Raw genomic sequence first — 248,952 nt, 5'->3', positions numbered from 1 at the left:
TTGACCCGTTTTTATTTTTATTTAGGTTTCTGGCTTTCCCGGGCTCTCCCATTCTTAGTTCGGACGCACAGACAGACCAACAAGAAAGGGCGGCCAAAATCCAGCAGTTCATTAGATACGAACTTCACCAAGCAACGGGGCCTGCGTGAATCTACTCTACGATAAGTTTTTGTATCTACCTAAGTTATGTATGGATTCCTTTACTACCTACCTACCAAGGACAATAAGTCATAGTTTACCGTTTTACTTAGGTACTTAATTAATTATCACCACTTGGTAGGTATAGGTATCACCTCACATTATCCAACAACTGAATATCAAAAAGTGAAAAAATACCTATTTTGAATAGGTAAATGAATTTTGATTTTTTTTTTGAATAGAATGAACGCCTAGATTCATCGTGATTTTTATCTTAAAATCGGATTTAAGTCACAATAAGCTAAGCTGATTCCTGGTGCCATGAGTTTAAAGTAAACTGTTATGTAAAGTACGTGGTAGATACCATGCATATAGCACACATAGACAAGCAGATATTTAGAAAGTATTTTAGCTCGAGTAAGTTGTCTAACAAGGCACGGAACCAGTCCCGAAGTTTGTTTACCTCGGCATGCAATGTTTATTTACTTTCATTCGGTTTTGTTCACAACCTGATTCCATGATCCTATTTTAAATTACTTGGTAAGGTCGAACCCGAAATTATCTGGGCTAAAAGTTGGTGCATAATGCATAATATAATAGGTACCTATCTATCACAGAATATCAGCTTCTCTTCTCCACGTGAATAAGTAAATTCTAAGTAAATTCATAAGATACACTTACTACTTATGATGATACGGAACCCGTCGTGTGCGAATCCCACTCGCACTTGACCGCTTTTTTATTTCATTAATGCAGGTTTTCGTGTTAAACATTAGATACCCCCTAGGTAGTTACTTATAAAAAACGGGTCGTGTGCGAGTCACTCGCTCTTTTAGGGTTCTGTACACAAATTAATTATGAACATCATATACTTTGGGGTGTATGAAATAATTACTTCTTTTTCGAGCTAGAACATCGCAATAAACCGTAAAAGAAAAACCAAAAAATGCTCGTTTGTTTTAGTCACAACTTACAAACTATTTTATAAATCGTTGTTTTCAGTATTTGTTGTGTAATACAGTATATGGTACATAATAATAATATATTGACATTTCATATTTCTAACTAGTTTAGTTTTTTTGAGATAGCACCCCTCATTAAAATGGTCTAAAACTGAGAACTTTGATGGACCCCCATTTCCTTATACCCCACATGCTAGGATAAGGATTTTTTTTTTCTTTTTTCCCTCACTCAATTTGTAACCACAGTTTGTAACTCATTTCATCTACGAGCTACAGCCCTGTGACATGTTCCGGACAGACAGACGGACGCGGGACGGACAGACAGACAGACAGACAGATGGCAGAGTGACATTTTTTACCCTTTAGGTACGGAACCCTAAAAACGTAGCAACGGCCTGTAGTCGTGTCGACTGTCGTCTCGTCCAGGCTGCCTGGAGCCATGTTGCTGATTCACCAGTCCGATGTTACTTGGGTAAGGTATAACTAGATAGATATTTGTACTAGGATGACAATGTTAGATTGTGTTTTAATTTTTAATGTGATTGTAATATTAAATTACCTACTAGCTGATACCAGCAACTTTGTCCGCATAGGTTTAGGTTTTAAAAAATCCCTTGGTAGTTATCGAAAAGTTTTTTGACAAAATATCTATTAGTTGATTAATTATGCAGGCCAAGACTATAATAGTGATCTGTGAAGCAAGCTCTTACTAGCTAAATAATAATAATCGTGGTAACTACCTAAACCTTATAAGGCTATGAAGCACGAATAGCCAGTAGCTAGTTTTCATCGTCAATGCCGTCAAGGCAGCCGGGACCAACATTCGCTGACTCACGGCTTTCTAGCCAGCCAGCGGTCGATGACACCTGCTGCGAATACTCCAGATGTTAGGCCTTGGGCACACATAACGCACGACCGCGACGCGTGACGTTAGTGCCCACACCAAAGTAGCTTTTTTCATAGCAACAATATACCTAATGAACTGCATAATATGAAGACGTTTAGGTACCCTGTTGAGCCCTGTATGGGTATGCATGGTATTGAAAGAATGGTTGGTACCATGCGCAGACACATCCTCTCCACTATATTCGAGCTCCTATTTACCTGAAAGTGTGCTGAAATTGCCTGAAAACAACCGTAGGCGCGTAGATGCCGTTACGTGCCGCTGCCTCGTGCCCCGTAGTGTGACGCTCTTCACACATCCGTTGTACATATCAAATTATGTAGTTGTTAGTTTATAAGTTTAGTAGTAAGTACTAGTAGAAATTGTCATACCTAGATTTAAATATTTTAACTAGATTAAATAATTGTGTTACGTGTACTGTCGACGATACCTATAACAGGTATGCGGAAAAACTTATCAAGTTTATGAATACACCTGCTTTGTAAACCTTGTAAATTTTTTTTTATTTTTGCGCGTTATAACTTGTATTCCATCAAGACTTGGATAAATATAAACTAAGTCGCTATAGTGACCCATCAAGGTAACCTAGTCACCTAATTTAACTTACCTAGGCATTATTGCTGCGTCATAAATTATATCTAGATAGGTATATGGTGCAATGAGGTAGGTAAATTATTAACCTAACCTTTTGAACAGGATTGCCCATAAGACACATTGAGCTTGGAACCAATTTTTAACCGACTTCAAAAAAGGTGGAGGTTCTCAATTCATCGGAATCTTTTTCTTTGTAAGATTAGTTAGAAAGTTCCGTACCTTTGATGGATACGTATAATAATTAATTATATTATTTTGTTGAATAAATTATCTCGAATTGCAAATGTAGATAACTTTATATAATTATAAAAACATGTTTGTTTTAATGTGATAAGAGCGAGGATTTTCTGTTTTTTTTTCTTTACTTGTGCTAAGACAACTTGTTTCTTGCCAAAATGATTCTAGGTTAACAGGAAGTACTATTAATTATTACAAGTATGTATGTAATTAAGTGGAAGTAATCTTAGGTACATTATCCGTCGATATATCCGAAATAACTGGCCGTATTTTAACACGTTTTTAACCGACTTCAAAACAGGAGGAGGCTCTTAATTCGTCGGAATCTTTTTTTTATTTCGATTGACTTGACTCTTATGCTTAATTTTTTACAGCTCCAAGGGACCTGTACCTATTTGATATTTTCAAATTAGGTAATGATGCTTCACGCGTTCCTGAAAACACACGTGCGTGCGTGTCTTGATAGATAGACATACAGACGGAAATCGAAACGACCTTTGATTCCTTTTTTCCTTTTGAGGTATGGATTCCTAAAAAAATACCTATTTCACCTTATAAGTCATGATACCTACATAAATAGGAGTATGATTATGTAGAGAATTTCGTGTAGATTTTGATTACTCCATACCTACCGATGAAGACCTTTTCCGGATATTATTATATTTTAGACTATTACTCGACCATGAAGAGGAAACTGTACGACCTCAATATCAAGAACGAATCGAATACCAACTTACACCAAAAACAAAACAAGGCGATCGAGATGCAATTCTGTTTTGCGCAAAAACACTGATATCGATGACGTAATCAGTCGTTTCTGTGAATGAAATACCAATGTAGATATTTGCCGGGTACCATAATATAGCTTTTTTATACTTAGAATATTTTTATCCAGAAAAACAATTATTTGGAAATAAAGATTTTTTTCAATGTTACTCCACCTCCACAAACAAAGTTAGTTTTGCGGCGCGAAAACAAAAGTGATCCTTACCATTTTACTTTTTCTGTAGCAGATGGATAAGTTCCATCAGAATATCCATCCATATTTCCACACTAATATTATAAATGCGAAAGTCTGCTACGCTTTCACGGCTCAACAGCTGAACCGATTTTAATGAAATTTTGTACAGACTTAGGATACATTCCGGGGAAGGGCATAGGCAACTTTTCATCCCGAAAAATCAAACAGTTCCCACGGGATTTTTAAAAACCTAAATCCACGCGGACGAAGTCGCGGGCATCATCTAGTAATATGTGTTAACAACTACCTCAAGATGCTGCCTTATATCATGAGTCATAGACATCTAGACCTATATCAGATTAATTATTATTTATAAATAATTGGCGGGAATGTATTATAAATCACATTTAGTTATTAACTATTTAGATCAATACATATTGTGTCGTATTTTACATTTAGCTGATATAATTGTTACGTTAATTGTCTATTACATCACCTTGGTTTACCTCTGTGGTAATTTGTCAAATAGCTTCCCGAAAACAAGTACCTACCTACCTTAAAAAATATATCTGTCAAACTGATAGAAATAGCGAAGGAATCGAATAAAGACGGGTATTGAGAAATAATAATTGTAAGCGAAAACTATTCTCAAAAATACAGTGAAGTGAAATTGGAAAGTGTCTATTATTCAAACCTGTCCCAATACTTCTGCAACAGTCAGAAGTGGGATCACAAGAAGCGAAGAGAGCAGAACATTGAAGAACGTGAAAAGAAAATTTTTTTTTTTCTTCTCTTCTGAAGACACCACGCCTCTCTTAGAAAATAACATCATGGACCTATATCGACGCAAACTCATCTTCAAGATGCGACCCGAGGACGGCCCTGTGTATTATAATATCAGGGGACTTGAAGTTGAAATACCTAGAAGCAAAATTACGGTCTAACAATACCAGAAGCCCTACTTACTTTATTAAGGGTACCTACTTATCATCATCGAAAAATTATAGAAGCAAAATTACGGTCTACCAATACCAGAAGCCCTACTTACTTTATTAAGGGTACCTACTTATCATCATCGGAAAATTATAGAAGAATCTACTACTTCGGCGCAGGCTTCAAGATGAAGAGAAGGGGAATAAAACTTTACTACGTCTTCGCCACGCGGGGACAAGAAGAGCAGCTGTAATCTACTGACGGGCTAGCCATCACTCGCCGCACCGTGCTAGCCGCCACACGCCTCGCCGTGCCAGCTGCCACTCGCCGCGCCGTGCCAGCTGCCACTCGTCGCACCGTGCCAGCCACCACTTGCCGCACCGTGCCAGCCGCCACTCGTCCTCCTGTGTCGCCATAGCAACAAAGTCGAGCATACCCGCACCCGGTGAGTCGTTTTAGGTATATTCACTCTAACCATCAATTTTCTGAGCATATGCAAATGCCTCTCAAAATATTAACATTAGTGCAGATAGAATATTTGCCTGCCCACATTGATACTGGAAGTTAATTTTTCAAAAGATTTGATAATACCATAAGTATCTAAAGTTTTCATCATAGAGGAGGTTTTGGGTGCGCATACATACAATCACTTAGCAGATTATGTAAAAAATGTGCATGCATGTGTTATAACAGAAAAAAATAAGTATCTACTTAATTGTGATCTCTGCGCAGTAGGCCAATTCACTTAGCAACAGATCGTATGGCATTGAATGAGTGAAATATCGATTTTGTCAAACTACCATCGTTAGATAAATTAATAATTTTAGGTATATCATCAAATCATTTTTTTTTGTGAGGTTATTATTTACAAATTAAATAACCTGTATACGCGTTATTAAGTAGGTACTCCAAACACCGCTAATCCTGTGGAATGAATTGAATCACAAAAATTCTGGCAACCGCCTCTACCGCCATAGCTCAGTGTGCTGATTAATAAAGTATATACAAATACAAAATACAAAAATATTTATTTCGTTAAAATAATTTTACAGAGAACACATAAAAATTAGGACCATCCCAGTAAGTGCCTAGATTTGCTACTAGTACTTGTGGCAGACGGCCCTGCTCTTCCATAACATCTTTTACAATTGAAATAAATGAGTAGTTTCTAATAGTAAGTAATATTCTAACTTGTGACAAAATAATTTAAGCTATTTCATTTCTGGAGGTCTTAACCGCATTGAAATATGTAGGTATACAACTTATGAACGTAGGTGATGAAGCAGACTCTGTACTAGTCCAAAAATTAAAGGCTCATGTCTAAATGTAATTACTCTGATTTGTTAGGATAAACCGCAACTAGCGATGGTTATCAGTTCACCATGATACTTTAAAATGTGAGAATAAAATGTTAATAATTTAATCCTTAGCTAACTTTAGTGACTGTGTGACCTATTCATGCTAACGGGTGAATGACTCCCCAAATATCTATATAAATAAGTCTGTGTGAATTATGCAAATTAAAGACTGTATTACAAACCCAATGAGAGTAAGAAAAACAGCAATACTTCGAGCCAAATAATCTTAATGTACATAATTAAATTTATAAAATTAATTATAATAGAGATTACTAGATGATACGAGTACCTAACCAGAAAGACCAGAAAATAGAGCCAGATTAACCTATATCGGAAACTTAATTTTTGATAGTGCCAGTATGTACTGAACTTATTTTTAGATAAATGTATACTTACCTACTATTTTCATAGTTAAAAATAAATCATTTACACAATTGGGAACACTTTGATCGTCAATTGAATTTATAAGATAATGATGTAATGGTGACAATTAATTGCATAAATTCAAAATTAAGCGAGGATTCCAAACGCACCTAGGCTAGGTCTGAGTAGAGCCTACAACAAACTGAGCTACTAGTTTTATTTTATTTGTTTTTGACAAATCATATATACTAAAAATGGGTACTTATACAAAAGAGACTATTGTACCAAACTATGTACGTTAACTATTGGCAAGTATAGTACATAGAATTCAATAATAGGATTATGTAAAGGTCAGAAGTTTATAAGTAACAGTATGATAGGTTTAATTTATTTTATTTTACGAATTATAGGAAGACAATTAGTTCGAATGCTGAAAGACTGTATCAATCATTATTACAATCTCAATCGCTGTGATTGGTATTCTTATCTCAACAATGCATTGACATAGCCGGAAATGAGTGAGCGTCGACCAATTAGAGGTGATTGCGATTGTGACATTATGACCTTATTTTGCCGTAAACGAGCTAGGACGTCGTAACGTCCAAGCATAAAATTTAACTTATTGATTTACTTAATAAGAAACACTTAAAATATACATATTCTACATTTATTAAATACATAACACTATAACTACACATAATATAGAATATATAACCTAGATAATATCGTATATCGATAACCTACTAAAAACAACAGTTTGTGGCGGTGTGGGTTTGTAATAAAGGAAAGAGTCGGGTGAGATAACGAGTATGTATAATCACTTAAAACCAGAGCACAGGAAAAACGGCGGAACGACTAGGCGTGGCACGCGTATGCATCCGTAAGCTCCCGGCTTCCGACTGACTGACGCGCTCCAGCGGACACGCTCGAGCGCATCTCAGTCCCCTCTCGCCCCGCGACCTACTACGCCCGCTGACACCCTCGTAGGCTATCAAGGTCAGCACCTGTACCTACGGGGCCCTATATCCCCCCTCGAGGCCATGAAGAACGCCCTCGCTCATGGGCTCGCTCACAAGCAACCGAACAAACAGGGCAAACATGCTTGCGAGGACGCCCTCTTTGACGCTTAGGAAGTAGAGGACGAGGAGGCGAACAATCCCGGCTATGAAATCTCGTGAGCTCCGAGACATGGAATTTACCTATAACCTCATTAGCAGCGTCTAAGTTAGCAACAATATAAGCTGTAGGGCTAACTCGTTCTTTGACCACGTATGGGCCATCTCTTTTGGGAATAAACTTAGCTGTAACATTTTTCGCGGCGTTGCTGAGCACGTGTGACTTTAAAAGAACTTTATCACCAACCTCGTAAACTTCGCCAGTACTTCGGGAACAATCGGCCAACTCCTTTCGCCGATCCTGTTGGGTCTCTACCCGTTCCCTAACAGCAATAAAAGTATTTATGAAATTCTTCAAATAAGGTGTGATCTGAGGAACAAAATTGTCCTTGTTAAGAACAGACCTGATATCATTATGTACATCGACTGGAGAACGCAGCTCTCTAGCATAAGTGAGATACGCTGGAGTAACCCCAGTAGTCTGGCAAACCGCAGTATTCATCGCGAACCTTATCGCTGGAAGATGACTTGGCCAAGACGAGTGATTCGTGTCAACGAGTCGGGAAATCTGAAATTTGAGATCTCTGTTCTTGCGTTCGGCTGGATTAGCGGATGGATGATACAAAGGAACCAGATCTTGGCGAATCCCTAAGATGTACATGCATTGCTGCATAACAGCCGAGATAAATTGCACACCGTTGTCCGAGACGATCCTCCGCGGTAAACCTTGGCGCAGAAAGTACTCCTCTATCAGCGTCCGAGCGCAGACCTCCGCTGTAGCATCCTTAAGTGCATAAATTTCTACCCAACGAGTTGCGGTGTCCTCCACTAAGAGGATCCACCTTTCACCGGACTCGCCTTTAGGCAAGGGGCCAAACAAATCTATCGCCAAGACTTCACCTCGCTGGTTAAGCACGGGTGTTTGAAGAAGTCCCTGCGGCTTTTCATTAGAAGGTTTGTATCTTTGGCAGGTGACACATGACTTGACATAATCAGCGATGATCCTGCGCATTCCTGGAAAATAAAACCGTTGAGCGATTCTATGGTAAGTCCTATCCACTCCATGATGACCGGCCAAGGCCGTGTCATGACACTCTTTTATAATTTCTAACCGTAAAGAAGCAGGAACTACGAGTTGAGGCTCTTCACTTTCCACGTCAGGGTTGTATCTGTAAAGAACGCCTTGCTGAATAAAATATCCTCTTTCAGACCAACGTTTAACGCCTATTGCCTGCGGATCAGAAGTATCCTCCAACTCATTAATAATTTTTTTAAGTTCCAGGTCCTCCAACTGCGCGCGCCTGAGTTCATCCGGACTGCGAGCAGGTAAGTCAATGATGACGGAACAAACAACACACTTATCTTTGTCTCCCTCTTCACAGGTTGGACGACTGAGTGTATCAGCAACTACGTTGGCTTTTCCAGGTGTGTACTGGAACTGAATATTAAAGGCTTGCAGTTTTAGTGCCCATCGAACCAACCTACCCGACGGCGACTTCAGTGTGAGCAACCATTTGAGTGGTTGATGGTCACTGCCTACTATGATCTCGTGACCCTCGATGTACCCTCTAAAACGTTCTACTGCCCAAACGACGGCAAGAGCCTCACGCTCCGTCGTACTGTAGTTGCGTTCCGCCGGTATAAGTAGCCGGCTGGCATACTCTATCGGTCGCTCATCCTTACCTTCGCCTTGAAGCAACACTGCACCTATGGCGTAGGCGCTAGCATCGGTTCTTAGTACGAAAGGTTTACTATAATCTGCCTGAATGAGAATGGGGGCAGACGAAAGACGATTCTTTAGCTCTTCAAACGCGCGAGCTTGGTCTGGGCCCCATACCCACGGCTGGTTCTTTTTCGTTAAACGCGTCAGAGGTTCTGCAAGACCTGAAAAGTTTGGTATGAACTTTCGAAACCAAGAACACGTTTGTATAAAAGTGCGAAGATGTCGCAAAGACGACGGTGCCTTCATCTCTAAAACTGCACGAACCTTGTCCTTGTCGGGAGATATACCATCCTGAGTAATGACATGACCAAGGTATTTGACCTCGTCACGTGCAAAGACACACTTATCTCTATTAGCGCGCAACTTAAACAAACGTAGCCTTTCAAAAACCACGCGTAAATCCGAGATATGATTTTCAAAGCTTCCTTCCGATATGACAAGTAAATCATCTTGGTAGGCTAACAACGTAACATTCTTCAACGACGCACCAGAACGGAGCCTATCGATCAACCGCTGAAAGGTCGACGGCGCGTTCTTCAGTCCGAAAGGCATCCTGTTAAAACGAAATGTTCCGAACGGCGTCGCGAAGGCAGTTTTGTCTCTGTCTTGCTCGCGTACGCTAACCTGCCAAAATCCACTGCGCATATCTAAACTAGTCATGAAGCAATTTTTTTTTGTTGATTGGACTAGCTCGTCTATCAAGGGCATAGGATAAACATCGGTCTTCGTGACCGCATTGAGTTTCCTATAGTCCACACAAAACCTTACCTTGCCATTCGCTTTAGGCACCAACAGCGCTGGAGACATCCAAGCTGATTCACATTCTTCGATGATACCGTCCGCCAGCATCTTGTCAAGCTCAGTCCGCATTACGTCCTTTTTGGCCGGTGTTAACCTGTAAGGCGGAACAGCGATGGGAAGATGATCGCCGGTATCAATAACGTGCTCAGCAAAAGGAGTTGGCGTCCCCCCTGGCTCGAAGATGTCCTCATTCTCCACGAGGAGACGCGCAAGAATCTCTCTTTGCTCCGCGGAAAGCGAAGTCGCCTCGTCGTCCCGCAGTACGTCAAGCGAAGCACACGAAGATAGAGGTGACACCGTTTCGAACTGCATGTCGAACTTTTGCGAACTATTGTCTGCAAAGTGCCACTTCCGGTTACCAAAATCGAAAACAAGGTTAAATAAGGTTAAAAAATTAATACCTAATAAACTTTCGTTATTATTAGAATCCGGAAAAATCAAAAACGGAACTATTTTAGTTCTATTGTGTAGTGTCACCCCTAACTCCGTCGTAAGTACATTCATCTCCCTACTAACACCGTCCGCCAACCTAACAATCTGTGTTGAGGCCTTTAACGGGTGTCCAACTTCGCGTAAGAGGGAGTGTAGAGTGTGCCCTGCTATACAGCTTTTCGCGGCAGAATCGACCAACGCAGTGCCACACCTTTGCAATATACTTATATTTAACACAGGACGACGGCTAGGTCCATAAGACACATTATTTACACAATTATTATTTACAACATTACAATTATTAAGACAAGTATCATTAAAATAACCATTCGTAACGTTAAAACAATCTTTTGAAGTCATGTTTGACTGCGAAACATAATCCTTAAAATAGTTATCATTAAGGTTTACAAAACTAGAATTACTATTTACACAAGAACAATTTGAATTGTCATTAGAACACAAACCAGAATCGCAACAAAAGTCAATTACGTTTGGGCACAATTTTCCGTCACCGCGCGACGGGTTAACTCGCTCCATAGAACCGGTTGGCAGGTGCGCTGACGTCACGCAATGCCCCGACGCGCGCTTAGCGCCGAAATTCCGGCCGGGGCCCGCCATTTCAACTTGCGCGAACGCCCCGCCTCGACCGGCCACGCCTCCTTCGTTGCCGCCGGCCGGACGCGACATCACGGAGCTCGAACGCTTTCCGATAGACTCCACCGAATAAAATGTTTGGGTGTTACAGTTTTTACAGTTCGCTTTCATAACGTTATGTGCACCACAACCGTAGCATTTTAATTCACTTTTATTATTTAACGAATCACTGGATTTGTTTTTGTTATTTAACCGAAAGCACTCACTTTTATCATGCTTATTGCTTTTACAATAAACGCAAAACATACGCGTTCGCGGCCTTGAGGTCGTCGACTCCTTCGCCGGCGAACCCGCCGTTGTATCAGCTGTTTTGCTGTAATCGCCTCGCTGAACGTTAGCCGCTGGCACAGGCGTGCTGGACGAAGGAACTGTAGTGGGAGTTTTCTTACTTTTTAATTCCTGAGACCCTTTGCTTGGGACAAGCTCGCTTTCTTTTAGCGAGTCTTCGATGGACCGCGCTTTACGCAATAGGTCATCAAAAGACTTGATTTCGTCGCGATCTAATCTTTTCCTGATTCTGCGGTCTAGTAAGGAATAAGTCATGTCCAACTCCACACGTTCACATAAATCCTCCTCCGGAAGCTTTGCAAACAGTGATCGAACTTTTGATATGAAAATATCTGTGTTTTCATCTTTTTGTGCAAGAGCAAATAACTCCCTGTAGATAACAAACGGTGGCCGACGGGCGCCGAATGCAGATTGCAAGCGAAGAATCGCATCATCCCAGTCCGCAACTGACTTCCTTACGCCTTGCCACCACAACGCAGCCTTGTCCGATAGGAGCATAGACAGACCTTTCACAGCGTTGTCATCCGTTATTTGTAGGCAACTCTTATACACTTGTATGGCGTCTATGAAGCCTTCTACGCATTCATTTGACGCGCCGCTGTACCGCGATGAACACTTAGAAAAGTTTCCATTGTTCCCAGCTTGTACAGGCGATGAAGCTCCCCCCGCCAGGGGGGTTGATGAACGTACTTCGCGTATCAACCGCTCACACATGTCGGCATTCTGTTTTTGGAGCGACGTCATTAACGTAGAAAAATGCTCGGCTGACATCGTAACGTTGCTTGGCTCTCCGTCTTGGGTATCACGCAAACTAACCCTTTTTCGCGGCATTGTTCACAAAAACCGTTAACGGAAAGACGCGAATGACCGTTTATGAAACCCTTAAAACCCTGAATCACGTTGGGCAGCCAGTGTGGCGGTGTGGGTTTGTAATAAAGGAAAGAGTCGGGTGAGATAACGAGTATGTATAATCACTTAAAACCAGAGCACAGGAAAAACGGCGGAACGACTAGGCGTGGCACGCGTATGCATCCGTAAGCTCCCGGCTTCCGACTGACTGACGCGCTCCAGCGGACACGCTCGAGCGCATCTCAGTCCCCTCTCGCCCCGCGACCTACTACGCCCGCTGACACCCTCGTAGGCTATCAAGGTCAGCACCTGTACCTACGGGGCCCTATAAGTTATTAATTTTGAAACGAAAGAAAATCTTATGATATTACTAAAACAGTAAATGCTGATTAACATCAAGATAATGTCTGAATGTCTACGCTAAAGATATTTTTGAGTATCTTCACTTAAAGAAATAAGTGACTTCCCTAACAGAACGTCTGTGTGACTTCAGTAACGAAACATCTGAGTGACTTCCCTATCTGAATGTCTGAATGACTTCGCTAATGAAACGTCTGCGTGACTTCCGTAACGAAACATCTGAGTGACTTCCCTATCTGAATGTTTGAGTAAAATCCATAAAGGAACGCATGTATGACTTCCGTAACGAAACGTCTGAGTGAATTCCCTGACAGGACGTCTAAATAACCTCTGTAGCGAAACATCTGAGCTACTTTCGTAACGAAAAGTCTGAGTGACTTCCGTAACGAAATGTCTTGGTAACTTTTGAAACAAAGTGACTTCTTCTTAAAAAAAATATGTCAACATCGAGAGTGAAGATTGATAAAATACAACAATAGATAATGTAGTAAAAGAGGCTAGTAGACTCAAGAGTCAAGACTACTTTACTTTATTTTCACTACCGTTGATAAGCATTACAGTAAATAACTTCCTCTTTTGTTAGTCCTTATTTATCCATTGTTAGACATAAGTAGGTCTCCTCACGTACACGCCATTCTTCTGAATGCTGGGTGAGCTTCCTTCAAGTTTTCCCCGCAAGCTTGGTGATGTCGTCGGACCAACAGTATGGTTGTCTTCAGTAAATATAGTATGTTTCAAAAATACAAAAGTCATGAATAAAATAAAATAATTTTTTAAACTTATGTCTAAAGCTCTATATGCCCTAATTAATTACTAATTAACTTTTGACATGGATGGCCCATTATTGGAGTAATATTGTTTTATAAAATAAGAAATTCCTTTTGTTTGCATTCTGGTATCTAATATAATAAACTGAGACATGATAATATTTGCCAACTATCTCGAACCTTGGTAACTTTATAAATTCTCAAATAGTGCGGATAAGTGCTAAAAGACATTCTTTCATTTTCGAAATTGCTCTCCTAGATGCCTTGTTTTGTAACAATCCTATTTCTTGTTTCTTGTGGAAATAAGATTTGTTCTCTCGTACTTATGCTTTATTCTGTCCCTTATTCCTCATAGAAATTCACCTTCTGAGTAAAAAAATGCATTTTAAGTACAATGTCTGTACCTACTTTAAGACATATACTTAGAATAATGTCTGTGAGATCTTCCTATGAATAATCCGTATGAAATCACAAAGAAGTCCGCATGACCTATGCAACGAATCTGAATGAGCTACTTATTCGACGCACTCTGTCACCTACGCAAATAATCTGGGATACCTGCACAAATGGTCTATAAGACCTACATAATGAGCCTGTGTGACCCAAGCAACGAGTCTGTGTGACCTGTGCAACGAGTCTGAGTGACCCAAGCAACGAGTCTGTGTGACCTGTGCAACGAGTCTGAGTGACCTACGCAACGAGTCAGTGTGACCTACACAACGAGTCTGTGTGACCTACGCAAACGGTCTGTGTGACCTACGCCACGAGTCTATTTTGCTTATCTAGTCTATTTACTATTTATATATACCTATTATAATATCTGTGTGACCTTTCAATGATAAAAATTTATGCTGCATGATTTATTCAAAATGGGAAAAATAAAGGTATATACTACGTATGTACAACATGATTAGAAAGTACCAAAAATAAACTCTGCTAAAGCAAAACCCTCTGCCGACCTGTTAATATCTAGGTATAAAATTACAATTATAAATATATCAAGTAATTGAAAATTACATATACTTACATTAGAGAAAAATGAGTATGAAATTCAATAAACGTTTAGTACGGATTAAAAGAAAAAGGGCTAGAAATGAAATTTCGTATAAATATGGAAACTGTTTTGCTTTCCAGGTTTATAGGTATCATCCCCGTGGCAAATTCATCTTTATAATAGAAAAAAAAGCTAAAGCATCGAAAGTCAGTTACTTACTTAGTTACTAACATGATAATAATATTATGTGAGCGACCTCGAAAGATACCACCGAAACCTGCGAATTGTTACAATTTGATACCTAACTTTTCCCGTGCACCACAATAAGCAACTAATAAGTGCTGAGCCAAACATAATTCTAAATCAATTTTAGCTTCTTAATAAAATTGTCTCATGAGTCATGACGTCAGCTGTATAGAACTTATCTTGATAGTCATTTAAGTACCTACAATTTTGGATAGTAGGAAGCTACAACGACATCTGTTACTTATATTTCGTCAATGTTAATCACATACCTACCCACTGGTAGGTAATCAAAAGTTATTTTTATTTAATACCTAAATCTTATAGCAAGTCATTAAAAAAAAGAAGAAAATCAATAACAATTTTAATATGAAGTAGGTAATAACTAAAATGAATCTATTGAATATTATATCATATGTACATATTTCTAATTTAAATTATGAATGTCTACATGACCATGGTTGACTAAGTGAGACACTATTATTATTTAGCCTTTTAATGTTGATCACTTGGTGGCGAAACAGATTGACCAAGCGTTTTTTAGGTAACCTCTTAAGTGCATATTACTGTTCGGTGTTTTTCTTTTGCCAGGTGGCCGATGATGCTAAAGCCGGGATGTTATCTGCGGGCGGGCCGTGGGGCACGGCCTTTCCAGGATGGCCGAGTGTTAACAACTACCTCAAGATGCTGCCTTATATCATGAGTCATAGACATCTAGACCTATATCAGATTAATTATTATTTATAAATAATTGGCGGGAATGTATTATAAATCACATTTAGTTATTAACTATTTAGATCAATACATATTGTGTCGTATTTTACATTTAGCTGATATAATTGTTACGTTAATTGTCTATTACATCACCTTGGTTTACCTCTGTGGTAATTTGTCAAATAGCTTCCCGAAAACAAGTACCTACCTACCTTAAAAAATATATCTGTCAAACTGATAGAAATAGCGAAGGAATCGAATAAAGACGGGTATTGAGAAATAATAATTGTAAGCGAAAACTATTCTCAAAAATACAGTGAAGTGAAATTGGAAAGTGTCTATTATTCAAACCTGTCCCAATACTTCTGCAACATATAATAATAATAATAATAAACATTTATTTCGGACTATTCCATTCATCCATATAGTGTTAGTAACAGGGTCTTATGAACTATGTTAGTGATTAAATTAAATTAAATTAAATCAAATCAAGTCAAATGAAATCAGATTAAATTAAATCAAACCAGATTAAATTAAATTAAATCAAATCAGACCAAATTAAATCAAATTAAAATAAATTAAATCAAATTAAATTCAACTAAACTAAATTACATTATTATTAATTGTCAAATTAGGCTCAGTTCATGTAGCTTCGAGACCACTGGGTGTTCATATGTATGTACACCCAGTGCTTCATAAAGGGGTTTTCCCACTTTGCAGCCAATGTGTTCAAAATACTGTTGGAGCTCCCGCGCACTCTGCTCATCACAGATGCAGCTCTTTTTCTCATGATTGCGTAAAAGTCGTCTGTATGAGCCTCTGCGAACATCTGTGATGCACTGCACCAGCGCGGCAGCCCCATCAGTACCCTGAACCCATTGTTGTACTGCACACGTAGGTCGCTGTAGGCCCTATGGGTATACGTCACCCACAGGCTGCACGTGCAAAATGTTTGGCAGTACGCTTTAAATAAAGTAAGCTTTACCTCCCTATTACACCGTGCAAACCTGCGGGCTAGAGTATTGCATCGGACCGCCAACGCCCTACGCTCCCTCTCAATGTCTCTAACATCAGACATATCGTCTGTCACAATGTGCCCCAAATATTTAAACTCAGTCACTCTCTTAAGTGCAACTCCGTTAAGGGTTACGGGTGGGACATCGACTACAGTGTTTCCCTTGCTCTTAAATATCAGGAGCTCACTCTTCTTCACATTGTATACGAGTCCATGTGACGCAGCATAGGTCTCGCATATCTTGAGGAGCTTTCTGAGTGCGCTAATTGATGGACTCAGCAATACCATATCGTCTGCATAGCTTAGATTATTGATCATAGTTCCATCAATAGAGCAGCCGATTCCAGTTCCGCTGAGCTCATCAATCAGCTGGTTTATGTATATGTTAAACAAAGTAGGAGATGTTAAACCGCCTTGCCTAACGCCACACTCTAGACGATACGACTCTGAGTAAGAATTAGCCCACCTCACCTTGTTTTTTTGAGAGCTGTACCAATATTTTAAAATGCTTACTATCTCTGACGGCACATTTAAGCTCCGAAGCTTCTCCCAGAGCTTATCATAGCAGACTAGATCAAACGCCTTGGAAAGGTCAAGAAAGGCAGCGTACACAGGTGTTTTCCTGTCCGTGTAGTATTTGACGGTCTGCTTGAGTGCCAGTATAGCACTTTCCGTGGACAGATTTTGTCTAAAGCCAAATTGTGCATCATTTAGCTCGACATATTCACTAAGTTGACGATCTAGCAGACCATCAAACACTTTTCCTAATATCGCAGCTAGCGATATAGGTCTATAGTTACTTTTATCTGAAATATCGCCTGTTTTATTCTTAACTACAGGAACCACTACGCTTTCCATTAAGTCTTCTGGAAGATAGGAGTGACGAATGCAGAACGTATAAAGCATGGCAAGTACACGATAGATGTGATGTCCCGCGTATATAAGGTGCTCCACACTCAGCCCATCGTGCCCCGGCGACTTTCCCCTCGATAAGTTCTTTATGACACTCTTCACCTCTTTTGCACTGAACGAGAGAGAAGAGTTCAAAACTTGTGTACATCCCCGAGACAGCGACGCCCGAGTTTGGGTAGAGCATACTCTAAAATGTTCTTTAAATAAATTAGCTATGCGCCCTGCATTCGTCTCACCTTCAACGCTCACGGGGAGGCCACCACTAGGATTCAATTTTCTTGTTTCCTTCCAAAATTTATTAAAATTCTTCTGCTTATGTTTCTCTGCTAACGCGTCCATCTGTAGCTGCTCTTTATGATTTTGACAAAATTTTAACTTATTTTTGAATTTACTCCTACTTTCCCTCATATCGTTATACATTTTACCCCTCAAAGGCATACCATGTTGTTTCCAAATCAGAAATTTCTCACGAGCTTCCCTATGAGTTTCTTTGACATACCTGTTCCATCCCGCTACCCGTCTACCTTTGCTGACCCTTCCAGGCTGATTGCTCGCGATTGCTGCCTTCTGTAGCACCTGAACAATTCTTTGGTACAGCTCGTCAATAACTAACCTATGAGTTTCATCTGTACACATTTTGTCACAACATATACTTAGCTCGCTGGGAAAATCTACTTTCTTCAGTAAACTAGAACACATTTCGGTGTACATGTCAACCTGGGTTTTTTCCCCCCACTTGATTCCAATGTTACTGTTCTGATCGGATACCATTGTGTGCCTCACAACCGTATTGTAAACGGACTTAATTCTTGTTACACCAAAATTACAACTTATCTCCAGGGGAAAATGATCCGACCAGAACACATCATAGCGCACCTTGACATCCCTAATCGATATCCAAGCTGCCTCCGTCACCAAACAATGATCGAGCCATCGCCGACACCCATGCGCATCACTAACAAAGGTGTAGGTATCGCTGTCCCGTCCAAGCTTGGCAACATCAGCGCATATCCAATGTTGGTCTGAGCAAAAATTTAATAGCTCCCTACCGAATAGCTCGCCAAGATGCGCATTAAAATCACCTAACATGTATACAGACTCAATGCCGCACATATCTATCATAGCTACAAGCTCACCTAAGCATTCATTAAACTCCACAATATTCACATGCGAGTCAGTAGGCATATACACACACATAAATAGAAACACACGATTCTCGATTACCCCTTTTATAGCAGTAATGCGACTATTATTACACGGCACAACGGATACTGACGTGAAGACACTTTTTCGCCATAGCAACGCCACACCCCCATACGGCCTACCTCTCACTGGGCCAATAGAGATATTCATCGATGATTTGCCGGTATACATGAAATCACTATCTATTTCTCCAAGAATAGGTATTTCATCTGGCAGCAGCCAAGTTTCTTGGAGGGCTATTACGTCTGCTGACTTACAGAGTGAATTCACACATTCACGAGACCTCTTGATCCCCTTACAGTTGAAGCTAACTATTTTTGTATACAAGGACTTATCTTCCATATGAGATCTGATAAATAGTTTCGGAGATGGAAGACGAAACTGTTCTTGTCTGTGGAATAGGTAGGCACCGCACCGCGCAAAGCCGTGACGGGCAACTAGTCGTAATTAAAAAATTCGTAGTTCCTCGGTAGGTATTCCTTAGTCACTGTTCACGCTGTGTGATTTTCATTAGAAACGGTGACTCACGCTTTGTATTTTTGTAAGATGTACCTACTTAATGTCTTCTTAAAATAATACAGAATGACCACTTCTTAATTTTAAGAAATCGCACTTTTTAACCAGAACCAGAAAACCAGATCATAGGAGTCGTAGGTGTTATCTACCCGGTGACCCGGTGTCTTAAAGATATACTTAAAGTAGGTACATACTAACTTGCATTCAAATCCGTTACTTACCTACTTGTAACTTACTTCGTCCGTCCGTTACAGTACTTACTTTCAGCGCAAAGCTTTTATAATAATAATAATAATAGTTTATTTCAGGCAATTTTTTTTTACACCAATTTCTTAAATATAAAATAAAATAGAATAGAATAAAATAAATAAATAAAATAATAAAATTTATAGACATTTATAGACAGACAGAGAGAATAAAAAGTGTATCGGTAATAGCGTAGCTATTTTATTATAAACTAGCTACCAGTCCCAGTTTCGCACGGGTAGCTGATTATAATTTTCATAGGGATTTCTAATTTTTTGAAAATAAAAAATATCCTATGTCACTACAGTGGGCAGCAATAATGTAGCTTTCTGCAGGCAAGAGAATTTTCAAAATCGATTCAGTAGTTCCAGAAATCACATCCTACAAACAAACTAATAAACTTTACCTTTTTATAGTATTAGTAGGTATAAAAAAAGGTATAGGTAGAGATATCTAGATCGGTACCTACTTACTTGCTTAATTATTTTTAGATTCATCGACCTCGTGATTCGCGAATTGAGATCGAAATGACTAATCCGCGTAGGAGTTGCAAGTGGTTTATTTTGCAATATCCACTTTAGATCAGGAAACCCTCTATCAATTGCGTGCACAGATTTTGAGCCAAGGTAGACATTCAGGTCATAATTCATCATCATCATTATTATCAACCGATAGACGTCGTAAGCTTCACATAGGTTTCTTGTAACGATTACCACACGCCGCGGTCTTGAGCCGCCCGAATCCAGCAGCTCCCTGCGACTCGTTAGACCCGATGGAGCCTCATAAGAAAGCATAGAGTCACTCAATCAATGGGATGGATAGAAATCTAGTTTCTCTATATGTGATCAAATCAGAAATGAGTAGGATATCCGTAAGAGAACCAGAGTAACCAACATAGCTCAACGGGTTGGGGAATGGTTTGAATAGTTTGAAGGGCACATAGTTTGAAAAAACCGGCCAAGCGCGAGTCAGACACGCGCTCTGAGGGTTTCGTACTCGGGTATTTTTTCCAACATTTTGCACAATAAATCAAAAACTATTATGCATAAAAATAAATAAAAATTTGTTTTAGAATGTACAGATAAAGCCCTTTCATATGACACCCCACTTGGTATAGTTATCTTAATTTGAAAATTGAAACATATTTCAATATTTTTTTTTAATGATGTGACCACAGCGGTTTTCAGATTTATTCCTGTACTTGTGCTATAAGACCTACCTACCTGGGAACCTACCTAACTGGAAGTACCCTATAGGTTTCTTGACAGACACGATGGACAGACAGACAGATAACAAAGTGATCCTATAAGGGTTCCGTTTTTCCTTTTGAGGTACGGAACCCTAAAAACTGATAGAATTTGGGATCCCAAGGTGCTCGGTTTGGTCTGGTAATTGGTATGGTCAGTAGGGAGGCTTCGGCCGTTGCTAGTTACCACCCTACCGGCTAAGCCGTGTCGCCAAACGATCAAGCGTTCCGGTACGATGCTGCGTAGAAATCGATCAGGACAGGGTTTTAAAACTACCATTATGCCATACCCCTTCTAAGTTAACTCGCTTTCATCTTACACTGCATCATTACTTATCATCAGGTCAGACGGGAGTCAAGGGCTAACTTGTAATCGATAAAAAAAATGTGGAAGAAACCTACCTACCTACCTCCAGTTAAAGCAATGTGAGTAAGTACCTATGACTGCTACACATTTTTGTTTAAGGAAAAATAATCAGGATACCTTCTGAACATGAAAAGCGTGAGTTGAAAAATAAAAGTTAGCCCCCTCGAGTGATGCCTTGTTAGATAAATAGATATTTTTAAATGCTTTTAAGACATCGACAGATTTTGGAAAACTTCTGTTTAAGAAATTAAGTACCTAAGTATTTCTTATACGGTAGTTACATAGGTAGGTACTGATATTAGCAACTAGCATGGCTATGGTATACCTACGTACTCGTATCTTTACTTACCTTACGTGCTCTAACACGCAATTGACAGTTTTTCTAGCATTTCTAGCAAACAGTGGAAGCAACGGGTTGGGACTAGGTATTTCACGCAAGAAAATAAATTATAAAACATGGCATACTATTTATTATCAAAATTATAAAAGTTTCCATACTAGGTAGCTATATCTATAGCTAGCAATAAAACTATACTACGCTACCTACTAATATATAAACATACGTTTTATACAGACAAAAACTGGTGATCTCTTAAAACGTTACCTAGGTATAATATCTAAGTACTTTTAATCAAAATACTTGTAGCTGCCTACTTAACTATGTAAAAATAATATTATGACGTTACTTTGGACTTTCCAAATCTAAAAACCTTCATTAATTACAACTTGTTACTGTAAGAAAATACAGTTCTGTGAAGGGTTGAGAGCACAAGGCTGATAAATCTGATGAAAATAAAACTTATTTACATTAAACAAATTACAATGCATAAAATTGAGAATACCCAGATAAAGACAGATTGGTTAAGTTATAGTGTCTAACTTACTTAACAATAAAAATAATATAACAAAGAACCAATCGAATCCACTTAGAGATCTCACAATAAATAAATATTTCTAATATTATTTACAAAGATAGGCTAATCAAAGAACTATAAAATAACTAAATAACTAATTTTGTTGCATTTAATAATACTTAACTTAAACTTATTTGATAGGACTAATGCCATTATTTCCACCAATTTGACAATTAACTTTTGCGAAAACTATCTAGAAGGTTTAGAAGTTGATAGATTTTTTGCTACAATTCCATAAAACTTGTAAGTACGTAGGTACAATAGAATGTAGGTACCTATAGGTACGAATAATAAGTAGGTAGGTAAGTAGTACTAAGTAGGTATATTACCTGATGTGTTTTTACATAAGTTGTAGGTATTATTACATTATTAATATCCACCAAAATCCACCAAATTGTTTTGTACATTGTTTACCTACGAGTAGTGTACATGAAGCTATATTTTTTAAACTGTTGTAAATGTTGCGCAAAAACTTAATTTTATATTGGATAATAAGCAGGTAATCATTTTACTTTTCTGAGTGCTTAAAAAGAACAAAATTGTTCTAAAACATTTGCAAAAGTATCCTTTTACGTTTTAATTTTAACAAAGAATGCTCGCAAAATATATTCCTATGATATCCATAAGTTTTAATTTTAAGTGTAAGATAAGTACACACTTATTATTATTATTATAATGTCCAAAATTAAAAGCACGAAAACATATTCGTATTTTGAAGATAAACATTGAATTATTTTACCAATAACATGCATTGCTTTATCACAGCTAACAAAAAATATCTAGGTACTAACATTAAGTAGGTACTTAATCATAACATTCCTATCGAATTACTTCTAAAGTAAATATTAATTAAAATCAAGCGAACATATCTATTTCATTTACTTACATTTTTGTAGCGCAAAAGAAATACAATATAGCAGTAAAATAATATTAGCACCGTAAGAAAACTTAAAATTATATTTAGAAGCAAGCTCGCAGTGAAATAATTCAATTTCGTATAGTAAGTGGATAAAACACTAAATAACTCTATTCTTATTCATTGTTTGTTTGTTATTCTATTCTCATATGAAGCAGCGTTGCATAGCTATTTCCTCATTGCGGAAAAACTTAAATTGTGCTTTTCAGGTAAACGCAAGCATATCCCATCAAAACTACATCAATATTCACTATTAGGTGTGATTAGACATAGTCCGGTGATAATATATGTAATGAGTTCAACCATGAGGCCTGAGGGTAATGAAAAGCTTGAGTTTAATTTAAAGAGAATGATAATGCCTTCTGAGTTCTGCTTTTGACGAAGCTTATATCTACTATGCTTAGGTGAGTGTGTTATGTATAGCAATTATCTTCATCAGCATGGTCAGAGCAGTCAACAGTTCCATCGCAGAGTTGAGCCAATGTGATACATCGGCCATCAACGCAACGGAGTTCGCCGCTGGGGCAAGGCGATGCGTGAGCGCTGTTATATCCACTGGAAGCTAATTCCTCTGTGTTATCAAATACAGTGCTGTTAGATTCAGGCGAATCTTGGATCTCCTCTCGCTGAGATTGGGCTGCTTTCTGGAATTGATAAAATTTAACTGTCATTAATTTATTAGAATCTAGCAAATGTCTGGCAATCGTCGCATCGTCGGGACGCGTCTGCTGTCGTTCGGTAACGAACGGCAAATATATTCATTTTTCTAAGATACTCGTAGCACTGAGTACTTGGTGTGAACTTTATGAAAGAGAAAGTCTAATGATATGATGCTTGATTAAATTATTTAGGTAAAATACACGACTATTACGGTATTTAGAATAAAAGGCACGTCTTTTCGAAAAGTGATATGGCTTGATTTTGCAATTTAGTCGTATCTAGGTATAACAAAAAAAAATATACCCTTAACAGAGAAGCTCGTTCAAGTTTATTGAGCCTTTTATCCAAACGAGTGGGCGCTGGACTAGCAGGAGGTGAGTCTGTTGACTTCACTCGATTTACTTGCTTGCGTACATTTTGTCTGGGAACGTGTTTCTTTTCACTTTTTCCATTTTCGTCACTTTTTTCTTTTTCTTCACTGTCTTTATCATTACTTTTTTCCTTGTCATCAGTTTTAATTTTTTCAATATCTTCGAATAACCCTAAGTCACCAATGTTGATATCCTCTGATGAATCTTGCTTATCTTCATTTTGTTTTGCGTTTTCATTATTCATGCTAGGCTTAGGAGTTCTTGCCGTTTTAGCTAGTGATGATTTTAGCGTAGTCTGTACTGTTAGTTCATCGGGATCCGGTGTGAAATTAGCTGGAGGTTTTGGACGCTTATATGGTGAAAGTCGGGACGGAGAAGGACGGCGAGTGAAGTTACGCCTGAAGGCATTATTGCTATCACTGGTCATTAACAGCTCCTTGCTATTGTCGTTTTCACCTGGAGACACAATCGAAACAAATTAGTCTGTTTTGGTCATTAATTTAGTACAAAGCTAATAAAGAATTTTAAGAAGTAATTAGGTAATTTAAATTAAAGGTACTTAGCGAAATATAAAATTCGAGGCAAATGCCCAAAATTTAAATTTAAATATGATCATGCTCAAAGGCAAGAAGGAGACTTTATCCAACATTGTAATGGCTGTTTGGAAGGAATTAACTGGCAATTTTTCAGTTTTCCCTTTTCAAGAAATTATAGATTCTAGTTAAAAGTAATCATAATACTCGGCACAAGATTGTCACTTGATTTTTCACACTTAATGTGAAAAAACTAAAAAATAGATGAATATAATATCTAGCTACACATTTTCGGTACACACCATTGCGATATATCGGCAGTCTGTTAGGCTTGCGGACGGAAGGTGCGGGTGCTGAACCGGCTGACTCCTCGCCTGGCTCATCGATGTCTTCGTCTCTAGGCAAGTTCACAATTCTACGTCCTTGACACAATTCTTCATGCTCATCTTCGCCACTAGGACAATCCGCGTAGCCATCACACAACCAGCGTTTAGTAATGCACATCCCGGAAGCACAACTGTTAAAGGTAAAAAATAAAGGTAAAACGTATTTAGATATAACTTCTTCAAATAAATTAGGAAAATAAGAAACCTTTAAGTAAAGTTTTTGTAATAGGTATCAGAAATCAAAAACATAAATAAAATTAAGTTTACGTATAAATCTTGAGGTGTGACACAAGGTGGTTTAAGTCGCCAACAAAAAAATAAACCATAAGGTGTGACACAAAACAAAAAAAACTTTCTATATTAACCACAATCATTCGAAACTTTCACAGTAGCTACCTAATTGATTTTATCAAGGATATTAAATTAGATTCAGAAGCAAACAAGAAACAAGCCGTGATACTTTCAATATAATTCTTAGATGATACGTACACTTTCGTACTACGTATCATCTCGTTAGTTTCGTTTACTTAGTAACTTCCAAAAGCTCTTACCGATACTCGCTGACGTCGCACTTGGAACAAGGTGCCTCATCTTCTCCCCCAGCACAATCTCTGGTGCCATCGCAGATCCAATCCCGAGGTACGCAGGTACCATCCCCGCACGCCAGCTCGCGTGCAAAGCACGGTGCTCGCGCACTGGCGCAGTTGTTACTGGAGTACTGACTGCACGAAAACATCGCCTGCAACTCCCTCGGTATCAGGCTCTCGCAGTGATCCACGATGGCTTAAAAAAAACATATATGTTAACGATAACAATATTGTACGGATTGTAGTTTGCAATAAATTTTTTTTTTACTGCTTATCATCCGATGCACGACGTCTACGGATATTAACAAAAAGCTTCATTTAAACTTTGCATCGTTGTTATGTTGCCGCATTATCTTTTTCATACTGAGAGGAGACCCTTTCACAGTAGTACGTTTAGTAAAATATTGAACTAAATAATCTAAATTATACCTACCTATTCTAATATTTTACTTATTATTACTCAATAATTGATTGTTATTGGAAACGTTATTTTTATAATATTTTAAATTTAAACAAACCTTTGCAAAAGTTGTAACAGGGTAATTTCTGTGAATACGGTGGTGGGCTACATTCAGGTTCCAGGAGTGCACAAGCGAAGTGTCGGACCCGTTGACTGCAATTAGTGCTAACCAGGTACTCGATTTGAGGAAGTAGCGTGGTAACATCGACATCGCCGACGAAGGCAGGACCCGTCGCCAAGTCATATGGCAGGACTCCACGACACAGAGGAAGACGTGTGGAACGGCACTGTGGAACTGTAATAGAGCATAGCGAGAGCTTAGCTTACGGTTGTTCACAGAGACAATGTAAATGGTTTTATAGGAGAATTAAAATTTAAATGAAATGATTGTAAGCATTTTTCAAGGTATTATCTATCTGTTTGAGAAAAGCTTTCATAACATGTTGATAACATTATGTATGTGTTGAGCTTGTTTTGTCATTTTCTCGTCTAGATACATGTCTAACATTATTTCGGTAAGTAATAGAAATAATATGCAATTTAACAACTAAGCCACATATTGACGAGTGCTACATAATATACAAATAGTGCTAGTGCTGCAACGCAATATTCTTTGTGAAAAGTGACTATTTCTCAGTACTAAATTAAATAAATAAAGATAATATATAATTAGTCATACCTGCAGTCGTATACTAGACTTTGAAACCGCAAGCGCCCGTGTGATAAATGATAACAATTCAAAAAAACTTACCGTCATAGTTACCATTTATGGGATACTTTTTTGTGGTGGCATCCTCTCTGTTTCGCCAAGTCGGTAAAGTTGGAGATACTCTTGTGTTATACAATGAGTTTTGGGTAGTTGCTTTCATATTTTCTGCATCCTCTATAGATATACCGAAAAGTTTTGAGTGACCTGATGTAAATTTGACGTCGTTGTCGATGACGGGACGATCGTAAAACTCTTGGATTTCAGGTGGAAGAATGCGTTCAGCATTGTGATTCTGCTTGATATGTTTTGGCCTCTCATAAACTGGTAGAGGTGTAGAAGGCACTTCATTAATTTGAACTTCAGATTTGGTTGATGACCCCTTTCTTGTTTGTTGTTTTAGGTAAGCATTAATATCATTCGAAGTTTCTGCATTTGCAAAATTTTCTGTTACCGGCACAGCTTCTGTGCTAGTTGCGGTCACCCCATTACCGTCTTTAAAGTAAATAGCTAGTGGTTTTTCCGGTTTTTGAGTGATATGTGGTTTCAAAGTTGAATCACTAGTTACAGTGGTTGTATCTTTCAGTAACTTTGGGGAACGAGTTTTGTCTGAGTCAACCCTCTCGTTTCCATATTGTACTTCTGGAGATATATGTGTAGGGAAGACGGGTGGTACTGGAAGTTTCCTTTTCTGACTTCTTTCTGTTATTATATCTATTAAAGTAGTCAGGTCAGAGTTTTGGCCGTTGTCAGCATCATAAAAATCGATTTCTGGTGTCTTCGTACCTGTATTTACAAATATTATCGTAGTTTATGCTAAGCACTATTTCTTAAATAGTGGTTTTAATGTGCTTAAAATTGTAAGAAAACCCAAAGGATAAAAGTACTATGAAAATTTAATTTAAAAGTGAATCAGAAACGTAGGCACATAAAAATTACGACCCAAAGAATGGCACATAGCTGAATAAACACATGGGTACAACAAATAAAAAATGTGAACTACCCCATCTACAGATGACAAATACCAATGTTTACAAAAGCTAATATTTCCCAATGATATTTCCAAAGTACACTTCCAATAACGTGTAAGTGCTCATTATGGATGATTTTCAAAATACAAATACTGAACCCCATAATATTATGTTTGCTAGCTCAAACGTACCCTTTTACCCAAAGCTTCGCAACATAGAAGAAGAAAAATATATTACCCCGAGGCCGTGACTTTTCTGTTCCTTTGTTCTGTACGAGTTTTTGGTTCTCGTCTGTAATTCTGTGTGACTGCGCTTGTGAGACATTCTCCTCCCAGTACGTAGCGTTGACTGTATCCGTATCTGCACTCGTGTTTACTGCAAAGAAACAGATTTTACGTTTAAATTTCCTTGCGTGATGTCAATTATTACTGAACTTTATTTTATTTCCGATCACACGTGAATATCCAGAGTGCGTAGAATGGCGCTGAACCAGCGCTCTTCAAACTTTACAAATAAGAATTTTGTTTGTAAATTCTTATTTCTTGCTCCTAAATCCTAATAGTCCATTTTATATTTTTAGGGTCCCCGTACCTCAAAAGGAAAAAGGAACCCTTATAGGATCACTTCGTTGTCTGCCTGTCTGTCTGTTAGTCTTTCTGTCTGACTGTCTGTCTGTCATGAAATCTAAAGGGTACTTCAGGTTGACCTATAATTATGAAATTTGATAGTTAGGTAGGTTTATACACACGTAAAGGGGAAAATCTGAAAACCGTTAATTTGTGGTCACATCACAAAAAAAAAATGTATTCATGAACAAATAATTAGTATTTTCTATTTTCAAAGTAATATTACTATACCAATTGGGCTATCATACGAAAGGGCTTTACTTGTACAATCTAAAACATTTTTATTTTTATGTATAATAATTTTTGATTTATCGTGCAAAATGCCGAAAAAATATGAGTGTAGTACGGAATCCTCGGTGCGTGATTCTGACTCGCACTTGGCTGGTTCTTTTGTTGTTGTATTTATCTGCTGCAAACAAAATACTACTTTTTCCTTACAGCTAATTTAGGCGCAGCGAATGTTATCCGTTCGTTCGTACACTCATTTGCCAATACATTTTTTGCAGGTAAAATTATTAAAACGCGTTTTTATTAGAAAAAGATGCTAGGACTAGTCTAGATGAGATATTTTTCTCAATAAATTTATTTATTGAACATCCACTTACAGAATATGAGAGCCATATATAACATTAACGTTGACGTAACAACAAAGGAAGCAATTTTGGACTGGAGATGGCTCGACAGTGAAAGCAGGGTTCAAAAAGTCACTAGCACGCCCTCGTAAGATGAGCTCGACCTGATCGTCATTAATCCTTATCAGTTTCACAATTGTTGTCCGATTTTATTCTAGTTTTTAGTGAAACTTGCGACAGTCTTCTTCACTATACCTACTTATACCTAAATTTTGCTGTCAATTTTTGAAGTATTCGCCTATTTGCTCAAACAACTATTTTAAAAGTAGACGACGATGGTGCGATGGATGAGTTTTTAAGTAATGAACTTTTATCTAAAAATTTAGCTCAAAAATCAATGTTGCTTCATATGACTATATGAATATAAATTAATATTGATATTATGACCTCGTTTAGTACAAGACCCATATAATTTACTATGACCTAGTACACAAGCCCGATTAAATTACTTTATTACATTAAACCAACATTTATAACAAGGCAACTTACATGTGAGCCAATTAACTGCTCCTATTACCTAAACCTCAGGCTAGTCATTTTAATTGGAAACAAATTGTAGATACTTATTTTTAAGCACGAATAAAATAAATGCCATGCAAAGGGTAAAATCTTACGTAATTTACTCTAAGTAGGTATATAAATGAACGTTAAAAATATTAATAATATGAGCAATGAAAGCTACGCAAACTTTACTAGGATTTATTATCCAGTCGCATCAGGTTCGCTCAGTTGCAAGAAAGCTTTTGAAATTGATTGACGACCGAATGTATGAAAAATGTTGGTATAAAGAGTATTCAGTTAAAGAATAAAAGAAAGCTGGTTCAGAGGGCTCATTGTGTAAAATTCATGAATTATGTACACTTTGTAAAGATACACAATAGCTGTTGAGAGGTCAACTTTCATTTTGCTCAATCCTTCGCAAAAAAGAGCCAATTCAAAGCATTTTAAGGAGATACGAGGATGGCGGTATAATCTCGTCAGCGCCATATTAAGTGAAAAAATATGATTATAATTTTTACGGATACCACTTAACACCTCGCGTGCAGAGCGAGAAAGTGTCTGAATATTTATTATGAGATCGATGATTCCCAAAAAGGTCCATAGGTAACAAAGTACACTCATGAAAAAGCATTTAATCGGTTAGAAAGTTATTTACGACGCTCTGGCGCTTCTCTCCTTTAATTATCATATTTTTAAGTATTATGTTAGCCATAAAACGGATGTCACTTGCAAAGCTTGTTAATAGGTGCTGAATTCCTATAAAAACTTTATGTATTATTAAGAGGATAACCTGTTAACGCTCAATAATCTTGTCGGCAGCTTTAGGCTATCTTTAAACTTTCAACGCTTAAAACTTTTTAGTACTTTCGAAGGTTTCGGCATAATCGGAAAGATTGGTGCAATATTGTTAGGAATTTTCATTAAAACCAATTGATTGAAATTTTTCAACGCCTTTTGTGTTCTTGCTATTTACCTGGCAGCATAAAAATAGTTGTACCTACTTACTATTTTAACTTTATGCTTGGCTGACGTGATACCACAAACAACATGCACTACTATAAATAAAATTTATTCCATGGTATGGTTTTAACTTAAGTTATCTAAAAATTCTTTTACTGATACGAGTGCGGATGATGATAATTCTTACTCTACGATTAAGGCTCAAAATTGAAACGAATTGCAGGTTCAGAAATCATCATCATCATCAGAGCTGGTTATGAATCATAACAAAAAATAATTGTACCTAGGTACAAAGAAGTCGATCCAACACGGACGTCAACGGTGTGGCGTGAGTGGAAGTGCCAAAAATGCACCTACCTTAAGTAATACAGAATATAGGTACTTACTCATACCTTTTACACCAAAAAATAAAAATATGCAACACTAACGAAAGGTAAACGATGGTGGTTATGATATTAAAACTGGTGAAAGTAATTGAAAGGGATATTTACTATATTTATAGAAAGAATTAAGTAATAATTGGTGATCAGAAAGACGATAATGTTAATTTTAATGTCTCGTTATTATTGTTAACTAATTAGAAGGTAAAGACATTGCAGGTATTTATAAAGTGTTTAAGTATGATGTAACTGTTGTTTGTGAAGTTTGCCAAATTTCGTAACATGAAAACTTATTCACATATAGTTAATTTAAATAATATGGAAAGATACATAGGTACTATTGAGTACTCAATAATTCAGATAAGAGATACAATAATAAATTAGAAGAGTAACGCTGAGTTTTAGTTTGATCTCCATTTGAAATGAATTTGTTTCGAACAACTCAAAACCTATAATATTACTTTGTAAGTAACCTCAAGTATAAATGATGACTCCACTGAGCAAAATGAGGAAAAGTAAGCATATTGATAGACTTTGGTATAATATTCTTACATAAATACATACAATAGCCTTGACCTATATAATATTAGTAGGTACATTAATTAATCTTACCCGGCATGAGAAAATAGACGAATACAGCAAGCGCAACGCAGACAGTAAAAAGCGCTAGGGGCCATCGCAGAAGACGTAAAGCTCTCATGAATTTGTCTGCACCAGTACCACTGTCCGATGATACTCGGTACAGGCTGTCTGGGTGAGAACCCTGCAACAAGGAAAATATATAAATTATAAGTAAGTATAAGTATAAGTAAGTAACTTATAAGTATAAGTACACTTATAAGTTTTAATTAACCAACTTTGTTGTCACTTCATAAGTCTAAAAAGGATGAGAGAGCATAGTGCTGTCGGAAACCATACTCAGAGCTTCAAATAGAAAAATATCCAGTTAAGACGTTTAAGGTATCACAACCACAGTAAAACCGTTAGATTTTTCTATTGTTGAATTCGCATTTTTCCCTTTACTTGTGCTATAAGACATTGCCACCTGCTAAATTTGTTCTAGGTCAACGAGAAGTACTGTATAGGTTAAAGTTCCCTTGACGGGACGGATAGACTCGACAAACAGACAGACAACGAAGTGATCCTATAAGGGTTCCTTTTTCTCTCTAAAAAGACTTCTCAAACGTCCTGAAAAATGAATGAAGTGAAATCTTCGTTAATTGACTCATGTTCCGAAAGCAAAAGCTTTTTCCAATATAATAAAAATCGAATAATTTATGCAGATCGTAATAATGTAATGGTCCGGCAATTTTTAGCTGTGACCAGGGAGTTGACCCTTGATCTTGGAAGAAAGCCAGTTTTTAAACATAATTTTTGACACTACTTTCAAAATTGCTTCGAGAAAACTTTTCATAATATTAACGAAATAAGTGTCTCTACTCCCACCTCTATATTTTCTTAAACGCTTAAAGGTATAACCATCGATGGGTTTAACCTAATAAATAAGTATAACACTTTAATTTTATTTTCCTCGATAAAAATATTACGATATCGTCATTTGCTTTAAATCCAACGATTGTTGAGATACGTCTTAATTAATGTTATGTGATCGTATATTTTAAACCTACTTTGATATGTAAATAGAGCACCTATTATGTAGATATTGATAATAATTTATTGTCATATTTTTTATAATATTTAAATGGCCTTCTTGGTGCCGAGGAGTGCTAGCTCTGGATTATTAGAAATTCATTTGAATTGGTCAAATACGTAATCTGTAGCTGTTTAAACTGTCAGCCTTTTAATGTTAATACCTATTACATTCAGATAAAAGTAAGAATTACAAAAATATGTCAATTATACCACTATTGTATATACCTAAATGGTAAAATATGGCAACTAATATTAGAGTCTAATTAGGATAAATACTTTTTTTTTTTTTTTTTTTTTTATGTCTGCCAAGGTGAGCAACTGCGTCGCATTACATCATGCTGACCTCCTAGATCTCTATCCTCTTCTTTTCTTCTTTTTCTTTCTCTTCCCTTCGCATCATGGTAGCTCTCAGCATTTGGCTATATCTTAGCCAGGCGTCTTCGCTCGACAGCATGCGCGCCATAAGATTTTGGGCATTCACGTCCTCCGCGTCTGTCGATCGAAGCGCTTTTGCCCTTAGGTCGGCACTACCTGGGCATTCGAAGATTGCGTGTCTCGGGGTGTCTTCCTCTCCGCAAAAGTAGCAGCCTTCGCTTGGTGCTTTCCCGATTGCGAAGAGGTAGGTGTTGAACACCCCGTGACCGCTGAGCGCTTGTGTCAGCCAGCGATCTACTTCCCCATGCTTCCTAGTGTGCCATTTTTTCAGGTCGGTGATGAGTTCTCTGGTCCAGCTCCCTTTTCCTGCTCCCGACCATTCGTTTGCCCACTCCTTCAAGGTGTCCTCTCGCACTTCTAAAAGTGTTTGCTCCTTGCTATCGAACAGCTTAGCGCGTTCGCTTACCAGTTTCGCTATAGGGATAAGCCCAGCTATCACCAGCACGGCTTCAGTGGAGACTGTTCGATATGCTCCACAAATACCTATAGCTAGTCGTCTTTGGACTCCTTCTAATTTCTTCTTATACAGTTCCACCTTCATAGCTTCCCTGAATATTGGTGCCCCGTAAAGAATTATGGAGTGGGCTACTGATGCCAAAGCCCTCCTCTTGCTCGCTCGAGGCCCTCCTTTTGTAGGCATAAGTCTGTACAGTGCCTCTGTCAGCTTCTGGGCTTTATTGGCTACCTCCTCTATGTGTTTCTTGAAGTTGAGGCTTTTGTCGAGCCATACTCCCAGATACTTCACGTGGTCCTTCGGAGTTACTATCGCACCTTGAATTTTGAATTGTATAGGGTCTAGCCTCCGCCTTCCACTGAATACAATCGCCTCCGTTTTCTCTGGTGCAAGCTCCAAGTGCCTTCTTTGCATCCAGCTACGTATTCGCTCGAGCGCCCTATTTGCCCTGATCATGAGGGAAACCTCGGATCTAGCCACCACTACGAGAGCCAGGTCATCAGCAAAGCCCACAAGTTGGATGCCCTCCTCTTGTTCCAGCTTGAAGACGCCATCGTACAGAATGTTCCAAAGAGTTGGGCCAAGTATTGATCCCTGTGGTACTCCACTGCTGACTTTGACCATGTCCTCCACTCCATTACAATCTCTAACTCTTATAGATCTGTCTTCTAGGTAGCTACTTATCAAGTTTTGGATGTAGCCTGGGAAGCCTCTCTTACGCATTTCCAAAAGGATCTCTCGCCAAGACGCAGAATTAAAAGCATTCCTCACATCTAGACAGATCAGGGCACAGAGCTTTCTTGTTTTTAGCGTGCCCTGTCTTGCCACCATGGCAGTCTGGACTACTTTTTTTACAGCCATCAGTGTGGACCGGCCCTGCCTAAAACCATACTGATGGTCAGAGAGACCGCCGTGGTCTGGTAAAAGCTTCTCTATTCTGTTAAGAAGGAGTCTCTCCATGAGTTTGCCATAACTATCAAGCAAACAGACTGGTCTATATCCGGCCGGGTCTCCCGCTGGCTTATTTGGTTTTCTGAGTAAGACCAGACCTGCTTTTTTCCAATCTGCAGGAAACGTCCCAGCTGCAAAAGCATCGTTTAAAACTGCTCTTATTTTCTCCGGTATAGCCTGCACTGCCATTTTGATCACTTCGGGCGCAATAAGATCAGGTCCTGGCGCTTTTTTTAGTTTAAGACCTTCAGCCGCCGTCCTTAGCTCTTCTTCCGTAATTTCCGGCATCTGAGAGGCGTCTCCCATGATGCGGCCAAAATCTTCATGGAACGGGAACAATACTTTGACCACGGTTTTAATTAGGTCCATTTCCAAGCTGGGCGGACTTTGCCGTAGTTTTTTGGTGACAATCCTATATCCCAGTCCCCAAGTATCCTTATCCACATCATCACAGAGCTCTTTCCATTTTTCTGCCTTTGACTTTATGATGGCTGTTTGCAAATCCAGTTTCGCTGCCCTATATTTCTCTCTGAGCTCCTGCATTTCTACTTCTTTGCTTTCATCTCTGGTTGAGTTTTCCCTACCCCTTTTCCTTCTCTCACGTGTGTAGTCTCTGCGACATCTTGTGCAGTGAGCTCTTTTCGCGCCAATTAATTTACTCCACCAATATACTGGTGCTCGTCTGTAAACTCCTTTTCTGGGCATCGCCCTATCGCAGGCTTTTGTTGTCTCTATCACCAATTCTTCTGGAGAGCCAATTTCACTTTCTATAAGCACACCTTCTAGGACTTTCTGATCAAGCTTATCCAATCTCCATCCTACCTGTGTTTCGATTGGTGACTTCCTTTCATGTTGAAGTATATTAAACTTTATATATCGGTGCCCACTTAAGCTATCTTCCTCCAGGACTTGCCACTCAGTAACTCTCTTTGTCATACTTGCGTTGGCAAATGTAATGTCTGGGGTGGAGTTTTTCTTACCTCTTTGAAACGTTGGGGCGACTCCTTCATTCATTATAACCATGTCCATACTCGCGAGCATTTCCATGATTAGCCGACCTCTGCCATTTTCGGTTTTGTTGGACCAGACTTTTGACGCTGCATTGAAGTCCCCAGCTACCAAAATGTCTCCACGCTGTGACTTGATGCTTTCAAAAAGCTCATCTAGGTCTCGCTCAAAGTCCTCAAAACTATGGTTCGGCGAAAAGTAGCAACTAAAAATCGTGAGCCCAAAAATTGCTACCGCAATGAACCCGTTTCCTTGCGCCACTATTTTAGCATGGGTGCCTTTATTATAAATAACTACAGTGGCATCCCCTCTATGGTCTGTGATCCATTCACGTACTTGCACTATTTTTCTGTTTGGCTCCGCCACGATGGCTAAGTCTATGTCATATTCTTTTGCCGTCACTTCGAGCAGGTCGTGGGCGGCTCGCGTTCTGTCCAGGTTTATTTGCAGGACCTTTATCTGCGAGCCTATTGCACCGCTTCCTGCTCCTATACCCCGTTTTTTGGCACTTTGATCCTTCCGCCAGGCACCTTTTCTTTCCAAGACGGGCAACTTTTCGAGCCCATTCGATGTCTTGTATTGCTCTGGCCTTTATCCATACAGATAGCGCATGCTGTTTCCCGCTCGCAGTCTATGGCCTTATGCCCCTCGATGCCACAGTTATAGCACTTTTTGCTTCGGTCCTGGCCTGGGCACGCCATTGAAATATGCCCGTATTCGAGACACCTGTAGCACCTTTTTCTTTCTACTGAGAGCCTGATTGGGACCCTCATCCATCCTATCTTTATCTTTTTCTGGTCTGCAAGTTTTTGAGCTTCCTCCTTCGGAAGCTCGACCAGGGCTGTCTTAATACCGTATCGGTTCTCCCAAAAACTCTTAACGTGGAATTCCTTCACCTTTTGTTTTAATGCCTCCTCCACTTCTTCTTTTTCCACTGTGGCATCTAGTCCTCTAATTATAACATCGGCAGACTCTTTTAGCGCTCTAAGTGTTAAATTTGGGCACAGTTCCCCCACTTTCTCTTTTACTTGCACGGCGTTTCCATCTTGACCTTTCTCAAGTTCAAGTAGTATATCGCCCCTTCTGGTCTTTCTTACCTTAGAGAATACTACTTTCTCACTTGCTAGTCCCGACTTTACCTCTTTAAGTACGCTGGCATAGTCACGGTCTCTTACCTCGACTAGCAGTGCTTCGGGCTTCGCGATTGACTTTCTGCCGCTTGGCTTTTTCCCCAGCTTATTTTTTCCTTTCTTCTTAGCTTTCTGATTTGGGGCTTTTTCCTCTTCCCGATTCCTCCCTGTCTTTGTCAGTAGATCTTTCTCGATCTCATTCTCTTTTTCCTTGTTCTGCACTCGATTGATCTCCGCCGGATATCTTCCTAATCCTTTGTTCCTATTTCTCTCTTTTTGGCGTTTCCCCTTCGATTGTACTTCCTTCCAGTCAGTTTCCGTACCCAGATCATCATCCCATTCTAATCCTTCCATCTCGCCTCCGGTCGATGTATTTGTACCTTTATCTTCTACCACCACTGCTAGGATAAATACTTATAACACAGATTAATCGGTTCAAATTCTGCAGTTAGTAGGTACCTACATATGTGTTAATTATTATATGCCAGTATATCAAATACGCTATGTTGGTAAAGACGTACTCTTACGTAATGAAATGATGCATGAGCTATATAATAAATATGAAAAGATGTTACATTGTCAAATGCAAAATGCAACCTATTTGAAATATATTTGTGAAAATTAACTGATGTTGTTTCAGTACGTAAGTACACTTGAATTGCGATATATACACTTATTAAAAAACTTACACTTAAGAAGAATGACATATTATTTTAACTTTAATATACGTAAATATTTACAATCATAATATAGAGCTATGTCAATAAATGTTAATAATATTATGTACCGGATACACGGTTGTTTTATAAAACTATGATCTGAATATGATTATACCTAAACTTTAATAATCCATATTAGACACGTGTGGAGAGATAAATTACTTGTAGACTTGTAAGCCCTTCATTAAAACCACTTGAATATTATGATTGAAAATTATGCTGGTATCATAGAAGCCAGCAATGTTTTATGTCAAATAAATTAAATTTATGGTGTTATTATAATTAGATAATATCTAGCCCAGGAAAATTGATCTACCTATTCATATCTAATAGAAAATTGTTATTTCCTTACTATACGTATCCATTTACAACGTATACCTACCTAAGTAACGTATTATTCTTCTCATGTACTTGTCGGCATATTGTAACGTCGACTTTAGCAAGAACAACAATAGCTTTTTAGCAAACAAGGAAAACTTAGAACGTTACGCCTTATGCAATATCATTCAGTTACATACAAAGTACAACTTACGTCGTAGCCTACCTTTGCTGTGAATGTCTTCACTTCCCTTGGTTTAGCGAAATACTTGTCTAGCTTCGTCTCGTAACCCGTGACCGGATTGTTGATGGGCGACGGTTGTGGCGATCGTACTCGATATGTACCATATTGTTCACCGTGTTCAGAAATCGTCGGCAAATTAGGTGAACTGCAGCTGCTGCTCGAACGGGAATATGCGTAGTTCACCGACCCATCGGCTGGGTTCTTAGGTTTCTTTGTAAACGCATGTCGTCTCGGAAGCTCTTCAGTAGGCTTCAAATCATAAGTCTCGAATTTTTCAGTTATATAGTTTTGCTCCACATCAGTAGTTGGAACGTAACGGAGAAGACGTGGTTCCTTTATTTTCTTCTCGTATTTCACTGCATCGGTCTCATTGTCTATATCGGTAATTTTATGATTGTGGCTATATTGATTTTTGGCGGTGTCTTTTGGGATTCTACTTGATTTACGTTTAGTTTTTCTCTCGGCTGTGCGAGTTTGGACGTGATCATCTACTGTTTCTGATTCAGAAGACGGTCTGTCTCCATACAGTACGTAATTGCCATTAACCATCTTGTAGAAATGTATCACTTATTGTATTGCATAAGATGTTTCAAAACTACCGCATATTCGACTTAAATCCATGTTATTGATTTATAGCTTATGTTACATTAGTTTTATTTTACCGTTGCCCAATATATTGTCCATGACAAATGACTACACCTTGGGTTTTGCAGCGAACACTAATTCAGCACAGGCAATGAATGAATCGTTGATTAATTATGTGGCTTGTTTGTAACAAGAAACAATCTTGTTATTGTGTTTTGCTTTTGATTTTTGCAACAAATTCTTTAGCAGTAATTTGCAAGATGCGTAAACAAGCAATAAATGCTAGTTTGATAACTCAAAATTTCCCATTGAATTTTTAAACAATGTCAACAGGTTTTTTTAGATTAAACGATAACGACTTACTTGGGTACCTACTTAATCTAAATTTAAAGGCTTTTTAGGATTCCGTACCTCAAAAGGAAAAACGGAACCCTTATAGGATCACTTCGTGGTCTGTCTGTCTGACTGTCTGTACCTACGGCTGTTCTGTCTGTCAAGAAAACCTATATATTTCCGTTGACCTACAATCATGAAATTGGGCAGGTAGTTAGGCCTTATATAGCACAAATAAAGGAAAAAATCTGAAAATCGTGTGGTTACATCACAAAAAAAAATTTAATGTATTTTAATTTTCAAAGTAAGATAACTAATCAAGTGGGGTATCATATGAAAGGGCTTTACCTGTACATTATAAATAAGATTCTTATTTATTTTTATGCATAATAGTCTTTGATTTATAGTGCAAAATGTCGGAAAAAATACCCGAGTATAGAACTCTCGTTGAGCGAGTCTGACTCACACTTGGCCGGTATTTTTATTTCGGTAAAGTATTATAGTTTAACAAGTTAAATAGTACAATGAAACAAATAATGAGAACAATCGCAGTGTTGTATATAGATAGCATTAGTGGCAAAGTCGGCCATTATTGTGAACGCGGTTCCCGCGCTTTTTGCCCCGTTTACGCGGGAACGTTCTCAGTAAAGCGCGTGCGCGACAATGGCGGCTGACAGGCAACGAGAGTGAAGCCTGAAGTAGACGTGATTGTGCAACGGACAGGGTGTTTTATGTTTTATGCAACTGATGTGCCGTTAATGCAACAGATTTGCTGATAACTTAGGTCATTTGTAGGTTTCCTGATGGTAATCTACTTCCATCAGACCCCATGTTACGCAATGATTGACGTGAGCGATTAACTTTTAATTGAGGACGTTCTTCCTTCAATATAAATGTATAGGTAGGTACTTAGTATGCGTAACCTCAATAAATATAAATGTATGGAATACAAGAATGAAGAACGAACCGCTACATTTGTGCCTAATGACCGATTCACACCAACTGCGTATGCAGCACGTACACGTGACACGTGCGTAGTGACGCGCGTGAACCCGTAGACGTAACTGCACGCATTACGTCTACGTGAACGTTCACGCCACGCAAGCGGTATGCCATGTTTCATACAGTTCCATACATTACAACGTCCTAACCATTTGAGGGTGTTGTGGTTTTCTAAACAAAAAATATATGTATCCAATTTCGAACAATTTCCATCTTTCCCACGGTTGACCATAATATTTTGGTACTTAATCAAACTTTTTGATTTTGGTGAAGATGATTAACTACCGATCATAATCATCTCAATTGAGAGGCGAACTGATAAAAATCGCTTGCAAAATTTTGATGAATATGAGAGTAAGCGAACTTTAATATATTATAATCACTCGAAAGCAATCTCCGTCATCTGAATCATGTAAATAATTAATGGGTAGAGTCAAATTTATGCGTAAACGATGAATAAAGACTATTAACTAATCGAGCTGGTATAGGTAGGTGCTTCAAGTAACCCATTAGTGTCCGTTTTGCAATTTATGTTTCACTACCCATACAACATGCTCATCGGTCGATAAGCCAGCCTGAAGTTATTTGCTTAGCACTCCAAGTCACTGTTTTTAATTTTTAAAGTTTTAAATGTCACATCACGGTTTGAGAGATTTTCTTGGCCCACATTAATAATTCAAACCTATTGGAGATATAATCTTTGGATCTTTCAATAAGTTTCCTAGCAACGTTGTAATATATTATAACAAAAATTTTACTAACTTTACTTTTTTTTCAAGCTAAATTTTACTTATAAAACTTTACTTATAAGTGGCTTCTGTGCATTTCAGCTTTCTCTGGCCAGGCCTTTGGGTCGGGCGTTGATTTCAGTCACTGATTCTTATTACTTTTATTTTTATACATTCTTAAACATTCTCAACTCTACATTCACAAAAAATCTTTACTAAGTGAAACGTGGTTGTGTGAAGAGTGAGAAAACCGAGATTTGAGAATTTTAAATTGATGTTCTGAGTTTGTTGTGAGCTCTTCTCAGATTTGGGCGCGTTTGGATTTTGGAACCTTTGTAGCCTTTACTTATAATTTACTTATTATAAAACTCTTTAGTTTTAAGTTCCATCCATCCATCCATCAGCCTGTATGCGTCCACTGCTGGACATAGGCCTTTCCAAGAGCGCGCCACCAAACACGGTCCTCCGCCTTCCTCATCCACCCGCTCCCCGCCACCTTCTTCAGGTCATCGGTCCAGCGGGCAGGAGGTAGGAGTTTTAAGTTCAATTAAACTTATTCACCAATTGACTACTTACAACCTACAACTTGACAACCAAAAAAGTGTACAATGGTAAAACCTACTTTGAATAAAATATGCTTTGAATTTGAGTTCAATCATATGGTTCTCTTAATACCAATTTATAGCAATGACGCTAACGCAACCGACTGATAGTCTCGCCCAAAAATGCTCATCGCCCTAGTGATGCTCAATTAAGAAAATTAGATACTTAAATCAAACACCAGTCGATATTTTAAAAATTTTAATATCGAATACCTTCATAGTGTTACAAAATCTTGTAATCACTTGCATTGTGCACACAAATCGAAATAACAAATGTACCTAACGAGTCCTTGATCTATGTACGTGTACTTGTGTAGGTTTGTATTTAGCAAGGCATGCCTATTATTTGGCTGCACCTCTTCGCTTCGAAGCGTTATTGAAAATGAATACATAACTACAAAATTATCTCTATTAGACCTTCAAGTCTTTACTTAAAACTCATTTTGATGATATTATTATGTTTTTTATTTATCTACAAGATCTTGTGATTCTGCTAATGTTTATTCAAATATTTCTTAGCATGAAGAGATCTGTCATTATAAATTAATCTTGTAGATTATGATATCCTGGTCGTGGGCCGTGGCACAATTTCACGGCTAATGCTAATTGTATGTTTAGTTACGATACTTTGATCGTACAGATTTTTTTAACCTTAATGATTTTAAGTTTATTTCGTAGTTTAACGAATATAAATAACCCTAATTTACCCCTGACTGATTCAAGCCAGTGTTGCAACTGCAAGGAAACGGAATACAATTTTGCGATTATTGTCTGCGTACTCAATTTTTCTTGCGCATTTAATAACGTAACGTGTAAAATGCCACGCGAAATTCTGGGAATAGAATTAGATACACTCAGACTATTGGGTCGAACTGTTTATTTCAAGCCATTGGGCATCAAAATGCATATCGCACATTGCAGTTTGTCGGTCTAATACGTTAATGAGAAGCGTCAACCCATAACGCGTAGCGGTACGCGGCGTAGTAACTAGTAACATCGTTATGCTTCGTCGAACGCCGCGGTCGCGTAAATTCTTATTTACATATTCGTACATAAAATTAAACACTTTGTCTGCGAATTTAAATAATTAATTAATTAAATGGACGAGTCTGTGTATATATCTAAATAAACATAGCATTTACACCAGAGCCGGTTCACTTCTTCAATAATGTAGAGCGAACGTGTTGAGTGACTTATAAGCAGCTTATCAACTATATATAGTTAAGTAGGTACTTTCTACGAAAAGCAAGTCATATTAGAAGTTGTATCTTCTAGACACACTTCTTAAGTTAAACAGAAAAACCTAATCTTCGATTACATAATATGGTTTCAAAAGTAGTCATACCTTTTTACCTTTTATTATAATTTTGAAACAAGAATACACGAGAGTTGCGGTAAATCGTTTGTCGGAAAAAACACTGTTGTCTGCGCTGATTCAATTATAAGCAAAAAGCTTGCACTAGTTTTATATCTACATTCGCGAAGAAAACATACTTTAGTGAGAAATAAAGATTATCTAAAGAAAATATACTTAAGATCAAGGTAAAATTTGTAACTCTACTGTACTGTATATTTTTTTTGAGTAAGTAGTTGGTGTCCTATATTTGGAATAGATAACCAAACTTGTCTTCTCCGCGATATATAAATGACTTCGTCATGTTACGTGTCTTGGGTGACCCTTGCATAACCAAGGCAATTATTGTAATAACAATTTGTTAAAGTTACGTTATGATAACTATTGCTGCTATTGCCAAACAGTTTATTGTCAAAAGATTTATAGATACAAATAAATTGAAACTATTTATATGCTTGACTGTACCAACTTACACTCTGTTGATTACTGTACCTACCACTACAATATGATGTTATCTATAGAATTATAATAGAGTAATATTCAGAATTTAGTATGCATGTACTAAAACATTTGAATGTTTAATCTAGTAGTAAGTAGGTATGTCATCATTTGAGTATGTTTACATAAGTTGTTAAATTTTATTTAACAAAAATATTGCATCTTTTGATGTTGCTATTTACTTATAATACGATGTTATTTTATTTTTGTAAACATTTTTTTTAATAAGGTAATATGAGAATAATAAATAAATGAGAGTCATAATTATGGTGTTCAAATGTTAATGTTACCACACCAGTAATTTATAAAAAAGAAGTTTCTCCTGCTCATATCATATCGGTCGAATCTTTTTCACATCAAACACGCAATGCAAATTATAGTAAGTAGGTACGCAATTGCATAAGCCTATTTCTGATCTAAAATTAGATAACAAGACCAAAGAAGATTACGATGTTCCCACTGAATTAAGGCGATAAGTTAAAGGTTGCGAGATGGACAGCTTGCTCGAATTACGATCATTGAAGAATGCCCTTTCGCAGCGACCACTTTTAAATGTTAGTAGGGCTCACTACCTTTTAAGCTGTCCAAATGTGTTTAGATGACCGACTAAGTGTTGGTATTATGAGTATCATATTTTTTATATAACCATATTATTCTGTTTCGCGAGGTAGCAATTGTACTTAGATAGGCCCCGGCCGTGCCCCGTTCGAGCAGAAAACTATTGACAGTTTTCCGACCTCCGCACGGCGCGACTTGTGCACGATGGATCACAAATGTATAATAATTAACCCCGACTCAAAAGGAGGGGTGTTATAAGTTCGACGTGTGCATCTGTGTATCTGTCTGTGGTACCGTTGCTCCTAAACTAATGAACCGATTTTAATTTAGTTTTTTGTTTGAAAGGTGGCATGATTGAGAGCGTTCTTAGCTATAATCTAAGAAAATCGGTTCAGCCGTTTGAAAGTTATCAGCTCTCTCTTTTCTAGTTACTGTAACCTTCACTTGTCGGGGGTGTTATAAATTTTTAATTTACACTTGTCAAATAATAACTCTTGTCAGAATCCTGTAGCTCGATTTTCCGTAAATCTCCATTGTTATTGGCTATGCTATTGTTGTTGCAACAATGTATTGTAGCCAATAGTGAGCGAGTGTCAACCAATCAGAGGTGATTGCGATCGGTGGCATTGTAGCTGTCATTCTACCGTAATCGAGCTGCTGCTTATTACGACTTCCATTTTTCATACGTATTACGTTTAATTTGTCAAAGATACTATGTACTTATACAATGAATGTATGAAAAGCCATACATTCGCTACGACGGGCTCAATAAAGTCTAAAATACAAACATTTCTTGTCCACGCGTAGAAGCCAGAAACGTACATAATTGCAGTTTCCTTGTTGTAATTAATAATCCGCGAGTTATTAGAGCATTGAACTGTGACGTGTTATTAGCATTGGCTGCCAGTTAGTGATTTACTAATTACTGAGCACTGAAGAGAAAATCGCTTCGGCAATTTAGTTGATGAGCTTTCAAAACGTAAGTCTGAATAACCTGCAGCTTACAGCGAAAGAAATACGTAAATAAAATACGTACGTAAACAAGTGTAAATTAAAAATTTATAACACCCCCGACGATCCAAAGTATTTGAGTTTTCCAAAACATCATTTTCAAATAAATAATTATGTATTTAGGCAACGTCCATCTTGACAGCTTGACATATTTTGTCTATTGACATAATATTATGAACCTAACGGTTATCTAACCTTCTTTTCTACAAGAAAACTAGAAAAGAGCTAATAACACTTAAACGGCTGAACCATTTTTTTTAGATTATAGCTAAGAACACTCTCGATCAAGCCACCTTTCAAACAAAAAAAACTAAATTAAAATCGGTTCATTCGTTTAGGCGCTACGATGCCACAGACAGATACACAGATACACAGATACACAGACACACAGATACACAGACACACAGATACACAGACACACAGATACACAGATACACACGTCAAACTTACAATACCCCTCTTTTTGGGTCGGGGGTTAAAAATACTACTTGGTAGGTATTCACATCGCATGTTGATTGTTTAGATGTCTTACTTCTATAATCATCACGATATAACTATATTATGTCACGATGAAATTGGAAATCATAAGAAGTTGAAACATGAAAATTAATTAAAACTTTCTTGTGTTGGTAGTTAAACCACGAAAATTTTAAAATTTAATTAAGATATTTTGTTTTTTTTTTTTTGTTTAATTCTTTTTCGTGACATGTCACGCTATCGCAGCGTTGATCGCACATAAAAATTCGAAATCCCTTTTTTTTAAGTTATCGCCATAATTTATCAGTACTTAACACGAAACCTTCGTTATTATATTTCGCAATTCTTTTTATTTATTTCGAGGATCGGTGATAAATAACAAAAAAATCTTCTCATAATTATGAATGTAGCTGGATTTTATTTTTTGATGTCCTGCATAAATATATAACTTATTTAGGAATCACTAATAAGTCTTTGTTAGCTTTTACCCTAAACATTTTCAACATAATAAAAAAAATCTTGTCTTCATAATGAAAATTACATTAAAATTGGTTATAAAGGACGAACTACTACTGGCGAAAGAATTTTCAAAATCGGTTCAATAGTTCCAGAGATTAACTTCCTGCAATCAATCTTACAAACTTTACCTCTTTAGGTACTTAATCTTGTACTTTGTGAGTAGGTAGGTACCTCACGCTACAAGCTCTTCCTGTTTTTTCAGTTCTAGCTATCGATTAATTATTGACCTACGCACAGAATGTAGATAAGATAAAATAGGTATTAGTAAGATGTACCTAAGTATAATTGACCTATTAATTGACTATCTATTTACTAAGTTAGGTATTTCGAAGTTTGATAAATCAATGAACATAATTATTTTTTACAATAGGTAGGTATAGGTAACTGTCACCACAGCGATCATTCCGCCAATGCTCCAAACTTTAGAACAAACAAGCCACATACAACGAATCTACATCACAACACAAATAAAACAGTCAGTTAGGTATGATACAAAATATTCGACACGAGGACTGGGTATAAATATCGGCACAGGGAGATCGGAGACGCGATAGATGGAATCGGGCGAGGAAAAGGCGCGCCACCTGCGTATAATCGGCCAAGAAAACCGCTAGAAAATCGCATGAGTTGCTAGTGTGGGCCTGCGCGTACAACTGACTGCTAGATGACACTCCGTTACACCACCACATTGTCGAGAACCGTACCCTGAGAATATTTTTACGCAACCCATTATATCCAGGAGATACAAGATAATTTCGGTTGTTCACATAGCTCGGTGGACCGCTTTGTACTTAATTGTTGGGCTTCTGTTTCGAGATTACAAATAGTAAATTGTGCACGATTCAAAAATATTTGGAACTAGATGATGCCCGCGACATCATCCGCCTGGAATTTTTTTTTAGTATTTATTTTTTTAAACAACTTATGGGAATTCTGTAATTTTCTGGGATAAAAAATTGCCTATGTCAATTTCCGGGACGCACGCTACCTTTACATCTTTTTTTATAAATGGATTAAAAGGATGAGCCTTTAAGAATCCTTAGAAAATTCTTTAGATTTTCCAGGATAAAAAGAAGCCTATGTTCGTCCTCGGGATGTAAGCTAACTCTGTTTCATCAAAATCGGTTAAATTGAGGGCCTGTGAAAAGCTAGCAGACAGATACACTTTCGCATATATACCTAATATTGGTATGGATATGGATATCTCGGATGAAGTCGCGAGCAAAAGCTGGTAATAATAAATAAATAGTAAATAAAACTATACATTATTTTGTTCAATTACGAATCGAGGATTTGGTGGAATTTCAAATACCATTCGCTATCGTGCAGTTAAATGCAGACTGCAGTAATGATCTTAAGAGGGGTCTCTCCGTCACTCGCTCCATACAAACGTAGTTTCAATTTCATTTAAATATTAAGCAACCAAAGTCCATGAAATTTTGCAGACATATTCTAGAAACTATGCCTGTGGTTTTCCAGATTTCCGCCAAAATATTCGGTTTCAAAGTTACGCGGACTTAAAAATTCACAAACAAATCTTTGAGCCCCTGTAATTTTAAAACTACATATTCTTAGAAAAATCTAAAACACCACAGGCACAGATACTATTCAAATGAAATTGGGACTACGATTGTATGGAGTAAGTGATGGAGAGAGCCCTGTTAATCGAATTAAAATTCACTTAACATCTTCCTAGGCATTTGACAATTTAGAAAGTAATCAATCAAATTAAATACCAGCTAAGCGCGAGTCAGAATAGCGCATAGCGCACAAAGGGTTCCAACCGTACACCGCACAATATAAATCTTCTAGTAAATAATTAATGATAAGTACCAATTTAGATGCCATAGCAACATCAAGGCGTCAAAAATCAAATCGCAGATAAAATAATGACACCACTTGACAAACAATTGACCATCCTAAAGTACGGAACCTTAACTTTTTTTTTTTGTTTCACTTTGGCCTTCAATCTAGAGCTGAAATGGATAACGTTTAAAAATGCTGTTTTTTAAGTTGTTGTCTTTATATGGGGAACCCCCTTGGGTTCATTTTTTATTTTTTATAATTTTCCATGATATAAAAGCCATTGTAACATAATATTTTGTGCAACTGGCTACCCATGGCGGCTGACGCTGTAGACCTCTTGAATATTAAAAGTACCTATTATGTGATGCTAGTAGATATTTATATTATTATTGCGATTAAAAATAAAACTTTTCCATTAAAATACAATATACTAGTAGATATCTACCTATTGCTTAATTGCGGAGTACGTATAATATCATAATGCTCATTTCCTTGAGCAAACTTGAAGACTTGTTCCAATTCCCATTGTGGGAACGCACAATGTGTCCATTGCCTCCGGATCTGTGCAATAGCAAACTTTTCTAATTGTTAACTTGGTTAATAAATCATATTTAAATGGACCTTTTATTACCGACAAAGGTGTTTGTTATATCTATTCATTTTAATTGTATTGGTTTCATATCCTTTTCGCAATACGCTTGAAAATCGTTATAGGTAAAACTAAATGATATTGAAAGCTTCTATTACCAGTATTAAATAATATGTTATATATAATATGTTACAAGAAGAAACGGGCTGAGTACCTAATGACATGACGTACCAAGTACCTATATGTAAAACCACGAGGTCTGGAAATTGGATGTATGAAAAAATACTGTAGTTATTATAATGTATTTCCACAAACGTACTCATAATGCGAAAGAATTTTGAGAAACTCCAATTGGATATACCTACCTTTAAAAGTTTAATTCACGTAGACAAGTCTCGAAAAAAAGCTAAGTACTAAGTAGTCGCTTTATGAAATCTTAAACCAATTTTTTTATTAAATATTTCATTATTGCTGAACTATCCTACTATTATTCCGAAACGCGCGGCGGAGAGTTTTGACTTATCATAAGTGGCACATGCTGTCCTATATGAAATAAATCCATTTCATTTTTATTTTCATGTAGAATGTACCTATAAATTAATTTCATTTTCATTTTCATGTCCTACCTGAAGAATATTTTATTCGTTTACAGCACCCAATCTTCAGTCCAATGTCGTCCACTTATTTCCGTTTACGTCAGCAGTAAAAATCCATAACTTAGTATTTCCATAAAATATGTCATTACAAACGCAGAGCATAATATTCGTGATTATATTCCCTGTACCTACTGCGTGCTCTGTTTATGCAAAACCAAAAAGGCACGACTTCGCTCTTTAACAGAGGTCTCAATTCACCTCGGATGTACGTTACTTGGATAAGTAATCTCTGTGCGGAAGTGTAATTGGATGTTTGTTGTAGTATTTTATTGTCTTGCTGCTTTATCTTTATACCGAAAATATTCCAAAAGTTAAGCCGCTTTTCTTAATTAAAGTGATAATTAAAAAGCTTTTATTTATGAAACCCGTATCTTTTCATTGTAATTTCATAAATAAAAATAATCTACTTTCTCTTCATGAAAAGGATTTGGTTGCTTTTTTAACTCAAAAATTCTGAACATTTATTTTCAATTTAAGCAGGTATATAGGTTTTAGTAACGCTGAGAAGGGCCAAAAAATCATTAAACTATTTATCAATTAACCGGACAGTAGAATTTGCAAAAATTTATTACTTGTAAACCCTATTTCTTCAATTTTAATCGATATTACTTGAAAAATGGCGAACTTTTATACAAACTTTCATACCTACGGCAAGGAACGAAATTTCAAGTTTTCAACTCTAGTAAGTTTAGGCTGCGCATAATAGATCAGACAGTCAGGATACCTAAGTCTTTTTACAATGTATTATGTAGGTACATATCAGAATAAGAACAATGCATGTATTTTTTAAATGTTGCTGATGTCTTAAAAATTGATTGACTAAATGCTTGAGCTAGTGCTTGTTTAGTTGGTTACAGTACTTACTCGTATGTTATGATATATCACGTATCGTCTATGATAATGGAAATGGGACAAAATTAATCACAAGCTTCTATTGTAACACTTGAATAAAACAAGTATAGCATTCATTCATTTGCTAACGGTTTTCCTACATGCATACAGTCTAACAGAACAACTCTATTGTAAACAACTGTATATAGAGAGAATTTTTTATCAACAATTATTATTGCTTCATATTAATTATTAGAAATGCAATCGATTTTTCTCAGCAATTCTGATAATTATTCATGGCTTAACCTGGTGTCAGGAATAAAGAAGTAATCAAACATGATCAACCCATCACCGCTCACGACAGAGTACAGAGCTCCTCTCAGAGTAAGAAGGGATTGACCATACCCTACCACGCTGGCCAAGTGCGGATTGGCAGACTTTATAGACCATTGCGAACACTATGCAGAACTCTCTGGCATGCAGGTTTCCTCACAATGTCTTCTTTGACCGTTAAAGCAAGTGATATTTAATTACTTAAAACGCACATAACTCCCAACAGTTCTGGTGAGTGCTCGGGATCGAACCCCCGACCTCCGATTACGAGGCCGACGACTTAACCACTAGGCTATCACAGCACTATTATAGATATCTACCTATCCAATTAAGTAAAACCATAAAGATAGAGAGATGCACCTATAACAAAACTTTGACTATCACTTCGCCCTAGTGAGTTCGTTGCGGAAGCAATAATATGTAGCTAAAAGGTAAGTGTTAACGATCGCCACAGAGTTATACTTAAGTACATTAAAAAAAGATTTTAGTAAGGTACTTTATTTTAATATTTACAGTAACTATCGTATCATGAACGAATATGCATTTTGTAATTCACATCTCCTATCAATAATAATAGCCCACTGGAACAAGCTAGCAAACTAGATCCATCTTTTGCAATACAAAAGAGTTAAACGGGATTGCGGCTCGACATCAAGAAGTAATTCATCAAAACGTCATCTTTATATTGCATTGTCAAGTAAAATTACTATATAAAACATGTATATAAAATCGGCCGATGGTAACTGTTTACACTGTTGTTTAGTTTGATGGCATCAAGCTTAGAAAAGCATTAGAAAAGCATGCTTGTAACCTATTAAAATATTTCAGAATAATGCATATTGTGTATTGTGAATATAAGTTTATGTTGCAGGCAACATATATAACCGAGAAGTATTCTCAGACAATGCATGAAATATCTATACAAATATTATGCAATAGTGCGCTGGACGCTACCATCCATAGATCTGGTATATATATTATTGTCTCTGATATACCTATCTGATACTTAGATGCAGGTATAATCAAGTTTCACGCCAATTAATCTTACGAGATCGTACATCAGCGTGCGCATCCATTTAATAACGGGGTCTGTAAAGCCTTCTGGTTCATTCTCGGTAGTTACGCGTATGTCTGAGCCGTCTATCACAAATATTCAATTAAATTTATACAAAGATTTTGGTAAATGAAAAATTTCCTAACCTACCTAGTGTTCCATAACGGGTTCCGATTTCGCCTTCACCTCAAATTCAAAAATCATAACTCACTCCTGCAAACATTAAAAGGTGACTTACATTATTACACAAAAAAACATCGCCTACTATTTATATTAAAAGCGTAACCTTTAACTGGTTAGCCTTTGAGTATTGCAAATACACACCTCCCATACAATTTTTATGTAGATTATTTTGAAATATCTATTTAGATACCATCTATCTTCTTCTAACACTTAAATAAAATTATTTTTAACAGTTAATTAATTTAAGATCATTTTGATATAAGAAAATAGTGATGCATCTAAAGATAAGTGCTTAGCTTCTATACCTGTTTAGCGCATCTATATATAATATGTACAATATAGATTTGAATATTATAAGTTGCATGAAAAATGTATGTAAGAATACCCAAAGAATAGTTCAAGACTGAACTAGAATACAATTCACGAGCCCTGAAATAAGCTATCTTAAAGGTGTTTGTTGAAATACCAATAAGAGAAGTGTCCCTAGCGCGCTCCTCAGTGCTCTCCCTACAATTGTAGTTTAGTTTTCAGTTGAATAATAACGAATCAAACTCGATGAAATATTGTAGTTAGACTCGTTCTAGAAAATATTTTTTTTTCTGTGGTAAGCCAGATTTACGTATTGTGTATATTTTAACGGAAATCTGTCAAATTATAGACACAAAAAAGTTCTTAGAGAGTATGTACAACATTTTATTAAGTTTGATTGGTATTCAACAATTCAAATGAGCGCACTATGGATAAACTCCTCTTAAACCTTGTACAGACGTTAGACTAACAGACGTCTAACAGACGTTAGACTTTAATTTTTTGGGGTAAGAATCAGCCTGGCTGTCAAGCGAGGAAATGCATCCAGTATTCTAGACACCTTCCACGCGGACGTGATATGTACAGAAATCGATGAGGCTAGTTTTAAGTTTTATTGTAACATTTTCAATTAAAAAATCTATAATTGAATTGTACAATTTCATAAGCTTATGTATATTAATATACGTGAATGTAATAATATTTTGATAGATGTGTGAAATAATAAACATAATATCAACATAACAATATACATAACACAGTTAACACTGCATAAACAGGTGTTGACTAATAAATAATAATTTATATCATATTCAGAGACATCTATGACTAACAATGAAAACGTAACACTCTGAATAGATAAGTTTGCGTCAATGTCAAAAGTCAAAACCTCAATCGGTGGACTGGAATCCAATTTTCTAATAAGAAATTCTTGTATTTATCGGGCTTTATATAATAGAAGCATCTTGAATAATACGCTCTACATTCATTTTATGACATAGGTTAAGGTACTAGCTGACGCCTGCGACTTCGTCCGCGTGAATTTAAGCTTTTCAAAATCCCGTGGGAACTCTCTGATTTTCTGGGATAAAAAGTAGCCTATGTGCTAATCCATATTATCTATCTCCATTCCGAATTTCAGCCAAATCCATCCAGTGGTTTTTGCGTGAAGGAGTAACAAACATACACACACACACATATTATACAGTATACACACATACTCAGGTACACACAAACTTTCGCCTTTATAATATTAGTGTGATAGTGTGACTAGGATGTATTGCCCGCAGTTTTATAACTTATTTTAGATATCAGTCATGTGGCTCAACCTAATTTTTGGATGTATTTATTGAAACAAGAAATGTTTAATTTATTTATTTATTATTATTAACTTTTTTTTTGAGATGCTTCATTCACTGCAAAGCACGTAGCTGAACTTTACTGATCACACATTTTTTTTAAGTAAAGTAAAAACACTGATATCTCAGCAGAATTCGAACCTATGACCTACTGGTGGGGATCCACTAGTATTTTCTAGGCTATACCAATGTCAAGGCTCAGTACTATATAGCTATTAAACAAATGACTACATAGGTGCTAAGAAGCTCGTGCACACATTTGTTAAAACACAATAAGACAAAGAACATCAAAGGCATCAGAGCGACCTTTGTCTGACATTCTCATTTGTTTGCGCATACGCAGGGGCACAGAATATCGGTTAGAGTTGAACTTTTAGACGCCTTCATGAATGCCATCCGCATTGTTGCCCGGTCATACATCCAAACATTATATTTAGCGTTTCATCCCACAAATTACTAAATTATAACTTGCAATTTACAATAATTTGATTAGGCACAATGAACGGAATGCTAGAACAGCTTTGTCATGCAGCAGAACAATACGCTTTGTCAAGCAGATTTGTTGTTGATAGCTAATTTTGCATGCCTTCAGTCAACATTGAATACAAATACGATAAATTGTTTGTAGTGAAAGTATCTTAATCATCTAGCAAAGGCATTGGCACTCCCATTAGTCAGTGGTCATTACTTATATGAGAGATTTGATGCTATAAGGCCTATGACCCATCACGCTGTTGTTATGAGAATAAGTTGTATACTTACTTGATGTTTGATGGGTGTTGTTACTAACAGTTTAATTAAAAATGTACCTACCTATATTATGCACCTACTAAATATCAAGACATAGCAAAAGACTTTTGATAAAGAAAGACTCTTGAAGTTTAAACACTAGGATAATTTCCTGTATCTAATGACGTAAGGCTGTAGTAACGTAAAAGTGTAAATCCAATTTTTTAAATTAAAAATTGAAGCAATACTAAGCTTTGTCCGTGTTGTTGCGTCATTATGATGTCATCAAATTGGTAGAGCATTTATAAAAATTAAGCTAATGAGGGTCGAAGTATCAGAGGTTATAATGTTATGAATATACATTTCGTATAACAACTCATAAAAAACCTCAATCTATTTGGTTTGGAGTAATAAAAAATATATACTGGTACAAGTAGATATAATGCTAGCGACCCGCCCCGGCTTCGCTCGGGTGGACACTACCACGAAAAATCCTATCTATTTTCCGGGATAAAATATAGCCTATACGGATTCGGAAGAATCCCTCTAAGTAATGGTAAAAGAAATTTTGAAATCGGTCCAGTAGTTTTTGAGCCTATTCAATACAAACATACAAAAATACAAAGGTTTCCTCTTTATAATATTAGTATAGATATAGATGAATAGGTATAATATTTTTAGTTCGTGCATTTTTTGTCCATGTTTAAAGGCTTACTTTGAAACTTCTATTGCTCAATAAAATTTATATGTTTGTAATTCTAACATAACGAACGATGGTACGAAGTTGTGCGTATTATCGAATTCTTCGATCTGTTTTAGCTCCATCAATTACCAGTCGACAGATGGCAGGTCACGAAAAACATTACATTAACATGGCTTTACAGAAATCGTGTGCTAGATATACACGGCGATGCTCTTGAGTTTCATAAGTTGTTTATAAATAGGTATCCGGTTCGTGTTGGTATAGCCACAGGTTACTAAATGGATTGGCTAGAATTTTAGTGACTTAAAAAAAGAAGAACGCTATTAATTAAAAGCGTACCTGTACTACTTATAAATACCTTTAATATTATACTGGTCCCTATCTACCTACCTACAATCTACATGTTACAAAATACCAGTTTTCGCAAATTATAGAAATAATGGATATTATATGGATACACAAGATACACAAGCCCGTACGAGATCTGTTTTTGTATAATGCTTAGGCATACGCCTCCTGCTTAGACTTTTAATCATTTATTTAATAGTAATTAGTAGTAGTCCTCAATAAATTATATTAGTACTAGGGGATGCCCGCGGCTTTGCCCGCGTGGATTTCGATTTTTTAAATCCCGTAGGAACTCTTTGATTTTCCGGGATAAAAAGTAGCCTATGTCCTTCCCCGGGATGTATCCCAACTCTGTACCAAATTTCATTCAAATCAGTTCAGCGGTTGGGCCGTGAAAACGTAGCAGACAGACAGACAGACAGACACACTTTCGCATTTATAGTATTAGTATGGAAGTATGGATTACAAAATAAAGTCGTTTTGTTGTACTTAGGTGTTCTAAGCCTGCGATTGTTTTTGCTGTATTTAGTTTTAGATTTGCACTGAAAATAAAATAAACGTTAGATCAGAAATAATACTAAAATGAAATAAATATATTTTAACATTTTGGTATTAAGAAGCTGTATTAAGGGTAGCTGCAAATGCGTGTAGGTATGTTCTACTTAAGTAACGTGAATTATTATACTTTTTTATTTCATGCTACCCGGAAGAATATTCACTAACTTATTTGTTACAGACTTGACAGGTCACGATATTATAGATTACAATAACATGGGCTTACAGAAGTCGTGGGTTACTAAGTAACGTTTGTCTTGAAGTTGTTGTAGAGGTAATAAAATATCCGGTTATGTTAAATGCAAGAAAACAATTCCTGATACTTTATGTCATCATTTATTCTTTATAATTAACTAGCTGTGCCCGCGACTTCGTTCGCGTGGAATAGTGACTTTTCGGGCAGCGTGATTCTTTAAATTGACATAACTTTTGTATTTATGAACCGATTGACATGAAATAAACACTAAATGTTAAGTGAAGCTTACTACAATATATTAGTGAAAACCGTATCTAAATCGAATAAGCCGTTTCTGATATTAGCGTGCACAAACACACAGACAAACAGACAAACAGACAAAAAAAAATTAATTACAATTTCGGGTTCGTCATCGATATAATAACAACCCCTGCTACTTTTTTTTTATATATTTCCATTGTACAGACACCACTTTTCTACAATTTTATTATATGTATAGATTAATTTAATTTAACTACTTGAATCAAGACAATGTGCACACATCCTTAGCTCCTACCGATATACGATTAGGATCATAGGGAGATATTTATTATTCGAGTATGTAATAGTATAATTTATTGATATGGAAACTGATTGATTTACTTTACGTAATTATCTATGCATGAATCGTGACTATCTAAACGACGTATTACGAAACTGATGAAGCTCCTTCATGTAGAGAACTAGAAACTTCAGTATTGGCAGAACCAACTTGGCTTGCATAAAAATGTCATCTACTTTAGCTACACGGAATACGGACTGAGTTAATGGATTCTACAGTAAGTATAGTGCAATTATGTAGGTATCGGATGCTTGTCTTTTCTTGAGTTTCTTTCTCTTACATTTGTTTTTATTTAGCCTTTATATAACAACAGTAATTTCCCATGAATGTATAACTTGATACTGGTTTTAACTTATTTTAACTCTTTTAAGTACTTTGATAAAGAAAACCTGATAGTGCAGCTGGCTTTGATCATGTATGATAAAAAGTAGCCTTTGTCCGTCTTCGGGATGCTAGCTATTTCTGTATCAATTTTAAAATCTGTTAGGCGTACAGGCCGTAAGAGGTACCAGACAGATAGACATACTTTCATATTTATAATATTATAGAGATGTAAGTGTTAATATAAATAATTACTACAGCCAAAGAAATCCAAAACTCCTGCTAGGTAAAGCTTTGCTCATGCTTCAAAAAATGCCAGCCCATTTGACCAGGGATGGCTAAAGCTATTTCGAAATAGTCTGCGTACGTAACCTTTGGTATATTGTGCGTATAGTATTAATAATGGACTATATTTATTTTATTTTAAATTTCAGCCTTCACTAATAATAATAATTGGAATTCATAAAAATTACATTAATATTCTCTTTAGATGCGTTTGCCTCATGATGCAAAACAAGTTGTTTTCAAGGGCGTGCAATAAAATCGCACGGTTGTTTTCTTTTATCAAGCAGTGGCTGATGTTGAAATAATTTGATACGTACCTGATACGTACCTACTTAATATTTAGCTTTTCAAAAGGTACCTATGATGCATTTTTTACTTATAATACTTTGACATTTTAATAATATCGGCACGTTTTTAATTTGTTAAAATCGTTTATTTATTAAATTTTCTATCTTTTTGTGTGGCAAATGGTATATTTTGCAGCAATGGGCACAACGCGTGACTTGAAAATTGGGTATTTTTACGGCACACTTAGTTTTTAACCACTTTTTGTGTGGCATATTTTTCATGTAAATTAAGCAATTGGATTTTTATCGACAGCGATTTCTTGGCTGAGGGTCGTAACCCCATTCCATTAATCGCTCAATGGTATTTCTCAGGATAGCAATGGATAGATACTTGCAGGTTGATATTTGTATTGCAAAACAAGCGTTTTTAAACCTATGTTGCATGCAAATTGTTAGTGAATTGCCGTGAGTAATAAATACATTCCGAAACACCCATACAACAATCGCACACGTTCTATTTTATCCTAAATCGTTAATAACGCTTGATTTTCATGACTTGGGTAATGGGTAAGTACCTACCTACCTAGCTATAGTAAAGCTGATGACAAGTAAATCGTGACTTAGCTTATATGGTAAAATCATTTCTTATGTTGCACCAGAAGATAATCAAAATGGACTACAACAAAACATGGATTAATACACGAGTATTTAACATCCTCATAAGTCACAATTCATAAGCTTGATATAATTAGTTTTCGTCGAGACTTCATACAGGTGGATAATATTTGAGAACTCCATTTCCAAGAAACCAATATTTTCCGTAATTACTACGATAACTGAGTTGAAGTTGACTGGATAGTTGACTTTTCAAAGCAAACAAACAATTTAAATTAATTGTACAAAAATGCACTCTTCAGGGGTTTGAACTGGAGGTAGACCGTAGGTACCTACTATAAAGTTCCCACTCGGTAGGAACGGCATTCCGAACCAGTGGTAAATTATTTGACGATTCAAAAGCACTTGTAAAAGTTTATTTGAATAAAAATCTATTCTATTCTATTCTATTCTATAAAGAGAATTGAGTAGGTGTAACTAATTAAAATGTACAAAAAAATTGTTAAGAACAAACAAAACGGATTCACGTTTTTGTTTACTATTCAAACGACTAGGTAAAATTAAAAGGTAAAATAAAATAAACAAGATAAGATTTAAATTTTATAGTTTCTGTGTACATGTTGTGTAAAGTCTATAATGGTTTAATCTGCCATTGAAACACTGAAAACGTGTCCTAAAATGGTATATCCACGTGAGTGAATATAATTTTGAATGTCATAAGAACATTAATACTGATTCCAGACTTAACTGTCTGATCCTAAGTAGGTTTAAGTAGGTACCTACTACTTACCTACAAGAATTCTACGACTTAGGAATTTCGAATTAAGAACTCTACATTTTTATAAACTCCACTGAACCGTAAAACTATACTTGTAAATAATAATGTTCTTACTTAAGAGTAAGTTGTAAATTTTTATTCTTCTGCATGATAATATTAGCATTCCCGTATTGATGCCTTTAATATTTATCTACTGGTGGTCGGGACAAAGTCGGGACAGGACGTGTATCTAGCCGATTTTTTATTTAGGTTTCCATAATCTTTAGAAATAAGCAACACGAATAGCATCATAAGAAACGTAAATTAAACTTTTCGTAATAGTGTAGGTTGACAAACGCATTATTATATCTACTGATGCTTCACTGTGTGGTCTGAACTCTGAACTAACCACGATTACATAGGTACGAGTATCTAATCCATAGTCCAAATAAAAAGGGCGGTTTTTTGTGCTATTCAACATCTCCTTATATTATTAATATAAGTTCTTTATAATTAATATATACGTCTAACAATTATAAACGTTTGATTATCTAGACAAAAAAGGAAATAAGTAATTATTAAACTGTTAATAATATTCCTTTTTGTCTATAAAATATATGTATTTATATCTTCATCTTACATTAATTACCAAGTTTTAGTATTTTTATTTTTATTGATATAAAAATCACACACACATTAATCATTTATCTCTTTATGGGTCTACTAATATCAACCAATTTTTTTTAAAGTAATAAAACTACTTAGCACCTCAAATTAAAGGTGAAGGTTGACAAGTTATTTTCTAATAAAAACAGCAATATTTGAAGACCGCACCTGATTACTATGCACCTTATTAGAAGAGGCATTGAGTTAGACTATAGAGCAGCAATTCTTCTACATTAGTTGACGAAAAAGAGCTCCCACCTAATGAATAAAAAGACATAGGTACGATTTTTTTAAATTATACCAGCCATAAATAATTCCCATTTCCCCTCCAACTAAGTGTAAAGTTTGTGCAAGGAGTGGGTAGGACAATAGCACAAGGGGTGGGTTTTGAAGCGCCGCCACTTCCGCCGCCGACCTTTCGGTTTTCAGTCCGCTCGTTAACCGTTAAGCTATTGAGGCTATAGTGGAATGCAATAATTGGCCTCAGTTTACAGTTGCGCATTGCGTCTACATCAGTTGTTGAGGATGTTTGATTTGATTGCAACTGTCGGATAGAACAGTTGTTGTGTACAACATACATTGAGTGTGTTCTAGAAGATTAGTGTGGTGTTGAGTGTTGGTGGTGTGTATTGCTTGCTTCTCCTGCTTCTTTAGTAGTGGGAGGGTGGGCGCTTTAGGTATATCGTGCCCCGAACGTTGTACCATGAATTTATAGTCAGATTTGTCTGTTTTTTGTTCAGATTTGATTTGTCGGATTAATTAATATTATCATGGGTTTCCGCAAAGTACCTACCCAACGCCAGCTCAGCTACGCAATATCTTCTAAAGTGGATTTATTGCCTTCAATATATAAAATCACGAAGATGTGATATTTTGGACAAAGTAAAAGCTGGTCAACTGCCAATTTACTGAATTAGAAAAACATATTTTAATGAAGTACATACACGAGTCATATTGAGCAAATTTACGAGGGCGAGGAATTATAATCTCTGCTCTAGTAATATGAAATCTCTTGGGGTAGATGTAATATAATAATAATTTGTCCTTGATATAGGATAGTTCGTTAAAAGGAAAATAGCTGCTGACCTCTACACGTACGTTTAGGTATTTATCAAGAAGACTATGATAAACTGCAATGAAATACGGAAAGCTCGTTAGCTTTCAGCACGTTCTTTACTACCAAAAATATAAGTAGGTTCATTAACTTTATTTTTTAATAACTTTCAGGGCACATTTTTCAATCGTCAAATAACTTTGGTCTGAGTAATATTGAAATATTGACAGATTCCCTATACAAAAACTGTCAAACCCTCTTTATTACTCAGATAAAAGTTATTTGATGATTGCAAAATCGATCCTTAGACGGAAAAGTTGTGCCACAAATTGAACTTTATGTAGGTAATAAACACAAAGGTAAGAAAATAAATACTTAGATACGGCAACTGAGAGAAGACTTGTCCTGACTGACTTGACTGACGCTCACTAAAGAAAGCATTTTTTGAAGTTCCACCCTAAGGGCCTAAGTGGGCTAATTAATAAGCAATGAAAATATGGAAGTCTGTTATTTTTAACCGACTTCAAAAAAGGAGCAGGTTCTCAATTCGTCGCAATCTTTTTCAAGTTATATCCTTAGAGATGTTTTAAGTAAACTATTGTAGGTTCTAGATCTATGATAAATGATATTTGAACTTGCGGGGAATAATAAAGAAGTTCGTTTCAGATTTTTTGGAAATCCAACCCTTCACCGATTTTCAAATATCCCACTCGAGTGAAGCCGATGCGGATCAGCTAGTCTATAAATAATAATGTCGTAGGATCTTATTCTGATGAGAGGATCTCAGGCAAGGTGAGCATTCGCACCGCCTGCACTACAGGGTCACATCACATTCCACACGGATTTATAATAATATAATTAATCACTAAGTATTACATCCTCGACAATTTATTAATCTCTATGACACGTAACATATGTTAATTTATATGGTATTAGAGAAGAATACACTTAATGGGTGTTTTGATAATAAAGCTCCCGCTAATTTGAGCACACAATAAGGATGCCTACGCCTTGAGATGAGTCAATGGGAAGATAACTTTGCCTTGACACACTCCAATTTAATATGCGTAGTCAAAACTACACAGATGTAATTATGTTGCACATTAATTGTTGCCTAACCTTAGATTAATATGGATTAATATAGATAGAAAAAGATTTGTTTCATGTGACATTTGAAGAGCACTCTTTATTAAGTCATAATGATGCTTATGTAAAGAATCGATTGAACTTGCTGTAAATATTATTTTGATTATAAATTAATATGAATACCAATAAATATGGTATTGATTCTACCAAGTATGGATGGAAGCCGTTGTTTTGTTAATATTCTTAATCGGGAGAAGAATACATTAGCATAGAATCTAATGTCTGGAATAGTAAGGGAGACCTTTGCCACCCTTTGCCCCGAAATTGGTTAGTTATGTAAGTAGACTATTGAAAATAGACTAACTGATCTAACATAGAACTATTTTACAAAAATATACTTATCTACTAGTAGTTAGTTAACCTTTGAATAATATTTTTAGTAGAAAGACATGAATGGCCAAAATATTTACGTTAGGTATTTAGTTGGAATATCCGTTTATCTAGAGTCGCGTTTTGTTGAACCATGATATCGGATATATCACAAAACAATAACGTGATTTCTTGGGCTCTACTTTTATTGACTCATCATTGTACCTACCTACTTGCGAGGAATCTAAAAACATACTAAGATAAGACAAGTGAATTAGTGAAATAGATTAACTAGTGATAGGTAGGTAGGTATAGGATGTTAGTAGCAGTTTCTATGCTACGAAGTTTAACTACGACAAACAACAAACATATCTACGTAGTTTATAATCACACTAATATATTTAAGGCAAAAGTTTGTTTGTATGTGTGTATGTTTGTTACTCTTTCACGCAAGAACTACCGGACGGATTTGGCTGAAGAATGAAAGTAGATTATACCCTCGATTAACACAGGCTTCTTTTTATCCCAAAAAATCAAAAAGTTCCCAAAAGATTTCAAATAAACCTATATTCACGCGAACGAAGTCGCAGGTAGTTATATTATAATCTATCTCAAAGAGTTACATATTTGATAGGTACTATACTTAGTATTGTTAAATGATCGAACACCATCCAAACTCTTAGAAAAATTATATAAGGACTGTAAGGATTATGTACAGTCAGCAACAAAGATATAGTTGCACAACTAGCTTTGTTGCTGACTGTACCTACTGCTACGTAGGTATCTCTACCTACTTTTTCACCCCTTTTTCACGGAAGTCGTAAGACAAACAGTAGGTACGGATGTAAGTACTTGACTTACTTGTTGACTTTTTTGGAGCAATCCGTTTTGTAATCGGAGTGTAAAAATGTTATATCGATCTCACGGTCACGGTATCGGTGTTACATCAAGTTTTGAATGTCATCATAACTCATCATAAGCTATCTCGGAATTAGCTTAAGGCTATCCTTGCCAACGATTCCCCGTCGATTTCCTACGTATGATATTATTGTTCTTATCTCTATCTGCCCTGGTTCGTGCATTCTCGGTTCCTAGATCGGTACATTTGTGATAACCAAATTTCAAATTGCTGTGATTGGCTGAATTTACCATGTTCTTGCTGCGACAGTGAGTTTGAGCCACTAGCGGAACAATGTTAGCCGGTCAGAAATGATTGCAATTAGTCAACCTGTTTGACGTCCGTGTTCTGTTTTCGATTACAAAAAAGAAAAAATTGTTGTTGCAATCATCAATTTTAGCAAATAGTGAAAGAGAGTCGGCCAATCAGAGGTCACAACTACCGTCACACTTTCTGTCACACTATGGCAGTAGGCATACCGAGTAATGAAAACAATTTTTCATTCTGTCTAGGTCGAAGTAGGGTTGCCACCTGGCTCTTTTTGATTTACAGGCTACCACCATCAAAAATACGGGGTTTAGATTTGAAGAAATTTGAAATTTTGAAGTATTTGAAGAATATATATATAGGCGGTGTTTCTCTCTGAAATGCATGGAAAGCCTATTTAGATATTTCAGTTTATTTATAAGTTTTGTATTTTTTCTCTGTATGTTGCCGTATCTTGATTGGTGAACTGTGTTTGCAATGTGGTTTTAAATAAAAGATTTATTTATTTAAATAGCTTTTAAAAACTCTTAGTGTTGTAAAGCAAAATGTTATACATTTCATGCATACAATCTTCTCATTTCAACTTAAAATTACATATAATTTGTAATTCCACCTTCACAGTATCAATACTATGGCCGTAGCCAGGAATCGATTGCGGGAGAGGTTTTATTAGGGCCGGAACTGAATCCTGTCATGAGGAAAAAAACATTCGCTCAACTTTATGGGCTAATTACCTGGTTAGTGGAATTTCGCCTTTCAATTTGACAGTGAGATAAAATACAACAATAAAAAAGCGCGAGCGCAGTGAGCGTAAGTGTTTTTGGTTCAATACAGAAAAAATTAAAATGAAAGGGAAACGAGTGTAGCCATAGCAAGATTTTATTTTTAAAGCTTCCTATCCATACTAATATTACGAATACGACAGTATATCTATTTGCCTATCTATTTGTTACCCTTTCACGGCCCATCTTCTTTACCAAAATTTTGGTACTTACTATTCAGAGGTAACTTGCATCCCAGACATTTTTTTTAGGCGGCTTTTTAGCCCGGAAAATCCCCCACGGAATTTTTAAAAATCTAAATTCATGCAAACGAAATTGCGGGGTTTACACCAAGTAATAGAAATTCAAAGCGCGAGTGAAGTGAGCGCGAAATGTTTGATATATTTCCAAAAAAAAATTGGTAAGCAAATGCAAGAAATAGTGTAAGTATTATTTTAGGCTTAGGTTTTTGACGGCTTCCCAGACGCAGTCGCCATTTCGAAATTTCTGGTCTGGTGGGAGGCTTCGGTCATGGCTAGTTATATGGTTAGTATGGCCCTAACGGCCAAGAAATTAGACTGCATCATCACTTACCATTAGAAAAGATTAAAGTCACGGGCTAACTTGTATAAAAAAAGGCTTACATCCTCAAACCAAGCCCCGCCGCCTTGGCTACGACCATGATCAATATCGAGTGGGTTTCGGCTACGCATTGCCGCAAAAGGAAAATATTCTTTCTACTGGACATAACGTCAGTGTTTGATTTCGCCAGCCAGCTCCTGCTGAATTTGTAAAAAACCGGCCAAGTGCGAGTCAGACCCACGCACCGAGGGTACCGTATTCGGGTATTTTTTCCGACATTTTACTCGAGAAATCAAAAACTGTTATGCATTAAAAAAATATGCATAAAAATAAATAAAAATCTGTTTTAGAATGAACAGGTAAAGCCCTTTCATATGATAACCCACTTGATATATGTAGTTATCTTACTTTGAAAATTGAAAATACTAATATTTGTTCATGAACACATGACAGACGGATAGAAGGACAGATGGACAGACGGACAGACGGAAAGACTGATAGACTGACAGACAACGAAGTGATCCTATAAGAGTTCTTTTTTGCTTTTGAGTTACGGAACCCTAAAAATATTTAGTTTTATTTGCCCCGTATTTTATTTTCATAATTACAGGTTTCTGTATCCTGAAATACGGGGTAACCAGTAAAATACGGGGCCTCTGGCAACCCTATTCGGAAAACACTGTCACATTCAAGTTAATGTCAAATATTTTGTTTTCAATTACAGAAAGCTGCATCAATCATTATTACAATATTTTCTTTGTTGTGATTGGCTGAATTTTTGAGTTTCAGCCAATAAACAGACTGTTTGCCAATTAAACGTCATAACAATATAAATGCCAGAAAGTTTAACCAAATAAAACAAACTTAATGAGAACCTAGTGAGAATGCAAACGGCACACAATTTATAATACATATTATGTTAGTCGTATATAATAGATATTATAGTAGTCGTTCACTTTGGTAATAGTCAGATTGTCATCAGTAAAATTGATATTGGTCGATGTATCGTAAATTGTAAATTATTGTTTCGGTGACAAATATTTTTATTATCTATTTATCTTTGAACAGAATGGAATAGAATGAAATGGAATGGAATACAATGATAAATTTTTATTCCTGTAAACTTTTAGGTAAACTTCAAAGTGTTTTTGGATGGTCAGAAAAATTTACCACTGGTTCGGAATGCCGATCCTACGTTTTCTAGGGTTTCGTACCTCAAAATGAAAAACGGAACTCTTATAGGATCACTTTGTTGTCTATCTCTCTGTCTGTCGTGTGTGTCAAGAAAACCTCTAGGGTACTTCCCGTTGACTCAAAACCATGAAATTTGGCAGGTAACCTAACTGCGTAATTTTGGGTAGTTTTTTTAATCCATAAAGAAAGTTTGCGACATTGTTCAATAAAAAATTTGGATTCCAACTCCTCAACCCTGATGTTGCAGGGGACCTGACTACTAAAGCTAATGGGATTTAAAAAGTGTCGATTATTAATTGATATTGAAGGTATCTATACCAAGTAAACACTTTGTCGTTGACCTCAACCCTGATGCTGTAAGAAATTGCATTCCTAAATCCTGGTGATCCCTCGGGATTTGAAAAGGATCATCCGTTTAAATATTCTTACGTGATACAGAAACAAGTTGCATCCCGGGGACGGGCTATTACGGAGAGGCAACTTTTGTTCTGGGAAATGAAAGGATCGGGATTTTTAAAAACCTAAATCCACGCGAGCGAAGCTGCGGGCATTAGCTAGTTGTAAATATATTTAGAATCTACTATAAGATAATAGATAAGGTACTTATTTCCTTATATTTTTATTGTATGGCAGCGCGCGGTTTTAAATTATAAATTGCACCTCCTGTCCTTTTCTGTAATACATTTTTTTCTCAATATCTACCGCTTTATCTCATAGCAAGAGTCCGTAAGACATAATACAGTGAAAATAAGCAAAATATACAATTTTTGCAGTTTCCACGTCAGTACCTGTCGAATTTTTCTAACAGTGTAAGCAGCAGAGCTGAGTTTACCATCAAGTGTTGATATGTGGGTGTTCCATAGAAGCTTTGCATCTAACATTATACCGAGAAACACGAGGTTCTCCTTTATTTTCAACATATGATTATTTATCAATGAATTTATGTCATTTAAGGTCCTGGTATTGGGCAGTGTGAATTCAACACACTTAGATTTCTTTGCATTTGGAAGTAAATTGTTAGCAATAAATCAGAGAGTGACCTGTGATATGGCATTACATATAGTATACATTGTCAAAAATTATAATATTGAAGCTGTGCGTATTGCGTGAGGAATAGGTTGCAAGAGAGTTGCAACTTGCAGGGTTTGATGCATGCGCTATTGCCAGCAAACATGAGACATATTTTTATCTACAGGCAACGTCTACGCATAACGGTAGGTAACGCATACGTCTAACGCAAGTTGAAATGTACCAGTGTATTTAGTTAGACCTATCGACAAGTTTGGAGTTGGGTGCAGTCTAAATGTGGCCCGTGTGTTTAGACTGTCAGTTTCTGTCAGTTTCACGTGTCGTCCCCCGCACTTCACCACCCCGCTTGCACAAATCGAGACAGCACGAAATTTTCAAGATTTCTGGGTGTAATTTCTGGTTTTCGTAGTTCCCACATAATTATAACAATATAAAATATATAACGATAATTTTTTTACTACATAATATTCATTAAATTTTCTAGGTCTGTGGTTTTTCCAAATTTCATTAAATTGCTTCGTTGTCTAGAAAAACGAGCACAAAGTTGGGCCTTTTTTTAAAGAAAAATACAAATCTTTGAGCCCCTGTAATTTTAAAACTACATATTTTTAGAAAAATCTAAAACACCACAGACACAGATATTAGTTTCTAGACTATGTCTGCAAAATTTCATGGACTTTGGTTGCTTAATATTCAAATGAAATGGGAACTACGATTGTATGGAGTAAGTGACGGAGAGAGCTCTGTTAAAAATAAGCTCAGCGTGGCGTGTGGTCATTTGAATTTGATGGAATTTGTGTTTTGAATTTTTGGTGGCTTATAGTATAATTACTATCCCGGATAAAAAATAGCTTATGTCACTCTCTACAGGTCATTAACTATAACTATGCAAAAAATCACGTCCATCCGTTGCTTCATTGTGACGTGAATAGAGGCAAACCAACAAACAAACACATTTTTGCATTTATAATATGGGTAGTGACTAGTGACCAATGACAATAATAATATGTTGAGTGAATATTCTACAAATAAAGTAAAGCAATTTTTTTTTGGGTTATAAGTAGAGATTCTGTATTGAGAAAATAATAGTAGGAATCGAAAGCAATGGAAGATTTTTTATAACAGCAGTTAGTTTTCACCTTGAATTAGGCAATTACCATAAAGCGGTGAAAATGCATTAGCTACAGAAGTAAAATCTGTTATTGTTTTATGAATAGATACCTCTACCTACTTAGGTGAATATACCTAATAATATATTAGATACAAATTTATTCCCGCTCTACATTTAAAAAAAGATATATTTAGGTATGTACGAGTATAGAATAAAGCTAACGCAACTAAAATTAGTGTTTATTTTTGATGCGATCCAGTATCTAAAACGAGGTAGGTACGTAACAATGCCAGGAATGCATGTATAATGTACTGGAACAATAACACTATAGTGACGGACATCAAGGCTTCTAGTGTTTGTATGCCTATATGAAAAGGATAACATAGTTAAGGCGGAACGAATAGTCTTGTGACTTGCGCATGAATATATTCAAAAAATTGTACTCTTCTGAATTATCGTTCAGTTTACGTATTTGCGTAAGGTATTATAACTGAGCAGTGGCCAGTGAGTAAGTGGTTATCTACAAAGATATAAGCATCTTCAGGATTCCTTCGGTGTAGGAGTGAATAAATAGTACGTTGATTTCTAGAAGATTTGTGTGGTGGTTGATGTGTATTGCTTTCTTTTCCTGCTTCTTTAGTAGTGGGCGGACCGGCGGAATAATAAAGCGCGAAAGTGTAGGTATCTATCTGTATTTCTGTTACCTTTTCAAGGTCCACTATGCCCTTAACAAAATAAATGTAAAATAATAATGTAAATTGTACATTTGAAAAGAGCAACCGCCGAGTTTCTTGCTGGTTCTTCTCCGTAGGAACAGCATTCTGAACCAGTGGTAGATTATTTTGACGATTCAAAAGCACTTGTAAAAGTTTAATTTAATAAAAATAATTTGAATTTGAATATGAATTTGAATTTGAACAGATTTTGGCGAAATGTGGTAGGTAGGTACAGTATTGCTTGCATTCCGGAGACGGACATAGACTACTTTTTATTCCGGAAAATCAAAGAGTTCCCACGAGATTTATAGTAACCAAAATTCATACGCACGAAGTCAGGGGCATCATCTATCTCATTATCATCTCATCATCTAAATATATGTTTATATTGATCAACATTAAAGCATCCTCAAAAAGTGTCCCAACAATTGGTGTGGAACATCACTATCGATGATAGTCCGTAGTGGCGCCTGATACGAACACAATAGCGAATATTTCGCAAGCCGATAATCTTGCCGGTCGACATTCACATTCGCGATCGATATGCTTTGAGGCTTCGAGACTTGAGCGATGAATGCTAATGGAATCCTGCTTTTACGCGTGGATAAAAGATGATGAAATTGTAGTAAATTCGCAATCCTGAATGACTCACATTCAAAACTGCACGGTCATATAGCAGTGTATAAATTCAAAGGAGGACATAACTTATGAAATATTGGCTTAAAATATAATAAACGCGTGGTTACATTTTCAACCATAGATAATTTTAAAATATCAATAAGTACCTACGGTCTATCCAATCTGAACTGAGTTCATTGTCCCACTTATGCCAGACTCTTATATGATAATATGATTATTATAACAATAACTATCACTGCTTTCCAAATAAAGAAGTGCCTACCTACTTACCTAAGTCGTTCAAATAATTCATATATTTTTCTAGTCAATTTACTTTATAATACCTAGTTCAAACAAAGGTATCTAATAGAGCTTATTATAAAGGAAAATTCTTCTGCCTGAATATCTAAGAGAAACGCGAGCACTAAACATGTTACGTTTATTAGGCATATAAAAGTTTAATTACTTATTTAAAACCGATAATTTAGGATCATGGTGCTATGAAACACATAATACCTGTAAATATAATGGAATATTGTTCAATAAGGTAGGTACCAATTGAGACTATTAGTGGATTCGCAGAAATACCTACCTACATCTTTATGAGTAGATGTCCTTAACCTGATGTCCTACGTACCTACTCATAAGGTGACAGACAAACCGAGTTATTATATAACATGTAGCTGAACTAGCACAAGCTTGCCCATCATCAGAGATATAATAGATTATAATTTATACCTACAACATAAGCGATCAGCATCGAATTACATCGTAATGCAGTCCTAAATATCTATAAATGATTAAATTCTCATTACCAGCATAATTTATAAGGTAGGTACAAAACATCCTTGTTTAAAATATTTTTGGTAGGCACTTGTACCTTTATTTACCTACTTAGAACAGTTTAAAACGCACCGAATGAAGATCCTACTCTTTTTGGAAGTTGGTTAAAAATACTAGACTCTAACCAGGTAAGTATGTACTCACTAAAATCTTTATGTTTCAGCTATTAGATCTAAAGACAAATAGAGCAAATATAATGTCATTATTGTATGTAAAATTAGATTATAATACATCATACATTTTTACACATTTGCTTAAATTAGGTAGGTACCCATTTGTCAATAAACTAAATGGTTTAATGCAGAACCATTGATGGCGACATGGCAGTAGTCACAATGAAGTAACTCTTGCAGAATAGCAACTTCTCGAGAAATGCATTGTGAAGCAAAATTTTTAATTGCGGCGTGATTGCAGGCCTTCTTTGAAATTAAAATCCCATTTAGACATTACTTAAAACGTAAATATCTCTAACTGATGAAAAACTTTAACTGTGTTTATGTTAATTAGATAGGCATATTAATATTATTACCTAGGCATACTTTACTTAGGGAGGTGTTTCAAAATCAAAATCATTTCTTCTCTACTACTTATATTATAGTTGATCTAGTGTATTTGATTGTGACCACAAACCACTAATAGATTGAGATGTACTCAACTTTAATTAAAATCACTCAACTAGACCTCGAGACAGCTATCGAGATTGAGATTAATTTGAGCGAGCGAAGTCAAGAGCCATAAATATAATATAATTTAAATTAGTTTCTATCTTAGTAAGTTGAACACACGGATAAAGTCGCGTTTATAATCTAGTAAAAAGTAGGAAAAATAGGTACTGTCAAAATTAAATAAAAAATATAACGATGAAGTCTGAGTTTTTATTCTAAGGATGAAGTAAATAACATTATTTTTACGAAAGATTTAATGAGTGTATGTAATTCGTTTTTTATTGTTATTAGGTCTAGATAAGCTGATTTCTAGTTCCATAAGTAGGTAAGTATATTTTATACCTCTAAAATAAATTCTAATAGCAGTAGGTACTAAAATAAGAATAAGTTCCTACATCCTACAATATTGATGCTGTAACTATTACATATTGTATAATTGCACTTGATAAAAATTGAGAAAAAAAACGACGAAATCTTCTTATGACCATTTTTGGGTCGTTGATTTATTTGACGATGTAATCAAGCCATTTGCAAACACGCAAACACATTACAAAACTGCCAATTATAATCAAAAAGTCCCAATTCCCATCAATAAAAGTTGTCGTGCTGTAATTTAGGAATTGGATATTACTAAACTCTCTCTCTATCGGGGTTTTCACCTGCTGGTAAGTGATGATATAACCTAAGTTGGAGCGCGCTTGCCTAGAAGATGCCATTCCCGCCTAGAAGAGGCGCAGATATGAGAAGCTCAATGGGAGTTTTATATTTGTGTCTTTTGGCGTGGTGATTTTGGGACCGTGGGGCCCGGGGGTTCGAGCTCTTTTGAGGGAAAAGGGATTATAAGCCTCAATAGCTCAACCGGTAAAGGAGTGGATTGAAAACCGAAAGGTCGACGGTTCAAACCCCGCCCGATGCACTATTGTCGTACCTACTCCTAGCACAAGCCTGACGCTTAGTTGGAGAGGAAAGGGGAATATTAGTCATTTAACATGCCTAATATTCTTTAAAAAAAAAAAAAAATAAATTGAGTCGATCGAGGACCTAAGAGCTGACAGCTACCTTGGACAAAGAATTAGTTTGGCCATCCAAAGGGGCAATGCTGTCAACGCAATACAACGCTTCGCCGCGGTGGTCTCGAAGACATTTTAGATTTAATTTATTTTTTAGCTTTTAGTTATTAAAAAAGTAGTTTCAATTCGTTATTAATTACATTATAATACAAATTACCTACCAGACCTAAATACCTACCAGAATAAATAAATTTTTTACCTACTTTCAACTGTTTTATTTGATCCCAAATCCTTTACAGTTTAAAGTAGGTACAGGAAGGTAGGTATAATAAATTATTTCAGTTGAAAGGTACCTAGGTAGGTATGTATGCAAATGTAAATAAGATACAAAGTGATGCGTAGACGCGTGAACCTCGCGTGATCTTACATTTCCGAGATAAATCACTGTTTGTATATCATTATCAGATGTTTTGTTTAACATAATGTGTGTTACTATGCCCCTCGTGCTATAAAATATAACTGCTATTGGTTGTCCCACGTGGCCAGACGCGACAAAATGTTACACTATATCTGATGCTGGGCTTCGGCTTCTTCGCGAAGCGATTTTTTGTATTATATAATTTTGTATTATTTTTTGTATTAAATTCCGAGGCACAGTGCCTTGGAATTTAAGAGAGCTGAGTGAACACACTGTGCCAAAACTGCTGTAGGTAGGTACATAAAAAATTGGTCAAGTGCGAGTCGCACTCGCACTGCAAGGGTTCCGTAAATCGGTTGAGCGGATGGGTCTTTAGGAATCTCGTGGGAACTCTTTGATTTTCCGGGATAAAAAGTAGCCTATGTCCGTCCCCGGGATATAAGCTTACTCTGTACCTTTCGTCTGAATCGGTTAAACTGTTGGGCCGTGAAAAGGTAGCAGACAGACAGACAGACACACTTTCGCATTTATAATATTAGTATGGATTGGTCAAAAGGTCTAGTACCTATCAATTCAATTCGACATTTTGATATTATCATTATAATAACAACACTGATTAGAGAGATTAGTTTGACTGGTTGTACCTAAACTAATGTACGGGCTCGATACAGCACTGAACCTGACATGAACTAGTTAACATAATACTTTGAGCAAGTTTGAGGGCGAAATTGATTACGCAAGCCACCGTAAGCAATTTCACCCTCACAACCTGGGTGCCTGGTGTACTTCGACCGCCCGTTGTGCCAGATCCTTTTTTCCACGCTCATGCAAACTGTGGAATCAACTCTCTTCGGCGGTGTTCCACTAGTTTTCAATATGGGATTGTTCAAGGGGAGGACCAACAAATTCCTGAAAGGCCGGCAACGCATTGGTGGTCCCTCTGGTGCGGCACATGTTTATGGGCAGTGGTAATTACTTAACATCAGGTAACTCGCCAGCTCGTTTGCTCGCTATTTTTTTTTAAAGTTCCGTCAGGAGCACGTTGCTGGCTCGTGCAAGGTGTAGTCGTAGCATGGATCAGCATAGTAACCTAATCAGAACCTAGAAGATAGCAGGTAGTAATCGAAGTCTACCAGTCCAGGAAGTCAAACAAATAAGAGCTCGTTCACACAGACTGCGTAAGCGTAGAAGTAGCGTAGTTGCGTTGTAATGTATGGAACTGTATGAAACATGGCATACCGCTTGAGTGGCGTGAACGTTCACGAAGACGTAATGCGTGCAGTTACGTCTACGGCTACGCAGGTGTACGTGCTGCATACGCAATTGGTGTGAATTGGCCATAACTTGGGAGCTGAACAACTCGAAGCAAGGCTGTGAAACTATGCGCAGAGTTGCTTCAGAGAAATGTTATCACGAGTGATTGTGTCGTAATGTTATAGAGCACATTATTGCCTGTTTCTTACACCCTTGAAATTCTCTAGGTATACTTACTTCGTATTTTATTTTTAACAAACAATGATGTTACAAATTTTTCTCTCAGACATTTCACGACAGCACAAATAAGGTTAGAGGCACGTTGGAGGCATTGTCGATAACTTTGTCCCGATCTAGGAACTACAAATGTCATGACATTAACATCTGCAAGGGCGTCGCAGTGGTATGCCATTAATAACAAAGACTAGATAGAAATTACTAAGTTTAATATCAGACATCGGTTAAATGTCTGTGATTAATCTTTTGTTAATAGAATAAATAGTCAGAAAAAACAGGTATTAAGTATTTAAATATTTTTAACGAATTATTGAAATGGCCTCCCAAAACCTCCGCGAGAAAACAAATCAAAACGCTACACGAGTGTTGAGAAAGATGGTGTGGGTTTTAATCTTCCACTAGACTTTGTACAAATGTATATTACTGTTTTATTTATAAGCAACAAGATGATGCTTGCGAGTTAGACCGTGTCAATTTCGGTTTTTTAAATCCCTTCTGAACCCTTTGGTTTTTGGGATTGGCCTATCCGTCTCCGGATGCAAGTTATCATCTGTACCAAATAGATGATGAATGCGACTTCATTCACGTGGATTTAGTTTTTTTTAAAACCTTGACAACTCTTTGATTTTCCGGGACAAAAAGTAGCCTATATCCGTCCCCGGGATATAAGCTGTGTGCTTTTCATCAATGTATGGATTAAGTTGCTATACATAACTGATTTACTTTTCTTGTTTGTAAATCTCCAATCTCAAGCGTGACTGAATTCTGAAATAGGTTCGTAGAATTCCAGCTAAACGTTTTACGTAACATCCTTTTAACGCTACCGAATATCACCTAATACATAGAACATGCAAATTGAGAACGATGTAAATAGAAAGAGGCATGCGGAACCTCACCTTTCATGATTTGAGTGACTAATAGGGCCGCCACCTGTATTATACGTAATACTAACCAAACCAATAGTCAAAACAACTTTGATCCCAAACCTAATTGCCTGTTACACAGCATAGAGCCGATACCTACATCTTGAACTTTATTGAAAACATTGCATCAGAGAATACTTAAAAAAAAATATGCAATTAACGATGACTGCCGACAGAAGTGAAAATTTAATAAACCTATGAAATATCTGTGTTTTTATTTTCTGGATTTTAAATAAATTGTTACAAAATATATCAAGAATAAAAATTTCATAATTTGTAAATTAAAACCATTAACATTACTTTAATTTTTACATCCATCCACTCTCCAAGAAGTTGGAGTTGGGTGCAGTCTAAATGTGGCCCGTGTGTTTAGACTGTCAGTTTCTGTCAGTTTCACGTGTCGTCCCCCGCACTTCACCACCCCGCTTGCACAAATCGAGACAGCACGAAATTTTCAAGATTTCTGGGTGTAATTTCTGGTTTTCGTAGTTCCCACATAATTATAACAATATAAAATATATAACGATAATTTTTTTACTACATAATATTCATTAAATTTTCTAGGTCTGTGGTTTTTCCAAATTTCATTAAATTGCTTCGTTGTCTAGAAAAACGAGCACAAAGTTGGGCCTTTTTTTAAAGAAAAATACAAATCTTTGAGCCCCTGTAATTTTAAAACTACATATTTTTAGAAAAATCTAAAACACCACAGACACAGATATTAGTTTCTAGACTATGTCTGCAAAATTTCATGGACTTTGGTTGCTTAATATTCAAATGAAATGGGAACTACGATTGTATGGAGTAAGTGACGGAGAGAGCTCTGTTAAAAATAAGCTCAGCGTGGCGTGTGGTCATTTGAATTTGATGGAATTTGTGTTTTGAATTTTTGGTGGCTTATAGTATAATTACTATCCCGGATAAAAAATAGCTTATGTCACTCTCTACAGGTCATTAACTATAACTATGCAAAAAATCACGTCCATCCGTTGCTTCATTGTGACGTGAATAGAGGCAAACCAACAAACAAACACATTTTTGCATTTATAATATGGGTAGTGACTAGTGACCAATGACAATAATAATATGTTGAGTGAATATTCTACAAATAAAGTAAAGCAATTTTTTTTTGGGTTATAAGTAGAGATTCTGTATTGAGAAAATAATAGTAGGAATCGAAAGCAATGGAAGATTTTTTATAACAGCAGTTAGTTTTCACCTTGAATTAGGCAATTACCATAAAGCGGTGAAAATGCATTAGCTACAGAAGTAAAATCTGTTATTGTTTTATGAATAGATACCTCTACCTACTTAGGTGAATATACCTAATAATATATTAGATACAAATTTATTCCCGCTCTACATTTAAAAAAAGATATATTTAGGTATGTACGAGTATAGAATAAAGCTAACGCAACTAAAATTAGTGTTTATTTTTGATGCGATCCAGTATCTAAAACGAGGTAGGTACGTAACAATGCCAGGAATGCATGTATAATGTACTGGAACAATAACACTATAGTGACGGACATCAAGGCTTCTAGTGTTTGTATGCCTATATGAAAAGGATAACATAGTTAAGGCGGAACGAATAGTCTTGTGACTTGCGCATGAATATATTCAAAAAATTGTACTCTTCTGAATTATCGTTCAGTTTACGTATTTGCGTAAGGTATTATAACTGAGCAGTGGCCAGTGAGTAAGTGGTTATCTACAAAGATATAAGCATCTTCAGGATTCCTTCGGTGTAGGAGTGAATAAATAGTACGTTGATTTCTAGAAGATTTGTGTGGTGGTTGATGTGTATTGCTTTCTTTTCCTGCTTCTTTAGTAGTGGGCGGACCGGCGGAATAATAAAGCGCGAAAGTGTAGGTATCTATCTGTATTTCTGTTACCTTTTCAAGGTCCACTATGCCCTTAACAAAATAAATGTAAAATAATAATGTAAATTGTACATTTGAAAAGAGCAACCGCCGAGTTTCTTGCTGGTTCTTCTCCGTAGGAACAGCATTCTGAACCAGTGGTAGATTATTTTGACGATTCAAAAGCACTTGTAAAAGTTTAATTTAATAAAAATAATTTGAATTTGAATATGAATTTGAATTTGAACAGATTTTGGCGAAATGTGGTAGGTAGGTACAGTATTGCTTGCATTCCGGAGACGGACATAGACTACTTTTTATTCCGGAAAATCAAAGAGTTCCCACGAGATTTATAGTAACCAAAATTCATACGCACGAAGTCAGGGGCATCATCTATCTCATTATCATCTCATCATCTAAATATATGTTTATATTGATCAACATTAAAGCATCCTCAAAAAGTGTCCCAACAATTGGTGTGGAACATCACTATCGATGATAGTCCGTAGTGGCGCCTGATACGAACACAATAGCGAATATTTCGCAAGCCGATAATCTTGCCGGTCGACATTCACATTCGCGATCGATATGCTTTGAGGCTTCGAGACTTGAGCGATGAATGCTAATGGAATCCTGCTTTTACGCGTGGATAAAAGATGATGAAATTGTAGTAAATTCGCAATCCTGAATGACTCACATTCAAAACTGCACGGTCATATAGCAGTGTATAAATTCAAAGGAGGACATAACTTATGAAATATTGGCTTAAAATATAATAAACGCGTGGTTACATTTTCAACCATAGATAATTTTAAAATATCAATAAGTACCTACGGTCTATCCAATCTGAACTGAGTTCATTGTCCCACTTATGCCAGACTCTTATATGATAATATGATTATTATAACAATAACTATCACTGCTTTCCAAATAAAGAAGTGCCTACCTACTTACCTAAGTCGTTCAAATAATTCATATATTTTTCTAGTCAATTTACTTTATAATACCTAGTTCAAACAAAGGTATCTAATAGAGCTTATTATAAAGGAAAATTCTTCTGCCTGAATATCTAAGAGAAACGCGAGCACTAAACATGTTACGTTTATTAGGCATATAAAAGTTTAATTACTTATTTAAAACCGATAATTTAGGATCATGGTGCTATGAAACACATAATACCTGTAAATATAATGGAATATTGTTCAATAAGGTAGGTACCAATTGAGACTATTAGTGGATTCGCAGAAATACCTACCTACATCTTTATGAGTAGATGTCCTTAACCTGATGTCCTACGTACCTACTCATAAGGTGACAGACAAACCGAGTTATTATATAACATGTAGCTGAACTAGCACAAGCTTGCCCATCATCAGAGATATAATAGATTATAATTTATACCTACAACATAAGCGATCAGCATCGAATTACATCGTAATGCAGTCCTAAATATCTATAAATGATTAAATTCTCATTACCAGCATAATTTATAAGGTAGGTACAAAACATCCTTGTTTAAAATATTTTTGGTAGGCACTTGTACCTTTATTTACCTACTTAGAACAGTTTAAAACGCACCGAATGAAGATCCTACTCTTTTTGGAAGTTGGTTAAAAATACTAGACTCTAACCAGGTAAGTATGTACTCACTAAAATCTTTATGTTTCAGCTATTAGATCTAAAGACAAATAGAGCAAATATAATGTCATTATTGTATGTAAAATTAGATTATAATACATCATACATTTTTACACATTTGCTTAAATTAGGTAGGTACCCATTTGTCAATAAACTAAATGGTTTAATGCAGAACCATTGATGGCGACATGGCAGTAGTCACAATGAAGTAACTCTTGCAGAATAGCAACTTCTCGAGAAATGCATTGTGAAGCAAAATTTTTAATTGCGGCGTGATTGCAGGCCTTCTTTGAAATTAAAATCCCATTTAGACATTACTTAAAACGTAAATATCTCTAACTGATGAAAAACTTTAACTGTGTTTATGTTAATTAGATAGGCATATTAATATTATTACCTAGGCATACTTTACTTAGGGAGGTGTTTCAAAATCAAAATCATTTCTTCTCTACTACTTATATTATAGTTGATCTAGTGTATTTGATTGTGACCACAAACCACTAATAGATTGAGATGTACTCAACTTTAATTAAAATCACTCAACTAGACCTCGAGACAGCTATCGAGATTGAGATTAATTTGAGCGAGCGAAGTCAAGAGCCATAAATATAATATAATTTAAATTAGTTTCTATCTTAGTAAGTTGAACACACGGATAAAGTCGCGTTTATAATCTAGTAAAAAGTAGGAAAAATAGGTACTGTCAAAATTAAATAAAAAATATAACGATGAAGTCTGAGTTTTTATTCTAAGGATGAAGTAAATAACATTATTTTTACGAAAGATTTAATGAGTGTATGTAATTCGTTTTTTATTGTTATTAGGTCTAGATAAGCTGATTTCTAGTTCCATAAGTAGGTAAGTATATTTTATACCTCTAAAATAAATTCTAATAGCAGTAGGTACTAAAATAAGAATAAGTTCCTACATCCTACAATATTGATGCTGTAACTATTACATATTGTATAATTGCACTTGATAAAAATTGAGAAAAAAAACGACGAAATCTTCTTATGACCATTTTTGGGTCGTTGATTTATTTGACGATGTAATCAAGCCATTTGCAAACACGCAAACACATTACAAAACTGCCAATTATAATCAAAAAGTCCCAATTCCCATCAATAAAAGTTGTCGTGCTGTAATTTAGGAATTGGATATTACTAAACTCTCTCTCTATCGGGGTTTTCACCTGCTGGTAAGTGATGATATAACCTAAGTTGGAGCGCGCTTGCCTAGAAGATGCCATTCCCGCCTAGAAGAGGCGCAGATATGAGAAGCTCAATGGGAGTTTTATATTTGTGTCTTTTGGCGTGGTGATTTTGGGACCGTGGGGCCCGGGGGTTCGAGCTCTTTTGAGGGAAAAGGGATTATAAGCCTCAATAGCTCAACCGGTAAAGGAGTGGATTGAAAACCGAAAGGTCGACGGTTCAAACCCCGCCCGATGCACTATTGTCGTACCTACTCCTAGCACAAGCCTGACGCTTAGTTGGAGAGGAAAGGGGAATATTAGTCATTTAACATGCCTAATATTCTTTAAAAAAAAAAAAAAATAAATTGAGTCGATCGAGGACCTAAGAGCTGACAGCTACCTTGGACAAAGAATTAGTTTGGCCATCCAAAGGGGCAATGCTGTCAACGCAATACAACGCTTCGCCGCGGTGGTCTCGAAGACATTTTAGATTTAATTTATTTTTTAGCTTTTAGTTATTAAAAAAGTAGTTTCAATTCGTTATTAATTACATTATAATACAAATTACCTACCAGACCTAAATACCTACCAGAATAAATAAATTTTTTACCTACTTTCAACTGTTTTATTTGATCCCAAATCCTTTACAGTTTAAAGTAGGTACAGGAAGGTAGGTATAATAAATTATTTCAGTTGAAAGGTACCTAGGTAGGTATGTATGCAAATGTAAATAAGATACAAAGTGATGCGTAGACGCGTGAACCTCGCGTGATCTTACATTTCCGAGATAAATCACTGTTTGTATATCATTATCAGATGTTTTGTTTAACATAATGTGTGTTACTATGCCCCTCGTGCTATAAAATATAACTGCTATTGGTTGTCCCACGTGGCCAGACGCGACAAAATGTTACACTATATCTGATGCTGGGCTTCGGCTTCTTCGCGAAGCGATTTTTTGTATTATATAATTTTGTATTATTTTTTGTATTAAATTCCGAGGCACAGTGCCTTGGAATTTAAGAGAGCTGAGTGAACACACTGTGCCAAAACTGCTGTAGGTAGGTACATAAAAAATTGGTCAAGTGCGAGTCGCACTCGCACTGCAAGGGTTCCGTAAATCGGTTGAGCGGATGGGTCTTTAGGAATCTCGTGGGAACTCTTTGATTTTCCGGGATAAAAAGTAGCCTATGTCCGTCCCCGGGATATAAGCTTACTCTGTACCTTTCGTCTGAATCGGTTAAACTGTTGGGCCGTGAAAAGGTAGCAGACAGACAGACAGACACACTTTCGCATTTATAATATTAGTATGGATTGGTCAAAAGGTCTAGTACCTATCAATTCAATTCGACATTTTGATATTATCATTATAATAACAACACTGATTAGAGAGATTAGTTTGACTGGTTGTACCTAAACTAATGTACGGGCTCGATACAGCACTGAACCTGACATGAACTAGTTAACATAATACTTTGAGCAAGTTTGAGGGCGAAATTGATTACGCAAGCCACCGTAAGCAATTTCACCCTCACAACCTGGGTGCCTGGTGTACTTCGACCGCCCGTTGTGCCAGATCCTTTTTTCCACGCTCATGCAAACTGTGGAATCAACTCTCTTCGGCGGTGTTCCACTAGTTTTCAATATGGGATTGTTCAAGGGGAGGACCAACAAATTCCTGAAAGGCCGGCAACGCATTGGTGGTCCCTCTGGTGCGGCACATGTTTATGGGCAGTGGTAATTACTTAACATCAGGTAACTCGCCAGCTCGTTTGCTCGCTATTTTTTTTTAAAGTTCCGTCAGGAGCACGTTGCTGGCTCGTGCAAGGTGTAGTCGTAGCATGGATCAGCATAGTAACCTAATCAGAACCTAGAAGATAGCAGGTAGTAATCGAAGTCTACCAGTCCAGGAAGTCAAACAAATAAGAGCTCGTTCACACAGACTGCGTAAGCGTAGAAGTAGCGTAGTTGCGTTGTAATGTATGGAACTGTATGAAACATGGCATACCGCTTGAGTGGCGTGAACGTTCACGAAGACGTAATGCGTGCAGTTACGTCTACGGCTACGCAGGTGTACGTGCTGCATACGCAATTGGTGTGAATTGGCCATAACTTGGGAGCTGAACAACTCGAAGCAAGGCTGTGAAACTATGCGCAGAGTTGCTTCAGAGAAATGTTATCACGAGTGATTGTGTCGTAATGTTATAGAGCACATTATTGCCTGTTTCTTACACCCTTGAAATTCTCTAGGTATACTTACTTCGTATTTTATTTTTAACAAACAATGATGTTACAAATTTTTCTCTCAGACATTTCACGACAGCACAAATAAGGTTAGAGGCACGTTGGAGGCATTGTCGATAACTTTGTCCCGATCTAGGAACTACAAATGTCATGACATTAACATCTGCAAGGGCGTCGCAGTGGTATGCCATTAATAACAAAGACTAGATAGAAATTACTAAGTTTAATATCAGACATCGGTTAAATGTCTGTGATTAATCTTTTGTTAATAGAATAAATAGTCAGAAAAAACAGGTATTAAGTATTTAAATATTTTTAACGAATTATTGAAATGGCCTCCCAAAACCTCCGCGAGAAAACAAATCAAAACGCTACACGAGTGTTGAGAAAGATGGTGTGGGTTTTAATCTTCCACTAGACTTTGTACAAATGTATATTACTGTTTTATTTATAAGCAACAAGATGATGCTTGCGAGTTAGACCGTGTCAATTTCGGTTTTTTAAATCCCTTCTGAACCCTTTGGTTTTTGGGATTGGCCTATCCGTCTCCGGATGCAAGTTATCATCTGTACCAAATAGATGATGAATGCGACTTCATTCACGTGGATTTAGTTTTTTTTAAAACCTTGACAACTCTTTGATTTTCCGGGACAAAAAGTAGCCTATATCCGTCCCCGGGATATAAGCTGTGTGCTTTTCATCAATGTATGGATTAAGTTGCTATACATAACTGATTTACTTTTCTTGTTTGTAAATCTCCAATCTCAAGCGTGACTGAATTCTGAAATAGGTTCGTAGAATTCCAGCTAAACGTTTTACGTAACATCCTTTTAACGCTACCGAATATCACCTAATACATAGAACATGCAAATTGAGAACGATGTAAATAGAAAGAGGCATGCGGAACCTCACCTTTCATGATTTGAGTGACTAATAGGGCCGCCACCTGTATTATACGTAATACTAACCAAACCAATAGTCAAAACAACTTTGATCCCAAACCTAATTGCCTGTTACACAGCATAGAGCCGATACCTACATCTTGAACTTTATTGAAAACATTGCATCAGAGAATACTTAAAAAAAAATATGCAATTAACGATGACTGCCGACAGAAGTGAAAATTTAATAAACCTATGAAATATCTGTGTTTTTATTTTCTGGATTTTAAATAAATTGTTACAAAATATATCAAGAATAAAAATTTCATAATTTGTAAATTAAAACCATTAACATTACTTTAATTTTTACATCCATCCACTCTCCAAGAACTATTACTATGAGCATGTCGGTGACGCGAAATTGAATTCATTTACATCGATGGTTTTTACCCATCCCAAAATCGCGCAACGCGTTCAAAGAAGTTTTCACTACTGCAAAGTGCACATAATATGATGGGAATGACAAATCTGTAAGAATTGCGGATTACCCTGCCATGCCCGTCGATATAAATATCCCAATATATTAGAATCGATTTTAATAACATTGTTGCAACGAAACAATTTCAAATGATGCATTAAGTAAGTGGCTTACTTCCATCTACTTACTGAACCATGACACGATAATAAGGCATACTAGCTTCTTGGTTAGCGATTAGCAGTTATGTAACTGCAGCATCACTATGCAGTAGGTATACGCACAAGAAATATGGTTTCCGACTGCATATTATTATATTGATAGTAATCGCAATCGGTCAAGTACCGAAGCGCTGAAGCATTGAAAAGGACTTCCGTACATTATAACTTGTATAATAGACTTGCATATTGTTATGCATACGTATAATGCTAAATGGTACCCACAGTTGAAAATATTCTTTGACAGAGGTTTCACCATGCTTTTCAGGTTTGGGCAATGTTGGGATCTGTATCCCTTTACATACATTTATACTGCTAGAACAAGTTTTGATGAAATTGATAAGTTGAATAAAAGATCTGAATGTTCTTCTTTTTGTTTTAGAGTTAAGTGATTTTTCTGACTTAATCTTCGAAAGAATTTGCCCAGGAATGTGCTTTCACAATTTCTAGACGCACAAATGATTCTATTACACACATCGCGCGTATCAAGATTCCCTTTCCTATTGAATCATACTCGTATTTCATTTGAACCAACTGTCTCGTTACTTGTACTATTGTTGTGGTGACTTTCACGAGATCTGGTCTATGATAAGGTTACAAACACAGGAAGATACACGCTTTCAACCGCAACATAGTCCGTAAGCGGTTATTAGCTTGATTTAAGATTTCTGATTTTCCTGTAATATTATACGTATACAGCTCTTGTACGTATGTATGCCTCTACTGTGCGTACCACGGTAAAACTGAATAAAAGAAGAGTTAGAGGTACGTCAACAATAGAGTTCAAATTCAAGGAACCAAAACAAAAGACTTCCGAATTATGGACTTCCGCAAAGTAACGCCTGTTTCTATTCACCAGAGTTCAAATATGCATAGTGATTACAATGTAGCTCTATGTTATCATACCACTGCAATATCATTTATTATCTAGGCAATTTATATCATACATTGTGAGTGCAAGCGGAAAATTCTTAGGTCGAACCATTTCTCCGATAGCCCCTTGATAAAAACGATCTATTACTTACTACAAGTTTGCGTCATAATATAACAACGGATGCTTATCTTATCACCAAGTGTGGATACTTAGATTTTATTGATGTTTTAATAAGTATTGCACTTTGATCTTGAATTGTACCTACTCGAACATACTAGACTAGAACTAAATAAAAGCACAGAATACATAATAGTACTACGTAATAAAAGCTTCAAAAATACGTAGCATCCGTTGATCTATTGGCTCTATTTATGAGTTGGTTTAACGACACGAGCTTTAAGCTTAGCTGAAGGGATATAGTTACCTACTTAAAAAACAGACATTCATAAAAGTTAGTAAGAAAGTAAGTCGTAGAAACTGGAGAAAGGAAAATATTATGTCATGTTTAAACATAGCCTGGCTTATCTTTGTTTAAAAACTTAATATATAGGTATTTGTTTCGACGATTGGTCTTGACCTCGACTCCCTCTGTGAATCTGATAGTAAGTAGGTATTAAAGTAAGTGATGACGAAGGTTTCTAAGACAGAAACAGCTAACCTAACCTAGCTAACCTGGACGATGTTAGACTGTGGCATACCAACATCCATAAATAGGTAGTGGTTCATATTAAAGTTAACAAACGCACTATTAAAGTTAATAAACGTCAGTTTATTATCCTATTTATATCCTACTCTGTTTGCCATCGCGACCTGCCTCATATAGAGCCTACCATTTCCAGTCTGACATTAAGAACACTTAAGATTCTATCTACAAGGATACGCCTGCACATTCATTTGGCTGACAGACATTTGGGTTTAAATATCACGGTAACATACATTTCTTTATTCTAAATCTACTATTACTTTTTAATATTCAATTACTCATGTTTCGGTAATCTGGTTTCGGATCTTAGCCGATATGCTGTTAAGTCATTTTAACTACATAGTCACTCTATAACATACGATAGGTACCTACTTGTAACGGAATAGCGTGACCAAATCTTAAAAACTGAAATGGATTGTCGACAGAATTTGTCGACTAGCTGAGAAATGTTAAAGATACAGAATAGCCCTGCAGATCTGGTATTACGCAACCTAGGTATACCAGATACCAGTTAAGTAAGCTAAAGATGCAGTAGGCAGGTCAAGTCGGTCGCGGAACCAATAACTACTGGGTCAGAGGCGTTTTGGAGTAGAGACCTAGAACCGAAAAGCAGTGTGGGACGACCTTCAACCTAATGAATCGATGGCGTCAAGAAGGTGGTGGGAAGCATTAGGATGAGAAAAGCCGAGAATGTGCAATGCGCGCTCTCTAAAATACCTATGTATTGTAGTCGGAAGATACATGCTGATGGATATAGGTAATAAAGATAGCCTACTTCAACTTCTTGTATAGTATCGTTTCCTAAATACCTACTTTAGACGGGTATACAACTCATTACACTAAAGATTTGTTAAATCGATGCGATGGAGTTATACTATATATAAAGAATGATCTTAAATGTACTATATCTTTTCCAAATCTGCTTGATGCGAGCTCGATAATGTGTAACTTAAATGATAATTTATGTCTCGTTGCTATTTACCGATCTCCTTCTTTCAAACAAATTGACAGGTTTCTGAACAGTTTCACTACGGTTATAGCTAATTTGGTTCATTACAAGTCTCTTGTTACTGTGGGAGACATAAATATAAATATTTCTCAACTAAGTAATGACAATCGTTCCCATGAGTATTTAAATCTTATCAGTAGTCATGGTCTCCTGCCAACCCATTTTTTCCCAACACATAACAAAAGCTGTATAGACCACGTACTACTAAAAACTCAATTTAAATCCACTACACTAGTTTTAGATGCATCAGTTACGGATCACTCGCCAGTAATCGTGAACCTAGACATGAAAATTCCTAGACAATATGTTGCGAAAAATCGACAGATTATTGATTACACAAGTGTTCAAAAAAGCATAGATGCACAGGATTTTAGTAAAATATCGGAGATACAAGACCCAAATCATGCTGCTAAACTGTTAGTTGACACTCTGAGTGATATTATTAAGTCAAACACAAAAATAGTCTGTTCAACACGAAAAAAAGTAATAATCAAACCCTGGATCACTCCTGGGCTTTTAAAGTGTATTAAACATCGGGATCGATTACACAAACAACTTAAGAACTCGCCAGACAATAATATCTTAAAAATAACATACAACCGATACAAAAATTTTTGTAACAATCTTTTAAAACGGCTAAAGCGTAACTACGAAAAACTTGAATTTGAAAAAACCAAAAACAATATGAAAGGTACTTGGCAAGTAATAAAAAAAGTTTCAAATATTACCTCTACAACCCCTCCCCCTATAGAGCTTTTACAACTTCAACCCGATCCTCAAACCTCTCTTAATCTTGTGAACAGTTATTTTGTAGAAGTGGGAAATAGATTGGCGACACAGATTATCTCAAAACCAAACTTCTCGTCTATTGGTAGCTTAGATGATTCTATTTCTCCTGTAAATTCTTTTGGTTTATTACCTACCGATCAAAAGGAAATAGAAACTATTATAATGAGCCTAAAATCAAATAGTGCAGTTGGATGGGATGGTATTCCAACAAAGGTTTTAAAAACAAGTTGTACTAACTTAGCTCCGATTATCTCCAGACTTTGCAATCTCTCTTTATCGAAAGGTATTTTTCCAAATTGTTTTAAAAAAGCTTTGGTAACACCTATATTCAAAAGTGGTGATAGAAGCAGTGTCAATAATTATAGACCCATTTCAATGCTGACTTCGCTTTCAAAAATATTTGAGAAAGTCTTAAATAACAGATTAGTTGGCTATTTAGAATCGCAAAATCTTATATCTCCTAATCAGTATGGTTTTAGGAAAAAGAAATCAACAGAAGACGCGGCTCTCAATTTAACCGAAACGATTACTAGGTCCTTAGATCAGAGACTAAAATGCGTTGGGGTTTTCCTGGACTTATCCAAAGCATTTGACACTGTTTCTATCCCCATACTACTCAAAAAATTGGATAACATAGGTATCAGGGGTATAGCGCTGGATATTTTCAAAGATTACTTGACAAACCGCTCGCAGCAAGTTAAAGTAAATGAATACCTTAGCGATGAAATGCCTCTTACTTACGGTGTCCCCCAGGGTAGCATACTGGGCCCCACGTTATTTCTCATATACATAAATAATCTCTGTCGCCTGGCTATTCCAAATTGCAAAATTATATCTTACGCTGATGATACTGTCTTACTCATTACAGGGAACACATGGGAAAATACCTTTAAAAATGCTGAGTTTGGACTAAAAAAGGTGTCGGATTGGTTAGCTGCAAATTTACTGAGCCTAAACGTTACCAAAACTAAATTCCTCACCTTCTCACCCTCTGCTGCATCTCAACCCTCCCCTAATTTATGCTTGAAAGCCCATATCTGTAACTCTTTTGATAATAACTCAAATTGTGATTGTCCTGCTGTAGAATATGCTAAAAACATAAAATATCTTGGTCTTCTCATAGATAACACTTTGTCGTGGAAATTACATTTATCAAATTTAACATCAAAAATAAGAAAATTAATATATATATTTAAGAACCTTAGGTCATCAGTAAGTAGAGACACTATCTTTATGGTATATTATGCAATATCCCAATCATTACTCAAGTATTGTATATCGGTCTGGGGAGGGAGTACTAAAACTGCGATACTACAGCTAGAAAGAGCACAGAGATCGATTTTGAAAGTAATGACTAAAAAACCTTTCAGATATCCAACAACAGAATTATATAAAGACTGCAAAGTTCTAACAGTCCGCCAACTATACTTATTCCATATTATTATACGCAAACATAATTCCGTTAGTTATGATAAAAATTTGGTAAAGAGAAGAATGGATGTAATTTTTCGAACTGAAAGACATAAAACTGCACTTGCTGGGAGACAATATCACATCGTTAGCTGTAGACTGTACAATAAAATTAATAAAGCTATTAACATTTATCCACTAAATAGAAGTGAATGTAAAAAACGAGTTAAAGAATGGCTACTCAAACAAACGTACGTTGATACTGAAAAAATGCTGGAAGTTCAAACGTAACATACCTACTTAATAACATAACAATTTCAAACGTATTACATATATAATATATATAACACTTGCACACTTTCACACAGACACACGCACTCACGCACACACACACACGCACACACGCACACACACACATACACACTTACACACACACGCATACACACTACAAGCACACCTTGTATTGTATACAAAAATAATATAAAAAATTGAAATATTTTATGTAAATTAAAATAGTAAATTATGTATTACATATTAACTATTAACTATGACTCAATTAGTAAAGGAGAGCACTGTCGCCTAAGATACAGGTTTACCGAGTTTAGGGACAGTGGATCAACAATATAATTTGTGCTAGTTTTGTCAGTTTTATTAGGTTAATACTAAATTATTTTAAATTATATTTTAGTTGTTTTAGTTGTAATTTTGTCTAGAATAAGTTGTAACTTTTGTAAAATTTTGGCTGCAATAAACAATTTATTTATTTATTTATTTATTCCTATGACTGCAGCACGGAATAAAGTTAGGTTTCTATTCCCGTACCATTGGCGTAAATCTTGAGCCACAATGATTTTCTTAGGTGGTCTTTCTTCTGCCTAACGTACTAGCCAAGTTGAAGGTACCTATTGCTGTACCCAACCTGACTTAGCATTGTGTACTACTTAGATCCAGTAAACAGTTGCATAACTGTCGGTTAAAGTTACGTTACGCTTAAACGTGTTGACCGTCAATAAAAGCAAAAGGTACAAAATTAGGATTACTAAAATTTTATCTTTATAACCGTATTCATGAATGTAATCATGACATGAATAGGTATGTAATCCACATTGCTTTTTATTGGTGATTAAAGTCTAAAGCTAATTGAAAATAGTCTTCTCTGCCGTAGACTATAGAACAAAACTTACTTACCTGTATCGCTGTCTTCGCCTCATAAAAGAACAAACGCTACGTTATTTGGCAATTTCATTATATTTGATTCCCATCAAACAACTCTTTATTTATTTATTTATGTCCCGGGTGACATATTTCGTAATAAATAGCCACTTGATTTGAATCCATAAAATTATTATTATCGTAGCAATACGAAACTAGTTGCATTGCAATTTTGAATTTTGGTAACATAAGTCATAGGTCGTGTTTCAAAGTTGAAACTGTATAGGACAGTATATCGAAATAGACCGGTTGTGCATTTCGATATGTTCTTTATAGATATAACGTAATCCTTTTATGTGTTTAATTATCTCTTTATCGTCGTTGGTAATAAAGAATTAATGTCTAATCGATAATAATAAATTTCATAATATGACCCGATAGTAAATAAATATTAGGTACAACAATTTATAGAAACCTCTGGACTATCATAAGTTTTCTATTAGATATTACTGGGAACGAATCTACAAAAAATTGGCCGACACCTACTTTTAACAAAATATTTGTTTACTTAATTTTTGTACAATCATCTTGGACAAAGTCCACAAATAACGGTTGTTTGTTTATAATTATCTACATTTTGTAAATGATCGGCGCGTAAATACGTGACGCGGTTACGATAATATTATAATCTTCATGGTGGATCAGCGTCAATAGGCGCTGAGTCGGTGCGGGTCACGAAATGACGCAAACTTGCTCTATGCGTTTAAAACGCAACGCACACCCATTATAATATATGGAATCAAAACTGGTCCGAGATAATTAAATAGGTAGTTGGAATTCTTAAAATTCACTAACCTTGACTTCGCTCGCGTGAGATTCGGCTCAAGCTGTTCCATTGATTTGATCAAATTAGCGACTAACTAGCATATAATTTAAACTGAAAATCTTAAAAGAAGTCGTCATTTTGTGAAAATATAAGTGCTTAATCATTATCATCGTCATGATCTTAACCTATCACCAGCCCATTACTAAGCACGGGTCTCCTGTCAAAATGAGAATGGCTTAGACCATACACCATCTAGGGACCTACTTAAGTAACAAGTGTAAATTAAAAATTTATAACACCCCCGACAAGTGAAGGTTACAGTAACTAGTCCAAAGTATCAGAGTTTTCCAAAACATCATTTTTTAAATAAATAATCATGTATCTAGGCAACGTCGATCTTGACAGCTTGAGATTTGTCAATTGACATAATATTATGAACCTAACGGTTATCTAACCTTCTTTTCTACAAGAAAACTAGAAAAGAGCTGATAACTTTTAAACGGCTGAACCAATTTTCTTGGATTATAGCTAAGAACACTCTCGATCAAGCCACCTTTCAAACAAAAAAAGTAAATTAAAATCGGTTCATTCGTTTAGGCGCTACGATGCCACAGACAGATACACAGATACACAGATACACACGTCAAACTTATAACACCCCTCTTTTTGGGTCGGGGGTTAAAAAAGACCAGTTACGTTACTGACCTCGGGTCTTCTATCAAAATGAGAAGGGTTTGGCCGTATAGTTTGTTTACCACACTGGTCAAGCACAGATTGGCAGACTTCACACACCTTTGAGAACATTATGGCGAATTCTCAGTCATGCAGGTTTCCTAACGATGTTTTCCTTCACCGTTTAAACAAGTGGCAATTATTTAATTGCTTAAAATAATACAGCATAGTTGGTTCATAGATATCAAAGTAGATATTTTTATGAAGCAGAAAAACTAAGTAGGTAAGAATTCTAAACATTAAAGACAAAGTAGAGACTAAACATTAACAAAAGCTGGCTTTGGGACACAGCGAGACCTACAGCTCTCAATAGTACATAATCGGGTGTGGCTTCACTGAACTTTGTTGACCCCGCTCGATGATCTCAACACACTTTACCATCATCATTATTGCAAAGCGCATGGGACCATTTACATTATTGCAAGCCACAATGTAACGTAATATTGCCATTATGGTATCAATTAGTATCAAATTGTTTAGAATAAGCGAGTGAGTCTCTCTTCGTGATCAAATATGAAGAGATTCGTAGGAGAACCAGAGTCCAACAGTAGACGTCCATCGGTTAACGATGATGATTGTGTAGGATAAACTTAAAAAAATATGTAGGTGCATAAAAGTTAAATTTACATTGACAGAATCCTTCTGTATCTAATCTTGCGTCAACTGTTTTTATAAGAGATTTAGGTAGGCGGGTAAGAATAGTAAAACTTAGTATTTTGCGAACGGACCCCTAATCGAAAAATGGTTTTCACAAACCAACAATATTTTTCTTAAAGAAATGCTTTTCTGTAAAGAGATATCGTGTAACCCGCACTGAATTGGAATAGTGGCTCGAAGCCAATTCTCACAGTTCCAAAGGTGAGTAGTGTAACAACGAAATAAAAAAAGCGAACCTCCTTACTGTCCATAACAAAGTTGCCAAATAACGCGTAACGTAGCTACTAGCTAAGTATGTACCTATCAGTGAAATTAAAGACTTGATTGAGGGGCAACATTCATCACTCGCAAGCGCCTGACCTCACTCATAGAACATCTCAAGATGGTTATTATGATTATTAAAAAGAACATATTATAATGTAACCTCTTACGATACACGCAAATTACAAGGTAACAAACTAACGCTCTATGCCAGTTACTTGTTTTGCGTTTAAACTTAATTAACGAAATTAAATAAGTTTATCTATTAACCTATTTAAAAGCAGATCTTGCCCTTCCGGCATCAGTTTTCCCTTCCACCTATAATATGGGTACCTTCAAGTCAAGAATAGGCAACTTCTAGGCAAGCGCGCTCCATCCTAGGCTACATCATCACTTGCTAGCAGGTCTGATTGCAGCCAAGCGCTAGTCTATATAATTTAAAAAAAAAAGATTAAAATTACTTTTGGCCTGACAAACCACGTGCAAAATACTAGTTCTTAGATGCTTACGAGTAACTACTAATAGATATAAAACACTTGTATGTAGGTACTTTAATATACTTTTATTCGACTGTTTCCTTACTTAATTACTTTACAACTATAGCACAACATCACTCGCCATTCCACGCGTCACCAGAGACTGCAGAGAGTGTCCCAGTCCGCTCGTACCATAGACTCTTCGAGAATGTCAGATAGAGCCAGGCCACGCACAGACTATCAACAACTCCACCTAACACTACATATATTAAAAACTCTAGAAAGGTATTGAAAGAGTACAAAATCGTGAAAGTAGAGCTATCTATACTGTACGAATACTATATGACATTAAGCTGAATTTGAGTTGAATAAAATCTCCAAATGTCACCCACATAGTATTTCCGACTCTAGTATTACGATATAATGTAGCGTATAAAAACTATATTTTTTACAAAGGTTAATATAATTAATCATGCCAGTTTATGGTACCGGCTTCTCACGGTGCGTGATACTGCGGACGCGGATCAGCCCGCACCAACGCACTAGGGAAGAGTATCGTCCGTGCGGTAGCGCAGAAACATCGTCGCCGTCACCGTGTCGTCCGAGCCTTGTGCGCGTTGCGTGGCTTGTCCGTGGTTGTCGGCGGTACGTGATAATCCACGGAATCACGCACCGTGGGAAGCCAGCACAACACAGCCTTTAAAACTTGTGTCACACTTTATGATTCCTCGGGCACATCTTGCGTCATCGTCCTTATGACAGTGTGATCCATTATTATATGTTTATTATTTTACTGTTTAGAAACACCTACATTTATGTTAATGATGCCAAATGTTAATTGCCAGGATGGATTTTTAACCTCCGACCCAAAAAGAGGGGTGTTATAAGTTTAACGTGTGTATCTGTGTATCTGTCTGTGGCATCGTAGCTCCTAAACTAATGTACCGATTTGAATTTAGTTTTTTTTTGTTTGAAAGGTGGTTTGATCGAGAGTGTTCTTAGCTATAATTCAAGAAAATCGGTTCAGCCGTTTGAAAGTTATCAGCGTTTTTCTAGTGTAACCTTCACTTGTCGGGGGTGTTATAAATTTTTAATTTACACTTGTTATTTTTTATAACGTGTGCCAATGCATATAAAAATGTTTCTATATTTCTTGCTGGCACGAAGTAACTTTTTTTTGTTCAATAAAAATCGTCTAACAACTACACGCCCTGTCAAAATTGTTTGAGTTTTATTTTCTAGGCAACCAAAGCCTCACTTACAAAGGTGGAACGATCGCGTCGATATATATTAAATACGTACAATTAAAGGAAACATATGGAGGATTTAATAAATTCGATTGTTTCTTAATTGAACTAATGAATAAGCAATCAAGAAAACGTACCTACCTTCATCATGCGTAATTAAGATAATTGCATAAGAACTTCCTAGCTATAGCATTGCTGGTTTGATTTTTCCATTTTGACGGACATCCTCCTACAAGAGCAATTTGCTTTGCATATCAGTTTTAATTTGGCTTTAATTAAAGATGAAAACCAATATAGCAATTAGTTCAAATATAATAGCTACAAGTTATTAGCTGTATATTATGATGCCTGTAGTATTTGTGGGCCTATTACAGCCTATAATAGCCTCAATACCCGGCAGTGTTATGTATGGGCTTCTCTACCACTATTTATCACTACATCAATAATAATAATTAATTAATTATCTGCCTACAATGCCTACAATGATACCAATCCAATTTGAATAAAAGGCTTTGACTGTGACTTTGAAAGCTCAACGGTCAGTAAGATGACTGAAATCCGGAAGCATTGCACTTTTGTCTTATCTACTGGTATAAGATCTAAAATGATTTGATCTTAGAACAGTAGGCAAGACAAAAGACAAAGAAACTCACCACACCTACTTGTAAAACTATGTGTGTCTACGATAATTGTAGTAGCAGAGTGGTTTTAAGATAGTTAGGTATATTATAGTAGGTATGCCTAAGAGTTTTTGTGACTGTTACAACAACAACGTAGACAAATACTTAGTATGTTCTATATAGATATCTAGATTACCTACTTGCGGTATGTTTTATGAACTCGTTTGCAATAATCATACCTACCTAGTACCTACCTATATCGCAAATTGCTAATATCAGAAAGTTGCAATTAATCTGTATATTATTCAATTCCTACTCTAAACTAGTTGGAGTAGTTTCACTTAGGTATTTACTGGAATATGAGGAAATTTGCGATTTGGATACTGTCGGCATTTAATTATTGAAATTCATGCTATTTAAAAACCATTTAAAGACCGCTCTCAAAGGCTTACTTAACTCGGTAACTGTTTGGTTTTGCATGTCCAGAACTTACAAAGTTACAAATTGATCATTTCAGTAGTTAATTTTATAAAATTTGTAAACATTCTAATAGGTGCATCGTGTATTTTTAACTAAAATGCAGGTAAAAAATAATAAAACATGAAATAAATACCAATTTATCCCAACCAAAACCCATCATAATATGTAGAGCGACCTATAATACCTATATAACCTCCACGAAAAAATTCAGCACTAGCCAGTTTCCTGTGCATAGTACAAAACTATAAGTTTCCAGATTTTTATACGCCAAAAACACTTTGGTAGGTACCTACTTACATAATCGGGTTTAAATTAAGTAGTAGATATATATTTCATAAATTAACAAAATCACTTTAAAAACAGTTGGCTAGTAACAAACTGATAATACCGAGTGTCATTGTGACTCTGCATGTTATTGTTTTTTAACTTTGCTTAAAATAGATATAGTTAATTAACAATACGTTTCCGTAAAGCAGGGTCAAATGTCGCTCTTCGCAATGGAAATCTACAATAACAAGGTTTGCAAAATTATTCAAGATAGGAATTAATAAGATAACAGGGTAACTAGGTACGAGTATGTGTATCTACTTGTGGATTTTATAATCTAAACTAGCGGATGCCCGCGACTTCGTCCGCGTGGATTTAGGTTTTTAAAGATCCCATGGGAACTGTTTGGTTTTCCGGGATAAAAAGTTGCCTTTGTCAATTACAAGGACGCAAGCTACCTCGGTAGCAAATTTCATACAAATCGATCAAGCGGATGAGTATTTAGGAATCCCGCGGGAACTGCTTGTTTTTCCGGGATAAAAAGTAGCCTATGTCCTTCCCCGGAATGTATCCTAAGTCTGTACAAAATTTCATTAAAATCAGTTCAGCGGTTGAGCCGTGAAAGCGTAGCAGACAGACAGACAGACAGACAGACAGACAGACAGATAGACAGACAGACAGACACACTATCGCATTTATAATATTAGTATGGCTTAGTATGGATTAATATTATAAATGCGAAAATCTGTCTGTGTCTAATGTGTACGACTACCTTTTTACGGGGCGTAGCGAAAGGCGCAGAAATGGCTTGCATCCCAGGGACGAACATTGGCTAGTTACATACTTTTTGTGCCTAAAAATCAAAAACTTTCCACAAGATTTAAAAAAACCAAAATACGCTCGAAGTTGGAACATGGTTGCGGTAATCATCTAAGTATAACGAGTACTTGGTACATAGTTTGCAATCATGGAGATGAATGAAGGCTATTTTGTACCACGGAAACCAAAGAGTTTCCATATCACTCACGATAATTTAAACTTTAAACCCTGAACTAATAGAGTTATTATTATTTACTTAGCTACGTTGTAATTATTAATTAAATAAAATAAATGTTTCAATTAATTTGAAACTTTTTCTAAAGTATCAAATAAATATTTGGTAACTAACTACTATAATAATATAATACCAGAGATATAATAATTATGTACTTTAATTTTAAACATTTATCTATAAATATCCCATTTACGTAATAAGGTAAATACAAAATTGGCGACACATTTGTACTAAAGCCGTAGTCAAACACAAAGCGTGACTACAGACCGATGCATAGAAGCTTTTACATAACACAACGCAACAAGGTACACAGGTCCGCAGTCTGACGGGCGTCATACTGTTCCTTGTACTAAAATATTTCACCTGCTACCGTGACGCGTACAGTTATTAATCAATAAACCATTTTATTTGCTGTATATTAAACACTAAATACAAACATTGTCGATAAAAATATAAAATAATACGCTAAAAACGTTCACTTTTGACTTCATAATAATTAAAACTCCATAAACTACATTGAATATATCTCGTCATATAATATTAATACCAAAAATCATATAACACTAAGCGTTCTTATGAGATCATTGATGTCGAAAACACCCTTATTTGAATAGGTTGCCTTCCTGACACATGGCTGCCGTCATTCGTTGTGTTTGACTAAGGCTTTAGTAATAAATCTTGTAGTTGTACGAGTTCTTAACGTAAGTATATTATGTATAATCCAAAGTGATTTGATTTGTACTTAACCTGTCTACTACTTAAACACTATTTTACGCCTATGTGTGCTAATAAATTAGCGTGCCCCTGTCTACTATACAGTAGGTATTTACGATTAGAATACCCAAGAACACCTGATATAATTATTCCGCAAGGGTCATTCGATAGCAGAGGGTTATTGACGCCAATGATCAATGATAATGATGAAATTATTTACAATTACTTGCTCTTACTACGTACATAATATTTCAATTCACTATTATTTACCTAGTATTAGCTTGACTCTTATTTATCTACTAGAGGATGCCCGCGACTTCGTCCGCGTGGATTTAGGTTTTTAAAGATCCCGTGGGAACTGTTTGATTTTCCGGGATGAAAAGTTGCCTATGTCAATTACAGGGACGCAAGATACCTCGGTACGAAATTTCATACGAATCGATCAAGCGGATGAGTACTTAAGAATCCAGCGGGAACTGTTTGTTTTTCCAGGATAAAAAGTAGCCTATGTCCTTCCCCTGAATGTATCCTAAGTCTGTACAAAATTTCGTTAAAATCGGTTCAGCGGTTGAGCCGTGAAAGCGTAGCAGACAGACAGACAGACAGACAGATAGATAGATAGACAGACAAATAGACAGACAGACAGACAGACACACTTTCGCATTTATAATATTAGTATGGATTTGTCTTACCTATATTATGATACGTACTGCCAAGTGTTTTTGATGGTGCCTTGTGGGAAGATTTCAGGCCAGTGTCAACTACATAAGATTTAACTCCATCGGATGAACAATATGCGAACGCATTGGTAACGAACAGACAAACAAACATAAATTTTCAGCTATCTATAATAATATAAAATTACTTATTTCGATTATATCCGCTTGCATTTAGGTTTTATAAAAATCCCATGGGAACTCTTTGATTTTCCGACAAAAAAACTAGCCCATGTATGTCCTCCGTCATGCATGGTAAAGTACCTCCCGAAAATCGAAATCGTATAACGGATGGGGCTAAAAAAAGGTAACAGACATACCACTTTTGTATATGATATAATCAGCTTATGCCCGCGACTTCGTCCGAGTAGACTACACAACCCGTGCTTCACTTCAAAATTGCATTGTTAGCGGATGCAGGCAAACGTCATAATAGCTATTTGCGGGCTTTTCAGTCCAATCAGTCAGGTAGTTTGAGCTATACGGGATAGATAAGTCAGTCACTCAGTAACCTTTTCCTTTCACATAATATGTAGATGCTTATGTTAGAGTTAGCACGGACTATAACTCATGCAAGTGCCTCTTATCAAAATATCGTTATATACCTATCTATTATTATCTATGTTAAGTTACCTATACTTATAGATGGTTTGGCTGCGCAAGAGATGCTAAATTACGCGGTTACGTGATCGTGGTCAGCCTCTCATCAATTGTTGTTGCGTTTTACTTTGACTTTTTTCAAAGACTATTTTACAAAAGTAATTGTAGAATGTAGCTTAAATAAAGTAGTGTTGCGAATATTACATCTGTAATAATTGATTGATTAATTCTTGAGGCACTTTAGTTAGGTATAATATACTGAAGCATAATAATTATTATTATTATTACAACATTAAAACATAAAGTAGGTAATATAGGTTATAGTTAGGTATTCATCAGTTTTCTAGAATTCATACACAAACGTTAGTTCATTACAGGAAGTAGGCGACTTCAAATATCAATGCAATGATCTTGTGGTTTGCTGGAGCATTGTAGCGGTTCCGGTAGCATAGGCGTTATAGAAAGGTACTGTATGCTGTAACCTAAGAGCCTAAAAGATAAACTTCGTCATAAAAATATTTTAGAGATGATTTAAAGGTAACGCATACTATTAATTAGGAGCTCTAAAATAAAATTCAGTTAGGATATTTAAAATGTTAGGTACCAATAACGAATAACAAGTAGGTAACAAATAAACTTTGTACCGTGCGTCGTCGTAATTTGATACTGGAAGTGAAACGGGTCGCAACTCTGTCTCTGTTATCACTGTGATAAGTGATAACCCGTTGAGGTCGGGTCTTGCCCGCCTCGGCTTGCAATATTGTACCTAATGGTTTTAAATTATCTAATATTCGGGGAATAAAAATGATGTCTTAGTTGATGTTTAGTTGCTACAGCGTATAATATCAGCCAATTGAGGTGATCACGTAAATGCAATCCGTCTGTCTTAACAGGGCTCTCTCCGTCACTTACTCTATACAATCGTAGTTCCAATTTCATTTGAATATTAAGCAACCAAAGTCCATGAAATTTTGCAGACATATTCTAAAGAATAACATCTGTGCCTGTGGTGTTTTAGATTTTTCTAAAAATATGTGGTTTTAAAATTACAGGGGCTCAAAGATTTGTATGTGAATTTTTAAGACCACGTAACTTTGAAACCGAATATTTTAACAGAAATCTGGAAAATCACAGACATAGATATTAGTTTCTAGAATATGTCTGCAAAATTTCATGGACTTTTGGAACTACGTTTGTATGGAGCGAGTGACGTAGAGACCCCTCTTAACTAGTAGTGCTGATTTTTTTATCGCCATAGTCCTCAGCTCGACCCTAGGTTTAAGTAAACCTAAGTTTAAGTAACGGTGATTAAAAAATCGCTTTCGACATACTAAGACGAAAAAGGTTCGAGCGATAAATGCTAAAACAGCACAGTAGATTATAATCAAACCGCGCATTGCGGTTGGGCGGGCCGCCTATAGGCTATAACCACATAATAGGTGTGAGCTGTATCACGTCCTTATGGTTTTAATACCGATTACCAAACTATTTATCCGCAATTTCATTGCGCAAAGCTTTGCCGTTTACTCCATTAATTCGAAATACGTGTGTATATTTCTGCATTCAATTTTCTACATTAAAAACTTGGTTAGACTAAACGCGATGGTAACTACATGTTTACAAACAATAACAGAAAACTGAAGCTAAGTTTTTAACCCCCGACCCAAAAAGAGGGGTGGTATAAGTTTGACGTGTGTATCTGTGTTTTTCTCTGTGGCATCGTAGCTCCTAAACTAATAAACCGATTTTAATTTAGTTTTTTTGTTTGAAAGGTGGTTTGATCGAGAGTGTTCTTAGCTTTAATTCAAGAAAATCGGTTCAGCCGTTTGAAAGTTATCAGCTCTTTTCTAGTTACTGTAACCTTCACTTGTCGGGGGTGTTATTTAGTTTACACTTGTAAATGTCTCATTTGAGAGATTAAAAGGTAGATACAGAATAATATGTAGGCTAGACTGGCATAGTTGTATTATCCGAATATTGCAGAATATTCAGCAATATTCGGATAATATCATACAAGAGTACGTATAGGTACATAATTAAATAACAAGATATGCCTAAAAATTATTTCTCCCGACGGATTTTTGCCAACAGCCGCCTATCTCAATGGAGACAAATCAACAATTTACGCAACAGAAAGACTTACCTAATTATTATAATATATATTATATCCTAATAATATGGATCATTTAATGCATTAAATTTATGCAATGACCTATAATAATATAATGATAGTTCTTAGCAATAATAATAAAGTTTAATGAGCAACTGGATTTTAAAAATAAAAATTGTATCTTGTTTATTAAGTACATAAATTAAATAACTACAAAAATATTAAGTTCGTAAACAGAGTTCCAATTAGCGCAGTATCACGTCTTGATGTTTACTTTTTAAATGTCACGTGATAATTTTGTTAATAACATATTTGATTATGTGGTCATCCGACTATAATTACGATCCATCCATACTTTTTAATATTATTAATGCGAAAGTGTGTTTGTTTGTCTGTCTGTCCGTCGGTCTGCTACGTTTTCACGGTTCAAACGCTGAACCGATTTTAATGAAAGGTAAGTACAGAGTTAGCTTACATCCTGGGGACGGACATAGGGTACTTTTTATCCCGAAAAAGCAAAGAGTTCCCACGGGATTTTTAAAAATCCTAAATCCACGCGGATGGAGTCGCGGGCATCATCTAGTGCAAAATACTTACGACTGTGCCAGTCGTTATGTCTACCTGTCTATTTCTGTTTATTCTATCTATCTTTTTACCTATCATTAAAAGACTTAATTTTTTGTTATCGTTTGAAATTAAACGGAATTCTGCAAAGAAGGGAATGGAAGAACAAACCTAAAAATTAACCTATAAGTACTTACTTTATTTACTTATAAAGAATTTAACAATATCTGTTTCTAAGCTATGTCAATCCAATTAAATATATAAAATACATATAAGGAAATACATGATATATCTATAATTTCTTGTTACAATCGCCTACACTAAAAAGGCTATTTCCTGTGAATGTTACAAAAAACCAATACATAGTGACAAAAACTATTTTATGATATTAATTATTAATAATGCAACTTAGTATTGCTGTAATAATCTTTACCTTTGATAAAGCTTTATAAAATGTAAGGTCATATGATTATATAGGAAATGTAAAAAAATGCATAGAGTAATCGCTAATTCATACTATACCGTGCTAAGTTTTGTTTACCTAAAGAGCAGGTAGGTACTCGTATGTATACATATGTAGTAGGCATGTGTTTTTAACCCCCGACAAAAAAGAGGGGTGTTATAAGTTTGACGTGTGTATCTGTGTGTCTGTGTATTTGTGTATCTGTGTATCTGTCTGTGGCATCGTAGCGCCTAAACGAATGAACCGATTTTAATTTAGTTTTTTTTGTTTGAAAGGTGGCTTGATCGTGAGTGTTCTTAGCTATAATCCAAAAAAATTGGTTCAGCCGTTTAAAAGTTATCAGCTCTTTTCTAGTTTTCTTGTAGAAAAGAAGGTTAGATAACCCTTAGGTTCATAATATTCAAGTGTCAATCATAGATATATGTATGTGTCAATTGACAAATGTCAAGCTGTCAAGATGGACATTGCCTAGATATACATAATTATTTATTTGAAAATGATGTTTTGGAAAACTCAGATACTTTGGATCGTAGGCGCGGAATAATCAAAGAAAATCGGTTCAGCCGTTTGAAAGTTATCAGCTCTTTTCTAGTTACTGTAACCTTCACTGGTCGGGGGTGTTGAAAATTTTTAATTTACACTTGTAATTCTATACTATCTGTAAGCCAGTGGCATAATACAAAATTTATAGCCTACAGGCTATAGGTAGGCCTAAAGGCTACAAGTAGGTAGGTAGGTACCTAAGTAGACATAATAAAAAATAAGCATTGAGTTACAATTAGGATAAACAGTGCTTGTATACCGCTGAAACAATTTTGATAAAACAAATATAACTTCTTACTTTCTGAATACAGATTTTTATCCATTCAAAACAAGGGCAATAGATACAGTTCTTTGTAAGTATCCGTAAGGCTGGCTGTACATTTAATAGAGTTGTTTTTTTAATGATCCTATAATATTTATATAAATAATATGTACAAAAATAGTAAAAAGATGGGGTTTTCCCATCGATGTATTTTTCCAAACACCATTAAACTTTAGTTGAAAGAACGTCATCAACAAAAACACATCACGATTTTGCTATTATGTTCACTGTACTATAAATGTTATATTCACGACAATTGTTCAGCTTTTTTTATTTTGACATTCTCCCTTCAAGCATATAATGGCCCTGACATTAATATTTCGTTCACACCTTATTTTCAAGTAGTCCCGTTGTCCCCGTAAGCCATGCCCCCGTTAACGGGGACAACGGTAATTGAATAAAATTTTATTAAAAACTCGTCGCATTTAGGTACTTATAATATGGGTAGTGACTAGTGAGGTAGTGATTTAGTAGGTAGGTAGATATTTGTACATCCTAGAATTAGGAATAACTAACTTCAGCTGATTCTATATTTTTGTCAGCGGCGCGGCGTTTTGTAATTTTAGCATGAATGTGTGTAGCTACATTATATTTATTTATATCTAAGTCCATCATGTCGCTTTCTAGACGTTTTTTGATTATTTGTTTTGTCTGAGTTTACTGTTGTTGGTTTTGAGCCAACATAACAGGATTACGATATGCTATTTTCGCATAGCTCTGTATTTATTTTCAGATAACTTTATCTATAGTTTATGTACCTATTGTTCGCCAGAAAATATTTGTTTTAACTGAGAATGAGATTATTTTAATTAATCTCGAATGATAAAAATGGGCCATCATGTAGAAAAAAACTGACTCTTAGACATGTTTGTACAAAAATGTGATAAACTAGGTACCTACGTAAGTTTATTAAAATATAGGTACTTTCACAGATTTACAATATACTATCGTATATTATACTTGCGTTCGCGTCCTGTGCACGCCACTTACTTGGCTGAATATACAGCCAAAAACAAGTCCGGAAATGTTACACTTTCATATTTATTAAAATAACAATGCAGATTAGTCATACAACCTGAAGTCAAGGCAATTCAGCTTGTTAATCTATTTATTACACTTATGTCGATATTAGCCATTATTATGTCACCAAGATGATCGTGACGGGTGCAACCTTCGAATAATTGAGTAGGCAAATGAATTAGAATACAATAGATTGTAATGGACCTGTGGTGTGTAATTAGTATGCAATTGCCCCTAAAATTTGGCCGGGTTTGATTAGTATTTACTATCGTTAGATACCTACCCAAGTACCTGAGATAGAGCGTACCTACTTTGACTTTGCTCAGACTTAAAAGGGCTCTCTCCGTCACTCGTTTCATACAATCGTAGTTCCAATTTCATTTGAATATTAAGCAACCAAAGTCCATGAAATTTTGCAGACATATTCTAGAAACTAATATCTATGTCTGTGGTTTTCCAGATTTCTGTTAAAATATTCGGTTTCAAAGTTACGCGGTCTTAAAAATTTTCATACAAATCTTTGAGCCCCTGTAATTTTAAAACTACATATTTTTAGAAAAATCTAAAACACCACAGACACAGATATTAGTTTCTAGAATATGTCTGCAAAATTTCATGGACTTTGGTTGCTTAATATTCAAATGAAATTGGATGTATAAAACGAGTGACGGAGAGAGCCCTGTTAAGAACTCATGGGAAATGCGTTCTAGCTTGCATTCAGGGAAGGACATGGTAGACCATGTCTGTCGCTGAATGCAAGCTATCTCTGTAAGTACCAACTTTCGTAAAAAATATTTAAACAGGTGGGCCGTGAAAAGCTAGCAGACAGACACACTTTCGCTTTAAAATATTAATATGGATTAGTATGGATATGGATTATACGAGGTATAACTACTACTTACCGCTTATTACGGGCTCTACGGAAATGCTTTATGAACAACCGGCCTACTAATAATAATAATTATTTATTATTAAGTTGCAATTAACCGAATTTAATATCTAATTTACCAATCGTAGGTCTATGAATTTACCTATCTATGATGATAATGATGGGTTGATACAGACTTTAGTAGCGCACGGCAAACTTGTGTTATTTAAATATTATTCTATCTAAGTTTTCTTTACATAATAATATCACAAGCATCATACCATATACGAAACTTAATTTAGCTTATTATTCTATGTTTTTGTTTTATTAATCAGTTTAGAAGTTTCGAAACAGCGTAACCGGCTTCGTCTTAAGTAGGTATTTATGTATGAATGGTATGAATATGTTAAAATATAACCGAGATTTTAGTATTAACAGGACCTTGACCCATTGCACCGCGCCGGCTCAGAATCCAGGGTTGTCATCTTCGTTTCACGAAGAAAGAGTTTTCGATACAAAAACATTGTAACTTTTTATTTATTTTACCATTTAGTACTTATATAAGTTTTATTAATTTAATAATAAACTAGGAAATTAATTCGTAAATTATATTTTTTTAATGAAAAATAAATAAAAAAATCTATCAGGTCGATTCAATCCCCAAGTCTCAACCGCCACAAGCAAGTAACTGAGCGTAACGTTTTTTACCATGAATGAACTTAAGAAAACATAAGAAAACATAGGTTGTTTCCTATTTCGTGATAGGTAGATATTACAGTTCTTTGAAAATCCGGTCAGGCCAAAAAGAAACAGAAATCTAAAAATTCTGAATACTACCTGCCGTGCCATCGGACTATAAAGTAAGAAAATAAAGATTGAACTTATGATTATGCACTATAATAATATCCCCTTCGCAGATGACTATTTTCGTGGAAATTGACCGCCGCGGCCGAAGTTCGATCGGGAGGACTAATTTATATTTATTACTAGCTTATGCCCGCGACTTCTTCCACGTGGAATAGACAGATTTAAACCCCCTATTTTAACCCGTTAGAGGTTGAATTTTCAAAAATCCTTTCTTAGCGGATGTCGACGTCATAATAGCTATTTGTATGCCACAGCTCGATCCGTCCAGTGGTTAGAGTTGTGCGTTGATAGATCAGTCAGTCAGTCAATCGGTCAGTCAGTTAGTCAGTCAGTCAGTCTGTCAGTCAGCTTTTTTTATATATATTTAGAAAACATTATTTTCGTTAGCAACCCTAGCCGTAGCCGTGACCTCGAACCCATTTGGTCTCTTACTGAAAGACTATCATCGCGAAATTCAAGGTGATTATTTTATTAGTTTCTTAGGTAGTACATTACCAAAAACTAGAAAATATAGATGGACAATATTATTTTTTACTAATATTATCTACCTATATTCTATAGTTTACAACAATCACATCGGTCTGTCCAAATATAAAATTATTATTTGGGGTCTGAAAAAATCATTTGGTAGATATCGTGTTTGAATGCATTGTTCGCAATCTTATTAATTAATTTATTAACTACAGTACACAATAACAAATCTAGAACAGATATTATGTAAAACGATAATCTAAATAGATAATATTATTACAGTAAAGTTGAATTTTGCTCTTCCCACATTCTCAGCGATGTTAAAAGAGATGTCAGATAATACTTAAATACCGAGATTTAAACATTCCTTTCACATCTGCCGATTATATCAATAAAGTGATTGTACCTACTTAATATTAATTTTTAATATTTTTCCTATATTTAAACCATAATATTTTTGCATAATCAATTGATTAAGCACTATTGTCATTATACAAAGCAGTCGTAATCAATTATTGTATTTATTGAGGTAACCGGCGACGTAAAGGCGAAGGTTTCGCGCTAGGGCTACAATGCGTGGAGGCGAGCGATGCCAACATTGTATCAAAACGACTTTTTGAAATATTTATGAATGCTTCAAAATAATACGAATATGTTCTTGCTTACCTACCTACTAAGACTTTGGAAAACACAATATTTTTTAAAGATTTCTGATTCTGCTACTGCGCCTCCTTTGCCCTTATAAGCATATCTATCGGTACTTACTCGTAGATGTGTGTACTGTGTACATATGCGACTGCATGGGTGGAATTTAAACTCTATGACAGTCTTATGGGTCTCATCCACCTTACAAAAAGAGTACGAAAGCGTGATTTACTTCTAAGTAACGGGACCAGGAAACGGCAAAATTAGATGGATTGGCTCGACCAAACAGACAAGATTGTGACTAAGTAACGAGATCCGTCATATTTATTAATTTTGTAGCCTGGAACCACAAGTAAAACTATTGATTTTCAACAGATAAACATATGTTCAAGGTAACGACCAACATGAACAATTTGCAGATTAATTAATGAAGCATATATTTTGAGGAATGTCGCAACATCGCGATATGTGAATTAATTTACCTATAATATGATCTATATCTGCAAGATTATGTGTTAGCCTTAATTCTAACACTATCATTGTATAAATCAATCAATTTATCATCATACAAGTGTAAATTAAAAATTTATAACACCCCCGACGATCCAAAGTATCTGAGTTTTTAACCCCCGACCCAAAAAGAGGGGTGTTATAAGTTTGACGTGTGTATCTGTGTATCTGTGTGTCTGTGTATCTGTGTATCTGTGTATCTGTGTATCTGTGTATCTGTCTGTGGCATCGTAGCGCCTAAACGAATGAACCGATTTTAATTTAGTTTTTTTTGTTTGAAAGGTGGCTTGATCGAGAGTGTTCTTAGCTATAATCTAAAAAAATTGGTTCAGCCGTTTAAGAGTTATCAGCTCTTTTCTAGTTTTCTTGTAGAAAAGAAGGTTATATAACCGTTAGGTTCATAATATTATGTCAATAGACAAATGTCAAGCTGTCAAGATGGACGTTGCCTAAATACATAATTATTTATTTGAAAATGATGTTTTGGAAAACTCAGATACTTTGGATCGTCGGGGGTGTTATAAATTTTTAATTTACACTTGTCCAAAACTTGCCACAGACAGATACAGAGATACACAGATACACAGATACACAGACACACAGATACACAGATACACACGTCAAACTTATAACACCCCTCTTTTTGGGTCGGGGGTTAAAAATGAAAATAGACTAGGTGTAGAGTCTAAAAACATTTGACCATCGATTCATTACAAGGTCCTGTTTTAGTGCAATAATGCATGAAGGCAAGGCGTACAGGACTAACAAAGGCTCTACGAAGAATTTAGGCTAATGAACATAGTATCGGAGGTATGCCGCCACAACACGACACCAAGATAGAATGATATGTAGGTAGTCACGAGCTAAACCCGCATGTGGTATTTGGTATCACCTCAATATCTAGTGAATCAGCCGGGTCTAAGGAGAGCCGCTTTAGTGGTATCTACCTACTATGATATTTAAATCCTTAATAAGCGCCGATTTTCACTTAACTCTTTCCTTGAGGCCTAAGGTCTGCGGTCTGATTGGCAAGTCTAGTTTGCCTTGTTAATAATAAAAACTTTCAGGTAGGTATAGGTACGCATTGATATAGGATGTAGTCTTCATCGAAGGTTATATTTGACCTAAGTACTGTTAATAGACATGTTTTAATGTAACATTTTCACACCGGAGTTCGCCAATGTCGCATGATTCAACTTTTGTGTAAGCTTTATGGTAAATCACGACAGAACTAAAGTTATTTTTCCGGCGGAATTCCTTATTACATAAGGATATCTTTGATTTGCTCAACAATTATAAAATAGTAATAGGTAAGACGATTAGAATCTTGTATTAAATAAAAAAACGCTGTACCTACCTATTACCTGTTTAGACTACTAACTGTTGTACTCTACTGTATCTATACCTACTTTGTACCTAATTGTATTTTTTATCCACAATGACACTGAATATAATATTGCAAAGTGTGCTGTGTGTCTGTTACCTTTGTGCGGCCCATTCGTTAAACCGACTTTGACGTTTGTCATAGAGGTGGCTTGCATCCTGATACGAACATAGGCTACTTTTATCCCGAAATCAAAAAGTACCCACGGGATTGTTAAAAGAAGTCTTTCCATCTAACAACCGTAAAGTTTGTTATATAGGACTCATAGGGGTAGGTACCTACGATTTTATGGGTTTGAATCTACAGACTTTCGAATTTCGTCCACCCCTTAAACTGTTAACACGATTATAGACATTACTTTAAAATAATATTACTTTTATATATATAGTAAGCTTTAATATATACCGTAAGTTTAATATATATCGTAAGTTTTAATATAACATTTTCGTACCACAATAGTAAAGTCTTTTTAGTAGGCTTAGAACTCTGTTCCTATCCCAAGGCTACATCATCATCAAAGCACATTTATTACATTAGCTACCTTTACGAAACTACATTATTTATTTGAAAGCCCAAGGCGTTGCGCTTCACAGTGGCATTTCCCAGTCGACAATCATTTATAATGGATTCCCAACGTTACTTTATACGATGCTTTATATTAAAGTAGATACAAAGTTAGGGCCTGGACCACACATTGTACTACGAGTGGATATAATATGAGAATATAGTGCAGCGGATGAGGTTCGAACCGTTGATTTTTCAGATTTCAGTCCTCTCCTTGGAGGCTGAAGCTATTGAGGTTCTAAGTTAAAAATTGAAATATAAGACGCTTTGAAGACCTTTCACAATACGAAGCGCGCAGAAACGCGCTACCAAAATTGCACACAATCCAAGTGACGTGCTTTATATACAACCTAAGCCCTAATTCGCACGAGCGTTAAAAAAGCGTTGACGTGTGAACAGATACTTGCGAATGCTTTTGTTCTATTTGAAACGTTTTTTTAACGGGCGTTAAAAAAGCTCTCGTGCGAATGAGGCCTAAGTAGGTATACCTTAAGTACAGGCAAACGCCACGTTTTGTGTGGATCCAAGCCCTTACAGGCTACGGTAGCAGGCATTTCAATATCAATCTATAAATGGCTTTGAAGTATTTACTACGTAGCATGCATTGCATATAGGCCAAAAGGCGTTGCTTACTTTTCTGTACTAATGCGTGGGCTGATTTTATAAATAAGAGGTACCGGGTTTGATATTCGGTTAAGTCAGTTAGGAGACTTTGGCTGCGGTTAGTCACCACCTTACTGACTGTACCGGTACGATACTATTCACGCGCTATTGGGTAGAGTAATAAGTATAAATATATGGCAAATGACTTAGGTTTTGTACAAAATGATTTTTAATATTCTTGCTCAGGCAGCCCCACCTCGATTTTACAGACATTTTTACATTAGGGTGCTAATAACCTCAGTCGTGGTACTCAGTAGATGCCTACCAAGCTGCGTCTATGAAAAGTGCGATTGAGGCAATCCACGGTCACGGATGGCGCAATGCACTACGCCGAAATTACTAACCACAACAATATTAATTTAGTTTTTTTAGAAAATAATGTAACATTGGCATTTTTTTTGTCGAAAAGCAGAACTAAACGTCCAAAACTATTATAACTTACCTACCTACTATTTTTATTTTCAAAATCGTAACTTACGTAGCTGAAGCTCTTGCAAATGATTTGAAAAGGTGTGGTATGGAAAAAGTGGACGCCTAGGGGTTAAAATTTCAGCCTCTCAGTCCGGGGTTCGAGTCCAGGCACGCATCTCTAATATTTCAGAGTTTTGTGTATTTTAAGGAATTAGGTAAAATATTACCTGCTTGCTTTAACTGTGAAGGAAAACATCGAAAGGAAACCTGAGAACATTACGGAGAACTATGCCTGAGCGAGTTCTTCATAATGTTCTCAAAAGTCTGCCAATCCGCACTTGGCTAGTGTGGTGTACCTATACCCTTCTCAATTCGACTCGCGAGAGGAGGTCCATGCTCCAGTAGCAGGTGATAAATAAATAAATAATAATCATACCTTTTATGTAATATATTTACAAGCATGTTTGTACCAGAAAATTGAAAATATGCAATAGAATAGAATAGAATAGAATAGATTTTTATTCAAATAAACTTTTACAAGTGCTTTTGAATCGTCAAATAATTTACCACAATATAGTCAGAAGCCATAATATATATTATTAAGATAATTTGCGATAATGTACTGATTTAGACAAAAGTGCAAATTCATTTTGCTACTAAAACTATAGGTATAGAAGGTTTTAGGCTACCTACTACCATCAATGTTGGAGCAATATACCTCTTATCTATGCCTACTAGGTAATCTACTAGCATCCACACGTATAAGATATTAGTAATGTATAATATCTACCTAAGATATATAAATCATATGATTTATGTCGTGTGCCACGCCTGTTTAATGACTTCATTTAAATTGTCTGATATCTATTCAAAGTGATATATAACTAATAATATGTTAAGTATAACATAAACATAGATCTCGGATAGACACGATACAGCGTTACATATTGATAAAATGACAAATCTGCTGTCGACAGTTCACGATTTCCAATTAGCATATAAACAGCTCTATTGTTTATTTGAGTCTAGGTTAACGTTGCCAACTAAATTCGCTTGATAGATACCTACATGGCAACTTGTTCATACCTAAATGGTTTATAAGTATATTCCTCTATGTATGTCTCTGAAAATAGAATAAGAAAGACTTTTTATTCAAATAAACTTTACAAATGCTTTTATACCGTCAAAAAATCTACCATTGGTCTGGAATGCCCTGTCAACACACTATGGGAGTTGTCACTATAAAGATATTCCGGATATTCTGAGTACAAGTGTAAATTAAAAATTTATAACACCCCCGACAAGTGAAGGTTACAGTAACTACAAAAGAGCTGATAACTTTCAAACGGCTGCACCGATTTTCTTGGATTATAGCCAAGAAACACTCTCGATCAAGCCACCTTTCCAACAAAAAAAAACTAAATTAAAATCGGTTCATTAGTTTAGGAGGTATGATGCCACAGACAGATACACAGATACACGCGTCAAACTTATAACACCCCTCTTTTTGGGTCAGGGGTTAAAAATTTGCGTATCTCGGCAATTAGAATGTCAATATGTTTAACTAGCACGTTCCTAGTCCTTAACCATCTTCTTCACTTATAACCTCTTCAATTGCTGGAGGTTTCTTACTGAGATAATAGTTGCCTTTTCCACCGAAACATCCTTAGTGATTTATATCTCACCTGGTTTAAAGTTTAAACAAGCCCTTAACCGCGCAAACTTGAACATTCATTTAATGTGTCTACATAGTTATGTTATTACTTTAATGACAGGTTTTTTTCATACATGGTCCATTGTTATCGACATTCTTGTACGAGTATCTTCTCAGCCTGTCTGGCGGCCATCGAAGGTCGATCGCTGATTGATGCCAAGAAAATGCGCAATTTTGCAATAGTTCGAATATCTGAATATTTACGCTGCGATGCTAACTCCGATGCGTTCCAAACTTTTGACCTCAAGCCAATAGTCCCACTTAAGGTGCTACATTTCATTAGTGTTTAGAATTTACATAAATAAAATATGTGAATTTAAAGGATCTCCAGTGAGCTCATGAACCGTGGGAAATTATTTCACACTAAAGGAATCTTATACTATTTAATAATGGAGTCGTTGTGTTTAGTTTCTACAATAATAATTGTTAATTCACCTGAGGATACATACTTACTGAGCCATTTTAGTATTTATCTTCCTTTATAGTTTGTTATATCTAATTTATCGCCGCTAACGCCACAGATAAGAGCTAAGCATGATTTTTCAGGTCAACGACCAACCAATAAAATTATAGGTAACTAGGTAGGTACATAATATAATAGATATTTTATCTTTAAAATTTACAATTTTTTGCCGTTCGTTTGACTCATATTAACTTGACTCATTTATGGAATTTCCAATACAATGCAGTTAACGGCTTTTATAGGTATTTTTACAGCCTTTGGCCAAATTTCTCATAACAGCGAGGCCTGACCATATAAGTAAAGTACCTACCTACCTATATCAGATTTGAGACGCCCAAATCTGTCAAGGTGGTCCTGTCTAATGTGTTCCATATCTTTTCGCTCACTAAACTTTAGGTAGGTATTGATATATCGATCATATATTGACATTAAGTATTTCGATGACAAATGTGGCCGTGTGATAATGTCGAATTCGTGTCAATGGTTCAATGTGAGCCACCGATCTGCGCCGGCGCCGGCCGCTGCGCCGCTGCGTGCCACACAACACTCGCGCCGCCTACGCCGCGAGTCGCAAGACCTGCTTCAAAGATTCTTAATCGATGACTATAGCGATAAATCGATTTGCTATAAATAGAAGGTCAATAGAGATCTCTCATACATGCTTAAGTGTAGTTATCATATAATGGCGTACCTAAATTGCATAAAAAGACAGGAGTAGCTAATCTTCACTTGCTTATTGTTCCGCTAAATAATCCGGTGGTCTACATAAATGACAAAATATTCTCATTATTTTGTCCTACGCCTTTTGATGCTCCAAATCACGAGAATGAAGCGAATTTCATACCTATCTAGTCTATAATAAATACATTTTACATAAGTAACTACTTATCTTGGCTATTAACTAAATATGATAGGAGAAGGGAATTCTTCTATCCTTACCTTGAACACGATCTTTTCCTTTTCCATTTTTCAAATTATTGTTCCTTACTGCGCCTGAAATAAGAACAATTAATTAATAGATAAATACGATAAATTAATTGAAAGATCCCTAGACTTTGGTCTCCTTATGTGTGAGACCAACAAATACCTAATAATAATTATTTATTAAGTATATTATTCGATAAATACCTGTTTATTTATATAGGTAGATATTAAATAACCTAAAGTAATGGCTTATGCAACGTTATCCCAAACGCAATGAAACATAAAAAACATACAGAATCTTCATTGTTGCAGCAAACAATTCAGTATTTGGTACAGTTATAACTTAAGACGAGTCAGACGATTTCGCAATCCAATGATCAATTTGGTATTGTTGTGTTTCGAAATGTTTAAAAACGCCGTTGTCGCTCGCGCTGTAAATTTCAGATTATAGCTGTTTTGACTTGTTTATTGTGGAGCTAAATGCAACGCAACGCAAACTGCCTTCCAAAGTACTTAGATACTTAATTGCTGAGACGATTTTGGGCACACACAATATCGGATCCTGTAAAATGTATGGATAGTCCGGAAAACTCAAAGAATCTCAACAGAATTTTCAAAAACTGCAACCCACGCGGATGAAGTCGCGGGTAACAACTAGTTTTATTACTTTTATTATAAAGAAAAGGAAAATTTCACGTTTGTGACTTTACAGAAGATTAAAGACGTTAGTTTTCACGGAAAAGCAGTAACCACGAGTTTTATATTTATGTAAATCTATCTATTTACTTAAAAGCTTATCTATCATCATTCATTAAAATACTGCGAAACAAATAGGTATACCTTTGCTTTGAGCGGGAAAAATAGGTATCTCTAAACAACGATAAATCCCACGATATTGTTGGTAAAACCAATAATCCACACGCGATTTCTTAATTGATCAATGATCATACTAATTATAATGCAAAAGAAGCTGATATATGCCTGTGGTCTTGCATAAAGCAATGGTTGCAAATATTTTTATGGGTTAACCCATGACAAGCAACCTAGAAATTATAAATAATATTACTATTACATCCTCATATTACTTACTGGATTGAAGACCTTAAGAAGGTAGCGAGATTTAGGTACCTACGTAGGTGGATGAGAAAAACGGAGGACCTTGGTTAAGAGATAAATGCAGTAAAAGGTTGTCTAAAAATACTTCTAGTTTATTGTTAAATAGCTCAAAATTAAAAAAAACCCCGACACAAAAACTAGAAAAGAGCTGATAACTTTCAAACGGCTGAACAGATTTTCTTCGATTATGGCTAAGAACACTCTCGATCAAGCCACCTTTCAAACAAAAAAAAAACTAAATTAAAATCGGTTCATTCGTTTAGGTCTTTAGGAGCTACGATGCCATAGGTAGATACACAGATACAAGCGTCAAACTTATAACACTCCTCTTTTTGGGGCGGGGGTTAAAAAGATTACAGCTGTTGGAATTGTCTTTTTAAATTTCTACCTATGGAAACGATATTTTTTTTTGTAGGAAGATAAAAACAACAATTTCAAGGCTTGCAAGTTCTATAAAGCGTCAACAGTAAAGAGGGAAAGCATAGTTGCATATTTTTATCTGCATGCAATCTAATTATTATGACACACCACTTATGAATAAATGTATATCTAAGGCCCGTTTTCTTTGTTTATCTGCATCAGGAAGAAACCAGAGGCGGGCGCTATCAAGAGATTAATTAAACGATTAGGTACGAGTAGATCCACACAAGAAAAATATGTTTTATTCCACTCACGACCAAATTCGTTTCACCTTGTCTTTTCTAAAAAACACAAAACTTAGCTTGAAACAGGTTCCGATACTGAACAAGATAATGTTATGTAACATACCTAGTTAAGTTTAACATTTACTTTTATGCTTCTTTAACAGCCCATACAAAGGATGCACACTTACCTACACCGACGTGAGTAGGCAAATAGGTACAATATGACGGTGTAGCAATCTGGAGACGTGCTGCCGCATTAGTTTGTACAATATTTACTTAAATAGATACCATACTAATACGAGAGTATTTTATATAAGATGCACTTCAACGATTTTTGCAACAAGTTAACTACATAATACTTAAGTACCTACCTATTTATTAAAAGGATTACCAACATACGAGTATGTATCTCTTTTAAGACCCGGTATTACACAGACTATTATTGTAACCCAGATTCGTCAGGGTACCGTATCCTGGTAATTATAAATTGCTTAACGTTGCATCACTAAACAACTGGGTACGTCCTCATGGTTAGCAGCTATTTAGTTGTAGGAGGTATGCGGGTCGGCCATCTTTAGACTATATAATGTTGAGATAAAATATGTAACCGGCCGTTATCACGGCCGGTTCACACATGTCTCCGTTTTACTGTTCCATTTTATCGTGTACGTTTTTTTTCGTCGATGGCGTACGTAGTTGTATGAGCGACTTCACACATGGCACAGTATTCTGTATACAGTAAAAAATATCGTTCCGTAAAAAAATTACATTCCGTTTTGTCATCGAATACTGGACGGACGGAACGGCAATATACGGATACGTAGGATTTTAACGGATAGATACTGTGTGCGTACAATACAACACGACAGCGTCCATCTTTGTAGAATAGCGGCGGTATACTGCGAGTTTTCTGTTCACACATCGCATCCAGTAATGACGGATCCGTTGAACGTTATACGGTGCCTATGTGTGAACAGAGCATAAATTTATGACGTATCCGTTAAAAACGTACCAGTAAAACGGACTCCCATGTGTGAACGGGCCGTAACTCTTTTTATATCTTAGGTACCTACATAATATTATACGAGTACCATCCGCGACGTACGGTTTAAGATGGGTGCTCTACTTGGTTGCTTAGTTGTACCAGAGATGTCCAAACTCATGACATTGAGTTTTAGATTTACCACCCCGACTTCCACTGGATACCTAAACCCTTTGTACGTAGTTATAAACCACCTAAGATCTTCTTTCCTCCTAAGAGACCTAAGAGATCGAAAAAAAAGGTACACTCTATTTATTAATGATAAGTTCAATAAAATCCGTTCAGCACTTTTTGGTAGGTTAGTTGTTTGGTAGGTTCATAATAGTACCTACCTAGATATTAAAGCTCGTCACTCGCTAATTAATAGACTTGATTTTAAAATCTAGATCCAATAAGATACCAATCAAAAGTTTATTTTAATTGAATAAATGGTATGACATCCAATTAGATGCGTTATAATTTAATGCTGAACCAAGCATGTCTCGGACATCTATTAATTAGGAACATCATACTAAAAGGGGCCTTTTATTGTGAAATTCCCTAAGTAGGTAGGTGAAGTTGGTAAGCTAAGACGATAATCTTACTACTATAACTAACCATCGACCTCGACCGACCAACGATGCCTTCTACCGAAAAAGGAAACAATACTTAGGTAAGTCAAAACTTAGCCTAGTAAACACAACAAAAAATAAGCGTTAGGTTTCAATGTACAGTCAGCAACAAAGCTATTTTTGCAACCACCCGCACCAGTACAAGCGACTATGGACGTGTGCAAACCTAGATTTGTTGCTGACTGTATACATACCCAGATATAGACGGTTACTTGTAACTTTATTTCTTTTACAGAGATACCTAGTACTTAATAGGTGTTAGGATCCTATAACTCGCTATAATAAATATTATTAGTATTGTAACTTTGTCTTTTTAATGTAGATACAGCCAGTTAAATCGAGTCGACGGATTAAAATAAGCTCCGCAAAAAACGCGCGTAGAAAAGAGTTCAACGCGCATCGAAGCTCAATGTCTAGCGTTGAATTTTGCCCAAGTCGCCTTATTATTTGATTAATGTATTTTACTTGTTATATTCAGATTATATTAGACCTTATGCATGTTAACACTATAAATGCGAAAGTAGGTAGATAATATGTCTGTCTGTCAGTTACTTACCTTTTCATGACCCATCCATTTAACCGACTTTGTCAAAATTGTGGTGCAGAGATGCACGTAGTAACGTAGCTGTTATATTCTCTTTGAGGCTCTTTACATCCCGGCGACGGACATAGGCTATTTTTTATCCCGGAAAATCAAAGTTTTCCCACGGGGTTTTTAAAAATCTAAATCCAAGCGGGCAAAATCGCGGGCATTATATGTAGTAAAATAATTATAAAGCTGCTTTATACTTGAGTTTAATAAATTCAATCAATTTTTTTTTACTTATCGATATTGTGTGATTCTTTTAATCTTCAGCTGTCAGATTCAGGTTTTTTAAATTGTTCTGAATTCTGATAGGTTCTTATAGTGTGATAAAAATAAAGGCCTTTTATAGGCAGATATTTTTACTCGTGGCTTATACCTATATAACATTCGTATAGTATATCTGTAACGTAGGATGTTTTATATTCCAAGTTATAAATACTTACTTTGCTAACTATCTCAGGACAAACATAAACAAACACTCCACTGAAATGAAAAACTCCCGCGATTGTATTGTTTACGCGGTTGTCATGACAACGCGTGATAAATCAATATGGCGCACGGTGCGCGCGCACTGAGATCAAGCGCAAACTGGCGGCAAGCTCCGGCCAACGACCACCACCCGCCTCTACAGAAAGCGAGAGGAAGAGCAAGACGCAAGCAAGTTTTTATTGTGCGAGGACAAACGCGCATATTTTCGTTAATCCAGTACTTGTGCGCGCACGATCCTCCAACCTATTGCTCTATAGCTATATAGGTGCCTACCACGAAAGAATTATAAGATCGTTCGTAATCAACACATTGTGTGTCCATCAATGAACAGCCTTCCCCTTGAGATGTCAAGTAAAAATGTTACTACTGTTAAATGTTAATGCTGGCCTACACGATCTTTAACGTCAAGTTTGCAGCGGGCCCAGTCAACTGATACACCGTCAAGTGTGCATGGTGTGTGCATGATATAATGCACATTGATAGCCATACACCGCCGTCAAGTTTACTGGGAACCGCTTCAATTCAGCTGCAAACTTGAGAGCGGTAAACTTCATCAAAGTAAATCATTTATTCAAATTAGGTACCATTGTTACATTTTTGACTGTCGATTGTTGAATTTGTAAGATAGTGGTGTAATGGTGCAATTAATTACAAAAAAATAAAAAAACAAACGCGCCCATGTCGCACAAGAGCCCGCAACAGTCTCAGCCGGATATTTCTCTTATTATCACCACTTCACAAAACCACTTAAACTTGTCCCCAAGCTTTCTTATCATCACAATTCTAAACAATCCTTTACAAAATTTACATCATGTATAAGTAGTCATTGTAAAGATAACGTAAGATTATTTTTAAATGTAGGTACTTATAGTGCGCGCAAAATAATCAGACCAATCTGAACACGAGGCATGTCACTGCGCATGATACAAACTCAGCCGGGTTTATGTTTACTCCTTAGTGTATAACGTACGCAAATAGCCATGTTGCAATTTGGACTACTTATTTTGCGATACCTAACTCTAACTTAGTATCGAGATTGGTATTCGTACAAATAAAATAAATGCAATGTAACTTTTAAAGCTTTATTTCAATACAGCTTAACAAAATATGAGATAGAAATTGTTAGTACATAGCAAGTTATATTGGCTGCAATATCAAAATTAATATCATAATATTATTATAATAATAGCGTTAACACAAAAATCCTTAAAATAAATTAATTTACATGTGCCTTACGTCCATTTCATACAAAAAAGGACCCGTTTCGGGCAGTTGTTAGTGTGCGGATGAATGATGAAATGGTCTAGGTTGATAGAGGTCTAACATAAAATCGGTAATAACATACAAACTAAATACCTAACATGTTTTATAAGTAATATTAATGGATAGATACAAAATTAAGTCGGTAAGTAAATTAAAAGTTTAAATTAAAAACAAATGATATGATGCATTCTTGTAGCGTTCTGCACAAGCGTGCGACTCGCGGGAACTTTGTCGCTATTTCACACGGGAATTTATTGCGATAAAAAGTCGCGATAAAATATCATTGCTTCTTTAAGGTTCCGAAACAGAAGGGTTCCAACGGGGCCCTATTACTGAGCCACCGCTGACCGTCTGTTTGTCTGTCTATCTATCTCATATCTCATGAACCGCAACAGGTATAGAGAGTTGAGTGTTTATTTTGGCGCTATAACAAAAAATAATAAAATTTCAAAATGGGCCCCATATAAATTAAAAAGAACATAATCTTGTACAATGGTACGGAACCCTTCCTATACGAGTCCGACCCGCACGTGACCGGATTTTTCATTAAACAAGAACTGCAGTATTGAAATTCCCCGTAATTTACTTTAAAATCAACAATTAGTTTAAGTAGGTACCTACTTAAACCATTTTATTTACTAGGTATCCGTTCTTTTTTTTTTTTTTGTCAATTTCAGTAGGTACTTGTGTCCTATTGCGGTGTCCCCGTGGAAATAGGCATCGAAGGCGCGCGACTCAGTGTTGCGTCAGGCCACGGCCCCGCAAATGTGTCAATTCTGTTAATTAAAACATCACAAATTCACGGTATCGCAACACCGCGTTACGTACCTCTAATGATACGGATCCACTATTCGGAAAATGATTAATAATAATATCGCAAATTGTGTGGCTGTCAATCGTTTCTTTTTTAATTTATAGACTAGCGCTTGGCTGTAATCAGACCTGCTAGCAAGTGATGATGCAGCCTAAGATGGAGCGCGCTTGCCTAGAAGTTACCGAAGTTACTAGGATTAGAAACGAGGAAGCAAATCGCTTCGTGCGTGTCCAAGGAATTTCAACTACGTACGGATGCAGACCTTGACGATGCCTTGCAGTACGATGGTAGAAAGGTAAAGGAGGAACCATATCAAAGAGTTGTTCACATTTCAAGATGTTTTAAAAGAATTCCGCACATTCGAGCTTACCCGAATGCATAAGCGTTTGCCGGCCGGTTCATTTGCAAATCTTATTTAAAAATCCGCCAAACACAAATCATTTGTCGTATCAAGAGTTGTGAGGCCAATTGATTTGCCGAACCCTGATAGTGGAGCCGTACCATAACAACATAAAATAAAATTCTAAACTAAAAGAACACATAATAACAAAGCAAAATCCAATTTTTTAGCAATCACGTTATTAAAAATAATAGGTAGATATAGTTCGCTAAAGTTATTAGTACAAAAATATGTTGTTTTTACAAACGTTTCAAATTAACAAAGTATTTACAGTCAACTATTTCACCTTTGAACCATTTATATCTTAATACATATCATACACTACGCGATATTTACATACAACCACTGGCATAACAACGCACCTACTTATAAAATGATGATAATATACATTCGTATTTACAGTTAGCTTATCACAATATAGCACCTATTCGATTTAAAGAAACCATCCATTAATCACGTGACATGGCCACAGTTCTTTTGTCTCCCTTGCGTCTAGATATCTAATTATATGACCCAAATACGTTACTTTTAAGTCTTCATTTTAGACAATACAATTTATCAACATATTTTTTCAGTTTATCGTTTTATTTGTATTCGCTCTCATTCATTAGTTGTGGCCCAAGCTGAAGTTCTCTAATACAGAAAATACCGATTATAAATCTCGTTTGAACTACATAATCGACAAAAATATGTTTGTCACAGAACTTAGTGGACCATTTCTTCGCCTGATGATGCGACTTAATTAATGGATGGTCTATATAAAACAAACTAGATAGTATTAACGACTTGATCGAAGCATTTGGCGACAAACTGCTCTTTGTCGTCCAACTTTTTCACGTCTCTAGTAGAACGACGTGTTAGCATCGCGTCCTCGAGAGCCGAGAGGGCTTCCGAAGTGAACCTCTTTCCTTTGAGATGAGTTATAACCGACGCCTCGCCGTGGAAACCGGATTCCACTAAGCCGGGAGGAATGTTCAGTGTGACGTCATCGATAAGGCCCTTTTCCACTGTCATAGTGATGACCAACTCCTGGGTAGCGGAGTACACTCTGGACGGAGCGAGGAGTTCCGCGGGCACCGGGAACGATCGACTCACAGTGAACATAGGCGTTCGACCGTACGTCCAGTCCCATGATTCTAAGTCATTCTTTAACTCCGAAAGACCTATTACCGGATAGAAAACATAAATTAATCATTTAGTTAAGTACAACTAAACGAAAGGATGTCTTAACTAACGCCAGGTTTCTATATTCAATCTATCTGTAACATAAGTTGTTACTTAATTAAAGTTGCCAAAAAATACCACACAATTTTCGGCAAAATATAGAAACATTGGTAACTTAACCACAGATTACAGAAAGATTTATTGAAACCGAACATTAGTGGGCCACAGACTAGTTAATATTTCCACAAGGTCATTCTTACCGAAAATCTTTTTTAAAAGGACAAATAAATTTCTATAAAGGAGAATTCTGTCGGACTTAAACATGTATCTAATTCTAGGTCAACGGGAAGTACTCTATAGATTTTCTTGACAGACACGACAGACGGACGGACATGTAGATGGCGCTGACCGTCGTTAACTTGCAGTGTTGCACATGAAATGATTCTATTTTGTACGATGATACGGAACCCTTCGGGTCGAGTCCGCCTCGCACTTGACCAATTCTTTATTATGAAATAACCAAATAAGAAGAGCTTAAAAAAACTTACCAGGGAACCAGTCATCAGTGGGGTTTACGAATTGGAAGCCTCTCTGTTTCAGGATCTGCCGTTCGCCGCCGTCAACCAGGCGCAGAGCCGTCGTCCTCAGGTACTCGTACCCGATGGCCGTTTGCAAAGCCTCCACGGTCACCTTGTTGTCCACATCCGCCAGGTTCCGCACCGGCGAGGGCGTCGACGGCGTCGCGGTCGTCTGCAGTATGCCATGCTATATAAAATTAAGTGTCCTTAACATAATGTGTCGGGAGGAACAGGTCGGGTTAATGTTAGTGGAACAGATAGTGTTAGTGGCAAAGATAACACAAATCAAAAAACATTAGACTATTGACTAAACACTATTGGTTATTTTAAAATCAGGGTAATTCCTCAAATACAAGATTAGCAAGTTGGTATAAGTGGGTCTAGCCATCAATTTAAGTTAGAGGTATCAAAATGATCTAGGAAAAATGGCGAGAAAAACTGTTTTAATTTTTTTGATACTAATGAAGATCAAAGTGTGTTCTTTTCCGCTCGAAATTTTTGTCAGAACCGTAAATAAGATATAGACGTCATTGCTAACCATATTTTAGCAATGGAGATTCCATTGCTAAATAACTAGTTAATTATTATTTATGTGATTCAACGCGGCATTAGGTATTATAATATGTATTGCGATAATAATAATTAATTAAATTTGCGTTTCTATAATCCAATCAAACTTGACCGAGAGCAATGTTACGAGTACTACTATTTGATTCCGTATTATTTTACTGAGTAGGTATAAACATACTAGTTATATCGTTAAAAACAATAAAATGAGTCATTTAGAAGTCGGGTGACCTGTGACACACATGAGCAATTCAAAGCAGTGTTAGGAAATACATTATATACATTGTTACTTGAGGCAAATAAAAAGGGGCGCAAACAAACGATACTTTTTATATCAAGACACTGAAATGGATATATACAAGTACGCTGGAAGAGATGTGCCGTAAAAGATGACAGTTATGTTTTTTGCCGATGCAAAGCGCCCGCCAAGCGTACAGGGAATCAAAATTGACACTTTTTGTGAAATGGTCTTCGTGTTAACACTATGTTGACAGATCTCTCTCACTAACACTTAGGTTCGAATACGCTCACACCTGCTATCATTGCCAACATAGAGAAATCATGTCACTTCAAAAGTCGCCAATCGCAGGTCCAGCGTACTTGTATTAGTAGAGGTCAATGGTGCAAACAAAGGATACTTTTTATAACAAGACTATTTAGACAACGACTGATAAAGTTTGAGACTTTTTGTTTAACTTGTTTGAATGAGTTGCATAATATAAAAAGTTAAGAACACAGGTTTACGTTAAACTTAAATTATATAAAAATGAACATCTCTAAATCTGAATTTTTACTAAGAACTAGCCACAATGTACGTTGGTGATACTATTTTAGAAACCTTTCCGCAAATCCCAACAACAAGTGTTCAAAGTTTCAACTCAATCAGATGAACGATGCGTGATCGTAAAATAAGACTATATAATAATTAAGTGACATCCTCCTTTCACAGGTTCAGTATTCGACCATAAGGGTTTAAAGCATGTTACCAGGTACCACACGACAAAAAGTCGATGGTTCATAAACTCACTGTCGGCTTTACGTTGCTCACCTAAATATTACGCTATCACTAATATACGCACGCGGAAATTATAACAGCTAATCTATTACATATTTTCATTTGAATTTAAAATACATTTTTAGCACCTACTCACTATTTTTGCTTCCTATTGAGGCAAAAAAATATTTAAAGCTTGAATTGTTTTCTTTTTGTTGGAAAATTCGTGAAAATTCATGAAGTTTATGAATACAAAAAAGCCTTGCATATTAATATTATTAGTACTAAGTATATGGAGGAAAAAATGTACTGGAATATTGATTTAACTTAACTTTTATTAAACTTATTATCTTCTAAGGTTATCAATAAGTTAAATAGGTTACTTGATTATACAAAAAAAACACTTGATGATATGGAAGAAAATAAAACTAAAGGCATGCGTTATTATGTACAAATTACCCACCTCTCTTTTGGCGAGTGCCTTGCTGAGATCTGCCTTGTTGGCATTGACTAGAAGAGTGCAGTGGTGATATGCAACCAAACGTGATAATCTAGCAGCTGTTCCAGAGATCTAACAGTTATCATTAAGGAAATCAACTTAATGTAGTTTGACACAACATCAGACGAGTCACGATAGTTGACACACAGTATTGCATATTATATCCTTCATACTAATTTAGATACTTGGTATTGCTATGCATTTACTAAAAACATATTGAATGTTAAAGAGCAAAAAGATTTTTTAATTGAAAAAAGATGTATGTAAATCTATTAATTATCACAGGTGCTGCTACTAATTTCAGTTTCTAAGAAACTAGCTAACCAATAACCAATGTGATTTGAGCACCACCAATCGTATTTTGACTGTAACTTCACGCAAGTGCCAACAACAACTGTTTAAAGTTCCAACTAAATTGAATGAACGATGCATGAAAAAAAACAGTTAAATGTTAATGTGTTTTAAAAAGGATACTTTATATTTGTCTTGTACAATGATATCATGGCGATCATTGATGAAAGATTTGATTCCAAATCCCCTGTACAGTGCTCTCTTGATGAGCTCCAAATTGTACTTTCTATCATGTCTCTCTACAGGAGTGAAGAAGCTAATGTTAAGGTTGCCACGGTCGTGATACACAGTGCCTCCACCACTGTTACGTCGAGCCAATGCTATCTCTTTCTCAGCCAGGAACGGTACATTGGCCTCAAGCCAAGGATTCTGGTGTTTGCCAATAACTACGCATGGCTCGTTACGCCACACCATCATCACATGGTGGTTACTGAAGTCCATGTTACGGTACATCCAATCTTCCAGTGCTAAATTGGTATAGATGTCTGTCGATTGAGACATGAACACCGATTTTGTGACCTCCCCCTCCGGCGGCAATTCATTTCGAACCTTCTTGCTGGTCAAGCTCTTGCCCGTGACCAGGCTTCGTGAACTAGTTCTTCTCGTCAATCCGACCAGAACAAACATGTTGCCCATGGCAATCTTTCTCATCATTGATTGTGCCATTTTTAATGATTTGTGAAACTGATTCTTTTTTGTATGAACCTTTGACAGGCAGTCCTTTAAGTCTAAATTTCTTAAAATAACAGTCTATTTAAACAGTAGCACTAAAATGTTCAGCACTTTAATGCATGGACAATCCGGCGTCAGTGTCTGCCGAGGAGAGGGAGATCAAGTATTCATGTAGGGCGATGGTCTGATGCAGCCACTTCCAAGTCTGGTGCAGGGTGTTAATTCGAAAACGAATTCCCAAACAGTCCCGGCAGTCACTTGGCATTCCTCCTCTTGGATGCAGGATGAAGAGAAAATCACAACACAAGTTAAAAAACTAACTTGAACTTAGAAAAACTTACAAATTATTTTAGTTGCAACTTTAGTCAAATATAAAAGTTACGGATGTGCGATCGTGCGTGAGCGTACAACAGAATGTGGAATAATTACCGTCTGTCGTCTCATTTTATTCATGTTGATTGTGATAAGCGGGCCAAGGAACTAGGGGGTCGAGCGAGGGCACGAAGACTAGCAAACAAGCAGCTTGATAAGAGCCACGAAACGGGCACGAGTAGCGCAGTGTTATCACTCGCCGTCGGTCGTATTTATCTATAACATTACGAATATCTGTTTGCTTAGTAGTTAGTACCTATCTGGAAAATAAATAATGAATCTGGAATTAGTCTGGAATAAAGTTAACGAACAATGCAGTAATTATCACATTGGATTATCTACTTAATTGAGTTTTACTGTAAATTCGCTAGGTACCTATATAAATACATACAAACCAGAAAGGCTGAAATATAAAAGAATATTGAACTAAATAAAATTCATTTTTCAAAGTTATTTTCCATCATTTTCGCAGAGAAAATCATTTTCGTTTTCAAGGTTGAAGTTTTAATGACACTGACACTGACATTTGCTAAAATAATTTTTAAAGTGGCTTGCGGCTCTGGTTACTAAAATCTATGACTAACTTATATAAAGAAAATAAAATACAAAAGGAATCATGCGCCTCCCCTTAAGGGGCATAAGACGGGCCTGCCCGCGAAATTCAATGCGATGATATTGCCATTGTCGCAAATAAAATAACCATAAGCCTACGTTATCGTATTAATTTACAAATTGCGAAAAACCAAATTAAATTTGAATTTCGCGGGCAGGCCAGTCGCTTCCACCTTAAGATGTGTACGTGCGCAATATTGGAAAGTTTTAGGCCCTTAAATTGTTTATTTATTTAAAAGCCTAGAGCTCAGAGCTAAGAAGCATTTAAAAAAAAAAACAATTTGAGAGTTTATGACAGATGTCAAGATGTCTGTTTGACAGTTGACATTGACAGTAAAAAAGTGGGCGAAGCAAATTACTGTTTTGCTTTTTGTTTGTCCGAGAAAGTTATTCCTAAAAATAATTTAATTGTTAAAACAAACATTCCTTCTTAGCAAAGTTATGTCATTTAATCCTAGTTTAAATTGTGAAAATGCATTTTTCTATTCCTGATTTGCAACAGTTTCGTGACGATAATGGGATCACTTACACGGTAAGTATCTTTATTTAATAATCGCGTAAGATAAAGATGTTCTTTTCGTCTCAGAGTCTGTACTCTCAATAAATATTGTTTTAATGTGTTTGACCTATTAAATTCTGTATGCATATGTTTGTAGAATTTGAGTTGGAACTTAGATATTTTGATTAATCTTGTGTAATGTTTTTGATTCTCTAGGGCTTCAACATCTACATTGATGGATTTTTTCACTGTACGGCTCGGTATAAGCAACTGCTTAGTCTTCACGAGCAATTGCAGGCTCAATATCCGCATTTCAAGTTACCACAGTTCCCCCCCAAGAAATTATTTTTAACTAGTTCTCAGTTAGACGAGAGGAGGATTCTGCTAGAAAAATATGTTCAGTCAGGTAATGTATGACATGTGTAACATTTTGGTATAATATATTATCAAATTTTTTATTAATGTACAGTGTTTATTTTTAGTTGGACAGAATACAGTGTTTGCAAACTCAGGCATCCTAATAACATTCCTTTTTTCGGCTCAACAAGAAACACATTCAGTGAGAGTTCATGTAGTGGACATAGAAATATCTCTAATGAATGGGTACAGAATACCACTGTCTGTGTCATCCACTGACTCATCCAGTACTGTTCTAGATATTGCTTGTAATTATGTGAACTTGTCAAAAGACTTTACAAAATATTTCTCCTTATACCTTTTCAACTGGAGCTGTGCTAAGGATGGCCAGCCTTGTATGAAAAAACTGGAAGATTATGAATCTCCATATATTTCTCAAAAATATGTTAGACCAGAAGACAAAATTGTTTTGAGAAAAAGGTAATAAATAGGTATAATAAAATGTCTATTTTATATTTATATGTCTATTTTTTAATTTATTATTCTAGTTTCGCTTCATAGTAATTTATTTTGCTTTGTATTAAGTAGTTGATAATATTTTAGTCAAATATTGTAAATGTTATGTTAAATGAAGATTTTATATTTATTTATATGCAAATACATCAATATTTACCCTACAAACAACATAATGTAATCCTTTTTCAGCTACTGGGATCCATGCTATGATATTGATCTGATGATAGATAGAGTTTCACTAGACTTATTATACCTCCAGCTCATTGAGGAGTTAGATTTGAATTGGATGACGGCTGATGCAGAAACTAAACAAATCCTGTCTTCATATGAAGCTAAGAAACAAAAAAAAGAGGTAAGTTTAAAGTCTCTGCCTTTCTTAAAATTATAACAAATATTATGTATTTAGTTTATTTCTTTGTGTTACAATATTATCATACATTTGTACAGGATGGCCCGTAGAAATATAGGTCTTAGAGGTAATTGTTAATAGAATGTAGATATAGTTTTAAGTGTTAGAATAAGATAGAATGGACCTACCAGAGCCCCATGGTCACACTAGTGACCCAGCTCTTTAAATGAGAGAAAAAAAAATATTATCATGAAACAACTACTGCACTAGAACAATTGAGATAAAGTTTTGTACTTACTAAAGATTTAATGATTGCACTTGTATGATGTATGTCTGTTTAGACATTTTTGCATTTATAATATTATAAATGCACTTAGTTAGCATGGACTTAGTTCATTAAAAAAAATCCAAAACATCCTTAGCATTTTTATCCAGGAAAATCATGTGTTTACAATTTTGGCGGTGAACATCATTTTGTTATTCACAAAGTATGGCACATGTAGGTATAATGTGTCTTGCAGTGATCATGTGGCATGTTAATCAAGTAATTGATATTTTGTCATACATTATTGGCGCTGTGATCAACGCCTCCAGTCATGATTCAACAACAAATGAGCTCATACATTATTTGATATTTCACATTTACTTTTACTCGTTTTAGTAATACTGGGGTATATTGTTTGCTTTTAACAATGACCTTATAGCTTTACATATTATAGGAAGGCAACCAATTTAATACTAGTCTTTAATATTATACTGGTATCACACAGCCCACTGGTATATATAGCCCTATGTTTCGGGGTGTGAGCTCAAGAATTAACCAATTTAGTTTTTCGCTCATTATTCTACCACCCATGGTAAATCATTGTGTATCAAATAGAGTTTTATTCAAATTGGCCGCAAGCACTGTAGAATCAAACAAATTCAAGGCCCGTGGCCGAGACCGGCACTGCAGCTGCACCCCTATCGCGTTGCTAATTTTAAGACCGATGTACACCAATTGCGTACACGTGACACGTGCGTAGTGAAGCGCGTAAACCCCTAACACACCAGGTTACGCATACGTCCACGCTTTACGCAAACGGTGTGCCATGTTTCATACAGTTCTATATATTACAACGCTACAATACGCGCTACGTCTACGCTAACGCAGCCTGTGTGAACGAGCTATTAATGCACCCTAAAATCCTCAACCAACAACTCGACACTATGTTGTTATTCTCAAATAGAAACATTCTTTGAACCAAAATTGGATAGGCATCTTATTGTCTAGGCTGCTCCTGGCATCATCGAGTGTGATTTCAGTCAATGGCTATGTATGTTTATATATTGTATCTAAAATAATAACTTTTAGACTTGGTACTTTGAAGCATGCTCGTAGATGTTGTTGTACTAAAAGGTACATAAACAGCGCTACTCATATGTGTGTCACACAAACAAGTGTCACAGATTCACTCTGCAAGTGTGCGATGTCCTTAATTTTTAAAATACGTAAATATGAGTTGTACCCATCTGTAGTTTTTATCAACTTCTTTTCCAGTATATCGAACTCGCTCGAACTCTTCGCCACTACAGCAGCATACCAGCCGGTGACGCATTGACAGACGCAGTGAACGTGGGCGAGCCTAATGCCGCCACTATACGCGTCCGAGTCTCCCTCGCCTCCAAAGAGTTGACTCTAGCGAGTGTGACCCACCCCACTCACGAGCAACGGTATAAAGTCACACGGATGAGGTGCTGGCGTATAACTACTTTACACAATGTGAGTATTTTTTTTTTCTCTCCCGTCTGGCTTTACAAAGATTAGCCAATGTCAAGTTTGTAGTTATTTGTAACAAGTTAGTGAAACTATACAAGTATGGACCCCGTCTGTGCCGGCGCTCGCCGACATACATATGGCACCCCCTTAGAGCGCTTTCCAGTCAGTTTTAACAAAAAAAAAAACACTCCAAATGACAGCACGCCCGCCAGCTAACCCAACCCAGACGAAGTCATGTGAGTATTTGATATCAATGATTTTCCTAGCGCAATTCGTTTTCGCTGTGGTCTTATAGGTGGGAGGTTCCAGGTACGATACACTTAACACACTTTTAGCACAGAATTCCTACTTGATAGTACCTTCCAGCTACAAAAAGGTCACTCAGCAAAGATGTTTAAATAAATTGCGATTCTTATTACGACGCAATAAAGTGCAATTCATCTCGCGCAGCACTGCTGCCTAAAATTTAATAAATGCCAAAAAGTGTGTAAAATACGGCATAAGTTTATGTATATATCTTCGTTTCTTTCTTATTTTATTTTGGAAATTGTATAAAGCCGCAAGCACTCACGAAAAAAATTCGCGCGAATGAGTTCATACAATTTCCACCCAACAGAATTCTACGAAATTTCGCATTGCTGGCTTATCCTCAGAAGTTTTCATTTTATTCTTCTACTCTTTCGCTCGGTTTGCTTTGGTTATTTATTTTAAGTGGGACCTAATTTTTCAGGTGGAGCGGTCACAAACAAACGGAGACGACTCTGTCTTAGATGAGCCCAGTAAAAACTTCGAGTTGTCATTTGAATATCTACTAAGCAAAGACAATTTGGTATGGGTGACGCTGCGGACTGAACACGCTATTTTTATTAGCGTCTGTTTACAGGTAACGATTGAGTTTGTTTACAAAATCTTTGGACGTTTTTCTTCTTCTGCAAAAAATGCGATGATTGAGTTTATCTGGGTATTTTCAGTCAATAGTGGATGAGTTGATGCGTCAGAAGAACGGAGAAGGGCCGACGTCGCCGCTATGCAAGCGCGCTAGTCTCACCTACTTGCGTCGCGACGGCTCCACGCACCTCATCACCCCGTCATCCTCTACCGATACACTCAGCTCTGTGGTGAGTCTTGCCATTTGCCAATCAATAGTTGGTGGTGGTTTTCAAATCAGATCAGTATAGTCACTAACTCTGGTTTATTTACTTGACATTAAACAACAAAAAAATATATGTTTCATCCTTCTTTTAGAATGGTGACTCCTCAGGCAGTTCCAGAGAAATATTCTCGGTTCAGAAGCTCACTGAAAAATTCGCATCCGTTGCATTCAAAACAGGGAGAGATTGTGTGGAAAACAATGCTTTTGAAGCTATTGGTGATGAAGAACTGTAAAATACTTTTGAACTCACACTTGTATACTTGTGTTATGGATCCAGGGGCCTAGCACCAAACATTGTCTGTTACAATGTGCAGAGTAGAATCATATTAGATTTGCTGGTACTTTTAATATTGGCAAAAGGACACTAACTTTGATTGCACTGTTCTTAATGTGATAATAACATATTTGTTGCTATGAAAACTGGTATGACAAACAACATATTAATTAAGCCAATTAAATGTAATGGACAGATTGTGATGGATTGTCATGTACAATTATTGTGTTTATCAAAATGAAGACTTTGAATGTCTCGTACATATTATTATCGTCCAGAAATCTTGACGTGGTATTGTAATAGGCTAATATCATAGATATAAAATATTATTATATTGTACATTTAACATGTAAATAGTATTATTAATACTATTTATCCGCTAGATAGGGTGTGCCATAAAAATAAGTTTTGTGCTGATTTGAAGCAGCCCATCAAGCACACCTGGAATTAAAATTGACTGATGTCTCTTCAATAAAATTTAGTTCCGAGTACGCTCACATGATGCTCAATGAGCTGTTATTAGCGTCAAAATGACGATAGTCAAATTGTTTTAAAAAAACGTCATCAATCGCATATCTAGCGTCTTAAGTATTATTATAATAATATGTATATCTATGGCTAACATGGTACTGATTGGTTGTATGATACGTTCACTGTCTTTCTGTTTTTGTAAGTATTGGATTAAACATTAATTCCTAGTATAATTAATACATAATTCCATTTTTTTTTTTTCAAAAAAATTAGATCACTGGGAAATTTTGTTGCCAATATAATTAGGTTATACTTAAATTACTTTAGCTTGCTCTCATTTTATCTCAAATATTATGTACATACCTACTGTGGAATTTTTTTACACTTTTTCAATTAAGTATATGTGTACTTTACTTAAAAACTATGGCTATGATTGTTCTTATTTTTAACCTACTTCGAAAAAAGGAGGAGGTTCTCAATTCGTCAGAATCTTTTTTTTTTAAGAATTTCTTTTTTTGGCCATAAACTTGCCATAAAATCTTATTAAAATCATAGAAATTAAAATTGTATAATATTATAGAAACACAGAAATTATTAAATTGTACATTGAAACTTATTATCTGTAAGGAATACCAGTATGTAAATATTATTATGTATTACATGAAAGACTTGTTTACTTAAGGCCAAAATAGAATAAGTGTATCAATTTTTTTGTAATAGAGATGTCATAAAAAATAGTATGTTTACAATAGAATTACTTGCTTAAACTTTCTCTGTAAAAAAAAAAATAACAAATCATTATTATGGTCTCAAGTCTCTCTTCGCTATGTGGTAATGATTTGTAGTTTTTTTATATAGGTATATATTGTATTACTATTTACTGTCTATGAGTAGAATTTAGCCAGCAGTAGATATTATTTTGTGATCGATATGATTTTCAATACAACAGATGCCTGTAATGTTTTAGTTTTTAGAAAACCAATTGGTTTTTTAAATACAAAAACATTAAATACAGGCATCTGTTCTACTCGAAGAATGGTTTTCCTTGATTTGGCCAAAAATCATATGATCTTCAACTAAATCATAAGTTTATATCTGTCTACATAAATATAGTAAGTTTATATCTGGATATATAGGAAGTACACCTTCTCTTATATTTTAAAACTTGCAATCAAATTATTCTCATTTTTTGTATTGTTACCATTTCAAGTTATGCTTTTTATGAAAATACTAAATTGTTTTTCTAATAATGATCAATTTTGTACAATGGAAATGTAGACATTAGGCAGGTACAATATTATGATCTTATTTATTATTATTTATGAAGAATCATTACTTCATGATTTGGGACCATTTTTTGTATATTGACTATTTATCTGCCACTTTGGCCATAAACTGTATGCCATAATTTTATTTATATTTTAACAGAAATTCTTTTAATAAAATGTTTTACAACTGAATGGTGAGTTTATTAAATCATCACTAAAAAAGTTAGAATTTAGTTAACTTCTCAGTAAGACGAATTCTATATAATGGACTTTTATTGGTTTGACTGTATTAAGGTGCATGAGACGGTAGTTTACAATTTGCAAAAAACCAAATTAAATTTGCTGGCAGACCCGTCTCATGCCCCTTAAACAGTAAAAAAGCCTTTCTGGCAAATGGAAGGGATGACAGCGTTTACAAATCAAGAGCTTAAGCCCGTGACTTCTTCCGCATGAACTACAACTACACAGACAACCCATTTTATCCCTTTAGGGATTGGATTTTCGAATTTCTTAGCGGATGGCTAAATCATAATAGCTATCTGCATGCCAAATTACAGCTCAATCAGTCCAGTGGTTTGAGCTGTGCGTTGATAGATCAGTCAATCTGTCAGCTTTTCCTTTAATATATAGGTACACTACAAATGGGTTCATTAAAAAAACTTGAATGAATACAGCTAAGTTTATTAAATAATTATGTAATTAAATATTAATTTATCAGAGATGAGAAAGCTAATATTCTTTCTCCCATTTTTCACGCTCTTCTCTTTCTTTCTTGACCTGTTCTACAATTGGTGACAGGTAAAGTTTATCTTCTTCATATTTGGTCCACTCTTCTTTAGGTAGAATGATCTTTTGCATTGACAACTGCATAGCGCGGATCATTCTAAAGTTACGCTCGTCAACTACATGGGCAGGAAGACGGCGTAGTGCTTCCTGAACATCCTCTGTCTCGTACAAACAGTCATCACGTTGTAGACCTACAATGATTTCATTTATTAAGTTAATAGCCAAATCGGTTATGTATTTAACCATGATGCATTTTACTTACCGTACTTATTAAATCCTGATAAATTATAAGCCCATTTGTTCAGGCTACCTGAAAAAAACATTTAGTTACATAACAACCAAATACAACGATAGAGTTTCGTGAAATATCTGTAAAATGTGAGACTTACTACGAAGAACGGCAGTAGTTCTTAGTGCCATTTTAAAGAAATTGTATTTTTCTGTACGTGTAATAGGTAAGGATCAAAAGCTTAAAAGTTGCAGTACCAATTTCGCAATAAATTGAAACTGTTGGAATGGAAATTCACTCCCGAAAAATTGACAGCTTTTTTCGTAGTGATTACATACTCTTTGGCTTTTTTTTCGAGCTTACTTGACAGATATTATTTTTAACGCTTTACGACTCTGGGCCTGGGCTCTAGCCTTTTTGAACCTCTGAAGTCGCAGTAAGTAACCCGCAAAGCTTAGTGACCACTGACCAATTTCATAAAATGCATAGGTCGTAACCTATACCTACTTCATAGCTAGTACCTGGCGAGTTGTTTGGCCCGTGTACGCTTATTTTAGACATGATTTTTTTTTAAATATAACCTTGGAGTTTGGGCCAATTTTTAAAATAAATTTGGTCATTTAAGTCCCAAACTTGTCCAAATTTTTGTTTGTACTTCTGGTTTGTCTGGTCACCCTATAAATTTAGCCAGTGATAGCTGTGAGCAGGGAGTTGTGACTGGTTTATATTTTACTAGAGGATGCCCGCGATTTCGTCCGCGTGGATGTAGGTTTTTAAAGATCCCGTGGGAACTCTTTGATTTTCCGGGATAAAAAGTTGTCTATGTCAATTACAGGGACGCGAGCTACCTCAGTACCAAATTTCATACAAATCGGTCAAGCGGATGAGTTTTTAAGCTTCCCGCGGGAACTGTTTGTTTTTCCGGGATAAAAAGTAGCCTAACTATGTCCTTCCCCGGAATGTATCCTAAGTCCTAAGTAAGTATAAATCCTAAGTACAAAATTTCATTAAAATCGGTTGACTGGTTGAGCCGTGAAAGCGTAGCAGACAGACAGACAGACACACTTTCGCATTTATAATATTAAGTATGGATAGTATGGATATGCTATCTCTATGGTTGTGACATTACTGGTCTGTGACATGTCTGTGACCACAGAACATTATTAATTACCACATTTACCCTAGGCGGGTCTGTAACTGCCCCATAGCCCCCTCACCAGCCCTCACCTCAGAACAAATTACAGATCTGTGTTACAGATCAAAGACGTTACAGATAGCCACAGAGTATTACCACAAACGGCAAATTGTAGTTTGATTGTAGTTGTTGAGGACTTCGTCTGTGGTGGCGTTGGCTGGCGGGCGTGCTCTGCCTTTTTGGAGTGTTTTTTTTTTTGTTAAAACTGACTAGAAAGTGCTCTAGGGGGGTGCCGTGCGTATGTCGGTGAGCGCCGGCACAAACGGGGTCCATACTTGTATGGTTTAACTTGTTACAAATAACTACAGACTTGACATTGGCTAATCTTTGTAAAGCCATAAGAGAGAGAGAGAAAAAAAAAAGTTGTTGAATGACTGTTGTTTGTTTATGTTTCTCATGAATTTTTTGAATAATGACTCGAGCAAATTCAATTTTTTACTAGAATCTAAACTTGGATTTTGAGAAAAACTAATCTAACATAAACGACATCTTCGCTTCTGCTGTCTTCACGATTTTGTTACACAATGTCGAATTTAATGCCGGTGGTAACTATTCAATGGGATTGGCACGAAATTCTCAGGTATTTAAACTATTGCTATTGCTTTTCATTTGTTATAACAACTTCGTGAATAGAGGCGATAAATGTGCACATTTTAGCTGATTAAATTATTATTTTATGCTAGATATCTTTTTGTGTGGTCGTAACAGTTTACGTTTTTGTATTGTAGGTTGCCTAATGATGAGGTATGGATATCGGCTAAATATTTAAACAGGAACAGTGTTCACGACAAAGTATGGACGACTCTTAACAAATCTGATAAGAAAGTAAAGATAAATCTTTCTGAGGCTTACCAATTTGTTTCTCAATCTAATTTATGTCTGGTTTTGAAGCACACAGAATCTGGGTTGATGGTAGCTTTTGTGGCAGCTACTAAGGCACACAATGTTCATAAGAAAGCAGTGTTATCTGTTGCTTTGGCTGAAAATGCATTGGCTGTGTCTTCTTGTGAAGAAGATAAACTTTTGGTGTGGGACACAAGAACAAGTAAGTTATTTGGGTAATTTCATTTGTGTTCCTGTGTTTTTTCTTACAATATGTAATTATATTACTTATTGTGTTATAAAATGAGGGAGCTAAGTAAATAATGCAAAGGCGAAAGAAAAACTAGTCCAAATATTGTATATGTTTAAATATTGTAATCAAAGCAACTTAAAGTGTGCAACTATTTACTAATGGTTAATCTAAAGACAGATCTTATTCTTTAGTTTATTCCATATTGTGGTGGCAAACAGCAAAACCAAAGATTAATTTGCTTTAAAGATTTTTGAATTGATGCAACACATTACTTTCTCTGCCCCAGTATGCATAACTGCTAATGAATATTCTGCTGTTAAAAAAAAAGCATGATGAAACAGCTGCATATATAAAATAACATATTCTTCACAGATGAAGCTCTTTTGGACTTGGATGGCCATGGTGGTCCAATTTACAAGTGCAGGTTTTTCCCCTCTGGCATTGTTGTGATTTCTGCTGGGGCTGATGGCTCTTGCAGGATCTGGTCTGCAGAGTCTGGAATAAACCCCGTAACATTACAAGGCCATACTATGTCAGTGTCTGATGTCTGCATAGTTGAAAAAGGCAGGAATGTAATCTCTGTGAGCAGGTAATTAAAAACTATACAATATGAATATACAATCAGATTTTCTTGTGCATCAATGCACTCCCGCGTAAGTGCGGCAAGGCATAATAGGTGTAATTTTATAATCTGTAATGACTACCCATATTGAAATACAGAGAACGACATAGGCTACTTTTTATCCTTATTATATTTTTTAGAGAAAATCAAAGAGTTCCCACATGATTTTTTAAAATTAAATCTACACAAAGTTGTGGGCATCAACTACTGACTAATAAATCATAGATCATAGATATTAAATAAAATATTTGAGTAAGCAACAGAAACATTTCTTTCAGAGATGGTTTTGCAAAGTTATGGGACATTGGTGAGTCAAAATGCCTGGGCAACCTAGTAGAAGGACATGGGCCGATCAATTGTTGCGCCATTGCAGTCTCTACAGATGAAGTGGAAGTTGAGAATGAAAGAGAGGTAACTTCTAATCTCTACTTTACTTACTTTGGTAATAATTTTTGTTTAAGAGTGCTCTCTATAGTCACTCTAAATTGGAGTGTGAGAGTAGCAATCAACATTTACGAGCCAGACATACTCAAAGTGTGAGTCAGACTCGCGCACCGAGGGTTCCGTATTTTCATTAGGGTATTTTTTCCAACATTTTGCATGATAAATCAAAAACTATTATGCATAAAAATAAATTAAAACCTGCATATAACCACAAATTCAGTTTTCAAATTTTCCTTTACTTATACTATAAGACCTACCTGCCAAATCTCATGATTCTAGGTCAACGGGAAGTACCCTATGGGTTTTCTTGACATACGCGACAGACGGACAGACAACAAAGTGATCCATTTCCCGTTTTCCTTTTGAGGTACGGAACTTTAAAAAAACAGGTTGTGGGTCACTTGACAGAAGCAACTTATTACGTATATATAATACTTGTAATCTTTCACATTCACTCTTGGGCAACAATACGCGCTGCCCATCCAATTAGTTTTAAAGAAATAATAGGCTCAACACATTTCGCGAGGTATTATAGGATCTATAGAGCGCACTTTGAGTTTGCTCAGACTTAAGGTATTGTTAAAACGAGACAGCGTCATACCGCTGCACTGGCATAAATCTGTATCGTTTTAACTGAAACTTAAGTCTAAGCAAACTCAAAGTGTGCTCCATAGATTTAATAAACCTGAGAGAGTCGAGCCGAAGTGACGCATCTTCAAAGTAAACTAAACTTTCCAGATAGCAACGGGCAACAAGGTCCTTATAGTTGGTTGTGAAAATGGATTAATCATTTGCACCCATGTGGGAAAAAGGCAAGAAATATTCAGGAAGGAACTGTCATCAGCATGTAACGCATGTACTGTCGTCGATCAAACTATTATCTTGGGTTGCGAAGATGGAAAGGTAACTAGAACTATTTTTGTTTCATATTTGTACAACTTGAAGTTATTTAACTGTTTCCGCAGAATAGACGAATTTGTCAATCTTTGTCGGGTGGAAAGCTTCGGCCGTGGTTAGTTGCAACCTACTGGCAAAAATGGGCCCCTTCCAAGTTAACCCGCTTCCATCTTAACCTGCATCATCACTTACCACAAGGTGATATCGCTGTCAAGGGCTAACTTGTATCAGTATAAAATAAAAATAAGAACTAATTTTAATATTAATTTTGCATGCGTAATTATGTAAGGTGAAAAATATTTCTGTATTTTAACATTATGTCCACAGTTTAAACACTTTTCTTCTATCTTTACTGTGTTGTACCTAGTTTCACTATTTTTGCTACTGGCGTAAAAACTCGACGCGCCATCAAAATGGTAAAGTTTAGATCACATTTCGGAAGCCTCAAAACGAAGAGCGACTCGTCATTTTGCCTGTACCGCAATGTGCCCGGAGCCTAAGAATGCGTCAGCGTGAACGGGATTATTTTGCCTTTCGCATCAGACCAATTGATATCTCAATAGTGGATATTACATACAGTACAACCAAATTAATAATGCGCATGCAGATCTTCGCTAATTGTCGTATTCCGAATCATTGAATCGTAAGAGCCCTAAACAATGCACTTGCATTTTGCACCTTGTTATAAACAAATAGGAGTCAATATCATGTGTATCATACGACCGTTGCCGAACAGTGACGAAGATTTCTATGCGCATTATTAATTTGGTTGTACTGTAATATGTTTCAATTTTACCTACAAATGTGTCACATATTCTAACTCACAAACCTTTTTCAGCTTGTACTCCTCAATCTTCAAGACGGCACAATAATCAAAGAAATACACGAATCGGCGAGTCCAGTGTTTTGCATGGCAACACTAACGAATCACTTGTTTGTAATAGGGAGGCAAGATGGGAACTGTGTTGTCATATCAATTAAAGATGAATTTGCAACGGTAAGGGTACAGCTGACTGGATCGGATTGTGATGGAATAAGGGACGTAGCTTTTAACGGAAAGTGGATCTTAGCAGCTTGTCGCGATTCTTACATAAGGAAGTACGATTTCAACCAAGTTAGTGTGCATTTTAAGTGACTGAATTGCAAGGACTGATTATTTAAGGAATGTCTGTTATACAGAGATTTTCACAGGGTGTCTACACTCATCAATGTATAGATAGAGATGGATAGAATGCTCTTAATTCCTATTTGAAGGACCCCATAATTTCGTAGTCGAACCGAGATCGTAATAAGTAGACCATAGTTGCTTTAAATCAATCTTTATGTATACATTTGTGTCTACACTCTAGAGAAATTTCAATAAAGTGTGTTAGGAGTATAGGAATTTATATATGGTATTAATTGAATTTGGAATGTTATGAATCGGTATAGTTAGAAAAGAGGAAGTTAGACTCTCATAAACATTGGAAATGGACACCCTATTTAAGTTTTATTACCCATCAAGTATTTAAGGTTAGTCAGTAAGTAAAAGGTAAATTATAATAAATAATATAATTATTAGTATACAATGTGATGGAACTGTGCTAATATTGCTTATTGTAATAAATGACATTGCACTAAGAATTCTTATTTTTTAAGTTCTTCAAATCATTAGTTAATAGGCATCTTTTAGACTTATAGGCCTTCACTTTAGGGCCGGCGCCAACAAACGGAGTAGATTAGCGTCTTTGTGATAACCACCTAGACTCAGCTTTATGTAAAACAAGAAGACGCCGCGCCTCGGCACTGCTGGTGTGCCTAGCCCCTAAAACTGCATATTACTTCCACAAATTACCTGCAACTGTGGTTGACTTGCAACCAAACTTACCCTAGAATTTTCATAGTAGTTTCTGTAGCCTCTCAGTCCTATTTGAAGATTGTTACTTAAGTTAAACCACAGCTCTGCATCCAATTTGACATCTGTTTGCAATTTTGTCCACTTTTGGATACTTGGTCTTATTTTTTGGGATTTATATTCTGTATAAAAAATGTTCAATTAATTATCTATTTACTGCAAAGGCTCATATTTTTATGCTCAATTAAATACTAAATATTAAATATGTACACGGACTACGGACACGGCGGTTTTACGTCAGTTGTCGCGTCATTGGTCCATTTGAAAAATTGTGGGGGATGCAAACTATAAAAACACTCTTAAGTATAATTGTACCTACAGTACCGCCTATATTTTCATTAAAAAAATAAAAGGTCGCTTCTATATTCTACTAGCGACCCGCCCCGACTTCGCACGGATAGCTTATTACAATTTTCGCAGGGATGTCTAATTTTTTGAAAATAAAACATAGCCTAAGTCACTCAGGAATAATGTAGCTTTCTGGTGATAGATTTTTAAAATCGGTTCAGTAGTTCCAGAGATTACTTCCTACAAACTTTTTTTAGCTCCATAATATTAGTAGGTATAGAATGATAGTATAGATTATTTCTATGAACAAAGCGTACTTTATAACTACTTACCGATATGTTTAAAATACATAATGTAAGTGCACGTGTTTTTTACCCATGATGACCATATCTCCAAATTATTAATGACATTCTCCAACCCTTGACACCATTTGCGAACTTCGGTCGTGTTTATTTGATATTCAGCTGTTTTATACATTTTTTATTATTCATTTTTACTTGAGTAATTATTTATTAACAATTTAATAAATTATCATTTTTTAATATTGTTATATTATATAATAATAATTATACATAAACGCTCATATTATATGAGCCCTTTATGCCTGTATTATTTTTATGTAAGTAATACCTACCTACTAGGTATACTCTTAAACTCTGGGTAACCACAACTTATCGAGAAGTTACCTAATGAACATTCTGCGTTACCCATAATCGTTTCACATTATTCGTAATGTGAGGGTTCCTAGTTCCTACAATTTCGATCATTACATTGTTAATGTCGAAAGGATACCTTGATCCGAGTAATTACATACTTAACTGCTATTACTTACTTAACTCCATGGTTTCAAGGGCTATTTTATCTGTTTGCACTATTTTTTCATTAGTGAACGGCTTATATTTATAAGCGTTTGGATTTATGTCGATAAATGGCAAATGAACAATAGTCATTCTTGAAAAAAAGATTGCTTCTTTCAAGCTATCATTTTCTTTAATAAAATGATTTTCTTTATGTATAACAGAAGAAGAATGTTCCGATAAGACCGTAGGTTCATTTATCATGTCCTTAAAATCTATTGTATTTCCCAAGGTTTCCTTTTCTGTAATTATATCTTTTCCTTCGAATATTTCAGAAGAATGGTCATAAATAAGTATTGAATTATTAGCCGTGTCTCCGCCATCTCTATCTTTTTTGGATTTCCACTCGGCTTCTATAGAATCATCACTGCTAAGAAATGATTCGACATTCTCTGTATCTTTATTCTCATTAAACAGTAAATTGTTTACATTTTGGAGCTCCTGTCCCGATAAGATATTTACTACTGGTGCTTTATAGTTTATAAGTGATATATCATCTTTTTCTTCTGGTGGTGTCATATATTTTTCCTCTGCTTCGGTTATTTTTCCTAAAGATAATACTGACTTACTTACACTTAAAGTGACTTTTACCATTGGAAATGACAAGTTAACAGGCCATGGTTCATCTGCTTCGCCTAGATAAATAATACAAGTGTAATTTACCTATAGTACTACAAATAATCTATATCATAAATAGTTATAAACCACTTACTAAGCAAATTGTCGTTTGGCGGTGCGAAGTGAATATTAGATTTTAGAGTGATTAGATCTTTCGATGTTTTATGGGCGTCACTTTCAACATGTTCAGAGATACCATTGGTCATGGGATTGTTACTGTAAACCATGATTTAAAAAAAATGCGGTATACCCGACCAATTACAAATAATTTGTTTACATAATCATTCAGTTAAATTTAATTTCTTGTACTTACAGTCTTTCGTTTAATTCATTTGCTCCGCCGATATCTGAAAATAAAAATATTTTGTTATTTTATAAAAGCGAATTAGATAATATTTCACATTGTAAAATAGAAATGTATTTTATAATTTCTAAGTTTCTTTTTAAGTAATCATTACCGATATTTATATCAGAAAATTTTACTTTTTTTATGCTATCATCAGGAGAGTAGTCGTTTGCTTCTAATTGACCGATGGTGTTATCAACATTATCAACAATATGTTCGTCATTCATATCAGTTCTAGTAAGAGTATTGTCGATTGATGATTCGGAAAATTGTTCTTCAGCGTTTGCTATTTCGATATGAATATTATCCATAGTACTATCTACAGCTATGTTGTTAATATCTTCACTGCTAATTTGAATATTATTTGTGCTTGAATTATTTAATACATCTTCCAAGAATTTATTCTCTGGCAATTTTATAGACAGATGGTTTTCATTATTTGTCTGTTCAATATTGCCAACATTGGTGTTATCAACATTATCTGCAATATTATCGTCATTTATACTAGTTTTAGTAAGAGTATCGTCGGTTGATGATTCGGCAAATTGTTCTTTATCGTTTGCTATTTTGATATGACTATCATCTACAGTATCATTTATTTCTTCAATTATGTTGTTAATATCTTTACTGCTAATTTGACCTTTTGTGCTAGTATTGTTGAACATATCTTCCAACAATTTATTTTCTGGCAATATTATAGACAGACGGTTTTCATTATTTGTCTGTTCAATATTGACATCATTCATATTATGATTATCTATTAGTGCTTTATTAGTATCGACAGTACTTATATTGATACTTTTATTCTGTTTGTATGCATCTGTCGTATCTCTTGTATTGTACGCATCTTCAGATAGCGTTATGGAATCTTTATCTTTAGTCAATGATATATAATCCGAATCAACCGCATTTTCTGCTTCTTTTATTGTTGTTTGAATATCTGTACTATAACTGCTTTCTCTTCTGTTAATGTAACGTTCATTTCCTAAATCTGTGTTAGTTTCATTTACCGGTAACTCTTGAACAAATGCGTCTTCCTTTACTAAATTAATGTCAGAAGTTCTATTTTGATCCTCAATAATTATTTCAGATATTTGTTTATCTTTAACGTTATTACTGATATCCAGTGCACCATTTTCTTTTTTTATTGATGAATTTCCATTTTCGATCGTAATATTTTCACCTCGAACGATGTTTTCTACAATGTTTATTAGTATTGAATGTACCAGGTGAGGTTGTTCAACTTCAATGTCAAAATTAATACTGGGCTCGTTATTCTGTATAGTCAGTAGTTCAAAAGGTAAATCAAATAAGGCCTCTGATATACTTTTTGATTCATTTATGCTCGGTAAACTTTCAGGTTCTGAAATGATCTGCAACAGAATTTGTTTGTCTCAATTCGTAGTATATGCCAAATATCAAGTTTGTAAAAATAACAACTCATCACAATGCATACCACAGCATTATCAACCAAGCCATCGATTAAGTCCCATACAACTCCTTCTTCCTGTTCCAGTTCTGAAATATTTTTTCTCATTATTTTAAACTGAACATTATATTCTATTTTATTAATTTCATAACTACCTATTTTGAAAACATTCTTAACCTTGGAAATCTTCAAATAATAACTTGTAAGACGCATCTTCGAGAATATCAGCTATCCAGATTGTTACCTTAAACATTTTTTACCAAATAAATGCCTTTTATTCTTTTGCTTTTTTAAAAAAATCATTTATTTTCTAACCTTATCTGCAATTTCAGCTTGAATTTTTCTGTTTATTTCCTGTGTTGATTGGTGTCTTTTGGATAGAATAAGTGTTATTTCATCATTTACTATTTTGGATATGTTTTTTAGTCTGAAAATATAATAATAGTAATCTTTCCTGCGAGAAACATAAGCTATGTTCTTTATATTCTTGTTTTTTTACTTATTAAATACTTACTGCGACTTTAGTGTGAGGTTAAGTGGCGAAAGTAACTTTCTTGTTATCTTATATCCAAAGATCCCACATAATAATTTTATCTGATCCAAGTTTGCCTTTGGTACATTTGGGTATTTTCTTTTCCCTGACCTGCCACCAATTTATTTTTATTCAGTCCTCAATCAACTAAGATTTTTATTATAAACATTGCATTAAATATTACCTTGACTTGATTGATGGTTTTCGTGCCTTGAAATAGTTTATTGCGTCGTTAATTTTCACTATGGGTTTTTCGTCCATTATTATCTGCCGTAGTCTTTCCAACTATTGGTTCAAAAAGTTACTTATTATAAAATGTATAAACCAGTATATGTACTTAATTTTATAATAACGCGAATAGTTTTTTCTTTAGCGTCATTAATTAGAAAGCTTTGAATAGGTAAGTAATCAGTTTATCTTTTTTTTAGGTACCTACTTACCATAAAACTAGGAAGAATCTCGCTTTTATTTCTCCAAGTTTCGATGCAATGGCGCTTAGTTGGTACAGCCAGTTCAGAAATTCTCATTGGGCATTTCTTTTGCACTGGCCGAGCTTGTTTCGATTTATTGAATGCCTTGATAGGACTTTTACGTCTTTTCTTCTTTCTGTAGCGTAAAGCCGAACGACTAGCATATGAAAATTTATTAGATTCACGTAATCGACATAATATATTAGGTCATATTAGATTAATTATCATAACAGTGTACCTACCACTTGACTAAGGTCTGAAACGGCTCGTGGGGTAGCGTGTAGGTTGCGGGAGGCTGACAGCGACGTTGAATTCCTTGATTTTTACGTCAAACGTCACTACCTTACGAGCTTCTCAGTCAGCAGTATTCCTACTTATACTATTCATGCCACCATAACTTGACTTACCTACCTAGTTATTATTATAACTCAGATGTAGGTAGGTATTTGGTGGCTCAGCAACACCGAATTTAAAAATACATATATTTTCTGACCTCTGTTATCTGTGTTATAATAATAAATACCCAATCTTTTCTTAATAGTATCGTGTAAGTACTAGGAATTAATAAAAACCTTGTATTGCTTTGAAATCGATTTGTTGAACCCGGCAGCTTGTCGAAATCAATATCGACAACATCGTATTCACGTGCGATTGGATGATATTTCAATTTTTGTTCTCTTAACTTCTTGCCTTTTAATACTTCAACATTGATGCGTGGATTTATCCAATACTTTGAAAAATTTAGGTTGTCACTTGCGGCTAGACTTGCGGTTAAACTATTTTCTGAGTTTGCTCCTCCTCTCTTCCTTTCTTCCTCCTCCTCCTCTTCATTCCTCTCTTTTTTTAAATAGAAAATATAACAATAAAAGTTAAAGCTAGCCTTATCTAATTACTGTACAAACCATGCCGCGTGGAATGGTCAATGGTGTCAAGAATAGGTACTGGCTGCATATCCGTGCTGGACAGCCAGGCTTATCCTTGGCGCAAAAAAAATTAGCCAGCCCTTTTGTCACCAGATTAATAGCCGTTAATCGCGGTGAAATGTCTTGTAATTTTTATTTTATTACCTTACTCTTGTAATAAGTATTCTGAATGATTATTATGTAAACCATAGGTATTGAATTGCACTAGGAAAAGGTACCTACTTAATTCACAGATTTCATCTTCTAATGTTTTTAAGTTAATAAGCTCACCAGAGTCCTCGTAATAATTAGTGTTTGTCATCGTTTTGTTTGAAAATCATTTGTAAATTCACAAAAATTTTGACTTTACTGATTTTATTTTGATATAGAACTAAGTAAATTTGAAATCCTATGCTAATAAATATCGCGATGGCTTAGGCCTTCGATAATAAGTGGTTAGGTACGAAGACCTATGTAGGTACTCGTGTGTAATACACATGACTACCTTCACAGGTCTACGTGTTAGAATATCTAGATCTGGTTGTAACCAAGCGCTAGTTTATGAACTTAAAAAAAACCAGCCAAGTGCGAGTCAGACTCGCGCACTGAGGGTTCCGTACTCGGGTATTTTTTCCAACATTTTGCACAATTTTATTCCTGTACTTGTGCTATAAGACCTAACTACCTACCAAACATGATTCTAGGTTAACGGGACGTACCCTATAGGTTTCTTGACAGACACGTCGGACGGACAGGCAGACAGACAATAAAGTGATCCTATAAGGGTTCCGTTTTTCCTTTTGAGGTATGGAACCCTAAAATATGGCAATGTAAGTACATGGTGAATTAGGTAGGTCACCGAGTAGATATTATGCGTTCAAGTATATGTAAGTATGCTTAAAGTAAGTACATAAAATAAATAAACGACTCAACGCAACGGCGACGTGCAGTGAACGGATTAGTGATCATTGTAAGTTATAGGAGGTACCTACCTAAGTAGTTATAGGGTCACAGAAAAGGTAAGTGAAAAGTGCAAACTAATATCTTCTTATTACCGATAGAACCTACCTATCTACTGAGGTTATGCTTTTATCACAATACCTATTACCTAGGCAGAAGGCAGATATCTGTGGTATAAAAGAACCTACTCGATTAATAAAATTGCAACTATCTATTCAATATACGTTTGCTATTATGTTGTAAATAATTATTATTCTCAAACCAAACAACGATTTATTTAGCCGCGAATTGAACCTGGGACTGTATTGGGTGAAGGTATAAAAAAAATAAAAATACGTCATACGTGTTGCGTTTTGCAGCGCAATGTGGAGTTGTTTGGGTGGACTTTAGATACTTTGGTTTGGATCATTTTATTAAATTCGAATTATGGTAGCCGGAAAACGACTTGAGCAAAAAGACGCGTAGTAGTGACCTCAGAATAAGCAAATGGCTCTTTCAAAATTAATGTAGTAACTAGTGGGAGAAAATTAGCACATCGCGGGAAAACAGTAGACCGTCCCTAGGTACTTAGTTAATCTACGGCGGGAAACAAAAGGCTGATCAACAATTCCTGTCAGTGGCAGTGGATCAACCAGTCTCATCCTCCCACACGGTTTTTTGGTCTCTGGCAGACCGCAAAAGAGACGTACAATGGATATTGCGCATATTAGCCAAATATTATGTCTGTTGCGAATTATTGTACTAATTAAATAGTTGATATTACGTATTGAAAATTATTATTTAAATTGAATGAGTTTTGTACAGTAGGTATGTGTGATTTGGAACGTAATCTCGTATGTAAGTTTTGTCATTGGTTGGTCTGTAGCTATGGTGTGTGACGTCACTGCGAGAGTTGTGCTGTGTTCTTGATTCCTTTGATATCGGTATTATTTTACAGGTTTAAGAAAAAAATTGGTGCTTTTGTTTTTTACATATTATTTATTTAACAAAGCATAGATGGACAGGTTTTCAGAAATTAGAAGATCGCAAATAAACTGATAACAAACGTCACTTGTTACTTTACGCTACGTTGTCATTTTTACAAAAAATTCAAAGCGCTTCGTTTTAAGTGAAATATTCCATATTAAACTAAAAATATGTCTGAAAGGATTTTAAGATGTGCCAGAAAAATTACAACATGTATGTTGTAAGCACGTACTACTTAGGTACACAAAATATTATATTATAAAAATAATAATATCGATAGTAAAATATCGACCTTTTGTATCTCTAAGCAGATAAATTTATGACAAATAACATTGACGCTTCGTCTGTGTTGGTGTTGGCTGGCGGGCGTGCTCTGCCTTTTTGGAGTGTTTTTTTTTTGTTAAAACTGACTGGAAAGCGCTCTAAGGGGGTGCCGTGCGTATGTCGGCGAGCGCCGGCACAGACGGGGTCCATACTTGTATAGTTTAACTAACTTGTTACAAATAATTACTACAAACTTGACATTGGCTAATCTTTGTAAAGCCAGACGAGAAAGAAAAAAAAAATCACATTGACAATTGACAACTACGCTACTGACGTTTCTATAGTATAATCTGTGGTAAAATGTATGGTTTTGCAACACAACTCAACTCTGAAGTCTCAACATTCCTAATTCCTAAAATCCTTTTCACTGAAGACTCATGTTTCTATTGTTGTACTAAAGAAATCCATAACTTAAATTAGCCCTCGGAACTTGAATCTAAATTATAAAGTGATTTCACACAAAAAATCTATCAAAGAAACCGGGGCTGCTCTTCAAGAGTATGAGTTTACTACAGTATTGGTGAATTTGCTTCCTCTGTTAAAATTTTTCATCGAAACGATCTTATACGCCGCTTGTAAACAAAGAAATTGGGACAGAAAATGTGGTCGCACTTAGAACGTGGCAGCTCGCCAGTGGATTGGTGTGAATCAAACTACTCTATATCCCCTGTTATTGCCGAATTCGTTAACACTGTAAGTATTAACTTCCTTTTGATATTATTTTATTGGTCTCTAATATTCCTAGTTTAGGGGGCCAAGATTCTACATTGTGTAACTGTGATAAGTGAGTAGGTAAATAGGTATTTCATTTTATCACTGACTTATACTTAAGGTCTTATTATATATTTTATGGGAGGCTCTTACATTTCTTTTAATATACTGTGTATGCCAGAGAAAGAGGCTATAACTTTGGATGATCAGATAATATGTGTGAAATAAAACCTACACCCTGATAGCTCCTCCTGGATCGCATATTGTCTCTTACTGCTTGCTTTGCTCTCCCTTTGCCTTCCCTCTTCTGCCTTCAAGTAATCATAGCTGAACACCAAACCTGATATCAATAAATTAATTAAGAGGTCACTAAAAAAGAGGAGGGATTAAATTTGTCGAAGAAGAGGTCATTGGTATAATTTGTAGAAAAACCTGTTTTGTTATAATATTATTCGTAATACTTATATACCTTGTTATGTAATTAGGTTTTCATATATTATTTTGTATTAACATAATTTAAAAAATGCCTAGGTAATACATATAGATAATAGTTTAATGAATAATTTCATTTTTAAACATTTTTTTCCAGAGTGAAACTTTGAATCAATTTGTAAGTTTAGTAAATTATTTTTACTTTTTGATATATTTTTTATTTATGTAAATATTGTTACAGATCAGCAATGTCTTATTTCTCTTGTTGCCACCAGTGTTAATACACTTGTTCCAAGAATATTCCAAATTTGTTAACCCAGGTATAAATGTACTATGGGTACTCTTGATGGTTGTTGGAATGAGCTCAGCTTATTTTCACGCTACACTGAGCTTAGTTGGTAAGTGAAAAAAAAATTATCCATTCATAATATTATTATAAATGCGAAAGAATGCTCGTTTGCCTGTCTGGTAGTTTTTCACAGCTCATCCGTTTAATCCATTTCGATGTCTGGTACAGGGATATCTTGCATCCCAGCTTTTAGTCCCAGAAAATCAATAAGTTCCCATTGGATTTTTAGAAATCTAAACCACTCAGAAAAATTTGTGGATATCATCTATTTGGTACAAACATAACTTGCATCCTAGAGAAAGATACAGGCTATTTTTATCCTGAAAAATCAAAGAATTCCTACAGGAATTTTAAAAAACTGATTTACGCAAACAAAGTCACAGGCATCATCTAGTAAATTTATAAGTATGATAAGTTTTTATAAAAATAAACTTCGTTGTTGCACAGTTATAGATATGTAACTATTACATTAAACTGCTGACTAATTAGACTGACGCTTAATAATGAATTATTTTCCACCACATAATATGTACTTCCACCATTTTGTGTAGTTAACTATGCATCTCATGTCTAGATTGAATTCATTATTTAAAATATTAGGTATCTTTTTACCATTAATAAAATTAGTAAAATAAAAAAACCCATAAATTGTTAAGACAAGCTGTTGTGGACAGTTGTCTGTTCATTTGTATTTTACTGATTCATGTTTGTTATTTTTAGGGCAACTTTTGGATGAGCTGGCAATTTTATGGGTATTCATGGCTGCTTTTGCAATGTTCTTCCCCAAGAGATATTTTCCCAAATTCCTAGGAGGGAATAGGTAAGTTTTATTTATATATCTATTTATTTCTGGACCTACAAACTATGTAAGAAAAAGAAGTAAAATTTAAAATGGTTGACAAGGAAACAGTTATCTCTATAAGATATCTCTACCAGTATCCTTGAGCAGTGGGAGAGCTTGTAAGGGTTCTAGTAGCAGAGATATTAGGTTATGTAAAGGTAAAGTTGAGCAGTTAAAGTTAAGAAAGACCTAATGTTTACCTAGCTGATGCCAGTGACTTCGTGTGGATATGGGTTTTTAAAAAACCCGTAGGTACTCTTTAATTTTCCGGGACAAAAAGTACCCTATGTGTTAATCCAAAGTATAATCTATCTCCATTCTTAATTTCAGCCAAATCTATCCAGCATTTTTTTCGTGAAAGAGTAACAAACATACACACATACACCCAAACATTCGCCATTATAATATTAGTGTGATAGTATAACATAAGTACATTATTTGATTGTTATAATATGTGTTGGTTAGTGATAAAGAAGTATCTAGAATATCTTGACAAACAATACATAATTATTAATTATATTATGTTCAAACTTAGTTCACATAATAGAGGTCAGAGTCAGTGTCACAACTCACATCGTCATACTTAAATTCATTCGCCTTTCCAGCATTAAGTAGCAGGGGCCATAGCGAATTTCTCTTAACTACTGATTTCATTGTTCATTGAGATCTAAGTTAAAATTAAGCTTATTGTTCCTTTGTTTGCTATATATAAACTACGAAAACAGAATAAAACAGAATAACAGTTATTCGTAACGCATGAAAAAATTAAATGCCGTTTTCTTTTATTATAGCGCTTAACCTTCGCAGTTCTGTGTCTAGTGATAATGACTATAGAGCATGAATTAACGCTCTTAGTCATGGTGTACTAACACGAGTATGGTATTCAGTAATTTGCGTTGCGAGTTGCCGGCACGCTTATTGCCAATCCCGCCTTTGTTTCTACATCAACCTAATTAACGCTATCACGAATGCGGCAACTTCATATCATTAATGTACTCATCGTAAAAAATTACCTCGGATATCATCATCATCATCATCATCATTATCAACCGATAGACACCGGTTTTTTAAGAGAAACCTTTTCATTCCCCTAAGGGTGCCTTTCCACCAGAGATGTGCTATGCAGCTATGCTACGAAGATGTGAAATCTACGCTACGAAAATATGTGACCGTTTCCACCAATACTAAGCTACGTAGCTGTGCGAGGAGGATGCGCTATGAAGATGCGCCGCCGCAAAGCAGCTGCGCAAGAAAGATGCGCAGCTCGAGCTATGCGATGTATCGATACATCGCATATCGGGGAAGCGGTGAGATCGACGCGGTGAGGAGAGAGGCGCTCACGCGTCCTGCCGTGCTTGCACATAGCTACACCTCTCGCGACGGCTCATACCAGGCATCCATAGCACGCATTCATAGCACGCAACCCTTCCATATAAAACATATCTTAGTTGAATCTGTTTCCACCAGTGCTAAGTTATGTGCACCAATGAACATGATTGGTGGATATCAAACGCATCCATAGCAACGTAGCATAGAACATCTCCGGTGGAAAAGCAGCCTAAATTCTTTCTTTCTTTCTCCAACCTCGCTTCATGAAGCCCTCGGCAACCTGGGCGGACTACTCGGCTTCTGGAGCGAGCTTGGATGGCTGGAGTGAAGACTTCGGCGGCGAGGGGCAACGTACGCACAACAGCCGGAAACGTTTAAGTGCGGAAACCAGCCCAGAAACAAAGATCACCTAAGTCTTCCAAGATATTAAAAAATGTGCAAATCAAATAACAATCTAAAAACGAGCAAAACTGAACCATATAGAATATCATCATTTAAAAAAAATACTTACTTGCTTCTTCCCTGCCCATGATTTTGCTTATCTCTATTGACACGAAGCTAATATGGAGAAATAGCTGACGCCCGCGACTTCGTGCGCGTGAATTTAGGTTTTCGAAATCCCGTGGGAACTCTTTGATTTCCGGGATAAAAAGTAGCCTATGTGCTAATCTAGGATATTATCTATCTCCATTCTGAATTTCAGCCAAATCCGTCCAGTGGTTTTTGCGAGTAATAAACATACACACACATACATACACACAAACTTTCGCCTTTATAATAAACTGGCGACCCGCCCCGGCTTCGCACAGGTGGACATTTATTTTTTCTATTTTCCGGGATAAAATATAACCTATACGGATTCGGAGGAATCCCTCTAAGTAATGGTAAAAGAAATTTTGAAATCGGTCCAGTAGTTTTTGAGCCTATTCAATACAAACATACAAAAATACAAAGGTTTCGTCTTTATAATATTAGTATAGAAGTATAGATTAGTGTGATACATCTGTTATATGCATAGGGGTTCTTTAGATATTGGAAATAAAATGTGATTTGTATTATTTTTAAGACTATAACAAATGCGCTACAATACAATATGCATACCTAGCTTATATACGAGTAAGTAAAACGTGCCTTTGTTTTGAAAACATTGTCGAATGGCTCAACATCCAGTGCATAAGTACCTACTGCGTGCTAAATTATATTAGGTATCGTGATAATTGCTACTGATTTGTTTTTATTTTATTTATCCTTCGAATTAGTTGCCACACAAAGGCTGATAAGGCGTTCCAATTATCACTGATCATAGGAAATTATTTCATGATTTGTTTTTAATTAATGCTTAACTAATCTATAAAATAAGAATACTTATACCTATTTATTTTAAATTTTAATTTGTGTCAAAAGCTTCAAAACTATACCTACAACTGAATGTACTTATTTATCGAGCATCCCCATTGCCCAATTTTCAGTTGCAACTTGCGACGGATTTGTTTCTCCTATCAGTTTTTAATAAATCTGTCAGTCAGTTTTTATCATTTTATTAATTTCATTATCGCTAGCTAAGTACCTACCGTGGTTATAAGATAGATAAATATCTAATAGGTATTGATTCAGTATATACCTGTCCTACCTATTTATAATAATAAATTAATCTCGTACCTAAATAAAACCAAAAAAAAAAAACTTTGATAATAGAAGGTCACATTAACTGATTTGACATGAAATGAAAGCCATGGGAATAGAATCGAACCCAAAAATAAACTTTTGATTTCCCAGGACAAAAGTAGCCTATCCGTAATAGCCCGTCCCCGGGATGCAACGTGTTTCTGTATCACGTAAAAACATTCAAACAGATGATCCTTTAAAAATCCCGAGGGGTCACCAGGATTTAGGAATGCGATTTCTTGCAGCAACAGGGTTGAGTTGGGTCCGCGAGGTTAACGACAAAGTCTTTACTTGTACAGATATCTTCAATATCAAACAATTTATAACCGACAGTTTCTAAATCCCATCAGTTTTGGGCGGTCAGGTCCCCTGCAGCATCAGGATTGAGGAGTTGGAATCCAAATTTTTTATTAAACAATTTCGAAGTTACAGACAGACACTTTAATTTTATTTATTAGTACAGATGATCCTGTTTTGTTAATTTCAGGAGGAAGCTGGCTTTCTATTCTAGTTTATTTTCCGTGGTGTCTACTGGCTTCCTGGTCATGCATCCGAAAGCTAACGCGTTCGCTCTGATGACTCTCGCCTTGCCAGCTATCGGGTTTTTATGCAAAGAATTAAATAGGTGCGTATAAATTAGTAAATTACTGGTATAATTGTATCCTTCTAGTTCTGGTGTTCATGAGCATGACAAAGCCATGATAGCCTAGCGGTTAAGACATCCGCCTCCTATTCGGTAGGTCGGGTGTTCAATTTCGGGCACGCACCTCGAATTTTTCCGAGTTATGTGCAATTTAAGCAATTAAATATCACTAGCTTCAAAGGTGTTTATTGCTATTATTTAAAAAAAAAAACAGCCAAGTGCAAGACAGACAAAGTGATCCTATAAGGGTTCTGTTTTTCCTTTTGAAGTATGGAACCCTAAAAAACTAAAATTGTTTTTTATGTTCCAGAGTTAAATGCGCTCGTGTCTACAGGCTGGGTCTGCGGTGCGTAGGAGTTTGTTTCTTAGCAATATTTTCCTGGATCATAGACAGACTGTTCTGCGAGGCTTGGCTGTCCATAGACTTCCCATACATGCACGGTGTGTGGCACGTTCTTATATTCATCGCGAGCTACACTGCTCTTGTTCTTTTTGCTTACTTCAACGTGTCCGAGGAGCGGCCCGAACAAAAGCCTCAACTAAGGTACTGGCCACGAAACGATTTCGAATTGGGTATCCCATACATTACTATCAAGCATCCGTGCAAAAAGGACAGACATTTAGCTATCTAAATGTTAAAAAGTATTTACGAAATTATAAATATTGACAGATAAAATAGTATGACGTGCGAGTTGAACGCCATCAGGACCGAAGTTTTTGGATATCGGCCAATTTAAATTACGAGCAATGCTAGTGTGTATAATGTGTAGACAAATCTGTGTATCCTCCTTATTTTAACTACGTCACTAACCATTATCACACTGCTAGCGCTTTTCTCAAGATGGCAAAATCACGTGCTGTATAATATTCATACACAAATTATGAATGTATTAGTGGCAGCTGAATTTGCTGCATGGGTTGGATTTGATTTTTAGATAAATTAAGGTTTTTCCGATTTGGTTTTTATGACCAAGTGTTAGGTTTAATAATAAAATCGTCTTACATATTTAGGAAACTTAACTCGATGTTATCATAAACATAATGTACAATGTAGGGCTCTACCATAAACTGGAATTTAGTGTCGAACAGACAACTGATGTATTATCTTCAAATAACACTTATCTTAATCTATATTCTATAGACCAGGTTCAATGTACATATACCTAATAAGATCTCTAAATTATTATTTATGATGGGATATTCCAATATGATCTTAAAATATGATTGAACTGTAATATCATATTTTGAACAGTCAGGAGCTTGCCTTAGCGCAAAATAAGTGAAATAGAATATAATACTGTTCTTTACTATTGCTTTTTCTCGAGAATCAAATTTTAGTTCTTCGTAAAGATAGTATAACACAATCGAAGAACTACGTAATTAGAGACCTAGTGTCTCTGATCACGTAGTTCTTCGATATAATTAAAGCAAAATTACCTCGACAATCACTTTCCGAATAAATTATGTAGGTACCGGAATGTAAAACTTTGACAAACAATTTTATATGTATAAAATAGAAGCTATATTTAATTATATAATAGGAATTAAAAGTATCTCCCAAATATATAAGAAATCACCGCCGAAATTTCGATAAGAGCTAATCAATAATATTATCGTCGCCGATATCGATATTCCGGCCAGATTTTTTTTATCTGACAGGGATATATTTTGTACAAAAGACAATAGGTATTTTATGGCATTTTGGAAAGAGATGTTTAAGTTTGTGACCCGTAAAGGAGTGCCAATCTGTGATGTTAAGACTATTCAGTAAAGATGTGCAATGTGTAGTATTAAATTATTGATATGTGATGAATCATGAATATTTCATTAGCATAGTAATTATTATATTTAGTTTGCAACAAGGTTTGTAGTTTCACTGGAAAATTACACCTACGATTACCTATCTATCCATGGTTGAGTCCAGTGAAACTATGTACTGCTTTCTACATTTTTTGTTATATTTTAAATCTTATTTTATTTTATAATCAGTCATTTATGACGCTTTTATTATATATTATGTTTTTTATTTCCATTGTATTTTTATAATGAAATGTAAAAAAGAAGTAGCTTAGAAAGCCATATCTACATATTTAAATATTATTGTGATTTGTAATGTTAATTATTTACCTGAAATATTTAAGTACTAAGGGAATTTTGTGAAATGATAATTTGTGTTTTAAGTGGATATTAAATAACTTGACCGTAACTGGAAGCTTTATATTGAGAGTAGCATTTCCGTTTCCGTCGATTTCATGCCAGTTTTCGTACTTTTATTGATGTCATATCCGGTTTTGTGGCGCCACCTGGCGGGGTCGCGCTCAAAGTTTTCGTAAATTGCTCAGCGCGGCGATGGCTTCATTGGCGTTTTGTTTGCCGTCGAAGCAACTTGCAATCAGTCAACACGAAACGTTGCAAGATATTTTATTTTATTGTGTGGTACTTTATAAAGTGAATTTGGTGAATAATTCGCAGTAAGTACTTATTTTTAATTTATATTACATTATGTAAAATGTAAAATATAATAATATGTACGTGATCAATATTTTTAACGGTTTGTCCGTTCGGATCACAATACTTTATATTTATTTGCCAGAAGGTAGTTATTAAAAACCTTTCGTACTTGAGACGATGTAACAATTAGAAACCGATTATTAGAAATGAATTTCAAATATTTGAAAATAATATTATTAGCTAAAATTTACCTTTTAAGTCTGTTACAATATGCTCATTTTATTGAGAGGGTACATGACGATAGTTATGACCCCGATTGCATTTTGAAATGAATCCTCTCGGAATTATACGAGAAATTCTTTTATGATTATGATATATCTTTTCTAGTTATTGTTATTGTTAATTCAAATTGTTACATCGAATAGTAATGAAATTACAGGCAACCTTTATAAAAATAAAAATATCACACCTGACGATCATCAGGATGAAATCGAATAACAAAGTTCGTGTTTAGATTTTACTTTCAACAGGTTCTAACCATTAATTAACCAGGTTCCAGGTTTTTCAGGTTTAGCTAGCGCATCTTGGTTTTTACGTGTACCTACACAGTACATTAAAAAGTCTTTGATAAAACTCAAGGTTCATAGACCTAGAAACAAACAAAGAGGTAAAAAAGTATGATACCTTGCAATTTCTAGCAGATAAAGCTTATGCAGCTATCACATACTGCATAAACAAAAATAATATTAAATTAACTAAAATATTGACTGAAATCAATAATCAGACTTCGTCGGGTCTTTCCACAATTAGTGGGTAGCTACAGCATAGAAGGTATTGCGATGCGCTGCGAAATTATCACAAGCCAGGTGGGTCTTTTGGTTACATCCATATGGGAAAAAACGAGTGGAGTTTATTAATATTTTTTGGGTCGAAAAGAACACATTTATTCAGTCAAAAGCTAAGCAATTATTATTAGTCCGCTGCCTCTCGCGGGGGCAAGGCATTGAAAATGTTACCGTTCCATCGCATGGAACTTTTTTGGCATACACTATGGTAAATTATTTTGACGATTCAAAAGCAATTGCAAAAGTGTATTTGAATAAAGATAAGAGAAATTTATTTGACCCAGCAATAAATAGAAAACACAGTGAACGCGTTCGCCGCTTCACAAGCACAGAAAATTATAATTGTTGCCGTTCCATCGCGTGGAACTACTCGACATGCACATTGCTTTTCTGAAAAATGGTCACCCGCCCCTCGTAGGGGCCATGCATTTCAAATGTTACCATTTCAATACATAGAGCTGCCATGACTACCTTTGCCGTGCATTGAGCCTATTCAAATATAAGCTCGAATATCTGGGGCATATAATGCGGAACTCAAAATATGACCTGCTGCAGCTCATAATGCAAGGGAAAATAAAGGGCAGGCGTAGACCTGGCCGTAGACGAACATCCTGGCTCAAAAACCTTCGCCAGTGGTTTAACATGAGTACGAGGTCACTGTTTAGAGCAGCGGTGAACAAGATCCAGTTAGCCTTAATGATTGCCAACCTCCGATAGGAGACGGCACTAGAAGAAGAAGAAGAAGAGCCTATTCAATGATCAATATTATCCACTCTCGTGGGTTGGATACCAGTATGATCAATATCATTCAACCTTCGCAGGGTTGATCCTAACATGAGCAATATTATAACACCCTCGCGGGGTGGATACCAGTATGCTCAATATCATCCACCCTCGCGGGGTGGATGCTAGTTTGAGCAATCTCATACACCCTCACGGTGTGAATACCAGTATGATCAATATCATCCACCCTCGCGGGGTGGATGCCAACATGATCTATATCATACACCCTCGCGGGGTGGAAACGAACATACCGGTAATATCTACAAAGGTCATCTAAAAAGTTCTTATCGTTTCTCAATCAGGACTGGCGGTCCAAAAAGGTAAGTAAGCCACAGCATGATTATTTGCACCCGGATTCTCCAAGACAAATCAGAGAAACTAAACCGACCTCGTTCCAAGCAGGTTATTTAGTGCACTGTCTTTCGCAATGAAAGAAAATAGAGGCACCAGAGGTTATACAAAGGTTATTTCAATGGTATCGCATACCAACATTTAAAAAGCCACCTATTGTTTTTCCCAAGGAACTGTATGCAATAGTGCGTAAAATGAATCATGAAGCTTGCACCGCACGCCAAGCTTCCTTTTCACCTTGTTTCTGGTACCGAACTCCGAAGTGTCATCCCGACCAAGATCACATCTTAGAGTACGAAACAACTATGTATGTTATGGCAGAACATTTCATTTTGATAAACATGCAAAGTCTGTCTTCATGTAGTGAAACAGTCTTGTGTCAGTGCTTCTTATTGAGGCCATACGGGAAAGTTAGATAGATTAGATGATAACCTAGGTACCTGCCGTTCGGACTAACCACGGTGTCTACGGGTGATATTAAGAGAATGGTGAAATATGAGTCCTATTTTACTTAATCGACTTGTCATAGCAAGTTAAGGCAAGTACATGCTAAATGTACAAGAGACTTAATACATGTACATTTTTTACATGCATTAAGTTAATATCTACTACAGTTGAACTTACTGTTTTTGTTTAAAATTTGAGAATTGGTTCTTTGACCACAAAAGAGTGAGTCTAACTATTTAGAAATACTATGGAGACCCTAGAAAATGCCTCCAAAGAGGGCTGTTGGATGTAAGAACAGTTAGAAACGCTAGTTAACAAACCAATGTCCGCTGGATAATCCAAGATCTATCCAATACTGGTAGATCACTATTATCATTCGTTAGACGTCCACAGCTGGACATAGGTCTCATAAAGAGACTACCACATGCCACGTGATTACACTGCATGAATCCAGCGGATCCCTGCGACTCGTTAAATGTCGTCTATCCATCAAGTGGCGATCTCCACGCTGCACTCCAAGCTGGCAGATGCGATAAATAAATTATAAGGGCTAAAGGAGAAATATTAGCTACCTCCACTAGTTCATGTTCTAGTAACAGATGCTTCATCTATCATGCTCTTTGACAGGAAAGGAACAAATGCTTTACTCTTATCAAAATGATAGTCTAATTTACCCTTCAGAAGCTTCAAGAAGGCTCACTTCTTACGCCTTAGTTCAAGTCTCATTCGAAGTAACGACGAGACGTTACTCTCTCATTTACTAAGAAAAAGAGGAATGATGTTCATTCTTTCATTCATTCATTTGTTAATAAAGCATATTTACAAGGTTTAAGGATGTTGTTATCCTTATTGAATAAAACATTCCAGATACTGGAATTATGGCTTGACAAATACACCATAGCATACAATATTATATCCGGTATGTATAGTAATCATGTAAATAATTTGTATCTAATGTCATAGCCAACCTCCCAGAGTGGCAATACGAGCTTGTGAGGAAATAATATTTGCAAAGTGGGTAATCCTGGAGGTCGATCTATTCACCTCGGAGAAATCATTCGAAGCACACAACTATGCACTCTTAGATTTGATGGACCATCAAGTCCTGTTTCATGATGCTGTATCTCATGAAAGTTTCCATTGGCATAGTTGGTTTACGCCATTATTTTCAATTCTTCGTCTTGACTCTTGACCCATCTCAATTGGTCAAAAGGAATATTTTTTGAATAGTTGATTTAGTTTATATAATTTACTCCGATCGAAAGTGTTTGGCGGGCCTCGACCGTTTATATAAAACAGAGCCTCATTGACTCGCAATGGGTCTGTCATTGTCTTAAGAAGTCTAGAAATAATGAGTGGTCCTATACTTTAGACACATAAAACCTAAGCAGTAAATCACTGCTTAGTTTCAAGCGGAAATCTATCTTGAAACTATTGAATAAGCTTGAAAACGTTGATCTTCATGGTCTTTAAAGAAAAATATTGATACGAACCTAAAGTATCACAATTAGCACCAGTTTTGGCACATAATATAAATGACAAAATTTAGAATTTTCAGTCCTCTTACACGAATCTGTAATTGGATCTGTTATTGGATGTATGAAATAAAAGTCAAGTAATGTTTGTTAATGCGCGTGTTTTATATGTGCTATATTAATGAATAAAAGCAAATTCACTCAATGATGTATTCATATCCAAGCATGTTTTAAAATCGATTTCTTCAGAAAGATTTGAAATCCACCCGTTTGGGGTGCTAATAATAACTTATTACTTAACTAATCATTTGTAATATCTGCGTTTTTATTACTGCTTACTATTCAGATAACTTCATATTGCATCAAAATCGTACCTTAGAACGAATGATGTGTATTTAATAAAATTTGATGATTATAAAATTAAAATCTGACATTTGCCCTAAGTTCGGCTCAAAATCTGAAATAGACAACCAATCAGAAATTGCCTGTAATAGGAATAGTCATAACGGGTATCTTTACCCTCTTTTTGGATTTATATGTGTAATTGGTAATTAATTATTGAACGACAGAGTATGATATGCTACAAAATATAATGCTCTATATTTTATAATGGTTAACGGATTAAACGTGCCTCTCGTACAGTAGGTATAGCAGACTGGGTAAAAACCTTTTTGAAAGAAGCAAGCATATCTGCTACTTCTAGTAGCATACACTCAACTCAGGGAAAATCATTCTTATGATGAGATGGCCCATGAAAATTAGCAGTCAGCTAATACATTTCAAAATTTTTCTAAATGTAAAGTGATTGAAGGCAATGTACTTAGTCCAGGTGGTATCGCTCAACTAACTATTCTTCAGTTCTATGACTGATAGTTAAAATTCTTTTCTTTATTGATTTTGTATTCAAATAAACAAAATTTTGTTTATGGAAAAGGAACATAAAATCATATAAGTACTCATTAGGGTACAAATGTTATCACATTGGCGTAGAATTCTAATATCTATTATGTGGCGTCACCAGGCGAAAACAAACAGGGTCTCAATATAAAGCTTCCAGTTACGGTCAAGTTATTTAATAGTAGCGTTTTACCTGAAAATAAAACGCATATTAAAATACTTACCTCACTGGAAGCTTTCAGTAATTCCTGCCTGGTGATATTGAGCCAATGAAGCCATCGCCGCGCTGAGCAATTTACGAAAACTTTGAGCGCGACCCCGCCAGGTGGCGCCACAAAACCGGATATGACATCAATAAAAGTACGAAAACTGGCATGAAATCGACGGAAACGGAAATGCTACTCTCAATATAAAGCTTCCAGTGAGGTAAGTATTTTAATATGCGTTTTATTTTCAGGTAAAACGCTACTAATAATAAAAAGCTCAAGCATGTATACAAAATAAATGTTAGTTGATTTCACTGAAATATGAATTACTATACTTTTTGAGTAGGTAATTTCAGTTTTCTATTCAGAAAAGATATTTTGTCTGTGTTGCTAATAATAATTCTTAATATTATTTGTGGTATATATTACAAAATAAAAATAATATTAACTATTAACTGTCTACATGTGGTAGTAAAAATAATGGTTTTTTTTTGTATTCTAATTTGCAATGTAGCGACCTATGTAAAAATTTAAATACTTAATTTGGTGAATAAAGGCTTGAGTTTGAATTGGCACTTTTATTTTTAAAATCCCATGATTATCTTTACAACTTGTTTTAATTTTTTTATTTTTAATACCCTAGACCCTAACAACCTCCCTGGTGGTGTAGTGGCTGGTTTAGGTATTCCGTATTAGTGTATCTACTATCTATGGCTAGTTCTCAATTCCCACCTAACCTGCAGATGCAGGCCGTCAAGTGATTTAACCTTCTGGTCTGGTTATGATGCCATCTAGAATGCGATTAGTGGTTTAATAAAACTGCCTCCAGGTTAGCCCATATCCATCTTAAGCCTGTACTTACCAAGTCAGATTGCAATCGAGGACTTAAACTTGTCATAGAAAAAAAAATTATGAGGGCTCTCTCCGTCACTCGTTTCATACAAACGTAGTTCCAATTTCATTTGAATATTAAGCAACCAAAGTCCATGAAATTTTGCAGACATATTCTAGAAACTAATATCTATGTCTGTGGTTTTCCAGATTTCTGTTAAAATATTCGGTTTCAAAGTTACGCGGTCTTAAAAAATTTCATACAAATCTTTGAGCCCCTGTAATTTTAAAACTACATATTTTTAGAAAAATCTAAAACACCACAGACACAGATATTAGTTTCTAGAATATGTCTGCAAAATTTCATGGACTTTGGTTGCTTAATATTCAAATGAACACAGCAAATAAAGCTCTATTATTGCAATATTTTTAATTCAATATAAAAAACAGATTATGGAAATATTATTTATTTCGTTTGTGTAACATTATACAAGCAAGTATTTGGGTCTTATCAATAAAAAAATATAGCAGCAGTCATGACCTTAAGTTATCTTAAGTACATAATCAATACGAGATTTCAGTGGATAAATTGTAAAATTACTCTATAAATATTACATATTATTTTCTATTTAACTTATTAGTAGTCATCATGGGTACATTCCATTTTAAAACTTAATAATAAACATTAAAAATATAAGAATGGAATGTAGCTAAACAAAAGCAGCAATATGAAATGTACAAAATATTTGAATATTTCATTTATCTTAAATTCAAGGAACATTTATTTGTCAAAATCTAATCAGAATCTGAAGAAACATCATGGTGGTTAGAATGTAGTGCTGCCGAATTAAATTTCTTCCTAGGATACGTAGAGCCACCTCGATACACTACATGGTTCTTCTCAGTTTCTAATATTTTAACTTCATGTAGCAACTGTGGCTTGTCCATAATTTTTTGAAGTTGATCCCAAATAAATATTGCTAAGTTCTCTGTTGTGCTTACCTGAGGACAGTGAAAAAATTACTTATTTTATTTCATCATCATCACGATCCACCATCGCCGGCGCACTACAGAGTACGGGTCTATTAGTATGAGAAGGGTTCGGCTATAATCCACCAAGCTGGCAAAGTGTGGTTGGCAGATATCATATTTACTTATTTTATGCCATTTCAAATCCACTATTTCATTAATCAAAGATGGATCAGTATTAAAATCCAACAATGTGCCAAACCATTTTGTCTAAATCAGTCCAATAATAGGTGAAGGGCAAGAATAAAGATTAAAATTTCATAATACTTTTGCGCGCCACTAATGACTTTTTTATTTTATTTGATAATTACCATAATTTAAAAGCATTTAAAATGTGATTAGTTTTCTCAATAACCACTCAAAGTTTAGGTATAATATAAGTATCCAATGTTCAATCTTTAGTCTTTAACATCAGTCGAGTAGCAGAAAGCAGCTGGATTCTTGCAGCATAAGATTGTGGTGTGTGGAAGCTCCTATAAGAGACCTATGTCCAGCGGTGGACATCTAATGGTTGATGATGATGATATCAAACCATTTATTAACTTACCACAGCTTTAAAGTATGGCACGTCTTGGTCCAAGTTTTTGTGATCAAGGGGGTCCATAATAGCTTGCTGCATGTACTGTTTGAGATCATGTACATTCATCACCATCCCAGTTTGGGGATCTACTGGCCCTTTTACTGTCACCAGAACTAAAAACAATTACATTATTAAACTACAAGACACTATTTTTGAAAAAATTCATAATGAATTCTTCAATACTATCCAGTAATCCGAACAATACACGAAGAATAATTTGCTCTTTTTAGCTATGTCTATGTCAACAAGAAGCTCATAGGCAATCTATCCCTTGAGTGAGTGAACCCTTTTCCCTTATTCTGAAAATACCCAAAACCTAATACCTATTGCATAAATCGATTATGTATTCTTTCTTTGAACAGCAGTTCTAACGTAATTTTTACATGAAGAATGAATTGCCATCTGTCCAATCTTCATGATCAGTCAAAATATTTAAGTGATTATTTGACCAATATCATTGAAAATATAATTTTCTTACCAACATAGTTGTGTCCATGCCCATTTGGATTATTGCATTTACCAAATAATTTTTTATTGTCTTCATCACTAAGAAATGGACTGCAAGAAAAAAATTAGACATTAATATTAGGAAATAAGGGACTATTTAAAAATTGATAACCTTATCATAGCATACATTTTTATCTATTCTAAACAAAGGGTTAGGAAGAGTCAAGCGGATACATTTTAGCACGTTTTTATTTTATGGCTATGCTTAATGACAAAATCTTAATGTTGTAATGACCCACATAACCAATATTAAGTGTAAATGTGAAATTCACTACCTATTGGATTAATTTACCTATGCAGCCTGTGGCAGGAGCTGAAAGTTTCTCGACGTGTAATAGACACGATTGGTAACGATGCCATTATGAAATTTAATAACAGCTTTTCAAACACGACTCAAATATTAGTAAAACTTAATTCAAACGAACTCTATTTAAAATAAAATTAAAGCAAAACTGAAAAACGGAAATAGCTAGAAAAAAATAGCAATTTATAAAAATTAGTAAGCCAATGACATCAATGACAGACAATCAGTCAATCAACATATCAAGACGTCAAATCCTACTCTATGGCAGTCAATAATAAAAACTCAGATAAAGAATAAAAATAAATGACGTCTGACTTTTTTTATTTAACTGGCTTTTAAGGCTTTTGGTCTTTTACAGCTCTGGGTTCTAGTTTTTTGAAGCTTTCGAAGTCTGACTGCAGATTATTCAGATTGAGTGAATGGACGAAGAGTAACAGGCTACTTTATATCCCGGAAATTGAAAGAGCTCCCACGGGATTTTTAAAAATCTCAATCCACGTAGAGTAAGTCGCAAGCATCTGTTAGTTTTGCTATACTTGGTCAAGGTGGTAAAAGCCTTAGAAGTGCTCTTTACATCCTTTCCGTAGATATAATAGGAAGGTTTAGGCACAGTCTGTTATATTAGATCGTAAAACTGTGGTGATTTACATAGACTTACAATTTTTTCGTGATTTATGTCATGTATGAAATTCAAGGAAATTCGTGGCATGGCACATAGTTCAATCAACTTGGCACTTGGCATAGAGATAGTATATAAACATTAGAGGTAGTCATAGGTTGTTGCCGCTCTTGTACATCCATTTGTCAACTAGATATTGTTATCTCGGTCTATTTCAGGGAACCTCCGTTCGGGTAAAAGCGATAGCTCATATAAGTCTGGCAACAACGCACTGTATGTGTAACTGGCGACAGTAGTTGTCAGCATTTGGAGACAAAACATTGGGATTTGATGCAGCGTTTTTATAAAATTTTAAAAATCACAAAAGTCTGGGTTAAAATTAAGATAAAAACTAAAAACCAAATGTGTGACGCTGTGTTTTGTGCCTCCAGATATAAGAAAGGAGGCGTCCAAGTTCCTGAATTGCCTTTTCATAGGTAAGTCTTTAATAACTATTTCATCGATACCAACCGCGATTTTTATTCCGAAAATCACTAAAAATTAAAGATTTACATGTTATAAGTGTAATTATCTCGTGTAATACTGACAAAAACCACGTTTTATAGCGTAATCTAATATTAATTTATGCATTATTTTAGGCTTCGTTTTTAGTGATGTGTACACACTTTATCGATAAAATCAAATTTGTCTTTTATCGTTTTAATAACATTTGCATACTTTTGTAGATTTCCAAAATGTCCTGTATTTAGAACTGCGTGGCTCAGGGCCATAAAACGAAAAAACTGGGAGCCAAAGGAATATTCTCGTCTATGCTCCAAACATTTCGAAGAGTCTTGTCAGTCGGTTCAATGTCTAGCTCTATAAAATTTTGTTGACCTAGAATTCTTGACGTTTAAAGAGCTTTCTATTTTATAATAGAGCAAGATCCCAGAAGCACCAGAACGTATTTACTTATTTTCTGAGAAATGGCCAATTTACAGGTATCAGCTGCTAAAGGTACATAATTAAAACATCTGAGTGTAGATTTTATGTATGTATATTTTACAGAAGATTGTAAATAATTAATATTCAATGCTGCCAGAAACTTTCCGTCTCAAAAAATAACATTGCAAGTACATAAAATATGTCTACGTTAATAGTAATAATACGTAATAAATTGATTTAAATTATTTGAAAAGTGTTTCATTTTACTTTTGTTTTTACTGAATATTTAATCGTCCGCGTGGATTTAGGTTTTTAAAAATCCCGTGAGTAATCTTTAATTTTCTGAAGTAAAAAGTTGTCAATTTCCAGAACGTAAGCTATCTCTGTACATACAAATCGGTACAACGGATGGGCTTTTAAGAATCCCATGGGAACTCTTTGATTTTTTCGGGATAAAAGTAGCCTATGCCCACTCTTAGAGTGTAAACTAACTCTGTACCAAATTTCATCAAAATCGGTTAAACTACTGGGCCGTGAAAAGCTAACAGACAGACTGAGATACACTTTCGTATTTATAATATTAGTATGGATAAGTATATATTGCACGTAGTCCGTCGTAGTAACATAGAAAATTAATTTTGATGTGGTATCGATATACCCAAATTCGCCGTCCCAGCCCTAGATGGTGCACACAGTGACAAAATGACTTACGCACACAAAAATAATTGACACGCATTTTCAGTTTATTATCGGTCCATAGTTATAATACGTCCATGGCACTTGGCAGTTGGAACAGTGACAAACCATTACTCTCGTTAGAGAGTAGTATGTTCCTTGCCATTACTCTTGCTCCGATCTAGTACCTACTCTGTGGTTTTTGTGATGTGATAACGTTAGTAGTGTAAGGTCTTTGGTGATAACTTTCCCAATTAAAAAAAAAAAAAAAAAAAAAGATAACTTTCCGTGGACTTTGGATGATTATTAACCTTTTTGAAAAGTTATACTGTAAATACTTGCACTCAATTTGAATTAGTTTTAAGATAAATTAACAATGTTTTCGCCGTGTACGAAGAATTTGTTTTTGTCTTCGCAGGTTTGTAAAGCGCTAAAAACTTATAATTGCCTTTTAAAAATTACCCTTCTACTGTGAGACTTAACAAGGACTTAACTATAAATTCTGCATTCTAGTTACGGCGATTACAAAGTACATTGGTCATAGCAGAGCACAATAATGCAGCTTTAACGCCAGTAACGCAAAATACTCTTAGTGCGGCGAAGAAAATCGGCGGACAAGTTTCAGTTCTTGTCGCTGGTACAAAATGTGGACCAGTAAGTAACATTCATCCATAACTAATATAATTTATTATAATTTCTTAATGTCCGTCTGTGTGTTACATATTCACAGTTCAAGCACTGAGCCCAGCTTGACAAAATTTAGTCAGAGATAGCTGAAAAAAAAAACTTTTTATCGTGGAAAGTCGATAACTTTTTTAAAAACTAAATTCATACATACAAAATTGTGAGCATCAGCTATCAGTTTCAAATAACTATTGACCTGTGTAGATTATATTTTTCCAAATGGTTCTTGAAAATTTCTGTTTACTTTTAGGCTGCAGAAGCTATTTCAAAAGCAGGTGGAGTTTCAAAGGTGCTAGTTGCTGAGAGTGATGCCTTCAAAGGGTTCACAGCGGAAGCTCTGACACCTCTAGTGCTAGCGACCCAGAAACAATTCAATTTCACACATATCTTGGCACCTGCAACTGCATTTGGCAAGGCTTTACTTCCTAGAGTGGCCGCCAAGCTCGATGTATCACCAATAACTGACATCATTGGTGTGAAAGATGCTAACACTTTTATCAGAACTATCTATGCAGGTAATGTTTTTGATTTGTGACATGCTTGGTATTAAACTGACTGACTGGGATATTGGTTACAATCAAGTTAGTTGGGGAATCTTAATAATCCATAAGTTATAACTTTGATATTAATTAATCCAAATTTTTCAAACTAATTATATTCTAAGTATAGTAAATCATAATAATCAATGAAAGGTTTTTTGCAAATTTCTAAACACATTTTTGTGTTAATGCAATATGCATTGTGTTCATCTCTAAATATTGTAAAACAAAGTCTGATTCCTCTAAAATTGTTTAGTGTCAAAGTTACACTGGCTTTTAAGATTAATCCTTATATGAATCTACAAAATTTCATCGAAATTGATTGATTAATACTCAATAATCAAATGAGATCTAAACTACATTTATACATAATGAGCTAGGTAGTGTGTTAGGGTTACTTCTCATCACATTAAGCTGACCACATCACAAAAGATTAACTTGAGGTCAAAAATTTAGGCTTATCACTGTTGTTTACAATATGATAATAATTATTATTGTTGGAATTCTTAGATTATTTCATTAGTTAATAGTAGTTCATCATTGTTTCATCATTGATCAAACAAATGCAGATGTATGACATAAGATTTTATTTTAATATACTTTCTATCCTTGTAGATTATGCAAATCAAATCTTATGTTACTATGTAATTGGGATGGTGCCTATGTCAAAAATAACTTACTTTTTAGTAATTATTAAATAGAGGGTCTTCCAAATCCATGTACACTGTTAGTTTCGAGTTTGCTAACTATTTTAAATTATCAATTTAACTAAAAAGTATGTGCTACATCAAATCAAATATATATAATATGACGTCATTTCTATGTCGCTGATTTGACTAGTAGGCACCATCCCTATTATAATTACACCACATTTGTACACCACAAAATTAGCACAGAAAAACACATACAAAGCACAAAATATAGGTAGGTATGATGTTAAGTTTAAATCCATAATGTAGCATTATCTTGCAGGTAATGCAATTCTGACTTTGGAGGCCAAGGACGGTATTAAAGTAATCACAGTGAGAGGCACCGCATTCCCTCCCGAGCCTCTAGAAGGAGGTTCAGGGGCTGTGGAGAAGGCTCCAGATGGCAGCTATAAGACTGACTTAGTGGAGTGGGTGTCACAGGAACTCACAAAGTCTGACCGACCAGAGCTTACTAGTGCCAAAAACATTGTCTCTGGAGGTAAGTTTATTCTCATCAATAACTGTCTTGTATTAATTGCTAAGTTCTCCATTATGTGCTTAAAATCATAGTCTCAAATTAACTGAACATGTTTTTGGTTATAGAAAATAGAAGAGAATAAGATATGACTCAACATGTGCAATCAGATAGTAAGGAGTGCAATATAATTAAACAATAATGAACTAAGTTAAATTTTTTACCTCAATAAATAGAAGTTATTTTTTAATGTCAATAAACAATAGTAAATTTTTTATGCAATTTTCGTTTAGTAACAAAGATCATCCAAATTTGGATTGGCAGACCTCACACACCTTTGAAAACATTATGGTACACTCTCAGGCATGCAAGTTTCCTCATGATGTTTTCTTGCACCGTCTGCCTCTTGGCAAAGGCTTAGTTCTAGGCGACACATCCACTATCTTATTGACTGCATATGTACCCACTTTTTTTGGAGAGTGGCTAGTTTTTTTTTTTCATGGCTTTATTGTATTATTATTGTAATTATCTGTATTGTGTGCTTAATAAACAAAAACTAAAACTAAACTAAACTAAAGACCTCCAAAGTCTTGACTCTTCTTTCTTTCTTTTTGTTGCTTGTCTTGCCCCTCCCTGTTACGGCCGCAGTCTTTTTTAAACATTATTTATTTTGTAGGTCGCGGCCTTAAGTCAGGGGAGAACTTCAAGCTGCTGTACGATCTAGCGGACAAGCTGAACGCGGCCGTGGGCGCCTCCCGCGCCGCCGTCGACGCGGGCTTCGTGCCCAACGACCTGCAGATCGGTCAGACCGGCAAGATTGTTGCTCCGGTGAGTATCAGCTCGCCTCGAGAACTTCTAGCTGCTGTACGATCTAGCGCGCAAGTTGCGCCTCCTCATGTTTGTTTGTGGTTCGTGAGTGACTGTGAAAGCATAACGGTCCTGAGGTGGTTATGCGGTGCGAGAGAGAGATAACTGTGACTTGATTGCTACGTCAACCCTGTCACACCTCGCAGTTGCTTCAAGAACTCTCGTTTAAGCAATAGGCCCTACAGTTACGGACTCGAGCGGAGTCCTAGTCATGAGTTTGTGTGATGGTGTGACGTGCCTCTAAAAAGAATTTGCATATCAGGACGATCAGATGAAATTGGTACTATTTGGTCATATATAGACATAAATCGAACTTATGTACAGCTGTCAATATTTCTTATGTAACTTATTTATTATTGTAACTATTAAGATTATTTAAATTCAAAAGGCCCAAACCAACTGTTTGTACAATTTAATTTTTATATTTAAAATTAATGCCTGTTTCAGATAGTATAGTAAAATTATATTTTATAGAAATTAGAAACCAAAATAGCCGATACAACGTTTACCGATTACTTATTAGTACCTCTTTATCCCATATGATATTATGTTGTTTCTCTGTTCAAGTGAAACAACATAATAATATTCTCTTTCGAGTACTTTGTTATCTGATTAAAATAATTACATCTGTTGTTTTAGGACCTATACATCGCCGTGGGCATCAGCGGTGCCATTCAGCACCTGGCGGGCATGAAAGACTCGAAGACCATCGTCGCCATCAACAAAGATCCCGAAGCGCCCATCTTCCAGGTAAGAAATAAATATCTAATCTTCTTCAAAAATGAAAAAATAAATGGTTCCTTTTAACAGATAAAAATGTCGCTTATGTTTATGTAACTTATTGACAAATTGCAGATATAGAACGCGACAGGTCAAGATGGCAATCGGAGTATGAGGCGGAGGATGCCCCGCCCATCTACACGTCACCCGCGCTATCCCGCACCGGATAACCGCGGGGGCTGTGCGGGTGTGCGGGGCATCCCCACCCCGATTGCCATCTCAACCTGTCGCGTACTATAGATTGATTTATTATTACTAATTTCGGCTGCTAGACATGCTAAAATACAGAATAAACCTAATGGTTAAACGGTTTTTTTTTTAGTTTCTTAGGAACAGTAATGTTTTCAAAAATAAATAAAAATGTGCTTTATTTCAGGTATCTGATTTGGGCCTCGTTGCGGATCTATTCAAAGCTGTACCAGAGCTTACTTCTAAGCTGTAAATATTGTAAATATAATTTTAGTTGCACAATTTTAGAAACCTTTTGTATCCCACTTTTAAGCCTACGAATTTTCATATCATGTATTTGTTTTGTAACAATGTACACCTATGAAAATTATGTATAAGGTTTATTTGAAATTGTAAATAAAGTTATATTTTATATATCATGTGTTTTATTCTGAAATTTTTCTAAACCAGCGACCTTATGTAATGTTCATAATTTAATAATTTAAAATAGCGAGGTAAATCAACTACTTATAGTTCGAATTACCGTTGGATCCAACGAATATTGGATCCAACCAACATGAAAAGCTTATTTCCTATTATGAGGGTTTATAGAAACCATTTTATTAAACGAAAACCTGCCAAATTTCATGATTCTAGGACAATGGGAAGTACCCTATAGGTTTTAATTCCCTTTTCTTGACAGACAGACTAATAAGTAATCCTGTAAAAGTTTCTTTTTCCTTTTAAGTGCGGAACCCTAAAAAAGAGATTAATTTAAAAATATTAATAGGGCTCTTTTTCGTAGAATTTAACCAAAAGCACTTTATATGGTAAACTAGAAATTGAACAAAAGATTTATCTTCTTTAAAAAAATTTATTATAGACTAGATCACGCTTGGCTGCAATCAAATAATTGCAGAGCGATAATGCAGCTTGATGAAGCGCATAGCACGCTCTGCTGATTATCTCTCAAAACTTATCTCCCTACTCGACACTAGATGGCGTAGCAAGTTTTAAAAATATGTTTTTGAATTTTGCAACCCTTTTATCTCTGCTATATTATTATTCACAGTCAAGCAATTAATAAACTACCTAAGTACCTACCGTTTTTATGAAATTCTGTATCCAATTAAGAAACTGTAAAATTCATCTACTTTATTTAAAAACCTGCCATATGTACACGTAGGTACCTACTTATATTTTATGAAGGCTGGCAGGTCGGTACTTAGGTATAAAACTAACAAGAGGCGAGAGGCGCAAGAGCGTAGTCAATCATACAGGTAATGATATGTACCGGAGCAGAGATGCGGTTTGCGCCGAGAGTCGAGCCTCGTTATCATATTAGTTGCCGCAACGAGCGTGGGTGCTGGGGCGGAGTCTCCGCGTAGCCCACCCATTCACCACGCCTGTCGAGTCGATCGCGATCGTTCAAACTCATTTCGAATCGGTTACGAACGTCTCATATTCGTAATTAGGTAGGTTTCTTTAAGAATATATCTTTTTCTGCACCTAAAAAGGAACCCTTATAGAATTAGGTAGGTACATCGCTGTCCGTCCATTTGTCTGTCTTTAAATCCTGGGGTATATAGGTATAGGTAGGTACCTACTTAGGTACTTGATAAAAGCCTTCATAAATTAGATACCTAATAGATCAATACTAATTCACCGACAAATCTACTTTCTTAGTTAGGCTACCAAATTCACGTAAGTACTGAGTAGATACCTTCCTACGTAGGCTTTCATTTCATTACTTAAAACACACATAACTTCGAAAAGTTAGAGGTGCGTACCCGGGATTGAATGCCCGACCTCCGAATAGGAGGCGTACGTCTTAACCCCTAGGCCACAGCAGACCTACTTACCTATCTAGAATTGTCTAATCAACCTATATAGGTACCTACCTTCTAGAAATTGTTTCATAATAAGTACCTATCTAATACTTACCTATTAAGTAAGTTTATACATTGATAACCCGCTGTTATGAATTAGGTAAGTAGGTACAGTTAGGTATAGCAGCACATAACTTACCTACTTAGTAGATATCAGGCAGGAAATATTGTACCTAGGTACTTACTTCGGTTTCGTAGAGCGTTGTCTGTCAATCATACGCACTTACTTGACTGTCACAACGACAGAGACAACGCTCTACGAAACCGCTATCTCTTTCTAAAGGTCGATGCACAATATTCCCTTCTGGGTAGGCAGGTAGGTACAGTATAAGCTACCAGTTTGGAAACCACTGGCATTTAGAGGGGATGATAACGCAGCAGTGCACCGTAACGATCGCTCCCCGTTTAGGGGCATTTTTTGTTATTAATGCTCCACGGTTTAAGGTTTTTTGAGCAATTAATATTATTATGCTTGAATTAAGAACGCTTACCCTCGGGCGTAAACACCTTTCAAGAAAAATTATTCCTGATGTCAACATTTTATGGTTGATGAGTGATCTCATTGGTGGTAATTGTAGATTGAGCTTTTTGCCACGAGAAATAATTAATATAGTAGGTACGTAAATGTATCTATACTCAGTCTAGTATTTACTAAGTAGTCTTTATTTATTGCTTTACCTACCTACGAGGGCGGCACTGAAAATTTCGGGAATCAAGGAAGTGACACAACATTACTATTTAAAAATATATTTATTGCTTTTAGAAGTATTCTCCGCGAAATTTGACACATTTTTCATACGATGGAACCAATCATTGAAGCAACCATTCCATTCGGAAGTTGGGGTCTTCAAAATGGCCGTTTTGTAGGCGTCCGCAGCTTCTTCAGGTGATGAAAATCTCTGACCACGCAATGTATTCTTTATTTTAGGGAAAGTACAGAAATCATTAGGGCTTATGTCGGGGCTGTACGGCGGATGGTCTAATAATTCTATGTTTTCTTGCTCTAAAAACTCTTTTGTTCTGTGCGCGGTGTGAGAACTCGCATTGTCGTGATGGAGGATGATGCGGCGGTTGCAGTTCTCTTTACGGAGTTCAGAAACGACCTGTGGCAAACAAATGCTAGCATACCATTCTGCATTAACCGTTCTTTGTCCCTCAAGAGGAATAGTCGCAACATGGCCGGTTTTGGAGACAAACGTGGCCACCATTTTTTTTGCAACACTTCGTGAACGAACAATTTTTGTTGGCTTTAACTCATTTTCGAACACCCAAACTCGTGACTGGTTTTTTGTTTCGGGTTCGTACGCGTATATCCAGGATTCGTCACCTGATACGATGTTGTATACAGCATTTGAGGATCCTGCGTGGAATCTTTCGAGAGTTCTGACGCACCAAGTAACGCGAGCCGCTTTTTGCTCTTCACAGAGCAAATGCGGTATCCATCGGGAAAACAACTTTTTTACACTTAATTGTTCATGCAAGAATATTTGTATTTGACTCATGCCAATGTCTAAAGTTGCCTGAATTTCGCGGTATGTCACATGCCGATCTTCCTCAATCAGCTTACGCACAGCATCGACGTTTTCTTGGGTGACTGCAGTTTTTGGACGACCTTGACGGGGATCATCACTGAGCTTGACACGTCCACGTTGAAATTCAGCAAACCAGCGATAAATTGTGGTTTTGGATGGGGCTTCATCACCAAATGCAGAAATCATCCGGTCAACACACTATTTTTGTGTTAAACCACTTCGAAAGTCATAATAAATCATCGCTCTAGAATTTTCTCGAGTCAAGTCCATTTTCTCAACGACTAAACAAGTTTGACAAGACATTGTGAAAAGACCGAGAATCTTTTTTTAAATAAATAAATGGTATTCGATTTTTAAAACCAAGGAGTTTTCAATTAAAAAGATTTTAATATGACAGGGGCAGTGGAAATATTCCATTCCCGATACTTTTAGTGCAGCCTATGTATACCTACATATAGGTGATGACGTGTTAGGGTCTAGCTAGGGATGATTATTATCCACTTTAGATACTTAAGTAATACCTACTTAGACGTTGCAATTTGTAGTCGTTACTAGGTAAGTAGGTAGTCTAGGTAATTCGGTAGAACTTCTCCAATAACTTTTGCTAGGCGTAAGTGCTTAATCTAGGTATATATGTATTTACCTAATTAGGAAATCATGAAGAGTAGGCCGTATTTAAATACAACCGCCAGATAAACTTTATTTAACGAATAAAATTTGAACTTTATGACAGTTTTTGTATTAGAAAATTGTCAAAATGTCATTCGTTAGGTATACCTACCTAAACCTAAAGTTTATGTGGAGGTTGTCGAGCAGGTCCTAGTGTGGTGGGTAGCTAGGTACCTAACCTATACATACTTAGTGTCGTGCGTGTGTGTGTGTGTGTGTGTGTGTGTGTGTGTGTGTGTGTGTGTGTTTGTGTGTGTGTGTGTGTGTGTGTGTGTGTTTGTATGTGTAGTATCTTTCTTCAGATAGTGTTTTCTTTATTCGATGAAAAGTTAACGCTTGACTGCGGTTTGCAGTCTTACCTGATAAGTAGGTAGGTAGTAAGTAAGTACTCACCTAGGCAATTTATTATTAATTTCAGTAAAAATTGAATCGGAATCAACAATTTTTTTTTGAATTAAAAAGAGTGAGATAAGCTATCTAATGAAAATTTTACGCTTTGATGGCAACTTCGTGAAATTAAAAAAATATAGGTAGGTATACCGAGATACCTGTTTATACTTTCACAGAACTAACTGTGCTGCGCCGGTTATTTTCTATTTGGGTTTTATATTCTCCGAACTGTAGCTAAGAGTTGACAATTCAACATCAGAAAAAGCTTTGACCAGATTTGTTCTGCTTGCTTGTTCCTTTAACTTCTACCGTAGAGGTACCAATGACCTCTTTTATTTTAATGGTAAATAATACCTAAATAATAAATTTATATAGGTATGTATACCCACCTAACTGTAAGAAAAGTAAACTTAAAAACTTTTTTATTTTAGTTATTCAATATTCAAATAAATTCTTTAGAATATTGACGAATTGATTAATATTAATATTTTTCACTGAATCTAGTAGGTACCTTAGTAGGTAAGGTGTGCAACCGGTGTAGCAAAGTTAGGTCTAGAAAGATTTTCAGAGGATTTTATGTAAAAGCCAAAATGATTGTATAAATGACAGATATACTTATAACTTAAATAATACTTGGATAAATAGTAGGTATAGGGGAGAGTGTGGATGAAAGAGCCAGTTTTGAATAGTGTAAAAAAAAACACACTTTTACTATATTATTTTCAAATGAAACTAGGTTTTCTTATAATCACTTTAATTGGCAATGTTATAAAATAAAAATAAAGAGGATAACAACGCTGATAATCTCTTATATAAATAGTTTAAAAAAAAAAGGAAATCGGCTCTTTCATAGCAGCAGGTCAATGAAAGAGCCACCATGTGTTATGAAAGAGCCGATACCTACTTTTGAGGTACTAAACGGTTTTTTATCAATTAAAATTATGTTAAGTATTTAAAATCAGATTAATACTAAGCTTACTTTAGTATTTCTATGAAAATCACAATTTTTAAACAGTCTCAGTAATAATTAAACATTGTCTTAATCAACAATTAAAACTTTTGAACTTTGTCTTAGTCAAAAATTAAATAATTAATAAAAATTTGTCTAAAAACATAAAATAGAGCCCTTTTTCGTATTCTTACTCTATGACTTAAAAAATAAAAACAATAGGTATAAAAACAATTTAAAATTAAAAACATTTATGGCAGAAGAAATTAATCACCCCTTTGAGGCCACACGATAACGCTAACGCTGTTTTATTTATGGACTGATTTCCAGCAAGCACTTCTTTTACAGCCTCTTCTATTGCAGCAGTTGTGGGCCTTACCCGTTTTTTAGCTGTTGACGCTTGCGAAGACATAATATCTTTTTATTCTGAAACATATATCATATAATAATGAAATAACTAAAATTAAAAATTTTGGACACCCCTGACCTCTATAAATATGACTGGTAGAGAATGCCACTAGGCATTAAGTCCGCCTTTTGTTTTTTTTTGTATTTTGTGCAATAAAGATTAAATAAATAAATAAATAAATTATAGCTAAGAACAATCTCTATCACATCAGTTATCAAACAAAAAAAAGAACCATCAGAATTAGTCCATTGGTTTAGGATCTACGTGGCCATAGACACACACACACACACAGACAGACACACAGACACACGCGTCAAACTTATAACACCCCTCTTTTTTCGTCGGGGGTTAATTAAAACTAAACGATGTATTGAATGAGCCAGTTTTCGTGTCATGAAAGAGGCGGCTCTTTCAAAGCATAAATAACTGGCTCTTTCAAAACACGACGCTTTTAAAAATATAACTTCAAAAAAAAGGCACTATACAAGAACGCTGATCTGATATTATTTATGCAAAACAAGGGCAAATATGTAGATGCCAATACTGTATATCAGTTTTGTCAACTTATGCAATACCCTTTTTGAAAAAAAAGATGAAAGAAACACAAAGAAACTTACTTTTTGGCTTCCGAATTTTCGTAACAGTCCTGTGAGGCCATTTGTTGTCGTAAAACTGTCAAATGTTTGTGGGTAACAGCTATCCAGTGTTGCCATTTAAGGAGTAAAATTAAACTTTGGTAGAATATCGATAAGTAATGCAAAATCACATCGGCTCTTTCAAAGCCTGGCTCTTTCATGCACACTCTCCCCTACCTACTTACCTATGGTTATAAAAAAAGTAGGAGTTCAATTTAAAGCTTTATCTGTGAGAATAAAGCGGTGATAGCCTAGTAGTTAAGACGTCGGCCTCCTAATCGAGTTGGGTGGTTCGATTCCTAGCCTCTGACTTTTCACTTGTTATTGTTGTTGTTTGTCAGTTGTCTTAACGGCGAAGGAAACATCATGAGAAAACCTACATGCCTGAGAGTTCTCCATAATGTTTTCAAAGATGTATGAAGTCTGTCAATCCGCACATGACTAGCGGCGTGGTAGATATAATATACCTTATACTTATACCTATATATATAATCTACCCTACACCCTTCTTATTCTGAGAGGAGAGGCATGCCCAGTAGGCCGGCGCGGCAGCAATGGGTTGATGATGATCGTGAGACTCCAGCGAAAAGTACCTATCACGAATTAAAATTAGAAAATTGTCAAGAACTAAGTTATAATAATTATTTTACTATTCGATACAAAAGAAACACGTAGAGCACGTTTTATATAGGTAGGTAGAGGTATATTTCTAGTATTGTAGTAACTCGGTTCTCACGGACACGCGCGACGCGCGACGTTGCCCGCGAAGAAAAACGTAAAAACCTCAAGACGGTAGCGCGTATTAATCAGCTTTGAATGCTGATCTAGGCGTACAGGTGGTCACAGAGGTGTTTGGATTAGAAAGCTTACTAACTGACTGACAGATCTATCAACGCTCATCTCAAACTACTGGACGGATCGGGCTGTTTGGGGTGTACGTGTACGAGGGAGTCGCTAGACCAATGCAGCGTAACCATGGAGTAAAAAAACCCTTTCAAAAGCCTAGATACTACGTTGCGAAATCTTCCAATTCATTTACAATTGATTGTGTAGGCACCATAGAATCTGGAACCATAAGGTACCTGGAAGTACCTACTTAGTAGTGTTGTGGGTGGATACTGGACAAGGAACTTTGAGGACTATGTGCGGTCACACGCTGTCTCTACTTACCTAACAGCTAATGCAAATGAGTTTTTTTTATTGATTATACCTACTTAGGCAAGCGCTTGACTACAATCACAGTCACCTTATGGAAGGTGATGATGTGGCTTAAGATGTGATGCGTTTACCTAGAAGATGCCTATTCACTCTTGTTTTAAAGATACCCGGATTGTAATTGGTAGGAAACAGATGACGAAAGAGTATTACAAACCTTAACCATGCGAATGAGGAAAGATGACGCAAATCGTTTCGTGCGTGTAGATGGAAGTTTGGAACATTGTCGACGACATACTCGTAAGGATGGACACTCGCCCGACGTCTTGCGGTTCGGTGGTAAAGTGGTGAAGGTGGAACAAGATCGATCTACTGAGGTTCTTGTAGTAGGTATACAGAGTACAGACTATAGTGTGTTGTGAGAGTTCCCCATATTCTCAAAGGTGTGTGAGGTCTGTCAATCCGCATTGGGCCAGCGTTGCGGACTATGGCCTAAACCCTTCTCATTCTGAGATGAGACCCGTACTCAGTAGTAGGGCGGAAATGGGTTGATCAGGTGTTGTGCAGGCGACTGTACATCCAGTAGTACCGCTCGGCTCAACGTCCGTGCGTGACGGATCCACTCAGCATCGAATTCACGGCAAGTCAAATGTTTAATTTGCTCTATAAATCACGCTATTAAAAACATTTCAAGGGTGTCATCGCGATCCGATCTCATTGGAAACGTGACCAACGGCGATCTGTGTGGTCGCGGCATAGGCTCTCAATCTCATTGTACAAAGGCTCATAATAAACCGGTCCCTAAATTTTTTGTTTTTCATCAGACTTGGAATGAATAGATACCTAGGTCAATCTGAACTTGTACAAAACCATATTTCTATTTCAGCCTGGTTTGTGTAGGTACTTGTTTAGGTAATGCTTAGTCTATAACCTGCGCAAACCGCCATTTCGCAACTCCAAATTGGACTGCTTGTGTTGCGATCACTATAAGGTACAATTTATCCAGTTGTAAGTATAATTTTTTTTGCTCACAAATGTATTGAAAATATTATAAGTAGGTATACGTATTGAAAGTTAAACTCTTAGCGTTATTTGAAATCCTCGTCTACGGCTCGGGTAATGCGCCTCGACTTTATTTGTAACTAGAGGATGCCCGCGGCTTCGCCCGTGTGGATTTCGTTTTTTTTTAAATCCCGTAAGAACTCTTTGATTTTCCGGGATAAAAAGTAGCCTATGTCCTTCCCCGGGATGTATCCCATGTACCAAATTTCATTAAAATCGGTTCAGCGGTTGGACCGTGAAAACATAGCAAACAGACAGACAGACATACTTTCGCATTTATAATAATATTAGTATGGATAAAATACTGCATTTGTAATATTATTGCGGTAAGAAAACGCTTCACTATTCATTTTACAACTGCATTCAGCTACAGAACTTAAGGTTTACAATGCTCTGGAATATCTCGTCTCCCTGTTGTTTATTGTTGTCTGCAGTTAGATTGTAGAACAAATTCGTTTTAATGCGGAGAAATTGAATTAGTTGTTTTTATGTGTAAAAATAGAGCTGGTTTAAACAGAGTACCTATTACATAGATCTATTTTGATGATGTCGATTAGATACGCAGTACGCTGTTTTTGGTTTGATTGTAAGAGGGCTCTCTCCGTCACTCGTTTCATACAATCGTAGTTCCAATTTCATTTGAATATTAAGCAACCAAAGTCCATGAAATTTTGCAGACATATTCTAGAAACGAATATCTATGTCTGTGGTTTTCCAGATTTCTGTGAAAATATTCGGTTTCAAAGTTACGCGGTCTTAAAAATTTTCATACAAATCTTTGAGCCCCTGTAATTTTAAAACTACATAATATTTTTAGAAAAATCTAAAACACCACAGACACAGATATTAGTTTCTAGAATATGTCTGCAAAATTTCATGGACTTTATTCTAATGAAATTGGAACTACGATTGTATGACGAGTGACGGACTGTGTATCTCGCTATCGCCTATCAGTGATGGTGTGAACAGGGTTCGAAGCCAGCCGGGCAATTCAGAACACTCGATTCGGTAAGTTATCGTTCAAACGATAACTTACCGAATCTAGTGTTCTGAATCGCCCGGTAGGATGGGGTTTATTTAGGCTTTATACTTATTTACTGGCACTACCGCTGTCAATGATATCTAAACGGATGTTCAATCAAGAAAAGGGAAATAGAAAAACCTAGAGCAAAATCTTTTATCCAACCTCTTGGGGAAATCGAAATTAATTATTACCTACTCACCTAGGTAGGTATCCTTTCCTCATCATGATCTGCATGATCAACCCATCGATGGATTATGCCAATCTGTTAGGATAAAAATAAAATTAGCTTTTCGAGATACGCGCAATTTCTTTTTACTTTGGTCATAAGTACCTACCTAGTACAGTAGACTGATGTTTAGTAATTGAAGGAGTTATTAGACGTGAATGAAGGCATTTTCTTTACATTTCCCTACAGACCGGCGATAGACGAAAGCTCTATAATAATCTCGGGCTGCATTATCTACTTATTGCGTACCTACCTTGCGTGACGCATGTCCGGGAACTCCACTCAGATTAAATTGATTTTAAGGACCAAGAGGAATTAGCCTGTACTAACAACTAAGTACTTACCTAGTCCCTACCTACCTAGGCATAATTCATATTCCAGCTTTCTTATGTGGTTGAACTGTGATTTGCATTTGAGTTTTCGAGCTAAATCTAATTGTAGAACTATGAAAATTTTCATTTGAGCTTTCGAGCAAAAATGAAGTAGTTTTCCAAATTTTTGAAATTTCCAGCTTCTCATCATTTTCCAAAATTCCACTCGAGCGAAGTGAACGTCAAATGCGGTTACGAGCTTCTAACTATAAAATACTGACACCACAATGATTTGATATCCTTTTTTAGTTTAATCGATGGTTAAAATGGTTTAATCGATGGATAAAATGGTTATTACGCTTAAAACTAACAAAGGACGTGGATTTTACGTATTTTGAAAGACCTTTCAATTCATAATCACTGAGAAATACTTAGTTTATTTTTGACATAGGCACATAGTCAAATACCGTATTTTAAATAGGTATTTGAATTTTAAATTCAAAGACTTTTAGTGCCTCTAAAAGTTTAAACAATAAGCTCACGATTGCCATCTAAAGTCACGAGGTTTGACAGTTCTAAATTAAATTATTTTTGTCTGTCCTTTTCTTATTTGGTATATTGGTAAGAAAAAGATGGGAATAGGTACTTACTCTATTTAGTTGCGCTAAGAATTAGTACCATTTTATAATAATGATATGAAATTTTGTTCTATGGACGAAAGCCCTAGTACTGCGTAGCTTGCATGTCGTCCGTCCGGGAGGAACTCGGCTCAAATTGAATTAAATTAAATTGATTTACCGAGGACCGTCCTCCGCCCTCCGATATCACGCTTCGTTCCGCCGGCCCCGGCCACTCCGTCTTACTAATTAATGCCATTAGACTCCGAAACATCAGTGGAAAAATACGAGTAGGTATCTACAGCACAATTTTTAGGGTTCCTCGAAAGGAAAAACGGCACCCTCATAGGATCTCTTTGTTGTCTGTCTGTCTGTCTGTCGTGTCTGTCAAGAAAACCTATAGGGCACTTAACTTCACGTTGGCCTAGAATCATCATTCTACTGTTACTTATATACTATACTCATACTCATACATTCAGTATAGGTACACTATTACTGACAAATGATTACGTGCATTGCTGGACCTCGCATCTGGACTGAATCACCACTTACCACCAGGTGAGATCACGGGTTCACTTGTATTATTAATAAAAAAACTTATAAGTACCTATTAGGTATCTTCTTAGATAGGACCTACTTTTTGTTTACGTTAAGCGGACTACTTAGTTTGCGTATCAAATCTCAATGATGGATGCTTAACAGGCGGCTTCGACTAAAAGGTAAATTAACCTAAATTTAATGTAGCTACTATACGAGCATACAAAAAATCCTATTAGGCGGTTGAACGCACCCAAACATTAAACAAAGACGGGCCGATGGCCATATAAACACAAGCGCCCGAGCTCGGCTAGCAATAATTACCTTACATTATAAGGGGTGAAAGAAAGAGCATTCCAAACAAACGGATCTGAGCTATGTATCTACGAGGCATTCGGTAGTTCGTGTCACAGGTCATGTCTAAACTCATCAATCGTGACTCCATTTAATTTTGGAGTAGAATAACGCGCGGCAAGTCGAAGGCGGCCCGGCGCTGTGGCCGCGTGTGAATAGACCCCATACGTAGGGTTGCCATCTGTAAAATCTAGAAAATAGGACAAGGAGGTTGAAACCCCCAGATTTTTGAGCGTGACATCCGAACATAAATTTCAATTTCCATGTATACCTATAGATATAATATAGTGTCTATTCTGTTTTACCTCGCAAATGAAATTAAACAACTATAAATTAATTACTATTATTTGATTAGGTAAGTATTTATACCTAAGTATACGTAGTCTAAACCCAATCTAATATACTTAGATAATATAATCCAATCTACCATGTTCTTAAAACAGACCTTATTTATTGGATGTATGGGAATTTTTATCATACAGATTTTTATACAAAAAGTTAACAAAAAATCTTCAGAAATTACTTACTTCATTAAAATGCCTATATACCTACTTACTGTAAAGTTTTACAACGCACAGATACATCACTTTTCGATGATTATGATAAAACTTGTCATTAGAGAATTGGAAACTCACACCGCCTCGTCCGGACGCTCCGCGGAGGCCCTCAAAATATCAGGACAAATCCAGGGAAGTGGCAACCCTATAAGGCTACACGTACGAAACAAATGCGCTAGCGTGCACAATGAGCGCCGCGCGAATGGAAAACGAAGCGGATACTCCATTGTGGATCCACAAAAGAAAGGCAATCATTCGACATGAATAAATATCTTTGAATAATGGTGCCCCGCTTCCTATAATAAAATGTTTTATGTATTGGAATTATTCGTGTATAAATCGCTTTACACATTCGTGTGGCCGCCTAAATGTTTTGTACTTCTTCCGCAATTTGTTAACATTAAGGTGCGATTGATTTATGGCGTGCCTGTACTTATGTGTTTTTTGTGAATACTTCCACTACCCATATCATACTTTAGAAAGTGTTTATAAATTGCCTACCCTACCCTATGTGGATTACTTATTGTAGAAATCGATAACTTAGGATTATCGATGAGGGTGTTTTATTTATTTTTAATTAGTACTTACTTAATTAATATGTTGGTAGGTGCCTTAGATAGATATTAGGTAGGTCGCTTATGTGTTAGGTCACCGTAAAATGGTAGGTACCTAATATAAAGACGACACTTCCGTAGTTTTAATTGATTTAAGTAGATATTAGTTAGTCATCATGTTAAGGACAGGTCTATATTTCGCTGTAAAAGTTCGAAATTAACTTTGTTATTGTCACTACAAATTTCGAGCAACCAAAATTTACTGTTACAAACAAAACTAGTAATACGACTCAATTGGGGTTATTACAGGCTAATTCGAATGTTTGGTTCCTCGCGTGAAATTGGAGCAAGCTAGTAGTTAGAGACGCCTTGTAATTTGTGAACCGCCGAACTGCGTGCTTCTTAGAACTAACTATGCGTTCTGAACGCATTTGTTTATACACAAAATAACAGATTATAAGATGCTGCGGATAGACCATAGATTTAAAAATATATACATAATGTAAGTATTATACATGTCCGTACAACATAATATGTCACTCGCCATTTTAACTCTATGTGTCAAATGGCATGTCAACTTTTTGACATAACAGTTGACTCATAAAGCAACAAAGTGATCTTATAAGGGTTCCGTTTTTCCGTTTGGTACGGATCCCTAAAAATGCCGAGTGAGAACTATGCATTAGACCTATTTATGTTAGTTCAAGAAAAAATAGAGTCATTTTATTTGAATAAAATAAAATTAACAGGTTTTTTTACTTGCCTTATAAGTTATACAGCATGTGCGAATAGAAGTCAGGAATTTTCAATTAAGTTGTTAACCCCATTGGAATCTAAAAATTAATTCGGTATTAGGTATCTCCTAGATAATGCCCGCTACTTGCTCTGCTAGGCATTTTAAAAATTCCGTGGGAACTCTTTGATCTTCCGGGGCAAAAAGTAGGTACCTAGCCTATAAGTACTCGTAGGTATGTCCGTCTCCGTGTTATATCGGTTAGGTAATTGGATGGGCCATAAAAAGCTAGCAGATATCAAAGGCTTCACACATATAATACCGTTAGTGGAGCCTTACCATCAGTAAGCTCCAGGCCTACGCAATACCCGCTGGTTTTGCAACCGGATGTCAAACTTTTTCCCGAGTGGTCATTTCGGGTGGTCATTGACGTCTGCTCATCTGACTTAATGCTGTCAATGCCAGTGTTCCTCGGGGGTCTGCTCTCTCCGCAACACTTTTCCTCTTGCCAATAGAGATCTCCTAAAACCTGATATCTTTTGTAAGGTACTTATACCTGATGACAGGGACTAGGCAGAACTAATTACTTCGGCAAGTTTTATTGCAAAGTGCACACGCACTTAGCTAAAAAGATATAAACTGCGCCTAAAAGTGCTATGTAAGCTTTCTGAGAGTAAAAACTCAAACGTAACTGTTACACGATGTTAAAGTGCACTTAAAAGATCTATTTTGTTAGTTTTCGTAGGTCGATAGTAATCCTCCAATCTGGATTTTTATCTCCGACAGCAAGCCGCCGTTTCCATCGCGGTAATTACAGAGTTTAGAGGCTACAGTGAATTATTACACTCGCCGCGGTATAATCAACGCAATAATTGTTGTGCTACGTCTTGTGTTTGTGGTCACTCGGTCTGACCCGGATAAATTGAATTTCGAACGGTTAGGGGATAACGGTTTGTTTTTGCTGTTTTTTTTTTAACCGACTCTTATCTATTTGTACTACTATTGCTTTTTATTACATTATAATATAATTGATCTACCGTTTTAAAAATATTACGTGTCATGTTTCTTGTAATTTGTTCAAAAATAAGTAAAATATTGTGTTATAAAAATCAACAACAGTCAAATTCAAATTCAAACCAAAGACCTTACACCTACTAACTAGACTGTGTACCAAAAATTTTTGTTAGGCTAAAATGAGATCTATTACATTAAATTAGGGTAGCTATTTCCATTATGATCGGTAGCTATCTAAAAGCGGTCCAGTGTGCCGAGTGGGAGATCCACAAAATTATTCGAATGACTTCACTACTGCGTTAACCGAGCTAACTTCAAACGCATCGAGAATCGCGAGTCAGCGAGTGTGAGATACCACCGAAGCTAACCAGCCCATACGCGTGTACTCACCGTGAATGGCGTTTATTATTTTTGAAATGTTGGCGTCGTGATATAAACCAACCAAATTTAGAATGACATTTCTATGAAGTGATTGTATGGAAGCAGCTGTCTATCAAAATTTAACTGGTTATATTTACTGTCTATGTTTATGTTTTGAAATCATCGTCTTTGTAGGTAGGTATAGTATGTACGTCATCATTATGTATTAAAAATGAGTCAAGGGTGAGTCGGACTCGCACTCTAAGGGTTTCGTAGCATCGTACAAGATATTTTAATAATTTTACGTGGAAGACTATAAGTTAATAACAACAGCGCCATCTATATGTGATTTAGAAAACTGATTATGTTTATGAACACATATTCTTTTAGAGCCTAGAAAAGTAAATTAAAATTAGTTTTGACTAAAATACCGCCCTGCCATAATTTTTAAATCGTAGTCCTTTAAATTAAACTTGAAAAATGCAAATAAATGTCTTGAAAATTATCTCCTCACTCAACTTTCACTGTAAAAATCTATGCGACAACTTAACTATCGCGTTAGCGTCGTGTTTACTCGATTTACTTCGCGAATTGTCAAAATTTGATACTCGCACTCGCATAGTGCTTGAATCCACCAATCACGTGCGCTCACGTTGTCACTTTCGCATGCGAGTCGGTAAACAATAGTCGGTCCCGAGGACGTAAAAAACTCGCACTCACAAATTATGTTTCCACTTCTTGTCACTAGATGGCGCTATTTCAATTCCATACAAAACGCAGTTAACTTTTACGCGATCGAATAGGTTAAAAAACTCCGACTAGGCACACTGGTGAGAAGGCTTCCAGGGGTAGTGTGTCCTTGTCTGACGTCTTGCCAGCTCAACTAATTTGTTGGGTTTGGTAGTAATGGTAGAAAATTTTATATTTAGCATTTTTATGATTTACCAAAACGAACAATCCATAAACTTTGAAACTCAATTTTAATATTTCTACAGTTTATATGAATAATAATTATCTCGTTGTATTTAGAAAATAATCCATTAAAACTGAGTAAAAGTAGTACTTAAATGTTTGGGACTGGTAATACTAAATGCAATATGGTGGTTTGTTTACTTGGTTGTTTGGTTGATTTTCGTACTTCGATTTGCGATTGTGTACATTTTCATAATAAACCTGTTTGTTTTCATGAAAAATGGTGAATTCAAGTTGTGTGACAGGGTGCAATAATGAGTCTTATCCTGGTAGCAGCTTTTCTTTCCACAGGTAAGTAAAAACAACAATCCTATTCTTTAGGTTAACCATGAATTATGTGGATCAAAGATTTTTCTAGTTTCGTAGAAGTAGGCAGATACGTCCCGACTGACTTAAATTGGAGATTTATACTAATAATCTACTATTATAATAAAAATGAATCTCCGAAATGTTTGTACGCGCATAGCTTCCGATCGACGGCACCAAATTGGATATTTCATTTTATTGTGTTTGTTAGTATCAGGAGATGGTTTTATAAAAAATATTATTCGGAATTCCCGGGCGAAGCTGGGTCGGGCAGCTAGTTTTTAATATAGAAAAATCTTAGTTCGAAGTTGGAAATACTGTCCGACGAACGGCGAAGCTCTTGACTTGCCCTCTATTGGGTCCTAAACATAGCTGGTGTAATGTGGGTGATATTCACCTCTGCATACACCTTTGGGTAGGTACCTACCTAACAAGGTTACAGTATGTTATGTTAACTTAAGTTGACTCGAAGTTTTGTTAGTAACAGAAACTTAATCTATGTTAGTCATTATATTTCTTGTATTGTAGGTTTCCGAAGAATGAAAATCAGAAATTGAAGTGGGGAAATGCAGTGCCTGGAAAAATCTCAAAATCGTCTGTTGTTTGCAGTGCGCATTTTAAATGTGACGACTTTATTCCTGGTTATATTAGGAAAATGCAATGTATAAAAACAAATCATTAAATAATTATTGCAATTTTAGTCTTTTTTTTCGTCTAGAATATGCATAACGTTCATTTGACATATCAATCATTTAATAATAATATTATGTAGCTTTTTTGTACTGACTCAATACGGAGTGAAAAGTTAGTAAGGTTTTTGTCAAATTAATGGTATGTCAGATGATGCCTATTTTACAGAGAAGAAAAAAGTACTTCTGACCCTTATGAGTACGCAGTAAGCTCGACCGAAGTTGCCGGCGCACGTGGGTAACGGTGTACCCTGCTTGCTATTTCACCTAACCTAATATTGTGTGAGAAACAGATAGACTCAGTGTAGCGAGTACATGCGTACATAATATTTTCAATTATTTAGGAGTTTAGTAAAAGACGAAATGTCATTTTTCTGCATCTAGTTAAAAGTCGGAGTATACAAAACAATATGTCCTGTGTTCTGTTTTATCATGGTCACCTAATTAGAAAGGGACACACTACCAACGGGAGCCCTCTCATGCGGACCGGCTTTTTCGCCATGGTGCACAGTCTAGTTAGAAGTGTAGAAGGTCTTTGATTCAAACTCAAAATATTTATATTCAATTAGACTTTTACAAGTAGGTACCTACTTTTGAATCGTCAAAAGCATCTACCCTTCTACCACTGGTTCGGAATGCCTTTAACATCAACGTCAACATTCAAAGTCAACATAATATTTTGGTAACTATACTTACTTATTTGGTTTACAGTGGCTGAGTCGGAGAGCGCGGTCCAACCAGTAGGCTGATTTGTTAACTCAGTGTCTAACACTAAATGATAACCTCCAAACTCATCTGATATTTATTTTTAATCCATTGAAGGTTTTCTTGGAAAAAATATTTTAGTGTAGCAATGAAGCAGCAATGTAGAACCAACCAATGTCAAATGGGGTCGGTGGCTATCATTCATTGTTAGACACTAAGGCTGGGATCTATAGAGCGCACTTTGACTTTTTTGACTTTTCAATAGGTAGGTAGTTACACGCTAACGGTATAGTGTATTTCTGCCAAATTTTTTTATTACCTTTATTTATTTTAATAGGGCTATTATACAATATTATGTAAGTAGATCATGTTAGTCCTATTGTACCTTATAAACTCAAATATTATATCTATACTAATAAATAAAATTGGAGTGTCTGTCTGTAATTTCGAAATAACTACCACATATTAAGGTCATATGGTTATTTGAACGATACCATAACTGAATCACACGTTTTTAAAATTTTTGTCTGTCTGTCTGTCTGTCTGTTTGAAAAGGCTAATCTTCGGAACGGCTGAACCGATTTTAACGGGATTTTCACATACAAGTAGAGGATTGACCAGGGTGTAACATAGGCTACTTTTTAACCGACTTTTAAGAAGGGAGTTGTGTTTTTCTACCTATGTACACCGAAATCTCCGAGATTTCTGAACCGATTTGCATCATTTCTTTTTTAATCGATAGAGGAACTTTGCGACATTGTTTCATAAAAAATTTGGATTCCAACTCCTCAATCCTGATGCTGCAGGGGATCTGACCAATCCACGCGGGCGAAGCTGCGGGCATCAGCTAGTTCTTAATAAGTAGTAAATGTTGTACCTAACCTAAGAAGCTAAATAAAATAGCTAACTTATTATCTAGCGGCGTGTTTGATGTTCGAAATTGCTTTGTTTTACCGCAACTAGACGGGGATTCCCATTAATTAGAGTAATGTGTAGTTTTAAGTTTATTGACTATTCTTTAATGAAATTAAAATTATCTTGTTGGATCTCTCAATCCGTGTGCACAGAAGCAGAACAAGGTTGATTTAATGCGAAAATTTCCAATGCATAGTTCTGATGATTACATACCTACTTCACATTTGTTTAATCACACTTTGCATAATTTAAAACTGGATCCTGTTTATTACAATTTTGAGAACATTCTTACAAGTTTATATTAGCTATAACTTATAAGTAGTTATAAGTTATGTAATAGGTGAGGCTTTCTTTGCGCGACTTTTGAATGAATCTATAGCTTATAGCTAAAATATGCTCTTTGTGCAGCAAGATTACGATTGTGGGTCAGAAAATAAGGTGCGACGATGGCGTATCTATCTTGACGCGATATTAATTCGTCTATAAACCATTCGTTTCCCATGCAATAGGAAATACAGTAGATTTTACCTGATATCAATTTTAAGCTATCTGCTTTCTTTTTATGTAGGCACCTACCTGTATAGCACTGAGGGTGCGTGATAAATCCATAATCCATACCTACTCATTATATCCATAGTCTACACTAATATTATGAATGCGAAAGTGTGCCTGTCTGTCTGGTAACTTTTTAATTGTTCATCTGCTCGATCTTGATTCTTGACGTTTGACGCAAAGATAGCTTGAATCCCAGGGACGGACACAGGCTAGTTTTTTCGCCGGAAATTTAAAAACCTGAATCCACGCGGACAAAGTCGCGGACAAACATTATCTAGTGAAATATATGAAGTTATATTATTTACATTGCTATGTTTGAGAATTATTTAAAGAAAAAACCTATTTTCGACACCGTTTTCCTTTTTCCCACTAACCCATTACTGAAGCAAACTAAACCTTTAAAATCAAAACAACAAAACTACAGGGCAATTTATTTTCATAGGGCGGCCGCCCTCGCAAATTCATTACTAGCACAAGCTGGCGCTTCCGCTTCCGACAACCCTCACTCGACCCTTGTTTATATTACAGTGCGTAGAAAATCTTCTACTAACACACATACATTGCTAGTTATTCCTATGAAAATATGTTCAATATGGAAGGAAATCACGCAATGTATACTGATTCCGGAAAATTCATCGGGTTTCTAGGCGGCTGTTACCCTGGTGATTGCCACGACCTGACGTGACTTCGTTTGCATAGCGCCTAAAGGAAAACTAACATAAACCTGATGCACTTTACTCACGATTTTGCGAGTGTTCTTTTGTATTATGGCTTTCTTGGGTTTGATTTGAATCAACTTTGTTAACGCCCGTCGACAATGGCTTTCTACGTTGTCATATGATATGTATGAAAATAAGACCTATTTATTAACTACTACATGATGCCCGCGACTTCGTCCGCGTGTATTTAGGTTTTTAAAATTCCGTGAGAAGTATTAATTGCTTTTCCGGGATAAAAAGTTGTATATGTCAATATCTCTGTACCAAATTTCGTATAGGAAGGTAAATCGTTTAAACAGATGGGCCTTTAAGAAGCCCGTGGGATTTTATTAATTTTCCGGGATAAAAGGTAGCCTATGTCCGTCCCTACTCCCCGGAATGCAAGCTAACTCTATATTAAATATCGAAATCGGTTAAATGTTGGGCCCTGAAAATCTAGAGGACAGACAGACAGAGACACATTTAATATTTACATCTAATATTAGTATGGACGTGTGGAAGGTTCATAGTAGGTAGTAGAGACTAGAGGTACCTATATGTAATGTACCTAAGTGCAGTTAAGGGACCTGTAGGTTTTAAGGTAGGTTCATTTATTATCTATTGTTGTATTAATTGTTAAACGCAAGTTGCAACTCATTTAGTAAAAATTGTTGAAAATCTTGACTAAGTAATTCCGTAAAGGGACCATTTTTGTTAATGAATTACTTAGCTCATAATCCTTAATTAAAATTTTAAAACTAATGAGATGAAAATACTTTTTACTGTATGATGATTTACTCCATGATACGTAATTTAATATTGAAATCTGAAGCTATTTAACGCCACCGCGCCGCAATCTCTATAGAATGTAACAAAAGCTCACACAAAAATCTAGGAATAATCCTTAATGTGATAGTAATAAGGTCTATTTTTGTGTATTTTGTTTTGCAGAGAATGAGATGAAACCTGTAAGATAATAGGGCGGCTAGTTGAGCTTACAAATAACAAGCTGTTATGTGATTCGTCACGTATGAGATCAATGTTTTGTACTTCATGCGTCTTGTTATCTTGTACACTTCGTGTGTAGGATTATGGGTAGATAGGTACTTTAAGACAGTATTCCTACTAGATATTTGTATCTACTGGAGCTTTCTTATATGATATGTCCAGACAAGGTAAATTTTCTATTGATATTATGCCAATTCAATACATTAGGCATATCCCGAAAACAATGGTAGCACTGTAATAAACGACACATTTTTAAAGTCAGAAAATGGGCAGAATGTGTAAAAGACCAAGAAAAAAGCTTTATACTTAATTGGAAATAATATTTCATCGATACGATATCTTGGCTATTTTCACGCCGAAAATTATAAAAGAGCCTAACAGATTGATTGGAATCAGCATTAAATGCCCTAAGGTGTTATGTTAGCGTCTGAATTTGTTGGTCAGACTTCTGAGACTAAATGTGATCGGACGGCCTACGTACAAACAGGGTTGTTCCAAATCTAATAAGCGAGAAACGCTAAAAGTTCTGTTGCCTCAGCTATCTTACTTTTGAGAGGGACGAGTTAGTGGTTGTTGACCGAGCGAAGCGAGGCCTTTGAGTTTAAAAGTACTTGAGTGAATTTGCACTAGTCCGTCCGTCCGTCTGTTAGAGCTTTTTATAACTTCTGAATTACTGAACTTTCAAAAAAAAACGTGGTTTAAGTTTGATTTAAAAATTTAGCCAAATGTTAAATTTTTAAGTGTGCTACGCCAGAAGATCAGCTCCGTCACCCGTTCATTAATCTTTACCTACTCGACATTTGTTTCGCTATGGAGATTACCGGCTCGCTTTGCTCGCCTCTTCACTCCACTAGGGTTCATAAGCTCACTTCAGTCAGGACCTCTTTCAAACCTTCTAGTATTGCACTTTATGAAAAGGTAGATAGGACCACTATATTTCCCATATTTTATCAGTAAACAGTAGTACATTCTCTTGACGTTGTAAAAGTTCGATTAAAAAGTTTTCTATTCTGAAAATAGATTGCCTGCTGAACAAGTTTTTTTACAAGTCAAGTCTTGCGCCGTTTTTTCTCAGCAGCACCCTGCACTGCAACTCGATTGATATCCATCTAGGTAGGTATGTGGCAACCCTATGTATGCGGTGCGAATTCGTCACGGGTGCTTATCAAGCGGGCACTCGATAAAGGCGTGTCGATTTCATTATATTACGGAGAAGCTCACAGTAATCATAGCTGTGTGATATCCGAGCACAGTGCTTGGACTCATTACTTCACGATGTTGATCTTCTAAAATGAAATTTTCGTAAAATTCTTTAAGCTGAAAATAATACTTTGTAAGATACTAGCCGATGCCCGCGACTTTGCCCGCGTGGAAATCCACGGGATTTTGAAAAACCTAAATAGGTTTTTCAAAATCCCGTGGGAACTCTTTGATTTTCCTGGATAAAAAGTAGCCTATGTGCTAATCTAGGATATTATCTATCTTCATTCCTTTCAGCCAAATACGTTCAGTAGTTTTTGCGTGAAGGAGTAACAAACATACACACACACACACACACACATATAGGTACAAACTTTCTCCTTTATAATATTATTAGTGTGATAAGATAAGATATAATTATAGCTTAACCACTTATTTAAACACACCCAGGACGAACGTCCTCTAGGAAAAAATAGTTCACAAAACGAATCTTCAAAAAAAAGGTCTGAAATTCGAATGAAGAACGACGATCTACATAGCCTATATAAAGCGACTCACATTTAGGTACTTGTACATGAAATGTAACGCGATGTTTAAAATTTAACTCTTTTCTGGAGCAGGTAGGTACCTGTACCTATACATATTAACAATTAGGTAATTTGAAATATACCCCATTGTAAGTAAATAATAGGTCTGTATAGATTACAGTATAGGTATACTTACCTACCTACTACACCTACCTATGCAAAATGTGAGCTAAGTATTTTATTATCAAGTGCGCTGATATTGGTTCGCTTGTTCTCTATCACCAAAATATAATTTATTCTAAGCACCGTCCGCGTCCCCGGCAACTTAAAAAAGCTCTCAAGGCGTCCGTCGTTACTTGCATATTTTTTGTTCAAAGTAGAACGCATTTTCGCGCCCTTAACGTGCCCTAAGGGTGATTTATGATAAAAGTTATAAGCATTTTTAATATCAACGAGCCTTAAGGCCCTTTGTAGATGCCGCCGGAATGATAACCTAATTAACAAACGTTATATATCATTGGGCGAGCGCAAATACGAGATAATATTTATTAACAGGGCAAAAGGTACAAAAGGCAAAAGGTATACCCATACATACCTACTACGCCGAGGGTTCGCCGTATATTCGAGCGGGCTTAATTGCTTCTTATCTTGATCTGCAAATCAGTGAAGGCAAATTTCCGTGGTGTAACGATGATAGTGGTTCCACTACCTAGGTATAGCAGCTTGGTTTTCTGGAACTGCTTCCATGTCTCTATGCGTAGATAGATTAGTAGGTAAGTATATTTAGGGTTCCGTACCTCAAAAGCAAAAACGGAACCCTTATAGAATCTGTCTGTCTGTCTGTCCGTTCGTTCGTCCGTCCGTCGTATCTGTCAAGAAAACGTATTACTTACTTACGCGTTGATCTAGAATCATGAAATTTGGCAGGTAGGTAGGTCTTAAAGCACAAGTACAGGAATAAATCTGATAAGCGCGAATTTGTGGTTACATCAGTAAAAAAATTAAAACGTGTTTCAATTTTCAAAGTAAGATAACTATACCAAGTGAGGTATTATATGAAAGGGCTTTACCTGTACCTGCATTCTAAAACAGATTTTTATTTATTTTTATGTATAATAGTTTTTGATTTATCGTGCAAAATGTTGGAAAAATACCCGAGTACGGAACCCTCAGTGCGCGAGTCTGACTCGCACTTGGCCGGTTTTTTTATATGGTGAGCGTGTGGATACAGTACAGAACAGCACCAGAGGAACTACCATAATGCATTGCCGGCTTTTGAGGTAGGTATGTATAGATGTGTGAGGTAGGTGTGTTTAGGTAGGTATACTTAAATTTACCTACCTTTTGAATGGCCCATATCGCCATTCTTGAAGGACCAAAATCACGGTGGAGGCGCTTTTAACAATTTGCATCAGCCAGTTTAACAATCAGAAGTGATCTTCAATAACAAAAGATGGAAAAGCAGCTACTTACCTAGATAATTGCCCCCAATGTTCCAGTGAGTTTGAGAGAAAGTCAGCCTGGAATTGATAAAGGAAATGTTAAGAAACAAGTGTAAATTAAAAAAGTGTAATTAATTATTTATAACACCCCCGACAAGTGAAGGTTACAGTAACTAGAAAAGAGCTGATAACTTTCAAACGGCTGAACTGATTTTCTTGGACTATAGCTACGAGTAAGAACACTCTCGATCAAACCACCTATCAAACAAAAAAACTAAATTAAAGTCGGTTCATTAGTTTAGGAGCTACGATGCCACAGACAGATACGCAGATACACAGATACACACATCAAACTTATTACCTCTTCTTTTTGGGTCAGGGGCTAAAAATAATATTAATTAGGGAACCTAGAAATTCTCGGAAAGGAATGCTCTAAATAAGTAGGACCTAAGTAGGTAGGTAAAGCTACTTTTTCTGGAAAGATTTTAATTAATATTAATTACAACAATCAAATTCTTTTGTCAGTTTATCTGTGTAACTCAATGTAACGACTGCTAGTGGAATGAACCATTCGTTATTGTAATTATTGAATGAACAAATCTTAATAACTTCCCACATTCATTTAGGTTAATAATAATTACTTACTTACATTCGTTAATTAATGAAAAGACAATAATTGTACACATAACTATGAACTTAATCTTGTATGATATAAGTAACTTTAATTTTGCCGGAAACATTGTTGTTCTATTCTAGAGAATAGCTTTCTCACGCTTGGTGATATAAACTTTCAACTTATGTCGATACAACAATGAACTGTAGTTACCTACCTACTTACTTCTCTACAATCGTTATGCTGATTTAAAATATTTAGTCTATTGTAGGTATAGCTACCTAATTGCTAATTACCTAATAGGTAGGTACCTAAATACTTAGGTATACCTAAGTTGATCCTAAGTATCCACCCTGATGCTCCTAAGTCAGCACTGTGTTATAAGACATATCTATGGTTATAAGTATTTCTGTCGTTATTAAGCTGGTTGGAAGTGGCTGCATGGTGGCTATTTTTTTTTTATAAAGCACTGATGGGAAATTAATTTTCAAAATAATTAGGTACAACACTTTTCTGCATCGCTGTCTGTCAAATGTTTTGAATGAACGATACATCGTTGTGTTTCCTATAAAATTACTATTTCCGCGACTCAGTTAGTAAGCAATACATAGTACTTAAGAAGTTAAGACTTGTTATTGCAATGTTATTAGTTCCGAGTAATATTTGACATCGTTTAATATTAATTTTACACCGACAATCACAACGCGTTGCGAGCTGAGTCCCTATGAAAAAGGACCCCGGATGGGTGCGAAACTTGTCGACTAAACACGTCGAGTAGGTAAGTATAGCCGTAATCATCCACTCGTATAAGTATTTATCACACAGATTTGTCGTTTTTTTACGAGAAAGAGGAAAAGATCTGCACCTTCCTTACAATCTACCTAATTGAAGTAGGTAAGTGACTTCGAAGCAATTGTTGAGAAATAAATTAAATTCGACATTTTCCAAGAAATCTCTGAAATATAAGTAGCAAAGAAAAATGAATTACGAAAACGATATAGTTTTTATTAAAGTTAGACACCTTTGTGCAGTTTACGATTTCTTCCAACGGTTTAGATAAAAAAGTCTGTTTCGTTGCTCGCTGTATTTTTTATATTTTTTCTAGAGTAGATATTGTACAATTATTGACGGTTTCGTTGTAGAATGGTGCCAATTTAGTATTTGTTTCGATTTGAAATTAAGTTTTGGTAAGTTTTTACGAAATAAAATATATATGTATAGACCAGCGATATAGACTAGGTATCGTAGGCTAGGTAAGTAAGTAGGTACTTACAGCTGCAATTCTAGTTTTGACACCTCTGACAATTTAAAAATAATTAATGTTTACATGTTATACTTAGCTACATAAATTATTTTTATCATACTAGTTTGAGGTTTCCTGTGCAATGGTGCGGAACCCTTCGTGTCATCTTGCCACGTCTTCATGCCATACAACGGGAGAGGTCCGCATTAGGGTACATAGGTACCTAATGTTTCAGCATTTGTCTACTATCTACGTACTTACTTAGGTACTTACTACCATAGGTACCTAGGTAGGTATTTTTTGTAAAAATTAGAAACCTAGAAGAAATAAAAAATTGTAAAAAGAATTAAATTTTAAATTAGAATTAGAAGTTTATTAAGTACCTACCTACTTAAGTATATAAAAACATATTTTTTCATGATCTTGATGGGAATCTTCTGGTCGAATGTACCTAAGTAGTTGATTATTAGATCCTAATTGACTGAACTGAAGTTCTCATTTACGAGGTCCTTAGGCAGGTATAGCAAGAAGCATTGCATTTTATTTATAACGGCAAGACTTAATATTATTCATTCGTCGTTGAATTGGTGTATAATTCAAATCTCTTTTTCTGTATCATCGTAATTTACATACGCTAAATAAAAAGCGGTGTCATCACAAAAGATGTTTGGAGGCAATATAAACATAATATCAATTTAAATTCCTTGTTAGTGAAGCGAAAGCCGACATCATACCTGAAATTGGGCTCCCGTCATTGGCCGGAGGGTGTACCAATCGCAGGCCAGCAGAGCGGAGCCCCGCTCCGAAGCCCCCGGCCGACGGGTGGGCCGACCGGCCAGACAGGCTGGCTGCCGACCTTTCCGCGCCTCAGTTCTTTTTCACACCTCGTATTGAAGTGACGTGATCAGACTCTGTGTAGTTCCTCAACTTTAAGTCTTTCTGTTGTTCGGTCGTCGGTGCGAGTGACGATGCCGCGGCCGTCGCGCGAGTCCTACGGCGACCAGAAGCCGCCATACTCATACATTTCGCTGACTGCCATGGCGATTTGGAGTTCGCCGGAGCGGATGCTGCCCCTGTCGGAAATATACCGGTTCATAATGGACCGGTTCCCGTACTACCGCCGCAACACCCAACGCTGGCAGAACTCCCTGAGACACAATCTTTCTTTTAACGATTGCTTCGTGAAAGTGCCCCGACGGCCGGACCGGCCCGGAAAAGGCGCCTACTGGACTCTACATCCGCAAGCTTTCGACATGTTCGAAAACGGTTCCCTGCTTCGCCGTCGCAAGAGATTTAAACTGCAGAAAGGCGAAAAAGACAATTTGAATGCGGAACTGGCGGCTCTCGCGAGCTTTAACAGGGCTTTCCTAGCGCGGCAAGCGGGAGCGCCGCCGCCGCCGCCGCCGCCCACCGCGAGTTTGTACACGCCGCCCATGTGCCCTCAGTTGAGTCCGGAGCCGGCTGAATTACCTGAAGTTGCGTCGGTCACGATGCTGCCGCGCGAGAGACCGAGACGAGCGTTCACGATCGATGCTCTCCTGGAGCCGGAGCCGCCTCGGATGTCGCCTTCGCCGCCGAGTTCCTTGCTAAGCATGCAGGCAGTGCGAGCGATGCCGCGGATAGAGTTCTCGATGCCGTCGCCGTACGTGCTGGCGGCGCAGCGCTACCAGGCCGAGCTGCTGCAGGCGGTGCACGCGCTGCGCCCCTGCTACCTGCCGCCGCCGCCGCCGCCGCTGCCGGTCGCGTGACATCATCCCTCTCTCGCAAACTGCTCCAATATTTCGTGCAATGCTAGGTTGTAAGTACAGAATACATTTTTTTACGACTTATTATCCTATTACTTAATTCAGTCTCAAATCTCATAACAGCTCGTTAAATAACATTCATTATACCTACTGATTGTAATGGAACAGTCATTAGTATTATTTAAGGAGTGTTATATTATTAATAAACATAAGTATAGAGTGGTACATAAAATTTTAATGTGGACAGTTGGCAAAAAAGCCTTTGCGATGTACCTACCTATCTAGGTAAATAAATAAAAGCGCAGACGCGGCGGGAGGCCTAAATTGCTCGCACGGAGCAAGATCATGTTACTGCCAGGACATTGTTAATATAATTTTATTAGGTAGTGAATAGTGATCTCACTTGTAGATATTTATAAATAGGTAGTGAACATTTAATATTATTTATTAAATCCAAAATATAAACTTTAATAGCTACTTTCGGTTAATACCTAATGTCATTTAAGATATGGCATGTAAATAATGTTGTAAATGTTGCATGAAAATCATTTGAAATAAGAATTGTTATTTATTTTCACTTAATTGTTACTGGAATAGATCATAATAGCTATCCATTATTGTAAATATTGTTTTCATTGTTAAAATAATTATTATTCTAGTAGATATACCTATCTATTAAATGAAATATTTAATGCTAATTGAGATTTTTGTTTTATTGTGTAAACGTTAATCCAAAATACAAATGTAGTATACATACCCACTTAATAATATATAATACTTAATAATATATAATGTGGGTTTTAAACATCATTCAAGTTTTAAAGTTGTTACTTCAAAAACTACTTCAAAAAGTAGGTAGGTAGGTAGGTACTAAAGTTGAATCTTGAAACCAAACACGGTGCAAAAAAACAACAATTTAGTTGAAGATTTAATTGATTTAGAAAGTACTGATTTTAAATTGTATTTATGTAGATACCTACCTACCTACCTACATGCCTAACTACCATAGAAATAATGCTAAAAAGGGACAGAGAAAAACACCTGTCATTAGTTTTCACGCTATACCTACCTACTTAGAGGTGAGAAATTATGTCAGGATAGAAACCAAAAATACCTACTTAATCAAAATCTATTCAGGTAAACCTAAGCTTTTAAAAACTTAGTAGGTAGGTAAGTAATTATTAAAAAGTTTTCAAAATAAGTTGGTAAGTATCTACCTATTAATCATCTAAGTACCTATAAGTTAAAAGTTGATTGCACAAAATCAGTTTTTCCTAAAAATAACTTTTTAGAAGAAGAAAGAAAAAGGGGTTTCTTTGTTTATAAAAACATCTAATCTGCCCTACCATCTTTGGTATCTTATCTATATTTTATGTTTTAAAAACAGGTAATTATTTTACATTATACTTAACTATAACAAGCTATATATTATAACTGGACTTATAATATACAGCCTGTACCTAACTTAGACGCAGGGCATAGCATTATCATGTAAGATACTGTTTTATAGTTTTATAGTAGCACTCTATCATAATATTATCAATTTTGATCGCCAACTTTTGGTCCTAAGCTTTACGTAATACCGGATGGTATAAGTCAACCTAATCGAGTTACCACGCTTTTTCATTTAAATTGTCGGACATTTCCAATATGGCCGGTCCATCGTGGGGGGCGTCGGATAAAGAGCACATTTTGTGTAGTAAAAAAGTCGTCGCGGAGGTGGTCTGTTTCACGGTCTAACGTACTGTAACGACCGCATTTGTAGACTAATAGATCGTGATATTGCATCCACTTGAACAGTTGCTGAGTCATTGATCCTTTGGCTAAATACGAGTACGTAAAAAGACAATGTTTCTTCTAATTTTACAAACTTTCTGTAGTTATTTTAACTATACCTACTACGTATTAAGTAACTACTTATCTTGAGTAAACGTCCCTATAATTACGAGTGCTTTATATTTCTCTTGTATGCAAGCAGATAGAAAATTAGGTTTGTTCTCATAAGGACAGATTCTCAAAAGGATAAAGTACACATAAGTAGGAAAATGAAATTAATTTGTGTAAGTAGGTACCTTTAACATATAAATTATTACCTACATTGAACATAAAAAAAAAATTAAATTAAACATAAAATAATACAAATCGCTTTGTCCATTTTTTATATTATGTTCTTGCAGGAATACTTTGTTATGATAATGTTAAAGAACTCCAAAAATTTAATGATTACTCAGGTATACCAAACGCTTTAAAGTTGACGGACAAGTCCCTGATAAATTAGAAATAGTTTTATCTAATTGCCAGTATTAAATTTTGTCGTTCATTTCTGTCGTTTTAAGAATCTGTCATTTTGAGAATCTCTCCAATGAGAACAATGCGTTATGGAATTGCAGATGTGTTATTTTCTATTTTTGTGTTTCATTTCTTTCTAAAAAACTGTAGGTAAGTACATAATATAATTTTGATAATTATTACCTTACTAGATAACTCCTTGACTTCGATCGCATGAAACAATCACGTAGGAAATCTTTGCTTATCCCGGATAAGAAGAAGTCGTTTTTAAGATGCAAGCAATATTTGTACCAAATGTCAAAAGCAGTAAAACTCATGGGCCTGTAAAAATCCTATGGAATCTTATTGATTTTCTGGCATAAAAGTAAGCTATGCATAGATATCTCTAGGATGCAAGTTATCGCTGGACCAAATTCGTCGAAATCGGTTAAACGGATAGGCCATGAAAAGGTAACAAACAGACAGACAGATAGATGGACAGACAGACAAACAGAAGACAGATGGACACACATTCGCATTTATAATATTCGTGTACCTAAAGCTGGTAGACCTACCTTCAGCTCCTCTGAGAAATAGCGTCGATCTATGAAATTGTAGCAATTTGAGCCAAGTATAATATTTTCGGACTATCCTGCTTGTAAAGTGTTGACTCTACATTGGAATATTAATTTCGTGTAGGTAAACGTTTTAATTAAATATAACAGATTTTATTACTAAATTATAAAAGACAGAAATATTGCAGTAATAAAAACTATACCCAAGGTTCAACCTTACATATTATCTTTATGCTAATAAAAACTATTAATGTTTGTAAAAAACGATTTAGTTATCTTTTATTAGTAGGTATTCAGCATTAATAAATATGAAGCTTAAGCTGTCTTTCGTTTTAAACCTTAGTTAAAATAATTATTTATGGTTTTATTTGAGATAACAAATATAAAAAAAAAACAGGGTACCTGTCAGGCATCAGCCAGCAAGTTTAAATATAATGTGCTAAGATTTAATTAAAAATCGGTCAAGTGCAAATCGGACTCACACAGGAAGGGTTCCGTACTATCGTACAATAAATAACAGTTTTTAAATCTTTTAATTTTCCCTGTGGCCGTTGAAGTTTTTACTATTTTTGTTGTTACAGCAGCAACTCAAATATCAACACAACATTCTGTAATTTCAACTGTCTATCTATTCACAAGATACAGCCCGCTGACAGATAGATGGACGGATGGACGAACGACAGCAGAGGCTTAGTGATACCCTATCACTAAGCCTCCGCTGTCGTAGGTATCTACCATTCGGGTACAGAACCCTAAAAATGGTCCCATTTATAATTTTACTATAGTATATCATTACGATTAGGTATATTTATTTTTACCTACCATTCGTGTTTTGATTTCAACATACCAATTTCAACCATTTGAAAGTATCTCGGATGAATTAAAGAAAGATAAAGCTTATTTTGAGATATTACAAATAAACCCCCCAGGTTACCCCTTCCAAGTTAGCCCAATTCCAGCTTAGACTGCATCATCACTTACCACCAGGTGAGATTGCAGTCAAGGGCAAACTTGTATCTGAGTTTTAAAAAAAACGGTCAAGTGCGAGCTGGATTCGCATTCGAAAGGTCCCGTACCATCCTACAAGACATTATAACACTTCTACCAACTTACATTTTACTTATTTTTTTTTTTTTAAAGGCAGTCATCTTGAAATATTTATAGCGGCAATAAAAATACACAATCTGGGAAAATTTTAACTCTCTACCTATTAGGTAACAGCAAAGGTTTAATAAAAGGGTTCCGTTGGCAACCTTCAAGTACGGAACCCTAATGAAGATGCTTCACTTCGACTTCACTCTCTCGGTGTGCGTTGCCCCTTAAAAGTGAGTATTACCTACTATTGTTGCAACAAGCAAAAAATTGAGTCCATAAACTTGAAGATTGTGTTATTTGACTAAGATCTTCGAGTATTTGAGCGAGCTTCGAATGAAGCTTAATCTCATATTCTGAAATTGATATTTTATGATAGTATTGGTACTACATATTAACGGTGTATCTACCAGTTAACGCTAACGTGCATCGAGCGAAGATGCTTCCTTGTACACGGTATTGTTAAATAGGGATAGGTAGACCGTATTTAATTAAGTACCCGAACATTAAAGGTGCCCACGCACTCGAACTGAACTGCAGCTGAACTGCGCGTCGATACTCCCTCCCCCGCTCGATATTCTCTCCAGCCGCGACGTGCGGCACGCGTCACTGCCGCACGTCGCGGCTGGAGAGTATATCGTGCGGGGCGCTGCCGCGACGCGCAGTTCAGCTGCAGTTCAGTTCGAGTGCGTGGGCACCTTTAGTACCTATTGTTACTTTTACAGATATTTATAATGATCTATCTATCTAAATAACGTTATTTGATGTATGGGTATCGTTATTTTACCGTTACTTTGTAACGTTAATATAACGTTATTTTGGTAATGCTACAAAAATATTGTTAGGTATTTCGGTCCCTGCTCACAGGTGTTTTATTCAAAAATGAAAAACATGAAACTTATAAATGTGGGACATAGAGCCTTTTAAATAATGATCCACATTCCTTACATACCCTTAGTGGTTTTACTTACATACCCTCTTTGTGATAAAATTAGTATTTAAAATCATGTACCTATATGACATTTTTCGAAAATAAGTCAGTTAAACAAATCAACTTTAACGATTAAAGTTCTCGTGTCGCACGAGTTGGGTATCGGAACAATCCTGGTAAAGTCAGGATTTATGGTAGGCCTACAATCCTACATAATATTATAATGCTCTTGTTTATACGTTATTTCGCTGCGCTTGTTTAGGCTGTCGGAGATTACTAAACCAGAGCAAATTGAGGATATGTGTAATTATTGTTAGGTAATTTTATCCGCGTAAATTAGAAAATGTGCGGGTACGGCATAACACGGTAACTATTATCCGGAGATAAACTTACAGGCTTATTTGCTAACTGTAAGTAACTCCGTGGGTTAGTGGTCAAGTGCCTGCGCATGCAATTTGATTAATTCTCTTACGTGATTATTATGAGGTCTGAACTCGGAAGGGAGGGAGCCAACACCTTTGCTACTACTGTAAGTACCTATTTGTACTAATAGATTTTCGATGATATCTTTCTCCCTCATTGAGTCGATTTGTCATTGCTGAGAATCATGTCACCTTCCAATAATGGCAGAGGGTTTCTTGGGATAGTATCTACCTAATGTAATCGCCTCCAACATTTTCTAGACTATGTCTGCAAAATTTCATGGACTTCGGTTGCTTAATATTCAAATGAAATTGGAACTACGATTGCAAGGCGTAAGTGACGGATAGAGCCCTGTTAAGAAGGGCCACCTTATAAGTGATGTATCTCAGGATCGCCAATCCAAGCCATTTCCGTATTGCTATAATAATAAGATCAACAGTAGATCGTTAACGTCGGCTTAAGTGAAGAGGAATCTACTATCGACGAAACAATTGCAGTTTAAATAACACAATATGTTTACTTGTTAATAACAAGATTGAAACAAAGGGTCATAAATGTCGCATTACTCGGTCAAAATAGCGGAATTATTTTAAAGGTTCCACGGATAGTAAATATTGACATTTTATGTAAGGTTACATTATTGATTTTTATTAGGAAAACTGTTGTCATTACAAAAGCTTAAGAGGAGTCTCTCCGTCACTCGCTTCACAAACGTAGTTCCAGTTTCATTTGAATATTAAGCAACCAAAGTCCATGCAATTTTGCAGACATATTCTAGAAACTAATATCTGTCTGTGGTTTTCCAGATTTCTGTTAAAATATTTGGTTTCAAAGTTACGCGGTCTTAAAAATTTACATACAAATCTTTGAGCCCCTGTAATTTTGAAACTAAGTACATATTTTTAGAAAAATCTAAAACACCACAGACACAGATATTAGTTTCTAGAGTATGTCTGCAATTCATGGACTTTGGCTGCTTAATATTCAAATGAAATTGGAACTACGATTGTATGAAGCGAGTGACGGAGAGAGCCCTGTTAATTAATATGCGTTGTTGTTAGCGCCTTCTTTCATGAGGCACTTGTCCAACCGCCGATGATTGAGCTAAAAACTAGAAGCGAGTTGGTGAGCAACGAGAAAGAACTGAATGTATAATTTTTGTAGCTGGGCTATGATCGAGTGTGAGGCGGCGACGGACGATTACTCGCGCTGGTCGCTCGCATAGGCAGCTGAGATATATACTTACTATTCAGTATAAGTATTTTATCTAGGTATGCGCAAACTGCGCGAATATTTTACTGACAAGAGAGCGTCGCTGAGGCAGTTTTTTGTTGGATTGATTGTTTTGTTATAATATTATTGTAATATATTACATTTAATAGAATTATAAAAAATAAATATAGCAAGAACTCCTCTAATTGAAAGCTTTCTCTAGAAAAAACCGTATACTCTATACTATTTTTCATTTTGAATCCAGTTTTTGCCAGCAATTTTGCCAAATCGTCTATCTTCCGAATAGCCTGCCAGCTTTTCTTTGGTTTATGTCAGGAATAGAGTACGACATCATGTTGACCAATATTCAAGTCAGTAAACTTCAGTCTCAATACAAACCAAACAATAAATATTTGTAGAGGCAGATGTTTGAAGAGGATTATTATGGAACCTTAAATAATAATCGGTCTCTTAGCACTTCTGTTGATGTTTTTGCCCGAACACCTTTGAAGGACTATGCAACCTCTAATTTGGAAATTAATATCTAACACATTGTGTATATCAGTCTGTTTTTCTGTGCTTTTTTTGACGCGAAACGTGTTATTATATCGCTGTGATATTATAATAAGATGTGGGTAAGAATTATTGTCAATTTTGTGAAATTATAGAAATGCAACAGTCATTAGTATTACAAACTAAATATTATATATACTTTTTGCCTTACTGCCCTTAGGTAGATAGGTACCTACTATGAGGATTGGATACGTAGGTACCTGTAGTCGAATGTAGTGTTGATTGAATTTCCGATAGTCTCTGCCTTTGGAAGGTTTCCCTCTCTGCCGCTTCTATAGTCTATGGAATTGTCAATTTCTTCTAGTCGAGTGTCTGAAGTATGAACCGTGCCTATTTCAGATGATCGTACAGGAAACAAAACAGTAGCTATACAAGGAACCAACAGCTTAATTAGCTATACCTAATCCGCTGAACCAGACAAATCTGTTAGTGCAACATGTAGCATGCCATATACACCACCCGCCCTGCCACTGCTAAACATGCAGGAAAAGCCAGCCACCAAGCAAGCAATACAGACCACCAACAAGCAGCACCACACAGATGGAGTGGTTTTGGGTTTAGCGGATTATAGCACATTAACCTGTTGGTTCCTTAGGTATATATGGACTTCCGCAAAGTAACGCATGCTTGTATAGGTACAACTTTTAAAACAGTAGGTAAGTGTACCTAGACAAAAATTTGAGCTTTGAAAGAAAGTACTTAGTAGCTATTATGCTTATTCTTTGGTAGGTAGGTAACTTTGAGAAGCATAGTATCTATTGGTAGATATAGGTACGAAAAGCCGCGCTGATGCAGTCGACAGTGTGCTTTGAGTCGACGTAAGCACCACACACGCGTCAAAAGCGGTTGTCTGCGTGAAGCTTATAAAGTTATTGTTCACTAAACAGCAACAAATATTTGTTAAAATGATTGTCTGCTAATAAGAATCAAGGTTACGACCTATGAAGTAAAAAATGTTGTTTTGATCTCAGTCGTAATATTCGTAGTTATAAGGATAATGAACTCAAGTCTCGATTTGCAGCTACAGATCCGGATCGAATTTTATGTAGGGAGGCACTTAAGTAAATACTTAATAAGGGCTCTACACATTTAACCAAAAACTCTGTCAACAAAGCTTAAAAACCTCTCGTAAGTATTAATCCATAAGTAGCTTACTAATATTATAAAATAATAGCTATAGGTAAATAGGATATTGTGTCTGTCTGTTTCCTTTTCACGGCCGATACCTATATTTAATTTAAAGAGTAAGATTAAAGAGTTCCCGCTGGGTTTTTCAACTACACGGATGTAGTTGCGGGCATCATCTTGTAAAAAAAGCTATAATATAAGCTCGTATTGTACTTACTCGTAAGCCATTGAAACGCGGGTTCAGCTAAACTTCTCTGTTGTAGACGATTTTAGTTATGTATCATTTCAGCAGGTACAGAAAATGGCCATAGTTTCAAGTCTAAGTCGTTAGTCGATTGTTGTAAACAACGACAAAGTAAACTATTTAGATAGGCATACGTTGTAATGAAAACATTTTGGACTAACTTGCTCGTAAAGGTAGATATAATAATATGTAGTGTCCACGCGGCTTTAGCTAAGTATCTATACTAATAAATAAAATTGGAGTGTCTGTCTGTAATTTCGAAATAACTACCGCATATTAAGGTCATATGGTTATTTGAACGATACTATAACTGAATCACACGTTTTTAAAATTTTTGTCTGTCTGTCTGTCTGTTTGTCTGTTTGAAAAGGCTAATCTTGGGAACGGCTGAACCGATTTTGACGGGATTTTCACAGACAAGTAGAGGATTGACCAGGGTGTAACATAGGCTACTTTTTTAACCGACTTTCAAAAAGGGAGTTGTGTTTTTCTACCTATGTACACTGAAATCTCTGAGATTTCTGAACCGATTTGCGTAATTTTTTTTTTAATTGATAAAGAACTTTGCGACATTGTTTCATAAAAAATTTGGATTCCAACTCCTCAATCCTGATGCTGCAGGGGATCTGACCAATCCACGCGGGCGAAGCTGCGGACATCAGCTAGTAGATTAATAAAGAAGTTAGTACTATGTACATAATTTAAAACAGGTAGCTGCAAATTCTGTGCATTTAATTAATTTTAGCATACATGCAACTTATTAGTTACCTACCTATTTTTAGCAGTTTTGTTGCAATTTTATTTTGTATCAAGATACGTATAGGTGCTTTACATAGGTAGGCAGGCAGTAGGAAATAGGTGGGTATAGACAAATTAATGTTACTATGTAGACGAACAGAAGCTTTATTAATTAACTTGTAGCAAACATGAATAATAAATTATTATAGACATCGCAATTAGGCAGCGTTTTTCATGAATGTTAATTGATGATTAAATGGTCTTTTTTAATCGAAAATTGATATTTATTTTGACGGTTTTCGTCTGCGCTATCATGTCTCTAATACCCACGTTACGTAGTGGTCTAAGATCCAAATGTCGCCAGACGCTCCTTATTTTATGAGAAACAAAATGTGTGGGATAGAGTAATGCTAGTGTGCAGTTATAATGTACATATAAAAATATACGTACACTAGCTACACCAGCTTGTAGGTACCTCGGGCAATTTAAAGATGTCAGTTGGCAAAGGCACGTAAAAACGTTAGGTACTCACTTTTATTAATGTCTGAGTGCCGATTTTATGTATATTTCCTGAGTAAATATCCTTATATAAAAATTACGGCTCAGACTATAAGTAAGATAACTATGTAATTTTTTGCGAGCTTTAAAGAGTCTGGTGCAAATTACCGCTGGCAGGAAGTGTTTGGTCGTATTAAATATTTATTATTAACAATATTCAGTAAAACAAACATAAAAATCTGCAGTAAGGCTTTAATAGTATTGAGTAGATTTTGAATGAAAAATAAAGTGGCCCTTTGGTTAATAAGTTTGGTTAATAATCCACTTTATCCCACACATAAAATAAAAAAGGTCTGGCGGCAGTAGGATCTTGCTCTATAGGTATTAGAGACATGACCATACAAACATAGAAAACCTAGTTTGGCTCTCATTTGAATACATATTATAACCAATCAATCCCAATGAAAGTTTGTAGACATGTTCTAGAAACAAAAATATCTGTGTTATTTCCCAGATTTCCATGAAAATGTGTAGTTTCCAAGTTAGGCTCCAAGCTTTGTATGAGGGTCCTTGTGCCAATGTAACCCTTAAAACTAGACATTATTATAGCAATCTGGTATGAAGTTTGAAAGCCTAGAAGAAATCTGGTATGAAAAGTGGTGAAGTTAGTGGGGCAAGTTTGTATGAATAGCGTTGGAGAGCGCACTAAATTAACTCTTATTACAATTTTTTATTAAGTAGGTTGGTGGGTTTTTACCAGTTTTGATGCAGGAATTGAAATTCAATTGAATGCAAGTACCAGATTAGTGTAAAAGAATACTTACCTAATTTAGATGGGGATGTGACGCATTAATATAAGTTCAATTCAATGATTTGACCTTTCCCTAAAACATTAACATCGTCTTCAAAGAGCCCCGCTCAAGCCTCGATAGAAAAGACCACGATATTTACGACGTCCCGCAGTGTAGTTCCGGCGATTGTTCTAATCTCATAACCATACACACGCATCATCCTTGAATTTTAACACGCACAACATAGAGTTCTTAATGCAACTAAAAATAATTCAAATTATGCAACGCCGTACCTCCCCTTCGCCAGATACATTGAAAGGTGACTTACAAATAGATAAAGCGTGCCTATTCAATAATTTAATGAAATGAATTAATGTTTGGAATAGCCCTTAGTAATTCGTGTCTACGGGCTACGGAGACAAAAAGTCTCCTGCCCGGCTAGCATGGGCAGTAGATAAAATTTATATCCCCCGATTATATCCAGTGTTGAGAGTTATCAGCTCTTTTCTAGTTACTGTAACCTTCACTTCGGGGGTGTTATAAATTTTTAATTTACACTTGTACCTATATTATACCTACTACCTACCTAATAAGGTTAATAAAAGGGGTTTACCTGATACCAAGATACAATGTTTTCCTGTAGGTTTGTAATTACTAGGGGCTGCCGATGGCAGTCTATAGGTAAGCCTCAAGCGCTATTCACGTTCGCGTTAATACCTCCAAAAATATTTCTAACTACATTCGAAAATGTTCCGAGATACCCATTGTTGACCTAAAATTGCACATAAATGAGATAAAATCGTTTCATGATAGCTATTAAGCGTTTTTATAAACAACTCGGAAAAATAAAACAAATTGATATTGTTTGTAGGTACAGCAAAACAGCGGTAAAACTATAAATAGACACGTTCATAACTGCCAATTAAACCTAACAAAGTTTAAGGAAAATTGTTTCTTTTCAAACTAAAATCATTAATTGGACGTAAAATTACGAAAACCAGGTGGAAGAGAAGGTATCTGAGTATCTACTATAGCCTACTGTACCTACTTACCGACTCTACCTATTGATTCATATTTGTCCATCATCATGACCCAATTGTGTCACACTGTGACTCGTTGGGAAGTGGGAACTCATCGTTTTTTTTTTTCAATTGAGTTACTAGTTGCAATTTTTTTATACATTAGAATTCCCAACGAGTCACACTTTACTGTGGGTGTGACTCGATGGAAAAAAATTTGAAAGATTTTCAACAAGTCACACTGTTACACGATTGGGTGTGACTCGTTGGGAATCCATCTAACTATGAACTACCCCGGTGGATGATGATTAATGAATTTATTTATGTATTCCATGTAGGACAACTTGTGACACTTTTGACATGCCAAGACTCTACCACTGGTTCTACTGAAAAGAGTTGACCAGAAACTCAGCAACTACTCTTCGTCTTTGAAAACAAGGTTTTAGGTATATCTACCAGAGTTACATTACACATAGATATACATAGAGTTATATTACTGGGTACGAATGAATATAGTAACAGCAAGCTGTGCTGAACTTTATTTGCAGATTTGACTTGGGTGACATCTCGACCGAAAGAAATTCGTCCGAATTATCAACAGGTGTAGTATCAGACATAGTACGGTATACCTACGTCCTACACTACAGCATACGTGATCTACATTTTTAACCCCCGACCCAAAAAGAGGGATGTTATACTCGCACAATGAGAACGTTTTAGACCTTAGTCCACCACGCTGGTCCAGTGCGGATTGGCAGCCTTCACATACCATTGAGAACATTATGGAGAACTCTCAAGCATGCAGGTTTCCTCACTATGATAATTTCTTAAATCGCACATAACTCCGAAAGTTAAAGGTCCGTAACAGGATCAAACCCCCGACATCCCGAATACTGTAGGTAAGATATAAAAGTCTTTGTAGGTATATAAAACACATACTAGTAAGTACGATACATAGGTAAGTAAGGTGGGAATACAAAGGAACTACAGTGAAGAAAAATAATAATTTGATCTTTATCTAGCCAAAAATTTTCAAAAGAAAAATAAAACCGACTTCAAAAACCACAAGCACTAAAAAGTAATAAATAATTTTTGTTTGGTTACACGTGTAATAATACCTAGGTATGAAGTCGAGCGAGCATAATAAAACAAAATTAGAAATCCAAATATTATTTATTACTTTTTAGTGCTTGTGGTTTTTGAAGTCGGTTTTATTTTTCTTTTGAAAATTTTTTATTTCACAATTTTTAGTGGCCCCACTGTACTAATATGCTAATTAGACCTTAGTCCACCACGCTGGTCCAGTGCGGATTGGCAGCCTTCACATACCATTGAGAACATTATGGAGAACTCTCAAGCATGCAGGTTTCCTCACTATGATAATTTCTTAAATCGCACATAACTCCGAAAGTTAAAGGTCCGTAACAGGATCAAACCCCCGACATCCCGAATACTGTAGGTAAGATATAAAAGTCTTTGTAGGTATATAAAACACATACTAGTAAGTACGATACATAGGTAAGTAAGGTGGGAATACAAAGGAACTACAGTGAAGAAAAATAATAATTTGATCTTTATCTAGCCAAAAATTTTCAAAAGAAAAATAAAACCGACTTCAAAAACCACAAGCACTAAAAAGTAATAAATAATTTTTGTTTGGTTACACGTGTAATAATACCTAGGTATGAAGTCGAGCGAGCATAATAAAACAAAATTAGAAATCCAAATATTATTTATTACTTTTTAGTGCTTGTGGTTTTTGAAGTCGGTTTTATTTTTCTTTTGAAAATTTTTTATTTCACAATTTTTAGTGGCCCCACTGTACTAATATGCTATGCCCAATCAAAACCCTACTGTTTACTGAGCTATTACACTGATCGCGAGCAATTTTACGAAGAAACCTCCTCCTTTTTTCGGAGTCGGTTTAAAACGATCAATAAATAAAAGTAAGTATCTAAAGCACATTTTGATAGAGCTATGGAGTAGTCGATTAGTAGCAATTATTATTATTAGCTAATTTATTTATTTTTGCACAAATAGTACCACATTCCGAAATGTCCATTACGAAATTTTATCTCATCTGCAATGTCATAAGACACGATAGCCAAAGAGCTAATTCAAACTGAATGTCAAAACAAATAAGGTTCAATCTAGTATTGTAGATTGAAAGTAGTAGTGTGGTAGAGTTTGTGATAGTTGTCATTAGGTCACGTATGGTAGGCCGAGGCTTCATCGTCGGATGATGGTGTGAAATGAGTGTTGTCGGCGCCTTTGTGCTCGCCGCCTGATACCGTTTTGTATGAGGCACTTTTTGTGGACTTCGTTTAGGATGCGTCCTATTTTTTGTAGTTTGTTTGTAATGCCGAGTGTGTGGGACTTGACACGAAGGTAACTATTGTTAATACCTGTCCAATAGTACATTTGTGACGTAAGCCTAATTCTGTTTGTTAACGCGTCTTGATCTTATTTATACGAATAAGAAAAGAGATTAAAGGTATTAGACCTATAAATAAACAAATTATTGACAAAGCGACAGTCTTATATTCTATTTAATCTATAAACACTACAGTATAGATACTTAGATGAAATAGAATTTACTATTTAGAATGTCGCTTATCTTAGTTTAATATTTGTAGAATCTAAAGATATTTAGATTTTACGCTGTAAATATATGTTATGTATTACCTACAACTATTTTGACTTTTAATTTTATCTGATCCCGCGAAATTGTCCGTATGAATTTAAGTTTTCTAAAATCCTAGTCATGTCCTGCTGGCGCGCGTCGTCTCAGGTGGAGAGTCCTGCGGGACGGCAAGCGGGTGCGATGCCATACCACAATGCCGCTCGGCACCCTCTGTCGACTTGCATACTACTATTAGAGTCGTGTAGGACTGTAGAGCTGATTTTCCTCTATACATTATTGGTGTCACATTAGGTTATTTAAATACCTAAGCGGAAACGAAGTCGGATGGAGAGTGATGAACAAATGGTGTAAGTACTAACTCCGTAATCATAAAAGCCTTACCTTTATGTTACCAATATTATACCATTTTTCCTTGTGAAAGAAAAGTAGTTTTGTAAATCTTAAAATCCATAAGGACTAGGCTGAGAACCGCAAATAAAATATAAATTTATGTATTTGCATAAGTTGTACTTAAGTACATTTTTTATAATCATCGGGTTTCATTCTACGCAGTAAGCCGCATAGGCTACAGTTTACTATGAATAATTACGTATAGATATAGACAAAAATGCAGACGAAATAAACTATTATTTTAATCTTCTTAGATAGCTACAATTCTACTGAAGTGTTAAGGAATTAAATAGTAGGTACCTACGTATCCATTAAACAAATCGTTACCGCGCGGGTTAGTGACTCATAAAAGATTTATCTAATGTTTGCATGCGAAAAGTTAATAGTTAGTTATTGTCTGTTGTCGATACATTTGCACAAAATTGACTACCATTATTTAATTGGTCGGTTATTATGCAAGTTTCTCAAAAGTGATAAAAGATAGATTAAGTATCGGGAATTATTGATCTTTATAACAGTTAAATCCTAGTACCTATTACGATGATATTTTTAGAAAGTTAAATAGTGGCCTTTATTTATATTCAATCTAAATTTCATAAAATGTTATCCGAAGCCAATTTAATGGTGATACTTTTGGGAAAATTACCAAGTAGTTAGCTATTTATTTTGATTAAGTTTCTGTTTTGCATTCGCGAATTAGTTTTTATATGTTTAATAGAATATAGTTATTGACTCGACTACGATTGGCTTTTTTTACGTTTTCATTATCAATATTATGTACCTTATCGAAAAAATAATGTAGGTAAGTACCTACTGTCCGTCTTTACGCAGATAAGTAGCCGTAGTACCTAGGTTGGTACTATGTATTTGTATGAAGGGTTACTTAGATTCGAATTCGTTTTACGTAGCCGAGAATGTGTCCAACTCTGAGCTTTGTTTACGGACGCCTGCGCACCGCGTCAGATTAGTATGAGATCCGGACCCGGCATTAGAAATATTATATATCCTCCCTCATAATATAACCCTCATCTGTTATTTAATGTTGATAGAAAATGTATGCTAGATAAAATGAAGATTGATACATCACAAATGTCTATGAAAAACAAATTTTTTCGATAAGCTTCCCTGAATCGGTATTTATGAAAGTCGAAAATCAGCTGAAAGAAGGATAGTATTTAATTTTTTTTTTGTGGATAGGTATGTCATATTCGCTACTAAGGTAAGAGGGCTCTCTCCGTCATTCGTTTCATACAATCATAGTTCCAATTTCATTTGAATATTAAGCAACCAAAATCCATGTGCAGACATATTCTAGAAACTAATATCTATGACTGTGGTTTTCCAGATTTCTGTTAAAATATTCGGTTTCAAAGTTACGCGGTCTTAAAAATTTTCATACAAATCTTTGAGCCCCTGTAATTTTAAAACTACATATTTTTAGAAAAATCTAAAACGACACAGATATAAGTTTCTAGAATATGTCTGCAAAATTTCATGGATTTTGGTTGCTTAATATTCAAATGAAATTGGAACTACGATTGTATGAAACGAGTGACGGAGAGAGCCCTGTTAAGTATCTACCTAAAATAAATAATATCTATCCCGAATATTTTATGCCTAGTACATGTTTTAAATAATTTTATTAAGGTTTTTCAACATTATAATATATACAGAGATAGTCAACTTGAAACATACATGAACGATGATGATCTGAAGCCAATTAGCGGCTAATCGGATGGCGACAGAACTCTCCGTATCCTAATTGCTAAGCACACACCTACGTGATTATTGTATCATTTTGTGTAGGTAATCAGAACATTTGTCACAAAGAGGGTTAGTCTACACAACATATTTTGTATTCCTCTATTATACAATAAATATATCTATTAAATACAATAAATAATCGGGGAATTTAAAAAATTAAAAACGCTTTCTTAAGAGTAGACGAATCGATTACTGACCGTCCACTGCTTCTCCCCGCAAAAATATAAACCCACTTTATTCCCTATCCCATGGGAATTTTGAGAAATTCAGCCTTATATTCCTTATCTACATTAGGAACCTCTGTACAAAATTTCAACTTTCTAGGTCCATGGGTTTGGGCTGGGTGGTGAGTTAATGAGTCAGGACTTTTATTTATAAGTTATATTTAGATTTTTAGATAACAATAGGTAGAGCAGCCATAGAATTTAGATAGGTACGAGTAAGTACCTACATATTAGGTATAATCTAAGTACCTACTTATTATGGTGTAGGCTTAAATTATTTATTTTTAATAAGGACATTTTTACGAAGCATTTTAATAAATATGAGTCATTGATAAATCAAATTTATTTGTTGAAAAAAGTGTTAAACAAATAGAGATTTTCCTTCGTTTTTTTTTTAAATGAAAGAAAATGTGTGTAAATTCTCGTTATACCTATATTGGTATTATACCTATATTGGTAAAAGGGAAATACCTACATTAGAGATAATCCGTTTTTCATTTTGTTGCGGAAAATAGGTAAGTAATCATGATGTGGCATAAAAAACCATGATATCGTGGAATAACCCTGCTAGGCAAACGGTTATCTGCTTATAAGGCCGGTGTTTATTTATACATTTGTAGGCGCCGCATTTATTTGCTCAGTTACTCCTACCTTCTTCATAATTATATCGTAGTTTATACTTACCGGCCTTACCTATAATCTTCGTCAGCGAAACACCTTGTTTGGAACCTTTACCTTTCGAAATATTAACCTTATTCTTTATAAGTTGATATAGCCACCTGACTGCTACGTCTCCTAGTCTTTGCAATTTATGCCTCTATCTAATAACATACCTTATGATGTAAATATTTCAAGACAATATACCTAGTATTTAATTTGTACCCAGTTGCAGCAATAAATAAGTCAACAAATTACAGTCAATAAATACCTACTAATGACCCCAAAATTATGAGTGTCTTGACTACCACATCCATGACTAACATTCAATTTAAATGACAGTAGGTAATTGTAAGTAGCGCAAGATGAGTGCTATTCGTGCCAGAGGAATGCGCTAATTACATAGGTATTTTATACTTAGATACAATATTCAATACCTACCTGCTGAGAAAAAAACATTGAAGTTGACTTCTTTGACATTAAAAAAATAGTTACGTAGGTATTTAGTTAGGTAAAAAATAGAGCCTTAACTACTTGGTATCGTCAAACACTTCGATACAAGATGGCGGCCTCAACACAGCTATTCTGTTTGGAGAGCATGTTTGGCGACCATTTTAAATACGGAATAAATTTTTTTTCGGACAGAAGTAACGATCGCGTTACTTCCTTGAGCTTTCGTTCGAAATGATAGGTAGGTAATGTACTTTTCTTAAGTCGCATCTGAAAGAGTTTCACTTTGAAAAATGGTATGGTCGATATTTTGTCGTAACCTCTTGCCTAGAAAAATATTACCCTAGCTAATATTAACTCTTGCCTAGTAAAACCTTCATATAGTACCAATTACCATTTATGTATAGTCCTACATAAATCTACTTATAGGTGTTCAACTCTCGTGTCAGTAGGTATCTACCATCGATGGTATCTACCTATGCCTAGTAGGTAGATTTAAAAAAACAGCATATATAGGTCAAATACCGGGAAAATGTTGGTCGAAAAAGAAGCAAAGAATGTCGGACATTAAGAACTTATTTTTATAAACTTTGCCTCGCCGTCTATCTGTCCGAAAACATGTGAATGCTATACGAATAATGCCCGACATTAATAACAGGCTGCGAAACTTTTATATCAAAAGGCATAAAACCCCAAAAGAGCACATTAATATTTCAACCATATTTTAATTCACAACAAAGAAAAAATAAAGGAGCAAGCAACATTAGCTTTGTCGTGTACAGTCGAGAATAGATTTACGTAACTCAAATTCTATTTTCTAATTTAAGATTTTATATTAATCTTGTGAGAGCAGGAACGTTGATGTAAGGCTTGCTTATTCTGTGTTTATCTTAATTGACAAACTTTCAACCTCATGGATTTAGGTTTTTAAAAATCCTATTGAAACAAATTGATTTTCCGGGATGAACAGCGGCCTCCTATTCATCTCCGGGATGCAGGGTCTTTATAGCAAACACAAGTTTTTTTGCAAATTCGTCCACGTAGATTTAGGTTTTGTAACGCCACACCGCCTCAGCCAATCGCAACGCGCCAACGCCAACCAGACTATCCGAGTCAAGCCGAGCCAAACGCCGGCCAATCATAGCCTAGCGGCCATTGAACGCCAACGCCAGCGCCATTGACAGCCGAGCGCCACTCAGCAACAACTGCCGAATGCCTTCGGTGGGGATAACGCCATATAAAGCCATGCGAGCTCATTTTTAGGATTATTATTGTATCGTACGCATTATAAGCTGAAATACTGCCGGTTAGTGTAAATAAGTGTAATAAGTGTGTACTAAATGTGTAATAAGTAAATAAGTGTATTAGTAACAAATATATGAGAGTAATTATTAGTGTGTTGAGTGAAGTGATAAAATAAATTAGTGCGATTATACTGATTTGCTCTTTTTATTTAAACCCACTGTTTCATCTCAGAAGTGGGATTAATAAAGAAAGTTATGATGCATAATCGCGCCAATTAACGATTCGGCAAATACATGCCGGCTACTTTGTTCCTCCGCAAGAGGGAAACGAATCACCGTGTAAAAATCAAGCGACAATGAAGATCGTCCACTTCTGGGGCCCGGAAGGTCCTTAGAAGAGTTTTGAACCAGAGGTACATTCATCTGCAGCGTGCATGGTTTCTACGCCCGATGGCAACCTACCCTCAACTTCTACGCGTAATAACTGAGGTATGATCCATCCATTATTCCATTTCAAATTTTAATCCCGTTTTTAATGATATTGATGCATAGTGTAATGAGGTTGATCGTGTTTGTAACCTCTACTGATGAGATGACCGTGAAAGGTTAATATTGCTAACACCCTGTTTGAGGTTATGAAATTAGTATTAGGGCACGCGGGTTATGATAGGTGGTCATTATACGCTCGCGGATAGAGTGAATGGTTTGAGTGATAGCTGAAGCTAAAAATATAACTATAATTTGTGGCATATCTGACCGTCAAATAAAGGTTTAGGTTTAAAGACGTATTCTCATAAAAAAAGGTCATTTACATGAGAAAATAAAGTTTACAATATTCGCCATTTAATGAAGTACTCATTCAGCGCATTTGCTGAAGGGATTCGCATTACTCATAATGTGAGCAGCTAATTATTCAGTTTTAAATGGATTGAATGAGTGTACATTATTTTTTATGTGTGCAGGTATTTTGTTGTACAGTTTAGCTCCTTCATAGGTAAGGGTTTTTCTGCCATAAATTGTTCTAGTTTTGGGTAAGGCAAGGTAGCTAGCTCGACGAGTTTTAGTTTTAATTTATGTGAATGTAATATTCGTGTGTATTGTTTTATTTACAGTTTTCCTAACAAAAATACACGTGCTGTATATATATAACTGATGAAATAAAGGCGGTAAATACTAATGCTAAAATTTCAACCAATTTATTTAGTCAACTTTTTATCGAATTAGGTAAAAACCCGCTCAACCATCCACTTTTCACGTTGCATCTCGCCGAGATACCCGCAATTTGAATTCGCAGTTTAATTCTAGAGTGCTACCGGTACGAAAACAAGTAATTCAATAAGTTAAATAGTAAAAAATAAAAACTCCCGACTGCTGTTTGCGCTGCATATTTTTTCGGCTCTTACATTAAATCGTATGAAATCCACCACATTGATTGTTTAAAGAATTTTATGTATCCATTGACACACACGCCATCAAGACGAATGACGTATCATTTATCAAAATCGGTTAAAATTATTGAGAGGTTATGAACTGACACAAATACATACTGATTAAACGCCTAATCCCTACTTTTGCAGCAATTAATTAAAAAAAAAATCTAGTATATCGGATGGTAACAATAGTTCTCAGACTACCCGCAAATTTCAACCAGAAGTTTTTAAGAAACAAGCTTTGACGCTATTAGTGTTTTTATTTGCACAAGGCTCAGTCATAGTATAAGGTTCTATAAACCTTTAAGGTTATTTTTTTCGCGTCGTCAGTGATATTCCCGCTGCAGTCATACAGACAACACGGGGTACGTGTAGGGTACCTATAAATTATTTTTAAGGGTACAATAATATCATTTACGTCAGAATCGGTTGATGAACACTTTCAGTGTGCTCAAACTCAGTTTTGCATATAGCATGGCGATCGCAATTTGAATGTAAAATCGAATTATTTTATGATGTTCACTTTTGAGTTTCTTGTGAAATTGATTTTCATGTGGTTATATGATTGTTATGTAATATGAATATAGATCTTCATAATTGGGGCAGACGTACTTTAGGAATCGACTGGGAGCTACTTGTAGTCAAACAATAATATTGTGCTTATCTTTCTTTTCTCGGAATTTTTGGTGAGTTCGTGAAGTGCAAACGTCATCGCCTACGAAGGTCACCACTGATGCTTTGCTGTGCGCTGTGTGCCTGATGCCGAGCGCGTCACTGCGAGGCACCTCATCGTGGCGCGCTAACGATGCAGGGTTGCAGCCAATGGGTATCTATAAGCCGCCGCATTGTCGCCTATTTGGTGTCACATAAGCGCTGTTAAGCGTTTATGCTGTATGGTATGACTGTTCTTTTATTTTTACTAAAAGTTAGTGTTTATGAAGTCTGTACGTGTTGTAACTTGTAGTTTAAATCACATTCTTTGAATGATTGAGAGCATAGTAAGTAGATCTTACGGCTTTGGGACTGTCTCGTATAATATACAAGCCAGTGGCACAGCGTATGAGTAAATACAAATAGGTAGTGTAATGTAGGCAGAATCGGGCACTTGGAGGAAACGTAATAATAATTATTACCAGTTAGACATCCTTATGATTTTGATAATGCTTTTGTCATTTTAGAAAAAAAGTAGTGCTTGTAGGCATCATGTAGGTACGTTACGTACTTTTGCCAACAAGCTTTCAATCGAGTCAATTTTATCATTCTACCTTTAGATTGTCGGTCCAATCATAATGTAAGTAGAAAGTTCAAGTGGCACTTTTAATTATAGCCATGATTTAGCTTTGTGCCGTTCATTGTTAGTCAGGTGGACCGGACGTACCGTAAGAATTTTCACTAAGCCGACTAGACTGACATTTTACATAATATCTTGAGTTCAGTTGGTGTTAGTATGCCTGCCTGGTTATGTAGCTTACATAGTAGGGAATAGGAATGGAATAGAAAACTGTTATTTAACTGATGATCCTGTATTACCTAAATTCAATCGTGAACTGTTTTCGGAATTACATAGATGCCGAAGTGAAGACAGTAGCCAAGTCTTACTTTCTGCAGCCAAGTCTTACTTTCTGCCGCCAAGTCTTACTTTCTGCAGCCAAGTCTTACTTTCTGCCGCCAAGTCTTACTTCATGCAGCCAGGTCTTAATTTCTGTAGTGAGGTCTTACTTTCTACAGCCAGGTCTTACTTTCGGTAGCCAAGTTTTACTTTCGGTAGCCAATTTTTACTTTCGAAAGCCAAGTTTTACTTTCGATAGGAGTACTTTCATCTCGTTGCTCGTTGAGAGATCTCCCTGCAAGGATTTAAGTGAGATTCCTTTTCAAGTCAGAGTAATAGCATTCACAGCTTCACGAGAAGCTATTCACTTCCTTTCTACAAGCCAGTCTGTTGACGGTTTTTCTTTCAAAAATGTCTCTAAAGTAAAACGTGGAAAAATAGTACAACTGAAAAACGATAATAATTTATAAATTAAATAATGTTCTTTTGTTTCGTCTTGGTTTTAAAGTAGATAAGATTGCAGTTTAGATCACAGACCAATAGCATTGGATTAGAATTTTGTAGAATTCATACTGACCACATTTTGTAAAACCATTTTGTAAGACAGCGAAAGGATATCGCTCATCAGTAGTATAGGTACAATTTGATTATTACAGATGCTTTTGCAAAATTTGTTACTAGCCGAAAACGATCAGTTTCGTAGAATATTACACATAATTTGGCTTATTTGAACATCCTAGCAAACTTATAAAGTGACTATAAGAATGCTTTTACTAGTAGACATTTTAGAGTTTTCGAGTGTCGACTGATTAATAGTTAGGTATGTTTTGACCTCCATGATACTACCACGAGCCAAGTGCCTAGTCAAGCCAAGTGCCTAGTCAAGCCAAGCCAAGCACTAACCAGACCATGTTAAACGCGTTGTGCCACAGGCCCTAGCGAGACTGCGAATAAAATGATTGGACAAACTGCTTACTTGATATTATTTGGACTACTGACAATACTCTCAAAGAATGTGCTATCCATAATTTGGTATTTACCTAGGTCACGATGCCATGTTGCTATTAATTTAAATTAGTAAACTTGGGGAGGTTATGCGTAACAAGGCAAATGCTCGGTAAAGGATAGCAAGCGATAGGATAAAGCTAACTAGATAATGTAACTGACAAAATTAATATTTCATTTAATTATAACAAAGGAATTTAGTTATTTAGTGGCAAGTTCCCACAAGCATTGCGACAAAAGTAAACACTGATAGCATTTACTCAGGTTCATTTTCGTAACCAAGCTGGTAGGCATTAAGAGAACCCGCAGTGTTAAGGGATTTCGAGGCTACAAAGCTTGTACATGCCTGAGCAGACTCTTTAAAGCCATATCACAGCGCCTACGGTTCTTATATCCAACAGTGCTAACTGTTCCGATAAATAACTTGAAACCGAAGACCTTATTGAGCTATTGCCTACCAGAAAGCTAACCAAGCATTTTCCCATTGCGGGAGCAATTCATTGTTTCAGGACGGCCGAATGTAACGCCACACCGCCTCAGCCAATCGCAACGCGCCAACGCCAACCAGACTATCCGAGTCAAGCCGAGCCAAACGCCGGCCAATCATAGCCTAGCGGCCATTGAACGCCAACGCCAGCGCCATTGACAGCCGAGCGCCACTCAGCAACAACTGCCGAATGCCTTCGGTGGGGATAACGCCATATAAAGCCATGCGAGCTCATTTTTAGGATTATTATTGTATCGTACGCATTATAAGCTGAAATACTGCCGGTTAGTGTAAATAAGTGTAATAAGTGTGTACTAAATGTGTAATAAGTAAATAAGTGTATTAGTAACAAATATATGAGAGTAATTATTAGTGTGTTGAGTGAAGTGATAAAATAAATTAGTGCGATTATACTGATTTGCTCTTTTTATTTAAACCCACTGTTTCAGTTTATATAAATCCCGTGGAAACTTCTTGATTTCCCAGGACAAAAATAGTCTACATCCGTCCCTAGGGTGCAAGTTATCTCTAAGTAAAATATATTGCTATGAAAGAACACAACAAAAGGTAGGTCATCATCATTAAATCATCATTACAAACGATAGATGTCCTCGGCTGAACATAGTTCTCTGGTATAGGGATATAAATAAAATAAAATAACAATTAAATACTTAGATCAGTCATTTTAATTTAGAGGTTTGTGTACCATCGAATAAGAACTTCTATCTAAATATTTGAACCTGACTGTACACTGGAACCGATTTTACATCATTATGAATACGCAAGATTGATTCCCATACAAAAGCTGTCAACCTCGGAGGATGAATAAAACGCAAAAGCGGGCTTTGTTGTTGTTATAACAAAATGAAGTCGTAATGAGTAGGAGTCGGCGAAATGTCGTGATTGAATAAAAATTGCCTTAATACTGCGGTTGAATGTTAATGTTTGACAAGCGTTGCGGGCGGTTGACACCTGTCACCGAGGACTTGACACAGGAGCTGCAAGCGCAAGGAGTGTACGTACATCCGAGGGCGTATTTAAACTGTAATTTAATAAAAAATTAAAGCTATTAAACTTATAGCCATTAGGCCATTACACACGCTACTTTTAGCTCTTTTGTGGCTTACTGCGATCGAGGGAAATGACATGTGGGTACCTGACTGAGTTTGTTGTGGGCTACCTTTCAGAGTAAGTAGGGCGCGTTTGGAACCCTATGATCCAATTAGAGATTGCATCATGCTGCATCATGTTTTTGAAACTTTAGCGGTTCAGTGTGATGACAAATGCCAAAGCTTCACTCAATCGCTGCCAGGACTGAGATTCGAATTCGTGCACAGAGAAACATGCAGTAGCTGTACTTATAGTGCAAGGTTTCCCATAGACAGTAAGTATGGTATTAATTTGGATAGACACAGCTAGGTACCTAACCTAAGGTAAGGTCAAAAGGTTTTTTCGCAGCTTAGAGCTTCCGAAAAGCGATCAAATCGTCGATCGCAGATGCCAAAACTATCGTGCGTATAAGTACCTACTTAGGTAGTGCGCAAAACAAGTAGGTAAGTAGTCCAATCTGAACAAGAGGCGTATAACTGCGCATTTACAAAACCAGATTTCCGCTGGACTTGTTTAATTAGGTACTACCTAATCCTAGTCTAGGACTTGCTCCAACCACCATGTTGCAACTTTAGGGCTGCTGGAGGAAATCTCTCGTCTCAGATAAGTTGTCCTTTGTGTAGATACTTACGTTTTTGCACTATACATATTATATGTTTTAGTATATTTATTGATACACTAGAGGATGCCCGCGACTTCGTCCGCGTGGATTTAGGTTTTTAAAGATCCGGTGGGAACTATTTGATTTTCCGGGATAAAAAGTTGCCTATGTCAATTACAGTGACGCAAGCTACTTTGGTACCAAATTTCATACAAATCAGTTAAGCGGATGGGTTTTTGGGAATCCCGTGGGAAATCTTTGATTTTCCGGGATAAAAAGTAGGATATGTCTGTCCCCGGGAAATAAGCTAACCCTGTACCAAATTTCATTAGAATCGGTTAAACTGTTGGGCCGTGAAAAGGTAGCAGACAGACAGATAGACAGACAGACAGACACACTTTCGCATTTATAATATTAGTATGGATAGTATGGATGGATGAATAAACAAATAAGTAAGTAGATAAGTACTTACCACGTTGACTTTAGGCTAACGTCCGTTAAAAAAGCGTCCAAATATAGCAAATGCATTCCCAAGTATCTGTTCAAACGTACATACACTTGGGAATACATTTGTTCTATTTTGACGATTTTTTTAACGGACGTTAAAAAGCTCTCGCGTTAATGAGGCCTAAAGCGGGTAATGTTCTTAAAGAGCCCAAGATTTAAACAGGAACGAGGTACCTACGCCTATTTAACAAAAGACTACAGTGGAAAGTAACTACTAGTAGGTACAGTGGTAAGTGAACTTCGTGACTGCGTCCAAAGTCGGTCTTAACTCTTGTCTATCTTCATCCAATATTCTTGTTCACTTTACAATTTGACATTGACCGAAATAATTAGAAAATATCTAACTAGGTTTACTAAGCCAACTCTTGTACAACCTCACTACATTAACAGCTAACCAATAAAGTTAACCAGAAGCAAATAAAACGAGTACCAGACATCTAGACGTGATCTTTTGTAATTTTCAACAATGAGTAGTTGGACAGTTTCAGCATCAGATTATACGAGTAAACATGTAAATGGGTAGGTAGTAATAGAGTTAAAACACTTGTATGTACTTTTAATATACTTTTATTCGCCTGTTTCCTTATTTTTAACCGACTTCCAAAAAAGGAGGAGGTTCTCAATTCGTCGGAATCTTTTTTATTAATTTACAAATAGAGCACAATAACTACTCGCCATTCTACGCGTCCGCGTCCCCAGCGTGTGTTGAGTCCGCTAGTACCATAGACTCTTGGAGAACGTCTGAGGGAGCCAGGCTACGTACAGTCTATCAACAAACTCCATCTAACATAATAAGGTGCTTATTATGTTTTATTTAATAAGTAATAACATAACGGAGTTTTAAGTTTTATACTTACACAGCTTTAGTTTAAGGTAATTTATGTTTATTACTCATCACAAATCTTTGTTTAGACATTATCACACTAATATTATAATGGTGAAAGTTTGTGTGTATGTTTGTTACTCTTTCACGCAAAAACTGCTGGACGGATTTAGATCTATCGGAAAATCAAAGAGTTCCCCAGGATTTTCAAAAATCTTAAGTGTGTCATAATTAAATTACTGAAGTGGCCACTTTTTGAACCGTTAGATCAGTACTAGATATCGTTAAGTAGTAAAAGATTTTTTGAATCCCATTTTATTATTAAATTAGTGTTAATTCTCGCTAAACGCACGGCCTGTCATGTTTTCAGAATGATTGGGAAGTTAGTAAGAAGGTAAACGCGAGATATGGGGACGTGTAGTTAGCGGCGGATCTTTTGTCTTGTTTGTTAATAATGCACTGGCGGAGTTCGTAGCGAGGTCTACAAGAAAGTATTGTGAAATAAATAATTTTTAACGTAATTTGATAATATTGTAGCAAATCCATTCTTGTGTTTTTTATTTAATACTAGCAGAAAAAAAATGTATGTATGTATGTAAAAGTATGCCAGATGACTTATGGGCAAAATCTACTTCTTTCTAGACTCCCAAGAATCATCAATGCCTGTATGGTAGGCCGAAGCGGCGATGGCGTGATGAATTAAATACTTTAATATATTTTTATACTCAATGAGCAGATATCAGTTCACTATCAGCAAATAAAATCTTATCTTTAGGTAAGGTAAACCATATTGATAGGCGAATAACATGATGTAAGTACGTCACCGTGGTCTCTGCTAGACGAAGTTTCTTGCAAGGATGTCCATAGAACACGGTATAATTTGCATTAGGTAAGTACGTACAGACGAACACACCACAAAAGTTTGTGTACCTATAAGGTACGCACTACGCATCCTGTAAGCAGTTAGTATTACAGCTACTCAAAATTGTTGGGGCAAATCTTTCTCGTAGCGCCGCTGTGTAGCGCGTCCAGCCAGCCAGTGTAGCGAGTGATTAGGCGCGCGCAGCCCTGTAATCACCCTGCTGCCCGTGCGTCTGCGATGCGTCCACTCTCGCCCCCTCCCCCCCTCACTTCATCAGCCCTCGGGCGAAATATCACGAGAGGAAAAAACACACATACAACCAAACACAACCTTTGCTTTGCTACTATGCGTTTCAAATAAGAATTTCGGGAATATCACTCCGTAATGTCCCGGCCATATTAACGGCAAGTAACGCGATGTTCAACGGCGTTTTCCGTTAAACGTAGATGTAGCCTTGATCAATCATTCATAATGCCGTTTGGCGTTAAACGATTTTAAACCCAATTCAATAGGCATTAGACGTTTTAACCATTCAAGTGTGGCCACACAGTTTTAACACGTTCATTATCGCGATAATTATGGCGTTGTTGGGCATCGACTTATTAGGTACCTACTTGTAGTTTCATTGATTTTATGTAAAATTCTTATATTTCCGAAGTGATCATAACTCATAACGGAATGATAGTAACAAAATCAAGCAAAAATAGAAAAGTTCTAAGTTTATGCATTCTAATTTCTAACTACGTGACTAGCTGTACGTGTAAACTTGGGTCTATTTTATCAGTTTAGTAATTTGATTCAGCATTACTCAACAGGGTTAGACGTTAGCGAGTGTTGAGTCGCATACTTTCCTGCAATCAGGCTTTGCTGCCCGGACGTCTGCGCCGGCGCATCGCCCCTCGCCCCTCCGCACACGCCCTCAGGGAATATCTCGAGACTAAAAAACACACACAACCTTCGCTTTACCGGCCATGCTTAACTATTTGGCGCGATTGTAAATCGAAATCGCTATCGATTTTGAAAATTTCATTTCCGAAAATAACTTAAAAATTATTGTACCTACTTAAGTACATATTAATAAAAATGTAGATTTTTTTGTTAACGATAACTTGGATCCTGGGAACGAGCATCGACTACTTTCTATCCCAAACAAATCAAAGAGTTCAATCAAAAAAACTTAACCAAACGGACGATGGCGTAGGTACACAGACCACCTCCTAATAGACAGCTCATACAAGGTAAACTAAACGCACCGAGCATTCGTGAATTCTCTAGAATAAAACCCGGCTGCTCGAAGCACATACGCCAGTGATAACCAACAATTAGACCCGTGCGTTACTCCGGTATTTTCGGTTTTTAGCGATTCATTCGTAAGAAAAAAATCTCACTAAAGTGCACAACAATGGCCTCTTGTGCTGTAAAATGGTATAGGAAGTCATCCAAAACATATAATTACAAAAATGTTGGCATAACATTCCACAAGTAAGTGAAATAATTTTGTTTTCGACCAGTCTAGCAGAGTTCAAATTATAATGGACGTATCAAAGCTACAACAGTGACGCGTTGATGTCTATTTGCAAAAGTCCCTTTCTCACTTTAAGATTTTTGTATTAAGCGATCTCTTTTTTTGAAACCCGTTTTACTATAGTGACGCGCTTGCGTTAGCGAATTTATCAAATATTTATCGATACTTTTAATAGGTAGGCATGGTTCAAATTATAATAAATATGCAGAGCAAGGAATACTAATAATAATATTATAAAAAATGCGATAATGTGTCTGCTAAATTTTCATGGCCCATTTTTAACCGATTTTTTTTTCAACCTATTTTGGCTTTTGTAAGGTACCAAAACTACCTATAGAGATAAAGATAGCTTGCACATCGGGGAGCTAGGTAGGTTCTTTTTTTATCCCGGAAAATCAAAGAGTTCGGGATTAAAAAAAACCAAAATATACGCAAACGAAGTCGCGGGCATGAAGTAGTGTAATAGTAGGTACCTAACTAATTTTACTAATGAATCAACAGTACCTATGTACCTACCTACTAAGATATACCTACCAGTACCTACTTAACAGCCAATTTAAAGAGATCGGGTTTTAACTGTTTTATTTACCTACGTACCTATAGTTACCTAGTACCTACCTACTTATATACCGACCTACCTATATACCTACCTACGTGGATTTCAAATTTATTTTGTTAATACATAGAGGCAAGTATCTAGGTAGGTACCTACATATTTGAATTTTGTTTTGTTTACGCATAGGTATTAGGTATGTTCCTACCTATTTGAACTTAGGTTCTAGGTAGGTATCTATTTGCACTTCGTTTTGTTTACGCACAGGTACTAAGTAGGTACCTATTTGAACTTTATTTTGTTTACGTAATCAAGTAACTATAAATTTTATTTTCATTTTTAGAGTTCCGTACCTCAAAAGGAAAAACGGACCCCTTATAGGATCACTTTCTTGTCTGTTAGTCTGTCGGGTACTTCCCGTTGACCTAGAACTGTGACCTAGAATTCTAAAGAATTCCTCTTCCAGGTTTAAGCCCGCTTCCATTTTAGACTGCATCATCACCTACCACCAGGTGAGATTGCCGTCAAGGGCTAGCTTACGTATCAGAATTTAGGTCGATATGTACCTTTATGTAGATATAACTTTTATGTAGGTGTAACACTTATCAGGCTTACTTGTGTTACATTACCTACGTTTACTACATTACCCATACTTATTACATTTTATGCGTACGTAGATACGTACTAAATGAGTAAATAATAAACAATATGTACCAAAAAAAATTTCTTTGTTTTATTATTTGTCGGTATTGTATTATTTAATATCGACTTTCAAAGTCGATATTAAATCCGTGTCTCAACACTATTTTAGTAGGTACTTTGAGTTTGTCCTTGAAATAACCAATCAGACATCGCTGACTCTCTCCCCGCAGCCCGCGCTTTCCGCTAACTTTGGTGACCTACGCATCGAGCAAAATTGTCGAGATATGGCTTCTTGAGGAGGTTTTCTATGCGTAGGTATGATGATAGTGTAAGGTGTATATTAGGGTATCATCAAGCATTGTACCTAGGTATAATAGGTAGGTACATAAATATTAATTAATTATTGTTTTTAGTTAGACTTTACAAGACGTCATGCCATTTTGAGTTGGTTTACGTTATTTTGATGTGAAAAAGTAAGAAAATCGCTGTTGATAGCGATCAGTGAATCACAATTTCTCTCTTCTCGACGCGGTGTGGGAAGATTTAGCGAATTTGATTTTCGATAGCGCCAATGGTCCATCCATCACCTAAATTGATGGATTTGGGACCAAAAGGAGGACTTGCCGAGATGAAAGCGAACCATTTTCGAGCGGTATTAATAAGTGATGCTATTATGAGGTTGTTTTGCGGTTAAAAAGCTAATTAGATGACTGCATGTAACTTAGCTAGGTAGATATAGTAGAGTTATTTGCGTGCCTTGTAAAGGTACAGGTCTACGGTACTAATATATCGATTTGAGAAATAAAGTCCTACATCATATTTACTTTTATCTAATGACACTATAAACCGAATGATCTGATTCTAGATATTTGAATACACCTGTTTAGAGTTACTTCTAGTAAATAGATAGTTAGTATCGCTTTGCACTTAGGTATCTTGTGGAGTCTTGAAGCCAAATTATATGAGAAGGTTTTGAGGCGCACGTCTTAAAAATATTTATGTGGCATGGTGTTGGGAATATAATACATAGCTAGGTATCTACTTACTGATAAAATAGAACCAATAAATGTACCAAAATATCTCACAAAACAAATAATTTTACCAAATCTCATTAGAGGCACGTGTCCAGTATTTGCACATTATAATGGCTAATATACCTTATTCAGTGTGGACAGAATTTTTTACTCACAAAATATTGGGGTTTCTGATTAGATATCGTAAGCACACAGCGACCTGCGAACATTACTTACCACTTTTAGCATTTAAATGTTTGTCCTGATACCAAAGTGAATGGTTTAAAGTAGGTATAGATATTTACTGAAGTACCTATACCTACCTACCGACCTAACAAGACATGTTTAACAATCTATAATTTTTTTACTTTGCTGAAGCTGTGGCTGAAGTTAGTAAGCTTCTAAAAACCGATCAAGTGCAAGTCAGATTCGCGCACCGAGGGTTCCGTACTACAGTCGTATTTTTTCGACATTTTGCAAAATAAAACAAAAACTATTAAGTATGCATAAAAATAAATAAAAATCTATTTTAGAATGTACAGGTAAAGCCCTTTTGCCCCACTTGATACAATTATCTTTCTTTGAAAGATGAAAATATTAAGTAGTTATTCATGAACACATTTTAGTTTTTTTTGTAATGTAACCATACTCACGGTTTTCGGATTATTCCCCTTACGTGTGCTATATGACCTAGGTACCTACCTGCCAAATTTTATGATTCTAGGTCAATGGGACGTCTTAGGTACCCTATAGGTTTCTTGACAGACACGGACAGACAATAGAATGATCCTATAAGAGTTCTTTCTTTTCTTTTTGAGGTGCGGAACCCTAAAAAATTAAACTTATATACTTAGGCTACTGAACTCGAGAATGCGAATCATAGAAGTACCTAATGGAGGCGGAAGACTAGATTCTCTATCCTATAGAATAGTTATTCTATATAGGTTAAGAATCTATCTTATCAGGTTACCCGTGGACCTAAAGCTCACATGTTTGTCGACCACCTACCAACGAGGTTTAAGTTCTTTAGGGAAACAGTGAACATTTTAAATCATGTTAACGGCTGGTTCTTCTTCTCTTCTTCTCTCTGGGCTGGTTTCCGCACTTAAACGTTTCCGTCTGTTGTGCGTGTGTTGCCCCTCCCCGCCGAAGTCTTCACTCCAGCCATCCAAGCGTTAACGGCTGGTTATGTGATATCATTTTCTTCCTACCATGTTCTGCTATTTATTCTAATCTACCTACATGACATCCTATACCTACCTACTTTGATAGCTTAAAATATTCTTTACTCCCGGATGTGATTGTTTAATTTTGGCAAACATCACAGTAAGCTCTTTAAATTATTTCTTTAGTAACTAATGAATCTGTGTCAATAATGTAGTAAATCACGATACATATTAATCATTTGCATAATGAATAATTATTCAAATTTCATCCGAGCGGCCTTATTTAAAATTTTAATTATGTATATCTACTAACTACTCATAAATATATCAATGTCAACTTTTGGTGGGACGGATGTAGTACCTACTTATAATTTAATTGATATTTTTATTTTTAAGAAATGTAGGTTTTACACGCGGCTCCACCCGCCTTTTAGTTGTATTTAGATACCTAAATTTTACTTCTGTAGGTAATCCTTTTATTTATTGAGAAGAAAACTTAACTAGGTAGCTAAATACACCTGTAGTGTTATTCATTCCAACAAATAATAAGAGCGTAAAAACTGCTACTAAGTTGACTAAGTATAATTATTTTAGGTCCTACTCTCAAAGATGCGAATATAAATTAATTACTTATATCAATTCTTCAAAATTACGTTAACTACCCTGACTCATAAAAATTCGAATGAAAATGCCTGTCCAGACAAACAGACACGTTTTACTCATACATAATTCGATAAGTAGCGATTAGTGTACGAGTGTTTTACTAAATGCCAGGTATTTCTTATGCGCATACCTAATAGCTTATACAATTATTTTGTTTGCATAAGTTGATATTTACGACTAATTGCCCAGTTGCATAATGCATTAGCAAATAGCATTTTCCCGTATTTTAGGTACAATATTATATTAACGTTAAAGGTGATCGTACACCACTAGACGACGCGCATGACTTAATCCACAATCCCAATAAAGCAATGCGTACACAGGGTTCGAAGACAGGGTATAGAATTAGATAAGCAAAAAGCTATATAAAGGCAGGCCATGATAAAAAATGAGCATTGGGCTATTTCAACTTGGGTAAGGTAAGCAGTGCAGGGTAAAGACATATCTTTAAGTATGTCTTACACGTTCTTCTCCTTCCTGCATCGTTCGCTCAATTTTGAGGATCGTGGCTTCCCTTAGATGCAATCTTTGCTACGATATTCCTCCATCGCTCTCTATTTTTGGTCGCGTGGATTGCATCCCGACGGCCGATGGGGCAGACGTGTTCTGGAGTGGAGACCGCGTACCGGTAAGCGCAGTGTGGGACGACCTCCTGCCCACTGAAGAAGGTGGCGGGGAGCGGGTGGATGAGGAAGGCGGAGGACCGTGTTTGGTGGCGCGCTCTTGAAAAGGCCTATGTCCAGCAGTGGACGCATACAGGCTGATGGATGGATGGATGGATGGATTGCATCGCACCTAGGTGTAAGTAGCAACCGCTTCTTTTATTTGGTCTGAGCGTCTCGGGCTATCTCCGCGTGGTCTACACTTTAAGAGCTGTAAGATAAATAATTAATCAGAGGCTGAGATGTCCTCTACTTATACATTTTTACTATGTCCGATGCTGCTGGATAACTCGTATTTTCACCACTACAACATGACTTAACTCTTGAGGCTCAGGGACTGCGACAGGCTGCAATCGCACCTGCTAGCAATTGGTAGAGTGTGAGTATGGGATGGAGTGGGCTTCATTTCTATAAAAGTTCGAAATTGTGACTAATTCTGTTGTACACAATTTACAATTGAACTGAATTGACAGGTCTAAATCTAGTGTTATCCTTTTCCACAGGAAGCATTATGAAATGGATAGTCATACATTTATTTATATTTGTCATTTTAGTTAAGAGATTGTGTATAAACAGAATAATCTATAGTATCGGTACTACTGTCAGCCTCCTGTGGATCCTGCGTCTGTATGCGATCTCCCTAACTGGGATGTGTTAAAGGTCTTTAAATGTATATAACTAATGTGTATAGTGTATTAGTAGGTACCTCAATTGATGTAAATCAGTCACGGAATTGTTTGTTATTCAACAGTAGGTATACTTACATAGTTAATTACCTTTTAGGAGAAATACCTTCATTTTATTTTACAAAGGTGACGTGTTCTAATAAAAAATTGATAGTTTAATAGTTAGTATGAACTAAGTTTTAAGTGGGTATATTGCAAAGTTAGGTGTTTACGTTATTATTTTTAGGAAGTTACCTATCTATCTACAGATATAGAATACAATTAGAAGCTATATATTATATTCGAGTAGTGCATAAAAATGGCAGATTCTTGATATTCGTACATACTTTATATAAAAAAATATAATCGTGAAATCTGACCTATATAATATTATCAAACAGGGTAGGTACTTACCTACTTAAATTTATAACAGCGCATAGATAGGTATTTATAGTCGACTGTGCTGTGTGCTGGTTACAAAGCAAGGTTGGATCCAAATTGGTAACTGGATGGGTGGCCGACTCTGAAGGTCTTTTGTCCTTTAACTTTCCATAAAATAATACCTAAGATGTTATCGATCCCCGTTTAGAGTAAAATTTTTAGGGTCGCAGTCGTAATTTGCAATGATCATTATTCATTACTTAGGTAAGTGGGTGAATTCCTGTGCTCATCGCATTAATATGTACCTACTAAGATAATTCTTTCATTTTGTTTATTTCTGTCTGTCTGTACAGAGTGTACACGTTGAAACCACTGGACAGATTTGAACGCAACTTGGCATACTAATTTTATAGAGTAGAATATATTTTTATTCAAGTAAACTTTTACAAGTGCTTTCAAATCGTCAAATTAATTAATGCTTCGGTAGTAGTATAAGAACTTGTCGCTGTTTTGTAGAGGCCCTAAGTCATAAATTTTGGGTTTATTTTTGACGACCGACAGCCTATGTATGATTCCGGATTCGAGACGGGGACAGCGAAGTTGTAAAATCGTATTAGCGCTAAGCTGGCGAACACTGATTTTAATTTGAGTGAATGTATCTTGTTAATTAGTGATTCTAATTAAAGTTATATATAATATGGATTAAGAACGTTTAAAACCTTTACATGGTATGTAATAGGTAATTAAGAAAAACTAGTTATATTCAACTAAATAAGTGATTTTATTGATTATTTTTAATAATTATATTATACTAAACTGTCCCTACCTATATTACAATATAATTTACATAAAGGCATAAAAATGGGTTGGCTAAAGGTAGGCTGTTATAAAGAAGCTAAATAACTTATCTATCTAACACTTACTAATTACTTACGTACCTAGGTTCTCAGTAAGAATTTAGATCAACTTCATTAGGATTTTGAAAACTTATTTAGCTAGATTAGCTACTCAATCACGGCGATATGCCAGTAAATTATATAATTTAATATTGTTCCTACTTCCTAGTCTTTTTATAGTAATAAGATGGCATGGCAGCTAAGCTTTTAACTTTTTTTTGCTAATTCAATTTCCTTTTCAATGAACCTGACGCGTTATTTCAGTCATAACTTGAGTCTGGATATAATAATAAACAATGTGCGTACCTATTATAATAAACAACAGTCATGAAATTATAAATAAAATAATAACACTCAGACATAGCTTTCACAACCTATCTGTTTTACCTACTATAGGATATTGAACATGGAAACGTCTGTGACTTTGTCTACTTTCAAAAATATTAATTGAAACTACTTACTTAACTACTTAGTAAATATTTATTATTGAATATTACATTATATATTACATATTATTGAATTAGTTCGATTTGACCCTAAATCTAAACAATCGACAATTACTTATAGGAGGTAGATTAGATATATGGGTGTATATTTAATTTGAGAGATCATCTTCTAGCTCAATTAAAAGAAAGATATGGTGATGATTCGCAAATTATTATTTTTAAAACGAACAGAAATTCTTTCTTCATCTTTTACCGATGTAGTAGTCCTATAGTACCTAGATATAAATTACGCGATGGATTGTGATAAACTGTCATTGTTTATTTACTTTGAATTATGTGCCGGACGCAACTGCCCGTTTTACGATACATCTGCCGCATTCACGCTTGCCTTTTCCAGTTTCCTATCGCCTCTTTCTTGGTTTGTCATAAAAGTGGTTCTGTAAAAGATTCGCCGGCGTTGTCCATACACTGCCATTGGTCATGCTGTCTGAGACATAAATGCTTCACTAAGATTTTAAAAGATATTGTGTTTTATTTAGTTTTCAATAAAGTCCATTATTTAATGGAAATGGAGTACGAACCTACTACATTTAGTCGCATGCAGGTGTCTTGTGCGGCAAACGTCGACCCAGTGCGTCACGCGTGTTATGCTTTGAACAGTTCTTTAGAGGTGCTTATTAAAATATTTGTTGTTCTGACATTATTTATTTGTATATGCCGAGGCTCTTTGTGATGCCGGCGGACATTGTCTATGGCAGGGGTCTCCAAACTACGGCCCGCGGGCCAAATTCGGCCCGCCAGTACCATCAATCCGGCCCGCGATAGCTTAAAACTAGTGTCATCAATCTGGCCTGCGACAGTCAATTTTATTGTTGTTACTTGCTTGCTGTGATAAGTTGAAGAAGAAAAAACATAATGATAATAACCTACTCAGTTTTATTTACTTGCAAGGCAAAACTTAACCACAGAAATGATAACGCAGAAAACTTAACTGAAGTATCTAAGCTTAAACAAATTAATAACTAGTAAATAACGTTAAGTAATTGAAATGCAAAAAAAAGCGTATTGCTTAGGTCGTGCACTTTAGGACTAGACTATCTAGAAATATAGTTAAGGGCAGAACAATTTAAACTGTTTTGGCCCTTGGAACATACTGACAAAATCATTATGGCCCTAAGGTTTCAAAGTTTGGATACCCCTGGGCTATGGTGTAGGTGGGTGCCGGTATGCGAGTCTATTGTGTTCGGCTGTGACCAATTTTCGTATGTGAGATAATAACGTTGCAAAATTTACTTTACGTTGTACCCAACAATGAAATACTTACCTAGTGTTTTACTTATTCTTAATTCTATTTAAATATCCTTGACTTTACTGACACGGTAATGGTATGTATACAGTATTCCAACTTCATACAAACGGGCGAAATGCAAGGTATACCTACGCACCTTGATGTCGGCAGGCGCTCGACACGCAGACAGTCGCGACTGTGCCGCAGTGACGAACGGGCGGTGTTTTGTTTTTCTAACAATAACCACGCGATTTTTTCGTTGTATGTGAAACCCGATCAAAGAAGCCACAATTTGAGCTCAGAATGTCGGTATTTAAGGTACCGGGACTACAATAAGATTAATTCGCAAACTTTTTTGATTGTACCCAGCGATGATTTTATGAAATATATGCAAAAAATGGAGAAAATATTCCGAACTTCATTTAAAACCAAATATATAAATTGTAAAGTAACTGCAGGTATCTATAACCAAGGAAAAGATATTCCATTTTCTCCATCTTGTCCATGTCACCCAAAACAATTTTTGATTAAAAGCTTTATACTAGAATGCGGATTTTTTAAACTTTAAAATTTAATAATTCGTAACGTTCGTTTAATTTCCTACATCTCAGTCGAGGCGCAAATATTTTTCGGTCTCGAATGTATAAGACCGATTTGTTATTCAATCATAAACATGATTTTTTAATTAAATCTACCAATCAAAAAACAACACGCATTTTTATTGGACATTTCCTATGCAATTCACAAAGTATTTTATTTGTTTATATAAAAAAGTATATTTACAATCACAAAACTAGATGGAAACACAAAGTAGGCAAAAATTAAAATGCTGGCGGCAGGCAGCCCTATCGCATGTTTACGTACCGCGCAGCTGTAGGTATTTATTTCAAAGAAACGGCCGAGTTAGAATACTGTATAGATAATATTACCGTGGTACTGACGTGGGTAATCAAAATGGCAGTAAGTCGGACAGCAGTAAAACGTTATATGTTGATTACTTTTTGTTATTAATAATTAAGAAAATGATCATTTCAAGTACGAAATATGTGATTAATAAAACAAACAAACTAAGGCTTATATTAAAGTGAATTTATAATCTTTGAAACTTTTGTTTTATTAAATATTTGCCTTAGTATCCCGATTCTACCCAACTTTCTCAATCTCATAAGTTTATATTAGTTTTTGGCGCTTACCTACTTACTTACTTTTTTATAATTTTTCACAATACATATCATGTTTGTTTCCTTTGTCCTTTCCTAATATTATAACTAGTACATTTCATAATCGCATACCAAAAGAAAACCTGCAAGACTCGCAGAATGCGCCTTTCAATTTTTAGTTACATATTTTGAAAATGGAATTGCGTGCGCAGTTTTCGTCTGGTATGCTTTGGTATGCGATCACCATAAAACTATTCTACTATTTCGATTTCTACTTTGGTGTTGTTAAAATTCACCAGATGCATAGTGTCGATAATAAATAAATCAATTAAATAAAATCGATTAAGAAAGCACCCACAGCAGACGACTTCTACTTCACCGCTTGCATAGAACGAATCGAGGCAATTACTGACGCGGGGAGGAAAATTAAATTGGGCATCTCGGCTCGATGCGCTCAAATGGTGAGACTGTTAAAACATTATGAGCCATACATTTTTATCTCCCCATCTGTAAGGTTCAGTTTACACTTGCTGAATGTTCAGCTGCATTGTTGCTAATTCTAGCATGGTTTTTGAAACGAATTTCTTGTCCGCAGACTACAGTAATTTATTTAATGTTAGTCAAGAATGAGTATTTTAATTATTCAGCTTTTTACTGGTTCCCACAAAACTAAGTGGCATAAGTGTGTTCACATGTTGCAGTTACTATCCTGCTTTTCTCTGAGTAGAGCGCAGTCATACCTCATCCAGCTAAAAACCATAAGTATGCTAGACGTTCGAGTGAATATTTTAGTACCATTAGATCCTGCTTTTGTTAGACAAGACCGATGAAAATGTTAGTATAAACGCGTCCAATAATTGGGATCATATGCGAAATCGTTCCTGCAAACAACAGGGTGCTGTGTGGGAATGAGCCGTAAGGAGTTCAGATAGTAAGAGACGACTAGCGAGACCCGGTAAGAGAAATAAGAGTCGCCAGAGCTACAAAACGCGTGCGCAATGCCTTTTCAGTCGACATAATTAACAGAAGAGCCATATGTAATTGGCCTATAAATATTTTTTTTTTTTTTGGTCCAGCACCTTGCTCAGTGTACACTAAGCTTATGTACAGAGTCCGGTCGACACAGACGGGTCGGCGCGGACGAAGTGGGAATGGGACGAAACACACGAGTCGAAAAAGGTAGACGCATTCGACCGACAGAGGTCGAATATAAATGTGGAATGTTTATGGTTCTACCGTTTTATTTTATTTCCAGCCGGCAAAGCATTAAATATTGTTTCAATTGAAAGCGGACACATCAGACGGGAGTGTCTAATGAACAATAATAAAAGCTGAAGTTTGACTAAGTTCCATTTGCGAACGTATCACGGCTGTAGAGTAGATGCTCGACGTTGATAACACCCGTGTTACGGCATCAGATATCAATCTATGTATTAGAATCGATTAACTAAAGTGTGCATAAATAAAAATCGAATCGCTCGATTCATCTACACTCGGCTACTGCAGTAACACTTTTATGTGTATTAAAAACAAATTGGTAATCCAAAATGATTTAATGTTTTTTTTTAATATACCTAAATAGCGAACAAACGAACAAGCGGGTTTCGCGGTGTTAACTGATTATCGCCGCCCATGAACATTTGCAGCACCAGACGAACCGCTAATACGTTGCCGGCTTTTCAGGAATTTGTGGATCCGCCTCTTGAAAAACCGCATGTTGAAATCTAGCTAGAACACCGCCAAAGAGAACTGAATTCCTACCTTTAGAAACATACAAGGTACAATTGAGGCCTAAGAGGAGCGCTCTTCCTTCGTCATTCTATAGGTTAGGCACCTACCTACTAGATGATGCCTGCAACTTCATCCGAATGGATTTAGTTTATTTAAATCCCATCTTTGATCACGCAAGCTAACTCTGTACCAAATAAATGACAACTGTAACTTCGAATACATGGATTTATCTTTTTTAAGAATCCCGTGGGAACTCTTGCCGGGACCAAAATGCCTATGTTGCCTAAGAGCCTGTGTTGTCCTAATCTGGGATGCAAGGTATCTTTGATGTTTTAAAGCTTTCATTTGCTGCATAAATAGCATGCGAGTATGTCCTGTAATAGCGTAATGTTCACACTCAGAGCATTGCTCCAGTACCGGTCCAGCCGCGCCGCCCGCGCACAAAGCCATTGTCGCCACCGCTTTCAACTTCATCTGCTTTGTGTCGCGATTCGTCGCGGCGCCGGACGAATGTGTCGCGTGTTGTGAGTGTTGTGACAGCACAACACTAGCGCCGACAGAGACGCCGCTGTTTGCATTGTGCTACGTGCCGTGACATATCGTTTGTGGACGCCGCCTTTTATGGACCTGAGCTTTGTACAGTTACATAAGATATGCCTAATATGCTGTTCTTGTGTGGTGTAGGGATGTGCCTCGAATTGGGTATGCTGCGTGATGTTGCAAAAGTTTAGGGCGCGATTTGCATTTCGAACGTGTTGTTGGAGACATCTCAAAGTAGGTACTTAGGTATACCTACCTATGATAAACAGAAACATCGTACTTACTCACCATTTCGAAGGAACGTTGACAGGCATAGGTAGGTATGTATGTACGAGTAAGATGAAAAAGGTCATCATTGTCATTCTATGTATCCCGAATTCTGATGCAACATTTTTTTCTAATAATATAAAATACATAGATAGGTACCTATGCCTATAAGATTCTTAAGACTCTTAATTGCTAAATCCTTTGATTCAGCCATCTCATTTTAGTTTAAGCTTATCTCTGTAATTAACCTATTAGCCAAGCCATATATTTTAGTGTAAGAAGATTTTCACAGATCGATTGGCATCTGACCCCTGTGACCGGCGTCGTCTAATTAACCGCCTAGTGTTAATGATCGTTATCATCAGTTGCCAGTGATACCTAATGGGGGTTAACAGGGCTCTCTCCGTCACTCGTTTCATACAATCGTAGTTCCAATTTCATGAATATTAAGCAACCAAAGTCCATGAAATTTTGCAGACACATTCTAGAAACTAATATCTGTGTCTGTGGTGTTTTAGATTTTTCTAGAAATATGTAGTTTTAAAATTACACGGGCTCAAAGATTTGTATAAAAATTTTTAAGACCGCGTAACATTGAAACCGAATATTTTAACAGAAATCTGGAAAACCACAGACATAGATATTAGTTTCTAGAATATGTCTGCAAAATTTCATGGACTTTGGTTGCTTAATATTCAAATGAAATTGGAACTACGAATGTATGAAACGAGTGACGGAGAGAGCCCTCTTAATGATAATGGTTTTTGCGTTATTACAGTAAGAATTGAAATTTGAATGTAAGTTTTCGCCATGGCAGGTATATTACCTTATCTATAAATGCCTACTGCAAACTACCTACGTAATTATGTTATACATACCTACTTAGGTGCATAATGTAGGTGCATAGATAAATGAATGAAGTTAACGATAGTAAGTACCTACCTATTAAAATACTCTAAAGTCTTAAAATCTCTACAATTTTTTCCTAGAACCAATATTTAACAGGGCTCTCTCCGTCACTCGCTTCACACAATCGTAGTTCCAATTTCATTTGAATATTAAGCAACCAAAGTCCATGAAATTTTGCAGACATATTCTAGAAACTAATATCTGTGTCTGTCGTGTTTTAGATTTTTCTAAAAATATGTAGTTTTAAAATTACAGGGGCTCAAAGATTTGTATGTAAATTTTTAAGACCGCGTAACTTTGAAACTGAATATTTTAACAGAAATCTGGAAAACCACAGACATAGATATTAGTTTCTAGAATATGTCTGCAAAATTTTATGGACTTTGGTTGCTTAATATTCAAATGAAATCGGAACTACGTTTGTATGAAGCGAGTGACGGAGAGACCCCTCTTAAGATCTAATTTAAGTAGGTACATACGAGTATTACAGAAAATTGATATTAGGTATAATTATTATAACATACCTATAGGAAGTGATCTAGTTAGAACTACATAAAATAATTACGAGGAAAAGGAATTGAAAGACATGAGTTTTTTTAACATAAAAGTATAATGTATTTCTTTTTAATAAAACTACAATAAATTAGGCATTTATTTCCATATAGTTTAATTATACTAATTAAGTAAATCTACCTGTACATATTTACAGTTGAATCTAACATAAGTATCACAGTTTCATAAAATAAAATAATTACTAATCATACCTTCTATGGGCCCGAGAGCCCGTAGAAAATTTAGAGAAGGAATTTTGATAAAAGCTGAAAGTATATTTTGACTCGTGCTAATAAAGAACAAAACGTCGCTGCCTGTGCAAAATCCGCTATGTGATTCTTTAGAATTTTTGTTTTTGATGCCATGTTATTTAGATTCAAAAGGTGCGTGTGCTTGTAAACCCCCGTTCTTTAGCATGTGTGCCAGTTCAAGGGAACTCTGAGATTTTAATCTAATTCAAAATTTAAAAAAAAAAATTAAAAGTATCTCCTGAAAAGTTGTGATTTTTCACATAACAGAATTTGCGTGCATATAGCGACAAAAATTGAAAATGGCGTTATTAATCATTGTCTCTCAACTCTGTATCTACTTACTTAGGTATATATTACAGTGTATGAGTAAGACGAAATGTTTAGATGGATTAGACCAGCTTCATTTCGCTGGCACGAGTTAAAATGGATCGTTTGTGTTGCCTGATTATAGTAAACTAAATCTGCTAGTGTCGTTCGTTTCTTGGTGGATTTTTAGGGGTTGAATTAATAAAGACCGCTTTGAGGTTTGGCACAACCATGCCATGGCCATACTTAGGCATTTATAGCATGAAAGAGAGCCTGTCAAGTTGAAATCTTATTTAGTGCCTTTTAGGCACTTTTCAAAAACCACATAAAACTCACTTGCCACGAATAATACAATTTTCACAAATTATATAAATAGGTAAGTAGATGTATGTTATTTAACTTGCTACACTTTGGCTTTATCACTTTATCGACTTTATCGTGAAAAATAAAATTTTGAAAAACTGTTCCCTAACTCCCGAGCTTACCACAGCAGGACGAACTTTCAGCTTTTGTAAAGCACTTCCTTAATATTTTCCTATGGGCTCTGGGGCCACAATATTATTAACAATACTTTTTATAGCATTTTGAATAAATTTAAATTTTAAATAAATAATTACAATGATAATAAATTATAAGTTAATCTTCAAACTTTCTGAAATTGGCTTCGCAGATATTCTCATTTCCTGGAAAAGAAAAATAATTTATGTTTTTTTTGTCAAGTTATACCTACTTATATATTTTTGTAGGTTTTTACTTAGGTAGGTATACAGTGTTTTTTTTTTTATCTTGGACAGTATGGGGAAATCTGAAACCATAGAAGATACAGGGAAAGCGTCTTAGGAACCATTTCTTCTCTTTTATGAAACAATTTTGGCATAGTGAATTTTTTGGCCAAGCGAGAATAATTGTCCATTGAAATTAATAAAATTGACAAAAAAAAATTTAATGCCTATGGACTCAGTTTCATGTAGAGATCAATCAATCCATTGTATCGCAAGAAAAAAAGCGGGACAGCAGAAGTTAGTCAAATTTAATAAAAAAATTAAATATCATTAAATTTAAATGTTTTATGTTCATATCCATGAGCTTTTCTCCTTAATTTCCGGAGATAGGTAATCATTTTATGATCCAGACTAATTAATATTATATGTAGGCATACTTAGCGAAAGTATTAAAACAAAGGAGATTGCAAAAAATTGTATGGACCCCCAGAATGTACAGAAATGAAATCAGTGTCGTTCAATAATATGACTTCTATTTTGCCTTTTATCTCAATACATATATAAAAGGAAAAACTGACTGACTTCTTCTGAATGAAAGGAAAAGCTGATTGACTGACTGACTGATCTATCAACGCACAGCTCAAACTAATGGACGAATCGGGCTTAAGAGGACTCTCTCCGTCACTCGTTTCATACAATCGTAGTTCCAATTTCATTTGAATATTAAGCAACCAAAGTCCATGAAATTTAGCAGACATATTCTAGAAACTAATATCTATGTCTGTGGTTTTCCAGATTTCTGTTAAAATATTCGGTTTCAAAGTTACGCGGTCTTAAAAATTTTCATACAAATCTTTGAGCCCCTGTAATTTTAAAACTACATATTTTTAGAAAAATCTAAAACACCACAGACACAGATATTAGTTTCTAGAATATATCTGAAAAATTTCATGGACTTTGGTTGCTTAATATTTAAATGAAATTGGAACTACGATTGTATGAAACGAGTGACGGAGAGAGCCCTGTTAAAGGCATGCAGGTAAGTAGCTATTATGACGTAGACATCTGCTAAGAAATGATTTTTAAAAATTCAACCCGAGGGGTAGGTATAACAGGGGTTTGAAATTTGTATACTAAGCGCGGACGAAGTCACGGACATAAGCTAGTTTACACATTAATAAAGTTTCCTACATGTATATTATCTAATTATTTTTTAGATTAAAATTGTGAAGGTACAAGTGTAAATTAAAAATTTTCAACACCCCCGACCAGTGAAGGTTACAGTAACTAGAAAAGAGCTGATAACTTTCAACGGCTGAACCGATTTTCTTTGACTATTCCGCGCCTACGATCCAAAGTATCTGAGTTTTCCAAAACATCATTTTAAAATAAATCATTATGTATATCTAGGCAACGTCCATCTTGACAGCTTGACATTTGTAAATTGACACTTGAATATTATGAACCTAACGGTTATCTAACCTTCTTTTCTACAAGAAAACTAGAAAAGAGCTGATAACTTTTAAACGGCTGAACCAATTTTTTTGGATTATAGCTAAGAACACTCTCGATCAAGCCACCTTTCAAACTAAAAAAACTAAATTAAAATCGGTTCATTCGTTTAGGCGCTACGATGCCACAGACAGATACACAGATACACAGATACACAGACACACAGATACACAGATACACAGACACACAGATACACACCCCTCTTTTTCGGTCGGGGGTTAATAAAACAGTTGATTTTGTCACTCGGTTTTGTTTCTACATAATAATAATACATAATAATTATGCTTGCTAAGGGAAGGTGCACATTGGAGGACAGGACGGCAGATGATTTTTTTTTGAATTTAATATTTATCCAATTGAAATAGGCTTATTTTTCAATGCGTGGTGATTGACCCCGGAGCATTGCAGCGCAGTTTTCTCTAGAGCACCGAGCATTGAAAAGTATAAAGCTCTAAAGGTCTATTTCCCCACTCAATCGGCTCAAAGACCTACCTACCTACACTTAAAGTAAGTACTTAATTACAAATTTTTGAGCCATTGTAACTTTGAAACTAAGTTTTTGCGGAAATCGTGTCTATACTGTGCCTTGAATTAGAAACATCAAGTTTGACTGGTTTAAGAACCAAACTACGTTTGTATGAAATGTGCTGGGATGAGCACGCTAGGTTTAATTCTCTTCACACTAATCAGTATTATAAAGGAGAAAGTTTGTATGTGAGTGTGTATGTTTGTCACTCCTTCACGCAAAAACTACTGGACGGATTGGGCTGAAATTTAGAATGGAAATAGATTATACCCTGGATTCCCACTTTATCCTGAAAAGTTCCCACGGGAATTTCAAAAACCTACATCCACGCGAAGTCGCGGGCATCAGCTAGTAAGAAATATGACCACCTAAGGTTTAGCAACTCGCATGTCTACAAAATCCTGATTTTTTGGGCGCTCTGATTCTGACACGGGCCAAGAGCACAAATTAATATGAAAGCCTCGAGAGGAGTTTCATATTTGTACCTTTTGGGGTGGAGAGCTTTGGGCCGTGGGGTCCGGGGTCTTCACTCTTGGAGCTCTTTTCGAAAAAAAAAACGAAGAGGATTATCGAGTCTACCGGGGAACTAAAAGCTGGCAGCTACCTTGGCCAAAATACAAAAAGAAAAAAGGGGCATGGCAAAAGGTATCTTGGGTACAAAGCCTGGCTGCGGCAGTTTTGATGAGGTTTTAGATTTAATTTAGTTTATTTTTAACCCCCGACCCAAAAAGAGGGGTGTTATAAGTTTCACGTGTGTATCTGTGTATCTGTCTGTGGCATCGTAGCTCCTAAACTAGTGAACCGATAATAATTTAGTTTTTTTTGTTTGAAAGGTGGCTTGATCGAGAGTGTTCTTAGCTATAATACAAGAAAATCGGTTCAGCCGTTTGAAAGTTATCAGCTTTTTTCTAGTTACTGTAACCTTCACTTGTCGGGGGTGTTATAAATTTTTAATTTACACTTGTATTAATTATTATTAACTAGCTGATACCCGCGACTTCGTTCGCGTGGATGTAGGTTTTTTAAAATTCCCGTGGGAACTCTTTGATTTTCCGGGATAAAAAGTAGCCTATGTGCTAATCCAGGGTATAATCTATCTCCATTCCAAATTTCAGCCCAATCCGTCCAGTAGTTTTTGCGTGAAGGAGTAACAAACATACACACACACACACACACACACACACACATACAAACTTTCGCCTTTATAATATTAGTGTGAAGTGTGATGTTTCTATTTATTAATATGTTAGTTTTAATTTTGATTTAAGTTTTTTTTTAAACATAGTGCGCTTCGAAATTTCGTAGCTTTAATTTTAAATTTACGCAAATATAATTATCACCATTACCTACATCATTACAAATTAATTTTAGTTTCTATTGAATGATAGGTAATGTTAGCTTAATTTTGATTTATGTTTATTTTAAAACAAACTGTATAAAGAATGCGTATAACAAGCTTACCTATTCAGTTGTAGAAGTTTCTGTAGTGCATGTAATTTCAATAATTTCCAGTAAACTTCAAATTGTCATCCACGCTACTAACATTTACTAATTCACTAAACACAGTCTAATTGAGGCGTTATATATTTTGCCTTTAAAGTTTCTTATAACTAGATTGTCGTCACGTCTTCTCTTCTTAATTCATGTACCTACCTGTAAAAAAAGGAAAAAGGTTTTGAAAAAATGTAAGCGTACGGCCAGCACATACTTAGGTATACCTAGACAGAGTGGAGCAGAGCCGAGATCGAGTCTTATCACTAGGTACTATCACTATACCCATGTTATAAACGCTAAAATGTGTATATTTGGTGGTTTGTCCTTCAATCACGTTGCAACAAGGAAACCGATCGATATTTCTTGCAAGGATATAGTTAAAGATCTGCCCGGCTAGCATGGGCAGTAGATAAAAATTATATCCCCCGATTATATCCACTAATGTCATACAAATCAGTGGATATAATCGGGGATATAATTTTTATCTACTGTGAACTGTCCATGCTAGCCGGAATGGAGAGTGACAGATTATCTCGGAAAATCAAAGAGTTTCCATGGGATTTTTAAAAACCTAAATCCATACGGACGAAGTCACGGCTTCATCTGGTTGATATTATAATTATGTACCGTACCTTGTCACTGGCATGCTATTAATAAAAATATGATTTAACAATCGTGGGGTTCTTACATTATATTTCTAATAACCAAGGCTAACCAGGAATTCATTCGGGGCGGTTTATCAGGGCCATATTATTCGAGTTTAACAAACGTTTGTCTGACTTTACAGGGTAGGCTTACCTACCTTCCGGTCTAATGCGATAAAACCATAGCTACAATTTAAACGCGTTTCATCTTAGGCCACATCATCACTATCCATCAGGTATCGATATAAAATCCATATCCATACCAACATTTTAAATGCGAAAGTGTGTCTGTCTTTCCAGGTGTCTGTTACAACTTGCCACATTAGTTCATGGTAAAAAAATAAAAAGAACATTGTACTTAAAAAGTAATTATGAAAATTCTGAAATAAATAGTGATAAAGTCTCACTTACCTATTAGATACAAGTGTACAGAAATAACCATTAGATATACCTACCTACTTATTTAGAGAAAACAACTTGGCGGAGGCATAAAAGACACCTTGCGATTCACCATTAAAAATGTATTGTGTTTTCAGGTGCTGTTGTTCAAATTGTTTTCCCCTCACTAGCAAAAGTTTCTAACCAATAATATCATAAATCCTATTCCTATTGTAGCAAACTGGCTCATGCCTGCGATTTCACCCGCGTGGACTAGACAAACAAACCCATATTTTATCTCCTAGGGAGTTGAATTTTCAAACATCCTTCTAAAATCTAAGTAAATAACGTCTACGTCATAATAATAGTAATCTGCATGCCAGCCCAATCTGTCCAGTAGTTTGAACTGTGCGTTGATAGATCAGCCAGTAACCTTTTCCTTTTATACCTAAGTATATTCAGATTGATAGGTAGGTAGACCTATTTAAAATATTTAAGATTAAAGGGAGATTTAGGCGAACACGAGTTTTAGACATAAATAAGTAACAAAGTAGTACTTACATAAGTAGGTACAAACCTAATCAAATCATACGTGCTTAATATATGTAAAGCGTGAAGCAAAGAGCTTGTGGAGATCCTGAATGAAGCGAGCCTAATAAAGGGATGACGGAACGAGTCTTATCCATCTTAAAAAAATCAGCTATTTCAAATCTACATAATTATTTTGCGACAGGATAGGTACCTATTTCTTTTTATTAAACAACCACAAGCATACCAGATGCTTTCTTTAAAAAAATGCAATTCTTATTAATGCAAACTGCATAGCAAATAAGTAACAGCTAATAATTAGTTTAACTTACGGCAGAATATTTTATTAAATTATATGACCGTTTCTGACCGTATAGATTATTATTAGACACTTCACAAAATAAAGGGTCCTGAATTATAGGTTTTTTTTAAATTTAATTTATTTGCACAACAAAGTTGTACAAATAAATTTTAAAAAGGTTCACTAGTAGAGCCGGCAGAACACTAATTTATTTTGTGATCTCTTGTATTATATTGAAGCCTTTCAGGTACCTAGTACTAACTTATTTACTTAACCATATAGAAATAATGTTGTGCATGTGACGTAGTGATAAATTAAATATGGCGGACTTTCCAAGATGGCGCACCACTTTATTTACATCACTTAAAAATCGTATAATCGAGAGGTATCAGCATAGGCTAAGTAGGTACTTAGTACTTACTTAGATGTGTACTTAGGCTCTTGTAGTTTTCTCTTTCTCGGTAAGTAGGTACCTATACTTAGTTACTGTTTTTATTAATCATCCTATCTATGTAGATGGTTACCTAGCCTAGGTTTACCTAGGTAGGTATAAGGACCTTATCTACATGTTGAAATGAAAAATTAAAACCTAATTAATTATCAAGAAAAGTAGTATCAAGTAAGGTACGTACCTACCTACAGTTTCCCTCTAAATAAACTATTTACATTTTTTTAAGATCATATAGGTTGTTGGTATAAAAAGCACTTACCATTCATGAATTAAGCGTATAATGTGAAAATTGGCTTGTGTCTCTCCAAGTCCAGAGCGGCGGTAAGCATGACTGCTGCAAACCAGCTAGCAACTCGGCATGGTACCGTTGTGCAGCTAAAATATACGGAGGTGGTAGCGGCATGGGGCAGTGAGGCTGCTGATGCGCCGCTTGCGGAGAAGGCGTTCTTCGCGGTTCAGGTTCTAATAATGCGTCTATGGTAAAAGCTCGACGTGGTCTGGGACCTGCAGGCAGCAGTGCCGCCGTGTCTGGGGCCTCTGGTTCTGGGCTTAGTCTCGGACACAACGTGACCGCCGGCGCATATATTCCCCCAGACATACTAGGCGCGGTAGTCGCCTGCCGCGCTAAGAAAGCTCTGTTAAAGCTCGCCAGCGCCGCCAACTCTGCGTTTAGACTATCCTTTTCTCCTTTATGCAGCTTAAAGCGCTTTCTACGCCGTAGCAGCGATCCATTTTCAAACATGTCGAAGGCTTGCGGGTGCAACGTCCAGTAGGCTCCTTTGCCCGGCCTGTCCGGGCGACGAGGCACTTTCACGAAGCAATCATTGAAGGAGAGATTGTGACGCAGCGAGTTCTGCCACCTTTGTGTATTTCTTCTGTAATATGGAAACCGATCCGTGATAAACCTGTAGATTTCCGACAGCGGGAGCATCCGTTCCGGCGAGCTCCAAATCGCCATGGCGGTTAGGGCTATGTAGGAGAAAGGCGGTTTTTGGTCACCGTAGGATTCGCGCGTCGGCCGTGGCATCGCTCGGCACTTTCCCGGTTATAAATGTTCTTTATGTCACTCGGGTAATGGTATTTCAGGCAACACGTCTCTCACTGGGTAACATGAGATAAGGACTGGGCGAGCGAGCAAGCCTGCGTGGCAGGCGGGCGGGGGCCTGCCGGGCCCGCCCTTCGCCGCGTGCACCAATCGCGCGTCGTTCATTCTGTTTGTTGTTTTTGTCGGCTCTGGACCCGTTACAGAAGAATTCAAATTGTTATCACGTTTACATTATACGAAATTTATTCGACATCGACACTTGAGCTTGTTTCGAAATTGCAATGATTAAAGAAGTGGGTACTTATTGATCTTGTGAGAGGCTGAAATGATTGGATGATCATTATTAATAGGCGTGGGTAGAGAACTTTTACTTAAACCAAATCGGTGATGATGTTTAAGATGCATAATAGCGTAGGAGTGACAGAAATAACCTTTCGTTAGAATATGAATAAATAAATAATAATAATAATTGTAGGTGTGAATCCGTACAGCTTAGATCTAACATTTAGGTACTTACTTAGGCAGGTAAGTAGCTTTTTATGGAAAGCTCAAAATTAAATAGGTAAGTAGGTATTGTTCGCGACAGGTCAAGAAGGCAATCGGGGTACGAGGTCAATCGTGCAGTGGGGGATGCCCCGTACACCCGCGCTGTCATAGTTAGTGTTGCGCGAGTCCGCAGTTTGTCGATTTATCGATTTGGTCGTTGCTTATAGTTTTGTGTATCGAAAAATACCTACTTATCACTCCAGTCACATGTTCGTCACGTGCAATAATACAATAACCAATAAGTAAGTAATTAATCCATTCTCAAACACATGAACTATAGCCTGAAAAGTATTAGATAGAATATTGTGTCATTAAACGGAAAAATAATTGTTATAAGTAAACACACTGGATGAGGCTGTGTTTCACACTTGCATATGGAAAAGAAGTCTAAGGCTGAGATCTATAGATCGCACTTTGACTTTGCTCAGACTTAAGACACTGTTAAAACGAGATAGCGTTATACCGCTTGCATAAATCTGTCTCGTTTTAACTGAAACTTAAGTCTAAGCAAAGTCAAAGTGCGCTCTATAGATTTCAACCTAAGTATGTCCAGAATAAAATCCGATTCAAAATCAGTAAGACTACATGTACCATTAAAATCATTTTTTCAATTTTTCAATTAAGTAGAGCCCGTAGAGTCTGTAGAACTGTTGACAAGCCGACTGAATTTCCGTGCGTTGCACTATTATCGTACCCACTCCTGGCACATGCTTTACGCTTAATTGGCGGGGAAAGGGGATAATTAGTCATGATTTTTAGCATGGCCAACATTCTTTTAAAATAAAATAAAAATAGGTTTATTTTGTTGTGTACTTAATTACCACAAAAATTATGGTTATCGATTACCCGGTGTCTAAGGGCTAACATGTCATCGAAAAATCAATAAGTTAGTACCTAACTACCTACAAAATATGTTGAATCAGCTCTGGGATAGTACCTACTAGGTACCTAATGGTAAACACCGGGGCGTTGTGACACGCGCCGTTTAACGCAAACAAGTGAGCTTCATGAGAATACCCCACGCATTCGACATGGCTGATTTGCCCATTGAGTGCCTCGGAAAATTATTGCGAGACGTTTTGATTTCATTACTCTTCAATTCCCTCTTTGTACATAAGTAGGTACTCAGAATCGAAAGCTTAATTTGCTATAATCCGCTAAAAAAGGCAAATCTGTATGTATGGTACAGCATGCAGTATGCGATCTTTGCTATTGTGCATTGTAAGGTCTACATCAGCTCCTGAGGATGCGCCGGTGTCGGAGTGAAACGGCGTCGAGTGTGTTCTGGTGGATTTGTGTGGTGTTGCGTGGAGGCACTTGGGTATTGCTTGGTGGCTGGATTTTCTTGCATACTGAGCAGTGGAGGGGGGGGGGGGGGGCGGGGGGGGGGGAAGCAAAGCGTTGGAACTCTCACCACCAGGTGGACAACAAACAAATCGCTGGGAGTCGCTGGATTCAAGCGGCGCAAGTTTAGACGGCCCTACAAGAGACTTATGTCCACTTGTCCAGCTGTGGATGTCTATCGGTTGACAACGATGATGATGATGATCGGATACAAAATCTCCATGATTAATGTTAAAGGTAAAATTTTAGTCCAAAGTTAGCAAATTCTGAATAAGTAGGTATATTGTGCCAACGATTTTACTTTTATTGACGGTCAAAATTTAACCGTAACGTAACTTCAACCGCATGTCATGCAACTGTATTTCCTCTAAAATTAGCCCTATTTTTAAATATTACTTATTATATCCAGTTGTTGTATATGCAACCATTTTGTGCCACAAAATTACGTCTGCATTGTGCAGATTTCGTTACGCCGACAATTTTAATGATACGCTTTTCATGTGATTTTAAACATTAAAAATGGTGCAGACGGTTTCACATTTTAAATGTCTTTGTACTTACTGTTATTTTTATTCCTAAATAAATTGATAGTAACGCTTTTATGCGTAGCAAGTAAATACTACAAAAACGTTATTTCATTATAGCAAATCATCATAAGAAGCATCCGCTTTAAAACAGCATCTGTAGGTAATTAAAATAAACAAGTAGGTATATCAATATGGGGTTATTTAAGTGGAGGATCAACAAATACCTGAAAATTCGGCAAC

The 248,952-nt window shown here is 36.0% G+C and overlaps 11 protein-coding genes and 3 long non-coding RNA genes across 19 annotated transcripts; 5 read left to right on the top strand and 9 right to left on the bottom strand.

Moving 5' to 3' along the window:
* Positions 1–21,347: 21,347 nt before the first annotated feature.
* LOC123875724 lies at positions 21,348–115,531 on the bottom strand. 2 transcript variants are annotated; one of them, XM_045921737.1, is made up of 10 exons: positions 115,337–115,531; positions 110,910–110,963; positions 31,111–31,261; positions 27,637–27,774; positions 26,474–27,214; positions 25,781–26,017; positions 25,227–25,458; positions 24,592–24,806; positions 23,689–24,212; positions 21,348–23,369 (listed from the first exon to the last, which is right to left on the bottom strand). In XM_045921737.1, exons 2-10 carry the CDS (start codon positions 110,934–110,936, stop codon positions 23,139–23,141), a joined length of 2,496 nt encoding a protein of 831 aa, XP_045777693.1. In that variant the 5' UTR covers positions 110,937–110,963; positions 115,337–115,531; the 3' UTR covers positions 21,348–23,138. The 2 variants fall into 2 exon arrangements, with proteins under 2 accessions (XP_045777693.1, XP_045777685.1); XM_045921729.1 differs by lacking the exons at positions 110,910–110,963; positions 115,337–115,531 and adding an exon at positions 37,393–38,135.
* Positions 115,532–118,435: 2,904 nt separating this feature from the next.
* LOC123875739 (lipoyltransferase 1, mitochondrial) lies at positions 118,436–122,678 on the bottom strand. Of its 2 annotated transcripts, none has more exons than XM_045921762.1 (4): positions 122,136–122,678; positions 121,626–121,733; positions 119,572–119,788; positions 118,436–119,022 (listed from the first exon to the last, which is right to left on the bottom strand). In XM_045921762.1, exons 1-4 carry the CDS (start codon positions 122,676–122,678, stop codon positions 118,628–118,630), a joined length of 1,263 nt encoding a protein of 420 aa, XP_045777718.1. In that variant the 3' UTR covers positions 118,436–118,627. The 2 variants fall into 2 exon arrangements, with proteins under 2 accessions (XP_045777718.1, XP_045777728.1); XM_045921772.1 differs by having other exon boundaries at positions 119,572–119,773.
* On the bottom strand, positions 122,570–123,565 carry LOC123875772. 2 transcript variants are annotated; one of them, XM_045921813.1, is made up of 3 exons: positions 123,452–123,565; positions 123,114–123,316; positions 122,570–122,956 (listed from the first exon to the last, which is right to left on the bottom strand). In XM_045921813.1, exon 3 carries the CDS (start codon positions 122,947–122,949, stop codon positions 122,797–122,799), a length of 153 nt encoding a protein of 50 aa, XP_045777769.1. In that variant the 5' UTR covers positions 122,950–122,956; positions 123,114–123,316; positions 123,452–123,565; the 3' UTR covers positions 122,570–122,796. The 2 variants fall into 2 exon arrangements, with proteins under 2 accessions (XP_045777769.1, XP_045777773.1); XM_045921817.1 differs by having other exon boundaries at positions 123,114–123,272.
* Positions 123,566–124,002: 437 nt separating this feature from the next.
* LOC123875731 (sorting nexin-17) lies at positions 124,003–130,506 on the top strand. The gene is made up of 8 exons (XM_045921750.1): positions 124,003–124,200; positions 124,384–124,573; positions 124,650–125,004; positions 125,230–125,392; positions 126,930–127,151; positions 127,879–128,031; positions 128,120–128,266; positions 128,394–130,506. The coding sequence occupies exons 1-8, from the start codon at positions 124,141–124,143 to the stop codon at positions 128,532–128,534; spliced, it is 1,431 nt and encodes a 476-aa protein (XP_045777706.1). The 5' UTR covers positions 124,003–124,140; the 3' UTR covers positions 128,535–130,506.
* Positions 130,507–130,979: 473 nt separating this feature from the next.
* On the bottom strand, positions 130,980–131,665 carry LOC123875761 (cytochrome b-c1 complex subunit 7-like). Its single transcript, XM_045921807.1, has 3 exons — positions 131,490–131,665; positions 131,363–131,410; positions 130,980–131,291 (listed from the first exon to the last, which is right to left on the bottom strand). Exons 1-3 carry the CDS (start codon positions 131,518–131,520, stop codon positions 131,044–131,046), a joined length of 327 nt encoding a protein of 108 aa, XP_045777763.1. The 5' UTR covers positions 131,521–131,665; the 3' UTR covers positions 130,980–131,043.
* A 2,034-nt stretch (positions 131,666–133,699) lies between these two features.
* Positions 133,700–143,321, bottom strand: LOC123872325 (protein PFF0380w-like). Its single transcript, XM_045916542.1, has 16 exons — positions 143,190–143,321; positions 142,569–142,833; positions 141,967–142,153; positions 141,711–141,811; positions 141,509–141,637; positions 141,310–141,421; positions 141,172–141,238; positions 141,022–141,083; positions 139,678–140,938; positions 139,533–139,566; positions 139,314–139,435; positions 138,577–139,236; positions 138,077–138,208; positions 137,430–137,578; positions 133,989–134,094; positions 133,700–133,894 (listed from the first exon to the last, which is right to left on the bottom strand). The coding sequence occupies exons 1-16, from the start codon at positions 143,218–143,220 to the stop codon at positions 133,830–133,832; spliced, it is 3,483 nt and encodes a 1,160-aa protein (XP_045772498.1). The 5' UTR covers positions 143,221–143,321; the 3' UTR covers positions 133,700–133,829.
* Positions 143,322–145,471: 2,150 nt separating this feature from the next.
* On the top strand, positions 145,472–153,301 carry LOC123875749 (alkaline ceramidase). 2 transcript variants are annotated; one of them, XM_045921794.1, is made up of 7 exons: positions 145,472–145,841; positions 146,533–146,689; positions 147,361–147,460; positions 150,963–151,100; positions 151,429–151,831; positions 151,960–152,471; positions 152,503–153,292. In XM_045921794.1, exons 1-5 carry the CDS (start codon positions 145,749–145,751, stop codon positions 151,748–151,750), a joined length of 810 nt encoding a protein of 269 aa, XP_045777750.1. In that variant the 5' UTR covers positions 145,472–145,748; the 3' UTR covers positions 151,751–151,831; positions 151,960–152,471; positions 152,503–153,292. The 2 variants fall into 2 exon arrangements, with proteins under 2 accessions (XP_045777750.1, XP_045777742.1); XM_045921786.1 differs by having other exon boundaries at positions 151,429–152,471; positions 152,503–153,301.
* LOC123875792 lies at positions 153,162–159,136 on the bottom strand. Its single transcript, XR_006798220.1, has 2 exons — positions 158,837–159,136; positions 153,162–153,313 (listed from the first exon to the last, which is right to left on the bottom strand). It is a non-coding gene; the product is annotated as an uncharacterized LOC123875792 (long non-coding RNA).
* Positions 159,137–160,133: 997 nt separating this feature from the next.
* Positions 160,134–162,046, bottom strand: LOC123877949 (6-pyruvoyl tetrahydrobiopterin synthase). Its single transcript, XM_045924893.1, has 4 exons — positions 161,813–162,046; positions 161,492–161,571; positions 160,981–161,126; positions 160,134–160,406 (listed from the first exon to the last, which is right to left on the bottom strand). The coding sequence occupies exons 1-4, from the start codon at positions 161,878–161,880 to the stop codon at positions 160,200–160,202; spliced, it is 501 nt and encodes a 166-aa protein (XP_045780849.1). The 5' UTR covers positions 161,881–162,046; the 3' UTR covers positions 160,134–160,199.
* Positions 162,047–164,300: 2,254 nt separating this feature from the next.
* On the top strand, positions 164,301–168,679 carry LOC123871690 (electron transfer flavoprotein subunit alpha, mitochondrial). Its single transcript, XM_045915603.1, has 7 exons — positions 164,301–164,460; positions 164,556–164,696; positions 164,977–165,241; positions 166,238–166,453; positions 167,106–167,257; positions 167,936–168,046; positions 168,453–168,679. The coding sequence occupies exons 1-7, from the start codon at positions 164,419–164,421 to the stop codon at positions 168,516–168,518; spliced, it is 993 nt and encodes a 330-aa protein (XP_045771559.1). The 5' UTR covers positions 164,301–164,418; the 3' UTR covers positions 168,519–168,679.
* Positions 168,680–184,054: 15,375 nt separating this feature from the next.
* On the top strand, positions 184,055–185,194 carry LOC123870740. Its single transcript, XR_006797142.1, has 2 exons — positions 184,055–184,484; positions 185,028–185,194. It is a non-coding gene; the product is annotated as an uncharacterized LOC123870740 (long non-coding RNA).
* Positions 185,195–194,999: 9,805 nt separating this feature from the next.
* LOC123871197 (fork head domain-containing protein FD4-like) lies at positions 195,000–196,374 on the top strand. Its single transcript, XM_045914840.1, has one exon. It carries the CDS (start codon positions 195,063–195,065, stop codon positions 195,840–195,842), a length of 780 nt encoding a protein of 259 aa, XP_045770796.1. The 5' UTR covers positions 195,000–195,062; the 3' UTR covers positions 195,843–196,374.
* Positions 196,375–216,288: 19,914 nt separating this feature from the next.
* LOC123873394 lies at positions 216,289–238,524 on the bottom strand. The gene is made up of 3 exons (XR_006797687.1): positions 238,439–238,524; positions 226,309–226,313; positions 216,289–216,301 (listed from the first exon to the last, which is right to left on the bottom strand). It is a non-coding gene; the product is annotated as an uncharacterized LOC123873394 (long non-coding RNA).
* Positions 238,525–242,920: 4,396 nt separating this feature from the next.
* On the bottom strand, positions 242,921–246,337 carry LOC123873376 (fork head domain-containing protein FD4-like). Of its 2 annotated transcripts, none has more exons than XM_045918224.1 (2): positions 245,510–246,337; positions 242,921–243,107 (listed from the first exon to the last, which is right to left on the bottom strand). In XM_045918224.1, exon 1 carries the CDS (start codon positions 246,275–246,277, stop codon positions 245,513–245,515), a length of 765 nt encoding a protein of 254 aa, XP_045774180.1. In that variant the 5' UTR covers positions 246,278–246,337; the 3' UTR covers positions 242,921–243,107; positions 245,510–245,512. The 2 variants fall into 2 exon arrangements, with proteins under 2 accessions (XP_045774180.1, XP_045774189.1); XM_045918233.1 differs by having other exon boundaries at positions 242,921–243,103.
* Positions 246,338–248,952: the final 2,615 nt, after the last annotated feature.

The sequence above is a fragment of the Maniola jurtina genome, chromosome 2 (assembly GCF_905333055.1).
Source record: "Maniola jurtina chromosome 2, ilManJurt1.1, whole genome shotgun sequence".
NCBI lineage: Eukaryota > Metazoa > Arthropoda > Insecta > Lepidoptera > Nymphalidae > Maniola > Maniola jurtina.
This window is presented reverse-complemented; position numbering and strand designations above follow the sequence as displayed.

What these genes read in the sequence shown, in the direction of transcription:
- LOC123872325 (XM_045916542.1), bottom strand. Translation starts at nt 143,220, where the DNA reads ATGACAAACACTAATTATTACGAGGACTCTG. An exon ending in AACCTCACACTAAAGTCGCA is followed by an intron (nt 141,422 to 141,508) that starts GTAAGTATTTAA and finishes TTATATTTTCAG; the next exon opens with ACTAAAAAACATATCCAAAA. An exon ending in GCTTGGTTGATAATGCTGTG is followed by an intron (nt 140,939 to 141,021) that starts GTATGCATTGTG and finishes ATTCTGTTGCAG; the next exon opens with ATCATTTCAGAACCTGAAAG.
- LOC123877949 (XM_045924893.1), bottom strand. Translation starts at nt 161,880, where the DNA reads ATGGCATCGTTACCAATCGTGTCTATTACACGTCGAGAAACTTTCAGC. An exon ending in GCATGGACACAACTATGTTG is followed by an intron (nt 161,127 to 161,491) that starts GTAAGAAAATTA and finishes AATTGTTTTTAG; the next exon opens with TTCTGGTGACAGTAAAAGGG. An exon ending in TGCCATACTTTAAAGCTGTG is followed by an intron (nt 160,407 to 160,980) that starts GTAAGTTAATAA and finishes CACTGTCCTCAG; the next exon opens with GTAAGCACAACAGAGAACTT.
- LOC123875731 (XM_045921750.1), top strand. Translation starts at nt 124,141, where the DNA reads ATGCATTTTTCTATTCCTGATTTGCAACAGTTTCGTGACGATAATGGG. An exon ending in AAAATTGTTTTGAGAAAAAG is followed by an intron (nt 125,005 to 125,229) that starts GTAATAAATAGG and finishes ATCCTTTTTCAG; the next exon opens with CTACTGGGATCCATGCTATG. An exon ending in GTATAACTACTTTACACAAT is followed by an intron (nt 127,152 to 127,878) that starts GTGAGTATTTTT and finishes CTAATTTTTCAG; the next exon opens with GTGGAGCGGTCACAAACAAA.
- LOC123875739 (XM_045921762.1), bottom strand. Translation starts at nt 122,678, where the DNA reads ATGGCACAATCAATGATGAGAAAGATTGCCATGGGCAACATGTTTGTT. An exon ending in AGGCACTCGCCAAAAGAGAG is followed by an intron (nt 119,789 to 121,625) that starts GTGGGTAATTTG and finishes AATTTTATATAG; the next exon opens with CATGGCATACTGCAGACGAC. An exon ending in CACTGATGACTGGTTCCCTG is followed by an intron (nt 119,023 to 119,571) that starts GTAAGTTTTTTT and finishes ATCCGGTAATAG; the next exon opens with GTCTTTCGGAGTTAAAGAAT.
- LOC123875724 (XM_045921729.1), bottom strand. Translation starts at nt 37,959, where the DNA reads ATGGTTAATGGCAATTACGTACTGTATGGAGACAGACCGTCTTCTGAA. An exon ending in AGAAAAGTCACGGCCTCGGG is followed by an intron (nt 27,215 to 27,636) that starts GTAATATATTTT and finishes TTGTAAATACAG; the next exon opens with GTACGAAGACACCAGAAATC. An exon ending in CATAAATGGTAACTATGACG is followed by an intron (nt 26,018 to 26,473) that starts GTAAGTTTTTTT and finishes GCTCTATTACAG; the next exon opens with TTCCACAGTGCCGTTCCACA.
- LOC123871197 (XM_045914840.1), top strand. Translation starts at nt 195,063, where the DNA reads ATGCCGCGGCCGTCGCGCGAGTCCTACGGCGACCAGAAGCCGCCATAC.
- LOC123875761 (XM_045921807.1), bottom strand. Translation starts at nt 131,520, where the DNA reads ATGGCACTAAGAACTACTGCCGTTCTTCGTA. An exon ending in AACTACTGCCGTTCTTCGTA is followed by an intron (nt 131,411 to 131,489) that starts GTAAGTCTCACA and finishes TGTTTTTTTCAG; the next exon opens with GTAGCCTGAACAAATGGGCT. An exon ending in ATCAGGATTTAATAAGTACG is followed by an intron (nt 131,292 to 131,362) that starts GTAAGTAAAATG and finishes AAATCATTGTAG; the next exon opens with GTCTACAACGTGATGACTGT.
- LOC123875749 (XM_045921786.1), top strand. Translation starts at nt 145,749, where the DNA reads ATGTGGTCGCACTTAGAACGTGGCAGCTCGCCAGTGGATTGGTGTGAA. An exon ending in TTGCCGAATTCGTTAACACT is followed by an intron (nt 145,842 to 146,532) that starts GTAAGTATTAAC and finishes ATATTGTTACAG; the next exon opens with ATCAGCAATGTCTTATTTCT. An exon ending in CGCTACACTGAGCTTAGTTG is followed by an intron (nt 146,690 to 147,360) that starts GTAAGTGAAAAA and finishes TGTTATTTTTAG; the next exon opens with GGCAACTTTTGGATGAGCTG.
- LOC123875772 (XM_045921813.1), bottom strand. Translation starts at nt 122,949, where the DNA reads ATGCCAAGTGACTGCCGGGACTGTTTGGGAATTCGTTTTCGAATTAAC.
- LOC123871690 (XM_045915603.1), top strand. Translation starts at nt 164,419, where the DNA reads ATGTTTTCGCCGTGTACGAAGAATTTGTTTTTGTCTTCGCAG. An exon ending in ATTTGTTTTTGTCTTCGCAG is followed by an intron (nt 164,461 to 164,555) that starts GTTTGTAAAGCG and finishes TCTGCATTCTAG; the next exon opens with TTACGGCGATTACAAAGTAC. An exon ending in CAAAAACATTGTCTCTGGAG is followed by an intron (nt 166,454 to 167,105) that starts GTAAGTTTATTC and finishes TTTATTTTGTAG; the next exon opens with GTCGCGGCCTTAAGTCAGGG.
- LOC123873376 (XM_045918224.1), bottom strand. Translation starts at nt 246,277, where the DNA reads ATGCCACGGCCGACGCGCGAATCCTACGGTGACCAAAAACCGCCTTTC.